The 288,358-nt window shown below is 42.1% G+C and overlaps 1 protein-coding gene and 1 long non-coding RNA gene across 5 annotated transcripts; both read left to right on the top strand.

Moving 5' to 3' along the window:
* The first annotated feature begins 56,192 nt into the window (after positions 1 to 56,192).
* Positions 56,193 to 58,070, top strand: LOC141994646 (uncharacterized). The gene is made up of 2 exons (XM_074964877.1): positions 56,193 to 56,969; positions 57,550 to 58,070. The coding sequence occupies exons 1-2, from the start codon at positions 56,387 to 56,389 to the stop codon at positions 58,068 to 58,070; spliced, it is 1,104 nt and encodes a 367-aa protein (XP_074820978.1). The 5' UTR covers positions 56,193 to 56,386.
* Positions 58,071 to 125,164: 67,094 nt separating this feature from the next.
* Positions 125,165 to 241,314, top strand: LOC141994900 (uncharacterized). Of its 4 annotated transcripts, none has more exons than XR_012641218.1 (6): positions 125,165 to 125,272; positions 174,006 to 174,150; positions 228,859 to 228,915; positions 237,107 to 237,207; positions 238,543 to 238,734; positions 241,246 to 241,314. It is a non-coding gene; the product is annotated as an uncharacterized LOC141994900 (long non-coding RNA). The 4 variants fall into 4 exon arrangements; XR_012641216.1 differs by lacking the exons at positions 125,165 to 125,272; positions 174,006 to 174,150 and adding exons at positions 125,335 to 125,368; positions 133,580 to 133,663; XR_012641217.1 differs by lacking the exon at positions 125,165 to 125,272 and adding an exon at positions 125,383 to 125,486.
* The last annotated feature ends 47,044 nt before the right edge of the window (positions 241,315 to 288,358 follow it).

The raw sequence follows: 288,358 nt of genomic DNA, 5'->3' as shown, positions 1-288,358 counted from the left end.
AGCTTAAAAATGGCAATGTAGCTGGGGGGGTAGCATGGGTGGCAGCTCAGGCTAGCGGCCTGAGCACACACCAGCCCAAACTCCTTGGGCACGTATTTGGGCAGCTAGCCCACGCCACCTTGGCTACATTGTTATTTTTAGCATGCTAGCTCGAGCTGAGCTAGTGCATGTCTGTCTGCCTGTGCTGGGAAGCACACTTCTAGCTGCAGTGCAGACATAGCCTTACTGAGAATGTTAGCCCCAGTACTACCTTATGTACGTGTTCCACTAACAGATCAAATGGGCTCCTGCTAGCACCTGATAAATCTGTGCCTTTCAGAAAGCAATCCGTTCCATTCAGTACATAAACTTTTCAGTCTGGAAACAAATACAATATTACCTGTCTCAGTTATGGGTTACCCCAGCAGAAGTTTCTGCCATGACTTAAAATGAGAGCTGTGAATGCAGAGGAGGAGGGCTGTTAAGAGAAGTAATTAACATAATTGAAAATAGAACTTGTTCCTGTGAGGTGGGAGTACTGATTAAGCACATGAACTCTATTTACATTTTGTTGTGAAATAGATTTTAATAACACCACAGGCAAATTGTGATGGAAGAGAACAAATCACCAGAGTGGAGAAATTTTTTTTTTAATGTTTTATTTAGAGCAGTTTAACGAAGGTGCAGAGTGGGTTCTATAAGAAGTATCAGATCTGAAGTAAAATCAGAAAGTTATTGAAGAAGAGCTCCAAACTCCCTTAAAAATGTGTCCATGTGGTGCTGGCTATTTGAAGAATGACCCTTTTTACATTTCAAGTAAGTTTAAATTCCAACATGTGTACTTTATATTTAACTTGCTTTTTCTAACTGACAAGTGAAATCCTTACTTTAAATTTAAGAAAAATATTCTCAATTTAAGAAAATCTTCCTTCTGAACCCTGGGTCCTCAGAGGGCATTTGAAGATCACTCGGGTAGTTTGCTCTGAGCTTAATATATACGGCAGATACTAGTGTTTATATATGAAATACCATAGTCATGACTTATTAATCAGCCTTCTGTTACAAAGATTAATATTAAACTTTTGGCAGTGTAAACGCTACCATTTCCTGAAGTGTGTAGTGTGCTTTGGGTAACCCATTCCTGAAAATACAGTTATACTCTCAAAAGCAACTGAGTAAAAAAGATGGCATCTTGGTATCCCACATTTTGTTTCTCAGTGATTTACATATCAAATTTGCTCTTTCTGGTTAAATGTTTCTTAACTCTTAATGCTGTGAAGTTGCCCTTGGATCTGAAAACCTAGCAGTGATCTTCCTGATCTGCAACAACAGTATTATTCCACCACTAAAAGTTAGCAGTTTGGATCAATGGTGTGTGAACAGGAAGAGTCCAGTTTGCTTTCTCAGAGGTATGTTGATGCTGCATTTCTAGCTCATCGTAACACACTTATGTCACTACAGGAAGCAGATAACTGAGTACTTGCAGAGAGCACATCTGTGGAGTAATAATATGCCATTTTTAATAGTTGCTTCCTTGACCATAAATACACTTTAATTCTGTTCAATCTCTAGGGAATGTTCTCCTCTTTTTTTTATTTATAACTCTTTGACTTACACAGACAAGATAAGTTTGCTGCTGCTCACACAAGGCATGACAGGTTGGCATTAACCTGTCCATAATTCGTATTTGATTCCAAGTAGAATTAATGGTAAGGATGAATTATAAACACCCTGTATCTCTCAAAGCTTTTTAGCAATAAAACAAAATCCTTCACTTGTCTTCAGCAATATAGTATAATAAAGTCAGACCCCTTTTGGTAATCCATTGTCCAAGTATTCGCACTAGATACCGGATTATTCGAAGAATCAGACCCTTTGTGGAAGGAACAGACTATGACAGGCTGCTTTGTTGTTATGCCATACCTGCACTTTTTTTTTTTTTTTTTTTTTTAAGCCTGGTGTCTTTCTGCTCATCCAAGGTTCTTGCAGTTTACACATGCACAATTCTTGCACAGTTTACATATGCAAACATATACAAATTTATACATGGGAAGTTTCTCCCATGTAGGCACTGTTCTGAGCTATCACTTCATAAACACTCAGACCTCATCCTTTGCAGCTGTTTTAAGAACAGGCTTATCATGGGTAACATTCCTATGAGCTTTTCCTATCTTTTTGCCATCACGCTTTAACCCTCACTTAGCATAGTCATCTTGAGTAGTGAGAAGGGAATTCAGTCTCCACGCTGATTCAGCCCTTGGTCTGGGTATTTGCAGGAACAGAGCAGAACAGAGGTGGCAGAGTTTCTTTTAATGAGCCAAGAACCACACAACTTGAATCCAGATCTGGCTCTCAAATTGATTTTCCAAAGAATGGTGCTCTTTGATTGGTGGTTTAGGTTCAAGCCCATCTTTGCTTTTAATAAAGGGCTTCATAAGCTCTGAAATGATTCTTGTGTCCCCATTTTGCGTCCTGTTGAAGGTACCTAAAGAAAGCTGAACTGACACTGCGATGGGAAGCTGGAACAGGACATAGTATGAAGTAGCATACGGTGATGATGGGCATATGAAGGGTTGCCATCAAATTGTGATCAATTTTATTTTCTGTTGAGCTCCGCTAGATGGCAGTGTAGATAAAAGCAGTATGCATAAGGTACCCTTCATATCAAATCTGTTCCTGTTTCGAAATCTATTGGATCAGTGTTGGTAATTGTTTAAGAATTAGTAATTAAAGAGCTGCCTTCAGTCTTAGCTCTAGCACACTAACCTTAAGATTCCTGATGTGAATTTTATTGACTACTGTAAGGTTGTTGAACTATAATCCTTTAAGCTTTCCTAAAGTGAGTTGCTTCCAAACTCATTTAAAATTGCCCTCAGAGATTTGGTTTGACTTCTTACTTTTAAATTAGTTCACTGGCTAAATCTGGTTTTGATTGTTTTCAGTGTCATATCTGCCATCATCCTTTCAGGAGCAACAGACCGAAATGGAAAGAGAATGCAAACTATGTCCTGCTGAGAAACTTGGATCTGTTTTGCAGGTAGAGTTGAGCTATGCTTCCCTGCACATGAAATCAAAGGAAACTTGTTAAAATGTAATTCTCCACTCTTACCATAAGCATCACAATCTGTGGATACAGTATGTTGCATACTTCTGGTTGCCTAGGGGATTGTACCCCGTCCTGGTGGATAGCGACCTGGTCTTGTCAATTTCTGGCTGGTGCAATATACCTGGGTATAAAGCAGTCAGCCCTTGGAGACAATCCAGCTAGTACAAAATGTGGCAGTTCATCTCCTCAGGAGATTCAGCAACCCTGTCCTCCACTCTCTATGTTGGCTGTCCATACATCATTGAGTCAAATTCAAGGTTTTGCCCATTATTTTCAAGACGCTCAATGGTCTGGGCCCAGCATAGCGAAAATATGCTTGGAAGTTCTGTGATGAGAACTCTACCCACTGGACACAATGGAGCCATCCACAGCAAGTATAATGCTCGTCTGTGAAGGAGACAGAGCTTTCTCGGTGGGTGGGTGGGGAAGATGTTCAAGAACAAGGAACAGACTCCCACTAGGGAATAAGAATGACCAGAAATGGATTCAGAAACCACCAACCACCAATATTTCTCTAATATAAACACAGTGTTCATATGATTTATCGTAAAAAATCAACCAAATAACAATATGCTACCCTGGCCTGTACGCATACTTACCCCGGGGAGAGGATCGGAGAGAGAAGGAATCACACACGAGAGATGTTAGTCACATCACTTAATGGAAGGCATTCAGGTACTGTGGTGATGAGGGTGGTGTGAGAACATGAATAGACTAGAACTTCCCTAACGATACAACGTAAGCCTGTTAGACGTGACGTGCGTACCTTTTCCTATGTATCACCAAGGGCAGGTGGAGATTTCCTTAGAAGCAGTGAACCAAATCAGGACTATTGTAAACCCATGGAAGTTGGTGGTTATACTAGGAATTAGTCTGGTCCATTGAACATCACGTTAGCACATTCAAAGAAAATTTGTCCTCTCTGAAATTCTCTACTGATTTGTGACATTAAAAATATTACGGAAATATGACTGTAAATATGTTATTGCTGACTACCTTGTAAACTAAATTCTGTATGCTACCAATGCAGTAGCAATCTGGATCTGTGCTTGAGCTAGTAGCTCACTGACATAAGCATGATTAGGCTGCTGACAGGGTGATTTCCATGGTGGGTGAGTGGCATTCTTGCCTCTGGGACTTGCTTGCTCATGTTGATCCATTAGAACCCAAGTTTGTTGATCTTCAAGGCACACTGTGAGAGCCCTCTGGTTTCTTTGGCTTTTGTTGACTGAGGGGTGGCTTATTTTGTTGGGTGAATTCTGCTTGAGGTTAGTTGAGATGGGTAAATCCTCTTGTCTGGGAATGGTGTCCTTAGTTTTGCATATATGAACTATTATATTGCTGATTAGATGTGCTTCAGCTTATGGAATAAATATGGAAATAGAAATGGCAGCATTCCCTCTAATCTGATGCATGGAGGAAACTTTTAAAAACTAGCATTTACTGCAATTTTAAACCGTTCTTGTGACAGCTGCAAGAATTCCATGCTGTAAAGGGAATACCTCCAACACTATAAATAATGTCAAAAGTGATCAGTGGTGATTAATGACTCCCACTGTATCATCAGATATTACTGTCAGTGGGGGCCTTAGGTTTATTAATCTAAGAGGCTGTAAAGGCCCCTGCCTTACACACTTAACCATGCCAGAGCACTGACCCTGATACTGTATCCACAGCAACATCTAATTTTGGTGCAAGTGATCACTGTGTGTTTGTACAGCACAACAAGGCTCTGACCTGATAGAGACTTCCAGATCCTATTTCATCAAAGATGATGAAGATGATAAAAGCGGGCTGTGGCAGAGACTGAATGATTAAATCAAGGCTGGATCTTTTTCCCCCCCTAAAATAAATCCTCCTTGATCTAGAGTACATATCTGGAGAAGTTCTATGGCCTGTGTTATGCAGGAGGTCAGTCTAGGTGATCGCAATGGTGCCTTCTGGTCTTGAATCTATTCTTTCTCTAGAAAATTGCACTTGCAGTGTTGTGATGTATGGAACTGCTGAGGACCGCAAAGAACTGACAGGTTCAGGTGGGTCACTGCCAGTTAGCGTTGGTGAGGGTGGAGGCAGGTAGATGGCAGTTGCGTGGTGTGGGGATGGGAATTTGATAAGGCATTGTGTCACTTTCCATCAGTCTCTGCAAAACCATCACCATGCCACTGATTGCTGTACATATCACAGACAGCCAATGCAATTATGTTTGGAAGTTTAACATTGTTAAAACTTGCCCTACATTTTTATTTTCTGAAGTGTTTAATTTTTTTGAAAATGTGCAAACAAGTCTTCAGTCTTTGACTGTAGAAGTGTAAAATTAATATTAAAGGAAAGAGCTAGAGGATGGCGAGCATTTGATAACAGGCGTAATACTGGTACTGATGCAAATTCCCAGTGTTCGCTCATGCCAAACCAGCAACAGTGACATGGAGCAGTAGATCACACAAATACAGCATAATCTTTCAGAATGTTCACAATTATACACCAGTCCATGCACAAAATCTGTTCACCTGCCCTCTAACAAAAGTGCAAGCATAGTGGGTGGGAAAAATACTGTTATGCTGGAGGGTGTTGGTAGCTGCCAGAAAGTGTCTCTTTGATATATAGGTAGGGCCCTACCAAATTTACAGTCATGAAAAACGTGTCATGGACAGTGAAATCCGGTCTTTTGTGTGCTTTCACCCTATACTACCTGGGTTTCATGGGGGAGACCAGTGCTTCTCAAATTGGGGGTCCTGACCCAAAAGGGAGTTGCGGGGTGGTGGTGTTGCAAGGCTATTTTAGGGGGGTTGTGGTATTGCCACCCTCAATTCCCCACTGCCTTCAGAGCTGAGCAGCCGGAGAGAGGCGGCTGTTGCCTGGGCACCCAGCTCTGAAGGCAGCACCCCACCAGCAGCAGTACAGAAGTAAGAGTGGCAGTACCATACCATGCCATCCTTACATCTGCATTGCTGCCTTCAAAGCTGGGCAGCCAGAGAGTGGCAGCTGCTGACCGAGGGCCCAGCTCTGCAGGCAACAGCGCAGACATAAGGGTGGCAATACCGTACCATGCCACCCTTATGTCTCTGCTGCTGCTGGCGGTTGCTCTGCCTTCAGAGCTGGGATCCTCACCAGCAGCAGTGCAGAAGTAAGGGTAGCAGTACCGCAACCCCCCCACAAGTACCTTGTGACCCACCCACCACTCCTTTTTGGGTCAGGACCCCTACAATTACAACACTATGAAATTTCAGATTTAAATAGCTGAAATAATGAAATTTATGATTTTTTAAATCCTATAACTGTGAAATTGACCAAATGGATTGTGAATTTGGTAAAGCCCTATATATGGACAATCACAGACCTTGCTGAGGCTCATGGGCATGCTAGCCATCCTTCGTTCTGCCTAAAGGAAGAAGCAATTAAGTTCCTTTATGGAATAAGATAGTTGAAACCATAGAAGCCACTACCCAAAGCACAGACCACGTAGAAGGCCAGAGGAAGAGGTAACTCAGGGAGAATGAGGAGGATTTCCTTGGAACTGATGGAAAATGCAGGGACTGGGGCATTGATTGGATTGCAGCTGGATTTGCAGAGATTAAATGGCACTTGTTCTCATGTGTTTCCGCCTGCAGTATTACGTTCTTAAGTGTTTATATGTTATGCGGCTGTTTTTCTTTTAATCATCATCAACCACATCAATTTTATCTATTAGTGTTTGAGCTGTATTCCAGGAGGGACTCCAGCATGTCGTTTTGAGCACTGAGAGTACTTCTTCTTTATTGTCCCATGTTAGGGAATATAGGTTTTTTTTTTCCAGAACGCTATCAGATCAAATTAATTATGGGCTTTCTGTTCTCCCTTTCAGTAAAATGTATTATCACCTGGTATCAGCATCTCCATCAGAACAAGAGTGGAGGGAGAGGTTTTCAGAGCCAAAGCAAATCATTTTTGGCTCCTGCCTGTCTCTCTCTCTTCTTCTTCTTTTTTTTTTTTTAATTGCAGTATTTTAATGCCCTAGTAGTAATTACGTTAATTACACTCCGGGGGAAAAACAAATGTGTCTACTGCTCATGTGCAAAAACTTCTTGAAATGCAATCTCACTGGGGTCCTATTAATGGAAAAATATCTTCAACAAAAAATAGAGTCCCCAGGGATCTGATGACCTTTTTGGTTAACTTATTTATAGTGAAAGCAGAGGAAATTCATGCTTATTATTTCTGCACCAGGAAGCTTTCCCTCCAATCCAGCTCCTTCTATAAATCAATCACTCAGTATGTTAAATAGCAAAGCCTATATATAAACTTTTAAGCAAAGGGAGTAGTATAAATAAATCCTGTAGCACTTTGCGGTATTTGGATTTTTTATTCAGTGAAGGTAGCCTTCTTTTTTTAGTTTTAATGTTGAGCTGTAGCCAGAACAGAGACATCTTAAAAATGTCAGCACCTTAGCTCATCAAACAGTACCTGTTCCTTGTTGGCTCATCCATCAGTCCATCTGCATTCCCGTGAAGGAGAGTTAAGGGGTTTAGGGACACACCCTTACTTGCCTACACAGGCTCTGTACTTGCCAGACCCTGTGTGAAGGAGGGAGGGAGATCAGCTGCTACTTCACCTGCCATGCAGGTGGATGGGGAATGGCTGGGCAGAAATGGAGCGTGGGTGGAGCCTTGGTCCCCCTTTTTTCCCCCTTCCAACTTCTCCCTCCAATATGTCCCCCAGTACAGCCGAGCTAGTGTGGCAGGAGGCAGGGGCTGGAACAGTTTATCCTCCTATGGATCAAGGGGAAGCAGGAACTGAACACACACAGCCCCTTACTTGGGGAAAATAATAAGTTGCTAGCCTGGTCCTTTACTGACTTTGGTCTGTGCAAACAGTTTGGCTAGAAACCTGATCTACCCATATTTGAATTCTCAATATGTAGAGCTGGGCAAATGCAGTTTGTCCACCATAACTTACCCCATTGCCAAGCAGATTCCTCCAAGGATTTTCCTCCATCGCTCCCCTCCCCTGCAGTTCTACCTTACTTGCCTTCCAGGCTGGTGCCCTGAGCCCCTTCACTGCCTTGTGGGTGCTATGCAGAATCTCTCTGTTTTGGTCATTCAGGAGTGGCCTGACTGTATTTCTGTGTTAAAAGCAATGGGAGCAGGAAAAACATTACCATGTTGATCCAGAGGCAGAGCACATGGCATAGCACTCAGATTTAGTATGAACATGATTAAAACCATGGAAGAAAACAGGAAGGAGACCAAAGTATGGGGACTTTATTCTGCACCACATTTTACATAATGACTTACACCTGTGCCCCACATCCCCCTTCCTCCCCTGTGTTCTGATGGGTTTCTGCTGCATCAGCCCCACAAAAGGGATATAGATGGGGACGAAGGGTGTGACTGCTAAGCTTCTGTGCTCCAGCAGTCTCTGACTGTGGGGTGATGAGCAGCCAGGTTTAACTTAGGACAGCCCTGAGGCTGCTCTAAATTGAGCCATTCGACCTGATCAGGATTAGGGCAAGTGAGTATAAAGGTGGCACAGCACTGATGTGGCCCAGGATCTGTCCCAGTTAGCACTTCAAACTGGCAGTGTATTTACATCCACTTTGCATAGATGTGACCTACCTAAGGTGCAGGGCATTGGAGAATCAGGCCCTAGGTGTTTGAAGATACTCCTGAATCATCTGTACCTACATTTTACTGTAAGGGCCATATGCTGCCCTTCATGTCTGGTGGCACTTTCATTAACATCAATGGGAATTTCACTTACTGAGAAGCCATGTTCTTTCTGATCACGTCCAATCAGACTGTCGTTATGGATCGCAAGTCCTGGAGTGCGGTTTACTTAGATGTGATGAATCTACACCATTAATTCAGGAAAAACTTGGAACTTCTACATACTTCACTATAGACTAGTTTCAGTATTTATTTTGTCCCTTATACCTATAAGGTGTTTTGGTTCTCCAGTCAAAAACCCCATAATACAATACTCAGATCTTCAATGGCAAATACTTATGGTCTGTGTGGAATGTAATGCCCATTAGTGTCAATGGAAGTTCTGTATATTGGTGAAGAAAGACCATACACCTTAGGGAGGGGAACTCCCACTTCCTTTCTGTTCATTTCCTTTCTCTGGCATAATTATACACAAAGCCAGCAAACTTTGCTCAGCTGAGGCAACCTGCTAGGAACCAAAGGACCACAGCTAATTTGTAGCAAATTGAGAATGTAGATAGAATATGCTCTTTAGTCTCAGCTCAGTATGGATCAGTGGATGCTGGGAGTCCATATGTAGCACCTCCATGTCAAAGATGAAGACAGCTGCGAGCCTGTCCATAGCAGAGCAGGCTCAGCAGCATCTGCTTTGCTATAAACGCACATGCATCCTACATCTCCAAAGCCTGGCTGACAAAAGAACATAGCAAAGTAAAATCACCTGCCATCTGCTCTATGTTCTCCAAATTCGTTTGAACTTCCGTTTAACTACATATGTTGTGCACACAGTCCTTTAGCAACGCTGTCTATTCAGTGGCAGCCTTTTCTCCAATTCTTAATTCTAATTGGACACAAACTATGTCCCTATTTTCTGATCCACTAAGCAAGAATTGTTGACATGGCCTTCTGAGACTTACTATTCGCTAAGCATATTTCAGACAAAAGATTCTGGTTAAATATGAACATTTGACAGATGTTCCTAGAGTCTCACGTGATAATCAGTGCACTGATCTATTACAAAGAGCTCAAACAGACAATCACTGCTTTTAATTACCATACATGGATCTATTTGTTTTTTTCTCCACTTTTCCACCTCTGTTGCTCATTGGGCCCACGAAGCTTCAGTTTTATCTTAAGTAGCTCTTTATTTTTTCTAGACAAAGGGGAATTGGCCGCTGGTCCCATTGCCTTTGGAGCTATTAGCCAAGTAAATTCTAAGCCTGTAAGGCATTCCAAATAATCAGGATGTTCGTGAGCATTAGTAACCTGTTGAGGTACTTAATGATGAGAAAGTGTTGTAAAGCTCTGAAAATTCTGACTGTTTGTTTGAACACCAGTGGTTTGGTTGTTTTAACAGACTCAAGCTGTTAAACAATCAGTTTCTATTTGGGGGGGGGACAACCACCCTCCTCCCTAGTCATAAGAGGCTACTCCCTGCTGTCCTCTGATCTGTTCCACATCTCTAACTTGGAAAGGAGAAAAGAGACTCTGAAATGCCAGCATCGCTGATCTCTGAACTGGAGAGCCATAAGTAGGAACAGGTCTGAACTAGAACTCTGGATGATAACCCTTCACCCCTGAACTTGAGGATAGTTTGGGGTAGAATTTGATCTCCCCAGCTTGAGGCCCATCTCTAATCATAATGCTCTTACTTTTCCACTGCTCCCTATGAGGGGTCAATCCTGCAGTCCTTGAGTGTGTACAGGTCTCACTGATGTACGTGGGAGTTCTGTGTGCAGAAGGACTGCAGGGTTGCACTCCTAGAGACAGAAAACCAGGCAGGACAGTGTAAAGTGGTGTGAATTGAAAGAATCAGGTATCAAGTCTTTCTCACTTCACCCACCATCCCTACTGCTCACTTTTTGCAAGGGCCTTGTTCACTGCTGCTGTTCACTTTGTATAATTTTTTACAAAAGTGCATATTGAGTGTAAAACTATCAAATCAGATAAGAATGGCCATACTGGACCAGACCATTGGTCCACCTTGCCCAGTATCCTGTCTTCTGATATTGGCCAATGACAGATGCTTCAGAGAGAATGAACAGAATAGGGCAATTTTATTGAGTGATCCATCCGCTGTTGTCCACTCCCCAGCTTCTGGCAGTCAGAGGTTTATGGATTCTCAGAGCATTGGGTTGCATCCCTGACCATCTTAGCTAGTAGCCATTGATGGACCTACCCTCCATGAACTTATCTAATTCTTTTTTGAACCCAGTAATAGTTCTGTCCTCCAATATCCCCTGGCAATGAGTTCCATAGATTGACTGTGCGTTGTGTGAAGTACTTCCTTATGTTTGTTTTTAACCTTCTGCCTATTAACTTCATTTAGTGACCACTGGTTCTTGTGTTTATGTGAAGGGGTAAATGACATTTCTGAATTTACTTTCTCCACACTATTTCTGATTTTACAGATCTCTGTCATAACCCCCCTTAGTCATCTCTCTTCTACGGTGAACAGTCCCAGTCTTTTTAATGGAATCATTAGGTTTCATACCCCTAATCATTTTCATTGTGCTTCTCTGTACCTTTTCCAGTTCTGGGGTGACCAGAACTGCATGAAGTATTCAAGGTGTGGGCATACCATGGATTTATGTAGTGGCATTATATTTTCTGTCTTATTATTTATCCATTTCCTAATAGTTCCTGACATTGTGTTAGCTTTTTTGACTGCCACCTCACATTGAGTGGATGTTTTCAGAGTAACAGCTAATTTAGACCCCATAATTCTACATGTATAATTGGGATTATGTTTTCCAATGTGCATTACTTTGCATTTATCAACATTGAATTTCATCTGCCCTTTTATTGCCTAGTCACCCAGTTTTGTGAGATCCCTTTGTAACTCTTCGCAGTCTGCTTTGGCTTTAACTATCTTGTGTAATCTTGTATTGTGTGCAACCTTTGCCACTTCACTGTTTATCCCTTTTTTCCAGATCATTTGTGAATATGTTGAACAGCTTTGGTCCTAATACAGATCCTCTGTGGACCAATTACTTACCTCTCTCCTGGTTTCTTATCTTTTAACCAGTTACTGATCCATGATGGGATCTTCCTTTTTATCCAATGACTGTTTACTTTGCTTAAGAGCCTTTGTTGAGGGACCTTGTCAAAGGCTTTGTGAACATCCAAGTACACTATATCCACCAAATCACCCTTGTCTCCATGTTTGCTGATCCCCTGAAATAATTCTAATATATTGGTGAGGCATGATTTCCCTTTACAGAATTTGCGTTGACTCTTCCCCAATGTAGTGTGTTCATCTGTGTCTGATAACTTTGTTCTTTACTATACTTTCAACCAGTTTATTTGGTACTGAAGTTAGTCTTAGTGACCTGTAGTTGCTTGGATCACCTCTGAGGCTTTTTTAAAAATTGGTCTTACATTAGCTACTCTCCAGTTATCTGGTACAGCGGCTGATTTTAAATAATAGGTTACATACCACAGTTAGTAGTTCTGCAATTTCATATTTGAGTTCCTGCCTGGTCCTGGTGACTTATTACTGTTGAATTTATCAATTTGTTCCAAAACCTCCTCTAATGACACCTCAATCGGGAACAGTTCTTCAGATTTGTCACCTGAAAAAAATGTGTCTGGTGTGGGAATCTCCCTCACGTCTTCTGCAGTGAAGATGGATGCAAACAATTAATTTAGCTTCTCCACGATGACCCTGTTTTCCTTGAGCACTCCTTTAGCACCTCAATTATCAGTGGCCCTACTGATTGTTTGGCAGGTTTCCTGCTTCTGATGTACTTAAACAGCATCTTGCACTCACTTTGCATTGGTGTAACTGCAACGTTCAAGGCAACAGTGAATCAGGCACAGAGAGTCCAATGTTGGTCCAAACATCATCAAAAGAAGTTCTGTCAAGGATTTTAATGGGAGCAAGACTAGGCCTGAAATGACAGGGGGAGAGAAGTACATTATAGCTGAGTGTCATTACTAACACCTTTAACATTATGAAAACAACTTTGCCCTTGGTAAGAGAGGTGTAATCTCAATAGAAAATTCCTGGATACGTCAACTGGGTTCTCAAAAGCTCTCAGTCTTGGCTTGACTTCCATGGGAATAGAGTTAGGCCAGCACCGAGAGCTTTAGAAAATCCCTCTTAGTTGGAGGTTGGTTTGTGCTGGCACAGCCGAAGGTTCAACCAAGCTCTGCCAGCCATAGTTTTCTTCTGTAGGAGCATTAATAGATTGAAATGCTCACAGATTCTTATTAACTCCCCCATAAAAGGGGTTGTTTTACAAAAATAGATACAAATGCTATAGATATCAATGAACATGCAAAAATAAATTAGTGACACAGTGTGTTTGCCAACAGTTGGCTGGAACTCAAAGCACAATGTATAAATAGCAGTATGAGGAGAAGAGTTTTTTTCTCTGGAATTTATATTAATTAATAGCATTTATGTTCTTTTTTTCTGCTACAAAAAACTTGGCAATGGTTAGGCAGTTGGTGTGCTGAGATCACTGCCTATTGTGCAGACCGACATTGTCTTGTAGTTTCCTTGTGCTCCCGTCTGTCTGCAGCTGTCTCTTGTTTTATTCTTAGAATTTAAACTGTTTGGGGCTCTTTGGCTTTTGTACGGCCCCTAGCACAGGAGCCCCAGTCATAGAGCACAACCTCACTGGGCATTACCACAATACAAATAATAATAACTAGGTAGTTGCTGTGATGTTGCACTCCATATGATTTTATGAAAGTATGCTAATGAGTGTGAATATAATGTAACTGAAATATGCTTCATGCAAAAGGTCTCTTGTAAGGTATCATTACAAAGCTTATAATCTACTGAGTGTGGTCGTCCTATTTGTATAAAGGTATTATTCTTGAATCTGAAACTAGAAATATGAAATATAACTCTGCGGTCCTATTGTAATTATGCAAAGTGTAGACCATTAATGGTGGTTTGGAATCTTGATGGCTTCCGTCAACTAGGAAAATTGGTTGTAAATGGGTCTGTTTACTTGCAAGCCTTCCTGTGGGTCAGGCCAGGAAGAATGAAGTCTTGGGGTCTCTCAGGACATGTGACCATGTCACCTGGTACTGGAATCCATCTTAAACCTGGTGCTTTTCCATTTGGAAGGAGGGATGTGGAACCAGAGAGACAAAAGATTCCCGCCTTGTGCCAAAGCTATATAAGAGGATGAAACAGAACAAAGGAGGTTCCAGTCATGAGAAATTCCCTAGTTACCACCTGAGCTGGAGCTAACAAGAACTGTACCAGGGGAAAGGTTTGGGCGCAGACTAGAAAGGAGTCCAGTCTGTGAAAGAAGCTTATTGGAACATCTCTGAGGGTGAGATTTTATCTGTAATCAGTTTCTTAATGTTATAGGCTTAGACTTGCGTGTTTTTGTTTTATTTTGCTTGGTTCTGTCTGTTATTACTTGGAACCACTTAAATCTTATTTTTTATACTTAATAAAATCACTTTTGCTTATTAACTAACCCAGAGTAAGTAATTAACATCTGGGGGAGCAAATAACTATGCACATCTCTCTATCAGTGTTATAGAGGGCAGATAATTTATGAGTTTACCCTGTATAAGCTTTATACAGAGTAAAACGGATTCATTTGGGGTTTAGGCTCCCAGAAAGATTGAATACTGGCTGCTGGGAAAGTCCCTGTTAACCTTGAAGCCCCTGGGCTAAGTGAATCTTTGTTTTTGTGAACTGGAGGGGGACGTGGCCCAACCTCTTGGTCTGTGCTGTAGCCGGCTGGAGTGTTTAGCTCAGCAAGACGGGAGTAGAGGGAAGCCTTCTCTGGCGGGGGGCTTGTTCTTAGTGGTATCCCAGCAATCTAGTGACAGTCTTGAAGGAGTTTCTGTGACCCAACCCGTCACAGTTGCTACCTCTAGTGATTTTTAAAAAGGAGGTATTGTGAGACAGGCAACCTCTTAGTGTTGTGCTGTGGATTTCTCTCTCCCTCCCCTTTGCCTAATTTCCTGTGTTGATGTCATATCTTATCTAGCCCAGACTGCAAGCTTCTTAGGGCTGGGACCATGGCTTTATTCTTTCTGTAAAGTGCCACTCCTCTTTAGCATCTATAATAATAATATTATTATTATTCCATTCTATGCATCCGATGAAGTGGGATGTAGTCCATGAAAGCTTATGCTCAAATAAATTTGTTAGTCTCTAAGGTGCCACAAGTCTTCCTGTTAATAATTAATATAATCTCCCAGATTGTGCCCTCCAGGACCATGGAGGGGGCTCCCTGAATGCAGATTTCTCCCCTTTTGTTTTTAAGGGATGGGGGTTGAGCTACCTCCATGGCACTGTGTACCCCACGGCTCTTTGTGTTTTGCCTTCTGGTTTCTGCACCCGCTTCCCATTTTCAAGCTTTCATCTCTAACCACAAGGGCTAGAAGGTTACTTAGTTTAAAACTGAAAGCTGAGGAGGCCTCTTTGTGGATAGTCCCGGCCTTTCATGGATCCCTGTCCTGCTTGTTTGTTGCTTTCCTCTCCTCAGCTCTCAAAACAGAGTTGCCAACGTTGGCATTAGTTAGCATCTTTCTTAAAGACCTAGCTGCCAGATTCAGATGACATGAGAATTTCAGATTTCAGTTTTAAAACAAGTAACCTTCTAGCCCTTGTGGTTACAGATGAAAGCTTGAAAATGGGAAGTGACTGCAGGAACCAGAAGGGAAAACATAAAGATTTATGTTTTTTAAATCTCATGATTTTTGCACCACTATCATGGTCTCTGGGGAGCCTGATTCATGTTTTCTGAGTGCTTGGAGTTAGCAATACTGAACTACTATGATTTGCCCTTTATGGGGATGGGAATAGATAGCATGTGCCTGTATCCCAGTTCTCAGACATTTGCATTGCTGGTGAAGTTGGCATGGGCCTTTTATCCAGATGACGCTCTGCACCCTTCCTGTTCTTTTGTAGTCACTAGCAAAACTCCCATTTGTTTTAAAGGGGTAGGATCAGGCCCACTGAGTGTTAAGCTTCTGGTACTGGTTGTCTTTATGACATATTATGGACATTGCCTTCAGATATTTCCATGGCCTTTATTTTTCAATACACAAGGTCAACAAGAACATGTTTCCAAAAAGGAAGATATTTGTGAAGTACAGTGATCCCTTTTGTGGGCATTCACACTATTCCTAACTTCATTTCCTCCTTCCAAGTGCTTCTCCCCCCAACCTCCCCCGGATATTACAGAACTATCCTTTTAAAATAGCAATCAAATACCATGCAATCAATACCAAAATAGCAATCAAATACCATGCATTAACCTTGACAAGGCTGAGTTATCAACTGAAATTGTGAGACTGCCTGATAAATCTAAACCAGTCATAAAAAAATTAGTCACTGAAGACTTTAATCCCATTTCAATGTTTCTGGGCGTATGCCATAGCAAAACGAGGAGCAAAGTGTCAGACTGCCTAGGGACTGCAGGAAACCAGACACATTCTAGTATTGTCAACTGAAGTGACTGTTAGAGAGCTTATTCCTTCACTCTCCCACTTCCCTGGTCCTTCTCGCATGAACAGAGAGCAACAATACCCGAAGTCCGAAGGTGCAAACAATTCGATGTTTATTGGGGGAACTTCCAGGAAGCGTAAATACAAGTTCCTTTTCCTTATTTTTGAATCCCAACTTACTTCCTGTTTGCCCCTAATTTATATAGTAATATTGTTAGTTATACCTTAACCAATCATTCTACTGAAATTTAACTAACCAATCCTAACATATTGTAACATGATTAGCTAACCAATTATATCCCACCACCTTAATTAGTTCACACCCAGCAAAATTAATTATACAGCAGACGGAAACAATCACAGAACCAGACAGAGACCATGTCAATAAACAATAGCAAAGTGGGAACTATGACAAAACAATACAGAAGTGAGGATTTCACATCCCAGCTATTGATAAGTGAGTTCTTGCCAGACAGGATGCTATCAAACTAAGTTTCCTTTTACATCTTCTAGGCACTTCCCTTTCTCTGGAGGCGACAGGCATTATCGGGACAGGATTGTATTCCTAACAGCCCAATAGCACCTTCTTTCAATGTGACTAGTTTGGAATGTGAGGATGTGACCGGTCGCTTCCCAGCTTATGGCTGCCTCTGTCGCTTACACAAAGGCCTTAGCCTAAGAACAGGGCCTCAGACTGTCACAGTAAGAGAAGGACCTTATGCTGGCAGACAGTGATTTTGATTCTTTCTTTTATACCTCTAACTAGCCAAGTGATAAGAATACACCTAAATTCTTAAAGTACAGGTCTTTGCAGACAGGCCTGAATATCTATATCCTAACAGTGACCTTTAGGTAAAGAGTTTGGGAATTAATATTTCATATATTTTTTGCTTGGGAAAGTGGGATTTGAACCAGCTTATTAAAATGAGCTTAAATACCCATTTCTTTTTTAAAAAGCCTCAAAGTGCACTTGTCTTGTACCATTTTTTTTTCTGATGTGTGTAAACCAAGAGACTTTTTCCTAAGAAGTATTTTACCTAGACTTCTAAACAGAATTCACTATTCTAATGGCATGTAGTGATGTCTTTGTAGCCCAGTGGAATATGGAGTTTACACTCTTATGTGAGCATTTCAAAGGCAACTACTGTGATTAGCCACACAATTGCTATTGAAACTGAGTTGTGTGGCAAATGCTGCTAGGCACTCTTGAACATCTCAACCTTTATTCAGTACGAACAAAACTGCACTACATAGCAGACATATGATACATAGGCAAACCAGAACCCGATCCTGTAATCTGATCACTCCTGTGCCTAGGGTGTAGTCTCACCAATTTCAGAAGAACTCTGTGCAGGTGGGGTGGTTGATTCAACTTCATAAGTTTTCAGAATTGAATTTGCATGTGCCTAGTCACGATGAAGAGATTTATAGCCCTCTCTAAGTAGGGTGACCAGACGTCCCAATAAAATCGCGACTGTCCCGATTTTTAGTTCTTTGTCCCGTGTCCCGACCGATGCATGGTCGGGATGCCATTTGTCCCGATATTGCGGCTTTGGCCACTCCAGTGGTTTTTTTTTTTTTTTTTTTGCTTATCCCATGTGTCCCGATATTTTGTCCGTTTCATCTTGTCACCCTTCCTCTAAGCTAGATGGCTGTCTTGTCAGATTCTGCTTAAATGAGGCATGGAGTGAAGTTTCAAGGGAGCTCTGAAAAGGGTAACTTTTCCCCCCACAGACAGGAGAGAGTGTCTGTCATTCTCATTTTTTGTCCAAGTGTGAATGAATGGCTCAGCCGGTTAAAGCAGGATTTCCTTTCTCTATGCAACAATAAGAGATGGTCTAGTTAAAATAGGGAGAGTGCGGAAAGAAGTGGTTCCCCCACAATAGGCCACCCTGTCATGAGAGAGCTCCATCTGTGTATGTGAAATTAGATAAAATGCCAGCAGATGATGCTCAATAACATGTAGTATAGTTCCTGGGTTTTGTAGGCCCTATAAAACCTGGGCACTGCAAATGGCTTCCTCTGGTTGCTCTTTACATCGTCTCTTAACAGGGTTTTAGAAGTGGGATTTGCCTTAGCAAATATATCTTGTCGAATCCTTAAAGCCACTATTCCTTCAGCATTTGAATGTCTGAGAGAGATGCCTTGTGAACGTATGACATTTTAAGCTGTGCAAACCACTCTTTTCCCTTTGTGTTTGGTAGTGCTCTTAACGCAGCTGGAGGCTTCCACTTCTGGGGAAAAAGCCTGAGGTCCTTGATCAGTTTTGTATTTCATCCTTATTCAAACAAATTCCCATTAGGAGCGTTGCCGTTGGCTTCAGGATGCAGGGCCAAGTATGGCAAAAGTAGCTCTCCTCACACTATGCACTTAAGGGCAATCCAGCCACCTCTTATGTTGTACAGAGGGCCTTGCTGAAGTGTGTAAGGGTTAGTGGTGTATTTGATGTGAATGTCCACACAGCTGCATACAGAGCGCTCTCGTTAGTACTCTGGCCAATGCTGGAGTTCAGTTTTGCCCCCAGTACATATTACTACTCCCCATTGATCCATCACGTACCTGCTCTGCTTTGGCAGCTATGAACGAGCAGTGTCAGAGACAAAAAGTTGAGGAACATCACTGGATATTGTCTGTTCTCTTAATTCTCTACACTTATTTTTTCCTGTGATTATATATTTTACTATAATTTGTCTTCATTTTCTTGACGTTACCTCAATTAAATATACAAAACCAGAATATTTCCCTACAGAATTTTTCTTAAAACAAACCACCTCTACCTCCAAGATACTTAAAATCTGTAGAATATTCCCCAAGAGACTTTTAATTCTTGTAAGACAGATCACACTTTGGTTCTGAACACACATATATTGTCTTTCTAAAGCCTGATGCTTCAGCAGAAGAATTTTCTGTAAAGCTTCAATCTATCTGAGGTTTTTTTATCCCACTCAAGTGTTCCAAGAGAAACTTGCTAGTAATCAATCTTGGATACAAGGGCAGGATTTGGAATCTGGCTAGCCAAGGAAGTGAGAAATGGCCAGATCTTGCAATATTTTTAGATGCTGACATTGTGATAGGTGAGAAGTTAACCTGAAGTAAAGTGTGCGTGTGCATATACTCCCACACCCCGAGGACATTGAAAGCTATTAGAAGCAAGAGAGAATGATGTCCAGTTCCAACAGAAATGGAATCACCAATCAAAACCTTAGAATCTAATCACAAGTGTCCATAGTTGTGATACATTCTAGATCAGTACGAGAGCAAGTTTTTCAAAATATTTGAATGGCATGATTGATGCTCTTCTTACAAGGACTAGTGCTACACTAAAAGATGTTACAGTTCCTGGGGGAAATTAAGATTTATCAGTGACTGTTGGAGCTCAAAAATGTTGGCTGCATTTGTCCGTGAGCTCTCTTCTAGGGCTGCAGTAATTTACTAATTCTCACACACTGGGATACAGTAGTATCCATCCTAGCTGCCCTCATGAACTCCATTTTTATTTATGCATAATATACCAAAGCCTTGTGGTGAGGCAGCACTGCAGATCTTTGCAAACAATCTATTTTTAAATGTTTACTAGTTATTTCCTTTCTGTAGCACCTGGTAAAGTTGTGTGCACTCTTAGGACTTAGCCATCAGTCTTTAATAACTGAAAGCCGTGCAAAAGAAGCTATATTTGAATGATTTGGCCCATCTTTAAATACCAATAAACTGCAGAAAGTACATGAGGCTGATGGTACTGTATCTAGATGCTATAAGGGTCTTGGAGTAAGACTGGTCAAATTCTGAGTGGATTCTTTGTGTGGCCATATTTGATTAGGATGGTCAGTTTCTAAAGCTGATTATTATCCTAAATCAATAGAGGTCTGATCTAATGCTAACTAAAGACAATGGAAAGACAACCACTTACTTCAGTGGGTTTTACGTTAGGCCTTTGGCCTTTTGTGTTAAGCTCTTCTGGCTTCCTCAGTACTATGAACCATTTTTTTCCTTCATTCCAAAGATGTTCTGGAGTCTGAGTCTCTATTGGTCTGATCCCTGGGTCTCAGGTGCCCTCAATCCAAGCATATGACACATGGTTGGTTGTGAAGAAGTACTCCGAGCAGTATATAGAGTGGCATACATACATAGCATGTGGACTGTTCGAAATAGTTGCTAACTAATAAGGGGTCCCAGACTTACTTTGAATATTCCATAGTTATGAGAGAGCGTTGTCCATGTCCAGTGCCACAGATGTAGTAGTAGGCAGAGTGTTTGTTTGAGCCATTATTTTCACTCCTCAACCATAAATTGGTATAATATTCTCCACCCTCTCCCATTACCGAAGGGCATGTTCGGGGGTAGTGGAGTCAACAGGTGAGGACAGGGTACAAGTAATGTCTTGCTGTTTCATGTTGTTCAGTTTGTTTAAATTTGATCTCCTATTCTGTTCCTTCATCATAGCTATAATCTTTGATGTGAAACGTGTTCCATGCTGGCTGAAAATCTAAACAAGCTATTATCTCTGTATACTTTCAGTAACACCAGTGAGCTAAGCATCATCTCCATGAATGTATCAGGTGCTACTTGTTCTTGATCAAACTGTACTTTCCTAGGTGTTCCCCATCATAGCTCTTAAGTTAGATTGATCTCACAACAGATGTTAAATGTACTGCACTGTAGTTTTCTGGCTTGTCTCTTGACCCTTTTCTAAATAATGGAGTTGTTTTTGTCATTTTCCTCCATTAGTTAAAGAGGGATCAAAAAGCAAACTAGAAAACTATAAAGCAGTAAGTTTAACGTCTGTCACAGCACCACCGGGAAGAGATTGTTTCGAGAAGGGTACACTGTAGGGCAACTCAGTCTGGTGAATAGTCACATTATTGTCTTCCCATGTATCTTTTTCTTCAGTTTCTCTTCTGATGTGATTCTCTAGTCTCCTTACAAATTTAAAGACCTGCTAAATTCAATCACTTCCTTACGCACAAATATAATTCTTAAATAGACGCTTCCTTGTACTGGATAGTCAACCATAGGCTATTGCTGTTATTTATATATGGCATGGAGAAAGCTTTAATGATTGGGATGCAGCCCAATGTGTATGTGGGAGAAATAGGACCAAAAATTAGGATGTTGGCATTAAATTACCAGGTCCTGGTTTGAAATTCTAATGCAGTAAGAATTTGTCCAGAGGAGTTCTGTGAGTTATTGTACAGTGTGCCCTCCAGTGTCAGGTCATGCAAATATTTATTGCAAGCGTTAAATGCAGCAGTCTGCACATTTGTAAATCTGTCGGGCGTCACTTCATCTGGGAACCTTTCTGGGTTTGGACTGCAGTTCATTTTGTTGCATTTGCCCTCTCCAGGGGGAAGACAAACCAAAGATGAGGAACTGGGAGCTAGATATCTAGGTTTACTAGAGCCTGAGATGGATTATACCTCAAAGTTATCATTTGGCAACATAAGTACGTCCATGTAACTGTCACTGCCTGGAGAACAAATTACATTCATGCTTTATGGCCCTAACCCTGCCACCCTAACTCAGGGCTTGTCTACATGGACAGCTGGTACACTCTAACACACCATAGAGACCCTGCTGATACTCACTAACAGTTCTCTAGTGCACAGTGGCTTAGTACTTTTGAAATGAAACTCTGTTGACACACACTAGAGAACTTTCAGTGCATGCCAACAATTAGTGCACATCATGTTGGTGCACACTAATGTAGCATGTAGACAGGTCCTTGCATTAGGCCTACTGGGGCTACTTGTGGAGCAAGGTGCTACTCAGCATGAGTAATGGTAGCAAGAAATGGGCCCTGCAGAAGATGGTCACATTTTTCTGAAAACTTAGTGATTGATTCAGAATGAAACATAGTGGCTTCTTTTACGAACCACTAGAATATTGCTTGCTAAATGTCAATAGGAATTTAGGAGTAAATCCCAAGAGATGGAAAAAGGAGTCACAAAATATATGGAAAAAGCATTTCTTCTTATAAATTTGGATCCAATTTCTCACATGGGCACCTTTTGAAAATCAGGACGTCTGTGAGGGTACCCAGTTGTGGATTTAGGTGCCTAATTTTATAGTATCTAACTTCGAAAAGCTCTCTGCCTCAGTTTTTCCAGCAGTAAAGTGGGGAGTAACATCACCAGTGGTGCTCTGAGAAGTAAACTGAAGGGGGAGTTGTGAAGTGCCTGACTGCCCTTTGTTCTTTTGAAAACTCCTCCCCTTCAATGTTTGAGAAGTACTCTGTAAACAGTAGCTGTTAGCATTAAATACCGAGGGCTATGGAATTTCTTTGTCATTGTAAGCTGCACAACTGTTCTAAAATATTTAGAAGAAACTAATTCCTTTAAAAGAATAAACGTGTGGTGTTTCTTCTATTGATGATGTCGTCTCTTGCTGCTGCTGGCTATGAAGGGGACTATATATTTTCAGAGCTGTGGCACTTTGATGTATGTTCACTAACGCCAGGCCAGCTGGCAAGACAGATATGGACCCAGCAGCTTTTAGGAAGTATTTTGTTTTTAGAGTAGTATAATCAGCTAGGAGAATCCATTTAGCTCCATCTGCTTGAGTAAAGAATACTGGGCTAGATTCTGTTCTTAGTTTTATTGATGTAACTGAAATCAGAATCCGTCTTGCTCCTGTGTATTTGCATGGTTACATAGTTTAACTTGTGAGTAAGGGTGATTGCGTCTTTGTTTCATATTAGATATTGTTCACCCAAATGACAACCCTGTAGTAGCAGGGATTAGAAAGATACTGGCCACCTGGCCACTTTTCATGGTGGTTAGTTTTGTATGATGTTGTTGTGCAAATGTTTATGAAAGTGGGTTATTAATAGTGTTGGCTTTGGTTAGAGCCAGGCATAATGCAGACAGAGTGTGACCAGGATTCATTATATAACTCTGCATTTCAATCCTGAGCTGAAAGACCTCTGCTGTTTCAACCCTTAATTTATCAAATTGTGGGGCAATTTTATGATGTAGACCTTAGTTCTTGGAGTTTTAAGGGCCATGGGGGTTCTGTGAGATTACTGCACTGTAAGGCCTGAAATTTACTAGGCTAGTAGGGTTCAATAGACTTGTCAATAGGGAGTCAGTTGTAGCTGGAGCTGAAATTGGTGCATGAACCTAAGAATGATGTGGGGAGGGATGAAGTGTATAAGGATTCTCACTATGCTAACTGGATTCATTTTTACTTTGTTTCCTTGTTGTCATTTTAATCCCACTACAGTCACTGGAGCTGGTCAAAATTTTTTTCCTGTGAAACAGTTTTCCATTGGAAACTGCTTATTTGAATAAATCAAAACATTTTGTGTCAATGTATCAATTTTTTTGGACAAATGATTGTAGTGCTTTGTTTCAATAAGGTGGAAGCACTTCCTTTTGACTGTTAAATACCATAATAAAGTCAAAATGATAGAGAAAAGGACATTGTCAAAAGGAAGCACTTTAACATTTCTGAAACAATTTTTTGGGGGAAATTTTGTTTTGTGGGAAACTTAAAAATTTTGGCTTTACATTCTGACCTTGAGATGAGTCAAATGTCAGACTTTCCCATGGAACAAGTTTTGACATGCTCTAATATTCGCTACAGCTAAACCAAAAGGCATCATTGTTTGTTTGATGAGATTTTTTTGGGGAGATATAATAGTGGCTGCTATAATCTAGAATTAGAACCAGAGATGGTTTTCATTTAATATTTTCTTTATGGAGAGTGGAAACAGACATTTCAGAATACATTTTCTCATTTAATGCACACAATATAGAGCTTTCAGTGTATAATCCTACATCAGTACCTTGATAACAGATCCCCAGAAGCTTTTTACAGGAGAGACTGAATGTGGTGTTCCACTTTGCCTTTCTAGATAAGATTTTCCTTTACAACCCCTATCCATTTGGAAGACACAGGACAGAAGATAAGGGGTCCAGTAATAAACAAGGTGCCAAAGATGAAGGGCTTGGGGGAGCGGTCTTGAAATTTCAACAAATGTATGTTTTGATTTCTGGCTGTGATCACGCTGCCGATTGAAGAGATAGCAGAGTGACAATGGGATGTTTACACAAAACCACATCATGAGTCATAGCAGAGGCTTATATTTTATTTAGAGCTAGGGGAATTGTTCAATTAGCTTTCCAAAAGCTGGATCATAAATAGGTGTTTGTGTTTTCTGTACAGGAACAGATTAAAGATACCAAATTCTGATTTAATTCCCAAGCCGTTTTTCCAGCTGTTCTTAGTACTGATGCGGTAAATGTTGAATAGCAGAAGTCTGTTCAGAGATGTATAACACTGCTAAGCACCAGTGAAAGTGGTAGAATCTGTGGATACTAAAGGGAGGGAATTGTGATTTTAAGGAAATTAGAACACTAATTTGTCCCGCCTTCGCTTTTGAAGGCAGTGGCAAAATTCCCAATGGCAATTTCTCAATGGGAGAAATATTCTGTAATAGCAGGACCCCTCCCCCCCAAACGTTAGTGAGATGTTGCTATGGAGAATTGCAATGCATAGATCAGCAATGGATTAGAGAGAAAATGGTGGTAATCGGGGTGCTGGAACAATTTTATGGTGGGGGTGCTGAGAGCCATTGAAACAAACTGTTAACCCAGCGTACAGTGGAAATCACTTTAAGCCAGGAGGTGCTGTAGCACCCCCACACCCCTAGTTCCAGCACCTATGGTGGCAATGTGTCAGTTATTGATTGTATGTGTTTCATCAAGCTTTTCCACTATCTGTTGATTCCCACAAGTTCTTAAAAAACAACTGGTAACTAGGATTACAAGCCATTTACAATGTGATGGTGGCAGAAACTGGAGAGCACAATTCTCCTGGCTCTTGAAGGAATCACATAAATGTTGACATATTCCACTGGGGTGACTTCACTTCCAGGTGACACTGTTATTGTGGAGCATTGGGGACTGAATGTAACTCTCTGGTTTTAATCTCTGTGTGTATCGTTTTACTTTTTGCGGTAGTTCTCATTTTCAATACTGACAGCAGACTATTTTTCACAAGTTACAAACCTTCAAAGGGCTGGTGTTGGATTTGACACTCCCCCAAATAGAATGGCTGCTTTGCAGCAAATACCACCTTACCCCAGATTCCCCTATAGAGAATAGTCCTCAACAATTTGAAGACCACAGTGGTTTCTGCTTCAGTGTTACGTCCAAAATCTGAATTCTACTCCTGGACATATAATAGCTTCTCTTTTCAGCTATGCAATAATACACTCCTGCATGTCTGAAACAAGCATTGAGCCCAAAATACCATGGATGATGTCTAATTCCCTTCTTATGTAGATCACTATAGCATCCCAGGTTACTGGAAGATTCTTAAACTGATAGACTAATACACTGGGTCATATTCAGAGGTGACTCTAGATTGAGAAGGATGGAAAGTGTAAGTTCACAAATGTGTACATTTATACCACCCTAGACTCCAAATTTGCTTGGGGCTTTTTGACATTGAGGCTTTCTGGCACCAGTATAGCTACACCGATGTAGCAACAGTGGTGAAGATCCATAGAGTGGACATGCTACACTGGTGTGAAACCTTGCACCCGTGCAACTTACCCCTGTTTAGAATTCTCAACTTTAGGTAGCCAGTTTTAAAAAAACCTTTGTTCTTATCATTCTACTCTGTGACCAACGAGCTGTGAGCAATAAGTGGGAGGCAGTTGGGTGCATTGGCAGAGGAGAAAGCTCTGTGAATGCTAGCATTCTCTGTTCCAAAGAGAAAAATCCACAAGAGTGCATAAATAGCCTTGCCCTCTGGGTTGTAATGAGGCGATAAACAGGGGCTCTTTAGACTTGAGCAAACAGGCTGAAAACTCAGTGAGTCAGCTGAGGAAGGCTCAAGAACTACCAATGACCAAAAGAAACCAGAAATACATAGCCTGTAATATGAAGGAACTCAGCAATACACACAATTGTGGTAAAGAGTCTATCAGTGTTGTAATGTCATTTATTATCACAATATATACACCTGCAGCTGTAAAAGTATTGTAGGTCGGGGTGTAATTAGCCATTATAAATTAGTATTTACTAGCCACAGATAGTCTGTCCTACTTTCTTGTAAATTGCTCTGGCATGCCTCCAATGTAGAAAGCTTGCAAAGGCTGATGAGCAGAATAAATCATTCCTAAGGCCTTTTCAAGGTTTTACTCAAACCAAAATATTGTGTATCTAATTCATAGCCACTGATGCATACATTACAGTGTCAAACTTTGGTGAGTATATATCATTGGACTAATCTTTCAATATAACAATTTTTTTTTTAAATATGTGAAGCATTTGCATCTGTATGACTGTCTCCTCCTGGCTCTGTGGAGACTGATGGACATATAAATATTAATGTTTGGAAAAGATCTATAGATTAGATAGAGCATACTTCTGTAATTCATAGGGAAGATGACTCATGAAAACTTGATTGTTTTACATAATCCCGTCAAAACGCTTCCTAAGGTAAACTAGAAATGCATTTACAACTATTTTACCTTAGAGACTAACCAATTTATTTGAGCATAAGCTTTCGTGAAGTGAGCTGTAGCTCATGAAAGCTTATGCTCAAATAAATTGGTTAGTCTCTAAGGTGCCACAAGTACTCCTTTTCTGTTTGCGAATACAGACTAACACAGCTGTTAACTCTGAAACCTATTTTACTTTGTCAGTCTCTCCCTGCTTATGCTATCCCTGCCTTTTATCTAGTACTTGAGCCCATGCAAAGCTAGAGATGACAGTCAAAAAATCATATGGGGTGGGTATCGCTGGTGATGATACATCATTCATATTGATGTAACTGAATGAATTTTATAAAAAACACAATAAATCCAACATTCCAATTAAACACAAAACCAACTCAAGCCCTTTAAGAAGTGGCTCATTAGATGTACTGAGGGTGTACTTTTAGAATGATAGATATAATATTCCCAGCTCTAAGCCTTTAGGAATCATGCCTCTCATGGAAGAGATTGACAGTGTGTGTCTGCTACTGTAGGGCAATTACCTCCCTCAAGACTGGAGTCCAGATTGTTGAGACAAGAAATCAACAAGAGGCTGATCATATTCTCAAGATATTCTTAGCTGGTACTTTGCAGCTCTGCTCACAGGGAGAGAATATGCCTCAGAGATTGAGAGCTCTTTAACTGCTTTATATAGGGGTTGGTTTTCAGCTATGAAATGCCATTTTAATGGTTTATTCTTGCATTATTAAACTACTTTGTTGTGTAAGAAACCAAATTAATGGGTCCCTGTAAAAGCGTGTCTTAAACTGCAGTAACTGGGGTGCTCTATAAATTATATACATACCGTTAGTGATAGAGCTGCTTCTTCCCATTCAAGTCTGAGAAGAAACATGGCAGAGACCACTGTAGCAAATAGGAAACTCATCTATGGCAATGTATAAAATATATAATTAAAATAAAAACATTTGTCACCTGAATAGATGGTGACTACCCTTGTGATGTGATATAAGAATGTACGAAAATATGACTCATGGTGACTGTTGATTGTGGTTAGCAGACAGGGTCTGATCTTGGAAGGGATAAGAAAGCCATGCTTCTATGAGATGTGGCGGTATTTGAAACTCGTGGGAATTAATGGCATGAGATTCATGTTCTGAGTTATCCAGTGGCCTTGTGTTCAGATTTTAGTTCTGAATGAAGTAACTTTAGCTGTCTACTGGTGAAACCATTGTAGATCAATCGCAGAGATGTTTGGTTTAGTAGAAGGCATTGAATATACTGAATTTTCAGTGGTAAAATGTGCAGTCTGTGTTTCTATATAAACAGAGACAAGGTGGGTGAAGTAATCTCTTACTGGACCTGTTCCTGTTAGTGAAAGAGAGAAACTTTCGAGCTTACACAGAGCTCTTCTTCAGGAACTCTGTGTAAGCTCAAAAGCAAAAAAATGGGTGTTTATCACTTATAACTTATCACTGATAAACACCCATTTTTTCATGGTCTGTGTGTATAAAACATCCTCACTGCATTTTCCACTTTATGCATCCGATGAAGTGAGCTGTAGCTCATGAAAGCTTATGCTCAAATAAATTGGTTAGTCTCTAAGGTGCCACAAGTACTCCTTTTCTTTTTGCGAATACAGACTAACACGGCTGCTACTCTGAAACCAGTCCTGTGGGGGGTGCTTGCCAGGGCTCGGGGCTGAAGTCCCACTCCTGCTGAAACCCTGAGCCCTGGCAGGCATGCCCTGTGGGGTGAAAGCCCCAAGATCCCCTCCACCGCCCAGCTGGTCAGAAGCTAGAGGCATGTGATGTCACATGGCCCACCCCCAGATTTTTGCCAGCGTTTGCTGACCCCATTCAGTCAAATGATGCCACTGTGCCCCCTCCCTGCATGACAGTTACTGGAGCCAGAAAGCTGGGAACTGAGGCCACAGAGAGAGGCGGCAGCAAACAGCTGGGAGCTCTAGGTCAGTAGTTCTCAAACTTCTATACTGGTGACCCCTTTCACACAGCAAGCCTCTGAGTGCAACCCCCCCACCCTTATAAATTAAAAACACTTGTTTATATATTTAACACCATTATAAATGCTGGAGGCAAAGTGGGGTTTGGGGTGGAGGCTGACAGCTCACGACCCCCCCATGTAATAACCTTGCGACCACCTGAGGTGTCCTGACCCCCAGTTGGAGAACCCCTGCTCTAGGTAGAGCTCCTGCTTTTGCTACTGGGTCTCCCCGCAGAGCTAAAGTAGCAGCCCTTCCCTGCAGCTCCCACCTGTTTGCTGCTGGCTCTCCACCTGGACCGAACACCTGGGAACTGCAGGGAAGGGCCGCTGAGGATAAGCGGGGGAAGGGAATTTTGTATAAAAGTGAAACTATCCAATATGGTCTAAAATACCCATAAGCTGCAAACAGTACTAACTGACAGCAGATATACAGCCTCCATCATCGGTGTCAACTTCTTCTGGCGCCGGTGGGTGCTTGACCCCGCCCTGCCCCCGGCCCCGCCCTGACTCTACCCCTGCCCCGCCACTACCACTCCCATTCCAACCTCTTCCCCAAAGTCCCCGCCACAACTCCGCCCCCTCCCTGCCTCTTTTCGACTTCTTCCCCAAATCCCCACCCTGGCCCCGCCTCTTCCCCGCGTCCTCCCCTGAATGTGCCATGTTCCCGCTCCTCTCCACTCCCTACCACAGCTTGCTACAGCTGTTTGGCTGTGGCAAGCGCTGGGAGGGAGGAAGGAGCGGAGACGCGGCTCTCGGGGAGGAAGCGGAGGAGGAGGTGAGGCGCGGGGGGCGGGGAGCTTGGCTGCCAGTGGGCGCAGAGCACCTACTAATTTTTCCCTGTGGGTGCTCCAGCCCCGGAGCACCCATGTAGTCAGCACCTATGTCCTCCATTAAAGTGGCTGATATTGCCTTCGCCATCTCCTCCAGCTGCTTCCTCCAGCCCACCATCATCACCTCAGTCTCATCTGGGTTGAGATTCAGCCAGCTCACAGAGTTTGTGGTGGTCACTTTTGTTACTCCTTTAGCCTTTAAGTAAATGGATGCTCCTCTGCAGGCATCTTCTCTAAGTGCAGCTCCCTACCAGCTTTTCTCTCTTCTCAAAATTATTACTGGCACTTGCCCCACATAACTTGCCTTAGTTACAGAGTTGCAGTGACACTTGGGCATCACTGGTGTTGCCGATCTATGCCGATCTAGAGCTCTCCCATTGACATAATAAAACCACCACAAGGAGCAGCAGTAGCTGTGTCAGCAGGACGTTTTTTCACACCCCTGAGCAACATAAGTTTTGCTGACATAAGCGGTAGTGTAGACAGGGCCTTATAGTGTCAAGCACTGGTCTGTGTTCAGTTTTTGGTGCATTTAAAGGTATGTGTACGCTGCATGTTCTTTTTTGGCAGTGTGCAGAATACATACTGCCTGCTCACCTGGCAAGGGTATAAATAGCAGTATAGACAGTGAGGTACTGTTTAGGGAAGTAAAGACAAGCCCAAACCCATAAGTTATGTACCCTCCACCACTCTCTCTGTGCCTGAGCAGTGCCTCCCTGTCTACCATGCAATTTTTAGCAGCGTAATGTCCCAGTCCCTTCCTGTTGCCAAAGTCTTTCCTCACTACAAGGAAAGGCTCCAGGATGGGGAAAGGCTCAGGGGGAGGCAGCAGGGCAAGGCTCCAGCAGCTCTCCACTACTGGAGCCTTTCCCCACCATAGGGAAAGATGCCACAGCAGGGTAGGGCTCTAAAAGAGTTGAAATCCTGGCCCTGCTGAAGTCACTAGCTGTTTTACCCTTGACTTTTGGGTGAAATTTTCCTAACGTCTGGGTCTTTAACTCTGCAGCTTTAACGATGAGCCTTTTAATGCTGTATTAGAAAAATTTAATGTATAAAAATGCTATTTTCAGGTACTTTGCACTTTTTAAAATCTCACCCTTTATTTCCAAAGTGCTGGGCTGTGTCTGCTCTCAGTCAGTGGGAGAAGAGCGAGGCCAAGGCTGAGTGCTTTTGGAAGTGCCGCCCACAGCCAATTCCTCTAATAAACCTGACCTCCCTAACTGATCCAGTTCTTAAATTGCAGTGAAACTGCGGCAAACTGCCTCCTCTAGTGGACATGGCCTGCCAAAGTCATGAGACTTGGCTCTCAAACGCACTGCTCTTTTCCTGGTAGGCTCACTCTTCACTGTCAGTTTGAATGCATCCAATAACACAGACTTAGAAAAAAATATTGCCCCCTTTCCCCCACATACTGACAAGCATACCAGTGAACAGCAGGGCGATTCTAGCTCTTGGAAGTGCCGGAGGCAACAGAGTATTTAAAGCAAATGAATGTTTGGAAATGTGACGGAATCCATGGTCAATGGGACCATTTGTGTCAGAGTGACTTTGGGGCCATATGAAACCCATCAGCGAGAGGAAACCTAAAGAGAGAAGGCTGCATAAGGGCATGAGGTAAGCACCAGAATGTTGACAACTGTTCTCCTTAGGGTCCCAATACAGTCCGTAGGCAGACAGAAGCTCCCACTAGAGTCAAAATGAAATGTATAACAAGTGAGAGTCTTGCCAGAGTTTTGGGGCCTCTAAAATGTATGTTTTTAACTTCCATTGCTATTGACTTTAATTTAGCTTGCACAATATTTTAGATTGGTGAACTGAGACCAATAGTGAGTTTTGTTGCATCTATGGCTATTTCAACTTGGAAAAAATACCCTTTTCTTTTTCTTTACCGTAATAATTCAAGAAAATTTCCTCAACACTTTTTGGGCTAGCTAAGGATGAAAGGTTTCTCAGATTTGTGTTGCACATGCCACTAGCATGGTTTTGAGGTAGTATCTCGGCCTCCAAGAACAGTCCTGGTGTTTGAATGTTGGATGGCAAAACTGCCAAGTACCTTGTGTTGCAAAGCCATTCCTTCATATCTGAGACTCTAAACTCGCTGGGCTTGTTGGATGCCAGTTTTACACTGGTGCAATTGAAATCAATGGAGTTACAGTGATGTCAAACTTGAGCAACACAATAGTGAGTCGGGTTCTCTATTTGTAACCCACAGCCTCTCCATCTTGTACTTTGATAATCAGTGAAAGCAGGTAAAAAGCCAGGATCTTAAAGTGCAAGACATAGGTGAACGTGAAGGAAAAGGTATGAGCAGAAAAAAACCTTCATCATATGGATGAGATTAGCTGGTAATTAAAAAGTCAACCAATTTGAGTTAAAGGATGGATTAATTAGATAAAAAACCAGGAAATCTAATTTGCTCAGCAATTTATTTTTCATCTGAGTCAAGAAGATGTTTATCATGGTTTCTATGAAGCTTGTAGGAACCAAGTCAGATTTAATTAGACTTTTGTGTAATGACCTACATCTCTTCAGTTTTATGCTTGTTATAATTTATTTTATTTATATATAGATGTACATTTAAGATCTGGAGAGAATATCTGGACTATTTGATTGCTGCTTTAGCAGGTCAGATGTACTAATGTTGTAAATGTAGGGGACGTACTGTTTCCCCCCCATTACCCTTCATATATCAGACTTCCTTCTGTGCCTACACTATTAGATCATTTGTAACTGGAAGTTTAACTCTTCACAGAAAGCAGAAACTCACCAACCTATGTCATCCCCCATTAGGAAAGCACTTCATCATCTGCTTGAAGCTAAGTGTTGGCTTAAGTGTTTTCTTGAATTGAGGCCTAAATCAGCAAAAAGATACATATGCATATATATATATATATATATATATATATAATTTGAAAGTGGGTCCTAATTAATCTTTAGAACAAACTGCAATTAAATTGTATCTAGAATCAGTCAGAATTACATCCGTAACTAAGCTTGGTTCACCAATGGAAAGCAAAAGACGCTGGGCATGAAGCAGTGTGAAAAATTAGCAGACCTTTACGTACCATTATTTTGAAGACCTTGGTTTTGCTTTTCAGAATATGTCAGAAGCTTCCATTATTATAACTTAATATTGTTTTTGTCTATTGCTTACAAATGCCCTTACAAGAAGGGTCAAAGAATATCACCCACAATTACATCAGGGCTGGTAGTACCACGGCAGTTCTTCATGCTGTTATGCAGGAGACCTAAGCTGAGCGTCAGTGCAAAGGTCTTGCTGCCCCATTAGTGGAAATTGGGTGCATCTTAACAGTGGTTGACTTGATGGAGAAAAAGAAAAGACCAGGGGGCTAAATAAAACTTTATAACTAGAACCAGTTGAAAATTGGAATTTCTGGTATTTTGAAATTTTTGTTTTCATGCTGATTTTGGGATTAAAAAGTCAATTTCCAAATTGCAATTTTTCAGAACTTTGTTCTGCAAAAGATTATGCCCCAAAAGGTTTAGTTGGCTTGGTTCAATATTAATCTGTTTCTCCCTGAACTGCCATGAATTGTATTTTGGGTGCCTCATACCTCTATTATCCCCTAGGGGCCACGCTCCCTGGCTGGACTACATCTCCCACGATGTGCTACAGTGTTTCAACCAACGTTGAAGATATGCCATGGGAGTGTAGTCCAGCATGGGAGCCTTGTCCGTAGAGGCAAATAGGAGCATGAAGCAACGTGGAAACAACATGCACACAGATTTTAATGTCAAATTGATATGGCATTAATAAACTCAGACTGATAAACAGAAATGTTCTGGTTTGGATTGACCTGACATGAATGAAAATATTTTGTTTCGATTTTTCCCAATGGAAAAGTGAAAAATTTTAGGCAAAACTGAAGCTTTCCCACAGAAAATTTCAGTTTTCAGAAACTTCATTTTCCACAAATTCCCATCCAGCTCTATTCCTAACCAGGTAAGTATTGGTAGCCAGATCAAGGTCTGCAGCATGCCCTCCGTGCTCCTATATCACTTTGTTATGTGATTCTTAGATAGCATAGAGATGGACACACTAGATATGCCTAGGTACAGTAGCTACATCCTAAAAGTTAGATCCTCTAGCTGACTAATAGCATGTTCCATATCTTCTGGAAGAAATGTGGAACAATGACAATCAGAGAGATGGGAAAATGGAAGGGCAATGACATGAATGTCTTTAGGTCCTGGACATCCAAATTGATATGACAAATAAAGAAATTCTTTAGCTCTCCAAAGAATGTTTCCATGTTTTTTACTTCTCCCTTAAGACCAAGCAAACCAAGGGCTATATCCTGATGTTTTGGTTCAGGCAATACTCTGTCTTCATTGGAAATTTTGTCTGGGCAAGGACTTCAGGATTGTCTAAATGATTTATTTTTATGTCTTGTGTTTTCAGTTAAACGAGATGCCAGCTTGGCATTACTTGCATCTGCAGGCAGTTGCTTGTTGGCCAGATTGCATGTTGACCAGATTGCATGTCCAAGCTGCCTTTACGAGACATGGCATGTCTCGTATTTCAATCCTGGGCAGTAAATGCAAAGATGGATAAATGGCATGCCAAGTGTACAATCTATCATGCTGAGAGCTGAGGCTGGAATTCCACACTTGGCACTGCACAACAGACAGGGAGGAGATGCAGGCAGGAGAGGCTAGCACAGTAGAGATAATGCCCAGCACAATGGAGCCCTTATCAGAGCCTGCAGGTTCTACCGCAGTATAAATAATATAGACAGTGGACAGCCTCTGGTCAATGGTACAGTGAGTCTAGATGCATTGGGTTCTTCTACCCTTTCGCTGTTAGAAGTGAACCTTCTAGGATAAGGCTGGGGCACACTGATGTTATTTTCAAACAGCATTTCAGCCCAGTGCTGTAAAGGAAGGTGGTTCTGCAAATGGACAGCAGGCGTAAGCAATCCTCCTGCCAGAGGCACTTGTCCCAAAGGCGCCTGCTTTTAGGCCGCTTTAAATGTATAATTCATGAATAACCTTCTGACCGTTGCATTTGTCTTCAGCATGGAATCTAATTGCACGTTCAGGTTTTATTATAATGAATTATTTCACATCCCCATTAAGCTGATTACTGAAGTGATTGAGACACGACTGGCCTGAATGACAAAGTAGTAATCAACAAGAGTAAACCATGTTTGACAGGCAGATCATTTCTGCAAAATTAGTATCATTGATGAAAACGTTTGGACTGAATAAAGCAGCTTTTTTGTCCTGTAAGTGACACAAGCAGACTGCTTACTTAAATATGCATCTTGGACCATTGACATAATGGTAATGGAATTTATAATGGTTTCAAACCAATCTCTTTAAAGGGGATAAACCTGGCTGTATAAATCGGGTGTTAACTTACATTTATGCTGCTGTTTGTTTGCCATTGCAAATTATTATTTCAGTGATAGCACTCCTTCCGCCTGACAATTCATGACAAGCTCCCGCTGTCCCATAATCCTGCTGTGTGAGACGTGGGCAAATGCAGCTATGTTGGAACATCTGGTTTCAGCCCAATATTCTATCTCCAGGATATAACCTCACTTGAATTCAGCTGTGATGTGCTGAATTAATGACATTGGGGGTCATTGTTTCTCTGATTACGAGGTGTATTTTATCTAGAGAAGTACAACATGAGTATTAGCAGTGCTGCCATTGTGTCTCAGCCCTGTCCTGGAGGAGCCATCTGCGGGAGAGGAGGGAAAGTGCGGTTGTTGGGTAGCCTCCAGGCTTGTTCACTACTTGGCTTGTTTGGGGAGACTTGAGCAACAGGAGCCTTCTAGGGATATTTTGAAGACAATCCAAGATAACAATCTTTAGGCTGATTTTTGAAAGCTTTTAATGTATGAAGTAAAATTATGACCTACTCAGTAGTTTGTGTATTGTGTTCCACTCCGATGTTTGAAAAGGGATAATTTCCAAAAGTGGAGGAAAGTTATGAATGAAATTGATTGGGAAGAAATATTTAGGGAGAAAAATGTAATGGAAAATTGGGAATCTTTTTGAGAAGAGTGTATTGGATGGTCAAAAAGCTATGATTCCACAATCAAGAGAGAGAACAACTTTGGCTAGAAGCCCATCTTGGGTCAGTGGTGAAATGAAGGCAGCAATGAGAAACAAAAAAGTACTACGTAACAATTTGGGGTGGCGGCAGGGGAGCAGAGGGGAAATAGAAGCAATCAATATAAATTAGATGTTATAACATATAGAAATTAATAAGAGAAGCTGCAGATGTCTAAGAAAATCCATGCCTGGCAGGGCTAAAGCCAATAACAAATAGTCTGAATGATTTAGTAATAATAATAAAAGTAAATGTGTGTGTGGAGAGGGGGGACCAAATTAAAAGGAAAATCTGTGTTCTATAGAGTTTGAGAGAACAATGGGATACAGACCATGAGAACAGGGTTTGCGACTTTGAAGTCAGGCTGACTCTAGGATTTGAGATCCATAAGAGATTTTCAGACTCTGATGCCAAATATTTTTATTTCCTTGGGATATGTAGTTGGTTAGATGTGTATGAACTGAGTGAGTAAATAGACAGCATAACTGTTAACAAAATACCCCTTTGACTTTCTTCCCTTTTAAAATTTGCTATCCCTTGGAAACTTTAACAGAAATATGACTACTTTTCTAGGTAAGAATGGAATTGAAAAATACGTATGAGGATGTACTGTATTATTAATTAAAAAACAAACAAGGGCCAGGTCCTACCCCTGGGTAGCCATGGAAGAGCCAAAATGTAGTGTCTTCTGGAGAAGTCAGGGAGCCGAGTGGGGACTTTCTATACCCTCCTCTGGTTCCCAACATGCTGTAGAGCCAGTCTCAGCCATGGTTCTTTGAACAGCAAGTGTGTGAGTGGGACACAGGTGTAACAGATGACTCATGAACAGCTTGGATTCACAAACACAAAATCCTAGGTAAGCGGAGACTTGGAGCGGTTTCTTTTCCCATGGACATGGAATTCCCATGGCCTGGGCATGCACCAGCTACTACAGATTGGGCTTGAGGATTCTAGCTTTGTGCCTTTTGAACAGGCTCTTTACTTTCCATGGACTTGATCCTTATAAATCATTCAGTCTCACTCTTCTGACTCTCACGCTATTTAAAAATTAAATGGACTAGTGCTGGCCTTTTTGCTAGGAGATGCATATTTACTCTTCATTAATAATGGCATCTTGATAGTGAAAGATGATGGTCCTCTGAACTCTAAGGTCAGTGTTCTTGCGCTACAGGGTTGAGAGAAGCAATTCAGCATTTACCAAGAGATCTTTTAAAAGATATATATTTTTCTTTTCTAGACGACCAATAGAGAAGTTTCAAATAGTTATAAGGTATGCAACAGTGATGTTTGTTTGGTCAGTTTTAGTCTATCTACTGACAAATGTACTGCGCAAAGATATAGAGTAACAATTGAGTAAACCATTCGTCTACAACCCATTTGTCTGTCATTTGGTTTCAAAGCTACACATACAGTGCTCCTGTAGGATCTATCATCCATGTATAACTCCCACCCTTAACAAACATTACAGTAATTTGTGTGATATGCACCATCATACTTGTGATCTGATGGCCTTTGTGTGTTCAATTTCTTAATGTAATCTGCACCACATACAGTGGAATAGTCTTATTCCACACACCAGTCACAGGTCACCCTAAGTATGGTGTCTTGTATACAGGTTATAGACCACTCTGCAACAGTGAACCATATTTGGTCAAAATTGGAAACTTTAGGAATGTAGCTTCCTAACTTTCATTTAGTTTGGATTGTCATGGTCTTAATCACTTCATTTCAGTAACTTAAAAATCATTTGCTTCAAAATGACGCCATTTGGATGAGTATGAAAAGGTAACAAGCACATAGACCAATAACTGATGCTCCCATTGATGGCTGTCTAGTAAATTTTTATTTATTTTATTTGTAAATTAGTAATAACTTGGCTGAGGTCACACAAGAAGTCTGTGTTAGAACGAGGAATTGAACCAAGATGTCTTGAAGCACAGTCCAATGCCTTAACCACAAGAACAAGGCCATTCTTTCTCTGACTCTTTATTACATCATTTACAGCTTTTAGTAGGACAGTAATGGTAGTCATCGAGAGTGAAATCCTGATCTCAATGAGATTAATGAGAATTTTGCCATTGACTTAAATGAAGCTGGGTTTTCACCCCTAGAGTTGACTTTTTTTTCAAATAATTGACAGCGACTTTTTTGTAGGAAGTGGTTGTTGTGTTTTTTCCTCTTCAATTCTAGACAGTCTCTCTGCCCATCTTCCCTTTCTGCAAGGATCCTCCTTGAATATTTTTGTGTTGATATAGACCACAACCACAGACATCGACTTTCCAATGTGCCAGCGGGTGCTCGACCCCTGACTGCCTCCGCCCCGCCCCCACCCCGAAGCATGCCACATCCTCGCTCCTCCTGCCTACCCCCAGAGCCTCCCGCATGCCACAAAAGAGATGATTGCGGCAGGCAGGAGGCGCGGGGAGGGCAGGGAAGGCACTGATTGGCAGGGCCATCGGCGGGCAGGAAGCACTGGGAGGAGGAGGTTCTAATGGGGGGGCTGCCGGTGGGTGCTCGGCACTCACCATTTTTTTTACCCTCATGGGTGCTCCAGCCCCTGAGCACCCACGGAGTCGGCGCCTATGGCCACATCTGTGTTTAATGTTTTTAGCTCACTTCACAGAATTTACTTCCACATTTAAATTGCAATGTGTAACAGTATGGGGTAAGAAGTCTCTTGCTTAGAGCCTGGAAGACTTTGCTTAATAGCAGCAACCTTTATATGTAGAGAGATTCCACCTTAAAGAGAAATTCTCAGTTTTGCTGCCTAGGTTTCCATCTCTCCCTTTTTCCATTGTACTGAGGGCCATATTTAAATCCTGTCCTTGCAGCCTGGACAATGTTTCAGCATTAGTAGTCAGTGTGAGTGGGCATAATCCCTGGTGGTCTGCATTAAACAGATGTGGAAGTGGCCTTAACAGCTTGCTCTTTTTTACATGCTCTTAGTTAAGTTTTTTAATAGCGGAGGCCTCTAGGGACATCTCTTACTACCAGGACTGGTATACTATGAAGCACCATAAATATTGAAACTAAACTGTTTGTCAAAAACAAATGAACAAAATCCATTTTATCATGCATTTATCCTTGCTTTATTGTGCTTTTCACTGACAATTTGCAACACTTCACACTAGGGAAAGGATATTCCCGGGGCCAGATTAAGGGCTACGGCCTCAGCTTCAGACTACCTCAGGATCTCAGCTTTTTATGTTCCGAGCTCCCATTTTTGCAAAGGAAAGTTTGTCTCTCTGGGTTCGCACTCCTACTTCTAAATGGAAAAGTACCAGATTTAAGATGGATTCCAGTATCATGTGACATGGTCACATGTCCTGTGAGACCTCATTCTTCATTACCCACCGGTTGGCTCACACGTACACAGGAAGGCTTGCAGGTAAATAAACCCATTCACAACCAATTGTCCTAGTCAATGGGAGCCATCAAGATTCTAAACCACCATTAATGGCCCACACTTTGCATAATTACACTAGGACCTCAGAGTTATACTTCATATTTCTAGCTTCAGATACAAGAATGATACATACATACAAATAGGAGGAATATATTCAGTAGGTTATAACCTTTGTTATGATACTTTAGAAGAGACCTTTTGCATAAAGCATATTCCAGTTATATCATATTCACACTCATAAGCATATTTCCATAAAACATAGGGAGTGCAACGTCACAATATATTTAAACCCTAACTCCATCTTAATAAAGTAATTTTTATTCAAGTCTGTATTTATCCGTCTGTAGGGGGTTTGCACTAGTCCGAATTAGAGTCATCCAATCCCTACATATCTAGATGAGTAGAAGTTAGCACTTGCATTTGAATTTTACATAATAAAAATAAATGTTTGGTAATCTGTGTATTTATACTATTGGGCTTTTCTTATAATGATGCTACAATACCTCTTTCCCACTTGAGGAGTGTGGTGTTTAGTAATAAACCAAAAACATATTTTTTAATTATAAACGATAGACTTGATTTATCAGTCCACTGTGCTAGCTTATGCTGATTTAATTCCATTCGCTGGATGTAAAACTGATATAACAGAGGGGAGAATCATGCTGTTAGTGAAACAACCACCTTCCTTTGATATTCTGTGGATTGAAGGAATAAGTTTCTTTGAGTGATGATCCCACCTTGCAGTTCTATGTAGTCCTATGCTAATGATTAGAACAGTTTTGTTCATCATCTAGCCAATTTCCGTTTGAGAGTTGATTTTGGATTCACATGCTTGTAATGGAAATTGGATGTTTTTTGTCATATTAAAATATAGATGATATGCAAAATGACACACTGACTGCATTTGATTTGCAAACTGCTTCTTTAAAATGGATGATCTTGAATATTAATGAAGCAGGCTTTCAAACAAATTGCCTTTCTTCCCCCGCCCTCTTTTTTTCGGTTGATGCAGAGGGTTTGATAGTATGGAAATTATGAAAATAAACACGTCCATTTCATCCAGTGCTCTATTAATTATTCATTAACAATTTTAATGGAAGCAGCTCAGCTGTTATACATTTTTGTGTGTGTCATTCACCGTGTATTCTAGACAATGTCATCTGCTTTGATATCTCTAGGTGGTGGTTATACAATTCTGATCATAACTGATTCAAAGGGCTGGTCCCCTTTAACTGGACCCTTTTCAACTAATCAGATATGAACCACACTCATTATCTCTCCTGTTCTAGTTATATATTTCTTTTTGAGTGATATATCCCATGCTGGTTATTTTTTATTAAAGCACCCTATAACAGGAGAGCTTATAGCAAAGAAAAGTTATGTGCAAATTACTAGCACAAAGTGGTACCACATTATGTAAAACAGACTAGAATTGTTTATATTATTCTGGGCTAATTTCTATTTGCAGGCCTGGTCTACATTAGGTCAACATAGCTGTGGCACTCAGGAATGTGGAAAAATTCACCCCCCCAAGCCCTGTAACTGTGCCATCCTAATGCCCCTAGGCATAGATGCAGCTAGATCAGTGGAAGAATACTTCCATCACTCTAGCTAATGTTTGCTCGGGGAATTACAGTTCCTACAAAGACAGAAGCTCCTTCCATCACTGTAGGTGCATCTGTGCTATGGGACCACAGTGACATAGCTACGGTGCTGTAGTCAGGGCTGGCTGCGGCTTTTTTGCTGCCCCAAGTGGTGAAAAAAAAGAAAAAAGGGAAAAAAAACCCCCCGATTGAGCTGCAGCCAAAGTGCCGCTGAAGTGGAAGGGAGGAAATGAAGGACTCGCCGCCGAATTTCTGCCGAAGAGCCGGACGTGCCGCCCCAATAACTGCCAGAGTGCTGCCCCTTTCTATTGGCCGCCCCAGGCACCTGCTTCCTTCACTGGTGCCTGGAGCTGGCCCTGGCTATAGTGCCTGTAGTGTCGGCATGGCCTCAGATACCGAAGCTCTAAATCAGTGATTCTTAACCTTTACTGCAGCCTGCACCCCTTTGGGTCTCAAAATATGTTCTGGCTCCCCTACAATTAGCTTAAAAACTTGAAAATAAATTCTTTGTGTATTATATTTTTTGTATATTACAGTAATCGTTAAAAATGTATAATGTTAATAAATACATAGGTTTGATTAAACAAAGTAGCTGTACTTACGTGCATGTGCTTAATTTGTGTTTTTGGTGATTTACCTTCTAAAAAAATTTGGCATGTCTCGCACCTCCTGAAAGGCCATCTCGCACTCCTAGGGGAGATGCACCCCAGGTTAAGAACCACTGCTCTAAATCCTAATGAAGTCAATAGAAGCTGTGTCCATGTATCGCAGGATAGAGTCTGGTTCAATCTGTATAATGTGGCCAAAGATTTGAGCCAGAGATGGTTTAAAAAACAACAAACAAACCAAAAAACCAACTTTACAGTGTAGTGTGAAACAACCATGCCATAGCCAACCTGCTATGAAGTGAGGGGCTGGTGGTACCAACCAATAGCGTGCATTCTACTCTAGCAGATGAGCAGACACAGAAAAACTCTTGAAAGGATTGTGCTTCTAAACCCACAAGGCTCAAATGGGTTAAAAATTAGACAAAATGTTCCTAAGCAGAATCTAACTCCTTCACTGCTAGTAACCCATGTCATTTGAGGAGTAACTCCACCAAAGTCACTAGTCTTACTAGGGAGAGACCAGAATTGGGCCCCAAGTAGCTATAAGACACACACACACGGGATTCCCATGCTTTTCACATGCTTCTGCCATCATTATCTTGATCTTTGTGTCTCACGCAAATAATAGCTTTGTTCAAAAAAGTTCTACGTATTGTGTGGTTATATGCTTTTGAAAATCAGTAGTGTCTGACTGTGTAACTGATGTTGAAAAATTATTAGCAAACAAATGTCTAATCAGTTACACGGTAGAGAGCAGCTATGGCGTGCTAATCAGCTGTAGTGAGGCTATTTCAGCACTAATCCTGCCGCTTCAAAGAGAACAGATGCCCAATGAGAAGGTTGATATAAAATCAGAAACATCCCTTTCTATGTAATTTATTCAGTTGAGTGTGCTCTTTATCCAATTTGCCATATGCTGTGAGATATAAATCTTGGGTATATGTTCTTTTCTCTTTTATAACCTGATCATTACACAACAATACTGAAAAGTTCATTAAAGGAATGCTAAGGATCTGATAGACAATCTTTAAGAATAAAGACAGTGACGATGGGCTTCTGCCTCATCCTTTGACTATAACACAGGCCATTGAACTTGGGTTTGGCACTCTATTAGAGATGTAGCTTCAATGGGCTGCACTGGGGCAATAATTCACCACATAAACTGCACTAGCTGGGCCTGCTAGAAGGAGTCTGAATTTCTCCATCCTTGTGAAAAACTTAGGAAGCATGGCATGGGGATACGGAGAGAGGATGAAATGTTGACTTTTTCTCCATATTTTTCCTTAAGCCTGACTTCTTCATTCTAGGGCTCAGCCTGGATACAAAGCTATGCACTGGGTAGTTTTGCCAGGTGCAAGGAGGGGAAAAGATCCCATCATCCAAGCTCTGGAGTAGCCTGGTGGCCCCTAATATGCATTCTTGTCAGAGGGGGAATGACCTGGGTAGCAATGGATTTCCCTGCTCCAGCCCGTACATACTTGCCCAAGGTGAGCTATTGCGGAGCTGAACTTGGCACTGTCCATGAAATATGTGGCTAATGACATGGACTAACCACTGATCTCTTCAGTAGCAGAGAGACCCTCAGTGGTCTCTCTTAAAAGTATATGAAACATTTCCAGTTCACATTAACAGTCCCCAGTAGATGCTCAAAATTGTTGCAAAAATAGCCAATTTTCTATATAAATTTTATATCCTGATGGGGTCTGCCTATCATGATTTTTTTCCATACAGAAAACAGCATGTCATAAATGTCAGGGAGCTAGAAGCCAATAAAATGTTTGTTTTCTAAGAAAAACAGAACATGCACTTAAAGGTAGACAATCAAAGGACATGTTCAGAATACCTAATTTAGCAAACATTAAGGAATAAAACTTGAAATTTTAAAGAACAAAGCCTGAAGTTAAATTAAATATCCAATTAAGCTATCTGGCTGCAAAATATCTTTGACAGACAATTAGTTCTGGGCAAGTCAAACATTTCAGCTATGCATTCATAAAGGGCAATTAAAGAAACTAATTTATATTTGATCTAAGGAATTGGAGAATTAATTGGAAAGTTTTTAGGATTAATATGGTAGGTTAAGCTGTGATGCCTTATCATAGAATCATAGAATAACAGAGTTGGAAGGGACCTCTGGAGGCCATCTAGTCCAACCCCCTGCCCAGAGCAGGACCAATCCCAACTAAATCATCCCAGCCAGGGCTTTGTCAAGCCTGACCTTAAAAACTTCTAAGGAAGGGGATTCCACCACCTCCCTAGGTAACGCATTCCAGTGTTTCACCACCCTTCTAGTGAAAAAGTTTTTCCTAATATCCAACCTAAACCTCCCCCACTGCAACTTGAGACCATTACTCCTTGTCTTGCCATCTGCTATCACTGAGAATAGTCTAGATCCATCCTCTTTGGATCCACCTTTCAGGTAGTTAAAAGCAGCTATCAAATCCCCCCTCATTCTTCTCTTCCGTAGACTAAACAATCCCAGTTCCCTCAGCCTCTCCTCATAAGTCATGTGTTCCAGACCCCTAATCATTTTTGTTGCCCTTCGCTGGACTCTCTCCAATTTATCCACATCCTTCTTGTAGCGTGGGGCCCAAAACTGGACACAATACTCCCAGATGAGGCCTCACCAGTGTCGAATAGAGGGGAATGATCACGTCCCTCGATCTGCTGGCAGTGCCCCTACTTATACACCCCAAAATGCCATTGGCCTTCTTGGCAACAAGGGCACACTGTGGACTCATATCCAGCTTCTCGTCCACTGTCACCCCTAGGTCCTTCTCTGCAGAACTGCTGCCTAGGCATTCGGTCCCTAGTCTGTAGCGGTGCATTGGATTCTTCCGTCCCAAGTGCAGGACTCTGCACTTGTCCTTGTTGAACCTCATCAGATTTCTTTTGGCCCAATCCTCCAATTTGTCTAGGTCCCTCTGTATCCTATCCCTACCCTCCAGCGTATCTATCACTCCTCCCAGTTTAGTGTCATCCGCAAACTTGCTGAGGATGCAATCCACACCATCCTCCAGATCGTTAATGAAGATATTGAACAAAACCGGCCCCAGGACCGACCCTTGGGGCACTCCGCTAGATACCGGCTGCCAACTAGACATGGAGCCATTGATCACTACCTGTTGAGCCCGACAATCTAGCCAACTTTCTACCCACCTTGTAGTGCATCTATCCAGCCCATACTTCTTTAACTTGCTGACAAGAATACTGTGGGAGACCGTGTCAAAAGCTTTGCTAAAGTCAAGGAATAACACGTCCACTGCTTTCCCTTCATCCACAGAACCAGTTATCTCATCATAGAAGGCAATTAGATTAGTCAGGCATGACTTTCCCTTGGTGAATCCATGCTGACTGTTCCTGATCCCTTTCCTCTCGTCTAAGTGCTTCAGAATTGATTCCTTGAGGACATGCTCCATGATTTTTCCGGGGACTGAGGTGAGGCTGACTGGCCTGTAGTTCCCAGGATCCTCCTTCTTCCCTTTTTTAAAGATGGGCACTACATTAGCCTTTTTCCAGTCTTCCGGGACTTCCCCCGATCACCACAAGTTTTCAAAGATAATGGCCAATGGCTCTGCAATCACATCCGCCAATTCCTTTAGCACTCTCTGATGCAACGCATCTGGCCCCATGGACTTGTGCACATCCTTCTATGCAGTCACCTCAATGTACTAGTAAGAGGTCAAGGTATTTCCTTGATAACTAGATGACCTTTCCTCCCTTTAGGAAGTCTCTAGTGAAATAACATTATTGATTCTTGATTAATGCTGAAGACACTGACTGCCAATTTCTCACACTGTGAAGCCTTTAATAGCAATGCATGAAAGAAAAGTACAAAAGAAGAGAAATCTATCATGGGTCATTATTTTTAGATTCCCTTACTAAAATGGAGCATAATCTTCCTCCTAAGCTGAAATCTCCTCTTTGCTGCCACTCTCCGGAAAACTGGTCTCTTGCTAGATTTGGAGCCCTCCTTTCCCCCGGTGCCATAGGTCTGCAGATCTAGGCTTCATGATCCCTCCAGAAAGCCCTGCATAGGTTCCAAGGGGTCATGACCACCTTCCATTTCCACATGGCTAGGTAAGAGGGAGTCTCCTAAAACTCTTCTGTTGTGTAAGCAGTGTCAGGATGAGCTCCACCCTGACATCTGGTGGTGAGGTGTGGCAAGTTGTGGAAAAAAAAAAAAAAAACTTCAGGGGCTGATCTCATTTGCATAGGCACACCCACGCCGCCTAGACTGAGGCCATAGCTGCCCAAATGGTCACTTCGGCTGCTGTGGGATCCCCAGTGTTTCTGTTATTGGGGCAGGAAGAATAAATTGTTATTACCCTGATTATGGGAACTGTGCTTGGAACTGTACTTGGCCTTTTGCTATGATGGAGGGACTCACCATCAACTAAGTAGCACTCGCTAGGCAAGGGTCATGGGTTCCAAAACTGTGTGAATTGAGAGACTTGAGACAGGTATTAGTACCTGGTGGTGTGGGCCCCTTTGTGAGGGCCTGAAGCACCAATTGCACCTCTGTCTCTCTCCACTGTGGAATGTCAGAGCTAATTTTGGGTCTATTAAGAGTCTTGCTACAGGTACTATGCTGCATTCACTTTGGCCTTAAGGTGCACCAGCACTAAGGCCCCCACTACTATGAGCTGAAATCACTAAGAGCTGAAATCACTGAGCACTGTGTCAAGTAGTGGGGAGCCGGAAGATCTAGAGTGCAGCGGTGTGTTTGTGAGACGGCGAGCTGAGCAGAACTGTTTGTGAGACGGCGAGCTGTGCGGAGTGGAGCCCGTCGTGGTGGAGCGGAGCTGTCTGTGAGACAGTGGTGTGTTCGTGAGATGGCGAGCTGTGCAGAGCGGAGCCATTCATGAGACAGCCAGCTGAGCAGAGCTGTTCTTGAGACAGCGAGCAGTGCAGAGCAGAGCCGGTCGTGGTGGAGTGGAGCCGTTCGTGAGACAGCGGTGTGTTCGTGAGACGGCGAGCTGAGCAGAGCTGTTTGTGAGACGGTGAGCGGTGCAGAGCGGAGCCGGTCGTGGTGGAGCAGAGCCGTTCGTGAGACAGCGTAGCAGAGCAGAGCCCTGTGGGGCAGTCAGCTTCAGGACACGTAAGGTGCCCCTTGCCCCTTTTCCCCACACACAGGCACATTTTAGCCAGACTGGGGAGTAACACTATGCAGATGAACTTTTGAACTCTGGGGCTGGACTTTTTGGACTTTGGGTGATTTGTGGATTGCTGGACTCAAGAGACGTTTGGGTGCTGGGACTCAAGAACCCGAGGGAAAGGGGCATGCCCCAATTTGCTTGGGGTGGTTTTTTTGCTCATGGGTTGTGTTATGAATCCTGTTGGTGGTGTTTCCCCAACATAATGCCACATTGTTTCTCTCTGTTATTAAAAGGCTTTTTGCTACACTCAGACTATGTGCTTGCGAGAGGGGAAGTATTGCCTCTTGGAGGTGCCCAGCAGGGGTGGTATATATTTGTCCCAGGTCACAGGGTGGGGGCTCGAGCCGGTTTGCATTGTGTTATTGGAATGGATCCCCTAGATATTGAACCCGGCCCTTGTTGCTGCCAACTCTGATGGGCAGAAGGGTTACATTTTTGGGGGCTCGTCCATTCTGACCTGGCTGGCACACTAGGGGTTTTCCCTGGAAACCGTGGGGAGCTACCCTGATCTCCAAGCAGGTGTCTGTGATCAGCCTTGTGTGCTGGGACAAGGGGAATGAGATCCCAAGCTGTGTGTCTGGTAAAGGAGAAAGTGTGTCCGGCTCTTCTTGGTCTGTGGAGCAGACAGAAGGGGCCTTGCAGCCTGTGATGGTTGAGCGTTGTGCAGTTGTCTCAGAGCTGGTTCTGGATTCAGCTAAAGCCCAGGAAGGGAATGGTCCTAAGTTTGTGTCTGCTCAGGAGAATGGCCCTGTAACTAGGTCGCATCCAGTTAGTGTCTATGTAAAATCCCAGAGACCAGACAATTCTGGTGCTTGTATTTTGCCTGTTGCTCGTGTGTGGTTGGGAAAGGGTGTCGCAACTCTGTCTAATCAGGGTGAGATCCTAGCCAGGGCACAAGGAGAGCGTGAAGGTGATGTGATTGTGTTACCTATGGAGGGTGTGGAAACCTGTAGCAAGAAGGAAAAGATTCCTGAACTTGTGTGTGGCAAAGGGAAGGAGAAGGCTTCTGACCATTTATCTAGGAAGTCTGTCAGTTTGCCTGAAAGGGGATTGTGTAGGAATCCACCGGACGAGCCCCCAAAAATGTAACCCTTCTGCCCATCAGAGTTGGCAGCAACAAGGGCCGGGTTCAATATCTAGGGGATCCATTCCAATAACACAATGCAAACCGGCTCGAGCCCCCACCCTGTGACCTGGGACAAATATATACCACCCCCGCTGGGCACCTCCAAGAGGCAATACTTCCCCTCTCGCAAGCACATAGTCTGAGTGTAGCAAAAAGCCTTTTAATAACAGAGAGAAACAATGTGGCATTATGTTGGGGAAACACCACCAACAGGATTCATAACACAACCCATGAGCAAAAAAACCACCCCAAGCAAATTGGGGCATGCCCCTTTCCCTCGGGTTCTTGAGTCCCAGCACCCAAACGTCTCTTGAGTCCAGCAATCCACAAATCACCCAAAGTCCAAAAAGTCCAGCCCCAGAGTTCAAAAGTTCATCTGCATAGTGTTACTCCCCAGTCTGGCTAAAATGTGCCTGTGTGTGGGGAAAAGGGGCAAGGGGCACCTTACGTGTCCTGAAGCTGACTGCCCCACAGGGCTCTGCTCTGCTACGCTGTCTCACGAACGGCTCTGCTCCACCACGACCGGCTCCGCTCTGCACCGCTCACCGTCTCACAAACAGCTCTGCTCAGCTCGCCGTCTCACGAACACACCGCTGTCTCACGAACGGCTCCACTCCACCACGACCGGCTCTGCTCTGCACCGCTCGCTGTCTCAAGAACAGCTCTGCTCAGCTGGCTGTCTCATGAATGGCTCCGCTCTGCACAGCTCGCCATCTCACGAACACACCACTGTCTCACAGACAGCTCCGCTCCACCACGACGGGCTCCACTCCGCACAGCTCGCCGTCTCACAAACAGTTCTGCTCAGCTCGCCGTCTCACAAACACACCGCTGCACTCTAGATCTTCCGGCTCCCCACTACTTGACACAGTGCTCAGTGATTTCAGCTCTTAGTGATTTCAGCTCATAGTAGTGGGGGCCTTAGTGCTGATGCACCTTAAGGCCAAAGTGAATGCAGCATAGTACCTGTAGCAAGACTCTTAATAGACCCAAAATTAGCTCTGACATTCCACAGTGGAGAGAGACAGAGGTGCAATTGGTGCTTCAGGCCCTCACAAAGGGGCTCACACCACCAGGTACTAATACCTGTCTCAAGTCTCTCAATTCACACAGTTTTGGAACCCATGACCCTTGCCTAGCGAGTGCTACTTAGTTGATGGTGAGTCCCTCCATCATAGCAAAAGGCCAAGTACAGTTCCAAGCACAGTTCCCATAATCAGGGTAATAACAATTTATTCTTCCTGCCCCAATAACAGAGACACTGGGGATCCCACAGCAGCCGAAGTGACCATTTGGGCAGCTATGGCCTCAGTCTAGGCGGCGTGGGTGTGCCTATGCAAATGAGATCAGCCCCTGAAGTTTTTTTTTTTTTTCCACAACTTGCCACACCTCACCACCAGATGTCAGGGTGGAGCTCATCCTGACACTGCTTACAGTTGTAACATGGTGAAGGTTGAGAGTCAATCAGATCTCCATTTTAGTTTTTTATGACCAATTTCTGATCCTAGCCATACGGTGGTGAATAGGAGAATTGACGGTTAGCATTGGTTCTTTGACACATGAAAGGATTTAATTTAACTTTAGCTATATTTTATTTGTGTATTTTGGGTACATTTTTCAGTCACCAATGCTATTTTAGGCTTCTGAGTCACTTAGTTGCTTTTGAGAGTTTTACTCTTCATATATGGTATGAAGGATAAAATTAGTACTTGCTCTTGCACGCCTATGCACCCAAACTTCCATGGAGTCTGAAAGTTTTGGATGTATAAGGAATGTAAGACTTAATCCTTTATTTGCACTTTTTTCTCATATATGGCTTAGAAGATGTTCCTTTTTTCAGTGCATAAATATCAGGGTATTTTGTCTAATTCCCTTGCTCCATACACTTCTCTCTATTGTGCCTAGCTAAGTGTCTCTACCACAGTTCATCACCATGGTGGCTGAAGGAGAATCCCTGCAAAGTCTAAGAAGCACTTTTTCTGTAGGTAAAAATATATATCGTCATCAAAATTCATTGATTATTTATTTAGCGAGTGCATAGTCATCTAGTCAAGCGATGGCATCTTCAGTGGCCTGATGCAGTTCTTCTAGGCCACCGCTGAACCGAGTCGGCCGGCATTCATCGACAGTGTGCATCATCATCTGTGTTGTGCCACAGCTGCACAAAAGGCTGTCCCGAAGGCCCCAGCGATACTGGTTGGCTGCACAGAGACCTTTCCCGGTTCGGAACCTGTTCAACAGGGACCATTGGCGATGGGGCAGGTCAAAACCAGGCAGACAAATTGTGGGGAAGGTGACCAGGGACTGGTTGGGGATTATAACATATATCCATTCGTCTCTCCAGAGTGTTTCTGCCCTAACATCCTGGTGAGGCGGATGAGACCATAGTGGGCGATGTGACGGCAAATGTGCAGCTGGTGGTTTAAAAAGATCAGAGTCCATCATTCATTCACCATCTTTGAAAGCAACCCCCCTACTATTCCCAAAATATTTGACTGATCATTAATCTTAAAAATGGTTTAACCAATTCAATCCACGTTAGATGGGAAACCCTATATGAGTGCCAAGTTTTAGCTCAATACAAATTAGAATGGCTGAGTTATATAAAGTTCTTGAAAAGTAGGGTTTATTATGGAAATGGCAACTGACCATTAGCTGGAGTAGTGCTATCAGGCACAATAAATTGTTTTGACTTTATGAAATGGTGACACAAGAAAGCACATTTGGTTTTAGAGAATAATTAGCCAATTATTCTACTTACTGAATTTTGTTTTATTACTCTTGAAATAAATTTTATTATAACCATGAGCACATTAAGCCATAACAGAGTCTGTCCCATGGGCAAACACTTGCTGTTTTAATATATTCTTTGTATGTGTAAGACAAGCCATATATTATGTGACATGTGCAAGGCCCATAAAATCAACCAGTGTTGGAAAATGCTACTATATCACTAACATTTTGCAGGGAAAACCGGATACCCGGAATTAGTCCATGATTGCTTGACCTGAGTGATGTCCTATTACTTATCTGCATGGAGGTGTGTGTGTGTGTTTTATTTTTTAAGACCTGATATTCTCAAGGAAAGAACTTGTTTTGACTTTATGAAATAGAAAACAAATTGTTTTAGTGTTTCAGAGTAGCAGCCGTGTTAGTCTGTATTCGCAAAAAGAAAAGGAGTACTTGTGGCACCTTAGAGACTAACCAATTTATTTGAGCATAAGCTTTCGTGAGCTACAGCTCACTTCATCAGATGCATTCAGTGGAAAATACAGTGGGGAGATTTATATACACAGAGAACATGAAACAATGGGTGTTACCATACACACTGTAACGAGAGTGATCACTTTAGATGAGCTATTACCAGCAGGAGAGCGGGGGGGGAAAAACCTTTTGTAGTGATAATCAAGGTGGGCCATTTCCAGCAGTTGACAAGAACGTCTGAGGAACAGCGGGGGGTGGGTGGGGGGAATAAACATGGGGAAATAGTTTTACTTTGTGTAATGACCCATCTACTCCCAGTCTCTATTCAAGCCTAAGTTAATTGTATCCAGTTTGCAAATTAATTCCAATTCAGCAGTCTCTTGTTGGAGTCTGTTTTTGAAGTTTTTTTGTTGAAGAATTGCCACTTTTAGGTCTGTAATCAAGTGACCAGAGAGATTGAAGTGTTCTCCGACTGGTTTTTGAATGTTATAATTCTTGATGTCTGATTTGTGTCCATTTATTCTTTTACGTAGAGACTGTCCAGTTTGACCAATGTACATGGCAGAGGGGCATTGCTGGCACATGCTGGCATATATCACATTGGTATATGTGCAGGTGAACGAGTCTCTGATGGTGTGGCTGATGTGATTAGGCCCTATGATGGTGTCCTCTGAATAGATATGTGGACACAGTTGGCAACGGGCTTTGTTGCAAGGATAGGTTCCTGGGTTAGTGGTTCTGTTGTGTGGTGTGTGGTTGCCGGTGAGTATTTGCTTCAGGTTGGGGGGCTGTCTGTAAGCAAGGACTGGCCTGTCTCCCAAGATCTGTGAGAGTGATGGGTCGTCCTTCAGGATAGGTTGTAGTTTTAGTGTTGGATCCCACTTTGCAGCTTGTCTTCCTCAAACTCTGCTCTCAGAGAGACTTGCACCTGTGTTGTTAAAAGTTGGACTGCAAACTTCCAGGTTTGTCCTAGTAATATGCACGTCAGCTGTCCGTGCATGTGCACCCTCACGCAAATTTCCTGGTGGGGGTGGGGAGCAGGAATTGCATTTTTAAAGATCCAGTTTAATCATAAAAGTAGCTTGGACAATGAGGTCAGTACAGTTTACCAAGCAGGCGCTGAAAGCATGAAGTAGAAAGTAGAGCTAACAATTCAGAATTATTTATAACAAGCCTGACTGAACAAATGATGGGGAAATATTACTCCAGACAAGCATACAAGAAAAGGCAGTTATTTGGAGTAAGAATGTGCCAAGATGCTGCTGTCTGTATTTGGCTTGAAGTTAATGAATTCTGGCAAACATTGTGACCATCTAGTGTTACCTTCTGGATAACACAGGCCATAGGAATTCCCTGAATTCATTCCTGCTTCAAGTCCTGCTTCAAGTCCAACATTTGACCTCACTCTGTCATTCTTGCACATTTACAACTCCCACTGAAATCAACACTTCCAGAATGTTCTTTTGAAGCATAGCCTATAATAAGACTGGCAAATATCACAGTGCTGCATGAAATAACATTTAAAATATACATCTACTACACTTTAATAGTCTAAATAAAAGCGTTTTCAAATGATCGTTAGTTTACTCCTTTGCCCCATTAGGTAATGAGTAAAAATGTGCTTAGCTTCACTGAGTGCAATGGCGTTATTTTGGATTGACACTTGGAAGGAACCAAGAGTAGAATTTTGGCTCAGTATAATTTTTGGGACCTAATCTGAAAAATAGAAACCTTAGGAGGAGAAACAAATGGGAAAGGGCACCACTATTAAGCTAAATTCTGCTTTCGTTTACATCAGTGCATTGCCATTGAGCAACATTGTTGCACAGAGGGGTGGCTGGTACAAGAAATGAGACAAACTCTGCTAAGTTTGCAAGTGGCTTTTGGGGGACAACGAAGAGGTGAAAATACAAACAGTTACAACTTATCAAAGGTACTTGGCAATGTCTCTTCAATGAAGTACAGTTTAAATAGAGAGCTGGTTCAGCCTCCTGGCCGCTGTTGCTCACTTTGGGGATTAGCTGCATAATTGCAACAACTCTCATTATGGAAAGGTTTTGGCTGACAATAATTCCTAAGGGCTAGCCCTCTCCTCAGCCGCAATCCATGAACTTTTCTTCTTGAGCATGGTGACCTACATCTCTTTGTTTCTCATCCAGAGCTTATATACCTCATGTCTTCTCCCTTAGGCTTCCTGCCTCCCTATTCCCTAAACTATAGGGGCTAAATGTGGCCACTCTTTCATCATAAACTTCCCTCCCATATGCCACATATTCTAAATCGGGTTTGTTGATCTCAAATGGTCAGTTTCAATCTCTGCAATGACCTTCCTATATCATGATGACTGGAATGGCATGTAATACCCCGAAGCAGATCTCTCAGTACAGTTGCCTTTTATAATACCAATTTGTGTCCATTCATATCTATTAGATAAGAAAATGAAGCAGGTGAGAAGAAAAGAGACATCAGTGATGCTTGTAGCCTCTTGAGTAGAAAGCAATATACTTCAAGCCAGCCAGCACTCCTCTACTTGATCTCCATAGTCATCAATGAAGAAACTACACACAGACAGTTCCTGTACAGCAGCATATACAAAAATGACGTATGCCCATTTTGTATTTATTATTATTTAGTCCCACTTCTGGTGATTGTGAATTCATGGTACATTATGTCTGCTGTTTTGAAAACAGATAAAATGCTACCAATATTAAGTCAGAGTTTATATATATATTTAATGGGCATTTTTGGTAATATGCTGTAAAATCTTTGAAACCTGCAAATACAATTAAAAGGAGCAAAGAGGGTAGGTTCCAATGTATTTTACCTAAAGGAGAGGAGTTTATTTTATTGCTGCCATATTCTGTATATATTGGTCTTGGCTAGAGATGATTTGCTTAACGCATTATTTTTTCTTTAAGGAAGCAGGGGACAAACAAGCCATTATTTGGCCCACCTTATAAAAATTAGTACATTATTCATGAGGAAGTATTGACTTGTGTACTACACTTTATGTGTTCTGCCTTAAATTTTGAAAGCCATCATTTATCTTCTTCAGACTTTGACATTTTCTAAATCTTGCTGAATACTGCAGCTCACAGGTTGCCTGCTCTCATTAGAATTTAGCTGTGTATTTGACCTTGCCAGCATTCCTGGCTGTTTTTATCAGACAGAGTGTGCTTGAAAGTGGTAATCTGTAATAGTTGTCCTCTGATGATTAATAGAAAAATAATGAAGGTTCTGGGGAATACATCCAGAGTTTTTCAATTAGAGAGCCACTCACATTTTAATTAGCACAAAGTTAGTCAATTAGGTAGTATTATGCTTTTTACAGATGTTAGAGTCCCCCCTCCCACTCTGAGAATGTTGATTCAAAGTAATATTGCCTTTTATTTGGTATTCATTAGACTAGAGATTATTGTCTATGGTGTATTTGCTTTCTAGTCTCACAGTTTTGGTAAGAATGAGCTAGATTAATGCCCAGCTAGGAACTCTTGCAGATTCATCTCCAACAAGCTTGTTGTTGGGGGAGGGTGTCATCTGCTTCCCTGGCACCATCTTCTTAGTACCCTCCGAAATACCTTTTGAGATGGAAAGCAGGAAGTAAGTGAAGGGCCAGGGTTGGGGAATGAACACCACCCCCTAGGAAGTCCCTCAGAAAAGCTGGTGAAAAGAGAGTATGGCTTCAAACTGCATCAGCTCTTCCATAGCCCCTATCCTCCTTGCTAAGAGCTGACCCCCTTTAAGTGAGATTTCTGGCTCATTGCAGGCTGAGACACCCTTGTAGGGTGGTTCCAATAGGTCAGTGTTTACAGGGGTTGTTTCTTGTAGTGTGGAGACAAAGGGCTTTTGTGTGGAAGCCCCGCATCTCCGTTGGATCCTCCTTCATCTGCATGCCAAGGGGGAAACAATTGCCCGTGGCACAGGGGTCCAACCAGCATAGTTTAGGGGATTTTTATAAGAGGAATTTTCCTTGTCTGGTGTCGTCCTCCTCCTCCCCCCAGGTTATTTCTACCGGAGGCAGCAGTGGGGTCTACTCTGAAGTTCTTAATTGTAGAAAACACTCACTTTTCTTCAAAAGTCAGAATGCAATAGGAGATGCTGCTTGGGTAGTATTAAGATTCTGTATATATCTCATATAGAAAACGAACATTTCCATTGCATTTGTTACCGGTTGCATATTGTCCAGAGGGGATTAATTTGCTTTGTGGTTTGGAGTTGGTATTGTGGGATATTGTGTGTGTGTGTGTGTGTGTGTGTGTGTGTGTGTTTGCTAATATAGAAGGTGTCTGTAAAATCCGAAATTAGCTAGTTGCTTGTATGCAGCTTTAATGTTATGCATTAAATATATTATGTGCACAGCAATAACTAAAATATGTATTTAACCAGGTGTAAACTGTATTAAAAATCTGACCAATGATGCAGCCTATTTACAGTATGTTAAATACTTGTTCTCTGTCACATACGTGGGGCCTGAGCTTTCATTTCTTATGTGCTAATGGGTATTTGGGGTTTGCAAGGAGGACCAAGTCCAGAATAGTGATAATTTAACTGCGTTTTTCAGCTTTTTAGTGTAGCTATGACCTCTGATTGAATACTAATATTTAGAACTTATCTAGCTATTTACTGTACGTAGTTATATGGCTCCCATTAATGTAATGGTTGAGCACCTCACAGTCTTTTAATGTATTTATAGTCGCAACCCTATTGTGACTTTCGAATCCAGTGCCTTAACCATCATTCCCCCATATAACTCCACATTTGGCCCATTTTAATAAAACTTGTGCTCCTCTGTAAAACCTTAACAGTGACTTCACCAGTCAAAATAACTTCCAGGTGCATGCAGTGTGTGACAGTCAGATGTGCTGCTCTGTTCATATACTTGATACAAAAGCACATGAGGTCACTGTCAAGATCAAGTTTGATGAAGCTGGTGCCTGTATTGCTTTTGAGTGTTTGTTGAAGATGAACCCAAGGCCTTGTGAAGCATTGGGTGTGTTACCAGTAGTGTTGTAGGCAGTAGGAAGGTGAAAAGGAATGCAAGTCTTTCCCCTTAACATCTCATTTCCCTGGTTTTAAGGCTTTGGGTAGGTGGGGTAGGTCCTCCCACAACTGTAACCATCTCTAACTGGTGTCAGAGTAGCAGCCGTGTTGGTCATCTCTAACTGTAGTTTTTGTATGCTAATAACTATAGAAATGTGTGGCATTGTAGTTCTTTCCCAAGTTTCATAGCTGGAGGTGGCAGGCTTCTGGATTTGTCAGATAATTCAGTCAGGTATTAATTTCCTCAGTGATACAGGATTTATTGTCCCAAGGGGATAAAGAGAGAACTCCTTGCTTGCATGGTGAGTTACCTCTGCTTAGCCCTGGTCTACACTAGGACTTTAGGTCGAATTTAGCAGCATTAAATCGATGTAAACCTGCACCCATCCACACGATGAAGCCCTTTATTTCGACTTAAAGGGCTCTTAAAATCGATTTCCTTACTCCACCCCTGACAAGTGGATTAGCGCTTAAATCGGCCTTGCCGGGTCGAATTTGGGGTACTGTGGACACAATTCGACGGTATTGGCCTCCGGGAGCTATCCCAGAGTGCTCCATTTTGACCGCTCTGGACAGCACTCTCAACTCAGATGCACTGGCCAGGTAGACAGGAAAAGAACCGCGAACTTTTGAATCTCATTTCCTGTTTGGCCAGCGTGGCAAGCTGCAGGTGACCATGCAGAGCTCATCAGCAGAGGTGACCATGATGGAGTCTCAGAATCGCAAAAGAGCTCCAGCATGGACCGAACGGGAGGTACGGGATCTGATCGCTGTATGGGGAGAGGAATCCGTGCTATCAGAACTCCGTTCCAGTTTTCGAAATGCCAAAACCTTTGTCAAGATCTCCCAGGGCATGAAAGACAGAGGCCATAACAGGGACCCGAAGCAGTGCCGCGTGAAACTGAAGGAGCTGAGGCAAGCCTACCAGAAAACCAGAGAGGCGAACGGCCGCTCCGGGTCAGAGCCCCAAACATGCCGCTTCTATGATGAGCTGCATGCCATTTTAGGGGGTTCAGCCACCACTACCCCAGCCGTGTTGTTTGACTCCTTCAATGGAGATGGAGGCAATACGGAAGCAGGTTTTGGGGACGAAGAAGATGATGATGATGACGAGGTTGTAGATAGCTCACAGCAAGCAAGCGGAGAAACCGGTTTTCCCGACAGCCAGGAACTGTTTCTCACCCTGGACCTGGAGCCAGTACCCCCTGAACCCACCCAAGGCTGCCTCCTGGACCCAGCAGGCAGAGAAGGGACCTCCGGTGAGTGTACCTTTTTAAAATACTATACATGGTTTAAAAGCAAGCATGTGAAAGGATTACTTTGCCCTGGCATTCGTGGCTCTCCTGGATATACTCCCAAAGCCTTTGCAAAAGGTTTCTGGGGAGGGCAGACTTATTGCGTCCTTCATGGTAGGACACTTTACCACTCCAGGCCAGTAACACGTACTCGGGAATCATTGTACAACAAAGCATTGCAGTGTATGTTTGCTGGCGTTCAAGCAACATCCGTTCGTGTGTTATCCTCAGGAGAGTGAGATATAATCCATGGTCACCTGGTTGAAATAGGGTGCTTTTCTTCAGGGGACACTCAGAGGAGCCCATTCCTGCTGGGCTGTTTGCCTGCGGCTGAACAGAAATGTTCCCCGCTGTTAGCCACAGGGAGGGGGGAGGGTTGAGGGGGTAGCCACGCGGTGGGGGGAGGCAAAATGCGACCTTGTAACGAAAGCACATGTGCTATGTATGTAATGTTAACAGCAAGGTTTACCCTGAAAGAGTGTAGCCAGTGTTTTATAAAATGTGTCTTTTTAAATACCGCTGTCCCTTTTCTTTTCTCCACCAGCTGCATGTGTTTCAATGATCACAGGATCTTCTCCTTCCCAGAGGCTAGTGAAGATTAGAAAGAAAAAAAAACACACTCGAGATGAAATGTTCTCCGAGCTCATGCTGTCCTCCCACACTGACAGAGCACAGACGAATGCGTGGAGGCAAATAATGTCAGACTGCAGGAAAGCACAAAATGACCAGGAGGAGAGGTGGCGGGCTGAAGAGAGTAAGTGGCGGGCTGAAGAGAGGGCTGAAGCTCGAATGTGGCGACAGCGTGATGAGAGGAGGCAGGATTCAATGCTGAGGCTGCTGGAGGACCAAACCAGTATGCTCCAGTGTATGGTTGAGCTGCAGCAAAGGCAGCTGGAGCACAGACTGCCACTACAGCCCCTGTGTAACCAACCGCCCTCCTCCCCAAGTTCCATAGCCTCCACACCCAGACGCCCAAGAACGCGGTGGGGTGGCCACCGGCCAACCAGCCACTCCACCACAGAGGATTGCCCAAAAAAAAGAAGGCTGTCATTCAATAAATTTTAAAGTTGTAAACTTTTAAAGTGCTGTGTGGCATTTTCCTTCCCTCCTCCACCATCCCTCCTGGGCTACCTTGGTAGTCATCCCCCTATTTGTGTGATGAATGAATAAAGAATGCATGAATGTGAAGCAACAATGACTTTATTGCCTCTGCAAGAGGTGATCAAAGGGAGGAGGGGAGAGTGGTTAGCTTACAAGGAAGTAGAGTGAACCAAGGGGCGGGGGGTTTCATCAAGGAGAAACAAACAGAACTTTCACACCGTAGCCTGGCCAGTCATGAAACTGGTTTTCAAAGCCTCTCTGATGCGTACCGCACCCTCCTGTGCTCTTCTAACTGCCCTGGTGTCTGGCTGCGCGTAACCAGCAGCCAGGCGATTTGCCTCAACCTCCCACCCCACCATAAACGTCTCCCCCTTACTCTCACAGATATTGTGGAGCACACAGCAAGCAGTAATAACAGTGGGAATATTGGTTTCGCTGAGGTCTAAGCGAGTCAGTAAACTGCGCCAGCGCGCCTTTAAACGTCCAAATGCACATTCTACCACCATTCTGCACTTGCTCAGCCTGTAGTTGAACAGCTCCTGACTGCTGTCCAGGCTGCCTGTGTACGGCTTCATGAGCCATGGCATTAAGGGGTAGGCTGGGTCCCCAAGGATACATATAGGCATTTCAACATCCCCAACAGTTATTTTCTGGTCTGGGAATAAAGTCCCTTCTTGAAGCTTTTGAAACAGACCAGAGTTCCTGAAGATGCGAGCGTCATGTACCTTTCCCGGCCATCCCACGTTGATGTTGGTGAAACGTCCCTTGTGATCCACCAGAGCTTGCAGCACTATTGAAAAGTACCCCTTGCGGTTTATGTACTCGGCGGCTTGGTGCTCCGGTGCCAAGATAGGGATATGGGTTCCGTCTATGGCCCCACCACAGTTAGGGAATCCCATTGCAGCAAAGCCATCCACTATGATCTGCACATTTCCCAAGGTCACTACCCTTGATATCAGCAGATCTTTGATTGCGTGGGCTACTTGCATCACAGCAGCCCCCACAGTAGATTTGCCCACTCCAAATTGATTCCCAACTGACCGGTAGCTGTCTGGTGTTGCAAGCTTCCACAGGGCTATCGCCACTCGCTTCTCAACTGTGAGGGCTGCTCTCATCTTGGTATTCATGCGCTTCAGGGCAGGGGAAAGCAAGTCACAAAGTTCCATGAAAGTGCCCTTATGCATGCGAAAGTTTCGCAGCCACTGGGAATCGTCCCAGACCCGCAACACTATGCGGTCCCACCAGTCTGTACTTGTTTCCCGAGCCCAGAATCGGCGTTCCACAGCATGAACCTGCCCCATTAGCACCATTATGCATGCATTGGCAGGGCCCATGCTTTCAGAGAAATCTGTGTCCATGTCCTGATCACTCACGTGACCGCGCTGACGTCGCCTCCTCGCCCGGTAGCGCTTTGCCAGGTTCTGGTGCTGCATATACTGCTGGATAATGCGTGTGGTGTTTAATGTGCTCCTAATTGCCAAAGTGAGCTGAGCGGACTCCATGCTTGCCTTGGTATGGCGTCCGCACAGAAAAAAGGTGCGGAATGATTGTCTGCCGTTGCTCTGACGGAGGGAGGGGCGACTGACGACACGGCTTACAGGGTTGGCTTCAGGAGGCTAAAATCCACAAAGGGGGTGGCTTTACATCAAGGAGTAGTTCAGGCAGGACTTCACGGAGGGTTCCAATAAGAAATGGTGCACCTAAGTTATTGTTCTTATTGGAACAAGAAGGTTAGCCTGGCCTCTGATTGATACATGGCTAGATCTACCTTGCAGCACCTTCTCTGTGAGTGACTGCAGTGTGACCTAGAGGAATGAGTCCCCTAGACAGGGGAGGAGGCAAATGAGTACAAAACAAATCTGGTCTATTTCTTGTTTTGATCCACTCCATCTATCTTTTACATCTTTGGCTGGCAGCAGACGGTGCAGAAGGACTGCAAGCCATCCACATCTCATGGCTGCTCGGCAGAAGATGGTACAGTACGACTGCTAGCCATCGTCATCTCTTGCCTGCCCGGCAGAAGATGGTACAATACGACTGCTAGCCATCGTCATCTCTTGCCTGCCCGGCAGAAGATGGTACAATACGACTGCTAGCAATCCGTATTGCCTGCCTGCTCACCATTAGACGGTTCAATACGACTGACTGCAGGACTAAAGAGAATGACCTGGTCAAGTCACCAAAAATTTAGTCCCTGCGCCCATGTCTGCCCAGGCGCTCCCAGCCGACGTGGCCAGGAGCACCTCGGACATGACGAGGACGGCTACCAGTCATACTGCACCGTCTGCTGCCAGAAGGCAATGGGTTGCTGCTACTGTGTAGCAATGCCGTACCGCGTCTGCCAGCACCCAGGAGACATACGGTGACGGTTACCTGAGCGGGCTCCATGCTTGCAGTGGTATGGCGTCCGCACAGGTAACTCAGGAAAAAAGGCGCGAAACGATTGTCTGCCCTTGCCTTCACAGAGGGAGGGAGGGAACGGGGGCCGGACAATATGTACCCAGAACCACCCGCGACAATGTTTTAGCCCAATCAGAGTGCTCCATTGTGACTGCTCTGGACAGCACTCTCAACTCAGATGCACGATTGTTTGCCGTTGCTCTGACGCAGGGAGGGGCGACTGAGGACACGGCTTACAGGGTTGACTTCACGGAGGTTTCCAATAAGAAATGGTGCACCTAAGTTATTGTTTTTATTGTAACAAGGAGGTTAGCCTGGCCTCTGATTGATACATGGCTAGATCTACCTCGCTGCACCTTCTCTGTGAGTGACTGCAGTGTGACCTAGAGGAATGATTCCCCTAGACAGGGGAGGAGGCAAATGAATACAAAACAAATCTGGTCTATTTCTTGTTTTGATCCACTCCATCTATCTTTTACATCTTTGGCTGGCAGCAGACGGTGCAGAAGGACATATTGCCTGCCTGCTCACCATAAGACGGTTCAATAGGACTGACTGCCGGACTAAAGAGAATGACCTGGTCAAGTCACTAAAAATTTAGTCCCTGCGCCCATGTCTGCCCAGGCGCTCCTGATCGACCTCACACAGGCGACCAGGAGTACCTCGGACATGACGAGGACGGCTACCAGTTGTATTGTACCGTCTGCTGCCACAAGGCAATGGGTTGCTGCTACTGTGTAGCAATGCTGTGCCGCGTCTGCCAGCACCCAGGAGACATACGGTGACAGTTACCTGAGCGGGCTCCATGCTTGCGGTGGTATGGCGTCCGCACAGGTAACTCAGGAAAAAAGGCGCGAAACAATTGTCTGCCCTTGCTTTCACGGAGGGAGGGAGGGAAGGGGGGGACTGACGATATGTACCCAGAACCACCCGCGACAATGTTTCAGCCCCATCAGGCATTGAGATCTCAACCCAGAATTCCAATGGGCAGCGGAGACTGCGGGAACTGTGGGATAGCTACCCACAGTGCAACGCTCCGGAAGTCGACTCTAGCCTCGGTACTGTGGAAGCACTCCGCTGAGTTAATGCACTTAATGCACTTCTGTGGGGACACACACACTCGAATATATAAAACCGATTTCTAAAAAACCGACTTCTATAAATTCGACCTTATTCCGTAGTGTAGACATACCCTTAGATTCAGTCTGTGGGGTTATATGACAGGAAATCGAAGGTACAGCTGTTGGGGGATGAGAGGGTGGAGAGTTTGGGGGGAGAGGAATGTTTAATTAAAACATCTTTCATTATGGCCTCTTCTAATCTCTTCCCTTTGGAAAAATGTAACAGTAAAATTCGATGTCCTAGGTGATGTTTTCGAATGCATATGTTCATGCACATCTGAAGCATCCACTAAATTAGTTCCCTATAGCATGTTGTTCTTTCAGACTTATTTGAGCTTGAAATAGACACATTTGTCTGTTATATATTTGGAAACAAAAAGCTGCTTTAGAACCATGTTGTTGTTAAAGAGGAAAAAGTGTGTCAGAATGATCTATTATGGGCAGTTAAGTAAATTCAGCTCCAATTTGTATTCCACACTCTTATCACTAGTACTGTTCCCAGAGCCTTATCAGGACCATTTTTAAAATATGCAAGGTATTGTCAGTTACCATGGAAAAGAGGCGAAAGGATACTGAATAATTCAAAGGGAAGGCCTACTGGTGGGTCTGACTGCAGTCTCTGTCATTTTTCATTGCAACGTGTGACTGACTGGCTGGTTACCTTCTGTCCTAGCCTTAGACGTTGACCTTCCTGTAATGACAGAGAGGTTCCTTTCTAGTTTGACAGGAACCTTTTCAAAGTGATCGCTTCTATGCCATGCAATATTAATGGAGCAACAATGAATAATAATCGCTCTCCAAGACAGTCTGCTTGTTTAAATTAGACCACTGGATCACTGAGGAGTGACTACCATATTTTGTCACTTGTGATGTAGAGTCTGGCACTGTGTGTGGTACCGATGACCAGGCATAGCCTGAAGTTTCAAGAACAAAGGGAGATAGCTTTGGGTAGTTGCTCTGAGTGTTGGGGAGGGTGTTACATTGTGGATTGAAAAACAATAGATGCTTCATAAATTGATGACCTGTGCATTTAGGGTGTGTGTGTGTGTGTGTGTGTGTGTGTGTGGAACATGGGGGATAGGACCTGAGTATAAAATGCATCCGATGAAGTGAGCTGTAGCTCACGAAAGCTCATGCTCAAATAAACTGGTTAGTCTCTAAGGTGCCACAAGTACTCCTTTTCTTTTTTCTTTTTACGAATACAGACTAACACGGCTGTTACTCTGAAACATAGATTTCAGTGAGCCAAGGATGTTTGTTCTTTGGCATCGGCAGCCTGGCTGAGTACCATATTGAGTGGATCAGCTGTACAAAGTGGAGTAAACCTGTGGAATGTATTAGAGATGAGCAACACTGTTCTGGGGGCTTGCTGCTGCTGAGTGGTCCTTGGTTCCTCCTGTGCCGCTGAAACATCAAGCAGTCCAGTTCCTCCACTGATTAGCTGCTTGCAAGTTGTGGTACTTCTTCACAGCAATGCCAATGCATTCAATATCCTCTGTAACTGCTACTTCTTGTTTGGCCTTCCTCGCTTTCTCTTTCCTTTCTCAGATACTAAATTTCAACGCTTGCTTAGCATGTCTCTCATCTTCCAGACCTTGTACATGTCCCATCCACCTGAGTCTTCTTTCTTTGATATTTTCTTATATGTCCTGCTCTGTCAACTCCCTTATTCTTGTGTTTGTTGTTTTGTCTTTCCATGAAGCGTGTAGTATCTTCCTCAGCCATCTGTGATGGGCAGCCTCCAATGTTTTTTGGTTACCACTGTCTTTGGTGAAGTATGTGCCCCATACAGTAGCATTATCAGTACAAGCACATGGTATAATCAGACCTTTAGTTTGGGGGGCGGGAGAGGGGAGAGGAACCTCTCTTTGACCAGATGTTCATCCTTTCAAAAGTGGTGGTTGCTTTTCCTGATCTTGTATGAATATCTGCATTGCAGCCCAAGTTCCAGCCCAAGCTCTGAGACTTGCTTTGGGCATACTCAATGACAAACCCTGTCCCAAAGAGCTTACAATTTATGTACGCTAGCAAACACAAAAAGCTTGTGCCTTATCATTTGTAATTGTTTCACCTACTTAAAAAAACAAGGGTCAGATTCATCCCTGGTGTAGGTCCATTTAAACCAATGAAGTAACATCAGGGATTAATTTGGCACAAGGTTTTAAATCTGATTAGTTCTATATTAATTTCCTCTGTACTTTCCTCATGACTGCTTCAGGAATAGTAAAACATGGGAGCTAGGGTTATGGTTCCTTTAGTCAGTCTCTTAGTAAAATAAAATCAGATCGCTGTCATGATTTCTGGACTAAACTCATTTATACCCTTAAACTCATTGGGCCAAACTCCTCCTTGCTTCACCTCTACTAAAGGCAACAGGAGTGATGAGCAGTGGGCAACTCAGAAAATCAAGCCCACATTGCCTCAAGACATACACCCAAGAAGTGAGCTACCAAAAATCACTGATCACTTCAAAATAAATGTAAGCCTCAATGATGTGCTCAGGGTCAGACAAAACAGATCCTCAGGAGTCTGAATCCAGCACCCTGCTCTAGCCCCAGGTAACTGTCGCACTTCACTTTCATAGGCTGAAGTTAATTATTCAGCATTGTAGATTTGTAACTTCTAAGCCCCTCTGCCTTTTAAACACCCCACTTGACCTCCAGCGGATAGTAAGCTTATTCTGGTATATTTCATTGATAAGATTAAGTGAGGAATTTTGTGTTTGTTTTGATGTAACTTACTCAAATAAAGGGAAAAAATCTCTTGGCATTTTTGTGTGGGAGAAACTTTTGGCTGTTCTATTCTTTTTCCATTGGTCTAGGAGACTTTCTCAGTCTAAGATAATTAATGCTTGCTCACATTTTCCCAAAGATCTGCTTTAAAAAAAAGTTAAGCCTGTTTTTTACTCATCCGGGGAAAGCAAAACAGGAAATATGTTCAGAAAGTGCGTTGAGTTGAAATTCTTGGGACTTGACAGCTCTTCTGTCTTAAATGAGAGGCCTTCTTTGAATTATGTTCTTAGGGACTTAGAAGGAAGAGGGATGTGGTGCCACTTTTCCCCCTTTGGTGGGTAATCCACCTAGATTTCCTCTTCTCCAGCCACCTGTGCTCGATTCTGTGCAGCCCTCTGAGTGCTCACCAGTGAGTTGGGGGAGGGGGAAGTAAAAGGAATAATCTGGTCCAGATTATTACATGTTCTTACCTGCAATTACCTGACTAGACAGTATGTTCCCATATGTATTTGGTACACTGGGCATTTCCTATCAAGCTGGTCAGGCCTAAAAATATGAGCCAGCCTAACTGTTTTTGACTTCTTTGCAGGACATGCACTCTGTCCCATTGTATCCCGAATGCTGTTTTTGCATGACGGCGTAGTAGTTTGGTGTCGCCTTTATCATTTGTGCTAAATCTGGATCTTGAAAATCTAGACAAGTGTTTTTGAAACACAAATGCTGAGTATAGAATGGATTGTAAAAGTATGAATTTCTGCATGGAGTCATAGGACCAGATCCTCTTCCCTTACACCAGTACAACCCCACCCCAGTCAATGTGGTTTCACCCGTGTAACTGAGAGGAGAATTTGGCCCATGCTTAGTAGGACTAGGACTAGCATATAATTCTCACTAATCTTACCTATGACTAGAGCTGACTCTTTGTTTGTTTGCCAGCTGCGAAGTACTTGGCAAAAGCAGTGGCTTTTAGGAATGTGGATGATCTTAGTAAGCATCACAGCTGACAAACCCTCTTGTCTGATGTCGTCTTTCTGCCAATGGCATATACCTTTCATTGCGCATAAGGGACCAAAGTCATGCCTGGCATTACGCCAAGTCACACATAGCATCCCCAAAGATGAATACAGCCTCAAGGATCAAATTCTGCTCTTAGTTGGTCTCAGTGGAGTCATGTGGGTGTGTCTGAGAGCAGAATTTATCCCAAACGGTGATTTAGGCAAAACCGAGCATTGAATTTGGCACTGAGGCTTAAAGCTCAGTGACATTCTAGATGAGATTGTGGAGAAAACAGGGTTTTTACCAATAAAGGGAGTCCCAGTGAGCTTAAAGTATGTGGTGGGTTTAGAACAATCCTGAGTTTCATTCTGTTACGTTATCTCCCCTCTCTTTTCTCTCATGTTCTTATAACTGCTTCCAAGTATGTGTTGTCTTGGATTTTCCAAATCTTGGCTTCTTTTTGGCCAGCTAGGATCTTCATGTTGACTCAGGTTGGTGTGGGGTTTGGGAAGGTTGACACACACACAATGAATAAAGATAATTGGCCAGAACCTCAGCTAGTGTAAATTTGCATGAACCATGAAAACCAAGACCCATGGAAATCAATGGGCTATGCCAATTTACACCAGCTGAGGACTTGGTCCAGTCTTTGAAAAGGAACAGAGTAAGTGGTACCACTGTTCATGAGGAAGTGTGGTCAACAACAACTAAATTTGTGTTTGTTTAATGAAAAAAAATAAGTGATTTTAATTATGTTTGGAGATACTAACCTGGCAGTAAAAGGATTGAGGAGAAATCTACTCCCAGCAGTTGAGCAGAGCCGACAAGGTCATGAAGAAATGAGATAAAAAATGGCCACTGTTTGTGATTCTTTCAGCTCACTCATGAATAAAACAGTTAGCAAATATAGAGATATGAGCAGGTGAACACAATTCATGGGATCTTTAGGTATACAACAAGCAGTCTTTCTACTATAAATTTTATAGCACCTTTTGCCATTCTATGTATTTAACTTGCAGATGAATGACTTTTGGTTTGTATCAAACACATTGTTTGTGGATAATATTTATGCAAATCACAAACTATTCTGAGTTTATTTTATACTTAGCTATTTGAAAGAATGTTTTTGTGCAAGTTTGATTTTCTACCTTTGACTTGACACTGTTCTTCTGGGGTAATAGGATATTGGATGCATTTTGATAAACAATGCTGAAATGACAGATTTAGGCTTTAAATAAAATTGTGTTCCATAAACTGTGAAACAAAGACTCATAACTCATCCTCAGCTACATACATTTCAGTGAAAATTATCTTTCATGCTTTGATCTACACTGTATCATTTTACTGAGTAGCCTCATGTGCAGTATCAATCAAATCCACTGAAGATGCAGGAGAATCTCATTTTAAAATCAGAAAATACAAATCATAGATTCATCTGCCTAGTAGGAAGGAAAATATTCCACAAGCTCCAGTTTCAATCTTCCCTGATTACCACTGAATTATTTCTGTAAAACTCCGGAGAATAATCTTTTGCATTTCCAGACTTCCATTATTTTTGATATTGACCAATATCTGACGGGCCTAGGTTGGGATTTTCAATGGAGCTGAGGGGATTTAGGCACCCTAATACCTCTGAAAATCAGTGTAACTCCTCATATATTCTATGCTTTTTGAAAATCCCAACCTTGGAGCCCCAGATTTAAAGGGCAAGGGAGGTCCTTGCTTACCTAGGTCTGAACAATAGAATTCATTTATTTTCAACTGCCATTAGGTTGATTATTTGAAATGATTCTTTCTAGAGGGATTGTCACATTATGGAAGATGGAGGGGAGAAGGTGCAGGCACTGATATCAGGAGAGGCCCGCACAGAGCAGAAGTATATCCAGGCCTTCAGCAGTAAACCTCTGTGAGGGCTACTGAAAGGTTGGGGGAGGGGAGTGATGGAACATTCCTTGCTAGGTCAAAAAATCATCCTCCATTTTAACAGGCAGGGTCTGGACTGTGGGGAGCCTGTCTTGCCTAACAATAGCAATGTTGCCCACTCTCGTGATTGTATCACAAATCTCATGATAGTTGGTGTTTATATTAAAGCTCCAGCTCCTGGAGTCATGTTATTTTATGATTATCTCCGCTTTCACTCAGGAATTAATTTTCTAGCCCTCATAGTTTCAAGGAAAAGTTAGAAATTGTGACCCTCATGTGTCCTACCGACTCAGAAACCAGATAACAAATAAAGAGCCCAACATTATATTTTTTTAATCTCACGATTTTGGAGGCCTGAGTCATGATTTTTGAATGCTTGAGGTTGGCAACACTGCTAAACTATTCCACATGGGGTGCAGTAGTGGCCACAGCAGCTGTTCTTCCCACTTACGTGGGGATTTTTGATAGTTGTGGACTTACTTGCCAAGCTTATTATTTATTATTCATATTACTGTAGCATGTAGAGACCCCGATCAAGGTTAGGGACTCCATTGTACTAAGCACTGTTCACTCCTATGGCAAAAAGACAATTCTTGGCCCAAAGTGTTTACAATCGAAATATAAGATGAGTGAATGCAACAGACAGATGGGGAGGAGGAGTGTGTGTTCAAGGTAGCAGTGAGATGATTGATTGTTGTCATAAGCCACAGTCACAGCTCTCCAACTGCCTAGCCATTGTCAAATGCACTCTAGGCATAATGGCAGAGGTGAATTTTCCCATTCTGCTCCAATCTCCCCCTCGTTGCTGCTGCAGAGAAGACGTTGCTCCATGGTGTGCAGGGTATGCAGAATCCTCATGGACTGCTTCTGCACCACCAGCCTCTCCATGAACAGCAGAACTGTGCTGGAACCCTTGAGATCTGAGGTAGAGAAGGTGCAGAGCAGGATTCAGCCCTTTGAAAGGAATTTACCCTGAAGAAGTTGTATTTTTGGGTGGGGGTAAGAGTGGCGGGTGAAGGGGGGGACAACCACAATATTTCTCTTCGAATAGGTTTTCCCCTGCACTTAAACCAATATTACACCTGTCTTTGGTCAGTGGAGCATAACACTGACTTAAATGGCTTTACTCCTGCTTACACCACCGCAAGTCAGAGAAAAAGGCCCAAAGTTGTTAGCACTGAGGATACTAGCACTTCACTCAAAGCCCCCCAGCTGTTACTCTTGGCTTTGCTGGGTGGCCTTTTGTAGAGCTAGAAGGCTTGTAGGCTCCAGGGAGAATAGATGGACTGACAGACACCCTTCAAAATAAAACGGAGTTGTGGTAGGAGAGTATGATGCTACTACTATTCCCATCTCTGATTCAGACTTCTTGTCATTATAGCTGAAACTCTGGAAGTAGCTACTCTTTTTCTTTTTTTTTTTATCTGTTTTTAGCTGATTTTCATTTTCTGGTTTTGTTGCCTTTTCTCCCTGGTTTTTGGCCCTTTTGAGGAGTAGAAACCTTTCCATTCCCATGAAGTTGTTCTGTTGTTTTATTTATTACATACTGGCAGCATTGTTTTCTCGGACTTAGACGGTAAGATCTTTGAGCCATGGGCCGTTTTCTGTGCTAGGCGAGACGAGTGCTATAAAATATTAATAATGACACCGTTAGATAATACCATTACTTTAACACTCACCTAGTGATCTGCAATCCAATTAAATTTGTTTTTGAGTAAAAATTCCAGTTATCAGGAGTCAGAAACTTAAATACGATCACTCTTCTGGTTTGTGTTTGTCTAGAACGTTGTTTAGGTGTCAGGTACCATGATAATGGACTTGGTATAAAAAAAAAACCCATTATTAGGGTTATCAGAGTCAACATGGTCTGATGGATAAGTCACTGCACTGGGATTTAGGAGACCTGCGTTCTATTCCTAGACCTGTTGTCTAGGTGACCTGTTGTCACCTGGGGCTAGTCTCTTCCCTACTCTATGCTTTTGTTTCCATTCTTGTCTATTTAGACTGTAAAGGGTTTGGGGCAGGGACTCTCTCTTGCTATCTGTTCATGCAGTGCTTTGCACAAGGGGCCTTTGATCTCAGGGCGAGCTCTGAGGCATCATTGTTATAGAAATATTTTTATAATAATCAGAATTGTCAGTCAGCAAGGAGTGCAGACACCAACTTAGTTTCTGTTTTAACATCAGAAAATGGGGCGAGACTATAAACAAAGTATACTTGAATCTGTAGAACTGTGGAATTTTCTATGTTTACATAAATTCATATGTGCACACATAAATTCTCTCCCTTTCAGGTATGGTTGTGAGTGCAGGTACCATGAAATGTGCTAATGGTTTGAATTTTTTCTGCCATCTGTGTTTCATATTAGAAATTTGGGATTTCAGCATTAACATGGAAATCCAGTTTTAAAGATGCTGGAAGGGGAACATCTGTGAAAATCACAAGAACAACTTTAACATCTGTCCCTGTAGTAGAAAATTGCTGATGTTTTCTTTTTATATCAGATAAATCTTTGAGTGCTACACTGTTTACATATTTAAATGCAGGTTTGAAATGGAAGAAGTGGCTAATTAATTTCATTCTAGCTCTTAGCATTTTCATTGTTTTTTAATTTTAATTGAACATTTTATATGCTGGATTAGTGAATTTTACCATAGCTCAAACTCTGACCTTTTAATAGGTGTATGATTAAGGGACAGGAAAATGGAGAAACATCATATTAAAAGGGATTGTATGAGATGACAGCAGTGATACTGACAACCAAGGACCTAATTTTACACCAATGTACGTTTATAGGTTGCATTGTTGTTGCTTTTGACTGTAAGTGCGATCAGAATCAGGCCCACAGTACTCATCTTGATTCAGCTGAAAATAACAAACCTCAGAATGTCATGATTATGGGGCTGATGTCCTCGGGAAGGGGGCAGTTTGGGAAGATGCTTTTCCAGAAGCTTTTAGAGTCATTGGTCCATGCTGTATGTCTGATTCTGTTTTCTCCAGCCTAATTATAAAACTCCCAAGTGATAGGGCTTTTACCATTTTCCTTTGAAAACCCTAACCCTAATGAATCTCACTGTCTAGATGTCTTCCTGCTATTGAGGCCAAATTCCCCTTTTCTTAGTTTCACCCCATTATTCCTAGTTATTCCCCTACCTAACTTGTTCTTTCCTAAAGTGCCTTTCACCTTGGTACCGTGTAGTCCTTGAAATAATTCCTCTCATGACATAGTGTTCACATCCTCCAGATACGTGGAGCCATGTTCCCCTCCAATTTAGCTACTGTTTGGCCAAATTACCGTATAGTTCTAGCTTTTTCAGTCTTTGCATTTAAAGTAATTCCTCTAGCCCTTTAATCACTGCTGTGTTTCTCTCCATTCACTCCATCAGTCAACCTACTTGCATGCAGTGGTGGTATAGCCATGTTGGTCCCAGATATTAGAGAGACAAGGCGGGTGAGGTAATATCTTTTATTGGATCAACTTCTGTTTGGTGTTCAGAAGTTGGTCCAATAAAAGATATTAGTAACTTGACAGTATAGATCAGGGGTGGGTCAACTATGGCCCGCGGGAACAGGGAACACAGCCAATGGGAACTTTGGGGGAGGTACCTTCAGGCAAGGGCAGCACGCGGAGCCCTCTGTCCCCCCCTCCCCCCCAGCTGCGCACCGCTGCCGCCCCGGAGCCGCTCCAGACTGGAGCCCGCACTCCGAACCCCTCCTGCACCCCGCATCCAACCCCCTGCCCTGAGCCCCCTGACTGCACCCCAACCCCCTGCCGCACCCCGCACTCGCTCCTGCCCCCTCATACACTGTGTACCCCTCCTCTGCCCCAACCCCTTGCCCTGAGCCCCTTTCTGCACACAGCACCCCCTCCCACACCCCACACTCTCTCCCGCACCCCAACCCCCTGCCCCAGCCCTACACTCATGGCCATGCATACAATTTCCCCACCCCAATGTGGCCCTCGGGCCAAAAAGTTTGCCCACCCCTGGCATAGATGCTGACTTTTATTTTATTTTTCCCTAGGGGGGCTCCACCCCCGCTCCACCCTGAGGCCCCACCCTCACTCTGCCTCTTCCCGCCCCTGCTTCAAGCCCTCCCCACAAGTTCCCCACTTGCTGCTCTCCTCCCTCCCCACAAGTGCCTCCCCAAGCTGGCAAACAGCTGATTGGTGGTGCCGCCAAACAGCTGTGGCTGGTGGGTGCTGAGCCCCCACTCTTGTTTTTCTGTTGGTGCTTGAGCCCCAGAGCACCCGTGGAATGCCTATCCTCGACAGTGAAATGGTTCTGAAGAGAAAACTACTCCCAATACTCCAACAAAGCCAAGAACAAGGTATTGAAGAAACGACAAGCTTTCGAGCTTGCACAGAGCTCTTCTTCAGGTCCAGTAAAAGAGATTCCGTCACCCACCTTGTCTCTTTCCCATACTTGCAATAATGTGGTACCTAGAAATGAACATAGTAGGCCCATTGCCTGGCCATGGTACAGGTGGTTGTGGTGAGAGGGTCCTGGGTCCTCCTGTCCCCACCGCGCAACCCCTAGTGCATTAACGCAAAGCCCAAACAGTCTGGGCCTGTATCAATTACTTCCTCTTTTTTGCCATGACAAACAGCCATGACCTGATAGCACTGGGACTTGCATAGGTGCAGGGGTGCAGCTTAGAGAGGCAGCTCGGGCAATATAGCCATGTGGATAATAATTTTCATTGGGCCTTCAGAAGACTGGAGTTCTATTCCAGACTCTGCCACTGACTTACTATGACTACAGGAACTTTGCATACCTCTGTGTGCTTCTTGCTTGTCTATTTAGATTGCAAAGTCTTTGAGGAAGGGATTGCCTTCTACTCTGTGTATGTACAGTGAACATAACATAAGGACCATACTGGGTCAGCGCAAAGGTCCATCTAGCCCAGTATCCTGTCTTCCAACAGTGGCCAATGCCAGGTGCCCTAGAGGGAATGACCAGCTAATCATTGACATGCATCCGATGAAGTGGGTATTCACCCATGAAAGCTTATGCTCCAATACGTCTGTTAGTCTATAAGGTGCCACAGGACTCTGCCGCTTTTAGGCAATCAGGTGATCCATTCCCTGTCACTCGTTGCCAGGTTCTGGCAAACAGAGGCTAGGGACACCATCCCTGCCCATCTTGGCTAAGAGCCATTGATGGACCTATCTTCCATGAATTTATCTAGTTCTTTTTTGAACCCCGTTATAGTTTTGGCCCTCACAACATCCTCACAACATTTCATTTGGTGACCCCTAGTTTTTATGTTATGAGAAGGAGTAAATAGCACTTCCTTATTTACTTTCTCTACACCAGTCATGATTTTATAGACCTCAATCATATTCCCCCTTAGTCATTTTTTTTCCAAGCTGAAAAGTCCCAGTCTTATTAATCTCTCCTCATACAGAAGCTGTTTCATATCCCTAATAATTTTTGTTACCCTTTTCTGAACTTTTTCCAATTCCAATATATCTTTTTTGAGATGGGACGACCACGTCTGCACACAGTATTCTGTGCCTAGAATAGTGGGGCCTCTGTCTCAGTTTAGGCCACTGAATGATACTCCAGTATAAATAAGAGAGATGTTTGCAAAGAACAAGCAAAGAGAGATGGAGAGAGTGAGTTTATGAGTCTGCCTGTTCTTCTTTATCTAGCCTGAGAATTGATGTGTGTATATATGGGAATTGTGTACATTGCTTGGTTGAACAATTTTGGCTCATGTTTTAGTCTCTTTCTCACCTTCCTCTAACTCATTGATAGGCCATGGTAATTCTGTCTCTTATAAGGGATCTGGAGTAGGACTATATACAGAATGGGTTAATGTCTTCCTCTGACAGGGAAGATGGGAAACAAGAGCTACTGTGCCAGTGATCTGATTTTTTTTGTCTGAGCCTGAATCTGAGCCATTTTGTATCAACTGCTCTTTAAAATCTACCCATTTTCATTAACTGCTAATCCTCCTGCACATGGGAGTCATTTACTTTTTTGAAGTAACTCATTATTTAGGTAAGTTCGATAAGAGAGAGGCTAGAAACCACAAAAATGGAACTCTTAAGTGGCTAAACCAATATGGAACAATGAACCCGACCCTCTGGAGTTTTGCCACTGTCTTCATTTGGAGCTAGGGGAGGGTCAGTGTTCGTAAGAACAAATTGCATTCAGGATGGCCATTTGTTTAGTTAGTTTCAACCCAAGGGGAATGGAACAGGCCAAAATGCAGCATATGTCACTGAAAATTGAGCTGTGTATTGAAACATTGCCTGCCCCATAACTACCATGGCTATGTAAGATAATGGCATAAAGTAAATAACTATTTGTCCTAATGGGGCAGATGCTACCTGCAGCCAGAAGGCTGAACTTAGGTATAGCAAATAGCTAATAAGGGAAACAGACATGGGCAGAATCACATAATGACCCAAACCAACATCATTTCTGCTTGAGCAGACAATTCTGATTTAAAGGTAAATCTGCCTGTGGAATACTTTTCACCAGCTGTCAATCAAAAGAGACAAAAGACTCCAGAGAACCTACTTCAGTACATTGGATATCACCTTTTCATTAGTCTGTTCTGTATTTCTTGTGCTCTCAGAATCCCTTCAGGATATCTGCTGTGAGAGTGTGAGAGAACTTTTAAATCTCACTAAAAGAAGGGAAACCGAGGAGACAGAACAACAGCCCAGCCTGAAAACAACATTTGGCAGCATTTGCTTCTAATTTTAGGCCCTGGGAAGAAGATAATTGCCTCAATGATTACGTATTAATGTGTAGAGCGACATGCTTTCGCAGTGCCAATCTGGAGATCCGTCTAGCATGTGTCTTGCTGGCATTTATTAACTGTAGTTAATTTATACCAGCAATAGCTTGCTGAGTTGTGACATAATATATCACTTAAATGAGGATCGGGCAACACCTCATAACATGTAGGCAACAGATTTCACAAAAAATAGTTGCACATTAAAGGATTTATTTTTATAAGGCTGCTTGGTGAGCATTGAAGAATTACCCATCCACTCCTGTGGATGTTGCCCATGGGGTTCCATAAGGAACTCTATTCTGCCTCAAGGTGATGTTGTTTGCAATCATGTCCTTCAATATCATGTTGTATGCTGATGATGCATGTTTATTTTTGGTCTCTGCAGGCACTATGGGGGTGGCTGACAAATTAACCAGATGCTTGTCCAATATCCACTGCTAGAAATCTACACCTTTTTAAATTAAAAATCTGACAAGTTTTAGTTATTTGCCCCCACGCAATTGCAGAAATCTTACCCCCTTTTCGCACTTCCCTCTCAGAGCTGATTACAAACACCCTCCCTCCCCCAGCTTTTTTTAGTGATAATTTATCTTAGGTTACAAAATCACCTCTTCCTCAACTTAAGATCCACGTTCAGAGCAAAGTATGGAATTGCTTGTATGTGTCTCTGCCATTTAATCTTTGCTACTGCTCAGAGGTTGCACCAAGTTTTTAAAACCATGAAAGAGAAATGAACAATCAGTAGTAGTTGTTTCTTGTAGCCCGCATAGCATAGTAGGCATTGAACAGACTCAAAAGAATGACTAGTCCCTGTTCCATAACACTATATAAGTTTAGGGAAAAGAGGTAAACCAGACCACTAAGGTGGCCCGGTGGTGACTAGACAATTTGTGTTAAAATGTGAATAATGTAATGTGGTTTTCATAGATTTTTTTTTTTTTAATTTTTAAGGCTTGAAGAGACCGTTATGATCCTCCAGTTTGACACAGGTCTTAAATATCACCCAGTAATTCCTGTATCTTGTAGTTTAACAAGAATGCATCTCTTTGAAAGTCAATGAATCTTCATCATGAAGAATTTAGCACATCACTTACGAGTGTGTCCATTGGTTAGTTACCCTTGCAGTTAAAATTTGCATTTTATTTGTAGTTTGAATTTTGCTGACTTAAATTTCCAACTTTAGTTGTTTTTTTTGTTTGTTTTGGTTTTTTTTAAAAAAGAAAAGTATAAAGACCTTTCCCAATTACCCTACAACCTTGACACAGTCAGCTGACTGGCCTCTTGTAGACTTCATGGCAGAAGTGGGTCTACAGGAGGGATTTGCATGAGGAGAGGATAGTGACTTTGCAGAATTACTAAGAAAACATAGCCTCTGGGAAAGGAGGTATGGATTTGAATACTTCCCTTTGATTTGATTCTTCCATGGAAGAAATCAAATCCAGTGGTTGAAATAAACATTAATTAAGGGCTTAAAAACAGAAATTAGTTTTCAGCATAGAAATAAAGGTGGTACCATTATACAAAGGCATATAAGTATCTACTAACCACAACAAGAAGTATGTATGAGGGAGAACATTATCTGATGCTGTAGTCTTGCTACAGAGGCAAACCTTGCATCAGATCCAGTGGGAACTTGGACTGGATGAGAGCTTCACTTAAGGCTGATCACTGGTCAGGATCGAATACTTCTCCAGTCCACCTGTTTCTTCAAGCTGGCCATGACTATTCTGTCTATGATCACTCTGCTTTCCAGTTTCTTCTTCAAATCAATCACATCCTGTTCTGAACTCCACTGCTAAACCAGCATGATCTCTTATAGTAACAGCAGAAACTCTTCTGTGTTTAAAAAGTCACTAGCTACCAGCAGAGTACAGTGTGGCAATGATAGTCTTCTGTTGACAGAAATGAGATCATATGGCCTTATCTTCCCTTTCAAGACTACGGTACCAAGTTCAGCGAGCTTCCTCTTTTCTCCATGTACAGTCTTGCAGATGAAAGACTTTTACCTCCCTCACATGTAGAAACTCTTGCTCTTTTGTGTGAGATCTCATGGTATCACATCTACTGAAGTCTCCATTTAAAAAGACAATGTTTGCCAGTGGAGGCCAATTCAATTACTAGACTTATTTCCTCTTGTACATATGGGTGAGGAAATGTGGCCTCAAGTCCACTGTGGCAAATGCTGCCTTTTTTAATGGCGACCGCTTACTTTAAAACCAGACACCCAAACAGGCACTTATTCTACCTATGGTTTTCTGCAGAACAGTAACTTCTTCCAATAAGATTTCTCTTCAATTCTTTTTTTAATCTTTGGTACACAGTTATCCACAATAAATGAATTGAAGGCCATAGCATTGATGCCTTCTCAGCTATCATTACTGAGGCTAAAATCTACTGTGTAGTGCACATACAAATGATCTGAGGCAGGAAAAATGGCTATTGTTCCTTACCAGTCTTCACAGCTACTGATTTAGCAACCTGTGAATGGCCTTTCTGAATGCCTTCCTCTGGTCTTCTGTGGATCTCCCTCAGCTTATGAGGGGAGAGGAATGCTTTAGGGTACAAAAGCTTCAAAATTGTATGGATTAGTTTTAAAGCTGTTTTATTCACTGGAAAATCCCCACAGTTCTTGGTAATTTTCTAACATTAATATAATTGTGTTTCATTCTTACCTAAAACACATTTTCTAGTCCTTGCTTTTAGCTGTCAATATAATTTTATTCTATTTATTTTCATTACCGGGTGTTCAGGGATGCATGTGTTAAGGGAGCTTTATGAATGTAAATGATTAATTAATTCAGATGAGAGATGCTGTTGTGCACTTTAAACCCTAGTGCTTTCGACAGACAGACACTTAGCAGTTCTAAATAACCAAACCAGCCAAGTTACAAACTATCCACATTTATAATTGCAGGGAGCACACAATGCAATGTTCTCAGGTTAGAAATCAATATATTAACCTTGAGGTAACCTTCATGCTGAGACAACACATATTATAGTGAAGACATTTGTGTCATTCTAATTAAGGTTGTGCCAGCACTTCCATTTTTAAATCTTTCCCCCCCTTCCATAAGAATAGCATTTCCTGTACAGTATCCTTTTTGCCCATTTCATCTCGGGACATTTGAAGGACTGGATTTCAGACAGGATTCTGATACCATAAGGATAATGGTGTGGTCTTAAATTTAGGGCCAGATTCAATTCCCTCAGAGGGAAGTTTTTGTTTTGTAGAAATTTTAAACAAACAAACAAAATCAGTGTGATTGGGTTTTAAACTTACCGAATTACTTTATGGGTGAAAGTCAGGCCTTAGCCCCGAACTAAGGGCCAGAATATCTGCCATTTGTGACCTGTTTTATGAACTTAAGTGGAACATAGACCCTTTACATGCAGGGGTGCTAGAAATTTTTTTATAGTGGGGGTGCTGAGAGCCACTGAACCAAACTGTAAATCTTGTATAAATTCGAAACCAGTTCAAGCCAGGGAGTGCGATAGCATCCCTAGTTCTAGCACCTATGCCTACCTGAGTGCATATCACCTACAATAAGTAAGTTTACTAGTTAAATTTTTTTGCTTCTGTAAATAGAAAAACAGTAATCTTTTATTGAAGGACATTCAGCTGGGCTTTAGTCCATAAAGCAGCATAGGGCCTTTTACTCTCTCTTTCCAATGAAACAATTATGTTCTTAATTAATATCTTTAATGGAATTTGTTGCCAGGGAATGTTGTGAAGGACAAAACTATAACTGGATTTAAAAAGAATTAAATAAGTTCATGGAGAATAGGTCCATCGATGGCTAAAAGCCAAGGTAGTCAGGGATGCCACCCCATGCTCTGGGTGTCTTCAGCCTCTAACTGCCAGAAGCGGGGATTGAGCGACAGGGGATGGATCACTCAGTAATTGGCTGTTCTGTTCATTCCCTCTGAAGCACCTGGCGTAGAGGATACTGGGCTAGATGGACCACTGTCTGGCCCAATATGGCCATTCTTATGTTCTAAATGGGTTTACACCAGATTTGCATTCAGGCCAATATATTTCTTGATTATTTGCCTACTTTAAAGTTATCAACTGCATTGTGCCTTTTTAGTTACTTTTTTAAAAATAAAACAGCCAATATTAATTTTAAAGAACTACCTGCAAGGAATCCTCTCTCTCAGCCAATGTAATGTTTTATTCTGAGTACAGATTGGTTTTCATTGTGTTTTGTTAAGAAAGCTTGTTAGTGCAAAAAACACTGCCTTGGTCCAATCCCAGTTTTGCTCCTTTTTTGCTACAAAATTCACTTCCTATCTACATTTCTGGCATAAAGGGAAGTGCCAAACTAATCAGTCAACGGTCCAGAGCCGTTCTAATTCCTCCCAATGCATTGTACCATAACAGGTTGTGATCAATCACGTTAGAAACTCTGCTTAGGGAAATAAAAATTGTACCTGCCAGCTGCTTTATGTATAAAACCATGCCAAGCGAATTACTGATTACTGATCAAGAGGTCTGCATAGAATAGTCTGGGAGGAAACTTATGTGCCATTAATAAGGTAGATTCGTAGAGTTTAGGTACCAGAATCCTGTCTGAAATCCAGTCTTTCCCATGCCCTGAGATGAAATGGCAAAAAGAATACTGTATGGGAAATATGTAGCATCCTGTTTCACTGTTGTTGTAACCAGAATTATTTGGTCCAGCTTTGTGGGCATATTCCTGCAATGTACAGCAAGAGAAGTGAAGGAAGAGGGAGAAGCAATACTTAAAGAAGTTCTAATAATCTTAGTTAATTCCATGTTCCTAGTTTTAGTACCTGAATTTATTATTGCAGTAACTTAAATACTGCTCTGAGATCCTTCTTTTGAAGAAGAAGCCTGCTAAACCCAGGGTTGTGAGTTCAATCCTAGAGGGGGCCATTTAAGGATCTGGGGCAAAAATTGGGGATTGGTCCTGCTTTGAGCAGGGGGTTGGACTAGATGACCTCCTGAGGTCCCTTCCAACCCTGATATTCTATGATTCTATGATATGAGCCACCACCTGTGATTAGCCAGAAACATCTAACAGTTTAACAGCAGCTCCATCCTCAAATCAGTTCCAACATTTACTGGATATAAATATTGTCTATCCAGCATGCGATCAGACATTCTTCCTCCAAATTTTCAGTATCAGGAATTGTTATGAAATTAGTATCACTAAATATGTTTTGATCTGGCCTCTAAATAATATGGGCCTCTAAATAATACTTGCAAAATTTGCACGTGTGCCTTCTTGAATGCCCAAATTGGGTAGTTAGATGATCAGTTAGTTGGTTTGTGCATGCAAATACACCATATTTTGCAAACACAAAACGGGTGTCGTGTAATCTGATTTTTAGGAATAATTTCAGTGGGGATGTTTGAAAATCTGGCCCTCAAAACATTATATGGCAGCTTCTTATTTCAGTTCAGGCAACAGTATCTATTGGAACACAGTTAGTTTTTCTACGATTAGATCTGTCCAGAGCAGAAGCTATAATGTAGACAAAAATCTGCTCGGAAGTAGACTGAGAGCAACAAACTTGATCTTGTTGGAAAGGGGGGCTTTTCCCTCCTGGAAAAATTGTGAGTTTTCAGTGAAAAAAATAATAATTGAAATATTTTGATTTTTAGAATGCTGTCGTGGTGCCTCATGGAAGTTATAATTCAGGTGTCACCTGGTCCTTCTCTCCTGGCTAGGCTAGGCTCGGCTCGGCTCCCTGGTTCGATTACATCTCCCACAATGCACCATGATCTCCCTTCTTGATAAGAGGAGGCCATGGTCCATGACAGTTGTGTGTCCATGATACATTATCAGAGATAAAGTCTGACGGGCAGTCCAGCCCATAGAAGAGAATGGGAGCATGAGACATCCAAAATAAAACTCTGAGATCCTGTGGCAGCATTGAAAGATCTGCTTTTGGTCAAAATATTTTGGTTTTGGGGCATTCTGTTTTTTGACAAAAAGTTTCTGTTGAAAGCAGATACTTAACCTAATTTTCTGTTAAAAAAACTCAAAAACCAGCAACAGTTTTGATCGATTTTTTTTACCAGCCCTACAATAAGATAATTTTCCTTTATAGTTCATATAAGAAGATCCAATTTCGATTATGCTTTGAAGAGCAAATGCATTATTAAATATTGTGCAATGCTAGCTCCCATTTTAAATCCTGCAGAATTTCAATTCTGTAGTACATTTTTAACAGAACTATGAATGTGGGACTTGCATATTGCATGCTTTGTGGATTGATTCTAGGGGCAAATACTGAACACTACAAGCAGGTGATGTGATACCATTTTCCTTTATTTCCACATATTCCTCTCTTTCAGCCTTGGCTTAGTTTACTACACCGAATGTAGAAATGTACAAAGTCAGACTCTAAAGGAAACTGGACAAAACTATCATGGTGCTCTTATCACTGTGAGGAAAAAAACCGCACCTATCTCCTAGCATAAGCAAAATAGCTTTTGCAAACAAAGCAATGCTTTCCACTTCCTGGTATCATACTAAGTTAGAGCAGAGGCAAAGCTGAAGGTCAAAACCTGATGTCGCTAACAGTGATACTTTTTCACTCAGTCTGAATGTTACCCAAAGGAACTGCCAGTTTCCATTGTCCCACAAACACTCTGGCAGGGGAGACAGATTTCACACTTTCAAAGCATATGAGAGAGGCAAATGCGCATCACATTTGTCGGAGATACTGTAGGTGATTATTACCTGTGCTTGTAATTTCACAGTTCCACATACAGAGCTTTAAAGGACTCCTTAGAATAAAACAAATTTTCATATTGTGCTGTTGGAAGAGTGCCCAGTAGGGCTGGGCAAATATCTGTGTTGCAAGTTCATGTGGTATTCATATTTGGAGGACTTATGTGGATGATAGTCAAGATACTTGGATATGGGAGAAAGTCTATTGGAATTAATAAGGATAGATGTGAAGTACAGGGAGCGGAAGAGTCAAGACAGTGGTGTGAGAATGCCCCTTCATCCTTTTATATGGGAGGCTATAATTTAAAGGCCTGCTCTTGCTCTGACTGAAGTCAATGGAAATTTTGCCATTGACTTCAATGGCAGCAGTCTTAGGACCTCAGTGCTGATGACCATGGTGTATGGGTGCACAAAATGGGCTAGAGCCTCTCCTGATGCAAATCCTAGTCACGCCATTGAGGTCAACAGAGTGACACCAATTTACATCAGGTCAGGGTCAGGCCCATTCACATATCTACTCTACCGGCTAACTCAGCACCACTGCAATTGATGTAGACACTGCTGTAAATTGACTTAAGTTATGTTGACTTATGTAACTGAACTAGCATAACTTAGATGGGCTTACAGCATTAGTGAAGACCAGTCCTATATTACACTTTTAAAAGATCATGGTGTGGAGCTCTAAATGTGTGTCTAAAATATTCCAAGCAAGGCAATGACTTAAACTTTCTCGTTTAAATAGGAATATTTATGTACTACTTCTGCTGCGCATACTGTATTTCTTTTTGTATGGGTCTTTGTTCCATCTGGCTAAATCTGCCTCTTCCATCCATCTGTTTAAAACTGAAACGTATTGCATGGTTTCATGAAAAAATGACGAGGAAGTCATTCTTTCTGCAGTTGGCAGTCTCGCTAATTTTCTGCCTTGCACTGGAAGAAGAAAATAGTTTGCAACTGTGCTGGCATAGTGGCCCCACACCAGTCAGTGCATGCTCAATTGTTGGTTACTTTGTTGGGTATTAATGGTTACCTAGTCAAGGTTATAACTGTGGCAGTTCTAGCTGTTAACAACTTCTGGATTTCATTGGAAACTTATGATCTAATGGTTGATGTACGAAGGCCACAATACCTCCAATAAACCATTAACTAAATCATTTTTACTTTATGGTTATTACATCTTCCAGGTGCCTTTTGGAGGTCATTTTGGCCATTTTTAAGCATTTTTAGTAGCTATTCCCGGTACTGTGTAGGTTTAATTTATATTTTGTGACCATTATGAATCCTGCTTCATCACCAGAGGTAGAATTTCAAGAAGACATCTCCACACAGAGAAAATTTATGCCATATAGTCAGTGTCTCAGGTATTTCTCATCCTCTTTCCCTTGTGTTGTGTCAAAAAGCATCCTAAGCTACTAGTACAATTTTCCAGTTAGCACTATATGATACATAGCCTAGCCTTTCAAAAGGAGAGCCACAGCAGAGCAAGCTATTGGGATCAGAGGAAAGAAACCACTGATTTAATCTGGTATGGCATTTATGTTCCTAGAGAACTTGCCTCAATGGCGGTGTGAGAAATGAGGCAAGTCTAAGTGTCTTAAGCACCCTAGTTCCTCTTTGTGACAGGAAAATAAATAACTTTAATTTTGGCTCTGTAATGATGATTGTCACATAGGCCATAAAATGCTCTCTATAGATTTGTCCAATATTTAGCTGAAAGGCCAACACATAAATTAGGTTATGTGACTCTTCTGACTTCAGCCAAATCATACCGGGGATGAATTTGGCTCATTGCTTATTTAGCACTTTTTACGTACTGTCTACAGATGTGGACTGTTTATGGTAAGACCAGTTATCGTAAGATGCAGACCTAACTTTCATTCTGTGATACATCATTCATCATTAGCCCAGAGATAATCCACACTCAAGAGATCTGCCTATGAAGCGAGAATATCCCTCTGAAAAGATGTGACTTTTTAGATTGGGCAAAGCTCGTTTACAGTTCCCATGAGATGAGCTCATTTCCTATGTTGAAGATCATAAACCATTTTATCTCACTGTGGTTTTCATTAAGCTTTCTGTGCCCCATCAGGTTTTTCTTTTAAATTTCTCCAGACATCTCTATAATTCAGGAATTTATCTTACAGAACTTTTGTTTAGTTTTGAGAGGATGAAGCAACTTGTGAAAACTCATGGACCTGCTTCCTAACCTCAGAGTTACATGAGGGAATAACAGCATTATTGGTGATCAAGTCAAGACCAGTGACGTATACTTGCTGCTTTAAAAGGGCCAATTTGACAAAGCTGAAAACAATTTTGAGACAAATCAGCTGGGAGGAAGAAGTAAAATGGTGTGAGCTCCCTCTCTCTCTCTCTCTCTCTCTCTCTTTTAGGGACCAGAGTGCTTTGTGTGTCTGCTCTGTGTTAGGGTTCTGAATTGTAAGAAACAAAGTAGTGTTACGTTGCAACCTTCCAGCAGGAGTATTTGTATTTTTTTTTAAATCTAACTACTGTGTGCATGTTCTGATCATAACACTAATGGTGCAGTTTTTCATGACAATTTCCCAGTTGAGATCCTAGAAAGAGAGGTGGATTGACTAGGTGGACCTGATTGGGATTCCAGTAAAACTCCTATCGCAACCCTTTTGTGGAATACTGCGGGTCTTAAAAATAAATCCCAGGATTTGGATTTTAAGAATAATATGTCTGTTTGATTTAGTTTTCCTCCAAGAAACTGGTCGGTCGGTCGATCGGTCTGTCTTTCTTTCTTTCAAGAAGGGAGCGCTGAGCATGCAAAGAGAAGAACTACAAGTGGTCTGGTCTGTCCCTTCTAATCTCTACCATTGAATGTTATAACTAGTAAATTAACACCTGGCAAATGGTAACCTTATTTTCAGGCCTTTAATACTGTGGTCCCAGATTAATCTATTCTATTCCTGAATGTTTATTTCCTTTGTGCTCCCCTTTTTATAATAAGTCTTTGTGGGCAGAGCTTGATTCGCTCATTGACTTGCTTACAGAAAAGTTTTCATCAGCAATATTGGTTCTTTTGGAAGATTTTAATGCTCAGCTGGGTTCTGGGGATAAGGACACTTTTAAAATTGTTCCTCTCATTCAGTAAATGGGATGTTACCTTCATTTCCTCCTAAAAAGTCTACGGCCATGGCAAGAGATCTCCTGGGCTGTAAATTTTCTAAATTTTAAATTGTGTTTGTCTAGAGGTTGTGAATGGTAGAGGAGCCACTGATCTTGGGGGAGGGTCATTTCACATACTCATCTTCTAGAGGGGGCAGCATGAGTTAGTATGTAGAAGTTCCACTTTTTAAGCTGGGCTTGCTTCTCTAGGTTTATAGTGACTTTTGAATCAGTCAGCGAACAGTAACCTCTCTAGGTGAAATTCAGCCCTTCTGCTGCCACCTCCTGGAGGGATTCTGGAAGACTGTTGTACCCCTGGTTTTGGAGCTGTAAATACGAGGTGAATTGAGGGGAATCCATTAGTTGAGATGAAAATCGGAGACACTTCCATCCAGTGATTTGTAGGGTCTGAAGAACCAACTTCTGGACCTTTAATGATCCAGCACAAGGCCAAATTTATTGAAATTGAAAAAAAAAATTACTGGATTATCTGACTACTGAAAAAGGATATTTTTACCTTTTAAAAGAATAATTTAAAAGAAACATCTTCAGTTTATGGCAAGGGCCATTAGACATTAGTTTCTTAATCAGAGGAACTATTATCTTAAGCAATTTTTTGTTTTCCTTTCTAAAGAAAAAGTTGGATCATCAAGCAGTTCTTTGGAAGGAATTTGAACTCACTGCCGTAGAGAAAACATCTCTATTTTGGATGTTGGGGGTGATTGGCTCTGATAATATTAATATAAATATCGAAGCACTATCCCCAAACATGCTCATGAGAGATATCTGCATTTTATAATGACACTTCATCTATCCCCCCCTCAGTATTGTCTGTCTCGTTAGACTTCGCATGTGGTGCCTTTCCAGAATGGCCGCCAGGCTGCACCAGGAAAGCTAGTATTCTGATAAACTAACACCACCATAATAAAGCTCCTGAGGAGGATTTTATCTCAGCGGATGTTTATAAGGACAATATTGAATGCTGGGCTCTTTGGTTACCGGAACTGACTAATATAAATAGTACAGGGATTTTTCCCACTAGTTGGTCCATTGGTATTATAGTTCTTTTTTATGTAAAGAAGGTGACAGAAATGATCCTGGAAATTGTTGACCAGTTAGCCCCCTAGATGTGGTTTTTAAAATCCATACCAGATATCTTCTGGGGAGATTTAGAGGACTGAGTGGAGAGTTGTAATTTTATTTGCCAAGGAACAAGACTGTTTCAGGAATGGCTGCTCCACTCTTCTTAATTGTTTTGTCCTTTGTCATTTGATTTATAAATATTGGTCTTAAGGGGGAAAAAATTTTATGCAGCCTTTGTTGATTTGAAATTGGCATTCGATTTCCTTGTTGGAGGGGGAGAAACTTGCGAGGACGGGCATAGATTCTAGGTTATTCTATCTTTTGAGAGACCTCCCTAGCCAGACTGTGGCTAGGGTTAAAATAGGGTGTAGGGGTGAAATAACCGACCCTATTTTCCATCACAAATGTCTGTCAGGGCTATTAGCCCTTTTAGTTTTTTAGCTTTTATAATAGTAAGGTTGTGGCTGTTTTAGAAGAGGTGAAGTATTCCCTCTCCCCACCCCACCCCCCATCCCAAATTGGAACAGTGTTGGTCCTTCTTTATGCAGATGACATAGTTCTGTTGTCCCAGACTTCTTTGGGTTGACGTGTATGTTAAAGGATTTTGGCTCTTTTTGCCAACACGGGTGTTCAGCTACGCATTGTCAGAAAACTAAATAAATTTACTTTGGCCTCAAACCAAAGCTGCATCAGTGAAAGAATCCATGTCTACTATATTGAGCAGGTTAGGTTTTTTCACCTATTTGGGTATTTGTTTTACATATAATGGCCAGTGGGATAAACATATAGAGGAGGTAAAGGCGGGGGGAGCTTTAAGATCTATGTAAATAGTGCTCTGTTTCACTCATGTCCTGGGGGGGTGTGTGTCTATTTAATTGCATCAGCTTTCAGAGTTTTCAGGGCTAAAGTCTGTGCTCAGATGTTATGATGTGGACCTCTGAGGCTGGAAAGACTTTCGAAATTGTGCAAAACAAAATTTGAAGGAGGATCCTCAGACTGCAAAACTACAGCCCAGCTGCTTAAAGCAAACAGGGCTTTTTCAACTAAAGCCCATTGCCTTTATATCAATTATTGGCTGTGTATTCAGCATATGAATTTACAGCTCCTTCTGAGATTATGTCTGGAGGAAAAGTTTAACAAAGCACAAATCTTAACGTTTTCCTGACTTTTGAAAGTCCGTTGTTCTCTTCATTTAGGCTTCTTAGAACTTGACCTGGCTAGGATGGTAGGCAAAAATATAAATTCCTTCATTAAGCTTCCAGCCAAAGATTCTTGAAAATAACTAGATAGGCAGTTGGCCATGCAACAGATAAATCGTCTTGGTTTCTTCATCAAAAGATTATCTGTAGTTTGGAGAAATATCTGGATTTTTTTTTAAACAATAATATGTGAAGAAGGGTTTTCGCGGCTCTCTGTTTTCAAGCTATGCAGTTGGCCTATCTGGAAGGGGAGTATGCGGCGTAGATAGATATAATTGTTTTGTCCATGCAGGCCTGGCCTGCTTGAAGATTTAGCAAGTTATTTACGTTCTTTCAACTTGTTGTGTCACCTGAAAAACAAATGGTTAACCCCATTCTTAGGTTAGATGCCTTTTACTGCACCGGCTTGCGCACTAGGATATTTGCTATGCAGTGACAATCTTTCAATTATATGGGCCGTTGCCCTTTTTGCCTGGTTGGCTGTAAAAACAAGGAAAATGTATGTGAAAGAGAGGTTCCTTATGACCTCAATGAAATAATGTATTTATAGCCTTCTTGGTATATTTTTCATATTGTTTTATGGGTTGTGATTGTAAAAGTTAAATTTATCTTGGGAGAAGATTTAATTTTGTTTCTATTTTTTGTCTTGTAAAAATCTGTATTTATTTTACCAAGCTGTGCTGACTTGAAAATTTGTATTTTATTGTGAGCTATGGCCTACAGCGAAAATGCTCTTTCATAAACTTGTACTCAAAACAGAGTTTCAAATTATTGTCTAAAACTCCCTTCTCTTAACTGCTCATATTTCACTTCTTTGGTACTTGTGGATATCTTCATCCTACTAATTCTCTAGTTATTCATATAGTTTCTCAGCAAGGCTGGGTAAACAATGCTTGAATTTCTCAGGTATAAAAACAAACAGAAGAGGCCTTTTTATAAAATGTAAATTTTTATTGGCTCCTTTAATCTTAAATAAGCAATGGGGTGGGGGACGGGGGACGAGGGGAATCATAAAGCAATGTCTCCCTTTTGCAAGTCACATTTTATTCTATTCTTGCTCGTGTTTTAATTTTTTTTTAATCTAGCAGGACCAATGTCAGAAGCATTTTCAGTCCTCTCTCTGACCTGATCCATTGTTTATATCATCATCAGTAAGAGGTTCCAAAATGTTCTTCCACTGCTATACATTAATCCAGCATCAGGCTGGAGATGTTATAATTACAGCTGTGGCAGGATTTCCATTATAGACTCTTACTTTCAACAGAAGGAGTAGTCGCTGCCTGGCAGGGAGGGAAATAAATGATGCTGGCTGTGCTGGGCAGCCATTGATTCCCCACTCTGCTACATAGCGTGCGTTCCCATTTGCTCTCAAGAGACTTGCCACTGGGGGTGGTGCAGATGGATTCATTATTGATGAAGTTAGGCAATAGGGAGTTAAAAAGAAAACAGAAAGGTGGCACACATGTAACCTGATCTGTAGCCAAGTGAAGTCAATGGGAAGATTCTTGTTGACTTCAGTGAGCTTTGGATTGGCTCAGATTGTAGTTAGGGAACCACTAAACTGTAAGACAACCCAGTTCATGGTGCAACCCACCCTAAATGTATAAGCCCCTGTTTTTGGTCCTTACTCTGTATTTCCTATGAAAAGGGCTCCAACATGTAATTAATACAGTGACTCGCTCTAGGGCTGTGCACAGCGGCAGAAGCCTCTGAGGTTGTCTTTGTATGGTATATTCTCCTCTCCACAGCTAGCCTGCACTGCTGGGCTGCTGCACAGGGGAGAAAGGGCAGTCCTTGCACTCAGCTCAGCAAGATGCATGATGTGACTAGCCCCTGCTTGGTGGCAAGGGAGAAGTCGGGCGCGGGGGAGGGAGGGTGTTCCTTGAGTGCTGCATGGCTTCCCCTGCATGCACAATGAAGGTGCATGCTTGCTTCTGTTGGGTGGCCACTAATCACTGACATGGGTTGTTCCGTTAATGGATATTGTGGTGTTCAGAACAGCAGGCACTTCACAGCACTATGCCCGGGGAAGTTCAGCCCTTTAAAGGCACAGTCCCCAGAACCACAGATATGGCTCCTTGTTTCTGCTCATGCATGTGAGGAAACACTGTAGTCCTCATAACTCTCCACAGTGTCTAGTCTAGAAGGAATTGAACACAGGCCTTCTAGATAAACTATTGGCCGTTGGTCTATATCCTCTTGTTTCACATCTACTTCCATTACTGCAAATCTGTCTGACCCTCCACTGGCCGTACAAAACAAGGTGGGTCCAGTGAGCTTTGGACATCAAAGATTCCTGAAGCAGACACGGGAGATGGAAAACCATGAGCTAGAATGTGAACTTGATTGTTTTGCGAAGCAAATGGAAATTAAAGAGGAACAAAACTCCAAATAGAAAACAACATCCAGCCCACATAAGGAAGGAATTCTTATTCAACATGTAGGCACAGTCCTTCTTTGGGTAAGATGCTGCTTCTACTTTCTGGCAAGTGACTGCCCTGCAAACTAGTACATAAGTTGACAAAGGATTTTTAATGAATCCTTCCCTGTACAGATGGCTTGTGAAAATAAATGCCAATAGTACTGAATCTTGAAGACTGATGGCTGATATTTATGGGCTTATAATTTACATTTTTGGGTGGTAATTGGATTTTTCTTAATTAAGGAAAGTGGGTGGACAGTTTTGTCACTTAACAAAGTCCTTACCAATTAACAGGGAGATGTATTGTGCATAGTATAGACATTTGAACTAGGAGTAAGTGCACAGAATAATTGTTTATTTACCTGAGAGGTTGTTCCTGGACGATGTAGTGCATGAAAGTTACACTCTGGGGCAATGTCTTGGTTCAACTGGCGTTAAGCCACCAAATACCTCACCGCAGCCTAGTTGCTTTTATTACATTAGCCCCTGTGCAGAGGGCCAGCCTAAAATCTATGCACCATTTTAGTCCAATTTAAACCCTATTTTGAGAGTTTAGATGTTATTAAATAAACTGTGCATAATCTTTGTACTGGCTGTTCTGCACAGGGGCGAGTTTCACCTTATTAGACGAGTCTTCTATCCTTAAAATTATTGTAAAATACAATAAAGGACTCACAGAAGCAATGCTGTAACACCTTAAATTAACAATTTTTTGTGGGTTTTTTTTTTAAACAGTTTCTTAATTTTCAAGGTTCTGGAGTTCAGAATTCTGGAGTAGGGAAAAGTTTTCACTACCTTTTTATTTTTTTTTTTTTTTTATTTTTGGGGGGAACAGTTAATTTTTAAATCAAAGAATGAGATTCTCCTAGAGCAGAAAGTGAGGCAGATTGCCACAGGCTGTCTTCTGAGGGCCTGTTCTCAAGCCTTGGTTCGGACATGCTGCTGGTGGGGTTGCAGCATGTAACCTTGCAGAGATTTTGCGCCGTGCTCTAGGCTATAGGGAGCCATGGACTGGCTGCTGTAACATAGACAGTTCCCCAATGAGAGGAGACTGGGGTATGCTAGCATGGGAGGGAAAGAAGGGCACACAGAGCCCAAAACCTTGCAGGTGCTGAACCCTTGTTTCAGGAAAAGGTGAATTCTCAGAACTGTGATAGGTTTCCTATTTCAAGTCCAGACAATTCGCAATGAAGAAAAATGGCCATGTTACAGCACTTTCCAGATCTTGTGTGTCCAATATTCCCTTCTCTCAAATGCAATTTTTAATTTACTTTTTTCGTATAACCTAAAGGATGGATTTTTTTAAAAAGAGCACAAATTAAGATGTCTATTTTTAAACCCAATGATACAAACCACCCATTACTATTAAATAACTGAAAATTAAGCACCTTTCATCCTGAAGGATTGGAAAGCACTTTACAGATAATAGGTAGTGATGACTTGCCCAGCACTGAAATTCACCCACCTCTCTGCTGGCATGTAGAAACCACTCTACAGAAGTAATGCTGTGTAACAGTTATTTTTATCTAGGAAGGAAGGAAGGAAAAATAGCTTTGCCTCTGAAATTACAGGAGAAACTTCAGGTGTGAGGAATGTGCTAATGTCAAGTGGATGTCCGGGTTGTTTGTTTTTATTTATATTACCCAACATCTGCTGGGTGCTGTACAGGTCCAAAGAGGAGCACAAATCCTCGCCCTAAAGAGCTTGTGATCTAAAAATAAACAAGAACCAGAACTTTAACCACAGAATGTGGGTGAGGGAGAGGGATGCAAGATTCAGGCCTGGTGTCCGGATGATGACAGGCACACAGCTTGTTAGCTTGCTTTTGTGTTTTAAGGCTATATGTCCTTTTTACAGGAAGCCCTGCAGCTGTGGATTTTTCAGTGATTTCAATGAAACTAAGAGAGCTTGGTAAATAGATTTCCCAGTGGGGGGGACAGCAGCATGGATGCTGTGGAGACACCCAGGTGATCATGAGTTCTCATTCAGAATAGAAAAAGGGGAACATGAACCAGCTGAAGCCAAACAGTAGGCATCAGGCAGGCAGTTGGTTAGCATACCTCCCCTGCTCTGGCAAAATGGCATGGGATCTTTCACAATCCTTGTTCTCCATCTCCTCTGTAGGATGGAACCTCTGTCAGTGCAATGCTCCATAGTCGAATGCTGGGTCAATAGTTCAAGACTAACTCAGAGAATAGCACCAGCTACTGAAATACCCACACTGCTTCCTGCAGCACCAGCGACTAGGGCTCTCCCAGCCAAAGAGATCAGACAAGGTCACAGGCAGAGGTGATAAGGCTACATTTTAATCCCATAAGAAGCTGTATGATCTTCTGCAAATCTTGCAAGAATCAGCTGGATAGTAAAAATAATTTCCCTTAAGACAAGCTTAGCACACCTGCTGCTGCTTTGTCACAGCTGAGACTGCTCTCTGCATAGAATCATAGAATCATAGAATATCAGGGTTGGAAGGGACTCCAGAAGGTCATCTAGTCCAACCCCCTGCTCGAAGCAGGACCAATTCCCAGTTAAATCATCCCAGCCAGGGCTTTGTCAAGCCTGACCTTAAAAACCTCTAAGGAAGGAGATTCTACCACCTCCCTAGGTAACGCATTCCAGTGTTTCACCACCCTCTTAGTGAAAAAGTTTTTCCTAATATCCAATCTAAACCTCCCCCATTGCAACTTGAGACCATTACTCCTCGTTCTGTCATCTGCTACCATTGAGAACAGTCTAGAGCCATCCTCTTTGGAACCCCCTTTCAGGTAGTTGAAAGCAGCTATCAAATCCCCCCTCATTCTTCTCTTCTGCAGACTAAACAATCCCAGCTCCCTCAGCCTCTCCTCATAAGTCATGTGCTCTAGACCCCTAATCATTTTTGTTGCCCTTCGCTGGACTCTCTCCAATTTATCCACATCCTTCTTGTAGTGTGGGGCCCAAAACTGGACACAGTACTCCAGATGAGGCCTCACCAGTGTCGAATAGAGGGGAACGATCACGTCCCTCGATCTGCTCGCTATGCCCCTACTTATACATCCCAAAATGCCATTGGCCTTCTTGGCAACAAGGGCACACTGTTGACTCATATCCAGCTTCTCGTCCACTGTCACCCCTAGGTCCTTTTCCGCAGAACTGCTGCCTAGCCATTCGGTCCCTAGTCTGTAGCGGTGCATTGGATTCTTCCATCCTAAGTGCAGGACCCTGCACTTATCCTTATTGAACCTCATCAGATTTCTTTTGGCCCAATCCTCCAATTTGTCTAGGTCCTTCTGTATCCTATCCCTCCCCTCCAGCGTATCTACCACTCCTCCCAGTTTAGTATCATCCGCAAATTTGCTGAGAGTGCAATCCACACCATCCTCCAGATCATTTATGAAGATATTGAACAAACCGGCCCCAGGACCGACCCCTGGGGCACTCCACTTGACACCGGCTGCCAACTAGACATGGAGCCATTGATCACTACCCGTTGAGCCCGACAATCTAGCCAGCTTTCTACCCACCTTATAGTGCATTCATCCAGCCCATACTTCCTTAACTTGCTGACAAGAATACTGTGGGAGACCGTGTCAAAAGCTTTGCTAAAGTCAAGAAACAATACATCCACTGCTTTCCCTTCATCCACAGAACCAGTAATCTCATCATAAAAGGCGATTAGATTAGTCAGGCATGACCTTCCCTTGGTGAATCCATGCTGACTGTTCCTGATCACTTTCCTCTCATGCAAGTGCTTCAGGATTGATTCTTTGAGGACCTGCTCCATGATTTTTCCAGGGACTGAGGTGAGGCTGACCGGCCTGTAGTTCCCAGGATCCTCCTTCTTCCCTTTTTTAAAGATTGGCACTACATTAGCCTTTTTCCAGTCATCCGGGACTTCCCCCGTTCGCCACGAGTTTTCAAAGATAATGGCCAAGGGCTCTGCAATCACAGCTGCCAATTCCTTCAGCACTCTCGGATGCAACTCGTCCGGCCCCATGGACTTGTGCACGTCCAGCTTTTCTAAATAGTCCCTAACCACCTCTATCTCCACAGAGGGCTGGCCATCTCTTCCCCATTCTGTGATGCCCAGCGCAGCAGTCTGGGAGCTGACCTGGTTAGTGAAAACAGAGGCAAAAAAAGCATTGAGTACCTTAGCTTTTTCCACATCCTCTGTCACTAGGTTGCCTCCCTCATTCAGTAAGGGGCCCACACTTTCCTTGGCTTTCTTCTTGTTGCCAACATACCTGAAGAAACCCTTCTTGTTACTCTTGACATCTCTTGCTAGCTGCAGCTCCAGGTGCGATTTGGCCCTCCTGATATCTTTCCTACATGCCCGAGGAATATTTTTATACTCTTCCCTGGTCATATGTCCAACCTTCCACTTCTTGTAAGCTTCTTTTTTATGTTTAAGATCCGCTAGGATTTCACCATTAAGCCAAGCTGGTCGCCTGCCATATTTACTATTCTTTCGACTCATCGGGATGGTTTGTCCCTGTAACCTCAACAGGGATTCCTTGAAATACAGCCAGCTCTCCTGGACTCCCTTCCCCTTCATGTTAGTCCCCCAGGGGATCCTGGCCATCTGTTCCCTGAGGGAGTCGAAGTCTGCTTTCCTGAAGTCCAGGGTCCGTATCCTGCTGCTTACCTTTCTTCCCTGCGTCAGGATCCTGAACTCAACCAACTCATGGTCACTGCCTCCCAGATTCCCATCCACTTTTGCTTCCCCCACTAATTCTACCCGGTTTGTGAGCAGCAGGTCAAGAAAAGCGCCCCCCCTAGTTGGCTCCCCTAGCACTTGCGCCAGGAAATTGTCCCCTACGCTTTCCAAAAACTTCCTGGATTGTCTATGCACCGCTGTATTGCTCTCCCAGCAGATATCAGGAAAATTAAAGTCACCCATGAGAATCAGGGCATGCGATCTAGTAGCTTCCGTGAGTTGCCGGAAGAAAGCCTCATCCACCTCATCCCCTCATATTGTACAAGGGGCAGTCTTTGCATCCGGTCACTTGCAAGGACTGGATCAAAGCTGAGATTCAGTGCTGTGCGGCGTGGACCCCCAGAGAGTTTGGCCAAATAGATGGGGGACTCCACTAATTGGATAATTCTGCTACAGGGTCTTGCCAGTGGCTGTCAACAGAGAGACTTCTTCCAATGCAGGTGAATATGAAAGCTTTGCCATCCAGACTCTGTCACTTGAAAAACCTGCTCCTGCCTTATAGTATGCAGGAGTGCGCTAAAAGAAGGAAGACATTACTTCATTAGGGGTCAGATCCGTAACCCACTAGGCTCTGGGGGGAAAAGATATTCTTACCCCAAACCTCTGAAGTAGTTGGGGAGCTGCTTCAGTTGAGCAGCCAGACAGTCTGTGCAGCCTGTCCAGTTTTTCACCTTCCATCACCCACATGCTGTTCATTGATCTCCATAGAGCCAGATACTGTGCAAGGGCTTGAGTCCCAGACTGGTTCTGGAGGGGGCCCTCAATGTGATTTACAGCTGTAGGGCGAGTTGCCATAAACCTTGCTGCTGCAGTAAGTAATCCCTTAATCACTAGAATAGTTCCAATGATGTCAGTGGGACTGCTTGTGGGATTAAGGGCTGTTGGTGGGCTACGTTGTACAACCCGCACTCTCACAAGTAACCCCCTGACTTCTGGAGGACTATTTTGTGTGAGTTAGCGTTAACCAGAAGGGACAGGGTTTGACTATCCAGCCCTTTGTGAGTTAAGGCTAAGGATTTAGTTCTAAAGTCATACCAACCTTTTGGCTCTTTTTTCAGCTCCTCATGCTTTTGGGAGTGGTTTGACCTAGTTCACTAAGATAAAGTGAAAACCTCTGCAATCTGCAGACCACATTTTGCTCTCCATACACTCAGACTGCCACTGATTAGTGTGATACAGATGAAATCATGGGCTCACCAGTTGCCTCTGAGTGAGTGAGATTTTGTAGAATCTTAGCAACGTGACTTAGTCTGTGGGGTTACAAGACTATGGACAAGAAAGATGCTGAAATACAGAGTGGGGACAGGGTCATTCTACATGTAAAGAAAATGGTGGGGAATGTGTGGGATCTGCTCAAGTATCTGGGCTAAAATACAGGCCGGAAATGGTTAAGAGGAAGATCTTAGACACATTATCCATGAGAAGATCAGTGTAAAAATCAGGGACTATTTATGCACTTGTGGAGACTTATTAAAAGCATAGAACACTAATCACAGAGGATTTCAATTACCTAGAGTTTGACTGGAATAGAAATCGTTTAATGCCTGAGAAAGGATGCATGTCTCTGCCAGTGGTAGCGTAAGATTATTTTTCTTTTACAATTTATATAAGCAACCAAAAAAACCCTCAGAGGATATTTTGGACTTAGTCCCAGGAAATGAATTAGGTTCCATATGATAAATAAGATAGTAGCTGGTGAGCTTATAAAGTTGAGTGATCATAATACTATTGGATTTGAAATATTCATGAAGCTACAATATGTACAAAGAGAAGCAGCACAAAAATGTTAGAAATTGAAAAGGCAGCATTCAAGGGAGTGTGTAATGAATTGAAAAAAATTGATAGGGATGCAGCTACTGTCCCCAAAAATGTGGTATGGAAGAACGAAGGAAATATTTTAGGAACAGATAAGAAAGATTCAGTCTGCATTCTTTCCAATAGAATGTAAATGTCAAACATGTAGTCAATCATCTTAAACAAACCTTTAGCAAAGAAATAGTAGACAGCAATAAGGATTAAAAAGAAGAATCAGCCTGGGTAAATTATATAAAAAAAGGTATTTTTCTCTCCATGACCATTCATGGAGGAACCGAAGTGAGACTTGAAATTGCATAGTGAAGCTCCGCTAACTGCATGGCAGTTAGCCACTGAACATGAAACTCTTTCTCCCTCCTAAATAGAACAATGGGAGCGAGGCAGATTATAAATGAGAGGAATTGAGGAACAAGAAAAGATTGTTCATCCCCACTATACATGTCTGCCTTTTGTTTTTCTTCTTCCCATTTTATCTGCATCCTCTCCCCCTCCTCCCTCAGTTCTCAGTCCAGAATCAAATCTTGTTGTTTCTTAAACAAATGTACACTCCTTGCTTCAATGATCTCCAACAATAATTTCCTGCCTTTTACATGAAATAATTCTGCCCCATTTCCCTGTTAACTCCAAGTTTCTCATTCAGTTTATGCTACCTACTTGTTGCCCTTCCCAGCGCTCTCCTACTTTATTGGTCACTTCTTAAAAGCTAGATTGTGACTCTCACTATGTGCCAAGGAATAAGAGGAGGTATGAACCCGCAACTCCATTACACCTTGACATGAACCTTGGGTCTGAGTGCATAGGAGGAATAAGCAAGTCTACTTACCGCTCATTTCCTCCCTGGAGCAGGAAGGTGGGGGATAGGTGAAATCCTGGCTCCACCTCCCTGCTTGCTGGTCAGAGTAACTGAGCCAGCACAGGGAGTAGCAATTTACTGCAGGTTTATACCAGCAGTAAATTACTGAATCCTAGAAGCAGTGAGGAAGCAGCGAGAGAACTATGACTCTTAGGTTACTGGAAGGCCCAATGCCTCCCAGCTTATGCATTCACCTTGTACAGCAGCTGTGCCTAAAGGCACAGTCTAGCCCATCCTCTCTGAAGCTCTTTGGCTGTAGGTGCAGTTTACGGTGGACGTCACTATGGTCTGTAAGTGCTACACTGGTCTCCTTTTTCTGTGTTGCACCCCAGGGTGAGGTCTACAAGCCCTGCACCAAACCAGAACAGGTAAAGTAGCTGCTGTGGGCTCAAAAAGAACTCCACCCCCACCAGATCTGCAAGGCATCCTTGAGCTGGGGGAAGGGTCAGGAAGGGAGAAGCCCAGTGCAGTCTGGAGCAGCCCTGGGAGGAGGAAAATCGCTAAAGCCCAAGCTCCATTGGAGAAGCCTACTCACACAACTACAGACTGTCCAAGGCCTCTGAGAAGGAGGTGGGCTAGACTCCAAATGATTACCCCTCGGTATTTTCTGGTAGGTTTTTTTCCCTTTCTCCTCTATGGAACCCAGAAAGGGTAAGGTCCAGTGGAACCCAGCTGGAGGGATGACTTTCAATCCTCAGTCCACAGCGCTGCTGGCTGCGAGGGTGAGTGAGTCCCCATCACTCCCCAAAGCAGTGCTGTGGAGGGACTAAGCCAATGACTCACACTTAAAGTGCTAGGAGTCTTGCTGCCTCTCTCTGGTCAGCCAAGCAAAACAGGAAGCACTGAGCACATTGACCATTCAGTTATTCCTTTAGGCTGTAAATCCCTAGTGCATGCAAGGAAAGAAAAAGAATCCAAAATGCATTTACAGCTCATCAGGGAAAGGAAAAATGCACTCCCAGCCATTCCTTCTTTAGGAGCTTAATGGTCAAGGAATCTTAGTGGAAAAAACAAGACAGTGACTGCACAAGTCTCTTACAAATTCCAGAGCAGCCTGTCAGCACAGATGTGGACTCTTCCTTCCCAAATATCAGTCTGTGCCTTCAAAACGATTACTGCAGAGTGGGGTTCTCATCCCACCTGTTATTTTGTATTTATTTGTTTAGCCCCACGCTGCCACCTCTGAGGCAATCATACCCTTTTTGTGCTATGATGCCCAGTATTGCCCATTGCAGATCTGATCCAAGCCCATGGGAGACGGTACACCGACTTCAGTGGATTTGGATCAGGCCCTGTACATGAGGCACCAAATTGAAGTCAATGGAGTTACACCCAGGATGAATTTGGTTGAAGGTCTACATATGCTAACAGAATCACCTCCGTCAATACCGCCTACCACAGGAACTTGTTTATGTGCTCTTGGTTTCAATTACTCTCCAACAGTAACTGCCAAATCCTTTCCTCTTCAGTGTGCTGAATGCTGCCTTGTTCTATTTAGCAAATATCCACTAGCTTGAATCCTAGCTCTGATTACTAATTATTGTATGTTTGTCTGCAATGAACTGCATGTTGCACTAGTTCATTGCAGACAAACTACTGAAGGTCCAATTATATAAATGATCCAGATTTTTTTCTTTGAACCTCATTTTTTCCCGTATGATTCAGTCTAGACAGGGAAGAATAATTATGTACTTTTTATGCAAAACTGACAATTTCTGGTTCTTTTACAGTTGTTTTAAAGATTAACTACAATATAATCTGTTGTGCTCTTAGCTTATTCAAGTGGTGTTCTAAGATGTGCTCACAATTTAATGTCTAATTAGGAAGACAGAGATTTGGAACAATAAATTAACTCAAGACCTTATTCTTACAATATAACTGTTTTTAAACAAATAATGCTGTGGCGGGCAATACTAAAAGTTTGTAATTGCAAACTGATCTTTTATACTCTGGTAAGGAAATCTTATATTTTCTACATGACTGCAATGAACTGAAATATATGGGACATTTGCACATAACAGATGGAACTGACTAATATGCACCATCATTGTATTAGAGACTATGTTTAAGTACATACCAGCCAATAAGCAGGGAGAGTGACTAGTCTGAGTCATAAATCTCCTTGAAATAAATCAGTTATGTTAAATTTAAGGATACACTGTCTGGAACTTAGAGGCCGGATTCTGCTCTTGGTTTAACCAGCGCAAATCCAGAGTAACTTCCTTGTCTTCAGTGGAGGTATATCTGCATTCACTCCAGTGTAAACAGAGCCAAATTTGCCCTTTTCTTTTCTTGGGCTGCCCTTGGAATTAAAACCTTCAGACGTCCAATCGACACTTTCAGATCAAATGCATTAAAGACAAAGGGCGAATTTCTCTTCTCTGTTCTGCATTATGGAGCTCTCTTGCATGTTCTGCACCTGTTCTGCACCCACAACACACAATAGGTATCTTCAGCACAGATGAGAATGTTTCCCCTGCTTTTTATTTTAATGTTTCTTTCTTTTGTATATGGGTGACCCTGCCCCCACTCCCCAACCCCCAATATTTATCTTGATGTGACTCTGCCAGTGACAGTACGGAAGATTGGGAGCCTGGAGACGGATGTCCTCTTTGACAGAACTGTCACAGCAGCATGCACGATGACTGTTGCCCACAATGACCCGCCAATATGCCTCAGCCAGACAGGGCGAGAACCCACCTGAGAGGGTTGGAGTCTCTGGGCCTCATTGTATGTTCTGCAGCTTGTTTGGATGTAAACTGCTGCCATTCTGAGTAGATCATGTTTTACACCCACTTTACACTGGTGCAAATATCCACCCAACATAACAGAGCCCTCTGTATTGGCTCCGTCTTTGGAGTGTCTGCTGTGATGGCAAAAAAATTGCCTTTTTTAAAATTTGTGTGTACTCCTGAAGTAACTCATTTCACATAGGTCTCTACACAGTCTCCAGATGGTAACAACTTTCACATACTGGGGACCTCATCCAAAGCTCGCTGAAGTCAATGGGAGTCTTCCCATTGATTTCAGTGGCCTTTGGATGTGGTCCCAAATGAAAATGGGCTGGATTAGAAGTGGTGACTGCAGGGAGAAGAGCTCTATTCCATCTCTAGTTGCCCAAAACATCTAGTCCCTGATTTTACTGTGTTTTAAATCAGAGATGAGCCCCAAACTCCAGATCGGAACATCTTGACCTTTGGACGATTTTGATTCAAGACCTAAGTTTTGTGACTTGAGCCCTTCTCAATTTTAAAAATTCCCCACAAATTTGTTCATGTATATTCAAATCATATATATAACACAGAGGGCTTGCAGGGGATGGAATGGTACTGAATTTGGAGACATTCCTTGTAGTAAATTGCTGCACTTTTCAGCTGACACGCTATGGGATGTGATGTCCTTTAGAGTTTAGATCGCGAGTGGGTTGAAATGTTTGTATGCAGCAAGTTCTCCCTACCAAGGGGAAGAAGAAAAATCACAAGGATTGCAAATATGTGTACTCTTATCTGTAGAATGTTGATTTTCTTTTAGGCCTGGTATGACATAATTCCTATTGTAGAGTCTTGAAAAGAGAGAAGCATTAACACTTCATTTTCTCCACAGTTCAAGTTTTAAGATAGTGTGGAAGAGTTGAATGTATTTTAAAGCCAAACAAGCACACACAGGCACAAAGCCTGGCTCTTAGGGTTTTAGGGGTGGTTTTTTTAGGTCCTTCCTGCTTCTTGACTTGACTTTCCTGGTTGTGGATCAAAATTTTCCTACAAAGAGCTCAACCGTGGATATCGTACTCTACTGGTTTTATTATCCTTTAAAAGCATCCATCTGTGAAATGTAGTTTGGAAGTTGATAGGTTGGAATTTAGAGGTTCTGAGATTAGTCTCCCTCACCCCCCAACAATACTAAAATGCTGCTATAGTGTAGGATTTTTTCTTCTCATTTAAAACAAACCCCAAGAGGTGGGGATTACTGAATATGTCAAAGACTAATATTTTATAGCCCAGTCTCATAGACTTTAAGGTCAGAAGGGACCATCATGATCATCTAATCTGACCTCCTGCATGTTGCAAGCCACAGAATCTCACCCATGCACTCCTGTAATAGACCCATAACCTCTGGCTGAGTTACTGAAGTCCTCAAATCTATCCTTTTATAGATTTAAAGACTTCAGTTTACAAAGAATCCCACATTTTCACTAGTTTAAACCTGCAAGTGACCCATATCCCATGCTGCAAAGGAAGGTGGAAAAAAAAATCTGAACTGGGGGAAAATTCCTTCCTTACCCCAAATATGGCAATCAGTTAGACTCTGAGCATGTGGGCAAGACCCACCAGCCAGACACCTGGGAAAGAATGCTCTGTAGTAACTCAGAGCCCCCCACCCTCATCTAGTGTCCCATCACCTGTCCATAGAAAAACTGTTAGTTTAGGCCCAAAATTTTACTAACCAGATAGATTAAAATGTTCTCAGAAATATTAAAGATTGAATCAATCTTCTACAATGATTTTAAATATTCCATTGTTTCCAGGGTGCTGCAGTAAAGAGATGCTAGAGGCAAGCACCAGCAAGGAGGTGCCAGACTCTGCGTGGATTTCCCAAGAGCCCCCAGGATCTGCTATATTTACGGACAGGCCCTATTGCATATTCTGTGGGCACCAAACCCCCAACCTTCTCTTAGTCTCATACGGCGTGATCAGGTAAGAATACCACAAGGGGAGTCTCAGGGAAATTTCCTCTCTGCAATCTTCCTTGCATTTTTCCCTGTGGGAGGAGATCATCTGGGCCTGCCTCTCTTGCTTTTTGACTTTGTCTATCAATATGAAATCTCCTGAAATTATCCAGAAATCTGGGATTAATCCAGCTGATGGTTTCTTACCCCAGCCTATTGTTAAGTGCTGAGGAGTGCTGATGCTGCCGCAGTGCTGTTACCGTTCTTGGAGTGCTGATGTCAGCTGCAGCTGGACAGAGTGCACCCTGTTAATTCAGCAGACCTCAATGTTGTTCATAAGAAAGACCATAGGCTCGCTTCAGTAGCAAAGGCACTCGGCCAGGTTTCTTGTCCACAAAGCATAGTACTAGTGCCCCATAGGAGCTAGGGTACACTAACACATGTACGCCCGTGAGAAGGCAACAGTCAGTGCCCTGGGATGCTGCCCCCGTGGCTGGCCAAAGGTGCCCCTCCTATGACTTTTCCTTTGATACAAACAAGTTACGTATTACGTAAGTTACATATAACTGATGTGGTTAGTGACCAACCCTGCACCTTGTACCTGCTAGTTTGAACAAAATATCCTCATTCATTATCCTTCATTCCATCCTTATCATACTAGTGGTCGGTGTGTTCCTGTATCATCTCTTAAGAATGTGTTTACATAGTTACCTGAGAACTCTGGGTGTTCTTGTACCATCCTTTGCAATCAGGAATGTGCTTACTTGGTTAGCCAATACGTAGTGTGTTGTTATTTTGCCAAGGCCAGGCCTACTCTGGTTCACAGCCTTTGGTTCACACCATTAGTTATGCCTGGGGCTCCAGCACATATCACAGTTTAAATGGTTTATGCATGGTAGGTTGCAGGGATTTCCTCTCAAGCAGCCACATCGTCTTTTGTTGTGTGTGGCAAGCCACAAGGGTTAAATGTGCAAGCTACATAGAAACTATTTAAAAACATCATAAGAGAGGCTCAAACTAAATGCCTCCCACCCAAAAATAGTAAGAAGCCCCCCATCCTCCCAAAGCCACCATGGCTAAACATCAGAGTAAAAGAGGTAGTTAGGGTAAAAAGGCATCCTTTAAAAATTGGAAGTCAAATCCTACTGATGAAAATAGAAAGGAGCACAAACTCTGGCAAGTCAAGTGTAAAAGTATAATTAGGCAGGCCAAGAAAGAACTTTAAGAGCAACTATCAAAAGATACAAAAACTAACAGCAAAATATTTTTAAGCACATCAGAAGCAAGACACCTGCCAAAAAATCAGTGGGGCCACTGAACAGTCTAGGTGCTAAAAGAGCACTCAGGGAAGACAAGGCTGTTGTGGAGAAGCTAAATTAATTTTTTGCATTCGTCTTCACTCACTCACACCACTCCTGCTAATACATCCCAGAATGATGTTTGGTTTTTTTTGCAACAGGGTTATACTGTTGACTTTCATTTAGCTTGTGATTCACTATGACCCCCAGATCACTTTCTGTAGTAGTCCTTCCTAGGCAGTCATGTCCCATTTTTTCTGTGTGCAACTGATTATTCTTTCCTAAGTGCATTTGGCCTTATTGAATTTCATCCTATTTACTTCAGACCAATTCTCCAGTTTGTCCAGATCATTTTGAATTTTAATCCTATCCTCCAAAGCACTTGCAACCCCTCCCAGCTTGGTATTGTCCGCAAACTTTGTAAGTGTACTCTCTATGCCATTATCTAAATCACTGATGAAAATATTGAACAGAACCGGACCCAGAACTAATCCCCACAGGAACCTACTTGATATGCCCTTCCAGCTTGACAGTGGACCACTGATAGCTACTCTTTGGGAATAGTTTTCCAACCCGTTATGCGCCCACCTTATTGTAGCTCTAACTGAGTTGTATGAAACTTACTGTTTGATTTCTTCAGAGATCAGAATCCACAGGGCAGACTCTTGACATGTTGTTGAGAACATCATGGGGGTGGAGGGGAAATGACCCTATTTCTGGAATGCAGGAGGCAGAGCATTTTCACTGTCCCCGTTCTACAATAAATTGTTCTCTCTCAGTAGTTATCCATGCTCACTGAGCACCTCCTAAGTGTTTACAAACAGAATAAATAATAGCAGAGTAGGAAAATCGAGCCACTATCTATTCATGGAATACCATCCCTTTTCTGACACAGCAAGTCCCCATGCTCACTTAATTTCAAGACTCGCGCTTCCATTATCACCCCAGGAAGTGAGTCAGCAATGATGATGATATCTTAATTCCCTTCTCTTTGCTTTACCATGTTTGTCTTGCTTAGATTGTAATCTCTCGGGAACAGGAACTGTTTGTTTTGTACACTGTTGGTACTTAAGCTAAGAAATTGTAAGTGGGACTAGTGAAGCTGAGCAATAATCATGAACGATGGAAAAATATGTACAAGCTTATTTATAGATACTGTTCCAGAGAAGAAGGCATACTGTAAGTATAACCCCATTTTTTTCTATTAGCGTACACACAAACACAAGCACCAAATGAAGCTCCTTTAATTGAAATTGTTCTGAAATTAGATATCGCTAACTTAATATTCTTCAGACTGAGGCTCTCGTTTCAGCTCATTTATACTTCTAGCAATGATATCTACGAATTTAGTGTCTACAGGGGTGTTGGGAGGCTAGGAAGATTGGATTGTCTTCTCTGGGACCATATGATGTTAATTTCTTCGCTGCCTGGATTATGGAAGCACAAAAAGCAATAACTCATTTATATGAAGACAGAATTCCTATGGCTGTTGTCATGGAAACCAGTGGAAGCACTTCCTTTTTCATGAATAAATTGAATAGCCATGCTAAAAAAGATTGAACATACAACTCATTTATTCATTCAATTTTATTGAAATGACGCTGATAAGGAAAGCCACTTATTAAGAACCCAATTCCACAAATCTTCATGCATGCCAGGAGTCCCACTGACCCAAAGTTGACTACAATGTCCATCTCCTCTCGCTAAGTGTTTTAAAGCTGGGTGAGGGAGAGTTGTGAGGGTAGTTAATTGTTGGAGTGGGGAGGATGTGTCAGCTGTTAAGGTGCCTGCTTGGGGAGTCACCTGGCATGGAATTGCTGCAGTTTAGTTAGAATGGAAGGGGGTTTTTATATTTGTGTTTTATGTTATGCCAAAGGTGCCTAGGGCCTGACCCAGAAGCAATGACGTCAATGGGCCTTTGACTTTGGTGGCAATGACAATTGGTGGCAATTGATCAATGACATCAATGGGCCATTGACTTTGGTGGCCTTTGGATCAGATCCCTGTTTTGGGTCCAGCTCCTAGAGTGGCCAGAGAGCTGTTCTGTCTAAATTGAAATGGTAATTCCAGAACCATGTATTCAATGGTATTCACCATGTATTCAATGGTGAAAATGGCAAATGGTTCCACAGGTAACACTGAGGGCACAATGTGGAGACTGTGGGGTTGTGCAGGTGTAACTAAGGGTTTAAATTGGCCTGTAGACCTGATACTACAGCTAGGGGGGCTTTCTGGGTTGGCAGTTAGAAACAAACTTTTTCCCCCCTTGTAAACTGAGCATATTTATTTTGAAAATTATTGCGACACAATAAACCATGAGCCCCACAATCCCACTATCCTGAGTCACACTGCAGAGCAGCACATACTTTTAAACAGAGACTATTCCATTTCAGTGGAAACAAAAATGCCATTTGCATTTGGAATGTATACTTCAGTTCCAAGAGTCCAGCTAATTCCAAATCATCTGAGTATTTAAGCTGCTACTCAAAAGGGGTTGATTCTGCTGAAAACTACATTTCTTGTAAAAAGAACAGGAGTACTTGTGGCACCTTGGAGACTAACAAATTTATTAGAACATAAGCTTTCGTGGGCTGTAGCCCACTTCATTGGATGCATAGAATGGAACATATAGTAAGAAGATACATACAGATAAGTTGGAAGTTGCCATTCAAACTGTGAGAGGCTAATTAGTTAAGATGAGCTATTATCAGCAGGAGAAAAAAACTTTTGTAGTGATAATCAAGATGACCCATTTAGATGCTCTAATAAATTTGTTAGTCTCTAAGGTGCCACAAGTACTCCTGTTCTTTTTGCAGATACAGACTAATACGGCTGCTACTCTGGAACCATACATTTCTTGTAGTTTTTTATTTTATTTATTTATTTATTTATGCAAGAGGGCAGGAAGTGGAAGGAGGAGAGTATGGAGGATTGTGATTGGCTGTGATATATTTTTCCTAGTTTTGGAAACTTCTTGGTTTCCAAAGAAGTTATTGGATCATTATTACTGTTCAGCATTTAGGGGCTGATCCAAAGCACATTGAAGTTACCAGAAAGATCCCTCTTTGGCTTTAGTGAGTTTTGGATGAGGCTGTAACATATATTAGATATACCATAAATATACATGGCACTTCAGAAAATATGGATTAATCAGTCCCTGCCCCAAATTGCTCAAATAGAAATTACTGTAAAGAAATGTATAAGTGAGCATCTTAAAGTAAACCATGGTACACTTCTCTTTATTGAATCTAGCATATGTGTGACAAGCTTTCTAACATGAAAATGCTCTAAAGCACAAATACAAAATAAAATAAACTTTAGGGGTAGACTTTAGATGGCTATACTGAAAATATTACATGTAGCAAGAGCGAATAAATTGTGTTATCAGCAAGTATATAATGTTCCTCCTTCCAGATTATCAGAATTGTACCTGTCTGAAGAACATTTAATCTGGATTTGCCTTGCTTTAACGTCCCTTTACTATTCTTTTCACATAATTGAGTGTGAGAAGAGCAGGAATTACACTTGTAAACTGTCATGTAGATAGATTTTTGGCTTCTACAGGAATTTCACATTTGAGCAGCGTGACAGCAAGTATGTTTTGTCAGTATTACAACATATAGTCAGTGTTGTAAATTCCATCCAATAGCTGGCAGCCTTATCAAAGGCCATTATCTGAGCAGCTGTAGTAAGTTTGTTGGTGCTGTGTGTGTTTTGTTGTTGCTAATCTCAGTCATATCTTGTCTGTTATATCTTTTACTGGAGAATAACACACACTTTGGTTCAGGTGCAATGGGAAGCTTAAAGAAATGGTGAACTTTCAAATAGCCTTCATGTTGTCTTTGGTGCATCAGATTATATCATTTTCTGTGTTATGCTGTGATATGACATACACAAACACAATCCAATGTGAAGTGATAGATTATTCCAGAGTATATTTTTAAAATTTAAAACTTTTTTCACTGAGTTAAGAAAAAGAATATTGAAAAAAAAAATTTTTAATAGTTTCTTTTTAAAGTTTGGAGCCTAAATTCCTTGCCAGATATTCCCCTAAAATATCTGCAACATGGATTAGAAAACCTGCAACCAAGAATGTTCAACCTTTAAAATGTATTGGCATCTGATCCTGCAAATACAAGCATGTGAGTAATCCCCGTTGGGCATAGAGAGGCCGTTTCTGTTGCTGTAGAGTACCATTGTACCAGGAGAAGTTCCCTGGTATTGTGCTGTAGGTTTTTTCTTTTTTCTATTTTGTGTTGTGCGTTTTGTCATATTAAAAAAATTAACACAGTTTGAACACCCACACACCCCTCACTACCACTACAAAAAACAGCTCTCTGATTCACTGGCTCCTTCCTCATCATTCAAGTCATGTGCTCTCGGGGCCTGCTCCTGCTCTCACTGAGGTGAATGGAAAGACTCCCACTGACTCTAGGGAAGTTGCATCAAGCCCTCACAACATGTGTTCTAATGAAAGGAAGTTGTGTTTAGTTCACGTGATAAAGCTAACAATGCAGTTGGCTGTCTTCCTTCAGTCCTTCCTGCCTTCATATGTGGCAGAGGTACAGCACCTAGATATTAGATTATAATGAAACAATCTCCATTGCTTCAGAAATTTGAACAGCTGCACATGAAAGGATAAAAATGTTTTGCCAAGTTAATCTCATATGATTGACTGCCTACGCCTAATCTGTTCAGAACCTGCTATGAATATTCGAATACCTTTTTGGAAATTACTGACTAGGATGACAGCAACTGAGAAGAAGCTGTCAGAGCTTTATGATGGCTGCTTGCGAAACATGCACCTGCCTGCATGCCTGGAGCAGTTGCAATCAGACTTTCAAAATGATGAAAATTCATTGTTTGTTGCAGAAATAAAAAGTACCGTCTGGGTTCCTGATAACTTGAGGAAGAGTCGGTGAATCCATATATGGCATCTGCAGCCTGTTAAGCAAATTTATGGTTTACATTTGGGGAGTTAATACTATTAAGAAAGGTGAGCCAGAAGCCCTGCTGGGTAAACCTTCAAGAGACCTGTGAACAGATGGCAGTCATAGCTCATCAATAAATAGGAATGCCAGCTAGTCTTGTTTTGTTAGCCTGGAAGATGCATACTACATCCTCAGGGTAAACCAAGTACTGCATGATATTCTATTGCATACAACTCCATTAGCCTAACTGTTTTAATGCGGCTTCCAAAACCTTGAGCTTAGATACCAAAGGGACAGATCCCTTAGACGTACAATGGAGAGATGCGTCTAAATAGTAATGGCCTCTGTGGAAAAATCCAGCAGAATTTGATGCGGACTAATTCTCATTCTATGTAATTTTTGAACCAACCTACAGAATTCGGTAACAAAATCAGAATTCCCAATTCAATTCTGTAGGCTGCTTTAAAATACTATAAAAGGGATCTGATTCACTTATTAAATTCAGTACGTTTTTAGAGTATAGAAACCTATTTCATTTCTATTGAACCCTATTGATTTCATCTGTATTAAATTACATAGGACTATTCCATAAGAGGCAGATAGGTTTGTGTTGTGTTGCTCTTCACACAACATTAAGAAAATAAGGAAATCACATGGACACAGTTGGGTTCCAAAGAACCATGTTTATTAACAACATACAAACATACAAGGCATAGCTACATATAGTCACTGCTGCTTTGTTAGTTTCTGATGGCTTCTGCAACAGAAGACAGAGGCTTACTACAGGACTCTCCAACTATTTAAAGGGATACTGCCCAATTCCTATGTGCTACAATTTGTTTGTTGAAAATATTAATTGAAATATTTTTCTATTTGTCTCCTGTGGAATAACCCTTCCATGAATTCTCCTGAAGTGGTGCATCTCTGTATCTCCCCCTACTCAGGGCTATAACTAATAAATGACACAATCCCTTATCTAACATGTTTTACTGCGTACTGCATTTTAGAAAATAAATCCAAAGTTTTATAAAAGCTTCTCAAAAGTTTGCCAAGACAAACTTGAGTCTCTCTAGGAATTTAGAGAGGTTATGTGTACAAATGTGGTTGTTACCCTTGCTCTTCTAATGGCAAAGTTGTCATGTATAATAATAAATGTGAATTGCATGTATTTATAATCGTGTATATGTGATCATACTCCTGACATTTTTTCACTTCAATACACAATAATACATTGACTGTAAACACAGTGCAGAGTCTGAAAAGCAGCATGATATTACACTCCCAGCTCTTTTTTAGGTATTACCATTAACATCATGTGATGTGACATAGGGCACAGATACCTGAATGCTAATTGTGACAGGGCGTGCTCCATTCCCATCTTCCGATGTCCCAGAAACCTCTCAGACTCTCTCCAGTAAGTCGCACATTTATTTATATTCCTGTCACCAACACCAATACTTTTGTGCAGCAAAGTATTTACAGTGCTTCTTGCCCTTTCGCCCTTTCCCATAGGACTGAGGGGGAACAGTGATCTCCCTTTCTTGATATTTCAGAGCATTCTGGGCTCAGCTAGTCCAAGTCTCTCCCTCTCACTTCCTTCCTGTCTCTACTTTTATACCCCTCAGCTGACTGCTAATTGGTTATTGGTCCTCCCGGCCTGATCAGTTAATTAGCTGCAGGACCAATCCGCCTTCTCTGGGAGAACTGATTGGTGTCTAAATGGTCAGCATACTGAGTCACTCATTAGCTCCCAGCACTCTGCCACGCACCTCCCTTCCTCCCTTGTCAAATGCTGAGGTTCCTTTCCTCTGGCACCTGCCTTTCTTTAGAGGTGGCACCAGGTACCTTTTTACTGTGCTTGCCCCACTGTGGTTATCCTGCCTCCACCTACAGAAGTCACACTTTGTGGGTGAGGGATGTGCCTGTAATTCTGTTTCAGATCACTGGTCTTCACACCGGGGGCAATTCAGGGGTCTAGTCTCCTCACCCTTGCCCTCATTCTTTTGGGGCAGGGCATGCACCATCTCTTCAGCTTTTTTGCCCTTGGCTCTCATTCTCCTAGTTCTACCAACATAGCTCAGGGTTCCTCCTCTCAAGGCCCTGGTAGTGAACATTCTGTGGACAGCCCATCCTTCTCCAATACTTTTGGGCTTCCCTCTTCCTCTCATGCCTGCTTGGCCAGTTCTTCCTTTTCTCCACATTCTCCTCAGGAATGTTCATTTCCCTCTTTCACCCCCTGCCATGCATCCTGTTGTCTAGAGTTCTATGGCTCCCCTACTTCAAGCCCTTTCTCTGACTTCAGTGACAGCTCACTTCCCTTCTGCTCTGGATCCCAGATGCCTACTTTCTTATTAAAGGGGAAGGGACTCCACTGGATGGGGCAACCTATCCACAACGCCATCTTCTTTTTCAGCTAAACACTCTCTGGGCCTCCAGGGTTATCTCAGCCACTGGGCAGAGTTTTCTCTCACCACGGATACACTCCAGACTCCGCCTTCCCTTGGCAGGATCCAGTGTGGCTTCACCACACCGCTCCTAGACAGTGAACACCCTGATGCAGTGTCCACTTGGCCACTCTCCCATCTCCACCCCACCTTCGCTGAGATGGTTGGCATTTTTCTCTGTCAATTCCCCAAGCTCCTAATTCAGCCAGCCCACAGTCCATACAAGGGCAGTCTGTTCTTGCATGTCCGTGTCTTCCGTGTTGGTAAAAGAGGTAGTTTCCCATCTCCCTGAAGGAGTTACTCTGCTTTCCTCCCTTTTCTTCTCTCCAGGCTTCACCCCTGCGAATTCGCCAACCCTCTGTCCCAGCTCAGATCTGTTAAATGGATGCTCGTCCATGAGTTTGATCACCACCTCCAGAGTTGTGGGTTGATACCGTCTAACCCAGACACAGGTGTTATCCGGGAGCCCTTGTAGAAGTTGCTCTGGAAATATGGAGTGAATAATTTCATCCATGCTCTGTGTATCCAGCTTTAAACAAAAAAGGATATTTTGCAAAAATATTTTCAAAAAGATATTAAACTTGTGAACAGTGATGAAATTCAAATAAATATTTGCTAAATTTTCTAAGCCCAGTTTTGCAGCAAAATTTTTGTGAAGTCCCCAGCGGATACCACTCTAACTATTGTAAGAAAGCTGTGAAAATTAAGACAAAAAAAGGAAGGAATATTTTATCCTCTCTGGCAGTTTCCTATCTGATACTATGAGTTGCATGCATTTAGAATTACTTCCATAAATTCTCAGTACTGTCACAGAACTTAGTATTATTAATAGCATGGAATGGTTACTGGGAAGAGTAAATTCATTAGCTACATACCACAAATGCATAAGGAAAGTGAACATAAAAGTATCACTGATATTCCATAGCTCTTGAGATGAAAATTGTTCCTTTATCCTAATGTTTGTACTATTCACACTGCACTACAGTCTGATCCAAAGTCCACTGAAATGAACAGGAGTCTTTCAATGGGCTTCAGACGGGGCCCAGTCTTTGAGGAAAATCTGTTCCCAATCCAGATGTGAACTCCATGACCAGGTGTAGGGTGACCAGACATCCCGATATTATTGGGACCGTCCTGATATTATGGGCTTTGTCTTATATATGCAACTGTGCCCCACCCTCTGCCTAAAAAAAAGTCCTGATTTTTCACACTTGTTATCTGGTCACCTTAACCAGGTATTAGCGCTAATCTAAACCGAAAGAAATTTTAGTTGTGGCTACACTGAGCCCAACACTGCAGTCTTCACTCAGTCAAAACTCCCATTAGTAGGTGCCTCACCTGAGTGAGGGTTGCAGGATAACACCCAAGGGCCCCAGTTTTGCAATGACCTACACACATGCTTAACTGGACACACCGTGAGTGGTGTCACTATAGTTAATAGGACTGCCTTCCATGCATAAATTGTGTGCTAAAGTCTTTGCAGAATAATGTTTAATATGGTGCCGTGTTCTCGGAAGCACCTCATTTGTTTTTTTAATATATCAGACCCAGGGCTGGCTCTAGCACCAGCAAAACAAGCAGGTGCTTGGGGCGACACATTTCTAGGGGTGGCGAATGGCTGTTTCGCGCGGCAAGCCTGGGAGAGAGGGAGGAGAAGCTGAGCGGCGACGTGCTTGGAGGAGGTGGCGGTGGTGGAGCGGAGGTGAGCTGGGGCGGGGAGCAGCTCCTCTACCCCCCCCCGTTACTGCCTGCGCTCCCTCCCCTTGCTCACCTCCGCTCCACCTCTGCCCTGAACGCGCTGCCTCTCCCTCGCCTGAGAGGGAGGGAGGGGGGAGAAGCGGAGTGGCGGCGTGTTCAGGGGAGCAGGCCGAGCGGAAGTGAGCTAGGGCGGGAGGTTGCCGGGGAGCCGCAGGAAGCAATGGGGGTGGAGAATGCAGCACACCCGGGGAAGGAGGGGGGCCGGGGATTTGGGGAAGGGATTGGAAAGGGGCGGGGAGGGCATGGAGGGAAAAAAAAGTGGGGGTGGCCAAAATTTTTTTTGCTTGGGGTGGCAAAAATGCTAGAGCCAGCCCTGATCAGCTCATAAGCGGCAATGAAGGACCTGTAAAAGATGGGAAGAGTGGTTTGTTTTAGTTAAGGTGCTGGTCTGGGCACTTGTGAGACCAAGTTCAATTCCTGATTCTGCCACAGAAATCCGTGTGACCTTGGACAAGTCACTTAGTCACTCTGTACTGCAGCTCCCCCTCTGTAAAACAGGGATGATAATTCCTTTTCTCCACCCTTTGTCTAATTTCTCTATTTAGATTGTAAGCTCTTTGGGGCAGGACCTGCCTCTCACGATCTGTTTGTACGGTGCCTAGCACAATGGGGCCTCAGTCGCAGCTGGAGCTTCTAGGCTCTAAGGTCATACAAATAATAACAATAAGCTCTTGTTTAAGGAGAATGATTACAATTCTTTATTGGGTTAAATCAACATAATTCAGATCAGAGTTCACTCTGGCCTGCGATGGAATGAGCAAAACAGCAACACAAGTTTTCAGTTTGTCTGTATTTGTCTCCCTCAAACTATATCTGCTAAACTTTAAACTCTTGTTTTCTAAGAAGAAACTAATAATAGAAAACAAAATTGACTTGGTATTATTATTCCCATTCCTCAATATTTATAGTGATTAATTCGTTCTCTCTATTTATATGCATCTTGAGGTTCAGGAGAAACAGAAAATACTTTATTAATATTGATTTCTTACATCGGCCAAATCCTCAGTTCACCTTTTGTGCTCATGCACAGCACAGAAACCGGAATACAGGAAATAGACCTCTCCTACAACAGAGGGTCCTTTGCACGTTCCCAACTCTATTTTATGTGTATAGGATTTTATAGGTTGGTTTACGTATTAGTGCTTTATGCTGTCAGTTTAAGAATGCACCTTTAAACCTGAAAGTCGTTGTTAGTCACGTTGTGGCTAATAGTTTGGCACAGCATTTCTGCCTTGCTTTTGCAACATTGCAGGCACTGGTCCCAATCTTCAGGCAGTGTAAATCAGCACAGCTCAATTTAAATCAATGGAGCCACATTAGTTTACACCATCTGAGGATCTGCCCATGGTTGTCAATGGTGGCTGAATGGGTCCAAGGAAAAGAGAACCCATTTAAATTTTGGAGAGGTTAGACATTTATATGGTGTCTATGAATATGTTTTGTTTAAAATTTGACTTCAAAAATTGGTACCTGCTATATAATTGATGGTGGCTGCTGCAATATTTATAAATCAGTTTATTTTCCTGCAAGCAAGCCTGTAGTTTTTCTCATCAGTAATTCATAAATAAAACTTTTAACTGTGGTTAGCAATTAAAATTTGGTCCAGTGGTTATGGGCTTGGGACTGGGAGTTGACTCTCTCCTGTGGGACTCTGAGCAAGTCACTTAACTTGTCTGCACCTGGAGACTACTATATTTGCTGGTTACCTACCTGTGTATGCGGAGTGAGGGGAAAGGAGAGGAATATTCTCTGAAGACTGATGATGTGGCATTTTAAGTTAGGCTGCAGCATTGATAGAAACAGTTCGCTAAAGACCAAAAAAGAGAGAGTGTTAAAATAAAACTATAAAAATGAAAACAATAAATCCTCTGAGGCAATAGAGAGCTTTACTCATTTTTCAGGTAGTTCTAGTCATGCCTGGTAAGTCATTCTTCCTTTCATAAATCTCTTTTTGTGGCACTAGAGGTTATTTATCACAGACTTCTTTAGTGTTACAAAACAGAATGGCAATCATTTAGAAACCGTTCTATGAGTAGCAATGGCTACTGCGTACAGTAGCTTCTGGTTTTACTTGTTCCACACATATATAGCCAGATCCTCAGTTGGTGTAAGTTAACATAGCTGAATTGAAGTCAGTGGGACTGTGCTGATTTATGCCAGTTGAAGATTTGGTCCATAATCTGCAATGATAGGGTGTGGATTCCAAATTCTAATCTGTAATTGTAATTCTAATAATCTCTCTTTCTTTGTAAAGCTGTGAAATTTGTGACAGATTTATCACACTTAAGTGTCATAGGCCGGGGCTATACCACACATTTCACCCTTCTTGGCCCATCTCTCCCATGTACTTTAACTTTGTTATAGCATACCAGAATTAGAGAAAGATGGGGGAATGGACTCAGAATGAGATACAATGCCTTTACTTTGAGGTCAACAATTTGAATCTAATTCAGATTACCAGCCGCTGGCACTTTGGTAAACTAGTTGCCAGTTGACAAGAGCGTATAATATGAAAACCAACACCACTTTCAAAGTTCATGTTCCTCCAAAGCGCCCAGCAAAATAACTCGAGATGGTATTTACATCCTACTGTTGTTGCAGATTTTCAGACTTAAACTTTAACAAGTTCAAGCCTGAATGCTGTGGCATGCCAATGAGGCTGGGCCTCATTCATTTTTAATCAACCTTTATTCACTATAGCTTTTGAAATAAACCGTTATTAATGGCTAGTCATATGACAGTCTAATGAATGGGACACCCACATTAGAGACTAATGTGCAGTCTTAGTCCAGACCTTTGACCTTACTCAGTCCATGACTATCTTCTCAGGCTGTAGTGATGTCCCTCTAGGTCCTTGGTCAGGCTGGTATGGAGAAGCTTGCATTGCTGCTGCCAATACAGTCCCTTTAATGTAGTTATATTGTAGAAATTATTTCATTCTCCGGGCCTGTCAGCCTAGCAGTCATTTAGTGGGGGCCTGCAATAAGATTGTTCTGTATTACATTTTGTTAAATAAGGTTCCTGCCTGAAAGAATCCAATGAGTTTCCTCTTTATTTAAGCATTTTCTCTGCCTTTCCTGTAATCTGTCAACAGGAGGCTGATTACAGAACTGTGCATCTTCCTTGATTCTGTCCGGGGATGTGAGCCTGGGGCTTCTATGGATGTCAGTGCACAATACAACTGAAGGCATAATTGATCCCCAAAGTGGGAATATAATTGTAATTAAATGCAAATTGTCCCACCCACTCATCACAGCCGCAGAGGTGCGGACCACAAGGGAAAAGAAAATCCTGGAATGCTTTTGCCCACCCTTTTCCCTCTCCTCATGGGCACTCAGCCTCCTGGTAGGTTTGGCATGGGGGGTGGCATGCCAAGGAAGTCTTCCTTGCTGGATTGAAGGGTGCACCAGAAGGCCATTAGAACATAACACAAGAATGGCCATATGGGATGAGACCAATGGTCCATCTAGTCCTGTATCCTGTCTACTGATGGTGTCCAGTGCCAGATGCTTCAGTGGGAGTGAACTTTGGCTCCCGTGCCCCTGAGGGATGGCTGTCTGCCCTTCCTTGGGCACCATTCTTTGTCTAGTAGCAATCTCTCTTCCCAACCCCATTGTCTCTTTGTGATTAGAATAGCCTGGTTTGTGGGACTTGTTCTGGGCAATCCTGCTATATACCTTTCTGGGGCTGAGACGGGATGTTTCCCTTTTTGCCAGATTAGCCTAAAGTAGGTGGACTTTTCTACTTTCCTTTCAGCAGCCCAGGGACCCAGTAAACAGGTTAGGTTGGAAAGGATTCACCTTCTCACAGCTTGGCAAATGTCCATTGCAGTCACTCAGTAGGGGTCTGGACAAACCAGAACTGGAAGCAAGATTAGGGGAGAACATCGCCTAAAGCAGGTGTAGAGAGATTGGGGCTCCTAATGTCAAGTACGATAAGGGGCCAACTCTAAATTATTTGCTCTAAATACCTTCAACCCTTTTATGAAGGGTGGGTTGGTGGGGTCCCAGCAATAGTATTGGGACCCGGTTACATATTACTCCTACAGATTACTGAAGGAAGATTGACCTACACTGGTGCCTGGTCCTGTCTTCCTGTGGTATCTGGGACAGTTAACTTGGCTGTCTAGTTCTGTGTACTACCACATATTTGTCCTATGTACAGAGTTCGGATTGAAGGTCATAGGAATTTTACTTAAATAGTGATGGAAGAATAAGCTCTGAAATCCTGGATAGGTTGTCTATTAACTTTTTAATAATGCCCTACATTTTCAAAAGGGACTAGTATTTTTGGGTGACTGAAAATCAGGCCCCTTTAGGGTTTACAGTTTTGGCTCTCAGAATCACCTGTCTTTTTTTGAAAATTTAGTTCAGTTTGTTTTAATCAAATAATCTGTGATAAAGGTCATGGGGCCACTTTGGATCTTAGTACTAAATTATCCACAGAAATTAGATTTCTTTACTATCTTGAGCATTAGGCTCAGCCTTCCTCATTCAAGGAAACCCTGAGATATGATCAGATGCTTAAAGATTGAGTTCACTCATAGTTTTCTGTTTTTCATGGTTATGTTTTCTATTCTTGTATATCCTGTGTGTGGTTAATTGATGTTCTAGCATCCACTTTACACAGTCTCTATGTATTTATTTCTTTGTTAATAAGAAAAGTGCCTCTAAAACGGCTTACATGAGCTAAATTGGGATGCCCTGCCTAAAGACTTCAAATAAATAAACAGACTTTAATATGGGCAAGTAGTGCTGAACTATAATTACCTGGGGCAGTGTGCCATAGAAATGTAACAAAATTCCAAAAAAGCTAATTTGGTTATTTTAATGCACGTCTGCATCCCATTCATTAGACTGACATATGACTAGTCATTAGTAACAGTTCGTTTAAAAAACTAGGGTGGATAAAGGTTGATTAAAAGTTAATGAGGCCCAGCCTCATTGGCATGCCACAGCATTCAGGCTTGAACTTGTTGATGTTTAAGTCTGAGAATCTGAAAGAACAGTAGAATGTAAATACCATCTTGAGTTATTTTGCTGGGCACTTTGGAGGAGCATGAACTTTGAATGCTTTACCCTCCCACAGATCTCAGAGACAAATTAATAGATAACTAAGATATTTACTGAATAAATTGCAACACTACACTAACCATTATGGTGTGTGCTTGTAGCATAAATACTTTGCTGTTAATCAGGCCAACACAGGGCTTCAGTATATGAAATGCCAAGTGCCTTCAACTCTCTGTGAATTCAGTGGGAATTGGAAGGCACTTGGAACTTCAGAGAGTCAAGCTCTGAGCTACCTGCTAACTCATTGGCATCACTGTTTAGGTTTTCTGACTCTACTGTGGCCACAAGTATCCATAACATGTATGTAGTTCTCATTTAATAGAGGGAACTTGGAAGGGTGGGTATAACTAGGATCCATTTAGATCAAAAATTTTTCAAACAATACATGGTCCAATTTGATTCACTAGAACTAGAAAAAGAGTTTTACAGTCCCTGGTGTCACTTTAAGAATTCACACAGGTGGAGACCTGTTAATCCCAGCCTGCTTGTTTGGTTTACGGTGAAGAAGTGTGTGTGTCGGTGGGGGATTTGGGGGAAGAGAGATGGGATTTGAGGAGACAAGTGGACTGTGGAAATTTTTGCAAGTATAGTAAAGAAGAAAATTCAGTCCCATAAAACCAATATGGAAAGTTGCAAAAAAGGAAGAGATGATTTAGATAGAAGGAGACTGGACTTCCACCCAAGCCCAAAATGTTCGCCCTAAATCTTAAATGTAAATCCAGAGTTATAGAAATATTCCAGCAACATCATTACCACTTAACTACAGTGCCTCTCTTAATTTATTAGGGTGAAGTAGCCATGGCAGCTCATGAGGTCTGAATTGCTGTTGGGATTATGGAATCAGAGTCCAATCTGTCTTGAAATGAATAATGGCTGAATTTCAAAAGGTTCAGTTTGGAGAGAACTTGGTGAAATTCTGTGGTTTGTTTTTGTGCAGAAGGTCAAACTAGATGATTGTGAGGCCCCTATTGCCTTAAAATCTATAAACCAAGAACTCCAAGACTAGATATACCATGAGTGTTTTCTGTATGATGTTTCAATACCTCCACTGTTGTGGGGCAGGCTATACAAACAGCATTAGGAAAATGCAATGGCTTTTCATTTGGGTAAGGTGAACTCTGTTGAATACATATCATCAGTACTCCATACTCTGCTCTGGCCTACAGTTCACTTTTGGGTGCAGCTAAAGATGTTGGTAATGCTCTATAAAGCCATAAATGGTCTGGGACCCAGTTATCTGACAAATCGCCCCTATCCCTGTGTCTCATCACAGTGGTTGTGGTCTGGTGGATGGCTGCTGTTTCAGGTAAAGGGTTGAACTCTAAGTCAGGGGGAAGACTGTCATCTTCAGGGGGCACATGTTTCTGGAGCCTGTTCCCTTGGCAGTTTTGCCAGAGGCAGTCTGGGCTTCTGGCTATACTGTGAGACCTGTGTGTTTGGTCAGAGTCTGAAAAGCAGAAATACCAAGCAAGTGATTAACAAATATTAGCTAGTTATAAATGTCTGAAACAGTAGTCTGCACTTCTATATTGGTGGGGTTTTTAACAATCCCTATTAATGTATCTTCAGTACTCATCATTATATCTTCAATATGTTTAACTTCACTTTAAATGTTCTATGAAACAGCTGAATGTAACCCAAAAGATAGCCGGAGAAATCTGTAGTGGCCATATGGTGTTATAAAATTACAAAAATGAGAGAGGGGGATGAGCCAATTCCAGTTGCCAAACTTGCTACTTGCCTCTAATAAACACTGAACTATCTGGCATCTGCCATCCCTCAGGTAATACCATCAAGAGTGCAAGTAAATGTTCCCATTTAATTGCATTGTTTATGTCTCGGAGGGTCCAGGGAAATCATGCAATGTTTATCTAGCTTCTCCATTAATAGTGAATTGGCCATATCTCCGAGATCTTCAGTCTTCTTTCCAATTTGTACTTTAATTAGGATGAAGTCTCACTTATCTCACAGGATACACATTCTGTATGCCTTCAGAAAAGGGTGCCCTGATATTTGTTGTAAATATGATCTTGATATTAGGTTTTCCACTTTCATCTCTCTCAAGCTAAATAGAGTGAAGGCTGGTCAGTGTTCTACATGGGGGAAAACCCAGGTGAAGTACCTCTCCATGCATCTGAAGAAGTGGTTTTCTACCTATGAAAGCTTATGCCCAAATAAATCTGTTAGTCTTTAAGGTGCCACGGACTCCTTGTTGGTTTTGTGGATACAGACTAACACGGCTACCACCTGATACTTGATATCTCTAAGGAAAAATTTCCTGGTTAAAATCTAGAATTCTATGGGAAGAGGATGCATTTACTCTCACAAATCCATAAGCCACATAGGACTTGTTGGTTGTAAGTGTGGATACAACACAAACCCTACTGTTTTGAACTAAAAGGGAATCAGGATTAGTGTTAGTACTGAATGAGGGTTTATTTGACCAATCACTACCTCTAATGAAAAAGTCCAATTAAATTTAATAATGCTCTAGCCAACAGAGTTCCACAGAGATTTAATAAAGTTCTATACACGTTTAAAAGGATTTTGTAGAAATTGCACACACAACCTATAGAATTAAATTGAGAATGATACCCTTTCATCAAGATTTACTAACCAACCTACAGACGTTATAATAGCAAATATTATCCCTGCTACACAATAAAGATTATTATTTTCTGTTAAAGTCCATAGGACTTTTCCATAAGGAGGTGCAGTCTCATCTGAGCAGATCTGACTGTGCCAAAAATCAACTAGGTTCGACACTTTCTATTGTTTGCTGACAAGCCTACAACCACTTGGATTAGGGCCTGTCGGCGTTCAATTCCAGATCGTTGGGTGGCACAGGATAAGCAGGATTTGGCAGCCTTAGTGAAAATTTGGATGTGGTTTATGGATAACAATAATGATAAATATTTACATGCCCTCATGAGATTTCATGCTGAATTGTATCACTATAAACTGGAGCATCCATATGAAATGCTGGCTTGCTACCAAGTATTCTCATGCTACGGTATGATTATTGGTTACTGGGTGATAATGATACCATTAATGTATTCTCACCACTGCACTGGATAATGATTTTGAAAGAAGCATTTTAGCATCAGAAGGATTTGAAAGACAAATCAAGGAAAAGGAGATAACTGTAGACAGACATGATGGCTACTGAAATTATCAGGAGGCCAGAATCACTGAGGAATCTAGTTGAGACACTGATTAAGACTATGCTGTTAGGATAATGGCTACATTCTGTTTACAATAAGAGCTCATCCTTTAGATACTATATGTATTTTAATTTAAAATCTTGATTTTTAATTCTCTTCCTCCATTGCTTCTGCTTCTACAGAGAGACCCACTGGTTTTGCTGAGTGAACAAGCTGAAATGCCAGGCTCCATGTCAGGGAAATGTACAGCCTTAGACCTGCTCTTTAGCTCTAACACTTTGTAGGAGATAATTACGGTTAATTATGCATATCCCTTTTGGTATATGTCTCTGCAAATAAAGGCTAATCTGTCAACAAGGCATTCCCTACCAATGATCTTGAATGGAAATGAATTTTAATAGCATTAGGAAACATCTGGGACACGCTCTGGATCAACTTGGGAACTGACTCAAGAGCACAAGGAATGTGCATAACGTTCCTCCTAGCATAAAGGAGGATTCGCTGTGTCAGTGCGAAATCCTTTGATTCTCACATGAAGACTGGGACTCAGATCAGTTAAACTGAATGATTGCAGGGGCTAGTCAGGGAATGTGCACTGAAAGAGCAACTATTAAAAAAAAGTGGGAAACCTGTCAGTTTTGACAGATACTGTTGTACAGTCACGTCACCTAAAAATGGTAATACTTTGTAGTGAAGAGTATGTTTGACTGGCAAGAACTCAATGGAACTCAAGATAATTTTCCCTTCTGGTTAGGACAGTCACATGTTTAGGTAGCATGGACTGTATAGCACCTGAGACAAGACTTAGAAGGAAATATTCTGAGAAGATCTCAAAGCAGATTCTCAGCTGGTATAAATTGTTAGAGCTCCACTGAAGTCCTCTCATGTATTTGACATTTCCTGCGTATGTGTGTAAAATGTATGATAAGGAGTTTACGAAATATTAGGGTTGGATTTAATATTTTGGAATCCAGTATGCGGAACATCACCCTAAGAGAAGGCTACATACTACGTGACAAATATTTAGACTTAAATTCTGGAAAATGCAATGAAATTATATAGGTGGGGAGAAGGGGTGGAGTGGAAGGAAAAAAGTTCCCTTTTCTACCTTCTGTGTTGTGAGGTGTGTAGCTTTTGACAGCTTTCCACTGACCTATGAGATGGCTTCCCACATGAGATAGTCACAAGAGCATGAACATTGCTCAAGTCAGCTGCTTCAGATCTACATATTTATTTGTTATAATTTAATTATCAAGAAGATAATCCTCATTTGCAGTTTGTTCACATAAGAAATTTAGAGCTGGCTGATCACTAAGTACAGTCTTCATTACTTGTATAAACTAGGTGGACTGAAGCTCTAGTCAAGGGCAGTGGTTTTCAACCTTTTTCATTTGCGGACCCCTAAAAAATTTTGAATGGAGGTGCGGACCCTTTTGGAAATCTTAGACGTAGTCTGTGAACCCCCAGGGTCTGCAGACCACAGACTGAAAACCACTGTTCTATGTAACAGCCACCTTTTGCGGACCTTTTAGACATAGACTGCAGATTCCCAGGGATCTGCGGACTCCCAGGTTGAAAACCACTGGTCTAGGATAAGGAGTTTCTATGCCTGTCTGGTGAATATGGGGAAGAATGGTTACTTCATCAATATAAGCTATTTACCCAAGCTGTTTCATCAATATAAACTATTTACCCAAACTCCAGATGGACAGAAGTTCCAGAGGAGAAGGCGCTTCAGACTCCTCCATCTATTAGTGAACGGGGGAAGCATAGCTACAGAGAGCTTCATTTGCACAAGTTATCTACCTAGAATTCCTCCAGTGATTCTTTTTAGGAGCCACCGTAACTGTACACAAACTCCGAACTGGTTGGGTAAGAGAACTGAACTGATGGTACATCTACACTGAGATGGGAGCATGCTTCCCATCTTGGGTAGACAGATGTGCTAATCTGCTTAACCTAGCGTGCTAAAAATAGCAGAGTAACCAGGGGTAGTACAGATGGTGGTTCGGGCCACCTGCCCCAAAACATACCTAGGGGTTTGGGAGGGTTTGCACTCAGGCGGCTAGGCTGCAATGTTTAGCAACTAGCTTGAGCAGAGCTGGGAAGCATGCTCCCAGCTGCAGTTCAGTTGTGGCCTGAGAGAAAAGAGCTCCTTGTGGTGGGGACACTGCTCAAAGGTCCTGTATGCTGTTGGTTCTCCTACCCTGAGGATCCTGCTATGTTGAGAGCAGAGCACATCATGGTGAGAGATGACTCAGGCTGAGGACTTTGCTGTAAGAGTCACTGCAGAGGTGGCTCTTTGATTAGAGACAATGCACAGGCAGCTCTTCAGCTAGGTGCAATACCAAAAGGGCTCTTCGCTGAAGCCACAGAGGATTTAGCAGAGCTAAGTGAACTCCAGTGTGGCCCCTTCTACCCAGCCACTAAATAAAGCTGGAATCCCTATAGCTGGGTCAGGACAGGACAGGACCAGGCAGCACTTCCCACGGGACTGGAGACAGGCCAGCCTAAGTGCACTTTGTGTCTCTAGATCTACACTACCCATTGACACCAAACCAAGAGTTGGAATTTAGTGGAGGGGGAAGTGACCTGGTAAAGAGACTTTACCTATTGGATGATCTCACTGGTGGGGGCGGGGACCGAGTTAATGGACTACTGCCAGAGTTACCATGGAGGTGTGTGTTTTATTGATCATTCCTTTAGGTATATTGTTGATGATGTGTTCCTTTCCTCCCAATACAGTATTCTTTTTTGAACTTTTGAATGGGGAAGTATTGCCTATTAAATGTCCCCAGGGATGGTATTTAGTTATCCTAGAAATTCTGGGTGGGAGGTTGGGCTGGTGATGGCTGGTTTGAAGAAGGACCTACAGCTTTTTGATCGCAATGGCATCTTGCAGAAGAGTTACACTTAGAAAAATAACATATGTATTTGTCATTTTGTGCCACACCAAATTAGATTTTACTCTTGCCCCTTGATCATCTCCTTTTATGCTAGCTTTTCAAATAAGCAACAGTAGACTTAATATTTAAACTAGAGAGGAAGGATAATATAGAGTGCATATTGTTTGGTATTTTTGTCTTCTTGTGATTCAGTCATAAATAATTCATTGTGCAGCATCAATGAACTAGGAAAGGATTCATTTTCTTTGAGCCTGAACATAGCCAAATGTTACACTCCAAAATTAATTAAAAGCAGTTTAGATCAAACATCCTGTAGTGTATCTCGCTTAAACTGAACGTGTAAAGCTGCCAACATTTCAGGCTTTGAAACTCAAAGGATTTTACAGACATTACTTTTATAGATGCTCTGGATCCTGAAGAAGATAAGAGTGGCTTAGTATGGGCTTACCTTATTTGTGATGTGATAAACTACCAATTGTACAGGGAACTTATATTTATGTATCTACAAAGATGGGGGTCTAATTAACCTGAGGGTATTAGGACTCCTGCCCTGCTAAATTAAAAGGCATATGTTAATACAGAGTTGTTGTCATTTCTCAAGGCTTGAGGCTATAAACATACCCAGTTGTAAGTATCAGGTTTCAGAGTAGCAGCTGTGTTAGTCTGTATTCACAAAAAGAACAGGAGTACTTGTGGCACCTTAGAGACTAACAAATTTATTTGAGCATAAGCTTTCGTGAGCTACAGCTCACTTCATCAGATGCATCCACTAGCAGGGGCCGTTTGACGAGCAGATAATCTTACGTACTGTGCTATATTATATTGGTTGGTTTATTTAAAAATGGAAGGAATCTAAATGTCTACAAGTTGGCCCCTGTGCCTGAGTGAAACTGGTGGCTAGATTGGGTGTTTACAGTCCACTCTATGTAAGAGTCAGTGGATAACTGCACTGCCCCAGGACCGACACAGGGAAGGAATAGTCTCTCATGGGTATCTATGGGTTCTAGCTATTTCAGCGAATGAATGGCTTGCATGCATACAGACCTCATTGTTGTTCTAACTTCTTCATATACATACATGGAGCAATAGTTGTAGCACTGTTGGCTCCAAAATCTCAATGATAGAATCCTGACTCCATTGATGACCATGGCAAAACTTTCCCATTGACTGTATTGGGGCCGGTATTTCACCACAGGTCTCTCACTGACACTGAAGGAGATCTTCCTTTTATGCTGGTAGAAGGAGTTTGTCGTTTGCAGGCCACTACTAGTACCTTATGCTTCCTTAGTTAGTCCTAAAGAGATGGCATTATTTATTGTGATCTCATATTAAAGCTAAAGCTCTTCTCCCCAAATGCCAGGTTTTGAAAATGAGAGTCTCAAAGACTTACCAATAATTAGTCACTTCATTTTTAAAAAAATCATGTTTACTTGAATCCAGCAAAACTACACCAGATTAACTATCTTCTTTTAAGTCAGCCAGCTCAGCTTCAATTTAAAGTCACTTGAACAGATTGTTCCTAATGTATTTCTTCCTTGTACAGCATTTTCTTTTTGTGGATTCTTGCCTGTCTGAATATAAGACAGATTCCAAGTGCCAATAATCCAGCTGCCATTGAAGCCAATGCAAAGACTCCCATTGATTTCAGTGGGAGTTGGATCAAGTCCTATAGATGTGGTATAGGTTATGAAATACTGAAATGTTAATTTAGTTGGTAATGTTACTTTACACGATAAGACAGTGGGTGAAATCCTGGCCTCACTGAAGTAAATGGAGAAACTCTCACTGACTTGACTAGGTCCAGGATTTCACCCAGTTATCCTTCTAAAGTAGTTTTACTGCAGGTGACTTACCTACATTTAAAAAAACCCAAATGGGCTTTGCCTTCTTTACTATCATCACCCATTTTAGCCATCCTTTCCCCTTTCTGCTGTTGATCAATGTTCCAGGTTGCAGCTGCTTGCAGGTCATGACCATCTGATATTTATTTGGTAGCCTCTGTAAAACAAGTTGAAAAGGCATCATCTCACTGCATTATTGTAGCTAATACTGTTTTTTGCCAGAGGTTTCCCTTTTATTTAGACCAAGGCATTAGGAATGTTCTAAGATGAGGCAATTATGGCTTCTTGTTTGCTGGATGAACCATGCAGTACGGTTCTGCTCAAGCGTCGCTTTTCATCAAATGCTACTTTTCTGTCCTAGTTACAGTACAGTCCCAGTTCCCTCCCACCACTCCCCCACCACCTTAGAAAATGTTTGAACATTATATGTAGGGGTGTAGTATGAGAGTGACAGGAGGGGTGTTCTAAAGGGGAAAGAGCTGAAAACTTTTTGAAACACTTGCCTTTTCTGTTGTTCATAATCAGTACAAAATAAACAGCTTAAAAATAAAGGCAAAAATACTTATAGCTGTTTGTTTGCTGCTGTTTGGTGATTGCAAAACAGGCTATTTGAAGAGTTTAATAAAAGTTGTTGTAACCCTCCTGGTAAACTCCATGTAGGCTTTTTGATCACCAAGGGTATATGACATATTTTTTAATATCTGCCCTACATTTTGTAAATAATAGTTAGACCTAGTCGTGTACTGAAGTTGTTGTGTTTGTTTGTTTTAATTAGGAAGCTGAGTCAAGCTGGATCCCGTGGCAGATGTTGCCATGTGTAATATAATAAATAAAAGTCTTTATGAGACCTAGCAAGCAGCAGAGCGTTCAGTTAGCAGATGGCAAAATATTAAACTGGCAGTGCAATAATTTAGCTGACTGACTCAGCTGGACCTTGCCCAGGTTTAACACAAGCACGACTCAACTTCCTATATGAAATGTCAATCAGCCCTGGGTTCTTGTGATGGACCTTAACCTTTTTTTTAAATACCGTATGTGATTTTTAAAAAAAGGGCTTTCCAATTAACTAGATGTGGTTACCATATCACTCAATCTAGGCTTAGTGTGATATCTGCTGTGTGAGACTACACAAAATCTTTTAAAATAGAGGAATGTCTAAGAAACAGAAGATGTGCTTCTCCAACTCCTGTACCAGCATTTAGTTTGGATTTACTCAGGAAACCTGTTATTACTGACCCCTCTTGAGCAAAGCAGGTGCTAAAGTTCTTTAGCCTTTCTAATGAATAGTTGTTGTTATGCCTTGTGGTGTTGCACTGTTTAGGCATTGACTTTCCAGTGGAACTTCTAGGGGTAAGTGTATGTGATGGAAAATAATATGATAAAGCATCAGGACCAGTTCTAAATGAACCAAGGTGAACCCCTAAAAGAAGTGGGAAAGTGAAATACTTCCTGTGACCTCCTTCACAAGGTATGTAAGCATGAAATATTTAATCCCCTACTTGCCAATGTAATTTGCAACTGGACATGATAAACTAGGGAAACCTTTGTGGAAAAAATCATCAGTGCAAGTAAGTTCATGCCTTCATATTGTAGGTTATGGGAGGTCATACACAGTTAATAAGGACAAAAATATTTGGGATTTTTCCCTGTGCCATTTTGTTCGTTATCCTCGTTGTTTTTGCTATGTTCTTTGAACAAGTGACTCATAGTACTTATCGTGAACATGCTAAAGGTTCAGAAAATATTTTAAGTTGGGTTGAAAAAATAAATGAATAGTTAAAATAACCATGTCTGTAAAAATACACACAATTGAGTTAAAATGCAGCTTGTAAAAGGGCAAGTTGATAAACACGACAATGCTATTTTAGTAAATGCACTGAACTGGCAAAGACTGTTTAAAACCTCCAGTCCTCTGAGTAAAAAAACAGATCCAAATTTTAAAGCATAGGCCTTCTCTAGACAAAACGTGTGACCTGAATTTCCTCCTGTTCTTTGAGATTTTTGAGGAAAAGTTGGGACACAAAGAATAGATTAAGGTTGAATGCTTTATATCCTCAGTGATTTTATCTTCTGTGGTGAAGCTCTTATCAAATATATAGCATCAAACCACTATAGGGTAAAGGAACAAGATAACCAACTCGTCTTCTTTAGAAAAGACTTTCCCTACACATTAAGGAACTTGGGTTTATATCATTGTAGGTACATGTAGATTTTAATAATCAAAGGGCCTAATTTTGCTTTCAGTTGCTTCTTTGCGACCTCATGCACACAACAGAGGCCCCAGTTTGTGGGTCCGGCTGAGCTATGACTCAAACTAGAAACAAAAGTGACTTTACATCACTTGTTATCCCTGAAGTCTGAGGCCAACCAGGGACAGATCTGGCCTACACTGTATGTTAGAGCAGCCCTTTGGCCACTCTAATTAACACCTGGCTGCCAGTAGCCCAAAAGGGCCAGTACAGCTGCTGGGAGAAGGCTGTCTAGCCATATCCCCCTTTTCCTAGCCACACTCCCTTTGCTGGGACTGCAGTGAGGATGATGTAGAACCACTCTAGTGGCTTTACATCACTTGGGGATGCTTCTTACATTGGGAAATTCCCAGATTGTTGACTAAACTGGTTTTCCACCTGTTTTGCATCCTTCATAGCATTGTAAAGCAGGCAGAACATAGCTAAGGAATTGGGGCCCATAGTTTCCAGTTTGCATTTTGAGATTCATTAGAACAAAAAGTGCTATGTTAAAGTCAGGTTGTATTATAAGTATTGCAAAGATCAGTAGCTATCTTGTGTCAACAGAAAGCAATGGGCTTTCGTTAGCCTTTGAGTTTTGTTGGCGGCAGGGCAGGGAAGATGAGTGCAAATCCCAAGTGTAGTTTTGTAAAATGATGATGTTTGGACAAATGACTCCCTCATTGTATCTTTAATGTAGTCCTCTCCTGGGTGGTTGCTAGAGAAGGACGGATAATAAGGGTTGCAAGTGCTTATAAAAATAGATTGATGTGTGTGGTGTGGTGTCCTATGAAGAAGACAATGCCTTGGCAAAAGTCCTGTGTTTGCAGAAAAGGCAATGACCACACCCTAATAAATATTCTTTTTATGACATAAACTGAACATTTTGGTAGCTAATATAAGAAGTGGATAGTAAAAACCCTCAACCAATCCAAAAACATCTGGCATGAGAGTTCTGTTTGGAATGATACAATTGAATGGAAACACTCTGAATGTCAGAGTACTTCAGAATCACTTTTTATTGCATTGGCACTACAAATAGAGGAAGCAAGCAATTGGGAATGAGCCTCCAAAGCCCTGCCCACACTCTTCTGTATTTTGTTTAGTCAGTCATACACTGCTAAGAAAACATCATGTTTAAAACTGGAATGCATGTCAATGCATGTCAGGTTTTCTAAAAAGAAAAGTATATAAATCATATGGTATAAGCGCCTGGAGAAGACATTGCTGGAATGTGCTGTGTTGGTGGATGTTCCTTTGTGGCCCATTTCCATCTGGCAGAGTTTAGAGCAGCCTAAGACTGCTCTAAACTGCCTGGTTCAATGCAAAACTGCTTTCAGAACCAGAGAACTGTATAACTCTCTTCCTGACAGCCCCTATGTCATTCTCCCCTGAGGCTGTCCCCAGCCTAGAGGCTGAATACAGCATAGAATATGGATTGATCTGTTTTTTCCAGTGAAACATATATCAATGCTTATTAGCTGGTGTGAGGTTTAAAACTGTGTGGTGCTGCATGCTTTCTTATGTTCAATTTGCCCTAAAGCCAGCCCTCATACGAGGGATCAGATTTTCAAAATCATTCAGAACTGGCATAAGTCTGTTCCCATTGAGTGGTAAAATTCCCACTGACTTCAGTGGGAACATAACTGAGTCTGTGCTGAGTGCTTTTGAAAATTAGACCAAAAATTCCCACTCTTGAATAGTTAGTACTGAAGCTTCCTGCTGAGGTTGGGAATACCTTTCCAGGCCATCCTTCAAATACTGTTTCCAGTCTGCTATGGCTTGTACCATACTTCTTAAATTCTGATTGGTACAGTGGACACAAAGATAGTTAACATTGATTCTTTGTCCCCTGAAGGACTGTGGAAATTATATTTTTTGTAACAATGCACAAAAAATGATGTGTCAGGAGAGTAATTTAAACCATTTAAAGATGGCTTAAAGAGAAACTTCTTTGTGAGAAAATTGGGTAAAATGCTGGTGACAGACAAGCAGAGTCCCTGGATACGTGCATCAATTTCTGCCACTGGCAGATCTTGTGTGCATAATAAAACTAAACTGCTGAGGCCAGCATGAGATTGAAACCACACTTATTGTCACACACCTTTATGGGATGGTAATATCTACTAGCAAAGGTGACACAGCTATCTGCCAGACACAAAAATGAGCTCTCCCACACTGCAAGACGAGCAAAGAGGGGGAATCAATAAATCATAAAGTTAGTTGAGACTTTATTTATCTTTCATGGCGTTCCTTCATTCCAACCCAGAATCCCTCAGGACACTAATTCATTTATTGCATTTGATCGTTATGAAAACACATCAAGGCTAGCAGGCTGTGTGAATTTAGGTAAGCAGAGACAATGTATATCATTCATTAAACAGGCTTTTGGATGGGTCAATTCAAAACTTGGTTACAATTTGCTGTAATCTATTGGGTTATAACTCTGCTTCTGAATTGTATATTGCTCATCAAAAGAAAGGTTTTAAGTAATATGCCTTTACACGGAGTAAAGAATTCTGTTGATGTCAAAGCAACAATAATTTTATTTTGGAAACTTACAGTAACAGGTAGTAAAAATAAGATATGAGGCTATTTTCTCTGACATAATATCACTTTTAGTCATTAATGTCTACATATAGGTTCTGTATAGTTAACTGAAGAATTTAATTTAGGCCCCAGAAAGCAAGGAGGTATTAGTAATATTTTCATTGTTTGCCTTTACACCCTTTTAAAGATCCCTAAGTATTTTATGGTTTACATATAGGGCTCACTTCACCTGCCACTGAAATGAAGCCATCTTGGTTTCAAGGGGCACAACAGTACAAGCATAACTATTTAGGACCGGAAGTGAAGATGAATGTATCTATTTGAAACTGCAGAGGAAATGTGGCCTGAATTATCTCAGTGTGAAGCAGAGATACTGGGCCCCTCTTCAGATAACAAATAACCCTCTGTGATTAGCTTAACTCCCAATATTGGATTATTTACCGTCTATTTCATGCTTTTAGAAAAGAAAGGCAAAAGTAATTACCTAATCCCAAGATTTACATTTTTAGCCGCAAGTGGCTTTAAGCTAAAGGCTGCCTTCAAACCCTAGAATGAACACATCATGCAAAATTAATGCTGAATATACTGCTGAGGAAATTACTGAACTGTGTTCTTCCTCCAGTGAGGTGTGTTTTGTTTTGTTTTTGACAGTTGCAATGAAAATGTCATTCAGATACTGGAAACAGGTGTCACAAGAATATGAACCAGAGAGAGCAGGAGAGAATGGACTTTCACCTCCTTCCTTCAGAAAATGTGACTTGTGGTGCATAATACTGCAGTCTATTAAAAAAATCAGAATGAGGGATTCGTTTCTTTAAAATAATCAACATGGGAAATTGGAACTTTCATTGCAGAACTTGGGATTTGATTGTTCCGATGAAGTAATTGGGAACAGGATTAGCCCTTTAAGAAGTGAGAAAACTTAGAACAAATATTCCTTTCCTAAAAGAGTAACAAATACATACAAAAGTAGTTTTAGGGACCACTGATTTTTGAAGCAGCATTCCCCCTTGAGGAAAACGGAGAGTGCTACTCAAAACTGATGGTGCAAAAGCAAACTCATTTTAAAGTAGTGGGACAGACTTCCCTGACATGGCCATCATCCAGAGAAACTGCTAAGACTTAAATGAACCCTACAGGCCATCCTTTAAGACATCAGTGAATAATGATGTAAAAGGGAATCTATGACAGAACACCAGATGAATATGTTGGTAATCCCAGTAGAGTCAAGAGGATACTAGATTGTTGTGTACTATCATCTTCATTTTGTGACACCACTGACCACTTGTCAGAAGCAGTGGATTACCTGTTCTTTCTCCTCTTCTTCAATCCTTATTTCCCTTCTTCTCCGTTGCTACTTTTGCTCTGACTCTCTCCTCTGTTTAGGTTTAATGAGGCCCCAATTCAGCAAAGCACTTGCATACACCCTTGCATCTATCCTTCTCCAGCAAAGCGTAAAAGTAAGCACATGTGTGACAGCCTCAATCTTGCCTGACACTCCAGGGACTGATCTGGGGACCTTTAGAGCTAAAAGTCTTGAGGTGCTACAGCAGGAGCCGAAGAGCCAAGTCTTAAGGGCTGGGGGGTTGTGGCAACTCATATCCTCAGTGGACCAGTACAGAGCGGGTCTTGTAGCACACTGGTGAGTACATGTTACATGTTTTACTACTTACAAGTGCAATCACTCAGGCTCAAATTCAGCAAATAAATACAGTTGTCATTAGCAAATTCTTTATTTTTAAAACTTTGCCAGGATGGTAACGTATAGAACTCATCAATATTTCTCTATTTAAATCAGTAGGAGATGTGTGGCTACAGCTCTGTTTGGCTCTTAAAATGTTTTCTCCTCTTAGCGAACGTGACTTTTTTTCCAGAACTTGGTGAAGATGTGTATAGAATGTAGTATAAGGGTAGGTTTCTTTAGTATACAGTGTTCTGCATTCAAGCTGCATCCAAATGAAAATATTTGCCCAGGTGAGTGGGTTTTTTTTTAAATAATGCTAAAACTAATCAGGAACACACTATGCGACAAGCATTAGATGTGCTTATATGGGGCCAGATCCTGCACCTCCTGACTTCAGCGGAAACAGAATAACGTCCATAGGTAGTTTAAATTTGCAGTAGTTTGCGGAGCATTTATCAAAAACAGTCAACTTCAACAATGCAGGATTTCCAGCAGTAGATTTCCACACGCTTTTAGGCCAGTGCCACAGAGTGGATTATACCAAGGCATAGCATATCGCAGGCCTGTCCATTGCAGCAAGGAGAGACGCACAGGCCAGTTGAAATTGCAACAGTTTGGCTTTTGTCATCATTTTCAGTGTTAGCCAACTGTCCAGCTTACGTACCTTCCCTGGAAGGCCATTATTTGTGGACACAGGGTTGCTGGTGCCATGGACTGGACATTAATATGCTGTGTGGCCCTGAATTTTCATGCAAAGTGCTGAGCAGCCACAGCTCCAGCTGAAGTCCATAGGAGCCCAGCAGCTCTAAAAATTGGGACCACACAGGATAGAGGAGGAAGAGTTTTTCTCTACATGGACTCCTGTCTGCATCTAGGAAGAAGTGACAGAAGTGCTGAGTGCAGTGTGACAGCTCTCTTAGATGTGAGCAAGGTTCCATCCAGATGTCCTGAGGAGAGGGAGCGGAGAAAGACAGAAGAAGCTGGGAGAGAGAAGTAGGCAAAGCATAACGCAGCTGGAAAGAATAGGTCCTGTATGTCTAGTACTTTATATGCAGAGTCTACATCGCACTCTAATACTTCTGCAAAAGTCTCTCTTCTAGACCCTTGTTAGAGGATTTGATAATCTTTATAGTGAGATGAAGGGTGATCCAGATAGTCATATGCAGGGTGGATGCAGACTATAGGTTGTTGATAAAGTGACCTCTGCTTTAGCATAAAGGATTCTACAGCTGCAGCATTTTAAACCATCATTTGGGCAGTGACTAGGACAATTTTCTTCAGGGGCATTTTTTCACCCTCCTTATCACTACTTAGTATTTAGTTCTCCATAAGAACCTCAGCATCAACAGTAAGCAATGTATCAATTCTGTGACACCACTGACTTCCATCCGTCCCAGGAGCTGCAAACTGTTCACAGATTGCTACTGGCGCTTTGCCACATAATTAGGTGAGGTGAGTTTCTGGAATGACAAACCATTTCATTTTATCACTATGCCGGTCATGTACTGTATGGCATGAGGCACAGAATCATTGATGTGGTCAGCACATTCCCAGGTTTATGTTAAGATTGATTTACACACGCTCGCAAATGGCTGTGAAGTAGCCTATTTTTGACTCAGCGAAGGCACAAAGGCTGGCTCCTACTAACGTAGGACAAAAATGTAAATGTGTTTTTGCTTTTAAAATGTCTTGATATTTTCTTTTGGGCCTGAAGAGGAAGATATTTAAGCCTGGATTCTCCCTTGAATTCAACTAAGGGTGTTTGCAGAAGGAACACTCACTTCTCCAGGCAAGCGTATAAGGTCAGGTACAGGTCAGCTTGGACTTTGTTCCAGGTTACTGCTATGCCACGCTATACTTTCACAACTCCCTTCCTGCATTCACTAGGATATTCTCCTAATGGGAAATAAGCTAATTCTCCCCTTTGGGGGCTAAGAGCATCACCAGAGGTTGGTCTCCATTTAAAAAGGTACATATTAGAGTGTAACTTGCCTTAGCTCTGCTTCGGCTCATTATGAGAAGGCACGTTTTAAAGTGCTCCTCGGTGGTATTGCTCTGGCTAGCAGCCTGGTGAATGGGGTCCTGCTACTGCTGCTTTATATCCACCTGCAGGAATGTGCACATACAGCGTGCTCGGTGCTTAAGGGCACTTTAGAAAGTATCCTTTAATGCTCTGCTGTGGTTCCCGAGCTATTCAGTGAAGTGCTGCTTTGAAACCCCTACTGGAAAATGCATGATACTGTTTGGAGCACAGAACTGTTGAATTACAGGGATAATCTGGAAGAGCTATTCTCACATTATCAGGGGGGAGTAGCACCTTTATTTTACTCTGCATGTTTTGAAGTGGAAAGGGGCCTATTGTATTAATACAAGCCCAAAGAGTCAAGTATTAACAGGACCCTGAAACTGTCCAACATTAAACAGTTTTAAACACGGTTCAGGGTTTGGTATACAGAGACCTCAGCCTGTGTAGTGCCATGGCAAACACTCCATTAAAACCCTTATTAACCTTTTATTAGAGCAGGGGTTCCCAAACTTGGTTCGCGGCTTGTTCAGAGTAAGCCCCTGGAGGGCTGAGAGACGCCGTTCCCGGCCAATGGGAAGTGGTGCCGCTTCCTGCAGCTCCCATTGGCCGGGAACAGCGAACCGTGGCCACTGGGAGCTACGAGCGGCTGTACCGGCGGATGCTCAGGTAAACAAAGCATCCGCCGGTACAGCGGTAATGCTCAGGTAAACAAAGCATCTCACGGCCCACCAGGGGCTTACCCTGAACAAGCCACGAACCAAGTTTGGGAACCCCTGTATTTAGAGATACAGAAAAATAAAGTAAAATAGAGCATTTGAAATGTAAAGTGTTAAATAAGACTTTCATTTTAACAACAGTCCTTGTACCCGTTCGCTTTAGCTGGAAAGGTCCCTTCTCCCCTTCTGGCAATCTCTTAAATGGTATTCAGGATGGTACCAACTGTCCTGTGGGGGCGGGGGAGAAATAGAAGAAGTTAGTTGAGACAGGCTGGAGCTGTTGCTGCTGCTGCTGCTGTTAAAGTCCAGTCCCATTTCCTAGAAGACACAATTGAGCATTCTCTCTCTCTCTCTCAGGTGCTTGACTGGCTGATTCTTGCTCGCGTGCTCAAGGTCTAACTGATCACCATTTGTGGGTCCTGGAAGGAATTTTCCCCCCAAGTAAGACTGGCAATGTCCCTGGAGGTGTTTTGGCTTCCTCTGTAGTGTGAGGGTATGGATCACTTGTCAGGATTATCTGGGTATATCTCATTTAACCATCTCCCTTCCATTGCAGAGGGCCTTGGGCACTGGTACACCATGGTCCCTCCTCATTGGCCTAATTTCGGTGGTTGGGTTTTGTGTGCGGGCACTGGTTAGCATTGAGACAGGTGGGAGGGATGATCTGGTGGCCCCTTCTGGCCTTAAAGTCTGACTCAAAACAAGACAAACACACACCAAAGGGAAAGGAAAGAACAACAAAAATAGAGCTTCTGTCTCTGGTGTTGATTTTCGTTTGTAACCTTGCTGCTGTGAAAAAACACGCACAGCAGACTCTGAGACCTGGCAAACTTATGCCAGCATCAGGCTGTTTAGAGCATTACTTTTTAACTGCTTCTTTCTGGCCACAGGCTCACAATAATGTTGCAAAATATATAGTTTTGGTTGGCTTTGCAAGACTCTTATTAGACAGAAGGCAAAAGGAGAAGGACAAGAAAGCAAAGACAAAAGGTGGAGCAGGTAAAGGAGTCACTGCGGAGCGAGATGGAGGGGGAGGGAGAGACAGTCTCACATCCCAGGTGGTGGTTGGGATTTAGATGGAGCCGGTGTTGGTGGCGATGGGTACCTCTCTCTGGCCCGGCCCAGTCCAGTCCAGGACATCTTTCAGGATCAGGAAGAAGAAGCCACAATGGTGTCATGCTAGATCCTGGTATCCCAGAAGATGGTGGCTGATGGTGGGGCTTGCTCCTTCCCCTTTTTTCTTTCAGTCTGTCTGCATTGTGGTTGCTTCCTCCTTATTTCCCCTACAAAAGTATTTTCTTTTAAGGACCCCACAAGGGAGTGATGGGAGGAACAGCCTATCCCCTCGTTATTTTGTCCACCAGTTAGGCCTAATTTTTGACATACCAATTTTGGTTCATTAATTTCCAGTCCCATACCTATCCTGCAGCCTATGTCCACTCATCCAATGTGTTTCCATCTGGAGATGGTCCTGGCAAGTGTGAATGTCCAAACTCCGCACGTACCTTTTATGCCTGGGGCATGGGCCATGCTGCCAATTCTGTGGAACTGACCTTGAAGAAACTCATTTTCAAAGTGGAACCCTGCTGTGTCATTGACATCAGAGCCATTTGCCATTGACATCACTGAGAGAAGGACTGGGCCTTAAATTGATCTGTCTTTTTCCTTTGAAGTTACCCTTTCTATGATACGAGCTTTTAATAAACTGCGGCAGGTCCTGGACGTTAACTTAGCCTGACCAATGGAAAGTCCCTATGACAAAACAAGCAGGCATAGGAGCTAGCACCCTGAACCCCATGATTTGGTCATCTGGCTATTGAGGGGAAGGACATTGTCAGGAGAGAGGTCCCTGTTACTCCAGCAGAGCCTAAGCCCTGATCTTTTTTTTTCAGTCCTGATGGTTCATCTAAATGCTGGGACTGGGGAAGGGAATCTTTAATGTGCTTTGTATTGTGTTTTTGTGAAATCTTGGATGTGCATTTAGAATGGATTGGGGAACACATCATAAAAATCGAGTACTTTGTCCAGTGCAGAGGGGATCATAGACATCCATGCATGAGTAATACCATGTGTGTGTGTGTGTGTGTGTGTGTGTGTAAGAGAGGACAAAGCAATCACTCTAATTCTGGCCTATCAGTCCTCATCCTCAAAGGAAACCTGCAAAACACTTTCAAAAGATGAGCCTGGGAGCTTAAATTCATAACTCTGCTAGCCACTAAAAATCATGGACTGAACAGAAACTCTAGATTTATGGCTTATTACAACAATCTGTAACCCAGAACTTTGTTCTATGACTGCAGAGGTGTTAACGGGCCACTCGACCTTTAATGGTCCCTTAGAATATGTGCTAACTACTTATGCTGAACAATCTGTTCTACCTTGTATTTAGCTGTGACTTTGGAGTACTTTTCCTAGACCTAAAGAAGAGCTCTGTGTGGCTGGAAAGCTTGCCTCTCTCACCAACAGTTGGTCCAATAAGAGACATTACCTCACCCACTTTGTTTCTCCAGCAAACAACATTGTCATTTCAGGTTCCTGACTAGTTGGGATGGGGGTGTTACATATTTGGAGTGATAGGATGATGGGATGTAGGGTCATATAATAGGATGATGGGATGTAGGGTCATATAAACCAGCATATGCTCATCTTATGAGCTTTTAGAGCAAACAAGATGCATCTGTAATCATCTGTGTGCCTGTCTGCCTCTCTTTGTGCAGTGCCAAGTACGTCATCAATATTTAACAACAATAAATAACAATAACTTAGCTGCGTAGGAAGCTTCAGGACAGACAGAAAAATAAACAGGAATATTATTTTTTTAAAATTCATTAGAGTTAATAAAACCCTCCCTACCCCAACACCCCTTCCTCTGCCTTTTGTGGTCATAGGGTTTTCCCCAAACCCCACGGAGGTCATGGGAATCTTAACATTTGATTTCATTGGGCTTTGGATCAGGTCCACACTGCACTTCTGGGTTTTGAAGGCTTTACTGGCTGCAACTCTGAGATGAATATTGTGTATCTGTGTAATGCACAGCAAATAACACAGCACATCCATATTTTCTGTGCATTGGGCAGGGATTTTTCACTTCCTACATCATTCTTAGCTGCTGCAGCGATTTCACAAAGTCAATCCATATCCATTAATGCACAGGGAAAGTGGCGGAGAAATGTACATTTGTGGTATGGATATTTTTCTGAGAATTCTTTCTAAGCATTAACATATTAGGTACAGGCGTCATCCTACTGTGATATCACAAACTGCACTTAATCCTACAGAGCCAAACCTCCATTATGTTAATTTAGGATAAACAGTTCTTTGTCGGCTTTTTGTCATGATCTGCCTAGCAGCTGATTTATGGAGTTCCCCTCTCCCCCATCAAACTGCATTGATGAGATCTGTGCATCATGCTGCATTGATTTAAGGTAACATAATTTCATTATTAAAATTATTCATTTAATTGTATCCGAACCTTTATAGGTTCAGACAAGGACCTTCCCTGTTCTTTCCAACTTTCAGCATAGTCACATTCACTCCCATGCTCTCCAATAACGTCTTGGCCTCTCTTTGCTCCCTGTGACAGTCCAGTATTCTTGCAGCTTCCCCTGCCTAGAGATTCCAACATGGCCCCAGCTCCTCGCAGCCCACAACTCCATAACCCAGGTGATAAATTGTGTCTTTTCACCTTAAGCAAGGATCCTGCAAGCTTTTACACATTGGTGGATCCCTGCACCTGAGTGGAGAGGAACTGAATGAAGTTAATGGGTCTCCATGTGGAGGCAGTATTCCAAGCATGCAGATGAGTTAGTAGGATCAAGGCCTAAACATCTTGCATTTTTATATCATTGCAAAAGGTTCCCGCCCACCACCACCCCCAGACACCAGATTGCTTCTTGCTTTCACAAATCCGTTGTCAGTAAACAATGTCCTGGTACAAATGGTGAACTTGAATATCAAAAAAATCTCACATTTTAAAATCATGAAAATGTATTGTTTTGTTTTTACCACAAAAATAAACAACACCACTTGAGAATTTTTTTCTTGTATATGAGTGTACATTCATTTCCTACCTTGAGAGCTGGAGACTGTTTTCCTCAGGAGAAAGATGTTGGGATATGGATCCTTCTCATTTAAAGGGGAAATAGTAACCGCTTCCCAGCGTTCAATCTGCAGTGATGGCAGGATATTCTTTGCTGCCAACAAACTGTATTCACACTGTGCTAATTAAAATACCACAGTGTATTTGTGATTATGTGAACATTTGCTTTCATCCAGGAGGAGGATCCAGAGATCCCAAACAGTGGGGATGAAATCCTGGCACCAAACTTCTGACTCAGATCCTTGGCTTGATCTGAGTCCACACTGCAAAGTGACAGGGCTTGGACCCATGTCACAGCAGTACACGGGCTCTGACGTTCCCCTAGCAGGTCCTAGAACCTGGGTCCTGTGTGCTTGCTGATCTGAGTCAGACTGGTTTGTGTGTGGACGGAAGGGGGGCTTGGGCTCAAATCTGAGTCAGAGCTCAGGTTTAGGCCGTAGTGTAGACATAGCCTATGTCAGCATAACTTATGTCACTTGGGTGTGAATAAACTACCCCGTGAGTGAGATAAGTGCTCGTATGCACAGCGCTGTGTTGGCAGGAGAGCTGCTGTACATATAGACATGGCCTTAGCGTCCAGTTTAGATATGCCCCCAGTCCCACTGCGATTCAGGTCCAAGCCCTGTTATTTTGCAGTGTGGATGCAGCTCAAGCCACAGACCCAAGTCAGAAGGTCTGCATAGTGCTGTATGGACGCATTCGCTTGGCTGTGAGACCCAGGACCAGACATTGTAAACCCAGGTCCACAATACAGTGTGGACGTTCAAGCACGGACTTGGAAACAGAGTCCACAAACCTGGGTCCCAGAAACTTGGGCTTAGTGTGCAGTGTTGACATACCCAACGTGGGCTACAGAAGGGTGTGTGTGTGTGTGTTTCCTTACTCCCTCCCTCATGTCTGCGTAAGAGCTAGCCACAATTTTCCCCCAGTGAGCTTGTCCGACTGTTTCTGTTTCAGTGTGTTTGTTCCTCCCAATGCAAGGTGGGTGGGGGTGGCTTACATGCCTACTGTGGGTGATAAGCGATGCTAGGGCCCTTATGCAGGGTTTCTGAACTAAGATGGCTTTCACCTGTTTTGGGTGATGTGAGATTAACATGCAGAAATGGACCAGCCTTTTTTTGAATAAAATGAATGAAAAATAATGATGAAGAATGACAGAGATGGGATAATTGGGGATGGGGGGGGGAAGAGGTGGTGGTGAGGAAAGTTCAGCGAAGACAAAAACCAAATTGAAAATGGAGAAGTGAGGCCTCCAGTCTCCTAAATGCGAGCAGTGTTTAGTTCCGTAAGCCACAAGAATGTATTTGTCACCTGCTCATTTGATAGGTATTTAGGAGCTTTACAGTTACCCCTGTGCAGAGGGCAAGGACAATGGCTATGTACCATGTGAGTTCTTATGTGCTACTGTGACAAAGTTCCTGCTCTACCTTGGTGGGTCTTGCGCTTATTGGTGGATTTGCTCGCTTTGGAGCGTTACGGCAGCCCTCAGCTTGGCCGTTTTTCTGAACCCACAGTCCAGGTCGACTCCTTCTGTCTGTGTCTGACCAGGAGTTGGGAGGATTTGGGGGGAACCTGGGCCCGCCCTCTACTCCGGGTTCCAGCCCAGGGCCCTGTGGAATGCAGCTGTCTAGAGTGCCTCCTGGAACAACTGTGCGACAGCTACAACTCCCTGGGCTACGTGCCTCCTCCCAACACCTTCTTTATCCTCACCATAGGACCTTCCTCCTGGTGTCTGATAATGCTTGTACACCTCAGTCCTCCAACAGTCCATGTTCTCACTCTCAGCTCCTAGCGCCTCTTGCTCCCAGCTCCTCACACACACACCACAAACTGAAGTGAGCTCCTTTTTAAAACCCAGGTGCCCTGATTAGCCTGCCTTAATTGATTCTAGCAGCTTCTTGATTGGCTGCAGGTGTTCTAATCAGCCTGTCTTAATTGTCTCCAGAAGGTTCCTGATTGTTCTGGAACCTTCCCTGTTACCTTACCCAGGGAAAAGGGACCTTCTTAGCCTGGGGCTAATATATCTGTCTTCTATTACTCTCCTATAACCATCTGGCCCGACCCTGTCACAGTACATAGACCTTGCACTTCCCTATGGGTTTTTGTAATCAATAGGATGGTGGTTTCCTCTGTGTGGGGGAGAGGGATAGGAAGCAAAGACCAAAGAAAATATAAGCAGGAGGAAATGTTTTTTAAAAATAGGCCAGATTCATTCCTGATGTAACTCTGTTGATTCTAGTAGAGTTACAGCCATGATGAATCAACCCAATGGCTTTGAACCCAATATGAACTGCAGTGCATTCATGAGAAAAGTGACTGAGTGGGTGCTCCTGCAGTGATCTCTGCATCTAGATGGCACTCTTACAACACTCATTTGCTACCACATCAAGCTCGGTAATGGCTGGCGCAGTGTTCAGCAGAAAAGAAAATGCTAACGGCAAGTACTTACTACTTGGTAAACAACCTAATCTTTTATCAAACAATTTATTTTATGTAAAGGAAGGATTTTAGTTGGCAAAACTAATCTGCCTTGTCTAAACCCTCATTTTTATCTTTTGAAGTCCAAGCAAGTACCCAATTTGTAGTGTTTAGTAGATAGGATTTGGAATGATCAACCTAGCAATCTTGGATTTTGAGTTTCTGGTCACGTTTCCGTGAAATAAATCAGTATGAGAAGCTGACATTTTTGACAGGGTATTTGCTTTTCTTTTTTTTGAATGCCCAAAATATTTATGCTTGGAAAAGTATATATGTTACATTTATCAGAAGACTGTAGCATGATTGTAATATTTTCTTAGTTTTTCCTCCGAGTAAATGACTGAAAACCCCCACAGTTGAACAACCTTTTATATATTTTTCTGGCTTCAGTATTGACTGTTAAACTGTTCCACACGGCCGCTAGGTATCTGGTTCTATCAGGGGGTAGAAATCAATGACATGAGGGAAGGGATTTAATAAGAGATGCCAATATCACTTTGAGATATGCTGCCAGGCTTTTATTTGTAATTATTGCCGAGATTGATACCCTGTGGAACTCTGGTTTTTATGGAGCGTTGGGGGCCTGGTTTTCAGAGATGCTGACCACTAGCAGCTTCCATTGACTTAATTTTGAGCAGGGATGCCTAGCATTCTGAAAGTCAGGCCTGAAGTATCATCTTCCCCCCCTCTATTTAGACATTTTTGCAGCGAGACTTTTGGTTGTAGAACAAACTCTCAAGATAATATGGAACAAAAGAGTTGGGATTAGAGATAGGTGAGTTAGAAGCGTTAGAGGCTAAAGGGGTAGAGACCCCCCCACAGTTATCCCTCTACACAATGGCATTTTCTTTAAAAATATCAACTGTACAAGGTAAACCTGAACGCAGAAAACTTTACCTTTATACAAGCAGAAGGCTTATGGCCACTGACCCAAGGTTTCATTGACCTTAACAGTATTAGAGGATAATCTTTAAAGAGGGATTGATCCTGAATATGTTCTCCATTGTACAGGTGAGACATTCAGGTGACCATATACCAGAGCGTGTGAACCCCTTTCTTATGCTGGTGAGCTATGACTCTCAGAAGTAGTCAACAGGACTACCCATGTGAGTAAGGGGTTCTGGTTCCTAAGGGAACATAACTGCTTCCAACAGAAAGTTAGCAACCTTGCTTCAAATACAGTAATACATGGTGTGTTTTATTATCATTTATTTGTTTGATAGTAGCGCTTATAGCACCCAGCTGAGATGGCGGGCCCCATTATGCTAGGGACTGTACATATATCTAAAAAGAGACAGTCCCTGCCTTGAAAAAACTACTTCCCCCATTTTACTGGTGGGAATGCAGGAAGAAATGAAGTGAGTTGACCAAATTCACACAGGGAAGCCAGTGGTGGAGCAGGGAATCGAACCCTGAGCTCTTGAGGTAGTCTGTGGTTTCAACCACAAGAACATCCTCCTTCTTCTTGTGTAATCAATTTGCATCAATATCACGTTAGGCACAAACCATTGGGTACGGCTATAATCTTGTTTTCCTTTTTCCTTAATCAGACATAGAAAACATACCTGGGGGAACAGTCCTATTTTTCATTTCTCTCATAGATTTTCTATATCCACCTACTGTAGCTTGGGATATTGATTAAGCAGAGTACAGATGGATGATTTTGTAGGAGACCTTTCAAGACTCTGATGCTAGTACAGATGGTGGTATTTAGTGACCATCTATCTTTGGGAATTCAATTACTTACTTTTTTATTTGCAGTCTTGTTGCAGCTGTATTGGTCCCAGGATATTGGCAAGACAAGGTGGGTGAGATAATCTCTCTTACTGGACCAACTTCTGTTGGTGAAAGAGTCAAGCTTAGGGCTTGTCTACACTTGAAATGCAGCAGCTGCAGCTGCGCCAATGTAGCGCTTCAATGTAGACGCTACCAAAAGCAGAAGCTGGACCAATAAAAGATATTCCCTCACCCACCTTGTCTCTCTAATATTCTGGGACTGACACAGCTACAGCTACACTCGATACAACACGCAAAATGTCTGTCAGAATTAAGACTGATGCTCTTCCTCCATATGTTGACAGAAAAATGCCTGTGGCTGTATTTCAAAGCCACACACAGGCATGCGGCTAAAAACACCTGTTAACATACTAGTGAACAGTCCTAGCTCATGGATAGCCGGGGCTTGATTCTTCCCTCACACTGATTTCACTCTGTAATTCCACTGACTGCAGTGAAATTACTTCTGATTTACTCATGCATAAGTGAGAGGAGAGCCAGGCTGTCTTTTTTGCAGAATATGCTGCATTTAACTCATCCATCCTGCTGTGTAGATCCTTTGGGGAAAATGTGCTGAATATGCTTAAAAGAAAGCCCTAGGCACAGATTTGGTTTAAGGCAGATATATAGTCAGATTCAGTTTGTCATCTCTTTATATCCAGACAATCATAGTAACAAATTACAGTCAGAATGTATGGTTGATGATCATTCTGATTATTATTATTAAAAATATTTATATTACAATAACATTCAAAAGCTGGAATCATGATCTGGGGCCCCTTGTGCTGGGTACTGTACAAAAAATATAAATACAGATTCCCTTGCCCCAAAGAGCTGAACTAAAAGAATTATTCCATTAATTGGTATTCACCTTGTGGGACACTACTGTGGCCTATTTCTGTTTCATCTCTCAGCATTACTAAAGGGTCCACCTGCGCAAAAGAGTCTAGTAACCTGAGCCTGAAGTCCAGTCAAACTTGAATTCTTTGCTTGACAACTTACTACCTGAACACTGTGGAACAAATTCTGTCCTTCAACGTATGTATGGCTCCCGTAGTTAATGGAGCTGGGCACACACATTTCATATTGCAGCATTTGACCCAGTTATCCCAGGGAGGTGCAATGTATCTGTGTGCTTGTATGGGTACTGTACTTTTCAAACTCCTGTTACGCCTGCTAAGGGAACTGTTTGCCAACTTTTTCTGAGCATGTCCAGCGAGAGCTAGGACCAAGGGAGGAACCTGTAAGTTAGCAGCTTAGAGTACGTTCACCTGTTTCCTTGCGTGTTGGAAGATCCTATCCTGAGTTCTTTGCCAGTACTTCTTATTGTAGGCCCAGGTTGTGACTTAGCCTGTTAAACTGACCTGTCTTTGGTACAATGGCTTCGCCTTGTTCATTGTTCCTCTTGGTTTGAGAGCCTCGAAAAGGAAAAGTCACACAGGCACCTGTGTACAAAATGGTAGCCGTGTTAGTCTGTATCAGCAAAAAAAAAAAACAAAAAAAAAAACGAGGAGTCCTTGTGGCACCTTAGAGACTAACACATTTATTTGGGCATAAGTTTTTGTGGGCTAAAACCCACTTCATTAGATGTGTGGAGTGAAAAAAACAGTAGCAGTATATATATTACAGCACATGAAAAGATGGGAGTTGCCTTTACCAAGTGGGGGTTCAGTGCGAACGAGCCAATTCAATCAAGGTGGAAGTGGTCTATTCTCAACAGTTGACAAGACTGGGTGAGTGTCAACAGAAGGAAAATTACTTTTTGTAGTGCCCCAGCCACTCCCAGTCAGTGGAATTATCTAAATTGTGATTTGTTCCCATGGATTCTTAAATTGCTTTTTTTGAAATGGGGGTGGTGAGAGAGAGAGAGAGAATATCACTTGTACTTCTTTGCGGGCAATAGAGTAGTTGGGTTACCTACTAGCAGGGTATATTGTCCTTCTGGTTTTTGAATTAAAACATTTAAAACATATTCCTGCTTAGTGCATTGCAGTTCTCAGGGCTAGAATGAGATCTACCCTGTGAGTGGGGGAAAGGCATGCAAGATGCTTTTGCTCACCCTTGTGACAGATCGCAGCTGCAGTTCCTGTGATCAGGGAATGCTAAATCCTTGCTTCCTCTGAGGAGCACATCACTCAGATAGGGGTGACAGGAGGCTAGGTCATGTGCAGCCTCCTTCCCCCTCAACTGTTCATTGCCTTCAGAGAGGGGCTGATGTACCGAATATGGGTGGTGCCAGCTGGGCAGCCTGAGGCACAATCTCTCTGTTCTCCCTTCCAGGCAGTGTGCCTGCTGCACACTCCAGCCCTAAGTGAATTCTAGAAGATGTTAAACTATCTGGAAGGAAAAGTTACAGTCGAAAATGTTGCCTGCCCCATTTGCAAATATCTGGTACACATGCTGCAAATATTCATTAAAACAACAACAACAAGATAAGTATGTTGCTTCCTTTGTTGCCGCCCTTCCCAGTGTGCCTCAAAAGCATATTTCCTGATGATGAGCATCATGTCAGTATTAGCAATCCATGTAAGGAAACAAAGTTACTGGTAAATGACATGAAAAATGGCTTTTCAAGGCTGTCATCTTCTCCTCTGCCACTGGATTCACTGTTAAAAGATCAAGAGCAACAGTGGTAAGCACAACAGTAATTGTAAGTGTGACAGACTGTCCTGGGCAAAGGAAAAAATCAGTGCCTGTGGATCACAGTATCAATGTTATCAAGCATTTTTTTATCAATTTATATTTTCACAGCTGTGGAAAATTATGGAGGTAGTGATCTGACTGAGTATTCGGTGTAGAAGAATGCTTCTTCTCATGGGCATTTGCTTTCAGTAAGAGCAAGCCAAAGATCCAGCTATGCAGGATAACCAACAAATACAAAAATAAGACCCCATTATTCTATGTGTGTGCTGTGCTAATGCAGTGCACAGCACGCGGCTGTTACTTACACTGGCTTGGAATGTTGTGATGGCAGATGGGGATGTTGTGGACTTTCCACAGCATAAGGAAATGTTGATGTAGACACTGGTGTCAATATACTGTAATGTGTGTAGCCAATTCTCCTATACACACTAATTTGCACATTATTAAAATGCTCATCAATTACTTCCTGGTATCCAACATTTTGAAAACCAATTTAGAGTGGCATTGTATTTTCATCTCATACAGTAACACATGGAAGAATGACAGGTTTCAGAGCGGTAACTGTGTTAGTCTGTATCAGCAAAAACAACGAGGAGTCCTTGTGGCACCTTAGAGACTAACAGATTTATTTGGGCATAAGCTTTCGTGGGCTAAAACGCATGAAAAAGCCCATGAAAGCTTATGCCCAAATACATTTGTTAGTCTCTAAGGTGCCACAAGGACTCCACATAGAAGAATGTTCTTATAGACACACGACTACAGATGGTCTCCTCCTCCCCATTCCCAGCTCAGTTAACTCACAGCACAGTTTCCTGTGCTCTGCTTTGCTTTTAATTCTCTTATTTCTACAACATGAGGGTAGAATGCGCCCGAGTTAGTGCTTAGTAACACCAGCACTTAGTAACAATTGTCGGCAGGCGGGATCAGACCTGGGACCTGTGGAGTGTAGTGCATGAGCCTCTGCTGCATGAGCTAAAAGCCAACTGGCCGTTAACTAAAGGTGTAAAGCAGACTCATTGCTCTCTCTTGCTGGGACAGAACACCACACCCAGAAGGTGTGTGGATTACACAACCACAGACGATCATTATGGGTGCTGCTAACTGGGTACTCAACTGTTGGAGTGTTGTTATACCTATTTGGCTATGGATATTTCAGCAGCATTTATGGGTACTTATCTGAGTTGAGTTTTTCAGTACATACCCATTTCTCTTAAGTCCTTCATGTGTGCTGTGGGAAAATGTGTGCCTTACCTTGCTTTGCTTGTCAATAGGAAATCTCTGCGCTGCAGACAATTACCCATTCCTGTTAATTGGGGAAGTACTGTGGTGCTGCTGTGATCCATTCAGCACAACAGAAATGTGGAGATGTCAGCCTGTGGGCTGCTCTAACCTATGCTACCAGGTAATCGTCCAACAGCTGGGAATAGAGCACAGTGGACTCGGGCTCCCCGCTCCCCACCCAATGCCAGGTTCCAGGAAGAGCACTGTGCATGAATCCGTTACACTGACTCTGTGCCCACTAGGTGCAAGTGGAATGGAGCAGTGGTCTTCTCCCAGATCTTGCCTTTCTGATGTCTACAACGAGAGACTGACAAAGGGCCGGACCCATCCTTTGAAGAGACTCTTATTAACTTAAGTGGGAATTTTTACTGAATAAGGACTGAAGAATCAGCTGATTGTTATTAATAGGCTGTCGATGTGCAACTCTCCCACAACTGTCACAGCAGTGTGTCTGAACCTGGGCTTGAAAGGGACTATTTCTGGGGTTAGCTAATATGTCAGGCAACAGTTAAGGTGTTTGGCATCCATAGCTGTTGCAGTGGGAACAGAGGATTTGGCCAGGAAATTACAACAAACTGATTTTAATCACTGCTTTAGAATATAGACTCACTTGTAATGTTTGTGTCTTCACATATTACTGCTCTGGGATCGTAACCATTTTCTATCGTTAAAAAAAATAAATTTTTCTAATGGGGCAAATTAAAACCTTGGACCTGAATGCCACAGGACTTGGAGAGCCTTGGATTGCTGGAGATGAATTCAGCAGCTCTGTCCCATCACTGTTTTTTACAAAAACAGGTTGGGGCACCTAGGGTGAAATCCATCGTCGTGCAAAGGGCCAACTCAAGGCCTGTGTGGGACTTAAAGGAGGCTTAGGCCTTATTACTGGCCTCTGCACCAAGGGAAGTTCACCCCTAATGCATATGTCTGACAAAGAACTATGGGAAAATTCAGAGGTTGGAATAAGAATCGATTCAGTGTAGGTCAATAGGGTTGTATGGGCTCAAAGAATGGCTTTAAGGAGTCAAAGTTGAATATAGCAAGCCATATTAAGTAGACATTCCAGGAGTATTAATGCAAGCCATATCATTTTTCTCAGTCTGACATTGTTAACAAGTTCTGCCATAACTCAGTTTGCACCTTGGAAGGAGTTAAAGCAATTGAACGGTAAACTTCTTATAATTAGTAGTTAATAGCCAGAGCCAGTGCTCTTACAGTGAAAATTGTTTCTGTATTGATCCAAGCCTGCATTGTCAGCACTCTGTAGAAGCTGAACTTTAAGTGCTTAATTCAGCCGTATTCAACCAATAATTTTGTTTTTATCCTCACACAAAAGTGCCCATGTTTGTTCTATTTTTCTGCAAGTAATAAAATCAATTAAACTATTTTTTCCCAAACCTGGTTTGCCCTCTGTAATCAATACATTTGAAATGTCAATGTGCTCTGAGAAAATGGCTTCAGTGCATTGTGACAAGATTTTGGGTTCATTAAGACAAATGGAAAACTGGTAGTGAGTTACGTTGTTGCTACTGATGAGGCATCCCTGGTGATAGCTTCCATTGGTGGGAATTCTGTAATTGTTCTTAGGTGCAGCCCAGCCTTCATGGAGTTCACTTTCCATTTTGTTTCTGCTTGTTTCAGTTTTGTGTACAACCTGGTGCTGGAATATTAGATGTTGGTAAATGTTCAGAAAAGGGCAGAGAGCCAGCACTAGGCTTATGCACTGCTTAATGCCTCCAGCACAAAGAGCGTGAATAAAGTCAAAGTAATTTTAAAAATGTGAATGAGTGTTTGAAGATATTTTGTTGAGTGTTTTCCCCAGCTGTGCTCCGGGCTTACAGTTAGTCATGCCCAAAGGTCCGTAGCTTTACTGGACAAGCAACATACATCATGGATACTTCTCCAAAGCGTTATCAGAGCTGCCTGAGACTGAAAAAATGGGAAGTTTGAGTGACCTAATCTTCCTAGAGTCCTCATGTGCCCTGAGAGGGTGAACTGAAGGGCTTGGCTAGATGGTGGGATAATGTGCACGACGGGAGTGATTTCTAAAGCTGACTTACATGTTGCATATTCATTGATCCATGTAAATCCCGTTGGCCTGCACTAAGAGTTCAGTCATGCATTTTAACATAATACTGAAACAGTACTGCATTGACGTGCACTAGGGAAATTTTAGTGTGCATCAGCAGAGTCTACACAGACCAATTAATGCACAACATACTAGTGCACTTCAGATATCACTCCCCTGTAGTGCCCATCACCCCACCGTATAGATATGCCCTCAGATTTTCTTCTTGGCTCCTGGCCTCAGGTTTTTCTGCAGAGCGGGTCTATCTGTGGAAGGGAGGGAGGGTAACACTTCATTCCTGAGCAGTGAGTCTGAGATGGAGGAGTATTGATTCATTAGTGCCAATCAACCACTCTGTGTAGAATAATTGTGAGTTTCTTCCCCAGTTTCCCCACTGAGTTCGCTCCCTCCATAATAAATCCTGGCTGTCTGTTTGCTGAAGAAAAAGATTGTCCCCTCACTGAAGAGCTTACAGTATGAATCTGAGAAACAGGAGACTATGGCAACAAAGAAGGTAGTGTGGGAAGGGAGGGACAGGTTAAAAACAAATATAGACCATGTGAAATGTGTGTAGCTGCTGCATGGATGCCATTGCTCACTGTTCTAGGTGCGCTTTGCACCAGCTATCCTGGTCTGAAGTGCCCACAAAGGCTTCAGTCCCCCTCCAACCCCCTCAGTGAATTCTGCCAACGTAAATGGCCCCCAACAGATGCAGAACCTTCCATCCATGGAACCCACAGGAGCCTCCAGTGCAGGGGGGAATTCAAAGCTGACTGGGGATTTGTCAGTGTGCGATGGAGGAAGCATGGCTGGGGCAGTGCTGTGCTCTAGGAATTGCCCACAGCTGCAAGGCCCCTGGGCTATAACAGCAACGGGATGTATTTAGAGCAGCTGTTAGGCTGCTCCAAGGGCCTATCTAGTCTCTGCCAGCCCCAGGACAAGGGAGTTACAAAGCAAAACAGGGTTTAAGTGGGACTAAAACTGAGCAAATATTTGTACGCAGGTCCTGTACATGGTGTGAATTTTAACCTCTGTTCCCATTCTCATTGCTCTGTTGGACATTAGGCTGGGCTGGAGATCTTTTGGAGAGAAAGTCCACAGAACGATTAAGACACAGGTTGTTTTTTCTACTTCTAATTTGCTCCAACCCCTCAGACAGAGACAAATACCTACAAGATCTCTATCAAGCATTCTTACAACTATAATACCCACCTGCTGAAGTGAAGAAACAAATTGACAGAGCCAGAAGAGTACCCAGAAGTCACCTACTACAGGACAGACCCAACAAAGATAATAACAGAACGCCACTAGCCATCACCTTCAGCCCCCAACTAAAACCTCTCCAACGCATCATCAAGGATCTACAACCTTGGACGACCCACCACTCTCACAAATCTTGGGAGACAGGCCAGTCCTTGCCTACAAACAGCCCCCCAACCTGAAGCAAATACTCACCAGCAACCACACACCACACAACAGAACCACTAACCCAGGAACCTATCCTTGCAACAAAGCCGGTTGCCAACTGTGTCCACATATCTATTCAGGGGACACAATCATAGGGCTTAATCACATCAGCCACACTATCAGAGGCTCGTTCACCTGCACATCTACCAATGTGATATATGCCATCATGTGCCAGCAATGCCCCTCTGCCATGTGCATTGGTCAAACTGGACAGTCTCTACGTAAAAGAATAAAATGGACACAAATCAGATGTCAAGAATTATAATATTCATAAACCAGTCGGAGAACACTTCAATCTCTCTGGTCACTCGATTTCAGACCTAAAGGTTGCAATATTAGAACAAAAAGACTTCAAAAACAGACTCCAACGAGAGACTGCTGAATTGGAATTAATTTACAAACTGGATACAATTAACTTAGGCTTGAATAAAGACTGGGAGTGGATGTGTCATTACACATGTTTATTTCCCCCACCCTCCACTGCTCCTCGGATGTTCCTGTTAACTGCTGGAAATGGCCCACCTTGATTATCACTACAAAAGGTTTTTTCCCCCCCGCTCTCCTACTGGTAATAGCTCATCTTAAGTGATCACTCTCCTTACAGTGTGTGTGGTAACACCCATTTTTTCATGTTCTGTGTGTATATAAATCTCCTCACTGTATTTTCCACTGAATGCATCCGATGAAGTGAGCTATAGCTCACGAAAGCTTATGCTCAAATAAATTGGTGAGTCTCTAAGGTGCCACTAGTACTCCTTTTCTTTCCACAATTAAACAGGCTCTTATCCTGATCCTCTTAGTCCAAGTCAGCTGGCACGGGTCAGCCACGGGTCTTTAATTGCAGTGTAGACATACCCTAAATGTGCAGAAGTTTCCTCTCACTCTGACCATTTGGGTGTCTGTGCTGTGATTTTAATGCGCAAGAAAAGTGGCATGCCTATTTGTAGACTATAAAGGATGACTAATCAAAGTAAGGTGTGAGTGGTGTGTGTTTGCTGTCAACATACCAAGTGTTGAGCTGCCTTTGGAAGAAAAAAGGTCTTCTAAGGCCAGGAGACTCATTGTGCTCTGCTGAAGCCTCTTTTGTTGCAAATGTTCAAATCTCCTCTTTCACCACCTGCTAGTTAGAGCAGGATGTTCACCTCTTGTATTGTAAGTAGAACCATATTGTATACGACTGTTCCATTTTGTGTCTATTTTGGGATTTTCATGTGCCTTTTTTCTCTCTTCAGTATCTCATCTCAAATGTACTCTTTTATTGAAGGAAAATGACTTTATTAGAGGGAGATGCTTGCAATGTAGTCAAGCATCTTCCAAAAGAGTAACACTAGACCCTGTAAAATAAATGGAAACAACTTCTTTGGGAGTTTTCTCCTTGTTAACTGGATGTCTGCCGTTCTGCTTGTTGTAAAGCAAAGGATTTATAGCCCAATACGAGGGGGTGAGTGCCACCCCACTTTTGTTAATGACAGCGCAAAATCCTGTGCACTATGTACCCCATACATTACTGAAAGGTTTAAGCTAACAGAAGCCCGAAGAATGTATAGAATGCCAGTGAAGAGATGTGTTTTCTGAACTGATCTTCACAAGCAATACTTCTGTGAATTGCTTGAGTTTAAAACGTCCTGGTTCCAGGTGTTTCTGAAAATGTAATGTTTGCATCTGCCAGAGGTCCTGCACTGCTAGGGAAAATTTTTCATTGCTCTGAGGATGGCTAGGTGGATTTAATCCTCAGTTTGTGTTAAAAATGGGAGTTATTCCTTGTGCATCATGCTGAAAATCTGACCTCTAGATAGCATTAATTGAGCAAGGGGTATAATCCTTTCAGTACCATCAATATATCATAGTGGGCTAATGCTGTTTTGAACAGACTGCGCACATTAACTTGGATGAAAAGTTACTGTTGCTGTATATTTGCAGCATTTACTTGTGGAAAGACTGAGGTGACACATGGCGTATACACAATGCCTTTCCTGAATTTCTTCTATCTTGCAGTTACGGAGCTAAATTCTGCTGGCAGACCCAGATTCAATAGTCTAATTGAGTACAATTAGACTTCAGCATGTGCTTAAGTCCTTTGCTAAATTGGGGCCTTAGTTCCACTCCACTGATTCCAACAGAGCTACTATAGCTTTACAAAGGAATATGTGATGATAGGAGTTGGGTTAGAGCTTTAGGAACTCTGCTGTTGATTTGATATGGAAGGTGCCTAATAACTGTGGTGAGGGGCAGCAGTATAAAACCCTAAAATAAGGAATTCTATTTAAAAAAAAAAGACTGTATGTGGTTTTCATTTAGCTAGACAACTACAGAAAAACTTGGCAGAGAATACGCAGTACTCAGGAGAAAGTTATCATGGAGATTATAAAAGCATCAACAGAGCCACGTGATGGCTGTTCAGTATTACACTCAGTCCTGAAAACGTTCTCGTTCTATCTTGTCAGCCAAGAAAATTGAGTTCTCATCTGCTCAGAGCTTTAACATGCAATAAAAGGGAAGGTTCTGGTTCTGGTTATCCCTAGAAGCCTAGTCCAATCCAAGAGTTATTTGAGTTAATGATGTATGACCAGAAGAGCAAAATATAGATTTAGCCAACATGAAGGCCGTGTTCCTGACATACAGCATAAAGGCAGCATGCAGGGTTACCAGCCCTGCCACCTAAAGGGCATTATTCAGTGTAGTAGTGCGAGCTCCTCAAGAAAGCAGAGAATATGAGGAAAGCCAGTGTCCCTCAGCTTTGCTGAGACCTGTGGATGTTACCTAGCCATGTTCTCCAGGCTAAGGCATCACTAGAGCTGGCTGGATAATGGAAAACCCTTTTGGCAAACATTTTTACAATTCTCCTCCTTTTTTTTGTCAAGTTTTTTTTTTTTTGGTGGAAAACTCCCATCCAGCTCTCGATAGCAGTAACAGTTATGGCTGTCCTTGGAGATTTCTGCCTATGTGCTCAGTCTTGCCAGCACCGAGCATAGTGCTTATTCAGTGAATTGTCTCAATGGCTTCAAAGAAAGGGGCTATACAATAGGGCTGAGGTGTGCAGTATTGACCCAGTCCTACGTCCGCTAAATGAGAATCTTTCCATTGCCAATAAACATTAGATCTGACCCCGTGTATGCAAGCCTGCACTGGAGAGTGTGGAACTGCACTATTCTTAGGGGAACTCTGGGAGAATTCTTCCTGGAGTTCACCAGCCAAAGGAGAAATATACCTGCTGGTGCAACTGCATTTAGCTTGCTTTGCAATCCAATGCTGAGGAGACCAGGCCCACTTTGGGTGAGGTGAATAGGAGGAGCCATGTCTGCACTTAGGCAAGAACTGCATTGTGACTGGCCCCAGAGCACATTTCTCTCTTTCATGTCCCCACACATCTCCGTGAGCTGGCCCATAGTAAACAGAACTCTCACTGTATGTCTACATTACAGTTGAACACCCCCGGCTGACCCGTGTCAACTGACTTGGTCTTGTGGGTTCCCGAAGCCCAGGCTCCAGCCAGAGCCTGAACATCTACACCAAAATTTTACAACTCTGCTGCCCAAGCCCCGTGAGCCTGAGTCAGTTGACATGGGCCAGCTGCGGGTGTTTAATTGCAATATAGGATATCCTCAGTAGGAGGTGTTTGCATGCAATAGGGGTCTCAGCATTTCCACCTGAACCTAAAGTACCTTCATTCATCAGAAGCTTCCACATTGTGGTTTAGTCAGTTTTATTTTGGGAAACATTCTTTATCTTGTGCTTTGATTATTTTGCAAAACTTGCTCATTCCAGAAGTCCCCTTTACACAGCTTCTAACCAGCTAGAATTGAAGGGCAAAGGGCTAGTAACAAAGAAGTAATTGCAGCAACTTTGTTCTTGAGCACTGAACATCATTTGAAAGGCTGATTTGGTAAACTTTCACTGTATTTGCATACCAAAAAGACTTAACATTGCCTCCCCCATTTCCCTGCTTAATACTAAATAGATTTCTCCCCATCAGAATCAGACTTCTCCCTCATCAAAGCATCCCGAGAAAAGCTCTATCATTAATTGTGTGACGTATGACCAGTTAAACAGCTCTAATTCTTCCTAAGGGTTCATTTTTCACTGTAGCTCTGTAATGGTGGTAATACCGGCTACCTCAATGATGCCATATTAATAAGAGTATCTTCATGGCCTACCAGGTAGTCCAGAGGATTTCACAGAGTTCTACTCTCAGCCTTGCCACTGACTTGCTATGTGACTTTGAGTAAATCCCCTGTCTTTTGTGTGCCAGTCACTAGTCTCTCCATCCCTAAAGTCAGGGTAATACTGAGACGACTTTGTAATGCACTTTGAGATCTTTGGTTTGTAATGTGCTATATCGACATAAGTGCACGTTTAGCATAGCGAGGGCTTGGATGTATGTGCCACAGATTAACAGATTTGAGCTCTTAACTTCAAATCTTCCAAATTGAATTGTATCCAGTTTTCCAAAAAAAATTCGTATTTCAGCCCAAAGGTGGGTTGGGTTTTTTTAGAATTATAAGTGGTCGGAAACTATTGGCTTAAATGAAAGTGCTGCCTCCAGATTTAATTATTACAATTTCTCATATGAAAATATAATGCAGATAGAATGGGATTTTCCAACATGATGAGCCTTAGACTATGACAGACTGACAGTATCCTGTCATATCCTGAACAAAAGTTTATCTTAATTCCATAACCTAATTCAATAAAGTTTAAACCTTATTGAATTAGGGTTAACACTGTTGGGGTACACTGTAGTAAAAATTGCAGTTGTGTATGTGTTATTGTGGACGTGTATGTACCTTCTCTAGTAAGGAGGGGAGATGCTGATGAACTTCCTCAGTTATCTTTCAGGCTCCCTGGAGAGAGATGCATATCCTAGTTAAGATGGATTCTCCAGAGACCAGCAGACAAAATACTTTTGGATAAAAAGTCTGAGTTTAGGCTGACTCAGAGCCACCTTTGTGATCCAGCAAATGGACAGGACCCTCATCCCTGGAGAGCCCAAGTCCTTAGGGGAGGATTGGAAGGACTTGGCCTACTGATGCCTCATAAGACTTTACTTGTTCTGAGCTGAAGTTCTGAAGCTGTGACCATCGAGAAATCCCTAGGGTGGGGTGATGCCTGGCAAGTTTATTAGTATGCATGTAGGTTCTTTTATTGTTTGTAATGTCTTCTCTGTAATCTTTTTATTTAACTTTAAGAATGAAGTAGGCTTGCTTAGAAAGAACGGTGTGGTAACTGAGTACACTGTCATCGGTCTCTGAAGAGAAAGCAAGCAGGTGTGTTCAAACAGATTGTGTGTGCTGAGAATTACACAGAGAAGGCAGGGAACTGTGCAGCCTGGCAATCGGCTGGTCAGAATGGGGAGAGATGTGGGCCTCCTCCTAATGGAGGCAACAGCTGGGAAGCTGGATGCCTGACAGTGGGTGGGTGCTTTTGGTGAACCACTGAGGGGAGATAGAGGTGCAGTTGCCTGAACTGTGACAGCCTAACTCCACTCCTACTGAAGTGCATGGGAGTTTTACCAATGACTCTAACGGGAGTAGAAGTTAGGCCAACACTAAAGGCTTTTGAAAATGCCACCCAGAGTATAAAGCACCCATCTATTCATTAAATCTATTTGGAAGTTGAAGCTGGCAGCCACTTGTTTAGCAAGGTATCTCATCACATGTGCATTACACTAGTGCCTTCTAATTTGCACTGGCTACTTATGGGTCACCAGGAGTAATTTATGGAATTGGTTTTGACTTGCAAAGCCTAGGATCTGAGTATTGGAGACACCACCTCTCTCCTTGTGCAGTAGCACTGCAGTTGTGATCAGCAGAGGTGCTCGAGCTGCTGCTCTCTTGGTTTGAGAGATGGAGCTGCCGGCAATGCCTTCTCTGGGGATGGTGGGGGCCTTGCACTTTAAGACTTGCTCCCGCACCCCTTGGTCCAAAATAGCACCAATTTGTTGCCTTTGAGGGGGTGCTGTAAAGCCTCAACTCTTACTGAGGCTTTTGGAGAGCAAGAGATGGATTGTTTGGGGGCTGGAGGTGGGGGTGGGAGGATGGTATTGGATGGCAACAGTCTCACTTATTTCCACATTCTCCAATTCTCCATCTCAGTGAATTCAAAGGAAGCCAAAAGTGTGTCCATGTTTTCTGTGGTGTACTTTACCTGCTCAATGCTAGGCTATCCACACCTCAGAGGGGTTGCACTGGTTGAGCCAGGGCTAAGGAATCTCCCTGGGGCACCTGCACATACCCCCAGTGAACCACAGAAAGAGAGGAAGGGTTAGGGCACTAGCATAGGCCCTGGGAGACTCAGGTTCGATTCCATGCTCTGCCACAGACTTCCTCTGTGACTTGGGGCAAGTCACTTAAGCTCTCAGTGCCTTAGTTCCCCATCTGTAAAAATGGGAATTGTAGCACTTCTGTACTTCACAGAGGCTTTGTGAGGATAAATGCATTAAAGACTGTGAAATGCTTTAAGCCCTGCTGATGAAAAGCACTATATAAGAGTAGTTTGTATTATTGCTATTGTCTCTGCACAGGCATAGAAGGCTGTGGTGAGGGCAGCCAAGGGATCTGACTTCACATAGATCTAGGGCCCAGACTCCCTCTGCAACTGACACAGGGGGTGGAGCTAGAGTAGCAGATGTGGGCAGAGGGAAAACTGCAGCCTGGCATTGGATGAGGACTAGATTTCCCTCTGCAGCCCTTCATACTTCACCTGCCCGATGCCCAAATATTTTTTCATGAGGCTGGGGTACTTGTCACTCTATCAGAATAGAAAATCTGCTTTGAAATGTTGGAGTTAGTTGGAGTCTCCTGATGGGCCAGTTTCAGCATTTCATATTTGTGGACAACAGGAAAAGCTTGAGGCATGATCACAAAGTGAATGAAAGCTGCATGTGTATATCAGAGGGTAAATGTGGACTCAAAATATTGGTTTCTATGAAAGTGCAGGGCCAACTTCAGTTCATGCTCACATCAGTGCAAGCCCATTGACCAATTTATATTTTGCCTCGCATTCAGCTCAGCCAATACAAGTGATGCTGATATTTCAATTAGAGCTGGTTAAAAAAAGCTTTTGACAGAGCAGTTTTCTACTGGAAAATACTGCTTTGTTTGAAATTGAAAGGGAGTCATGGGAATATGTGGATTTCAATGCAATTTTCAACAGACTAAAATTCAAAATGAAACAAAATCGAAGGGGAGTTGTTTTTTTCACCTATTTTATTTTGACATTCTCATATCAATTATTTTTGACTTTCTTGTTTCACTTAGATTATAATTTAAAATTATATTATTTATATATATATATTATATTATGTTTAAACATTATCAAAATAAAATATTTTGACATTGTTGAAACAAAATATTTTAATAAGGTCCATTTGATGTTTCCAGATGGAAATCTTTCAGGATTTCTGTTCTGCAAAATATTTTGAGATTAATTTTTGTCCTGATTTGGGATGAAGACCAATTTCAAAATGTCAGAATTTTCTGTGGGATGGAAATTCTTTTTCTGACCAGGTCTCATTTCAATACTCACTATAATTGGCTAACAGTTACACACCCTATTATAGTTTGTTACCCTATCCATGTGCTCCCACTGCAGTCTGCTTGTTTATCTCCTCTATTTCTTGTGTCTCATGATTTAAATTGTAAGTTTTTGGGGGCAGGGAGTGTCATTTTTAATATGTTCTGTGCAGGACCGTGCATAATGGGAATCCCAGTCTGGTTGGCCACTGTTAAATATCAACATCTGCTGCTTAAGAACAAAGCATTTTCAAGAACAAAGTATATAGGCAAAACATAAATAATCTGCTAAAATAAAAATTGTATCATGTCTGACTCACTCCAAAGACTTCAACCAGCAGTAATCTAGCTGAATTGGTTCTCATGCACGACAATTAGTTATAACAATAATTGCAGAAAAACAGGATTGCTTGGGATCATTGATGTGGATTTCAATCATATTTATGTTAATACTTTATATTACAGTAGTTTAAACAACAGTTCAAATGAAGTGTTGACAAGGAAAAAACTTATGTTAAGAGAAACGAGCACAAATTAACAATATCAATCCCTGAATGAACAAAGATATCTACATTATTGATTTGGAATATCTCACAGCCTTCATAGCTGTTCCTTGCTTCAGTTTTGTTTTGTTTTTCTCCTAGTTAGATGACTGTGTTGATTAACTTCAGATCACATCTTTCTTTGTTGTTCTCGGAGTATGAGCTCATTGGCAAGGTAGAATATTTTCTACTTGTGGATGGTTGATGGGGACTGGGCAGGAAAGATACAAACCGCTTTGTACTTTGCCCAAAGAAACTTCCTTGTGGGTCTGAAAATAAAAATAAAAATAACTGAAGATGAATTATGCCTTTTAAAAATCTCATGACTACTGTGACCTAACATGTAAACTCATGATTTTTGACAGCTTGGGGTTGGCAGTACTGAATTTACTCCCATGCAGAGGGCCGGCACAAGGCCTATGAACTATGTAAGTTCCATTTTAATTAATATGTTATCTCTCAATATAGGGCTTAAGTGATGCATAGGTGTTGTGCTTGCCCTATGCACAGGTTTGAATTTCATCCCTAGGTGTGGCTTGGATCATTCATTTTGATCCATTGCATTCCCCAGAGCTATCACCACACCATTCCCATGTAGGCCTTATAAACTACTGTTGAAAGAGAGAGAGAAAGAAATGTCATAATTATCTCTGGGCCAGATTCTGCTCTGCACTTTATATAATTCCGTTATCCTTAAGTCAGTGCAAAATTTGGCCTGTCATGCCTAGGCTACATGAAGGTGTAACATAAATGAAACCCTTGAGCAATGCTTATCATGGATATTGAGTGTTAAGAGAAACTCCTGAGGCTAATTTCAGGCCAAATCCTGAGCCTTTTCCTAGGGTTGCCAACTTTGGTTGGATGAATTCCTGGAAATTTTATCACATGGCATAATTTTTGATTAAAGATTAATATTTAATTCCTGGAGACTCCAGGACAATCTGAGAGGGTTGGCAACCCTACATTTTCCGCTTGACTAAATGTGCCCATGCTTATGATCTAGGGAGAGAATCTTCCCCTCTCCCCTCAATTTGGTTTCTTTGTGCAGAGCTGTTGCCCAGTCACTCCATTGCTAGTATTACAGCCCATGGCAGCTAGGGCTGCTGCATGCTTTCTATGCAAGGAGTTTATGCTTTTGGGCCATTCACCCAATTTCTCCCTGGACCACCTCATCCCCACATCTGCTTTTTGGCTGCCGCTGACGGAGGCAGTATGCAGAAAAGCTCCTCTGACCCACCGAATGGCTTCTCTGAGATCTGCATTTCCCCTTTACAGCAGAAGTGGGGGAATTCTGCTGCAATTGGGGCTTTTCACGGTCGTGATGGAGGACGGGGGCAAAAGGGTGGCATTTGGCCCTAAGTACATAAAACAGAAGTGACCAATAATCTTACTGGCAGTAGTTCTAGAGTAATTAACCGGTTGGTTAATGTTTGTGCAGCACTTTGAACATATAAAATCTCTGTACAAGAGCTAAGAATTATTCTTAATAATCTGTCACTGTTTGTATGAAGAAGAGGACCCATCCACCAGGCCATGTGATTACAGTTTAGCTGGGTATATACTATAATGCCTATCAATCTGGGGCATTTGGGACAGTGAACTCCAATCACCTGCCCCAGAGTATCTTCTAATGCATGTTCCCACAATATGGGAAAAACAGAAAGGCAAATGCTTCCTATAGCCTCTGCATTGATTGTGTGTGTGTATGTATGGATATGTGTGAATAGAATAGGGGTGGGGAGAAATCAGCATTCAGTCCCTCCACAGCAAGGAAGGAAAACCCAATCCAAACCACTTCCACAGTAACACACAGTGGCACACAGTAATGGCACCCTGTATGGGAATTATTAGGAGCTCACCTGAGATTTTTCCCCATAATATTTTGCCGCAGCTTCAATTCACAATTACTGTGTCACTGTTGCAGAAAACACCAATTCTGAAGAAGCCTGTTCAAGCACATCCACAAGTGAACAAGAAAAATCTTGTTTAAGAATGGCCACAGTCACAAAGGCACACCTGAAGCAAATACTCACCAGCAACCACACACCACACAACAAAAACACTAACCCAGGAACCTGTCCTTGCAACAAAGCCCGTTGCCAACTCTGTCCATATATCTATTCAGGGGACACCATCATAGGACTCAATCACATCAGCTACACTATCAGAGGCTCGTTCACCTGCACATCTACCAATGTGATATATGCCATTATGTGCCAGCAATGCCCCTCTGCCATGTACACTGGCCAAACCGGACAGTCTCTACGTAAAAGAATAAATGGACACAAATCAGACATCAAGAATTATAACATTCAAAAAGCAGTCAGAGAACACTTCAATCTCCCTGGTCACTCGATTACAGACCTAAAAGTCACAATATTACAGCAAAAAAAACTTCAAAAACAGACTCCAATGAGAGACAGCTGAATTGGAATTAATTTGCAAACTGGACACCATTAAATTAGGCTTGAATAAAGACTGGGAGTGGATGGGTCATTACACAAAGTAAAACTATTTCCGCATGCTTATTTTTTCCCCCTACTGTTACTCATACCTTCTTGTCAACTGTTGGAAATGGGCCATCCTGATTATCACTACAAAAGGTTTTTTTTCTCCTGCTGATAATAGTTCACCTTAACTGATCACTCTCGTTATAGTGGGTATGGCAACACCTATTTTTTCATGTTGTGTGTGTGTGTGTGTGTGTGTGTGTGTGTGTGTATCTATCTATCTTCCTATTGTATTTTCCACTGCATGCATCCAATGAAGTGGGTTTTAGCCCACGAAAGCTTATGCTCACATAAATTTGTTAGTCTCTAAGGTGCCACAAGTACTCCTCGTTCTTTTTAGTCACAAAGGAAAATCCTTCCAAAGTAATGAGGTGAGAGCACTGGAACAGAGTAGTCAGCTCAATTCAGGCCGTTCCAAGCTAACACAGAAGAAGACTATTCAAGCACTTCCAAGGCAATAAATGTATAAGAAACCTCAAGAGACGTAAATGTGGATGCTGTTCAGACAGCCCCAGACAAATGTAGAAGAATCCTATTCATGCACCGGTCTATTTGCCAGTCTTTCAGATGGTATTAAAGACAGTTATAACTGTCCTTTTGGGGGACAAGAAAAGAAGATAGTTGAAATCACTTTGACTTTTATTTGCAATCTTACCGCTGGAAGAACAAAGGCATTGCATACGGTCTTAGCAGCCACTCCAAAACCTGACAAACTTGTACCATCCTGGGGCTGTTTAGGACATTGCTTTTAGCTGCCTTTCTGATCACACAATTACAGTATTGTTGCAAAATATCCAGTCTTGGCTGCAAAGTCAGACTCTTATTGGACAGAAGGAAAAAGAGGGATAGGAAAGAGAAGAAATATGGCAGGGAAAGAAAAGGACACGTGCAGGAGGTGGATGACAAAGTCTAACATCCCAGATGATGTGCGATTTAGCAGCTTTCTCTCTCTTTGGCAAGCCTGGTCAGGACATCGCTCCAGATTAGAGTTGTGGGTTATTGTGACAGTTTATGAATGTTCACTCACTTTTCACAAGTGAGCTTACTGTTAGGGTAAATTTGTAGGCTCCTGATGCCTGGGGGAAAGGACTATTGAGTGTAGGGTGGTGCTGACAACCTTGCAGGACGTCACTAGATTTTTTTGTTTGATTCCTTAGAATCCAAGGAAAGGGTGGGGATTATAAGCAACCAGGCTGCAGAGCTGAGTTGTGGGAAGAGACAAACCATTGCAGGCTCGGGGGTGGTGGTGGTGAGGGAGCTGACACGGGTGCCAGAGTTAGAGGCTGCTGCACCATGCCCAGACATGAGGGGGCACACTGGCTGGTGAGTGTCCCCTTCACAGACGATTCCAGGTAAACTCTGGTTTGTTTGTAGGCATCACATCCTCTCAGGGAGAACTCCCAAGTCACTGGATTTTCTAGAACATAGCCTGATAGTATTAATTTCTTTTAAGGGCCACCCACCCCAATAATTCAAAACTATTTCCCTGCTATTATCTTTGATGTAGCGAGTGAACAGATGTATTGATTCCCAAACAGCACTACTCTGTTAGTTTCTTGAATTTAGAACCATCTAATATTTATGAAAGATCAATTGTCAAGCTGCGTGTCATCCAGGGGCATATTTTCATTGGCATGAAGATGGATGGATGGTTGGGTAATGGACTTGGTTTGCAATTTGTGTTAATAATAGCAGTTGGATCCCTAATTCCTTGTGAATTATGGTGAAAAATGTCCACTCTGTGGGAATATATTTACTTTCTTTATAATGCTCAGCACTTATAACCAAGTACAGACTTGGAAGAGCTGAGCTGCCAATTAGGGCTAAATAAGAGACACATTCTTCAAAAGCACCCAATGTGCCGAGCTCGCTTGAAAATTTGACCATGTGTTTTGGTGCCTAAATGGGAGGTGAGCTCTTTAAAATCCAGCCCATAGTACTCACCTTTCGAGTAGAATAGATATACTCATTCTTGTCAGTATCTCAAATGTTCAACCATGGTTTAGCCAACTACAAATCTTACCTTGGGTGCAAACTTACTATTGCTGTATTTTCATAGCATTTATAGTTATAGAAGAGATTTCAGGCCATCAGAGGTGAAAGTAAGCTGGTACGCCCCGGTATGGTGTACCGGCAAGAGCCGGTGCGCCGTACCGGGACCGGCTTTCCCAGACAGAAATTTAAAGCCCTGGGGTAGCAGCAGCAGGGCTCCGGCAGGTATTTAAAGGGCCCCGGAGCTCCAGCCGTTGCTACCACCCCGGCCCTTTAAATCCCCACTGGAGCCCTGCTGCCGAAGCCCTGGGGTAGCAGCAGCGGGGCTCTGGAGTGGATTTAAAGGGCCGGGGTGGTAGCGGCGGCTGAAGCCCCGGGGCCCTTTAAATCCCCGACGGAGCCTGGCCGCAGCTACCCCAGGGCTCGGGCAGCAGGGCTCAGGCTGTGATTTATAGGGCTCGGGGATCCGGCAGCCGCTACCAAAGCGGAGCCCCAGGCCCTTTAAAGCTCTGCCAGAGCCCAGAGCCCCAGGGTAGCGGTGGCAGTCGGGAGTGCCCTGGGCTCCTCAGTGATTTAAAGGGCCCGGGGCTCTGCTGCGGTAGCGGCAGATGGAGCCCTGGGCCCTTTAAATCGCCCCTGAACCCCGGGGCTCCCAGCTGCCATGGCAGCTGGTAGCTCGGGGGTGATTTAAAGGGCCTGGGGCTCCCAGCTGCCACTACTGCAGCTGGAGCCCTGGGCCCTTTAAATCAAGATTTAAGGCCCTGCCTCCTCTGGTTGAGGCCATGCCTATTCCAGTTGAGGCCATGCCCCCTGCTCAGGACTCCGGTGTACCAGTAAGTCGTTTAACTTACTTTCACCCTTGGAGGCCATACAGTAAAGACATTTAGTACCTTTCATGAATTTTTTTTCTCTGAGATGCATTCTACTCATACACTTATATGACTAAAACCATTCAAGTGTTAATGTGCAGGTCTGGCAAATTCTTCTGGGGGAGAGGCTCCCAATGTAACAACAAATTAATCACGAGGGGAGTGTGCCATTTATTTATTTGTTTTATTGACTCTTATTCCTTCAACCCCCATTCCCAGTGAGATTCATCCTTCTGGGGTATTACGTCAACACTCAGACAGGCTCATTCTCCTGCTTGGAATGTTACCATCTGTTCAGCAGGCTCCCTCTTTCCATGACAGTGTGTTTGCATGATGACACTTTAATGAATAATGTACAACAACCTTTTCTCGCTCTGCACTTACCTTTGCTAAAAATGTTTCAAAGGAGTTGGATGAATTTTAGAATCCCATCCGGCGGCCTTTGTACATCGTTGTGTCGGGCATTGTTTTATATGAGGAAATGCATATCTCTGCCCCAATAATGTATTCAGTCTGTCAAAGTGTGCATCAGACAGTTCTTTCACGTCCCTGGTGAACCCGACAGAAAATGTTTGTGTGGCCACTGATGGGTGTGGTCTATGCTCAGAATTGTAGCTATCCTTTTTACAGGGAAAATGAAATGACAAATGTCCAAATTAACTTTGACTGCCTCATTCAAACAGGAAAAGAATGTAAGATGTGTATCCTTGCATGGATACAAGAAAATTCAGGACCACTGCCTAAGGTGGCATGGGAGGAGGGAGAGCCTTTGTGACATCCCCTCTTTCCTGTGCAGCTGTGCAAGGTTTAGGGACCATCTGATGGTCTGGGTCTAATTCACTTAAACTTGTCCAGAAAATGAATGGTTACATTGTCAGGTGGTTGCATCATGTTCCAGATGTCCTACACAGGAAGGGAAACTTTCACCAAGCTAGGCTTTAATGCTCTAGGGGAAAACAAAGTGTGTAATTGTGTGGCACCTCCTAACCCCCATGTTTGTGCAAGGACTGCTGGGCAAGCCCACTTGGTGAGTCCAGCGGGAGGCTTGCATGCATAAAGACAACAGGACCAAACTCTGATTTTGACTTGTCTACTTGTAAACAACAAGGCAATTCACTTATAGTACTTATTGCACAAGCCAACTGAATATATAAACTGTGCTCATCTTTTATGCCTAATCTGCTGTATTCTCTTAAATTGATGTTAATATCTCTAACTGATTGTTGCTGGCTCTTCCCATGGAAAACAACCATTTATCAGTAAAATAAGACAGATCGTGAATACATGTAGGAAAGAGCAGTCACAGCTGGTCGACCCAACCTGTGGGGTAATCAGATAGCACACCTGTGCTGACTGATTCTTAATTGAGCAAAAGTTCTTCGAGAGAAATTAATCTTATGATAATTAGTTTATTTTACTGATAACAAAAACAGCTCCATGCAACCTAGAGCGTACACACAGTTAAAGGAATCTTCTCTGCAGATGAAGTTAGCATTGGCAGAGCAATTCTTCATAACTAGATCGCAGCATTAGGAATGCGATTAGGAATTTCCATTTGTTTTCTCTGTTTTGTTTCTCAATCGATAATGTAATGAATGAGAGAGAAATGTGTTGCAGTTACATTACTTGAAAAATAGCAAAGTAAAAGTATAATTTCTTATTGATTAGTCTAACACAGCAGGCAAGGGCCGTACACAAGAGAACTGACTGAGCCTCAAATGCTAAAATGCAGAAAGCAGAAGGGAAAATGTGTGTAGTTATGAAAAGGTAATCAATGTATTGAATCTCTCTCAAAATGTTTGGACTCTGTTTAAAAAGGCACTTTAAGTTCTTCCTGAGTTGATTGACTAAACTTTTTTTTGGCCACACTTTCATGCTACCATTAAGAATAGGTGAAGGGAGCTGACCACAGCATTGTGCAGCAGTAATGAAATGTCTAGGTGGAATGGAATGGATGTGGGTGCATGACCAGCCAGCATTCTGATTTTCCTGCCTGTATCCGGATGGAGTCTCTGGTCCCATAAAAGCTTTATCGCTGAAAGGAACTCAAACTAAGTATCATGTAAGCTCCAGCCTGGCTGCCAAAGGGTTCTGTTGTGTCTTTGCTCTCTGTACAACATTAATAACATGTGGAAACTACACAGACACAGTTGGGTTCCAAATAATCCTGTTACTAATGATATACAAACATATACAAACATACATTCCACATATACAAACATACATTCCACTTCTGCTCTGTTACGATCTGGTGGCTTCTGCAGTAGAAGTCAGGGAGGCCCACTGGAGGGCTCCCAAACTATTTAAAGGAATACTACCAAATTCCTATACACTACAGAACCTAGTTTTCTCTATGGTGGGTTACTCCTCTCTCCCTTTATATTGTACAGTGAGCCAATAGGAACTAACCTGCAGGATTCAGTAGTGTTCTTATGCCTGCCAAGAGATTACCATGCCTCTTCTATATTTGGTTGGGACCTATCATTTTAATATTGCACCGCCAGCTCTTTTAACAGCTGCCATCTGCCTACATATTAATCTATGCACAGCTCAGTATGCAGATATTATAGGGCCTTATCCCTACTGACTTTCCACATGAAGTAGCTGATGGGGGATTCCCTAGCAGGAGCTATGTTGTCAAGATATTGGAGCTGAAGAACCAGGAGCAAGTGCAGAAGCATATGGCCTCCACAGATCCTTTAAGCTCTGTGCTGATCTTGGGGGTTCTCTCATTTAGGTATTCAACCAGCTCCTATTTCTGTCTGTTTGAGGGGGAGGAGAGATGAGAGTGCAAAAGGGTCTCCCAAGGGATGAATTCAGAGGAAACGCCACAGTTCAAAATCCTAGTTTCCTGGCTCCTCTATGTGGGGTAGTTTGTGTTTGGGGTAACATGGACTTAATGTCATTAGATCCCTTTTCCAAATATTGTTAAAGATTGATGTAACTGGTAATATATGAAAGACTGGGAACTACTCATGCTACTTCATAGTCTCAGAGTTTAAGGTCAGACATAATGATTAGATCATCTAGTCTGGTCTCCTGTGTATTGCAGGACTACATTCCGTCCAAAGTTAAACTAAAGCATACAGACCTCAGGAGATCCAATTGTGCGCCACAGGCGGAGAACAGGAGAGACTGAGGTGCCCCCAAACCCTATCTCTCTAAAGTGGGAAGAGGACTGGACTGACTCAGGACACTTGAGTTCTATTCCCGGCTCTTGCACAAGCCAGCTGTGCAACTTCAAGCAAATCACTTCACCACTCCATGCCTCAGTTTCTCTATCTGTAAAAAGGGGATAAAGCGTTTTACAAGGATGCTTTGAGATCTGTGACAAAAACGCTTATGAGAGCTCAGGAATTATTATTACATTATAAATGCATTATATTTTTTGTAACATTATCAAGATACCATGCTGTAGTTTGATGTACAGTAAATTATGATGGCTTCAAAACTGGCTGTACAGGAGCCAGAATTGGGAGGTCAAGAGATTGTCATTTGGTCCTGCTTGGCCTGAGTGAGGGGTGATTGGCAGCAACAAGGAAAAGGGAACTTTATATTACATAAACCTCTATACAAATCTCTTCTTCTGTGACTCACCACAGTGATCTATCCGAGCCTGATTGGAATCTGTAGATGAGTCTCTCCCATCTGAATGCTTTAATTAGCAGGCAGAACTATCATGATAGCTTACAAAGCTGAATCATGTCATCATTTTGTCACTGGAGTAAAAGTGAGTATATTCAGCAGAAACCCTCATGAAATAGATCAGAAACAAATTCCCAAGGAATGGGAGAGCAGATGAAAAGAGGAGATAATTCCCCATGCTCTGAAGTAACGTGAGCAAAAATCCAGCAGATGAGTGGAACAGATGGAAGGCCGTGCCAGTTCAAAATTGATATTCACGTCAGTGATCAGAAATAAGAGGCTACTTGGAAAAAGATGGAAGGCATGCATGCGACAAAAGCAATGTTGGATCATATGTCACCCACCAAATAGCTTTTGCACTTAAATGTCACTAAAATCTGTAGTTGGGAAGATTCACACCTTTGGGATGAGATTTCATTTGCATTATTCTGTGAATCAATTTTACATGATACGAGCCTTGCTGATGCTTGTGCTACATAACAGAGACTCACAGGTGCTGTTAGTGACTGTGTGCTAGCTTCAGCCTTGAACACATACATTACGGGGGAAATAACTAAGGCTCCGGCGGTCCCCTCCTGCTCCACCAATGGAGCAGAGTGCAGTGAAGAGGGGAGGTTATGAAAGAGAAGGCATGGCCAGGGATCTGGGACTACACTAATTACCCACTTGGGTTGGGATCTGCAAAAGAACTTAAGTGTGTAAAGCCCTGACTTAGGCTTCTAAGTTCCTGTTTTAGGCATCTAAGTCCCAGTTTTGCCTCCACTGTGATCCACAAAACTCTCGCCGATCACTGCGGGCATCTAAACTCTCTAGTTTTTTCAGGGTAAAAATTCCCTAGGCACCCTCTGTATGCCAACCAGATTGGAACCCATTCAAAATCCTGGTGGAAGTGCCCACCTTATAACTTTTAGCCCAGTGGTTAGAGTACTTGCCTGGGGAACACAGGTTCAGTTCCCCCTCCCATCCCCCAGAGGGGGAGAAAACATTTGAACGGGGGTCTCCCACCTCTCAGGAGAGGCTCCAACCACTGAGCTTTGGTATATTCTGATGTGCGGCTCCCTCAGTCTCTCCTGTGGAAGCTGTTGCACTGAATAAATAATGAAAGAGTGACTGGAGTAGGGGGACTGGACCCCAGTGCACCCACCTCTGAGGTGGGTGCCCTAACTACTGGACTACAGAGTCATTGATGGCATTTTAGTAGGGATTGACAGTACATTGGTATTTTGGATGTGAATTATAGTTTGCAGTGTTTTAGAGAGAGAAGCATCTGACATTAAGAGCCTTGACTTGCCTCCAATAATGCAATCTTACTCCACACTATCCCTGTGTTACTGCAAAATGATTCGGCTTGGAAGGATTAGATGATCAGTAAATGCTGGTAAATATCGATTTCATCGTACACACATACACAGCTTGAAAAGGATATTTCCATCGACAATAATAGAAATGTACAGATAGGCAAAGTAAAGAAAATGCAGCTTGAGAACTTAGTCAAGTTTGGTGTAAGGATATTTACTATGCATATTTTGAGATGTGATGTTGGAAATCTGTTTTAATGGTTATGAAGCTTTCACTTTTAAAATCTCAATGCCTATCATTTGGTAATTATTGTCTGAACCCCACACCTAATTTCCAACAGCTGTGAAAATTTAAACAGATAAAAATAGAAAAAAGCTTAAAATGCATAATCTTGTGCAACTGACAATTTTAATGAATAAAAATAGAAAAAAACACTTAAAAATAAACATCAGTATTATCTGTCAAAATTACAAAAAATAAATTGGATTCTGCCAAGCCCAGAGTGATCACGAACATAAAAGAGCAGACTCCTGTTGTCAGGCCTTTTTCTAATTTATTTACCATACTACTTTGTGTTAGCAGCTGTGAGCACCACACAGTCTGAAATGTCATGATTTTTCCAATGTTGTAAATGCAGAGAACATTAAGTCCAAATCATTGCTACTTTCAGGCATCAAGCTTTGCAGTTTAAGGCAAGAACACTAACTGAGCCAGGAATAATTCTGAGGGGGAAAAAGTCTTCCTTTGTGAGAAGGAATAAAATGAAATAACTGAAGATAGATTAAATCTGTGTACTGTGGGCCTGATCTTGCACCAGTTGGTATCTATAACAAATCTCCAGGCAAGCACTGATGACTCACTAGTGAATGAGAGAGATGGTAGATAGCATAGATGCCGACTTCTGCTCCCACTGGTGGGTGCTCGACCCCCATTCTGCCCCCGGCCCCGCCTCAACTCCACCCCTTCCATGAGGCCCTGCCCCACCCCCATTCCAACCCCTTTCCCAAAGTCCCCGCCCCAACTCTGCTCCCTCCCTGTCCATATTCCGACTCCTTCCCCAAAGCCCTGACCTGGCCCTGTCTCTTCCCCTGAGCGCGTCACGTTCCCGCTCCTCCCGCGCCCCCAGAGCAGCCAAACAGCTGTTTGGGGAAGGGGAGCTTGGCTGCGGGTGGGTGCAGATTTTTCCCTGTGGGTGCTCCAGCCCCGGAGCACCCATGGAGTCGGCACCTATGGTGGATAGGGTGGGGATTGACTGTGAAGGGCCTTGAAAGTGAAGACAAGCAGTTTGTCTGATGCTTTAGAGGTGGGGGAGCCACTGGAGGGATGCAAAGAGGGATGATGTGGTCAAAGCTATTGGCTAGGAAAATGGTCTTTGCAGCAGCATTTGGAATGGATATGAGCGGGATAAAATTGCATTTGTGAAGGTCAAAGCAGAGAGAAGGATGTTTCAGTAATTGAGGTACGAGATTATGAGAAACTGGGCAGAGTTTTAGCCATGGGTGGTGCATGCATCCCCCCTGCTCTGCCCCTTCTCCCTGAGGCCCCGTCCCCACTCTGCCCATTCTGCCCCCACACCCCGCTGGCTGGCCCACTAGTGCAGCTCCGAACTCTGGCTAGCCCGTCGGTGCCCAGAGCAGTCCGGAGGAGCTGCAGGCAGTCAGCCAGGGCCAAGCCCTGAGCCCAGGCCGCTGAGAGGAGCTCTGAGTCCTGCCGTGGCCCAGCCCCAGGGCTGTGGCAGAGAGCATTAACGGGGGTTTTGGGAGACTTAGCATCCCCCGGCCTCCATTATCTGCCACCCATGGTTTTAGCTGTGTGGCTGGATAGGTAAGACCCTGCATTAAAGATCTTATTCAGAAAGAATCTTTGAGCCTAGATGTGAGGACCTAGACACAGGTCTCAGTTGAAGATGATGCCCAGGTGATGTACCTAAGTGACAGGCAGGATGGTGATATTGTCCAGAGTGATTGAGAAAGGAGGTTGCAGGGAGGACCCATAAACTTTATCTCAGACACCCTCTGATGCCTGGTAGCTCCTGTGCTCAGTATTTGCATACCCCTCCACTCAGGTTACCAGTCTGAATAGCTGAGTGGGTTGGGTGGCTGCCGATACTGCATTTGCAAGGTCGATCTCCACCCATTGGAGGAGGAAAAAAAGAGAAGTGACCCTGAATTTGTGGCTAGTTGTTTTACCAGCTTTGAAAGACAGACCTACTTGCCCCCTATCTAATAGAGTTGTAGGAATTGCTGAGAGCAGTGTGATATAGGGGTAATTATGTTAGTAGTGTGGGCTGTATCTTAAATACTTGACAATAAAGAAGGCTGTAACTCCAAACTCCCTTCCAAAATGCATTTTACTCTTCACAGCTGTTACTTCAGGTGGCAGTAACATCATTTGACAGGATGTCACAAATGATGAATTACGGTGCCACCATTCAATAGCAGCGTAGTCTAATATATTCCGACAATGCAACTTGGGCACTTCCAGCTCTGCTTCATGATGACGAAGAATGCAACCTCTTCGCACATCCAGAGCTTGTCTGAAGGTGCAACACTTTCTTTAGCCTATTATAATTTGCTATTAAAAATTCAATCTAATCTAAATATTATTTGAAGTATTTCATGTTGTTATTCTCACCGGTACTAAATGTAATTCCAAGTATTAAAAGAATAAATTCTGGCACCTTCATTCTAATCAAGTTTCTGTTTGTTTTGTCTTTGTTAGTGGACTTGGATCAAAGCTATGGCTGCGATTTGCTAAGGGAGCTGGGTGCCCATGGAAGTTCAATAGGAGAAATGGATGCTTGCTCTTTGAAATTCCAGCCTAAAATGCTAATGCACCGCTCTTTGAGACTTACTTTCTTTTCTACCTCTTGGAGGTTCTAAAGGGAAGCTGCCAGCTTTGGTCACCCTAAGTTAGATTGAGCTGTAAGACTTAGCGCTGGGTAAGGGGTAGCTCAGAGCCGTGCTGTTCCAGGAACAACTGCGGGAAGGAATTGTGACTCAGTCCAAATCCCTCCTCCGCTCCCACTTTGCTCCTGGGGCAAAATAAATTACTGGGTGCAGCTTCTTCCCCTTACGTTGTCTCAGCTTCGTAGGTCAGCTATGGCTATGCCCATGCTTCACCTACATCTAACCCTTCTCCATTTCCTTCCTGCCTACTTACAATCTGCACCCCCAGAATTGTGATGTGGGGAGCCCTCTCATAGCACTGCAGATGGGTGGAGAGTCCTTTTGGGTTCAGTTTTCAGAGCCCCTGATAACTGCAAATTTGTCCTTAACATTAAATGAAACTGAAAACAGCACAAAGGGGGAAAGAAATCTTCCCAATGTTGGGATATTATACACTGCTCTTTGCTGCAGTTCAGACTTAATTCATCAAACAGCTTTATTAATCTAAGAGAATCATTCAGAGAGATGTTTGATCACCTTTATTGAGTCATAATGGCATCTTAACTGTTTCTGAAATCACCAGAAAATCTATTCCTGTCATGGAGGCAGTAACCAAGCTGTAAATTTGAAATGAAATAGAAAGGCAGATAATTGGATCAATGGTTTGTTAATGCTGATATTGAACAGTTACTTCACTATCGCTCTATGATAAAATATAAATGGATAGTGCTAGCATCACATCCAAAGCTGACATCACATGGCCACGACTCAGAGCACTGACATTATGTTAGGACTCTTAGGACTCATTCAGCCATGCCAGGAAGGGAAGATTTTGGCTCAACGAATGGATGAGTGGCTAATCAGAATTTTGTCCTGACTATGTGGAAGCCATTGTTGTTTCCTGAGTGTAGTGAAAGCCATTCTTGTTTCCCTATGCACAGCTTTGGCTTTCAGGAGATGAAGGAGTAATCATTGCCAGTTCTTTCCTTTCAATGTACACTGTAGGATTTAGGACATGCCACTGGCGAGAGCCTGTCTTGTTTTTCTTAACTCTGCCCCAATGCTTTCCTTTCGCTTTGGATCCTTCACTCAGCATCAGCCCAGCTCTCCCTTTCATTAGAGCCACAACTCATTTTAGAAGGAAGGCAAATTGTGGCTGTTTTGTATATCGGATATTTTAATATTAAAACTGATAATTACATTCTTTAGGAAGTGATACATGGCATTTTCTACTTTCCAAAAGACTAGATGGCTTGGAGAATTGGTACTAGGCTTTGAATCCTTTCACCTGAGAGCTGCTAATCTGAATTAAGCCCTGATGTGCATTGACCAAAAGTTACTGTTGTCTGGCTGTTCAGTGGCTGATGTGAAGCAAATCTGGAGTCTCGGCCTAGTTCTTACGTCAACAACATAATTAACCTTGCAGTGTGGTGAGTAGAATTGCATAAGGAGCTTCAGATATCAGGAGGGACATACAATGTTGTAAGACCAGTGGCTCAGGAACACAAGCTTGGGTGTTGCTCCCAGGTGTGGCATAGAGACAAAGAGCAGAGTCCTCTTACAGCCCTGCCTATTTGCTGGAATACTTATTGTTAATGAAAGAAAGCAATGGAACTCATCGCTTAAAAGTATCACTGAGTCCAGGAGTCTATTTGGATTCAGGAAATATTAGATATTTATATGGGACAATGAAAACACCCACAGTTCCATTAGAGAGGATCTAAACGCCTCCTGCCCCAAGTCAGGAAGTGGCTGATGGTGTTGTTGCTGTCCCTGTTTGCCTGATCCAAACATTTATAAATGTGTGCTGCCTGAAATTCCCCAAAACAAAGTTCTTTTCCTGTTTAAACAAATCTCTGCTTCAAACCTAGAATTTGCTTTCGGCAAACGGTCATATGAGCACACCTTTGCTCCCTCAAATGTACTCCAAAAGCAAATAGAAAGGGGAGTGAATACAGCTGTGGCAAAACTCATTTTATAAGTGGCTGAAATATATTTGAATATCTTTTCTATTGTTCACTCATTTCTATTATGTATCAATCACCGTATATATCTGCACTTTACCAGCAAGAAAGGCAGTTTCCCTTCTGAGGAACATACAATTTAAATTAGACACAACACAAGTACAATGCAAAGTAAAATGAACACAAAGGGTCTTTCTGTCAGCTTCCACTCTGGCCCCCTCTAGTGCCAACCTATGTGTTTGAATAGAAATGTTGGTTTCAGAAAATGCAGCCTGCTTACCATGGGTATGATCCTGTAATTAGGGTGTTTATTGTGATGGCCTAATGTGCTATTGCTATATGTCATAAGGGAATATAATACACGGAAGAGTAACCAACAATATCGGAATACACCAAATGTTAGTTTTCAGTATATCATGCCAGGTATGGAATCTCTATGTCTAATCTATCACCTGTTGGCATTCATGCCATGCTCATCCCCTTGGTATGGGAACCCTTTAATTGCTGGTATTTTAAGAATGGATTATCAGTAATAATTTTCTACACAAGTAATTCCAAAGAGGTTTCATTGCTACTTAAACTGCTTGTCCTCAGCCGTGTTCATTCTTTGAGGTGGTAGCTGCCATCTTTTAACATTAAAGACATCCCAAATCTAGCTTAACTCTGTGCCTACCCAATTTCATAAGGATCATTAGGCAGATAATACTTTTCTGATGATAAAACTGAAAAACATGCACATTACAGGGCTTCTATTTCTCACCTAAAATATCTTTTCACCGCAGGAGGACATTTTAGAATCCTATTAGGCAATCATTCATTCTGCCTTTCTTCATTCTTTGTAATAATCAGCAAGCCAGCAACTGAACACCTGTAAAGTTAAAAGCATTGCTTTTTATGTCACATCAGTAGCTTGCTAATGACGGGAATTCATAAGTCAGGCAAACACTTAATTTGTCAGACGTCTTTATTGACTCCTTAACCCCTTAACCCTCTCCTCCATCAGTCTGTCTCTCTTATTCACAAGCGGCTGTTAGGGCATTTTAGTCTACTGCTGCCTGGATAAGCAGCTACCAGCCAGCCATTGCCGATGATTCCCATTAGGGTAGAAGAAGTGCTAAGACTGATGAAGAACTAGGAACTAGGCTAAACAAGAGAGGATTGACTGTTAAGGGTGGGACTTTAAGAGGAGCCTAAAGGATTTAGGAGTCTAACTCCCATTGAATTTCAATAGATTTGAGCACCCAACTTCCTTTGACAATCCCAGCCGTGCCCCTTCTAATGCTGTAAACAGCACAGGTCATCTAAGTGAGTTTCAGATTCCCTAGTACTAGTAAATAATAAACCCCTTGCCTTTAAGATAGTTCTATAGGAAAAATACTTTTTCTTTAAAAAAACAAACAACCGCCCCCCTCCACAACCTCCCTCCCAAACAAACAACAAACCAGTTTCACTCCAAACAGAAGGGATTGAGCACCTTCTTCCCTTACAGCTGGCTCCTCTGAGGGGCATTTCCTCTGACATAATATTATTAAAATCCTTAGGTTAAGAATGTCAAAGCTGTGCTGGGGATGTAGCCACACAAGTCCTGTGCATGTCAGTTGAAGTTTTGTGGTTACAATAACTGTGGTTGCCTTTGCAAATCTCAAACTGTCGTTTGTACTGTACTTGTCTGAATTAATCTAATTCCCCTCCTGGCCTCCCAAAAAACCAATTTACAATGAACTGTAAGGTTTTTTTCTTTGGCCCTTTAGTTCCTGATGCATCACAACAGTGGCGGAGGGAAGGTAGATGTGGGGAAAAGCAGGTATCGAGGAGAAAGCTGGATAGAGGTTTGCAGCACAGAATCTTGCAAATGTTTTGCAGCTACAAACAAATGGATCATTTTGAAAGTGAGAGGTGAGTGTGAGGTGTTTATTATTTTTTTTTTAAAAACCTTTCTATTTTTCATCTTTCAGCAATTAAACAGAATGGATGTAGCAATGGGTTTTTGGTTTTGCTTTGTTTGAGTGAAAAATTGTACAACTGTGGTGATTTCCAAAAGTCCAAATAGCCAATAGCCAATCAGCTTGCAGATTTGAACAACTGCTATTCCCATCATATTCTAATTAGTCACAATGGAGAGAGATGATCCTGGCACTGTGGATTTAAATCTGAATTCTCTGCCTTTTTGTGTTTTTAAGCCAAAGCTTTAACTTCCTTTGTCTTGCTGTTGGAATGCGATTTTTGTCCATGTTTTCTGTCCTGTACAAAAAAGACATAGGTTTCAAGGAGACATTGGGAGAGACTGATTTTCTGTGGTAGCATTTACTTCCTAAATCAGGAAAGCAAGGTTAATGCAAAGCAAGTATTAATGGAGAGTTGTAAGTGCTGTTACTCTAATCACCAGGAACCTTAAAATGCCCTTACTTAGATAGGGGCAATTCATTTTTTTGGAATAATAAGCAATTTTAAAATGAAAGCAGCAAATTGGAGCCCGGTATGAACCACAAATGCTAAATTCCAGTAAAATGACCCAATTAATTCTTTTACTCTTGTTATCAACATTTCTTGGAGCCTATCCTATTTAAAAAAAATGAGATGGGTCGTTTTCACAGTTACAGGGCGAACTGCACTTTAGACTCCTTTCAAATGCACCTCTTTGTGGACAGGTTTTGCTACCTTCACCCTTCTCCGATTGGAACCACACTGTCCTGCCACTCTTAGGCCAGGTCTACACTACCGCTGCCAGTCGATCTAAGCTATGCAATTTGAGTTACATTGGTAGCGTAACTCAAGTCGACCTAGCTTAGATATACTTACTGCGGGGTCCACACTATGCTATGTCGATGGAAGACGTTCTCCCACCAACATTGCTTCTGCCTCTTGTTGAGGTGGTGTACTGAAATCGATGGGAGAGCGCTCTTCACTAGACCCGCTAAATCGATGCCGCATGAATGTTTAGCGTGTTCTGGCACGTAAATTCCTTGCAATGTCAGCTACAGAAGTGCCATGCAAACATCTGTTCTCTCTTTCAGGTGACATTGTAAATAAGAAGTGGGCAGCATTATCTTCCGTAAATGTAAACAAAATTTGTTTGTCTTAGCAATTGGCTGAACAAGAAGTAGGACTGAGTGGACTTGTAGGCGCTAAAGTTTTACATTGTTTTGTTTTTGAGTGCAGTTATGTAACAAAAAATCTACATTTGTAAGTTACTCTTTCATGATAAAGAGATTGCACTACAATGCTTGTATGAGGTGAATTGAAAAATACTTTCTTTTGTTTATATTATTTTTTATTACAAATACTTGCACTGTAAAAATGATAAATTGATCACTATACACTTTGTATTCTGTGTTGTAATTGAAATCAATATATTTGAAAATGTAGAAAAACATCCAAAAATATTTAATAAATTTCAATTGGTATTCTATTGTTTAACGGTGCGATTAAAACTGTGATTAATCACGATTAATTTTTTTGAGTTAATTGCATGAGTTAACTGCGATTAATTGACAGCCCTACCAATAAGCACTTCCCCTTACCTAAACTTTAATTTTTCCTCACAAGCTTTTGTAAGTTCCATTCACTCCAGTTACCCCATCTGTGGGCTAGGAAAGATGCCTGCATGGTGCAGTTTCTGTGTCTCTTTCTCACTGTGTCTCCATTAATGTCTCCCCACTGGGCAGCTGATGATCATCCACTCAACCCCTTCTCTCCACCCTCTTCATCCCAAGGTCAATGCTGTAAGATTTTAGTATCCCCTTTGTTCTTAGTTTTGGACTGGGAAGAGTAAACCTTGCCAGCCTAGCTAGGGGTATCTCCCAATTAATAGCTTCCCCATTGTTTCCCCAGCAACTCTTAGACCTTGTCTTTTTGGCAATTTAGAATGCACAGAATCTACAGTGCTCCAGCCTGCCGTGCACTGAGTGGCCGTGTGGACCCAGCTGCTGAGCACTAAGGTCTGTTGTCCACTTTCATCTACCGCTGTTTAACCCAAAGGAACTTCTGAACTTTTAGTGTGCGGTAGCAGGGTCCACGTGACCACTTAGTGTGTGGCATGCAGGAGTGCTGTAGGTTTATACCCCAGCTTGCCATGCACCAAATCACTGCATAGACGTGCCCACAGTATTCCCTGTGATGGTACCTTCTCTTTGCCATTGTTTTGTTTCTTTTGGTTTTCCCTCTCAGTCTCCTTTGCTTTAACTCTGTACAGCCAGGCGGAATAATACCAACCAGGCACACTGAGGTGCATATGATATTTAAAACAAATATTGACTTTTAAGACCCTCTGCAGTCAATCCCCACCCTACCTGTCATCTCGCATTCAATATCGAGCCGTTGATACTCACCTCTGATTGGCCAATGATGCCATCCTCCACTGCCCGCTTCTTACATTTTTGTGCTTTCTCCCATGCTGCCCCATGTACTTGGGAAGAGCTCTGCATAAACATCTGTAATCTACCGTGACACCTTGTGGTCTCTGGATGCTAGCAGTTTATCAGGCTGACCAATATTTTCCCTTTTACTCCCTTATCTGTCTAATCCATCTGTTGTCTCTTGTCTTATACTTAAATTGTAAGACACTAGAGACATGGACTGTCTTTTTGTTCTGTGTTTCTATGCTGCCTAGTACAATGGGGTCCTGATCCATGGCTAAGGCACTTAGATGCTACCACAATATAAATAATGGCTAAAAATACATATAACTCCCTCAGTCTCCACAGTCATGATGACAACAACCACCTGGGAACTAATGCAGCACTAAACTGGACGCTTTGAAGGGCACCATTGCTCAGAAGTTCTGAGGTATTGCTGTTTAAGGCAGTTCTGTTGCTGCTTACCCATAACATGGATGCATAGAACACTAACTGTATTTGTCAGGCTATGACAGCCCTAGGTTGTTGAAAGGCATGTTTTGGGATATATTGAAAAAGTGTACGGAAGATGACAAATAATTGGAGTTTGCTACACCTCTACCATAATGGAGATGGACATAATGAGAGACAGTATGTCAAGAGTGTCTGGATGGTGAGTAGAGGAATCTGACCTGATGTTTGTTTGTGTATGTATGTATTGTGTACGGTAGCACCTGAAGAACCCCAGTCACAGATCAGGACATTGTTGCACTAAGCTTTATACAAACAAAGAACAAAAAATGGTCTATGCATCAAAGAGCTTACAGCTTACATATTGCATTCTTAGCTATAACTGTCCATATAAAATGAACCATGGTCCTACAAGGCTCGTAAACCACAGAATGAGAAGCTGTGGCCACCTGAAGCTGAAGTAAAAAGACTACCCCATGAATATTATTACCCCACACGGTAGCTTTTTCCTTAGCTTTTTGTTCAGGAGGTTCAAATATGGCTCTGATGGAGTCTGTTACTACTGCAATATCATCATCATCATCCTGTTCCCATTACGCCTCTGGTGTTTAGGGCAGCGGCAAAGTTCCTCCACACCTGTTTTTCTGGCAAGTCTTTCAATGGTTCCCCAGCTGTGCCCCAGGTTTTTCAGCTCACCTTCCACATCTCTTCGCCATGTTGTTTTCGGCTTTGTTTTCACTTGCCTTCAGGTGTCCATCTTATTGCCACTCTGGTGATGGAATCAGTTTCCATCGGAAGCACATGACCAATCCATCTCCAACATCTCCTGGAAATTATGGTGTTCATATCTTCTTGGCTGCCCTGTGTGACTAGACCTTGGTTTGAGATTGTTTTGGGTCAAAAGATAGAGGATTTTTCTGAGGAAGCTTGTATGGAATGAAGACAGTTTGGACATGTCATACTTCCTCATTCCCCAGCATTCCACACTGTAAAGTCCTATTGACTCTATCAGAACAGCTCTGATAAATCTTGAGTTTGGTTTTGGTGTTGTATTTTGATGATTTCCAGACTGAATTTAAGCTTCTGAAGGTGTGGCTTCATAGATTCTGTTCCGGATGTCCTGGCTTGTTCCATCATCCTGGATGGTGATGCTGCCGGAGTATATGAATGTTTCTACATTGGTGAGAACATGATCCTCTATCCGTACTGGTGATGGTCCAGGTCTACAAGGGATGAGAAGAGTGTCCATTTAATGCCTCTTGGCATGTCTTCTGTTGTACACCATATTACCCAGTCAATGGCAGTGTTGAAGAGGATTGCAGACCCCTGATGTACTCCTGTTTTGACTTCAAAACTGAGCTCACTGTGATCAATACTGCATGTAAAGTTGGAATAGGAGTTTTTGATGATGTTGATTATATGGAGAAGGATTCCATATGCCCACAGAATGTGTTGTAGGCTGATCCTGTGAAAGCTATCAAAAGCTTTCTCAAAGTCTGAGTTTAATGTAGAGTTGCCATTGCCATTCTAAGCATTGTTCTTTACGTTTCGTAGCATGAAGATCTGGTCTGTGCATCCACGCCCTTTCCGAAAACTGGCTTGCTCTTTTCTGAGAATGCTATAAACTGCCTCTGATATACGCTGGACTATGATCTTACACAATACAAAGGGGGAAATTGCCCAGGAGCCTGGGCGATTTAAAAGGGCCCAGTGGCCCCCAGCTGCTGCTGCTAAGGTAGCGCTGGCAGCGGCCAGGAGCCCCAGGCCCTTTTAAATCACCCAGGTGGGCTGCAGGGCTCCTAGGTGCACATGACTGCTCTGGGCCCTGTGCTTTGGGGGGCCCTGCAGGCCAGCACGATTGGCCAGCGTGTCGAGTCCCGGAAGTGATAAATTCTGCCCAGGGCCCCGCTCCCCCTAGGGATGGCCCTGGCCCTGAGACCCGGAATTTCTGTCGGCGGGCCTGAGTGTCGCCATCTGCCATTGATCATCTTATGGTCAATCTGACTTATATACACGAGAACACCATGTCAGCTTGTGAATTTCACAATGTTGAAATAGGGTTCCGCCGATGACTAGGTCATTCATATTGCAGAAATCAACAAGCCTCTCTCCATTTTCATTCATCGTGCCACACCCAGGTCTTCCCATTGCTCTGTCAATTGTGTTGTCCGTACTGACTTTGGCATTCAGGTTTCCCATGAAATAGTTAGGTCGTGGCGTGCTACTCTCTCTAACTCCACCTGTAGTGTAAGGTAAAATTTGTCCTTTGCTTCTTCATCACTGTCATTTGTCAGAGCATAGCACTGAATCAGGGTGAGATTATTGTGTTTCCCTTTTAGTTTGGCTCTTATAAATCTGCTGCTGAAGGACTTCCAGTCAAGTCAGGAATGCTCCACTCCCTTCTTCAAAAGGATGGCAACGTCTTCTCATAGCCATAACCTCATGGTGTTGTCCCTCCTCCCATCCAGAATTGAGCAAAGTTTCTCCCGAGGCTGTTATTAATCTTCCTGATCCTGTTCATCTGCTCCCACTGACACCCAGGATGTGTAAGCTGTAGCGTCTCGTCTCCGCTGTGACCTCAGCTAGCTTCCCTGTTTTGTACATTATCCATACATTCCAAAAACCAAGTTTGGTTTTTGTCTGGGTGTTGAGCACTTCAGTCTTCATGCCAGTGGCTTCCTTTCAGCTTTCACCACTGGCAGTCAATACGGGTCATTGACTCCTGAAGGCCATCACACACAGTAATGGTCGATTTCTCTGCTGCTGTTTCCATAACATATTTTGTTTTTTATGGGACAGGGTTGTTAGTCCTGTGCCTAACCCCCAACCTGGAGGACCAGGGTGTCTGTTTTGTCTGGCCCCTCCCCCCACATACCAATCTGGCGTGGTTGAACCTGCCAGGAGCAAAAAGCCCTTGAGAGACAGACTCTGGGGATCGTTAGAGCATGCAAGCTGTCCCGCCACAACAAGGCATGGACTGTCTTCAACACCTGTGTAATGATGGGTCTTCATTTGTCAGCATAGGGTGATCACTTCTGCACTTTCTCTCATCCATATAGTTTAGTGATACAATTTGCAGTACTTCAGCAGCTAATGTGGACAGACGTTACTTCTAGAAAATATCCTCTTTTAAGGTAGAGGGACATGCAAACTGGTATTAGACAAGCATACCACACAGTTATCCAGCAATCTTAATGGAAACATTGGTGTGAGTTAGTGCCCACTATACCCGGCCCTCTGGGGAACTGAGGGGCATGAGTAACACATTCCTCTTTACACCAAAGTTCTTTTGAAGCTGAACGTAAGTGTGATACCTTAGCCCCAGCATTGGTGGGTTGATTTGTTTGCAGAAGGGTACCTTTTCCAGTCCACACTTGTGCTCTGAAAACTCCTGCTGCTGAAACCTCTCTGTTTTCAATCGATAAAATGCAACTGCAGTGAGTAAAAATGCTGTGACACCTATTGCTATCAGCAATCTCATTTTGGACACAGGGTTTTGCATTCCTGCATCATATTTGATGACATGACATCTTCCACTGCTATTTGCAGCAACCTTTCTGCTCTATTACTGGCTAGGGCAGGGGTTCTCAAAGTGGGCGTCGGGGGTCGTGAGGTTATTACATGGGGGGTCGCGAGCTGTCAGCCTTCACCCCAAACCCCACTTTGGCTCCAGCATTTATAATGGTGTTAAATATATTTAAACGTGTTTTTAATTTATAAGGGATGGCGGGAGCTTCGCACTATATGAAAGGGGTCACCAGTACAAAAGTTTGAGAACCACTGGGCTAGGGGCTGGTTTGTACACAGGTCCATGCTGGGGGTAGTGCACATCTGCCGAGCCCAGCAGGAGCTCTAGGCTGAGTTGTGCCTCAGGAAAGTCGCTTAGGATAATACAGTCTGCTTCCCTCTTTGGTCAACACCACTGGGTTGGGCAGAACAGATGCTGGGACATGGGGTAGCTTTTGGAGTAGCTTGCAACTCTGGGATGCTAAAAGGGAACAGTACTTGTGCTCTTCTGGGTGCTCCATGCACCTCCCCACTGGGCCACTACACAGAGAAAGGGCCCTTTATTTCATATTTCAGCACAGTGGGTAGACGGTATCCCAAGAGGTGTTTGCATTTACATGTGCAGAGAGTGAACAACTTGTACTGGACATAAGTCATTTTTATGTTAGAACGTTGGCACGTAATTGCTTTAAAATCCTATTTTATTGCAAGCTCATGGTTTAATCTGGCTTTAAATGTGATCCACATCAGAAATGGGAGAGGTACCTGTCTGTCTTCCCCTCTCCTCAGTGGTTTTGTCTCAATGTTTCATCCATCTCCAACTCTTCTGCCGCTCCATTCCTTTATTTTTAGTTCTTTCTTTTTAATTAGCAGAGAGAATCAGGGCATGGAATATTATATGTCACTCTCTCCCCTTTCCTGCACCCTGCTTTGTAGCATGAGCGCTGATCATGATAATTCACAAATATTGTGAGCTTCCTGTAGTTTAAATTAGAAAATCTTCTGCTCACCATTCTGTCCTATTTTGTACATTAAAAAGCATTCAGGGTATTGTGTCCTACACTTGATATCAGCTTATTGAATGGTACATTAGGTTTTTAGCTGGCACTCACATCTGGCATGCAAATATGGACAGATTGGCTAAGAAAAGGCAGCCATCTAAATCGGTGTTTGCAGTGCTGCTGCAGCAAACCATGGTTTTATGAGAGAAGAAATATCATCAATCCTGGAGGAAACTGTACTGAAGGAGAGTGGGCCCTAGACATCCCAGCTAGAGGAGATATAGCTGAATGGCAAGCATTAATTACAAATGTCAGCTGTAAGTTGCACAGTACAAGCTCATATAAAATTAAGTCTTTGATTTAGCGCACAGCTTTTATTCTCCATATGCCAAAAAATAAGGTTTCCTTAAGTCTTGCATTTATAAATTGTTCTACCTTTTTTTTTTAGAAACGTCTGGTAGATCTAAAGATTTTTTTTTAACTTTGTTCCTAGAAAAGGAGAGAACACTGACAGGGAAAAATTTCTATGCCACAAACCATTTAGAGTTTCATCAAGTAATCTGAAAATAATCAGATGATGATAAACTTTGGAAACTAAATTAAAAAGGGTGTGCTGCAAAAAAATGTAGCCTTATTAACGTTAGGAGAAATTACCAATGTATATTCATGTGCACAAGCCGCATACTTAGGGTGAAATATTTCTGCCTTACAATAGTGAAACCACTCTGAAGTCAGGTGCAACTCAGTGGAGAATGTGGCCCTTAATGTATAACTGGTCTGTAATATGAAATTAACATTGGAGCTAGTTAAAACTTTTTCTGTATTTAAAATTATGATGGGGGGGGGGCTGTGGGAATTCTGAATTTCAATGAAAAAAAGCAAGAGGGAAATTTGAAAAAAACCCATTAAACTATTCCCCCTTTGGACCACTGGTAATCAACACATGCTGAAAAACGTAGGGCCAAATTCTGCTCTCAGTTGCACCTATGTAAATCCGAAGTATCTCCATTTATTTCAATAGGTAACAGAATTTGGCCTTAGCAGTCTCTTTTAATGCACTTCTCCCATGCATACCCATAGGAGAAAAGAGAACTGAAAAGGGGTAGTTTTCTGGGCCAGGAGAGCAATAAGAACAATAAAGGCAAATAATTTGGTAAAATAATAATGAAGAGAACAGCCCAGGGTTGACCAGAACATGAGCTCTGCAGAAAGAGCTGTGGATCAGTCATTATATGAGGAGAGGTGAATAACAAGGGTCACAAAAGCATGCGAGAAGAAAGCCCTTCTTCATGTATGACAGTAGCAGTTTCAGGAATGCTGACATATACCAGCTGCTGCTGCCATCCAATGAATTAGACCAAAGAAAAGAGATGACTGGACAATTGACTGATCAAGTAAGAGGAAAGGAAAATAGCCAAGGTCTTAGCAGTATGTGGGGATCATTAAAGAAACATTTAACAGGGAGCCTAAGATGATCAAAGTGCCTCTTTTTGTCTTAGCAAGACAGTATTTTATTGTAAGCCTCAGTTAATGTTGGTCGAGTGATTTCAACATGAAAAGCACTAAATGAGCTTGAAGTATTAGCATTAATCGTACTTGATATAAATCCTAAGGATGAAACTAGTAATAATTAATGGCTAATAATTGATTGAATGAATAATCAAAGCAACAGTAATAAGCCTAAGCATTTAAAATTCTATCAGCCCCCTCCTCCCCAAATCAGGAGATTACCTTATAAATCATGAAACTTTAAAAAAAACTTGGGGGGGGGGGTCACACTTTCAAGCTTTTCCCACACCCCAAGAGTTAGAAATTTACTTTTTAAAAACAATGAAAGTAGTGATTCCCCGGTAATGATCCAAGTCCAGCACCTGGGGTCTTAAAAACACTAAATATTGCAAGACTCATGGTAAAATTGTGAGTGTTGGCAACATTTTAAAAATTATTGGTAAGGAAGGTAAAAAAGTCAGAAAGCAAAGTAATTTAGCACAAAATGGTCCTGTACTGGATTATTTCTTAGCTTACAAAGTTTTCAAGGAAAGAACTATGTCTGCTGCTGTGTTTGTACAGTAGTCGCACGGTGGGGCCCTGATCCTGAGCAGTGCCTCTGAGTGTTATTGTAATATTTAAGTTTCATGGCAAGTGACTATGTACAAATAGCATCGTGAGGGTTTTTCCTCTAGCTGCCAGCCCTACAAACTCATCCTAGGACCTGAATGTCAAGCTATGTTCTTTCTAATTGTTTTGGGATTGCATGGATGTGTATGAGATAAGAATTAGGCTCTCAGGTGGACATTATTAACTGTTCTATTGATATTTGCAGCAGGACAGACTCCAGACCTCTCCCATACTATTGTTGTACAGCTTCACCGGAGTAAAAAGGAGTATAAACCTTATTGTTGTCACAAAGGTCAGCAGATGTGACTCTGAAGACACTCTCGGCCTGACTCGGACCTCACTTACACCATTTTACACCAGCATAACGGGAGTTGTACAGAGTTACTCATGATTTTCATTGGTGTAAGTGAGATCAGAAACAGCTCAGCAGATCAGTTGTTTACGAAGCTGCCGTTTCTACAAAGTTACTTTTCTCACGATAACGGTGCTTTGGCCTTGAAACATGTGAATAGTTGCACTGACATCTGTTTAAACAAGTGCAAAGTGCTTTGCTAGATTGGGGTCTTTAAGCAGTGGCCTTGGCTTGGTGTGCATTCTTATGGAGTGGTGCCTTTCAAGATAGTAAATGAGTATTTGAAAGTGGAGATGGGAATTTGATCATTCTATTCTCTCTGGACTCTTGTACTGAACGTTTCACCACAGTATCTAACAACATATAGTCATTGTCCCTTCTCTTGTTTACAACTGTGTGTCCCCCTTAAGCTGAACATGGATTATGAATTTATTATGAAGAGCTAACACCTTTGTTGAGCACCCACCTCCTTAGCTGATGCCAAGACACATGCATCTTCTGCTAGTGGTGAATGTAAATGCTTGCAGAGCTGATATAAACCTAGGCATCTATAGAGCTCTACACCATAGAGAGTTGGGTGATGATTTTCATGGTCATTTTTAAGTTTTCTCTTGGAGACCCCCTGATGTCCATGTATCTCTGGGAGGACAGGAGGGGAAACGATGCCAGAAGAAGATAATTAGGAACATTTTAATCCACTATAAAACGTTCTGGGTCCGCTTCAGTAATCTTAAGCGATTAGCTTGGAACTAAGTATCCTTGTCTCCATAGCAGCAATTGCCACAGTCAAGTGCTGACTTGAGGCCCGTTTTGTGGAATAAAGCAGGTAAATTACAAATTCCCCGTAGAAGAGCAGTTTGGCCTGAATCAAACCTTTATGTGGAAGTTTAGGTCAGACAAGCAGCTTGTCTGGTCTGTGTACTGTATATGATGATGAAAGCACATTCCCAGAGGATGTGGAGATGTTTCATACTTCTGGCCTCACTTTGATACGTGGCAGGAGTAGACTCCAGACTGATTGCCTTCATTGTGTTTGGGGAGGACAGTCGGTGGCATCATCGCAGTGGAAATAATGGAGAAGGAGGATGTGATTAGAGCTGTGCAACCCCCAGAAGTCATCTTCAGAAACAGTCTTACTGCCAGAGTTGGCCTTTGGGACCCAAAGCCTCCAGCCATGGATCTCCTTTCTATACATGTCAAGGCTAATCTCAGCTTTCATTAAAGACAAGTGAGTTTCTAGCTCTTAATGTTGAGGGAACAGCCTTGGAAATGTGACCCAGATACTAGGATGGAGAGTTTAGCAAGGTGATTTCTCCAGAAAGTGATTTGTTAGTCATGACTCCTCTGTGTCTGTCATGTGGCTGTGATACTAGAGACATGGGGGACCCCAGACCAATCCAGGGCTATGACAAGAGGACAGGGAACATGAGGGGATTTCATTGTCACCTGCTGCAAAACTTCTGACTTAGCTGCAGGCTGGAAAAGAGCTGCTCTGCTGAACAGGGGCAACACAACTAAGGAGCAACACATTAGATATGTTAGATGCATCTGATGAAGTGAGCTGTAGCTCACGAAAGCTTCATACCGCCACGGGAAATAACAAAAAACTTATTCGGTGGAGTTTAGCTCTCCAAAATTTTGATTTCGACATCCAACACATCTCAGGAGCTTCTAACAAAGCAGCTGATGCACTCTCCCCTGAAAGTTTCCCAGAATCAACTGGTTAAAATCGTCCTTGAGATGTGGAAAATATTGTTAGTCTTTATATACTTGGTGCATGTGTCTTATTCACTCTGTTTTTTCGTAGAGCTCCAGGAAGAAATCCCAGCCAGTGTTTCACCCTGTCTGTGATTTGGGGGGCGTGTCATAAATATAAAGGGAAGGGTGAACACCTTTAAAATCCCTCCTGGCCAAAGGAAAAGCCCTTTCACCTGTAAAGGGTTAAGAAGCTAGGGTAACCTTGCTGGCACCTGACCAAAATGACCAATGAGGAGACAAGATACTTTCAAAGCTGGAGGGGCGGGAGGGAGAAACAAAGGGTTCTCTCTGTCTGTGTGATGCTTTTGCCAGGAACAGAAAAGGAATGGAGTCTTAGAACTTAGTAAGTAATCTAGCTAGATATGCGTTAGATTATGATTTCTTTAAATGGCTGAGAAAATAAGCTGTGCTGAATGGAATGGATATTCCTGTCTTTGTGTCTTTTTGTAACTTAAGGTTTTGCCTAGAGGGATTCTCTATGTTTTGAATCTAATTACCCTGTAAGGTATTTACCATACTGATTTTACAGAGGTGATTCTTTTTACTTTTCTTCTATTAAAATTCTTCTTGTAAGAAACTGAATGCTTTTTTCATTGTTCTTAAGATCCAAGGGTTTGGGTCTGTGTTCACCTATGCAAATTGGTGAGGATTTTTATCAAACCTTCCCCAGGAAGGGGGGTGCAAGGTTTTGATGAGGATTTTGGGGGGAAAGATGTTTCCAAATGACTCTTTCCCAATAATAAACCCGGTTAGACGTTTGGTGGTGGCAGCGAAAGTCCAAGGGCAAAAGATAAAATAGTTTGTACCTTGGGGAAGTTTTAACCTAAGCTAGTAAAAGTAAGCTTAGGAGGTTTTCATGCAGGTTCCCACATCTGTACCGTAGAGTTCAGAGTGGGGAAGGAACCTTGACAGTAGCTTTCACAGATGCCATTTTGCAAAAGCCAAGGCATTGTCTAATGTCTGCTCCCACAAAGCCAGGAAGAGTTTAGATGTCTGACTGCTGTGTTAGGGTCAAATCCCACAGTTCTTACTCAAACAGAAACTCTTGTGAATGAAAGGGGTGAGAGGAAGACCATCTTACTTGAGTAAAGGCTGCAGAATTTGGCCTCGGGAGAGGGAAGGAGAGAGCCTGAAGTAAAAAAGGAGGGACAATGACTAAACTTTGCCTCTTGCTAGCTTGTTTGACACTTAATAAATTCTTCCAATGGTGTGATATTTGTGGGGCATGTCTTCCTTCAGAGCAATCTGCCCACCTGTTGTGTATGTGGAGAGATTTATTGGTGAGTTTAAGAATTTTTTGCCACATACAGCTGCATGCAGAGCAGGAACATCTGCTGCTGTATTTTTTTTTAATTAGCTGGAGGCTTCTATTTTTAAACAGTCAGATCATTCTCAGTTATTCTGTGCTTGTCCATAACCTGTGCAAACAGAAAATTGTAGTAACTAGATTCATAGATTCCAAAACCAGGAGGACCCTTATGATCATCTAGTCTGAGCTCCTGCATCACACCAGGCTGTGGAACATCCCCAAAATAATTCCTAGAGCAGATCTTTTAGAAAAACATCCAGTCTTGATTTAAAAATTGTCAGTGATGGAGCATCCACCATGACCCTTGGTAAATTGTCCCAATGGTTAAGTATATGCCTTATTTCGAGTCTGCCATTGTGCTACCCAGTCACCTTGGATTTCTTAGGTATTTAAGTTCCTCACAATGTGCTCTTGACTAGACTAATTTTGTGTCCTCAACAAATTTTGCCACCTCCCTTTTCCGCCTGTTTCCAGATCATTGATAAATATCTCAATGGCATCTTGTTAGTAGCATTTTGCCATCGTGAAAATTGTCCATTTACTCCCACTCTGGTCTCTTGGCCAATTTCAGATCCATGTGAGTTTTGTTGCCCCTCTGCTGAGCCAGTAGCAAATTTGGGTGCCTTGTAAGTTAGTTTCCTGTTTGGTGGAGAAATTAATGACATGGAGTCAGGTATTTGGTTGGTGAAATTGGTTTATTAACAAAATGTACAGAGGCTCCATTTCTTTGACAGTGGTGGTTACAAGCTGCACGCAAGCAGAAAGCTCAGGAAAGGCCTGATTACCCGCTCCTAATAAACAGGTGTCTTGAGCCCCCGCCCACTTTCTCTCTCTCTCTCTCTCTCTCTCTCTGGTCTCTTGTCAATTCCAGTCAAACCCAACTGCCTAGACATCTCTGTCTCTCTTTTCCTCCTTCAGCCCTTTACTTTACTTTATACCTAAGAATCCCCTAGTCCAAGGCTCTCCTTGGACTGGACTGTCCAGAAAGGTGGCCTGGCCATTAGCCCTCCTTTTGTGCAGCTGCTCTACAACACAAAGGGAGCTCAGAAAGGCATCTTTGACTTCACAGAGTGCTATATACTGGGTGCTTATACATCAGTGACCCCGAACATGCAAGTCATCAGCACCTTTTCCCGTAACAGTATATTACCTCTCAGCTGTGTCCACTGTTTCCTAAATAATCTTGTGGGGAACATTGTCACAGTCTCTTTTGAAAGTCCAAAGACCGCATGGCTGGAATATTACAAAGTAGTCTGAGAGTTAGGCACTTGAATCCCATTGGAAACAAGCACCTAATTCCCTTGGGTTCATTTGAATATCCCATCTATTTCTACCAAGACTTCACTATGTTGTTGACATGAACTGATTTTGGCTGTTAATACTAAGGAAACAAAGGCTGATTCTGCCCAAGGAGATGAGAATGTCTCTAATATCTGGAAAATAAATGCCAAAATAGGAAGTTTATTGATCGATCAATGTCAAGGTTACAAAAGGGATATTGGGAAGGAGTTTCTGCAGTAAGAGGTGCCGTAGATGGAAAGTGAAGGCTTACGCTGGCACATGGAGGCTCCTATGGTAAGTGATCCTAGGTATGCTGACCCAGTGCTCATTTAACTTTTTGAAGTATCAAATCTTCTCAATCAGGGAATGAGTCATGAGTGACTTTAAAGGACCCATGAGAATGGTAAGGGTATAATTTAAGGCATGACACATCCCATTAATATTCTCATAATTGTTGAACTGACTGCACATTTTTTAATTAGACACAGCTAGTTGTAGTTGTGTGCCACTTCCTAAGAGTCTGTTGCACTTTAAGTGATCCAAATGTTGTTTCTCAGGACCCAGGGAGTGTTATAGATTTTACTCATCGGATTCTCTGATTTATGGTGGCTGATTCATGTGACATGTTCCTGACTGCAGTATTAAATGGAATAAAGATGAGTCATGGAAGAAAAGTGGGGTTTCTGATTGGGCAGTGTTGCCAACAACCCTTAGGAGCTGCAATCTTCAGTCTACCTTGTGGGAATATTTTAGGATGATCTGGGGCAGTATTTAAGCAAAATTTTACCTAGAGATAAAATATACTTTTGTGCATTATGTTGGAATCGTAATAAGAAAACAGCTTTTCTTTTCTAATTTCAGTCATTCTCTTTGGACTGCAATAAAAACCACTTTGTTGGCTACTCTCCATGTTCTTTAAGGGCCAAAATATGATTATTTCACTTGCATGAGAAGTCCCCTTGAGCTATTCTTATAAATGAAGCGATAGCAATTTGGGCCTTCCATGGTAGAGAATTAATTCCTTTGCTCTGATCACATCAGACTGAAATACTGCTTCTGTGAAATGAAAAGGATTTAAGGAGCAATTTCAAAAGCACCCAAGGCCTTGTCTTCACTGGGAAAAAAGTGTGTTTTAACATATACATGCTAAAATCCTAGTGAAGATAGCCAGTTGTCATTTGAACATGTGTTAACTGCTACATCACTTCCCTCTACTTGCTAACACATTAAAACTACAATTTTAGCCCATGTTAAATATATAACTTTTTTTCCCTAGTGTAGACATGGTGTAAGTGACTCCGGAGCACAAATCCCATTATTTATCACTAAATCCTAAAACACTGTGCTTTTGAAAGTCTCACCCTTATACAATAAGCACCTTTCAACATATAGAGCAACTTCTATTATCCAAAGCTCATTTATTTAAAACAGTCATTTCCCCATATTGAAAATTTCCTAGTTTACCCAAACTTAGTCACTGTCTCTGGTAACATATGGATAACCAATATTATACTGCAGACTTGTTTTTGGCATGTTTCTTGCCCATTTCTTTCTTAGATGCTCCAGATACTAAGGGGAAAACAGAGGACATATCATTAAACTATGTAGTTTCTTTTGTCTTCTGTTCACTTTTTGTCTGGCACATATGCACAGTGCTTTGTCATATTTTCATCCATCCTTTGTGGTATTAAAGTACATAGTGCAATGGTATCTAGGTACAGTGCATGGATGATTTAAAAACCAAAAAGACAGCACCACCGCTCCAGTGGGCTGTCTTCTGCCATTTGAGTTAGCTATTAACATGCTACGTTTTCAGGTACCTTAATCCTAGACAGAGGGAAGAAGTGGGGTTTTCAGTGTGATATGAAGATAGCAATGGAAAGCTGTTACATAGACTTTGCCAGCTATTGAGGGATCTCTTCATCTGGCTTCCTTGAGTTAATACTTGGGTTTGTTAATGGAATATTGGTAGATGTTTGTAACTGCTTTGGTGGGTGCCAGAAGAGGCCCTTGAGAGGTCCTCTCTCACACAGAGTTTTGTAGGCCAGTGCCAAACCTTGAATTAGAACTGGGAGTAAACAGAGAGGCAGAATATGTAGTAGAGAACCAGTGGAATATATTCTTTTCACTTCATCCTACTCAGGAGGTGGGTGGCCGCACAGCTTCCCCATAAGTGTGTTTGTCCATGCTTAAGTAGCGCGCATTACACATGCATGGAATCCTGTAGCCAGATTGTCATTTGAGTGGAATAGAAGGAGCCTTCTCACTGGCTGGAGATAGAAGTAGTGCTTTTGATGACTGAGTGCCAGCTGAGTGTCAAAGAAGTGAGATACTGCAGCAACTACTCAGGTTAAATACTTATGGTTACTGAAAGGGTATGTTCTGTTAGAGCAAGTGCATAGCCCCACTCCGGCACATCTCTACCTAAAATTACCCCAGGGCCAGGCCTTTGATTTTAACTAAGATGAGGAGTAGATCATGTAATCAATTATGTAAACAGCTTTCAGAGATGCACTGTCTGACTTAGAATTTTTTGAAGTGAAATCTTCAAAGCACCAAGAGATAATGCAAATTGCAATACATGTTGATTTTGAGACTAACTAAATGAAACCAAAAGTTCAGATCCTATCTAATCCATAAAACTGAACAAAGCAGGGAACCCTTCCCCCGCCCCCTGACAAATGCTATATCTTAAGGAGAAAAGGAGTACTTGTGGCACCTTAGAGACTAACAAATTTATTTGAGCATAAAAGCTTATGCTCAAATAAATTTGTTAGTCTCTAAGGTGCCACAAGTACTCCTTTTCTTTTTGTGGATACAGACTAACATGGCTGCTACTCTGAAACATATCTTAAGGAGGTAATTCTCCAGGCCATATGTGATATGACTATAAGCAAAAATAATCCTCTGCAGGGTGACATGCTGGGGCAGGTTTGGCCCATGCAGCCCTTCTGATAATACAGTTAAAAAAAAAATTCTGTGGATGAAGAATAATCAGCAGCACACACTGCCTTTATCTTGGAAGTACATAAATGTAGCTGCAAAGGATTTCACCCAACATTATAAGACTTAGGGCAGTATGGATCAGAGCAAAACTTTCTTTCATATGGACACAATGAACAATGGAATTTAAATGGTTGAACAGGTATTCACAATGTGGATCAAGCGTTTCTTGTAAAGAATCGACATCCACACACTTTTGGTCCTTTATTGATGTGTTTTCTCTTTAAATGAAACTACAAAAGACTTAGGAAATCTCTCTTTCAAGTATCAGATGTATGTTTTTGATAGGAATGACGGTAGAGGTTACACTGTCATTTGCATAAAAAAACCACATTGTTAACTCCATCATTCTTGAGCATATATTTCCCGTTGTCGTGCTGATTAAACTTCAGCCTTGACTGCTTGGAGGAAACCAATGAAATCAGAAACACTATATGTTAGATTTATAACAGAAGGGATTAAATGCTTTCAGAGTATTTGTTCAACACATCTGTTGAGACATATTTTATTATTATTTTTGTATTATACCCATATTTAAACCTCTTGAAATGAAGAACAGCTAAGAATGGATTTGCCTTTTCAAAAGGGAAAGAACCTTGAGAAAATTGGCCTTGTAAGGTTAGATAATATGTCCTAGTCATGGATCTAAGTTCAATGGAATCAACAGGTACAGTAAGTGATGAAGAAGAAAATAAAAGAAAACAATTTTGTTTGAGTGATTGGAGGCTATACAAGAAAAGAAAACAGGAAAGATTAGTTTTCTAAGGCTTGAAGCGGCAAAAAGAAAGTTAGAATTTCTGGGTTATTGGCCTGGAGAGATCTAAGGACCTTGAAATGTAAAGACACTGTCTGCCTTTGTAATGGGGTATTTATAATTAATGTGAAAACAGTTTTCATCCCCTTCACCTGCCATCATTACATGAGACAGATAAAAATAAATAGTGCATTAGTTAAACTGTTCATTGACAGTGAATATAAACATATCTTGAAGCTGTTTAAATTTGAATCTAAACTTAAATCATCTTAAGTGGCAGAAAAAATCGTCATATGATTAAATTATAAGTCTAAAAACCCATATGAATAAAATGTCTTGACGTGAATAAGAATGGTGATCTTTATTTGATATTAAAGATAATGAATAAAAAGCCATGTTTCTCTCTGATTGAACACAGTTTAATCACAATTATCTTTATTATTAAATATTTATTAAATACAGGTAGCACCTGGAGATCTCAACTGAGAGCAGAGCCTTGTGTTAGGTGCTGTTCAAACACATAGTAGGAAATGGTCTCTGCTCAGAAGTGTTTATAATCTAAATATAACCAACTAGATCATCCTTCCTCTGTTTTTCTCCAGTGGTTCTCCAGGTGTTCTATATTGAATTGTATGTTTATTTTTAAATGCTAACATGCATTTATTTTGTTAATTCAGAAGTGTAATATACAGTATTATGCAGAATCCTTGTTCCAGTGCCGCTCTTCTTTAAGTAAGATGGAGAAATGTACTACAGTGTAATGTTATAAGATGCCCAGATAGGCCATGCTGTTGGATAGCTTGGAGGATTTTTTATTAACCAGTTACTAAATAGCTGAAAATATTAGTATGCCATCACACTGTGCATGAACCAACCCACACATTAGTCATACATGTCTCCAGCAATGCACTATACATGGGCTTATGCCTTAAACCAGCTCAGAAACCGAGGCTAGTGCAGAAGGCAGTGGCTCCTTTTTGAAGTGGAATGTCTTGCTGAGAATACACTACACCAGCACTCTGTGATCTGCTCTGGCTGTCAGATGGAGCAGAAGTCATGTTTAGGAGGAAAACCAACTCCTCTTCTGCAGATACAAAAAGCCCTATTGCAGTGGAATTAATATATTAGCATGAGATAGGAGGGGAAAAGGTATCGGAGCACAGGCCGTTGGTAGTCCCTGAGCAGCAGAGATTTGGCACTGAGGGTGCAGGTTGGATTTCTACTTTGTCCTCTTTCGCCTCACTTAAAAACTACTCGCTTACAAAATCAGACATAAAAATACAAAAGTGCCACAGCACATTATTACTGAAACATTGCTTACTTTCTCATTGTTACCATATCATTATAAAATAAATTGAATGGAATATAAATATGGTATTTACAGTATATAGTACTGTTTATAGTATATAATTTATAGTATAGGGAGCAGTATAAACAAGTCATTGTATGAAATTTTAGTTTGCGCTGATTTCGCTAGTGCTTTTTATGTAGCCTTTTGTAAAACTAGGCAAATATCTAGATGAGTTGATGTACCCCATGGAAGACCCCTGTATACCCGAAGGGGTACATGTACCCCTGGTTGAGAACCACTGCTCTAGCACATAACTAACACAGTGAGGTTGGGATTTGGGTCATAATGAATGAGGCTATAACTTCAATGAGTTTCAGTTCTGAACAAATTGCAGAGAAAAGCAGCATATTCCATACAGTGGGATTCTTAACTAGCCCAAACTAAAGAATTTACAGGAGGCTGTGTTTCAGATCACACAGAATCATTTAGATGAAACCCACATAATATTAGAGAAATCATGTCCTGTTTTTAAACAAGGTGAGGGGGCGGAAGGGGGAGGCAAGATAAATCAACATCTGCTGCCTTCAGGTTATTGCATAATTACAGGCCTCTGGGCTTTGGAATAGAGAAATGGGCCTCAATGCAATTAGAAGGAAGTTGCTGTTGGGATCTGAAAACCTGGCAGTTGTGAGTCCAATTACCTGAATATTTCAAAGGTCACATTTTCCAGTGCATTCCTAAAATATATACCAAATCTTATTGAGAGCAGAGGACACATCCTGAAATCATATGCATCCCCTTTCTATGAATTCTGAATGAAGCAAGTGCTGACCTGGTACAAGCAGGTTGAACTCCATTGACTTCTGTTGTGTTGCAGCTTCTTACATTACATCTAGCTTTGGCCCATAATTTGGAAACAAGTACCTAATTTAGACTTGTTCTGAGATACTGTTGTTTCCTTGGTGATCTGTCTTACCGGTGTTTTGTTTTGTTTTGTTTTGTTTTCATTTCACATACAATAAAAGTCAACAGACATTTCAGTGCTGTTGGCATTAAGGGATTGTAATGTCATTTAATGAATTTAGCTAACAAGTTTGATTTGATTGTCAAGACTGAAGTGTGCAAAAGCTGTGTTTTCCTTTCAGAAAAACAAAGCCCCTATTTTTATCTTGTATAATGGAACTGTGGACCATTTCTTTATCCATATAAATGTCTAATCCTTTCTGAATTCTGCTAAATTCTTGGACTAACTGATACATCATTCAGTAAGCTCAACACATTACAGTATTTCCTTTTTCCAGTTTTAAATGTGTTGCTATTCATTTCAGTGGATGTTGTCTTGTTCTTAAAAGAACAGATAAAGAGGAGCACCCTTTCTACCTTCCCCATGTCGTTTATTATTTTGTGTACATTTATCATGACCCCTTTTATTCATCTCTTCTTAAACTAAATAGTCCCAATTTTCTCATTCTCTCTTCATATAGAATAATTTTTGTCCTCTGAACCTCTTCTATGTCTGTGATCTATTTTTGAGACGGGATGATGAGAACGCCACACAATATTCCAGGAATGATAGGCACCCCATAGATTCATATGATGTCACTGTAGCATTTTCAGCATTATTGTCTACCCTGCTCCTTGTGCATTGCATCATCTTGATTGCTGTTTTGACCATTGCTGCACATCGTGCAGTTTTCATAGAGCTGTACACAATGACACCTAGGCCTTTCTGTTGGGTAGTCAGTTAATTTGGAACCTAGAAACATGTATGTGTAATTATTATTCCTTCTAATGTGCATTACCAGGCACTTACCAACAATGAATTTCATTGCTGTCACTATTACCATTCACCTACCTTTGCACACTGAAGTTCCTCAGTCTTTTCTCTAGTTTTGACTGTCCTAAGTAATTTAATGCCCTCTGCAAATGCTAACATCTCAGCATTCACCCCCTTCAATATATTCATTGATGATCTGTTAAACACCATGAGATCTACCGTGGAATCTTGGTGCTCCCCGCTGTTAACCTTTTGCCTTGCTGAAAACTGACCATTTATTCCAATCCTTATTTTTTGTCTCTTAGTTAGTTTCTAATCCTTGATGGAACTTGACCTCTCATACCATGATGACTTGGTTTCCTTAATAGACCTTGTGAGGGATTTTGTGAAAAGCTTTTTAACAGCCTAAAATTTACTTGCTCAAAGAATGATAGTTGGAGAAGTTCAGTTTTTCTTTTCAGAAGCTATGCTGGTTAGGGCATTGCATTTTTTTGGATAGGGTAAAAGTAACCAAAAGGTGATGTTTCACCTTCTTCTGCATTTGCTGGAGGATTCTCTGCGCCTTGAAGTCTTTAAACCACGATTTGAAGACTTCAACAGCTCAGACATAAGTTAGGGGTTTGTTACAGGAGTTGGTGGGTGAGATTCCATGGCCTGCGTTGTGCAGGAGGTCAGACCAGACTATCATAATGGTCCCTTCTGACCTTAAAGTCTATGATTCTATGATAGGTAACAAACATAAAGTAGGTTTCAGAGTAACAGCTTTGATTTTCATGCAGGTTGTAAGGAGAGTGGTCACTTTGGATAGGCTATTACCAGCAGGAGAGTGAGTTTGTGTGTGTGGTTTTTGGAGGGGGGTGAGGGGGTGAGAGAACCTGGATATCTGCAGGAAATGGCCCACCTTGATTATCATACACATTGTGAAGACAGTGGTCACTTTTGATGGGCTATTACCAGCAAGAGAGTGAGTTTGTCTGTGGGGGGGCGGAGGGTGAGAAAACCTGGATTTGTGCTGGAAATGGCCCAACTTGATGATCACTTTAGATAAGCTATTACCAGCAGGAGAGTGGGGTGGGAGGAGGTATTGTTTCATGGTGTCTGTGTATATAATGTCTTCTGCAATTTCCACAGTATGCATCCGATGAAGTGAGCTGTAGCTCACGAAAGCTCATGCTCAAATAAATTGGTTAGTCTCTAAGGTGCCACAAGTCCTCCTTTTCTTTTTGCAAACATAAAGTAGTGAGAGCTGATAGGCATAGAGTAGAGTGGTCACATGAATGAAAGGACTTCAAAAGCCTGTGAGAATTTATCTGCTAGCAAATTTCATCCTAAGAACAGGAAATAGCATTTGAGTTTTCATCCGCACTCATAGGCAATGTAAGAAATTTACTTAAAATGAATTCAGTGCCATAATATGGCCTGGGATTTAAAAAAGGTTATCTCCTTTGGGGAATGGTAGGAGAACTCAGGTCTATTCACACACTTATGCAAATGGTGATAGCAAGCTTAAGAAATGGAAGTGAAAGCAAAAGAGTCTGCCAAGGAAAGAAGAATGACAATAAAAGTGAAGGGGAAGCTAAAGACTTTGAGCCAAATAAAGGTCAGGGAGTGAGGCTGTAGCTAGAGACAGAGAACCCACAGCAGACATCTTAAAGGCGGCTGCAATAGCAGCCATTTTAGACAGTCCTTAACGGGACCATAGCAATTGTTCAGACAGCTTCAGTGGAGCGGCTAATTTCGACAGGAGCTAACTTTTGTCAAAACATCAAAAAAAGCCTTGGGTTAGCTTTAAAGGCAGAAGGGAAGGGAAGTTGTGTCTGAGCCTTCAGTTCAGAAAATTCTGAGACTTATTTGCTGTCAACATCTCTGCTAAAGAGAGCCTTTGTCCCCTTATCTTGGACAAAGCATATGAACTTCTAAGCAGTGGTTCTGTGTTTTCTGGTTTTCGGTGCAGTATGATCTTAATTTTTAAAAGTTAAGAAACAGTAATGCTAACCCACAGCATTCAGAAATTGAGTCAGGCCCCCCAAAATTGTGAGATTATCTTAAAAATAATGAGATTTAAAATACTACTAATAAATATTGGGTTCAACTTCTTTGCCTTCTAGTTTTTGAATCTTTAGGTTGCACTTGGGTACATTCTCAACCTTTTCCCACACCCATGGGGGCTAGAAACGCACCCTTAAAATTAGGAAAGCTGAAATTCTCATGATTCCAGATCTGGGGCTTCAAATAAAACACCAATTGTTATGAGACTCATGATAAAACTGAGAGTTGACAATGCTGAAATATTTTTTTATGGACATCAACATCAGTGCTCTCCATCAGAATCTAGTAATAATTGTAGAGAATGCCCAGTACAGAAAGGAGTAGGTGTCCCAAATCAGGTTATCCTCATCAAATGCTGTTATATCTTTTCATACACAAAGAAGAATCAGTCCTGAACTATTTATTTAAGATTAAGGAACAACAAGAGAGAACAAAAGTTCATGAGCATTGTGACAGAGTTGGGCCAGATGGCTACAGGAGGGTAACAGAAGGCAGATATATTAGCCCCAGGTTAAGTAGGTCCCTTTTCCCTGGGTAAGGTAACAGGGAAGATTCCAGAACAATCAGGAACCTTCTGGAGACAATTAAGACAGACAGGCTGATTAGAACACCTGCAGCCAATCAAGAAGCTGCTAGAATCAATTAAGGAAGGCTAATCAGGGCACCTGGGTTTAAAAAGGAGCTCACTTCAGTTTGTGGTGCGCGTGTAAGGAGCTCGGAGCAAGAGGTGCTAGGAGCTGAGAGTGAGAACACAGACTGTTGGAGGACTGAGGAGTACAAGCTATTATCGGACACCAGAAGGAAGGTCCTATGGTGAGGATAAAGAAGGTGTTGGGAGGAGGCCATGGGGAAGTAGCCCAGGGAGTTGTAGCTGTCGCACAGCTGTTCCAGGAGGCACTCTGGACAGCTCCATTCCACAGGGCCCTGGGCTGGAACCCAGAGTAGAGGGCGGGCCCGGGTTCCCCCCAAATCTCCCAACTCCTGGTCAGACACAGGAGGAGTTGACCTGGACTGTGGGTTCACGAAAACGGCCAAACTAAGGGCTGCCGTGAAGCTCCAAGGCGAGCAAATCTGCCAATAAGCGCAAGACCCCACCAAGGTAGAGGAGGAACTTTGTCACAGCACATATATGTCTGTCCTTTATAACAAGCTGCAATAATTCTGAAAACGAAAATGGCTTCTGTGTCTGCACCAAAGCAAATTCTTGGAAATGTAAAGAGGAAGTATGCAGAAAACAAAGGCATCGCAGTTGAATAGCAGCCATACAATCATCATTGTCAGCTCTACAAGCAGCTCATCATTTTACACACTGAACTGTAATACATTTCAGGTTTAACCTTATGTGGCACAATTAGAAACCAGATTTAAAACTCTCTTCCCAAATTTCAAGGCTCCTTGGATTCATGAATTTGGAAGGGGCAGTTTGCAAATGTTTTATGGGGATCCCAATTGAGATGTTGCTAAATCTTCAAAGTTTGGATTTGTTTGGATTAACAATTTGGTTTGGGCCTATTTCTAGTTAAGTGGATTCCAGAAAGTCTAAAACCGCAAATGATGAAAAAAAACAATGGAAAATTCAGCAAGGATTAAATAGTTGAGATCAATGTATTCATAAATGATCTGGAAAAAGGGGTTAACAGTGAGGTGGCAAAATTTGCAGATGATACAAAATTACTCAAGATAGTTAAGTCAAAAGAAACTCTAAAGAGTTACATAGCGATCTCACAAAACTGGGTTACTGTGCAACAAAATGGCGGTTGAAATTCAATGTTGATAAATGCAAAAAAGTAATGCACACTGGAAAACATAATCCCAACTATACATACAAAATGATGGGTTCTAAATTAGCTGTTATCACTCAAGAAAGAGATATATTGGAGTCGTTGTGGATCGTTCTCTGAAAACATCCGCTCAGTGTGCAGCAACAGTCAAAAAACCTAACACAATGTTAGGAACCATTAGGAAAGGGATAGATAATAAAACAAAAAATATCATAATGCCACTATTTAAATCCATGGTACAGCCACACTTTGAATACTGGAGGATAGGTCCATCAATGGCAACTGGCCAAGATGGTCAGGGATGCAACCCCATGCTCTGAGTGTTCCTAGCTTCTGATTGCCAAAAGCTGGGAGTGGACAACAGGGGATGGATTACTTGATTGCCTGTTGTGTTAATTTCCTCTGAAGCACCTGGCATTGGACACTGTTAGAAGACAGGATACTTGGCAAGATGGACCATTGGTCTGATCCAGTATGGCCATTCTTATGTTCTTAGCATTTAGTTCAGAGGAGTTGTGTCAGAGAAGCTGGGTGAGATGGTATAAGTTAGACTTCCTTTTACTCAGTTATGCTCCTCTAGGGCTTCTTACTATTGTGCAAGGGGGTCTAAGTTGACATAGACCATTGAGCTGGAAGCCAGTTAATGCCACAGAGTCTCAAATGAAGGTGTAAATTAGAAATGGGCAGGGGCTACTTTAATGTTCTTCTTATTCCATTGCTTTTTCTTGCTACCCCTCACTTCTGGCTTCTCAGGGTCTGAATTACACCAATCCCATATCACACAGATAACCTGAGCTATACGGTTGCCTTAAAGAATCCATCAGAGGCAAGGGGTAAGGACGATACCCCTTACCTCTCTCTTCTGACACCTATCTGTACTGCTGTCCCATTGACCTCTGCACTTCCCAGCTTGTGTAGTAGCAATACATCCAGGAGCTCCCCCTTCTGAGGCTGCCCCGTAACTCACCCTCTTTCCCTAGGTGGTGAGGGGGAGCAGTGCATGTGAATACAGACTCAGGCATATTAATTTGCAGTGGGTTCATGAGATTAACCTGGAGGAACCCTAACCCCTCCTCCTCTCTGCCCCAAGTTGAAATTGCACAGGAGCCCTGCAGAGGGCCTTCCATGTGTTCTGAGGAAAGGACACAGCATGCCACTGAGGTAGGATTCCCCATCTATCCATTTCAGGCACAGGTTCTCCTTTATACACAGACATGGAGGGGAACATGAGGCCCTGTGTTTGATCATTTTAGTCCCCATCCTGCTCCCATGACATTATAGGCAAGATTCCCATTGACTCTAATGGGGCAGGATCAGATCTTGATAGCTTTACTTGCTTTTATTTTGAGCATATTTGTTTTAATTGAAAAAATGAATTGCTTGAGAGACCTTTCATGTGGCTTCAGTAGTACCTGCTTTCTGCCTGGTGTATTTCTTCCATGTAAGATATATCAGTCACACATTTCATTGACCTCATTGTTCATCATTACATCATTATATCTGTAAAAAGAAGTGCCTCAAGCAACAACAATGATGGAGGCCCATGTTGGAGCAACCTTTAATTTAAAAAAGTGAGCTCCGAATCTGACAAAATGCAAAGGTCACAGAGCACGAGAAATATATAAAACACATGAGACAGGATCCATAGGCACCACCTAGTTTCCAGCAAGCAATGGGGCAGGACTTTGGGGGACTGAAGAAGCTTAGTCAGGTTCTTGGAGGTGTACAGGAAACTCTGAAGAGATGTTTTTTGAGAAGGAAGAGTGCTCCATCCAATTTTTGTAGGGCTAGTAGTAGCTAGACCTGCCTAGTACTCAGAACTCTTGTTTGGGGACTCGGAGAAGAAAACCAGATCTCTATCCTATTCCACCAACTGGCATCACAGGGGAACTTCTCCTCTTGCTGCTGCTGGGTAGGTAGGAGACAGGTGGCCAGGCCAGTTCTTCTCCCTCTGGGTCATGCAGGGATTTTCTGACTCCCAGCATTCTCCTCTCTTTGTTCTGGGTCTCACTGCAGAACATGAGTGGGAGCCACAGATCTCAGCAGTGTTCTCTGGAGGGTGGGAAACTAAGAACAGGAGCCTGGCCCAGCCTGCTACTACTACTAAATGTTACAGCAAACAGGAGCTCTGCCTATGGGTAACTAGGGGTTGGGGAGGCAGGCAGAGGGGTGAAGGATATAACATGGCTGCAAGTGTACATGTTTTATGTAAGGCCTTCTCCACACCGGTAACTTGTGTGCAGAGTATGTTGTGTGGACAGTTGGGTGAGGAGGCTTTTAAGTGGTTCTGCAGGAGAGCTTGACAGGGAAGTGGCTGCCATATCAACCATTTCTGGCACTGTTTTGCCTCTACCCAAGGGATGTGTGGAACTGCCCAGGTTTAATTTGGGTAGCTATCAAACCAGTGTAGCCACTAGAGGAGCTTTCCAAGGATTTTTCACATAATTGGTGAAGTTTGCCCTTCTAATACTGCTGCATACAGAGCCAGGTAGAGGCTGGGGAATTGGGCAGATGCAGCCTCTCCTCTCCTCCCCAGTGTTAGGGACTTAAGCATTTCAGGGTTTACCTCTGCTTTCTTTTTTTAAATCAGCTAATACAGTGTTTCAACAGACCAGTGACCAACCACCTCAGCACTAAGCATACATGCTATATCAGTGTTTTCCTTAGAAATGGTCTCTCTCTCCTTCTCTTAGCTCCGATTTTTTTTTCAGTTTCCCCCCTCTCTGCTCCATCTTCAACTTCTTGTTTTCTTTAACTTTCCCTCTGTCTGCTGTTTTTGCAGGCTAAGTGAAACTTGAAACCAAAAGCCTTTCACTTGAGTGGGACTTATGACCCCATAAAGCCAAAATTAGGCAAAGAGAATTCACCTGTCCCTAATCAAAACCAAATTGAACTACAAAACCCTTTTGGGGTTTGTCAGGCATTAGTTTGGTGGTCTCCCATTATTATTAGTTTTCAAATTTAAATTAAAAAGTTTTGCCAGCCATAAAACAAGAATAAACTAAGGTCTGATCACTCTTTTAAATGAATCACTCTTTTAAATCACAGAGTAGATGTAACTGGATGTCATAAAGCACTAACTTTCCAAGCATCATGATTTTGCAGAGAAATGAGCCAACTTGATTAGAATTAGAAACGATTACTGTTCTTACCTAAGGAAATAAGGGTGAACAAAGGGGTGATTAAGTAGTCTGAGGCCAGTTCCTAGAAGTCAGATAAATCCTTGTCATATAAAACCACAGCTACCACCATTGTAGGAAGCTTGAATAAGGACAGAATAACATGGATGTGGAGACTGAACTTCTATTACACCTTTAGAGATCATCCACCCAGAAAGTATTGTGTATTGTCAGCATTGCCTTTACTCACCTAAACAGAGGACTTGAGTCTCCAAAAATATCAATTCAGCATTACATTCATTTAAAATACCCCCAGCAAGCTGAAGAATGGTTAGATATATTAGGAGGATAATCATGGTGACCTATATTCAATATATAGGTTTGGATTTATAAGAGAACAAGTATTTTCCACCCAAATCACTCCAAAATTCTTACCACTCAATATTTGGTACCACTACCTGGAAATAGTAGGTGTAATAGGCCTGGAGACAACTGAGTATTCTCCCATGGAGAGTGATACTAAGTCAGATGGAGGTGAAACAGAAACACGGGAAATGGGGCCACAACATCTGATAGAAGATCATTGCATAAACTTGGAGTAAAAACATTGCAGAGCTCTTGTATGGGTTTCTGATATTTGCTGTAGGTTCTAGCAGCTCTTCCATCACATTAATAGCAGGAGTTTTTCTGAACATTCTCCAGTAGAAAAGGAACCCTTATCGCAATAGTTCTATGAAGCTGTTTGGACAAGATGAATGTACCACATTAAAAATAGTGAAGTAGGTGGAACATATGGGAGCTGTAAGTGGAACACAAGGGACCTGGAGGCATGAGTTAAAATCTAGGTTAGGTTTCACACAAGTGAAGCAAGATCTGCAGTCTGAGTTTACTGTCTATTCATGAACACCTCAAAGATTACCACACATCTTGATGCAACCATCTGCCTCTGCTCAGAGATTTAAAACTCAATTAAGAGGCATGGTGTAAGGAGTGAGGTGCACTGGTGGTATTGTGTATGGGAAGCTTGCCCAGAGCACCTGCTAGATGTACTGTATGGCATGTAGTGGATACTGGATATACAGAGAAGTTGAAATTCAGAGCTCCACATAAGTTTATTAAAGATTAATTTCAAAGGCTGAAGTTCTCCAGAGATGAGCAATGAATAATAATAAGCCAAAGTGAGAAAATATATGAGGAATTATTGTTTCTGAGACTTAGAGCGTTCTCCTCTTGGATAGATAGGGACAATGCTGGATGTTGAGGAAAATGGCACTGGAAAAGGATTTGTGTGTCTTCTGAGAACTGACCAAGGCAGGGGTCAAGAGGAAAAGTTAGCAGCATTGAGAAAGGGCTCAAGACAAAGTGGTGGCTATTAAAGCAGTTGGCTCTATTATAAATGAGACTTCATAAAAAGCTATAAAACCAATTACCCATTCCTAAACAGACAGCACAAGCATCACATCAATTATTTCCTCAGAGTCTAGTCTTTGCTACTGTGACATAAAAGTGAATAACAAGCTGTGGGAACCAGACTCCCATCTCTGGTATGCTCGGCACGTACTGTAACTCCACAGCAGTCAATAGGCTCGCTCTGCATTTATACTTGTGTTCATAAGAGCAGAATCTGGCCCTAGAAACAGAAGGCCCTCTTAGTCCTATGTGATGTTTCCAGTGTTCCCAATTGTAAAGTCAATGGGCCAGAATGTGATCTGTACTCCAGAGCCCCAAATCTCAGTTGCTCTATTTTTGTGCTTGTAGGAATGGAGGGGATGGTGCAGAGGTAGCCGAAGCCATCTTTGCACTCCCGGATTTCTCATGGGAACCAGGGGCCAGACTGGTCCCAGTTGGAAGTCAGAGCAACCTCATTAGTACCCTGAGTCTTGCTCCAGCTGTTCACAGCTCTGTAAGTTCCATGGGAAGCCAGTAGCCAGAGCACAATGTGTTCCAGTCATGCCTGTGACATGTTGCCCCCCCGCCCACTCTCTAGACTTGCTTCCTCCTGCTGGGGGCTGTAGAGAGAAGAGGGAGGAGATGGCACAGATCAATTCCACTGACTTTATAATAAGCAAGGAACACCCTACTATGCACATCAGGGTTATTCCTGGGGAACCAATTGTGCCTGTTATAGGGCTTATTTTCACCACTGGAGCAGTGTAAAAGGGCCACAGAAAAACAGGATTGGGCCCTGGCTGGACAAAGCTGCAGCCCCTAGGGTTCTACGGGTGTAACAGGGGAAAGAATGAAATCATGGTGAATTGTGTTTAAGTACAGCCAAACCTGGCCTATGTCAATGGCTGAAGAGTAGATTCCAGAATGGAGGTAATTTGGTGAAAATAGAAATGAAGGGTTTTTTAAACAGGGCTTTCAACACTTAGTGAAGTGAAGAAAACAAAGAAGCATAATACAAAGCTGTGAAAAGCAGAATTCAGAGAGGGTAGAAACCACTAACAAGTGCTGTATATAGCCTTTTACACATTGCTAATACTACAGCTTTTGATGAAATGCAAGGGCTCTTTGCACTTCAGTGCCCTTCTCGAGGAACTGCTCTGCTTATTCTGACATGGGAACCATGTCCTTCACCAAGGGACTGTAACTCCATCCATTTGATTCTCTTGTTAGACATCACTGCATATTTATGCAATAAAAGTGTCATATCTGGCCATCACAGTTTATTAGATGTGATGGATCTCACCTTCAGACCACTGGAGATATTAGGCCAGACTTTGTTCCCAATGTACTCCAGCAAAACCTCATTAGAGCTTCAGTGAAGTTCACGGGGAGTTAAACTTGTGACCCTGAGAGCAGAATCCATCCCACTATATTTACAAATTGAAGAATTTTTCATTTGTCTTGTTGTCATGAAGAGAAACATAGCAGACAGAAGCTGAAATCCTGCCTGTGCTACCACTGCAGTTAGTGCCCAAAATTCCTGTTCAGCTGTTTTGAAAAGAGTTTTTATTTGTGGGATTCAACTTGTTTGCAATTGAGATTTTTTAAAGGCCTTGTGGTGTTGAACTTCAAAACATGAAGCCTAGGATAGCCATCAAAGACATGTCAGATAACATAGCTCAGTCCTTACCAAAGTAGCTTTGTTTCCTACCTCCGGTATATCGTCTGATGCTTTGTCCAGTCTAGCTGTAAATATCTGTTACAATGTTACACTTTCTTAAAGTCCTTTCTTGACTACTCATTTCCACATCCACAAATAATTTAATACCCCTTTCCTCCACACATAAGGCTCCTTCCCTACATCCTCAAGAAAGCCCCCATATATAGATGCACACATTGTAAGTGTCTGTAGCATCCGTGTCTAGGTCTTAATCCTGCAAAGACCTTGAGCACAGTGCACATCAAGTTTTTTGTGTTCTAGTGCGGGAGCGTGTGTGTGGGCTTAAGTAAGTGTAGTCCTCTGCACTGAGCAAGCCTTTGTGTTCCAGCTCCCTTGATTACAGAATAAAAAGGACGTAGAGTGTATGTGCAGGTTACCTTTGTCTTAGGAGGCATGAATTTAAGCACAATGCTGCTGGTATGAATGTTATGCCCTCCTCTGTTTGGTTTTATTTCTTGTTGTTGGATAGGTCTAACTTGATGGCTTTGTAGCAGTGATCTCATTAAAGTTGGATTAGATTCCCAGGCACTCTCAGTATAGCTTTTCACCCTGCCCTTGTGTACACAGTACCTCATACCTCTACTATGCACCACTGCTCCTTTGATGCACATGTAAAATACATAGATAGTGATGTGAGACTTCTAAATCATATGGGCAGAAAGGAGCGAACACACTGGAATCAGGAATGTTCCTGAGGGCAGGGACTAGGTTTGCCAAGCTCCCAGCAAAATGGTGCCACGATCTTGATTGGGGTTTGGGACAGTACCACAAAATACATAATATTATCTAAAATGTTATCCAAGGGCAGGACTTGTGGCATGTTGTTTTGGGAATTGAAATTTCTATTTTTCTGAAAGGGGGAAAATGGGATAGGAATACACTGTAGTGCTTTGAATGTGGGGAAATGGACATTTCTCCATATTTGTATATTTCTCTATATAGTTGATCAGAAATCAAATGTATTTCAGGGTACTGTACTAACTACTCATAACTTGTCAAGGACAATTTTGAAACCTGCTTGCAAAGGTGACTCACAGCTGCTTTTCTATGCAGTTTGTTCTATAATAGATACAATATTGCTGCTACAGATCACTATCTCTGTATTATTTATTTATGGAAGAGTACAGCCTCTAACTAAACGCAAAGCACGATTACTGATGTCATTCACCCCAAAAAATCATACAGCATTAATATTTTTAATATTAAAAATTCTTCTCATAAATTATATCTGGGGGGCTGAGGGCTAGTACACATGGAGAGTTATTCTTGATTAACTCCAGGTGGGGACACTTCTGTTCTGAAATAAAAGCATCCACACATGGAATAAATCAGGAATAGATAATCTGCTTTAAATTCACATTGTACTTTATTCCAGATTAATGTTCATGTGTAGACAACCCCTGCAATGAGAGAATAGATGAAGTTAGTGACTTTTTTTTCATGCTTTCTAGGTCTTATTATAGCTTCTGGTAACTAGTGGCCTTTTGTGTGGGATAAATGAACTTACATGTATGAATAGGCACAGAACAGCAGCATCCCAATGACTGGAAATAATGCCATTGCAACCTGTTAGGTTTCCCAGATGCCTCTTCAGAAGTTCAATTGTTCTCACACAGATATGTGGTTACAGAGCCATGAGTGATGCTAGTAAGGGTTAGTCTACACTACAAAGGCTTTGCCTGCATAGATATATGGGCAAAGCCCCCTACTGGAGATGCCAGCAAAAGGAGTTCTTTTGCTGGTACTGCATAGTTAAACCACTTCCCTGAACAACATAAGGAGAAAGAGGTGGTTAGGGACTATTTAGAAAAGCTGGACGTGCACAAGTCCATGGGACCGGACGAGTTGCATCCAAGAGTGCTAAAGGAATTGGCGGATGTGATTGCAGAGCCATTGGCCATTATCTTTGAAAACTCATGGCGAACGGGGGAAGTCCCAGATGACTGGAAAAAGGCTAACGTAGTGCCAATCTTTAAAAAGGGGAAGAAGGAGGATCCTGGGAACTACAGGCCTGTCAGCCTCACCTCAGTCCCCGGAAAAATCATGGAGCAGGTCCTCAAGGAATCAATCCTGGAGCACTTACACGAGAGGAAAGTGATCAGGAACAGTCAGCATGGATTCACCAAGGGAAGGTCATGCCTGACTAATCTAATCGCCTTCTATGATGAGATTACTGATTCTGTGGATGAAGGGAAAGCAGTGGATGTATTGTTTCTTGACTTTAGCAAAGCTTTTGACACGGTCTCCCACAGTATTCTTGTCAGCAAGTTAAAGAAGTATGGGCTGGATGAATGTACTATAAGGTGGGTAGAAAGTTGGCTAGATTGTCAGGCTCAACGGGTAGTGATCAATGGCTCCATGTCTAGTTGGCAGCCGGTGTCAAGTGGAGTGCCCCAGGGGTCGGTCCTGGGGCCGGTTTTGTTCAATATCTTCATAAATGATCTGGAGGATGGTGTGGATTGCACTCTCAGCAAATTTGCGGATGATACTAAACTGGGAGGAGTGATAGATACGCTGGAGGGCAGAGATAGGATACAGAGGGACCTAGACAAATTGGAGGATTGGGCCAAAAGAAACCTGATGAGGTTCAATAAGGATAAGTGCAGGGTCCTGCACTTAGGACGGAAGAACCCAATGCACAGCTACAGACTAGGGACCGAATGGCTAGGCAGCAGTTCTGCGGAAAAGGACCTAGGGGTTACAGTGGACGAGAAGCTGGATATGAGTCAGCAGTGTGCCCTTGTTGCCAAGAAGGCCAATGGCATTTTGGGATGTATAAGTAGGGGCATAGCGAGCAGATCGAGGGACGTGATCGTTCCCCTCTATTCGACATTGGTGAGGCCTCATCTGGAGTACTGTGTCCAGTTTTAGGCCCCACACTACAAGAAGGATGTGGATAAATTGGAGAGAGTCCAGCGAAGGGCAACAAAAATGATTAGGGGTCTGGAACACATGACTTATGAGGAAAGGCTGAGGGAACTGGGATTGTTTAGTCTGCAGAAGAGAAGAATGGGGGGGGGATTTGATAGCTGCTTTCAACTACCTGAGAGGTGGTTCCAGAGAGGATGGTTCTAGACTATTCTCAGTGGTAGAAGAGGACAGGACAAGGAGTAATGGTCTCAAGTTGCAGTGGGGGAGGTTTAGGTTGGATATTAGGAAAAACTTTTTCACTAGGAGGGTGGTGAAACACTGGAATGCGTTACCTAGGGAGGTGGTAGAATCTCCTTCCTTGGAAGCTTTTAAGGTCAGGCTTGACAAAGCCTTGGCTGGGATGATTTGATTGGGGATTGGTCCTGCTTTGAGCAGGGGGTTGGACTAGATGACCTCCAGAGGTCCCTTCCAACCCTGATATTCTATGATTCTGTGATAAGCTATAGTGGCAAAAGGACTCTTTGCCAATATCAGTTCTGTCTCCATGGGGAGATGTGCTAGCATAGTTATGCTAGCTAAGGGTGTGCTTTTTCACACTCTGAACAGATGGAGCTTTGTCATGTAGACTTAGCCTAAGACTCCAACTCTCAGCTATCCCACTTTGTCTGTATTCTGGGAGTTATCAGCAGTGTAACGTGAGCACTTCTGAATATGGAAGGGCTCAGGGCAGGAGTTTTGTAAACAAAGACTGAGACAAAATATTTCAGCCAAAATAAAAATTGATGAAACTGAGACAACTTGCTAACAAACAGTTTACATTACAGTTAATGATGGTTGCCAATTTATGTATTTGAATATTTTAGAAATATTCAGTACAGCTGGTGAATATATTTTATACTTTTGATGGAAAAGCATTTGCCTTTTTTTGAAAAACCTATTTGCTGCTATCGACCAGCTCTTTATAAATATCTAACGAATATACATTTTTCTAAGAGGTGGGTCAAAGAGAGGTGAACCTCTTTTCTAAGAGGTGAACTTTGTCAAAGATGGATGACTTGCCAGTTTATACTTAGCATTCATATTGTTTACACTGTGCCATTTTGCATTAGCTTTTACATTGCAAGAACTAGCAGTCTTTCTCCATTAAAGTATGGATACATTTCTTCATTTCCCAACATAAATGACAGGAAATCTCATCCATCCCTGAAAACTGAAAGTGACCTAAAATATGTTCTGTCTGTGTTTTAGATGGACAAGTCATTGTAAGCCTGTGATGGGTTGGACCCCCGTTCTGGGTGCCAGCTGATGTACTGGAAATCACTGAGCCCCTCCTGCTCAACCAGCCAGGATTCCCTCTCCCTGATTTGCTGAATTAGGCTCTCTGGCCTCTTGCAGTACACACACACAGGTAGGGACACACCCCGCTGCAGTCACAGACTGAAATCAGCTCTGTGTGAGAGACCTCCCCCAGCACTCACGTGCACACCCCTTTTGGGAGATAAACCCAAAATAATACTGTCTTGCACTGTATAGAAAAATCTGCGCAGCCCAGGCTCATAAAAATCTGCTCTCTTCCTCAATGTGAAGAGAGATGTGCACAACTTCTTGTCCCCCAGTTAGAAATTACATAAACTGGGTTTTATTATAAACAAGGCAGTTTATTAACTACAAAAGGTGAATTTTAAGTGGTTAAAGGGAGAGCAAACTGAACAAAGCAGATTACTTTATTAAATAAACAAAAGCCGCAGACTGAGCTTAACACACTAGATAGGTAGGATACAAATTAACAAATTGTCACCCTGAGTGATAAACAGGGTGGCAGATTCTTAAGGCACAAGTTGCCTTGGCTTTCCAGGTTTTCTTACACACGCTTAAGATCTTACCCTGGGACCATCACTTCTCACAGTTCAGTCTTTATTCCTTGGGTGTTTTCAGGTGTGTTGTTGTAGGGAGAGTGAGGACCCTTCATGTTGTCGTTATCCCTCTTTTATATATCTTCCCCCCCCCCCCACTTGCTGGAAAGCTTTTTTGCTGTGACCTGGGTCAAACAGTTCCCATTGTGTAGAGCTATTCTGAGAGGTTTCTATTGCACACGGTTCCTGGGGTAATCTGTATGCTTGTGTGCATTTCTTCAATAAGCCACTAACATTGTTTGGCCTCATCCAATGTAGCACATTTGAAATACAGAGACATGGTCAATATTCCCAGCTTAAGATACAAAAATGCTACATGAATAGAAATTGGATAAACACATTCAGTAAATCATAACTTTTCCAATGATACCTTACAAGACCCATCTTGCATAAAGTATGTCTTAGTCATACCATATTTCCATAAGAATATGGGGTGTAACATCACAAAGCCCATACACTGACTTTTCCCGTAAAAGTAAAATTGCTTCCAAATTGAATTTTTATTAAAGGCTAATTACTTACCGTGTATAGACGAGGAATGTACATCAGTCCATCCAATTTTCAATGTCTTTATTCTTTCTGTTTGCGTACTCCCTCCTTATCTTCTCAAAACTATTTGAAACACATGAATTCTGGAGAATAGTTGTCTAAACCACCATGCACCTAGAGTTCACAACAATATTCACCTCTGCCGTTAAGCTATAGATTTCACTTTCTTTAATGCTGACCTAGTAGTGCAAGCGTATGGATCGTCTCTAAGTAACAAACTCATCCTCAGTGGATAATGGTCCAATCTGTAGCTCTTACTAAGATTAGTCCCATCTAGACTTCAGCATGACTACTCATGTCATTATCTTAATGAGAGCTGGGGCACTTAATACCTTTCAGAAGTAGTTTAGGATCCTGTAGGAGCAGGGTCTCAGGATGTGAGCCTGAGAAGTGCTAAGCACCCATACTACCTATTAGCCAGTGCAAGTAACGATTGCTCATTTAGAGCTGAGCAACTCTTCAACACTAGCAGTGAGACTTGATGTCATGGTACTCAGTCCTGCTCTCGCTGTATTCAGTGGCAGAAATACCACTGACTTCAGTGCAAGCACAACCTGGGGCATGACAGCAGTTACAGTTCCTGATCCTACAAGATTCTGAGTGTAAAATGGGAGCTCAGCACCCCACAGATTTAAACTCTTGGCAAAAGCAACCGCAGTAAAAATTCAGTGCACATGCTTTGCATGCAGAAGATTCTGACTGTTAATGGAGTTTGACTCTGTTTCATGCAAGGTTGCTGGATTGGGAGTTAGGAAATGTGGCTTCTGTTACCACCTTGCCACTGAGCTGTAGTGTGACTTTGGGCAAGTTGCATCACCTTACTGCGCAGCAGTCTCCTATCCATAAATGATGGATTTAATGACATCTGCAAAGTGCTTGGCGATCTGTGGATGGAAAGAGCTATAATAGCTAAGTGGGAATAGTAGCATGGATTTTAAGTGGTATTATGTACATACATATTTCCAATCAGATACGAACGTCAGTTTCCTTCTGAAAAACTCTTAAATCTCTCTCCCAATCTCCCTAAAACAATAATAGCTGATGACTTTGCTGCACACCCACTTCTTTTTCTACTTTACATTCCTGGCTGATCTAGTTTCTCTTTTTTGCACACACACAAGGTTTGAGAGACAGTTTGATGCAGCATTTATTTCTTTGCTGAGTGGAGATTATCCACAGTTGATATATGATGTAGAAATGAATTTACACTGCTTTTGCAGCAAGGAGAGGAGTATAATTCCCCCTCACACACACACACACACACCAATTGCTTTGTATCCTTAAAACCAAACCAAACCAAAAAATACCAACTCTCATTTTGTTAGGTGGAAAAAGGGAAGAGTTGCTCACTGCTCTAGTATTTAACATTTATTCTCAGATTTTAAATTTCACTTGCACTTCAGAACTACTCTGATTTACAATAGCTGAGGATCTGGCCCATGGTACTTCTCAGTTTTAATACAGGTGAAGGATACTATAAAATATGTAAAGGATTAGTGCAACAGAACAAGGTGGAGAAGCTATGAATAATAGAAAAGGGCAAAAAAAAAGTTAACCTGTTCCTCATGTTTAAAATATCCAGATTAGGAAATCTCTTAACTTTACCAGAATATTAAACGGGAGAGCATTTAAAAAATGTCATGGACAGATACTTACTGCCTGAAGAATAATCCCCCCCCTTGCCTTCTTTCATTAGCACGTCATTGCTTGCCCCCTAGCATTTAAAGCAGAGGTGTCCAAAGTGGCCTATAACAGTTAGGTCCAAGGTGTGCTTGGCAATGGTAATCAGAAAGCTGACTGGTGACGTGGTACTGGCTTTCCTCATTTCCTCCTGCTGAATTTCAGTAGAAGACCGCTCCAAATACAAGTGATACTTTCCTAATGGTAAATTTCCATGTAGCTGATTGCTGTATTTGCTGTACAAGTGGGGAGGTGGCTTGCAGGACCGGCTCTAGGCACCAGCAAAGCAAGCACGTGGTTGGGGTGGCACAATTCCAGGGGCGGCATTCTGGCCATCCTTCCTTTTTTTTTTTTTTTGCTTGGGCCGTTGAGCTCTCAGAGCTTGGGGTGGCAAAAAACCTAGGGCCAGCGCTGGTGGCTTGCAAGACAATGTCCATGCTAAGGTGTGGTTCACACTATAAAAATGTTTGAGAACCCCTGCTCTAGGGGCTTTCAGTTCTCCAACTTATTTGCAACTACCGTATCATCAGATATGAGTAAGTAAGAATGACATTCCGTTTATTAATCTATCTGTTGTGTGATTAAACCCCTCTTCTCTTATATGCATTATCCATTTTCTTCCTTTTAGTCCTCATTTGAAAGCTGGACAGTTTTTTTGGGTTGAGGTGAGGAGAGGCTACTCAGATCAGTTAGGATTCAAGGATTGTACCAGTATTTAGGGGTACATCTGGGTATTTCTGTACAGCACTGGGCCATTAGTATTAACCTTTGCTTGATCAGAAGTTCCACAACATTGTCTCAGAAATATTGGGCTCAGTAACTTGGTAACTTAATAAAATAATTTCTTGGGTTGTCATCTGGGGTCTGATTTGCCAAACCTTAACTGACAGGAGTGATCCTTATTTACATATTTAAACTCATGGAAGTCTATAGTTATTGGGTAACAATACGTGTTTTCAGGCATGTGAGTGAAAAGTGCTATAATAAGTTCATTTATTTATTTAAGTATCACAGGCTTTTGAATATACAAAAATCCCCCTATAGCTCATAGATTTAAATCTTTTAAAATATCTCTCTTATTGCTGAGATGTCGTTATGGAACCAATGATACATTCTTTGTTCACCCAAGCCTCAATTCTATGGGAGATTTGGAGATAATGAAAGGATAAGACCCGATTCTGAAATAAGTTATTTTGGTGTAAACCAACAGAAACACCTCTGAAGTCATTAGGACTTCACCAGTATAAATGAAGAGACTCAAGCCCAAGAGAACCGGTACAAAAACCTGGGTATTGCAGCTACAACACATGATGTGCTAAAACATTTTTGGTGATCATGCTTGGATAAAAATTTCAGGCCTTACTGGGAGGACAAGTTACAAATGTATAGGCCCTGACGTTAAACCTGGCTTCTAACAATAGTGTACTATTCATGCCCATAATTGTGTTCAAGAAATACCCAACTACCTTACTTTGGGTGGTAAAGAAGCGTTTAAACCCTGGTTCAGCTGCCAGGGCACCACATTTAAAAACTGAGGGGTAGATTTTCAAAGGCACAAAGAAAAGTTAGGTTTCCAGCTCCCATTGAAACTCAATGAGAATTGGCCTCCTACTGTGCCTTGGAAAATCTTCTCCTTTGGCCAGGGGCGGGCAAACTTTTTGGCCTAAGGGCCACATCGGGTTTCTGAAATTGTACAGAAAGACGGTTAGGCTGTGCCTTCCCAAACAGCCAGGCGTGGCCCGTCCCCGTCCCCTATCCAACCCCCGCTTCTTCTCGCCCCCTGACGGCCCCCCCAGGACCCCTGCCCTATCCACCATCCACCCTCTCCCCGTCCTCTGACCACCCCTGGACCCCATGCCCCTGACTGTCCCCTGCTGGCCCATTCAACCCCCCCTCTCATTCCTGACTGCCCCCCTGGGACCGCTGCCCCATCCAACCACCCCTTCTCCCTGTCCCCTGAACGCCCCCGGAATCCCTGACCCTGACTGCCCCCTGCCGCCCCATCTAACCCCTGCTCTCCTTCCCGACTGCTCCCCCTGGGACCCCTGCCCCCATTCAACCCCCCTGTTCCCCACCCTCTGACCGCCCCGACCTCTATCCACACACCTGCCCTCGAACACCACCCCAAACTCCCCTGCCCTCTATCCAACCCCCCCGCTCCCTGCCCCCTTACAGCGCTGCCTGGAGCACTGGTGGCTGGCAGTGCTACAGCCGTGCCACCCAGCGCACCAGGACAGGCAGCCGGGACACCCGGCTGGAGCCAGCCACGCCACCATGCAGCATGGTGCCTGGCAGGAGTTCACAGCCCCGCCGCTCAGAGCACTGCGCTGGCGGCACAGTGAGCTGAGGCTGCGGGGGAGGGGGCTAGCCTCCCAGGCCAGGAGCTCAGGGGCTGGGCAGAAGGGTCCTGCGGGCCAGATTTTTTAAGGTCAGGCTTGACAAAGCCCTGGCTGGGATGATTTAACTGGGAATTGGTCCTGCTTCGAGCAGGGGGTTGGACTAGATGACCTTCTGGGGTCCCTTCCAACCCTGATATTCTATGATTCTATGATTCTATGTGGCCCGCGGGCCGTAGTTTACTCACCTCTGCCTTAGGCCGTAGTACGCATTAAGGTGATGCAGTTAAGCATGTCCATGTAAATCAACCTTAAAGACTAGTGAAGCAAAACTGAGTTTTGATTTTATGTTTGTTGTAGTCCACAAAAGGGGAATAGTGCAATAATTAGCTTAAATTGATTCAGAGAGATTTCTATATCTACCTGAACGTCTCAAGATAAGCAGTGAGGTGCAACAGGATGGCATGTGGGAATATTGCATACTAGAATGATTAAAGGATTAGAAAACACGCCTTATAGCAATAGAGTCAAGGAGCTCAATCTATTTAGGGACTATAAATCTCCACATAGAGAATAAACATTGGATGATGGGCTCGTTAATCTAGCAGAGAAAGGTATAACATGATCGAAGATAGCTAGAAATAAGGGGCATGTTTTTAACAGTGAGGGTAATTGACAATTGGAACAATTTACCAAGGGACAGGGTGGATTCTCCATCACTGATCATTGTTAAATCTAGATTGGATGTTTTTCTAAAAGATCTGCTCTAGGAATTATGTGGGGAAAATTCTATGGGCTGTGTCATTCAGGAGGGCAGACCTGATGATCATAGTAGTCGCTTCTGGCCTTGGAATCTATGAATCCCTGTCAGAAAAGAATGGTGGGGAGGAACAAACATACATGGCCAGGAATGAGGCCCTTTTCCTTTCTAATCTCGGTAGCAATGGTGATTCTCACTGTATTTCAGCAGAAGAGTGAACATAGCCCAACTGATGGGAAAAGAGGGTGAAACTGAAAAATGCCTCCCATCCTCCCAATACACCCTTCATATATCCATCCAGGACTTGACCAGAATCAAGCCTATAATTAGAAATTGGTTCCCATTACTTTATAAAGGCAGATAATTATAAAGCTTTACAGTTTACCTACACCAGGGCTCAATCCTACTTGTCTACACTCAAGAAAAAAAAAATTAGAGGGCCAGATCATTGGCTGGTATAAATTGTTATCTAACTTCAATGGAGTATCACTGATTTACACCAGCTGAGGAGCTTGCCCAAAATATATGCTGCACAATTCAATAAAAGTGACATTTTCCTTGGCTCCTCCTCCTCCTCCCATCTGTGTAACATGTCCATCTCTTTGGGGATTTTTCACTGCTGTGTCAATGTCTTTTGCATTAGGGGCACAAATAGTGCTTTCTTTTGAAAAGTATGATGGTCTCACAGTAAGTGGATCAGTTTTGTTCCCTCTGTTTGCAGTTACGCACGAGGTAGCTCTCGAAAAACTCTCAACGCCCACTGCAAGAATGTGAAATTTTAAAGTGGATATATTTGGAAAAAACAAAAACGGAACTAATTTATCATCAATTGGCCAATTAACTTCCATGGGAACAGAACTCAGCCTAATTTCCCTTGACATAAAAAAGAGCAGGCTCAGAAATGTTATTAAATCTAATAGTTCTCATTCACAGCATGGTAGGCATTCCTTTCGTTTGATCAGCTACACCATGGACCTAATCCTGATACTATTACCAAAGAAGGGCATAACCTGTCACTGAATCAATTCAGTGGGATTATTGATAAAGGTAATTACTCACATAAATATGGGAAGGAAGATCGAGCCTTTCTGTAGGTAAATCGTAAAGCTTTATAATTAACTTCCTTATATTCCACATTCTTTTTCAGAATATTTGGATTTTATTAGGTAAATGCAATTCTGCAGTTATTTCCAAGCAAATATTAGACCTTACTCATTAATATAAAATTTCACACTATTAAATGTATTACAAAAGATGAAGTCATGCTCACATCTGGGCAGATGTTTATCAGTTGAACAAAAGTAGAAGGGAAAGACAGTTCCTGTTTCCATCAAGAAGGGAGTGTATTGCCCTTTCACTTTAATTTATAATGAAGTTATAGAAATCACAATCATAGTTGAAAATGGGCATTTTGCAAAAATTGCTGACATGGCAATTGCAAAGAATTAAAAGATAACTGTATCAAATTGCCTTTCTGGACCTAAAATGGGCCAAATAGGTTAAGAAGCTGCATCCTTTAACAAGTTAATTCAAGAAAAAAACCTGAAAACATGTAGCTTTAAAGGTGACTAGCAAAGAAAAAAAACATTTTTTTGCCTTCTCTTCCATGCCTTGTTTATACATCACAATGCAGCAAGTTTAATACCTTTTTTTGGCCTTTTTAAAAAAATCTTTGAGACAGCAGGGGTCTTTTCTGTCTTTGTCCAGCTGGGTGCAGGGTGTGTCAGATAGACCAGATAATCCAACATTTTATGCAGTCTCCCTCATACAACCAATGAAATGGTTGCATGCAAATTAGCTATAGAATAAGGGTGGTGATTGGTTGAATTACCTCTGATATCAGAATGGTCTAATACTTTTGGTGTGGTATAGCTTACTGTAGCTGTACACCACAGAGATGTAATTTGTAAAGTCAAAATGACAGATCTTGAAAATTGGATGGTAACAGGCTGTGAATTCCCATGACAATTCATCCGAGTGATATTCTGAACAGAAGTTCTCAGCCACTCTTGTAGCTGCCTCCATCATTTCACACTGACTCTACAGACAGTTTAGGCCTCAGAGTAACACAGAGTCACATTACTGGAATCTTATCATATAGATTATTTATATTGCAGTAGAATAAGAGTCCGAACAAAGACCAGTCTAGGCACTTTATGGTTAAATAACGAAGAATATAGTCCTTCTCCCAGAGAGCTCACCATTTACGTGTTAGATAGGATGGTGGACAAAGCAAACAAGTGGATGGGAGGCTGAGGTTTCAATAAAACAAACAGTTTAGCAGAAAAGCAGAAACTGCCGCTTGTAATTGTATTACAAAACACAGTATCCTCATTCTAGCTACCAGATCTCTGCTGCATGACTCTGCACCTTTCATCCAGTGAGATTTCAGCCCACCCTCTGTTGCTGACATTACACCCCAATGTTTTGTTGTCTGAAAGGATCTGAACAGATATACTGAGGAAAGTAGAATCTTGATGTCACCTCCCAAACAGGCACTTGGATTGTTTGCTTATAGCATGCACAACCTCCAAATCACCCATTTCCTGCCCATGGCAGAGCAGTGCCAAACTTTCATTATAAAGTCTGAAACCACATGAGTCTCGCCTACTTTTGTGTTTTTTTTCAAACACCACTGAAATTGGTTAAAAATTTTGCTACCATTCACAAAACTCTTGAGCAAGCAGGGAACCCTTTTTCAAGCAAAAACTTGGGTCCGTTTATGGTTTTGCAAAACATGGGAAATGTCCGACACAAACTTGTGAGAATACATCCCTTGAACTTTGGAAAAGTTTGGATCCAGATCTGAATGTAAATTCTGATGCTCCAGCACCTCTCGAACCATATGAAGTCTGTGATTTTACACTGGTATGAATGAGTTTTGCTTGGAGTTTTTGGGTTTGTTCCGATCAAAAATTCAAAGTGAGACTTGTGGGGATGTGAAGCCAATCAAATAAGAACTAAAGAAAAGTACCATACAAACCTCTTCTAGATACACCCTCTAGGCTACGCCTTCAGGGGGGATGGCAATGGGGGTGTTTTTACATAAAGAGAGCGATCTTAGTGTAAATTCTAGTGGTTAGAATCCACAAGTAGTTTCTCTGTGTAGCTAGTTGAGGTGAACCCTGGGTGTTGGGTAATGGGTTGACCATGACTAGCTACACTGACATAAAAACTGCTTGTATCTTGTCTCCACTAGGATATTACATTGAATTAACTATTTCAATGCAAAAAGGATGTCTCTTTTTGCAGTGAAGATTTTGAAGTGAATAGCTTCTGTTTTGTACAGATCTCTCTCTCTCTCTATCCAGACAGTGTATGAACTTCATCAGATAACTCTTTTCCACTGATCTTCCAGAATTTCTCAAGCTTTTTTTTTTTTTTGCGGCCCACAAAATTTTGAAAATTAAAGATAACTTTTAAAGATTATAGTGCCGTACCAGTGCAGAGGAACAACCAAATTTCTAACTGAATTAGCAGTTTGAATGAGATGTTGGATAATGTGCTTGAATACCATGCAAGTAGTTAGTACAGAAGTCCTTTATGCAGGTAGATTGCTTTCGTGTCATTGGTTCTTGCCTTCTCCCACCCACGTTTATATTGTAATGGTAAAGGTTTCTAGAACACCTGGGAAATTAGTAATAATCTTTCCATTGGCTCCAGTTGACTTCAGTGGATTTTGGATTCAGCCCTCATTGGCCTGAAAGTCTCATTTGTTCCCAATATGAAGTCCTGCTCTGAAGGCAAAAAATATATAAGAAAGATCCTTCCGTTAAAAAAAACAGTAGAACACATGAACCTTAGAAGTGTGTGTGTGTGTCTCTCTCAGATAATGGGGATGAAATGTACTACTAAGAAGTTCCACTCAAAAGTCCCAGAAGCTATCCTATGAAAGAGCAGCTATCACCATTTTTTCCTCAATTAACTAGTATGTTTATTCCTGGGATCTCTGGAGAAAAAGCTCCCTGTCTTATAAAGATTATAAATATGTGTAAGGCAATAGACAGGGCCTGCAAATCAGTAATTCCCACTGACAAAATCTTTCTGTTGCAGTTGAGACTGCGATATTATATAATGTCAATTTATAGTGACAATTAAGAATATGTTACTGAAGCCTGTTTTCACTGTAAAGTCCCCTTGGATTGTATGCCTTTTAAATCTTTCAGCATCTGTATCCCAAAAGACATTGCTCTCAGGGAAAGGATTTAGTGATTATAAATGTAGCAAAGGATGAAAACTGCTGGAAGACTCCAGAGCAGCAAATAATGAGTTTTTAACCAGGATCCTGTGTAATTCAAAGGATTTACACTGCCCACAGAACTGAGGTCATGAAATCTTTTCTTTTTAAGTTTATAGCCACTATTACTTACTGTTTAAGTCCAGATATGATGGTCTATCCCTCTCAATTGCTTTCTTTAGGAAAGCAAAGCTCTGTTCCCTTCTCTAGGAGTCGCTTCCTCCAAGTGTGTAATCAGAGAACAGGCTGGCCAGCTGAGGCAATGGGGCAAGAATTAACGTAAGGGCAGTGCTTGAAGTGAATAACTTTCAGGGGAGAAGGGGATAAAGTCCTGGTGGTGGTGTGCGGGGCGGGGGGTGTGTGTGTGTGTCAATGTATCATCACCATAGGATTTTAAGAGGAAAAAACTATGCCATTTGGTACAGTCCAAAGGCAAAAAATGTGCTCAGCAGAAGTGTCTTTGAGGCAGGAATACAAGGCATGCCTGGAAGGAATGTTTTAGTGCTGTACTATCCAGAGAGAGGAGCAAACGCCACCACAGGCAAGGACAATCCCTTTCCATTCAATCTCTGGTTAAGAGATAACCTTGGACTCTTAAGGACAGTCTGTGATATACAGCCTGACTGCCAGAGACGTGAGCCTGGGTTTATTGATGGGAAATTGACCCAGGACTGGTTACTTCACTGGAAAAGGTTCCAGATATCCGAGTCTGTAGTATCTCTAGTATCATTGTCAAATATTTCTGACAAGGGATGCATGCGTATGTAATGCCTACATTATGGTTGTCCCGGTATGAGTGGGAGGTAAAGGTGCGGGGAGCACTGCATGCACACATGCAGGGCAGCTGCAGTTTGGCTGGCTGCTGGGAAGCACAATGTGTGGGATCAGCTAGGGATGCTGGCAGTGCTGGTGGTCCCATAGGGTGCATGTCTGAGTGGCCGTGAGCCTGTCTGTCGACAAGCCAGCAGTTCTGCCTAGGGTGTGCTAGCTGTCCCTGGTGTAGCAAGTCTTGCATCCAGTGCCCCAGAGATGTGAGACCTTTAGAACGAAATCATTTCAGGAACCATTCTAATGGCAGGGCACTTCCTCCCTCTCCCCAGCATGGATCAGCTTCATGAGAGGCAAAACAGAATCTACAGAGCCCAGTTCCACCCTCTGATAACTCTGGGAACTCTTTGTCCTTCTCTGCCTCACGGCGGGGTCTCTGTGGGACTTAACTCATTAATAGTTGTTTGGCAGGGGGGATACATTTTTTTCGTAAACAGAACACAATGAAAAATACAGTATGACATAGCCGTAACATGTTAAGGTGGGGTCATGGGGGTAGCAGTCGTGAAACAGGAGAAGACATACATGAATAGGGAAGGACAGGACCGTGAGAAGAGGAAAAAGAGGAGAGGGTATTAAGTCATTGGCCCTTACTCAATGATTTCAACCTCCTCTATGATAGTTTGCATGGATTGATGGTCCCAAGGTCACTGCGTCAGATGAAAACAAGACATTTTGACTGTCTCTTTGAAAGAGATCTGGCTATAGTGCTATATATAGCAAATAAGAAGTCCCATTGATTTCATTTTGCAAACAATGATCACAAGCTATTCTGACTTCCTACTATTACTCAATATTTATTGTAAGGTATTGTTCAAAGTAACTTGTTGAAGGTGATGCAGACACAGGGTACAATCCTGCTCACATTACTCATATACACACACAGTCCCATTGACTTCAAGGTAAGCAGAATGCTATTTGTACTTGTAAACTCAGGCTCTCTGGTCTCAAGACAGAGAATAACTATGAAAAATAAGATTACAGGTGGTCTGAGTGAGATGAGTGAGTGGTTTCATCCAGTTCTTAATAGTCAGATACAGTCAGCCTTGAAAACCAGTTGTCACCAACTGGCATTCTTGTTTGTGATCTCAGCAGAGAGGACTAGAACCGAATGTGCATGGAGACATTTTCTCTTTTACCAACCATCCCTGTAGATCAGTGTTGGGGTCCCTTAGCAGGGCAATCTGTCACCTTTCACGAGCACAGCATTAATGGTGAATAAACCTGTGTGTTCAATTGACAGAGTGTAGTTAAATGATTGTTGCTACTGCATGTGAGGCTGTAATGGGAGTAATTAATCACGTTTCTTCCTTGGAAAAGTTCTAATCTGATCAAGTGTTTATAAAGCATCCCTTTTCAGGCTGCTCAGCTGAGAAAATATAGCCTCAATTTACCTAGATAGATAACCTACTAAAAAGAAAATCGTAGAGAGAAGTGCATACTTTGTGGCATACAAAACAATAGCAATAATAGTGTTTTACTAGATAGAATGTCTGAAATAATAAATACAAGGCATTAAAAGGTGTCTTTGTTTGGAAACAATATTAAGAAACACCAGTATCATTAGTCCTTACCTGTTTCCCTTTCATGATTACTGCCAGATACACCACACCTTTGGAGATGGTGCCTTTTCACTCTCGTCACTGCTTTGCTGCTTGCCAGTTGGGAATGGGTGCTATCTGAGGAGAAATCCTTATGAGCACCCTTTAGTTATATTGATAGGGTGGTGATTTAATAATCACAAATGACTCAGAGAACTTGGCTTAGGGAAATAAATAGCCTAATAAAAGAAGAGTAAATAAACAAGATATTAGCATATCCTTTTTGGAAAATGGGGTCAGCTTCTGAAGTCAAAGTGTGTCAGCCTTTTGCTTGTAGTCATTACTCGGAGGTAGCAGCTTTAGAAGTCTGGTGTTTATCCTGACCGATTTATCTTGCTGAAGACATTAACCTCTGACATGCAAGAGTACAACAACCATGTATTAAGCACAGGGACAATGAGGGGAAAAACACATTGAATCCTGTGATGCCTTTCATATACTAGAAGACTAAAAATGGCCATGTGCTTATGATACAATTATAAAGGGCCGATGCATTAGAGAAGAACTTATGAATGTAAAAGACTCATGTTTTGATGAAGAAACGTGAATTATATTAGAGCAGCTTACAGGGTATTATGCTCTTCCTGGAAGAGCAATGCTTGCTCCTCCCTCCCCATATCATTAGTTCCTCCTATTGTGATGTTGTGTGATTAAAATATAACCATGCAAATCATTATTGCTACCACTGCTATATAATGGCAGCAAATCTTATACAAGATATAACTCATGGCCAGAAAGGGTTAAACAGCTTGCAGGCTGAATGACCCAAAGCCCACCTTTAAAGTCATGTTAAAAAGGTATGCGAATGGTAATGAGGGTCATTGTATGGCTAGGTAGGCTAGAACTTTGAAAGGCAAACCTGTATTGTTAGAAGTGATACTAATTGTGGGTATCTTTGATGCTAGCATGTAAACAGACCATTTCTGTCTGTCACTATAACTATTAATTCAGAGATCAAAAGGGAATATTAACATTTAGATGAATCTTGGGTAAAATAATGTCATTGTCTATATGTCTCTTTGAAGTTTGTAATAGACTGCCTAATGGATAAATTGCCCTATGTTAATTTGTGTAACTAATTACTGGTGGTGGTTAGAAAGCAAAAGGTTACATCAAAAGCCTATTGTTTAACTAGGACTGTGTGATCAAGTGGATGCTAGAACACTGTATAAAAAGACCCTTGGGTCCTGATCCTGTTCATCTCAGATTTGTTTAGGCTTCATCGGGGAAGTTTGAGTCACAAGACTCCGGTCCCAGTTTCATAGATACTAAGGTCAGAAGGGACCATTATGATCATCTAGTCCGACCTCCTGCACAACGCAGGCCACAGAATCTCACCCACCCACTCCTGCGAAAAACCTCTCACCTATGTCTGAGCTATTGAAGTCCTCAAACTGTGGTTTAAAGACTTCAAGGAGCAGAGAATCCTCCAGTAAGTGACCCGTGCCCCATGCTACAGAGGAAGGCGAAAAACCTCCAGGGCCTCTTCCAATCTGCCCTGGAGGAAAATTCCTTCCCGATCCCAAATATGGCAATCAGCTAAACCCTCAGCATATGGGCAAGATTCACCAGTCAGATACTACAGAAAATTCTTTCCTGGGTAACTCAGATCCCACCCCATCTAACAACCCATCACAGGCCATTGGGCCTATTTACCATGAATAGTTAAAGATCAATTACCAAAATCACGTTATCCCATCATACCATCTCCTCCATAAACTTATCGAGTTTAATCTTAAAGCCAGGTAGATCTTTTGCCCCCACTGCTTCCCTTGGAAGGCTATTCCAAAACTTCACTCCTCTCATGGTTAGAAACCTTCGTCTAATTTCAAGTCTAAACTTCTCAATGACCAGTTTATATCCATTTGTTCTTGTGTCCACATTGGTACTGAGCTTAAATAATTCCTCTCCCTCTCCGGTATTTATCCCTCTGATATATTTATAGAGAGCAATCATATCTCCCCTCAACCTTCTTTTAGTTAGGCTAAACAAGCCAAGCTCCTGGAGTCTCCTTTCATAAGACAAGTTTTCCATTCCTCGGATCATCTTAGTAGCCCTTCTCTGTACCTGTTCCAGTTTGAATTACTCCTTCTTAAACATGGGAGACCAGAACTGCACACAGTATTCCAGGTGAGGTCTCACCAGTGCCTTGTATAACGGTACTAAAACCTCCTTATCTCTACTGGAAATACCTCTCCTGATGCATCCCAAGACCGCATTAGCTTTTTTCACGGCCACATCACATTGGTGGCTCATAGTCATCCTATGATCAACCAATACTCCAAGGTCCTTCTCCTCCTCCATTACTTCTAATTGATGCATCCCCAGCTTATAACTAAAATTCTTGTTATTAATCCCTAAATGTACGACCTTACACTTCTCACTATTAAATTTCATCCTATTACTATTACTCCAGTTTACAAGGTCATCCAGATCGTCCTGTATGATATCCCGGTCCTTCTCTAAATTGGCAATACCTCCCAGCTTTGTATCATCCGCAAACCTTATTAGCACACTCCCACTTTTTGTGCCAAGGTCAGTAATAAAAAGATTAAATAAGATTGGTCCCAAAACCGATCCTTGAGGAACTCCACTGGTAACCTCCCTCCAGCCTGACAGTTCACCTTTCAGTAGGACCCGTTGTAGTCTCCCCTTTAACCAATTCCTTATCCACCTTTCAGTTTTCATATTGATCCCCATCTTTTCCAATTTAACTAATAATTCCCCATGTAGCACGGTATCAAACGCCTTACTGAAATCTAGGTAAATTAGATCCACTGCGTTTCCTTTGTCTAAAAAATCTGTTACTTTCTCAAAGAAGGAGATCAGGTTGGTTTGGCGCGATCTATCTTTTGTAAAACCATGTTTTATTTTGTCCCATTTACCATTGACTTCAATGTCCTTAACTACTTTCTCCTTCAAAATTTTTTCCAAGGCCTTGCATACTACAGATGTCAAACTAACAGGCCTGTAGTTACCCGGATCACTTTTTTTCCCTTTCTTAAAAATAGGAACTATGTTAGCAATTCTCCAATCATACGGTACAACCCGTGAGTTTACAGATTCATTAAAAATTCTTGCTAATGGGCTTGCAATTTTGGGTGCTAATTCCTTTAATATTCTTGGATGAAGATTATCTGGGCCCCCAATTTAGTCCCTTTAAGCTGTTTGAGTTTCGCTTCTACCTCAGATATGATAATATCTACCTCCATATCCTCATTCCCATTTGTCATGCTACCATTATCCCTAAGATCCTGTTTAGCCTTATTAAAGACTGAGGCAAAGTATTTGTTTAGATATTGGGCCATGCCTAGATTATCCTTGACCTCCACTCCATCCTCAGTGTTTAGCTGTCCCACTTCTTCTTTCTTTGTTTGCTGGTACGGCCTGAATATGATATTTGGACTATAAGCTAGGAACTATTTCTGAAAGAACCCTTTGCAACTACAAAGCTCACCATCTCTGCTATGAATCTGAATCTTAAGAATTGAACTCATGTCTGTACATATATTGATCTTTTAACCATTCTCTTTCTCTTTTGTTTTTTAATACATTTTAGCTTAGTTAATAAGAATTGGCTGTAGCATGTATTTGGGTAAGATCTGGAATATTCAATAACCTGGGAGGTAATGTGTCCGATCCTTTGGAATTCGTAGAACCATTTCTTTTATATGATGAAATAAGATTTTCAGAAATCATCATATTTGATACAGGTACCTGGATGGAGGCCTGAGGCTGGATCACTTTAAGGGAATTGTGTTGTTTGCGCTTCAGAGTAACTAGAAAGGTAATAAAGAAGCTGTTTTATGCTGGCTTGGTAAATCTAAGTATCGGAATATCTACCAGTTTTACGGGGATTGTCTGCCCCATTCTTTGCAGTTCACCCTAATTGAGTGACCACAGCTGGCCCCCACTGGGATCCCAGTAGCACTGTGGTACAATTATAAAGGGCCTATGCATTAGAAAAGAGCTTATGAATGTAAAAGACTCATGCTTTGATGAAGAAAAGTGAATTATATTAGAGCAGCTTACAGGGTATTGTGCTCTTCCTGGAAGAGCAATGCTTGCTCCTCCCTCCCCATATCAGTAGTTTCCCCCTGTTGTTTATACTTCTGATAATATTGGGGAAATTATTCTCATGGTCTTCCCACCCACTTTCCCCAACTTGGGGGCCTTGATTAGGCACAGCCATCCAATAGTGCTGGAGAAGCTGAACTTTTGATGCTTTCCCATGCTGCTGGGAAAATCAATGAGCATCTGTGATGGGGTGTACTTACCCTGCAGCAGCCCAGAAAGGGTTAACTCTGCTTTACAGGCTGAGGAAGCCCCACCCCTCAGACTCTTCCGGGCATGCTCAACCTGGAGGCAGACTATAAAAGAAAGCAGCCCAGCTCAGTCTAGGCAGGTTGCTGAAGGGAGAGGACACAGACTGCAGGCTCTCCCCAGGGAGAGTCTGCAGGCCCTGACCCCAGGAGCAGGGCATGTAGAGGCCCAGACAGACGCCAGAATGCCTGATGAGCCCCAGGAAGAGACCATACTGGAGGGAGCTAGGCCATTGCAGACCTGGGGGAAACGTGGAGCTTCACTGAGGGAGAAAGGGGAGGAAGCAGCCCAGGAGACTTAGAATCTTCTCTGGTGAGTGAAAGGGGGAACTGGTCAGTGTGTTTCGGGAGGATCACCGCTGACTCGGTGGTGAGCACCCCCACCACTGGGACTGCCCTGAGCAAAAGGGCCGCGTACAGACTCTCTGGCCACTAGGCCGCGCAGCCACATTTGTAGTCAGGGTCACTGACATAGGACCTGACAATCTGCTGTTCAGTTCTTTTTCCCTTCTTCCCCCCATATGTGACCTGGTCCCTGTGATAGGGTGTACCTACCCCACGACAGCATCCAAATCTGGTGTGGAGATACAGGGACTCCAGGTACATAGCTCTACCCATGTGCTGAGCCCCAGTGTCGGGTGTGGGTGGGGGGTAGATCTACCCCAGGGTGCAAGCTGCTGGGGAGAGTGAAATCCATTCTTTGTATGGAACAATCAGGGATCTGTATGGGCACAGATTACGTCTTTATTTGCATCTGGTTGATTTTTCTCACACAATCAACACCTCTAAACCAAACTGCAAGTGTCAAAGGGACTGCAAGTAACATTCAGGTTCCTGACCTTATGAACACAGTATGGTCCTGTCGTGAACCTTGTACCCTCTGCACAGGGGGTGTAAACTGCTAGCACTTTGCACTTGTCTTACAAAGGTATAAATGATGACACAATGTGCGGGGCGGGGGAGAACTGGGCTCCATTAATCAATACCAATGTGAACAAGATCTGACTACAGGGAAAAGAGTGAACCTGACTGTAACTGTCACTGGAGAAATGTAAGTAAGAAAGCCCAAGCCTTGCCAGTGTAGGGATTGTTGTTGAATGCCATCTGAAAGCCAGATCATCAGCTGCTGAAAATTGACCCAACACCACTGCCTGCACCTGCCTGCAGTGGTGTGATGCTGATTACATCAGCTGAGGATCTGGCCCGATGTGAAACAATATTTTAAAACATCCTTGTTTGTTGAAAGTAATTGCTTAGAAATTGCCTTTAAAAAACTGAGCCTTTATAATTTAAACTCTGCGTCCTACATTCCAGCTTTAACAATTAAGACAAACTTTACTTTCCTAATATGCTTATAAAAATATTGGGCCTATGACAGCGTTGTGTACTAACAGGAGAAATGTGATTACAGGGTCTCTTAAACAAATAAATCTGCTCTTATGAAGTTTATACACATTTCACAGTGATTTCTTTTTAAAGGTTAGTTTAGATTTTGCTTGTCAATTTAAAAAGCCCATGATAGTAAGTTTCTGAAATGTTCCCTTTGGAACACATTGTGTATTCATTCTGCAAAAAACTTGTCTCTGCTGTTAGGCTGTTTTTCTGAATGAACATGTCCAACATGGAATCTCTTCAATATCGGGAACATGATCCAAAGACCATCAAAGTCAGTCAGAGTCTTTCCAGTGACTCCAATGGCCTGTGGCTCAGGCCCTTTGTCCCAGAAATATCCAGTGAGCACAGCTGGTAAACTCTGGATACTAGTGGATCTTCAGAAAGAACTGTAGGCGAGACTGATAATTATTGTTAAAAGGATCAGTTATTCTTTCCCATGATCGCTCTAATTAGTCTCCATTCTCTCCATAATTCACTTTCTTAGCCCAGTTTTTTCTCTCAGAAAGTCTAAGGCTGGTCTTCTTCCAAACAGCACTATTCCTAGTATTGCTTCCTATTTCCCTTTCCAAAATACTGTGTTTCCCCAGAGCCCTGTTTGGTTTATGTGACATGTATAATGGAGAAACAGTCAAAGGATGAAACATCCTTCCCCCCCCAACCCTGCTAACATCCAGAGAAAAATGTGTGTGTTAAATGAAAGTGAGTCAGTGACATCTGTCTCTTAATTAAAGTGGACGGTTGGAGTCTGTTATACCCACAAGAATTTATTATAAGAGAAGCAGCCTGAAGGAGTAACATCAACACACTCATTAGGAACCATAAAAAGGTGTTAATTAGGAAATGTGTGATCCTACCATCAGACCAATTTGGGGAAAAAGGTGAATAATATGGAGATGAGCTGCCAGTAATATAATATATCATAATTATAGTGCACATTGCACTGGCATTAATGGCAGTGGGGTAGCAGGATGGGATGCTGGTTAATTCACATTAATGTCAAGTCAGGCAGTTAAAATTTTAAAAAGTAAATGAGGAAGTCTATTTGACTCTGAGCAGGCAATTAACATTCACTTTCTTTCCAAACTCCTCCATTAACAGCCTTGAAAAAACCACTTGTGTCTGACAGGAGAAGAGACATCTGAACTGCCCAATAACGTAAGTAGCAAACTAACTAGCAGGACTTCAGCTAGTATTATTGGCATAGCTGTGACATAACTGCATATTATACTCTGTAGCAGGTTCATTATGCTAAGCAAGCAAATACAGTCGCTGACCTGCAGTGTTTATAAACTGAAGTCACAAACAGACAAGTAGCAGTTCGGTGTGTGCACGTCCGCAGAGTCAGGAGTGGTTTCAAAAGAGACTTGAAGAAGGGGATGGTACTTGTAGGATCACATCTCTTCTACACCATGAGATTAGACAGATAGAGTTTAGAGATAGAAGAGATCTAAGCAGGAGTTTTCACTAACTAAATTAAAGGTATAGAATTTCCCTTGTCTTCGCCAACCAAAACAACAAGAATAGGATTTGGTTCAATGAAGAGTTTATTAATGTTAGGGATGTGCAAAGATAAAAAGCCAGAGATGACAAACTCTGCTGTAGGTGGCTTAAAATTTTTTAATCAGAGTCTATGGCTTCTTAAAATGATTACTTTTTAAGGGGAGGCAAACAAACCCAGACCATGTACCCCATACCTGTGAGCATTCCTTCCAATTTGAGGCCCTCTGTAGATAGCTAGTTTTGGCCCCATACTAATGCTGCCCTTTGTTCCCACATTCAGTTGCTTGTTTGTGGAATTGTTGCTGAAAAAACAAGTGAGGATGTGCTTTAGTCCATCCATATGTGTAACACGCTTTAAAGTGTGGGTCATATCTCCCCTCTAGCACCTCATCCACAGAAGATAAGAGCCTATTATTGGAGCCCACTTAATGGAGTTGCTCTTTTTGTTCATGCAGTAGTGTTCTGTGCTTTAGTGCTTAAGATCCAAGATTCAAACCCTGCTGACTACCCACTTGGAGGGTCATTACACATGCTCACGTTCAGAATGATTATGTAGTCAAGGGAGTTGCCTGGATAGTCGCAGGCCAAGACAGCGTCAGCATCCAAGTTGAAGATATAAGCCGCTTGCAGTAAATCTTGCAGGACACATTTTCTTTCTGGGCTGCAGGGTGGGGGAGCCCTTCCTTCTCCACCTCACAGCCAGCTGAGCCCATGTGCTTCAGTAAGTTATGCTGGGCTCAGTAGAGAGGATGACACTGAGATATTTCCATATCTGTGGGGCTGGGTGGCTTTGTGCAGCTCAGGTTTCCCAAACAGGCCTCTGGTGGCATCTTTGACTGATATAATTTCCTGGGGTCTAATGAAATTTCCAAAGTTTGCTGGGATAGAAAATTGTTTCATGAGAGCCTTTAAAGCAGCATTAAAAGGTCCTGCAGGAGGGCTGGCATTCTGCTAGAGACGCTGATGATAAATGATGCCGACACACAACAGCAAGGAGACTGTCCTGTAGACACACATCTGCACACAGGGCTTACAGTATTTAGATACACCAGTATCTATGCAGTCTTGTGTTTGAGCTTTCCAGTTTATTTTGCTTCTCTCTAAATTAAAAAGGTACTGGTAGGAAAAAGAAGGCCTAAATTTTCTCCCAGTTATGTCTGTTTTACATCGGTGTAAATCCATTGTCTTCAACTGAGTTATTCCTGATTTACACCAGTGGCAATGTGCGAAAAATTGGGCCTTGAGTGATTAGAGAAAGAGATGAGGGGCTTGATTCCGATTCACCTCTCATGTACTCCAGTGTAGATCAGAAGTTGCTCCATTAAGCTCAATGTGAAACTGGTATAAGGGAGAGGAGAATCGGAACTTCCTGGGATCTATGCTCAGAGCTGACTCTAACTTGCAGTGGTTCGGATCTGCCACTCCTTCTCACGTTGAGTAGTACCTCATTCTGCAAGGGCTCCTATTGATTTCTATAGGAGTATTTGAGGATTAAGATTCTACTCAAGGTGAATTAGGGCAGCAGAAAGTTGACTTAAGTGAACTTGGACAAGTCCACGTAATTGCTTGAACCTCAGGCTACTCAGCTATAAAATTAGGTTACTGCCTACCTCAGTGGTGTGCCATGAGTTGAAATTAATGTTTGTTAAGGTAGATGGGCCATATAGTATAAATGCAAAATAATACCACAGCTCCCAGAATCAGATGGTTTTGAAAGAAGATGCTTTAGAGAATTCTGTGACATGCCCCAAAAGTCCAACTCTATAGAAGATTTATTATCATTCTTGGCTGGATACCAAGGTTATTACCTTTGCATCTCTGGTAACTAAGGATGGGTTTGAATCAAACCTCTGGAGCTTTAGGGTCGTTCAAAATCTAACTCAGGTTGAATCTTAGTTTTCCAAATAGCCCATCTTTCTAACTGCCCTCCTCCCACCCCAAAATGGATTCAAACCCCCTCAAAATTTGGGTTCTATTAATGCTTACTCACATAGTTCGATCATGCTTTTCCAAGCACCTATTGCGTAACCTTGGGCAAATGTCAGTGCATCTTTCTCCTCCTACCCTTTGTGTTGTCTATGTCAGTGCTACTCAGAGTAGTGGTCCGTGAGCCATCAGCTGCCGGTCTGTGCACACACTGGAAAAAAAAATTGCCAGTCCCCCACATCAGATAGACCAGTGCTTCTCAAGCTATGTAATTGTAAGCTTTTTGGGGCAGAGACTCTCTTACCATGTACCTGTATGGTGACTACCACAACTGAATCCTGAGCCTGCTTGGAGCCTCTAGACACTACTGGAATACCAATAGTAAATAATACTGGGCCTGATTCTGCTCTCATACACACTCAGTAAATTAGGAGTTACTCTATTGAAGTCAAAAGAAAAGGAGTACTAGTGGCACCTTAGAGACTAACCAATTTATTTTATGCATCCGATGAAGTGAGCTGTAGCTCACGAAAGCTCATGCTCAAATAAATTGGTTAGTCTCTAAGGTGCCACAAGTACTCCTTTTCTTTTTGCGAATACAGACTAACATGGCTGCTACTCTGAAATCTGTTGAAGTCATTGATGTCACAAAAGTGTTAATAAGGAAAAAAGCAGATGTCTGTTAGAACTGGTCAAAAGTGGTAGAGAAAATAATTTGCAAAAATTATATGTAAATGTGTCATTAGCTAAACCAACTCTAATGAAATCACAGGCACAAAGGACTTGATTCAGATCCTGTGTCCTCCACTGTTACCCCAATATTGCTTGTTCAGCTTTGGTAGAATTTGTGCTGATTTACATCTGTGTGATCAAAATCAGAATGTCACTGAATTTTTCTCTGTGTTTTTCCATACAATATCTTTCCACACTACAGCTAGCTGGTTTTAGCTAAACATATATTTATACATCTAACCCATACTTAGCAGCTACAAATCCATACTGCTGAGAGAATAGAGAGCTGGGTTAGCTGCCAGTGAGCTAGTCTCTTCTGCATTGTTTTATGAATCAATACCGTTCCCCTCATGTCTCCACCCAGTGTGCTCTGACTATGACATCTGTGTCAAATGTCAGGACAGGATTTTCCAGGGTTGCTGCTGGTGAGAAGAGGTAGAAAGATCTGTTACAAATGTACAGGGAAGTGGGTAGTTCAGACTCAAAATGTTTGTATTTCATCAAGAACCAGCCCAAACAAAAATAGGGTTTTACTAACATATCAGTAAATGTTTCCATTATTTACATTTACATTTCATTGACAACTGTTCTTTGTTTAAATCCAAGCGTTCCCTCCCTCAAACGTCACAGCATTGGGCTAGTGCAGGTGAACTTGAAAGTGAAACTGCCTGGAAACGAAAGTGAAATTGACAATTGTATGTTAATTCTCCAGGTTTAAGGTATATAGAGCAAACAAATCAGCACTGATAGAGAAAAGGAAATGGTTTGAAGTCATTCAGTTTTAATGCCATCCTCCCCATCGCTCAGGCCCATAACTGAGAGGATCATCTTTGACTTGTTTCTATCTTGTCCCCAGGACATCCAGAAAATGCCCGCTTCTTCCAATTCAACACTTTTAAGAACTAGCCTCTTCATCCAGGCCCTAGTTATTGCCTGTTTTGATTGTTCTTTGGTCTCTCAGTCACCTATGTTGCCCCCCTTCAGGCCACACAACATGATGCTGTCAGAGTAGTCATCCTTAGCAGTCACTCTGGCCATGACACCTCCCACACACACTTTTTGCTTCTCTCCACTGGCTTCTCTTCTACTACTGCAAGCCAAGCTTCTTGTTGTGAGCCTCAAGGTCTTTCACAACCCTGTCCCTTCTTATTCATCTGCTGTTGTCCCTTTCATACCCCTGCTCCCATCTCCTCCACTCCGCCAACTATGCAGGCCCCCTTTCCGCACAGTTCTCCCATGGTCCTCTTTGCTTCATCAGGCATACTACCCCTTATGCATGAAATGTCCTCCCTCGTCTGGTCTGAAAGGTACCCTTTTCTCTTTCAAATCCACCCACAATGCCCATCTCTACTGCAACACCTGCAATGCTTTGCCCACTAATAATGGCTAAGGAGCTGGGTGGTTGGGTATAGTACATTTTGTGCTTATAAAAGAATAACTTTGTATTTATCCCACAGCCTTGGTCTGTTGCCTGTCTTCTGAGGCTGAGTTTTCTCCAACATTGGCTGTATCTTCCTGGGTATATAAACAGTAGCTATCATGTTGTGGACAGTGGAAATAAATCTTAATAACTTCTATGTGTAATTCCACACATTTTCCCCATCAGTAACGTATGTAGGTTGGAAAGGCATCCTGCTGTACCATTAATTCTGCCATTTAAGTGCTACTAACTGTATCCAAAGAAGCTCTGTTCTCCAAATGAAAAAACTATGGCCATTACTCAGTCTCTCAATTCCTGTCCCTCAGCAAAAATTAAGCTGCTCTTTTATAATTGAACAAGTGTTTTTTCACTTGCTAAACATGCTACTTTGTATTAAGATTTAGTCCTGCTTTGTCTGCTTCCGAAAGGGAAAATAACGCTAGCGTAATGTAATGGAGCAGAGTTATCTTCCTCCAGAGATAATTACTTTGAAGATAATTACATCTGAAAAAGGGGCCATTGAAACCTTGCAACTTATTTTTCATAGGGATGTGTGTGTGTGTGTCTTCCCAGCACAGCTTTGTTCCACTTTTGCGTGTACCACACAGACAACGAGAACATAGAGTTTGACAGACTGGATCAGACCCATTTTCCATCTAGTTCAGTATCCTGTCTCCAACACTCACCAGCACCAGACACTTCAGGAAAAGGGGCAAGAAACCCTCCAGTAGGCAGCTGTGCAGTAATCTGCCCCCAGAGAAAGTTTCCTCCTATCCCCCAATACTTAGAGGTTGACATATGCCAATACACAACTTTTGAGTTAAACTATGTCTTGTTGGATCAAATATTAGTTTTCACCTTTATGAACTAGATTCCTGAGATCTGCTGCACTGGTGTAATTCTTTGTAACTCTATTGATTTTCAACAGAGTAACTGCAGTGTTATATTTACAGGTTTCAGAGTAACAGCCGTGTTAGTCTGTATTCGCAAAAAGAAAAGGAGTACTTGTGGCACCTTAGAGACTAACCAATTTATTTGAGCATGAGCTTTCGTGAGCTTGAGCTGTAGCTCACGAAAGCTCATGCTCAAATAAATTGGTTCGTCTCTAAGGTGCCACAAGTACTCCTTTTCTTTTTGCAATGTTATACTAGCACACGTGAAATCCGAATCTGGACCAAATTCTTCCAAAGAGAACATGAACATATATTCTGTGATAGCTTTTTTTTTTTTTTTTTTAAACCTCACTGCTCTTCTCCTTTGCAAAAGCAAATTCTGAGGTGGTTTTTCTTTCATGCTCTTCAGTTCCACAGCTTATATACTGTTAGCCTCACTGCCAAATGAAGTACCTCAGTCAAGCAAGTGCTATTCTTAATCAGACCAAGCATCCCAGGGAATTCAGCTATTTCCTTTTGGACAATGAGAAGCCATTAGCAGGTTCACAACATTTTGCCCTTATTTAATTACGCCCCAAGGAGAAGATTGAGCTTACAGGCTTGCTGAATTCTAAGGTGACCCAGTAAAGACTCCAGGCATGAAGGCTTCTTTTTAATATTTCATGCCAAGTCCTAGCAGCAGCCTGCAGTAGAAGAGGTTTCAGTTTCACTCAGTGCACATGTACAGTGACTTCTGTTCATTGCCACAGAAATAGCCATTTCAGAGGCTAGCGTACAAAATCATGAAATGTGTATTAGCTCTTTGAGGTCCAGCGACTCTTCCTAAAGCAGGAACGCAGTCAGATTTGGATATGATGGTGGGAGGTTTGCCTTTATTCCCCAAAACAGAGTCTGCGGCAGAGTTTGTGCACAAGGCAGTTAACGAAGCCCAGACTAGTAATGAAGGAAAATCCACTGCACTGTGAAGAAATATACTTTGGCTTGGGGTTTCCTCTGTGTTGGTGGGTGGGGAGGTTTCCACAGTACTGTTAGTACAGCCTCTGGTATGGTTTAGGTAATGCTGCCAAACACGCAATGTGGCATTTATTGCTCCAGTATGACATGGTACATGCTGACAGAACTCTGTAGGTGGTAGTAACTCCAGGCCCTAGGAAAAAAATTGTCTCCTTTTCTATTGCAGCCTTGGCTGGGGGTTACCACTGGTTCCTCCCCTTCTTTGTTTTGAACAGGAAACCATCCACTACTCCCCTAGCGTCCCTCACATATACCCATCCAGCTCCAAGTGTGGACACATTGCCTATTCTCATCTCACCTCATCCCCATAGCTGGCCCAACTGGAAGGGCACAGGGGTTTGTGATAGACAAGGAGGCAGGAGAGGTGATCAGGTTGATTTAGGACAAAGCAGAACACTGAAGCCTCGAACATGAACATTTCTCAGTGCAAATATGATTCTAACGATTGTTTCTATCCCTTCAGGTTTGCTCTCACTCAGAGCTGTTTCAGCATTTGTCCATGTTAAATCTGTGGCTTCCTTTATGCATTTTAACAGAGCTGTCATAGTCCCAGGGTAGTGAGTGGGGGAAGCAGGGCTGAGGCAGGGAGAATTTTATTTGAGGGGGGGCTTTGCTGAATGGCTGGATAGTAACCTGAATAGTTAAAAAACCGGACCATGTCATGCCATTGATTCAGTCCATTGATTTAATCTAGGAGTTCTCCAGTGGTGCAAGTACGGCAGTATGGTCCGGTATGCCATACCAGTAAGCTATTTATAGCCGGTACACCATACCGGAAAGACACAGGAGGAGCAGAATGCCGGCAGCTCCTCCGGTGTGGCTGTACCGCCCCCAGCCCTTCCATGCAGCTGCATCTAGCGTCTCCTGTCTGGGGTCTGTAGGCAGCCCCAAGGAGGACAGGGCTGGGAGTGGGGCTGGGGGCAGTACAGCTGTGCTGGAGGAGCTGCCAGCATGGGGCTGCCTGACATTCTGCTCCTTTTGCCGCTGCGGTTCCGGAGAGCCCTGCGGTGGAGAAGTCTCTAGAACAGCAGGAGGAGGACAGAGTCCCGTCCCCCCCCACCCACCCACCCAGCTAATGTGGGATGGATAATGGGGAGGGGAGGAGGAGAGTGGGGGGGCTGGGGAGAGGGCGGGTCATGTGAGGGGTCAAGTGCCCCCACCCCTTAACTGGTGCAGCGTATCGGTAGGAAATGAATTCTACTTGCACCACTGGAGTTCTGCTTGTGAATCAGTGGCATGATACGGCCCCAAGGTATCTGATGGTTTTCAAAGCTGGAAGCCATTTCCTGCAGTGAAGAGTTGTGGCAGAGTAATTGGAATTCATCCATAGCTTATTAGCAATTTTATTTTTTTACTTACCTGTCACCATCACAGGGGGAAAAAAAATCTAGTGATGGCTTCCAGCTGCAAAACTGAGCTCCAGAACACCTCACACCTTAGTGGTCTCCAGATTTGAGTGTTTTAGATGAATTTCTATTCCAAAGTGTGTGTGCTAGTGAACTGTGAACTAGTGTCCAGAAGTGAGTGGACTCCCTCTGTGTACTTGGACCCTTGGAATATTTCTGTAGCAAGCATATTGGCAACCATCCCATGATGCAGTTTCTAATCCTCCCTCCTTTCCCCTGCCCCAATTAAAACACTAATTACTTGCAAAAAGAAACACACACTCTTGTTAGTATGGTTGGAGGTGGGAGCATCATAGTTTGTTGTTTTTTTTTAAATGAAAGCTGAAAGGACAGATGGGAATTTCTTGTAAGTGCTGTGTGTGCATGCACGCGCACAACCTGTGGGGAAGAGGATGTGGAGTTGTAAGAGTTTGTGCCTTTGTAATGTCCTATGCCCCAATCCTACTGTTCCATAGAAGCCAGTGGGAGTTTAACCTGAATCAGCTGTGCAGGATCAAGCCTATGGACCGAAATGCATATGCACTTGAGAAGAGAGCAGGCCACAGTCTGCTTTCAGGTATGCACATGCAGCTTCCCACTGACTTCACTAGAATCTCACATAGATATGAGAGGGATGAATTTGATTCTGGTGCTACTTGAATGGCTTCAATGGAATTATGCAATGGCTGAGTTCCCAGCTGCTTATTTTTGTCTCATAGAGTTATGATTCTATATGCTTTCTTCAGTTATGTATGCACTGACTTTGCTGTAAGCTAAGCCAATTGCTTCTTGTCCTACCCCCAGTGAACATGGAGAACAATTGATCACTGTTCTATTTATAACAACCTTTTACTTATTTGAATACTGTTATCAGGTCCCCGCTTAGCCTTCTCTTTGCTAGATTAATCATGCCCAATTCTTTAAATCTTTCTCCATAGGTCATGTTTTCTGAACTTTTTATCATTTTTGTTGCACTCCTCCTTGCTCTCTCCTGTTTGTCCACATCTTTCTTTAAGTGTGACACACAAAACTGGACATAATACCTCAGCTGAGGCTTCACCAGTGCTGAGTAGAGCAGGATGATCATCTCCCATGTCTTACATAGGACATTCCTCTTAATATGCTCCAGAATGACATTTGCTTTTTTCACAACAGTATCACGCTATTGACTCATTTTCAAATTGTGATCCACTATTGCCCCCAGATCCTTTTCTGCAGTCCTGCTGCCTAACCGTTATCCCCCATTTTATATTGGTGCATTTGACTTTTCGTTCCTAAGGGCTTGTCTTCACTACCAGGGAGATTGACGCTGCTACAATCAATGCAGCGAGTGTCGATTTAGTGGGTCTAGTGAAGACAAGCCCTTAGGAACGAAGACTCACTAAATCGATGGCAGAGCACTCTCCGGTCGACTCCGGTATTACCCTTCTCGGAGAGCTGTAAGGTAAGTCAACCGGAGAGTGTCTCCTGTCGATGCAGCATGGTGTAGACACCGGGGTAAGTCAACCTAAGTTACGTAGACTCCAGCTACATTCTTCATGTAGCTAGAGTAGCGTAACTTAGGTTGACTTACCCCAGTAGTGAAGACAAGCACTAAGTGTAGTACTTTGAATTTTTTTTTATTGAATTTCATTTTGTTGATTTCAGACACATTCTCCAATTTATCTAGATTTTTTTTAAAATTCTAATCGGGTCCTTCAAAATGCTTGCAAACCTTCCCACCTGCAAATTTTATGAGCATACTCTGCACCTCAGCATTCAAGTCCTTTTCCCTGTTTCACTTTTAAAACTAGTACCATGAAATAGCAGGTAGTGAGATTTCTTGGGGGTGCTCCTAGATCTCATTTCCGGGCACCCTGTGTTTTGCAGATTGACACGAGCAGCACTATATATTTTTTTTTTGTTTTATCAGAAGTGACAGTCATCGTCAAGGGGTTCAACCATCCACACAGTTCCAGGCACCTCGCTATTTGTGTTCATTGGAATAAGCTCATAAAGCATTCAGTAAAAAGTGATAACACTGTCTTCAGAATGCCTGGTGTTCCTCCAGTTATGCAATGCAGCAAAGAAGAACAAACATAAAGAAGAAGGAGCAACTAGAACGGTAATCGCCATTTAAAAAAATTACACATTTATAATTTAGGAAGCTTGTTGTTGTTGTCAACAGCAGCTTAGGCAACTAAGAATTTTCAAGCATAATTAACATTCACCTGATAAGCTTTGTACTTTGTTTTTCTCTCCTTCCCCTCCTCTCACCCTTTATTTTCTCAGCCTGTTTTCCAAATACCATCTTGTCATAAAATTAACTGTAGCAGCTTGTAAATTAGCACTCACAGATAGGCAATTTTTAATAGTTTTAATTTTTAATAGAACCAGTTTGTTCTGGTCCCATTAATGATCCTTTGACATGAAGTATCTATTAAATCTCTAGGAGTGGGACTTTGGTAAAGGGGAGTAAACCTTTTAATCTTTAAGGGAAAACAAATGAGGAATGACATTAAAATGCAACTGTAAAGGTTGAAATAAGGAGGAGTGACACTAGCAGTGCCCGAGTGCTCCTTTTCCTTCTAATGACAGAATCAATCAGATGCCACCATCTCTTGAAAAGCTTTTTTCTTTTTTTGGCTAGGGGGCGTGGGAGCTAATCCAAAGGTCGTTGAGGTTGAGGTGCTGCTACTGAGTTCAGTGGCCTTTGGATCAAGCCCTACCTAGGTTCAAAGAAAAAGTCCTCTCGAAGTTATTTGAAACCGAAGAGGTAATGGCACTTTAGCAACATAGATCCATTCTTTGTCCCTATGTATATTTAGCTCAGTAGCTTTGACCGTCAAGATTACATAACAATGAAGTAAAGGGGAAAATAGGTAAACCTGGTAGAAGGCCTCCTCAAGAGCAACATAATGGTTTGCAGCAGCTGTAAAGGCTGATGTAGACACCATAGGAAAGGAATGCTAATATATAAATTATCAGTGGAACTGGTAGTGCTGCCTATTAAGGTTGCTCAGCACTTTCCATATAAGACCTGTTGCTTATAACTTTAACCATCTGGCCTGTTCGTTGGTTTAAATTTCAGCCAAAACAATTCAGCCCTTTCTGAAAATGAAGTGAAAGGAAAATACAGTTTTGCAATCTTAAAAAATTCTGGGGGCCTTTACTTTGAAACATCTAGCACTCCCATGCTTTGGGGCAGAGAGGTGCCTCTTGCTGTTCCCGTGAAAAATCTGCCCAAATTATAAAACTTGGAAAACTCTCAGTTTGCACATGCTCACTAGAGACTTAGATTTCAGCAATTAAAAGCTCCGAAGATTCCATGTGCACTGAGTATGCTTCATCTCCTCACAGCTCATACATTTGACTGGACTGCATGTACACCATTCCCACGGAATGTGTACCGAGAGGAAAATCAGGTGACTGGCAGCCAGTGTACTTGGGGAAGAATGTGGGAATGAGGACAGACAAACCTCACAAAGAGCATAGGTGTGGGGGTGATACCTGGCTCGCTGGACTAAGAGATTGGGACAAGGAGTTAGGGGATGTGGAGGCAATGAGAGTAGATGAGAAGGCTGGGGAGGGAGACTAGGACTCAGTGGGGATGGGGAACATGGGTGGAGGGGAGAAAGAGAGATCAGAGGGGGTGGACAGGGGGAATGGGACTAGTGGGGAGCAGTAGGACTTGGAACAGCTGGAAAGGAGACGGGACAAGGAGTGGGGGGTTGAGAACAGCTGGACAAAAATATTGGGATTGGGGGAAACTTGGACCGGGCAGTCCAGAAAGGTAAGACTAGGAGTTGCAGGAAAGAATGCTGGGACTGGAATCAGAAGCCTGAGGACTGGAGAGTAATTGAGTAGGTGAGGAGAGTGGGTCTGGGAGACAGGACGGAGAGGGAGGAGAGAGAGAACTGAGACAGGGACTCATTGCACAGGCAACCTTAATTCTGGCATTTCCCAACTTCTGAGAGCTTGACTTTGTCCCCTTCATGCTCCTTTAATGTAGTTCTTTTGTGAGTATATAGGGGAAGATTTTCACAGGCACAAATGGGAGTTAGGAACCCCAAATCCCATTAATTTCCAGTGAGAGCTAAGCACCTAACTGCCCTTTGAAAATCTTTTCACAAATGGGGCCCGTCATCTTTTCACAAATGGAAGCTAGTGCCTGATCCAAAGCCCGCTAAAGTCAAGAGAGTTTTCCATTTACTTCAATGGGTTTTAGATCAGGCCCCTACTGAGCTTCAGATAAAGTGATGGACAGAATAGTTCTAGTGCTCCATAGCAAAATTATTAAAATGAAGCTGTCAGTCAATATTCTTACAGCCAGACTCCTGTATTTCATGAGCTGGGGGAGATATCACCCAGACTGTCTGAAAGCACAGTCAGCTGAATCAGCTTGTTCTACTACATAGTTATGGTAAGTCTGTCTATCAATATTGTGTGCATTTTTAATACCTTCATATTGAAGTTTCTCATCTCTCTGCATTAATGCTGCTAATAGTTTTGCCCTTTACTGCAATCAAACAGTCTAACCATAATGTCCTTTTCCTCCCACTCCCTGCTCTGAGGGTTAATGAGTCCTTCAGCTCTGAAAAGCAAACCTGGGCTGCTTGTTGTTTACTTTTTAAAGGAAAAGATGGAAATCTGAAAAAGAAAAGGAATGTGAAGCAGGAGGGAGAGCTTGGAGGGAGCCATTCTGGTAATTCCCCACAATAATAAACCTTCCAGAATCCTTTTTAAACATTGAAGACTGTGTCCATCTAATGAGCAGCATCTAACCAATAGGAGCTTATTATTTTACTGTCATGAAAAAGCAATTAATGATTATATCCTTTTTTTCTGCCTTCCTTAGATCCATGCATGCTTGGCTTCTACTCTCAACTTCCCCCCCTTGCTTTCTTTCCCACCTGCATTATACTGTCATTGTCTGTCTGTCCATTTCGGCAACAGTGTCACGACTAAGTTCAGCTTCATAGCTCTGCACATCCTGTCACAACAATCTACTAAGAAAACACAATCCCATTGTGAGAAGGTCTGAGCCTATATGAGATTCACTGGTGTTGGTGCAGTGAGGTATAAATAACACCTCCCTGAACTAGGGAAAAAGGGGAGTTCTTACCTCAAGTTAGCTAACATGTGGTAACTAGTACAAGGGAAAATCCTTGTGAAGACAAGGCAGTTTGTAGTATTAACACGTGTTAACAGGTCAAGGTACATCCTAAAATCCCCCATAGTCTGTATTTCAACCTGCTAAGATGTCTGAAAGCTACAAACTGCCTAGAGAACACTAACTCTAGGTTAAAAAGTCTAGCATGCACAAATGAGGGTCCCTGCACCATCTGGAGGATTATTAATTCCAAAGGAGGGCAAGCAGTACTCTCATCGTCCCTTGTGGCATTAGCTGGATTGACCTTTGCTTTGGATATGCTGAATCAGTCCCCATCTGCCCACATGACTCCTACCCATGAGCCTCACCTAAGCTTGGGCTGAGCTGGCCACATTGCTGTAAGAGTGATTGTGGCACCTGCCAGCCTTTCTAACAGTAGCGACCTCCATCAGGGTTTACATTGGCATGACTCAAGTTTCGGTCAATGTAAGTTATACCAAAAGGATTTTTGAAAGGGGTGCTCAAGTATGGGGAGGGGGAGTGGGAGGGGATGTATGTTTCAATAGAAGCTACTCTTGTTCAGAAGCTGCCTTAGCAATGCTGTTTGGGTTCCTTACTGTACCACAGCTCCTTAAAGAGCAGTCTGTAACTGAACTGTTGGCTGCTTTCATTAGATCTTTCCCTCAGCAGAACTAACTTTTTTTACTTGCAGTTAAATCAAAAGCTCTGTGGGCTTCCTGTTTACTTTGGCTTACCTGTCTGTCTTGACTAGGTTTCCATTGAAGCACTGTTTGGTCCACTCTTTAACTTTGCCAAATGTAAGGCAAGTCAATTTTGTGATGGGGTGTCCACCCCACATAGCTTTGTACGTGGGTTAAGTGGCCAGGGAGGCCAATTAACTCTGCAGGCTGCACCTAGAGGAGGAGCTGGGGAGCAGGGAACTAATGGGAAGCAGACTCAGCTGTGCTGGAACAGGCGGGGCCTGTATAAAGCCAGGTAGCTGGCAGGAGATGGGGCTGCTGCTGAGAAAGGACATTTACTCCCTGGGAAGAGGGAGGAAAGTTTAGAGCTAATCCTCAGAGAGACCAGAAGGAGGTGCCAGACCAGCGGTGAGTGGTGCTTCCCATGACAAACTGAAATGTCACAAAACAAAACTGGAGATTAGTCAGTGTAGATATGTGGGACGTGAGAGTTTTGAAAATTCACTTTTCCAAAAATGTCCTACTTTTATTGTTGCCTCATTTAAAAACAAATGGGTTGGTCTTGACATTTCAAATCTCTTTTGTTTGCTGATCTCACCAAGGTGTAGTTTTTTGTCTATTTCTGGGAAGTGTGGTGGTTTAGTTTTGGAGCTATTTGATGACATTTTATCCAAACATGAGATGCCTTGGAGTTCGTGAGGGCCATAAATCCTCTTGTGATAAGCCTACAGACTAATAGATTTAAGAATTCAATAGCCTAAGAAACATTGTCCCAGTCAACTCAAAGTCCGTATCTGACTGCATAGACTTAGATGCCCACAGCTGAAGGCTTCAAGGGCAACTTTATGTAGCTTGCATAGCCTAGCTGACTCAGCTGAATTCCTCAAAGATACAGAAACTCATAAATACATCTCATGGTACTGGATCCCTCTTGACCTTTGCTTCCACAAGGCCTGAGTCAATGCACATTGAAGTCGCTGGTAAGGATCCCACTAATTTCAATGGACTTTGGACCATCCCATAGCAAATATAACCTCACATAATTGATTTATGGTATATATAGTTGGGTGTGAGCTATGTTTTATATGGGATTTCAGCTGAAACCTGACTGGTTTATGCTGAATACATTTTATCAACTAATTACTTAGACATCTTAATTCTACAGAGAACTATGCAGGCCTCAGCCTTCCACATCCATACAGAGGCCCATTGGCTTCAGTAGGGTTCCATGCAGACACAGAGGCCTGCCAGACTGGTTCTCTTTGCAGGACTGGGACAATAATTTGCACGACAGATTAAAATCAGTATCCTTTATACAACGTACAAAAGTGACAGCAAAACAAACTGGCTGCTCACTAAATAGGTGAATTTACAAGCAAACCACTAATATTATCTCAAGCAGATATAACTAAGGCAGAGCTACCATAGGATTTTCATGAAATTTATAACATACCACACCTACATCAATGGCAATTACTAGTTTTTCATATGAATACAACCTTCAAAGGGAAATTTAATGAACATTTACCACTTGTTCACGAGTATTGTCCTTTTCCCTTCAAAACCTGATTTATAGTGAATGTTTTATTTGGGAGCTGTCAGAGTAGATTAGAGGTTGCACTGAATGAAAATTAGTAACAAGACTCCCCTCTTTTACAGAACTGGTGTAATAACAGCAACCATTATGTCAGGCTAGAAATGCATTCCAATTAATTAATATATATTCTTTTTACCAATTGTCAAACTAAGTATATGGTGACTTCTGCTAGTAATAGATGGCAATTGAAATGCATGGCCAGATATTTAGAGTACAGCTTTAAAAATGTGTTCAGCTTTTTCATCCACGCTAACACTAATACTGTACCAAGATAGAGAGGGAGGATAGAAAAAGGGAATGGACTAGTGGGAGGAATCAAAGTCCAGTGGTTAGGGTGTTCTTCTGGGATGTGAGACCTGGCCTCAATTCCCTGCTCAACCAGGGACTTCCTGTGTGACCTAGGTCACTTAATTTAAAAATTTTAAAAACGCTTAAGTGACTTAGCAGCCCAAGTCCCATTTTCAAAAGGGACAAACACTTATGGCTTGCCTGTACTGAAAAGTTAGGTCGACCCAGCTGTGCTGCTCATGGGTATGAAAAGTCCACACCCCTGAGCAATGTATTTAAGCCGACCTAACCCCCAGTGTAGACTGCACTAGGTCAGTTGAAGAGTTCTTCTGTTGACCTAGCTACTACCTCACAGAGAGGTGGATTAAGTATGGTGATGGGGGAACCCCTCTGTCACTATAGTGAGTGTTTGTACTGAAGCACTGCAGCAGTGCCACTGTGGCATTTTTAAGCATAGATCTAGCTTAGGAACCCAGTGCTTACTGACTTTCAACGAGAATTAGGCTCCTGAGTGCCTCGGTTATTTCTGAAAATGGGAGCTAGGCTAAAGCTGAACAAAACTCAGAATTTCTGTCCCATGGGAAATTTTGACACTTTGACATTTGTTTTCATCCCAGATTGAGGTGAAAAGTTGAAATTTCAAATTTTTTCCTGGGATTGAAATAAAAAAATTGATTTGAAAATTTCAAAACTAGATTCCTGAAATCAAAAAGGAGTCATTGCAGTGTATTGAACTGACATGAAACACTTAGTTTTGAGAGAGTTCAATTTTACACAGCATTATCCCAAAATGATGCGTTGCCTCCTAGGAGTTGTAGTTTAGGAGCCTGCTCCCATTATTCCCTATGGCCCAGGCTCTCTGGCCAGACTACATCACCCATGATGCATCCAGAGTCACATGACTCCCATGATGCACCACACATCTTGCTCGGAGAGAAATCTGTATTATGAGAAAATTCCTGAGCAGCTATTATTTAGGAGCATTTAAAAGTTTTAATTTGGGTCAACTTTTCGAAGGTATTTAAGCACCTAAAGATGTACGTAGGCACCTAATTCCCATTTGATTTCAATGGGAGTTAGGCACCTAGGCATTTTCAAAATCCCTGTAGGTGCCTACCTGCATCTTTAGTCATTAAATGTGTCCCTCCTATGTTAAATGGAAACGATAGTACTTTCCTGCATCACAATGGTGTTTTGAATATAAATACATTAAAGCTTGTGGGGTACTCGGGTGCTATGTTATTGGAAGCCATGTAAGTACCTAAGATAGATTTTTTTCTGAGATGGTATCTTCTAAGAGTAATATCATTCCTTTATATATTATCAAGTGTCATTTGCAAACATCTTCTTTCAGATACTATGTTAACTTGTTCTGAAATAGCTGGCAATACACCTGACAGTCACATTACTACCAAATAAATACACTTCTTAACTACGGGTTTGTAAAAACGACAAACCAATATTTATACCTCTCAAAATACAGAAGCATATTTTGGTAAACAACTCTCCAGATTTGATGGAGACACAAAAATGGTCTTATTGGGGGCGTGGGGAGAATGGAAGTATTTGCTAAGCTGAGGATGAAATTCACTTCCTATCACTAGTTATTGATTTTCTTTTTTTAACAGAAATATTCTGTGGGATGAAAAAGCATCACTGATAACACAGCCTTGACATAAAAGATACTTTAGTTAAAATAGTTTGGTTAAAAAAAAAAAGTCTTTGAACATCTCAGGGTTCCAGCTTTTCTTTGACAACAATGGTGCTAGAAGTAAGAAAATATCCTCAGATGGTAGGAACAAGGTTTAAGCAATCAAATAGAGAGAGAGTTTGTTCAAGTAAAGTTTGAATCAGCTTAGCTGTATATGGATTTCAAACTTTCTCAGTCTTGATGCCAATAAGAGAGTCAACCTTTCGGGCCTGACCATTGTTGATGGAAAGACTCAGATTGATTTAAATGGGCTTTGGATAGGGGCTTCTGTGGGCATTTCCTTTTCTGTCTCTCATGGTGCAAGCATTCCATAAGATAGGGTTAAGCTATATCCATGCTCTCAAAAAAGTCAATAATGCAATAGGAAGTAACTAGGTGTTCGTATGAAACACTTCTCGCTTCCTGTTAGTTTTTCTTAACTCAGAGACTACAACTCCCAGCATGCAATACTGGATCTAGCAACATGACATTTTCCCCTCATTTTAAGAACAAATCCAATCTCACAACAATAATAATGCAATACTTTGCTACTATATTAAACACCAATTAAGTAATTAGAAAATAAATAACATTTCTTCTTTGTTATTGTTTTTGTAACTACAATTAGAATTCTAGTTATAATTGAAAACTAATCCCTTTTCCTTTAATAATTATGTAAGTCTCTAGTCCATATAGGTGTGTAAGAGGACTGTTGCCCCCTTACTAACATTCAGTGTGTGTGTGTTTTGGTTGGCTAGCTCCCAATACTAAAAGGGGAAGGGTCGATGGGAAATCAGGACCCTGAGACTGATAGTCCCCAGGAACAATGGGGAGAGGCCAATGCTCCGGGTCAGCCTGAATGACAGGGTGGGCAGGCTAATCAGAGAGTCAGGAGGCCAGGGAGGTCCTGTCCTCCGTGGGAGCTGGAATTGCCTGGGTCAGACAGAGTGGGGCCAAGCTAAGGAGAAAGCAGGGGCCTGAGCTGAGCTGGGGAGCAGAGCTGTGCCAGATCTAGAGGGAGCAGAACCTGTCCTGGGAGCAGAGCTGCAGCCCCAAAGCCAGAGGCACAGCCCAGAGAGAGCAGACTTGCTCTGGGAGCAGAGATGCAGCAACCAGAGCCGGAGGGGCCAGAAAAGCAGCCCACGAAGCAGGTCAGGGCTGGGAGCAGAGTCACAGAAGCAGCCTGCAGAGCAGACCTGTCCTGGGAGCAGAGCTGCAGCAACCAGAGGCAGAGGGGCCAAAGAAGCAGCCCAGGGAGCTGGAGGCAGAGCAGCAGCAGCAGTGCTGAGACAGAGTGGTGGAGCTGAGGCTGGAGCAGTCCGGAGCTGGGTGCGGTGAGCAGCTGGGGAGAGCGAGGGGCAGCGGGCCCAGCACAGGGAGACGCCTCAGCCAAGAGGCTCTGCAGGCCAGACTTGGATTGTAACCCTGACAGGGCGGGGGCGACACTAGGAAGAAGGGTCCCACCACTGAGAGCCTGAGCACGTGTGGCCACCACCAGAGCAAGTGTCCAACCCACAGCATCCCTGCAGCACAGCCAGGGCCTGAGAAGAAGGCCTGGGACTTACAAGGAACAGACTGGTTTGAGAGTAGCAGCCATGTTAGTCTGTATTCGCAAATAGAAAAGGAGTACTTGTGGCACCTTAGAGACCAACAAATTTATTTGAGCATAAGCTTTCGTGAGCTACAGCTCACTTCATCGGATGCATCTGATGAAGTGAGTTGTAGCTCACGAAAGCTTATGCTCAAATAAATTGGTTAGTCTCTAAGGTGCCACTAGTACTCCTTTTCTTTTTAAGGAACAGACTGTGAACTGCCCTGACATGTCAGAGACACTGTTTGTGATGTTCCCTGCCACAGAGCGGGTTGGTGTGTTTCCTTAACCTTTCCCATTTTTCCTTATTCTTTTTAAAATTAATTGTTGATTAAATAACTTGCATTTGCTTTAAATTGTATGTAATGGTCAGTGGATCAGAGAAGTGCCCGGTGCAGAGAGAGTACCCGGAGTGGGGACACCCTAGCCTCTGTCCTAGGTGACCACAGCAGGGTTGGGGGTCGAGCCCCCCAGGAATCCTGGGCCCAGCCTTGTTGGGGTTATGAGGACTCTGCCAGACAGGAGAGTGGAAGGGGAGTCCTCAAGGGCAAGGAGGCCACTGGGTAAAGGAAGTGGGAGTGAGGACTCAGATCCTTTAGCTAGCCCACTTCACCAGGGTAGTGCAGAAGCCAGGAAAGTTCCCCACAATAGCAGGACTATTCCCCTGCTTACAGGTGGCTATCTGGCTTTGACAGCATGTCTGTCAGGCCTAATGTCCTATTGTTTAATCTATAGTGTTAGTGGCAAAGTAAAATAATCAGGACCAGTTAGAAGATCTGAAACATCTCTGCTTCACTCTTGGTAAGCAGGTACAAGATGAATAGCATTCCATACCTGAACATCTGACAGCGTGTAAGTGTATGGTCCTTTTTTGGCAACAATTTTCAGTGGTGATTTGAACTTATGTTCTCCTTTTCATAATATTCCAGGTTATCATACTCTTACAAATGAACCACATTCAAATTTTGGTTCCTTAGCCCCACAACATTTATCTGTATGGGTCTTATGTTTTTGCTGTTTATGTTGAACTATTTGTCTTGCATCTGGCTGTACAGATTTATCCGATGTAGGTCTTTGTAATCCAGCAGCGTTTAATTTAGTGTACATCTCTCTGCCATGCAATAATTCAGCAGGTGAGCTTTATGTTGTGGCATGGGGTGTAGCCCTGTAGATTTGTGAGAAATCTGTAGGGAAGGTAGTTGCTTATTTTTCTTTCCAGCGTAGCTGTCTGGATACTGTCTTTCAAACTTATATTGAATCATTCATATTTCTCCATTACCCTCAGGTTAATACATGGGTGAGCTTCTATATTTAACGTTCCTCTCTGAAAGAAAAATTTCAAATTCCAGTGAGATAAATTACAGCCCATGTCCAATACCAATTTTTTTGGGTGCCCTTTCCTACTGAAGACTGTCAACAAGAACTTGATCACTATAGCAAATGTGCTCTGGGACATAAATGCCCCTTCTGGAGATTTACTGAATTAGTTGCACAGGGTGATAGCGTAGCAACAGTCACTCAGCGCATTGTCAAATGTACCTATAACATCAATGACAAGCTTTTTCCCATGCTGCATCTGAAAGAGGAACAGTCTGTTATGGTGGCATGGGTCACCACCATCTTGTCATGTAACTGGCAAGCAATGCATGTTTTTTATAACTGCTTCAACTTGAGCATCTATTCCCAGCCACCAAAACAGGTCCTGTAGATGCTGTTTCATTCTGATTCCAGGCTGGTTCTTTAGAATCACTGACATCATTCTTTGGAAAGTGTTGGGGGCTGATGCTAGTCCATATGGTACACATTTCAAGCAGAATAATCCATCATGCATAATAGATGCTGTGAGATCTCTGCTGTCCTCCTGTAGCATAAGTTGGTGACATGCACTCTATAGATCAAGAGTAGGAAACATCTTTGTGCAGTGGAGTTCCACAAACATTTCTTCCATATGTGGAAGTGGATGACTGTCAATCACAACCGCTATATCAAGCTCCTTTTTGTCTACACAGAGACGAATGCCAGTCTTCTTCTTTTGTCACCACTGTGCAATCTCTTCAATAATATCATTCTGTACCAGCTATTTTTAAATCTTGTGATACCGCCTCCCTGACTGAGAATGTTAGACGGCACAAATTCTGTCATATGGGTGTCACATTAGGTCGAAGTCTAATTTTGTGAACAAATCCAAATATGCAGCCAAAGGCTCCTTTTTCCCATCCTCATTAAGCAGGGAGACTGGAGTTTGTGGGTAGTGGTGCCAAGTGGAGTAGAAGAAATGCCCTCATTGACTAACTGCATATGTAGTGCGGCAAACAAATCTCTGCTTAGGATGGAGTACCCCTGTGCACACTATAGAATTCTACATCAGAAGTCACAGTTACAGGCAAGCAACTAAGCACAAGAATGCGGGTCATCAAGTAGTGCACTAGGCATAAGCTTGGTTCAGTAAGTGTCACGCATCCAAAGTATTGCAAGTAAATCAATTCAGGTAGTATAGAAACTGCAGAGCCATTGTCTGACATTCATTCCACTGCCTGGGGAGTCCCTCCTTCGGTAGCAGAAACATGAACAGCACACATTATTGTATCCACAAGGCATGTGGAGCCCCTTCCGTCCATGCTCAAAACAAGGCAAGTCGACCCTACCGCACTACATCGGCGCAGCCGCATCGGACACATCCTCCCGTCAGCATAATTGCTCCACCTCAATGAGAGGCGGAAGCCAAGTCACCAGGAGAGTGTCTCCTGCCCACATAGCACGGTGTGCACAATGCTTTAAGTCGATGTAACTTACGTTGCTCGGGGCGGTGGCTTTTTTACGCCCCTGAGCGCCATAAGTTACATTGACTTAAGCGGTAGCATAGACAAACCCACAGTAATGTCAGGCACAGTAATTGCATACACTTGTTGATTAGGCTTGTTGCTTCGGGGTACCTTAGCAAAATGTCTGGTCTTTTTGCAGTGATTGCACCGAAATGCCTTTGCAGGACACGTTGTGTAGATCCACAGCAGTAGCATACTTTTCCTCCTGTGTTTTGAAGTCACTGCGCCTCTAACTTCTCCTTTGCATTGCCCTTGTAATGTTTCAACTGCTTTGTTGTAGTAAACATCTGTAGGGATTGCATGGCTTGGATTACACCTGCACTTGTTGTTTTTGCCTCCACTGTAACTGACTCAATGTGATTAGCAATGGTTATGGTGTTCTGTAATGTCAGGTCCAATTCAAGTAGTCCGTGTTCTGTGATATGGGACACAATTATTTTCTTCACAAGCTGATCTTGAATCATTTCATCTGCCGTGTTGCCAAAATTACATGTGACAATCAATTCCTTTAAAGCAGCAATATGCTGATACCCCTAGCTTCTGTTCATGCTGGTGAAATGCATAGTGTTCAGCTACCATATTTACTTTAGACGCACACACAAACCTCTGAAACGCAGTGGGTGCATTATCATATTTATCATTTATCTGCTCCAAGGCAGTGAATAAGAGGAGCATGTTTTCTTGGTTTGGAAATAAGGACATAGTTCTCAAACGCTCTAATCCAACATTAAAAGCAGTTGGAGGCACAGCTGGGCTTTGAAGAAAGGGTGCAGGTTCATTCAGGGGCAGGAGTGCCCTCCTCATCACTAGTTTGTGCAATAGCAGAGGCTGAGACCAAAAGAGGAAAATCTAACGAAGGTTTTTTTGTTTAAGGTTGTTTGTTTGTTTTAATTTAAAACAACAATCCATGCAGCTCCACAAACAGCTGTAGTACAGGGGCCTTTGACTCAGCTGTGACATCCATCTACTTATACTTTTTTTTTCCCCTGCTTCATTTTAGTTTTTCCAAACTCAGACTACAACTCCCCAATGCAATAATGGATCTAGCAATGTCACAGTATACCCAAGCCCTTAGGAGCAGAAATTTGGGTTTTGAAAAATTTCTGCAGTTATGACTGTAGAAGCAGGGGGATGTTATTCCAAGACCCTGGCAGCACAGAGAGTGAAGAACACTTCCTTAGTAAGAGGTATAAAGCAGCAGGGCTCAAGAATAAAGAAGGGTATTGAAGCCAAGAACTGACCAATTTGGAAATGTTGGCGTATCTGCAGGCACGGGAAGAGGGGTGATAGTTTCCTGTGTGCTTACTGCTCAGTGAGTACCAGTGGACTGGATGTGATCCAAACTGCCCTGTAACATTATGGTTGATGCCATCTAGAGGGTTACCTACAGAAGTTAAAATAATCACATGTCCCTAGTATCACATGTAATCCAACATACTGGACCAAATGCATCATGGTGTAGGCCCAATGAAGCCAGTAGAATTATAGCAAGGATGGATTTTATCCACTGAGTAGCAGAGGGTGATGGTGCATGCGTACATTCAAGCAGTAAATTAAAGAAGTGCAGAGGGAAAGGGAAGAGAGTAGATGGTCTCTGGAGAGAGAGAGAGAGAAAATGCCTTTAAAAGAGAAAGTCAGATTGCCTTTGAGGGATCCAATCCTGGTAGGTCAGTTAGCTGAATGGACTGTACCCGCAGGGCATGTTTCCGTGCTTTCAGCCAGATCACCCCTTTTCACGAGGGAGCCCACAGCAGGGAGCTAAAGAGAAGGAAACAAACATTGCAAAAATTTCCCCCTGAACATTCTGTTAGGAGGGCTGGGTTTACTTCACCTCAGCAAAGGCCAAACAGCTGGCTCCTGAAATGGAGCATTTGGACACACACACATATAGATATGCTTACTTTTGTTCTTTTATCAGCCAGTCATGTAGAAGTTGTAAAAAAAACCCTGGATGCTCCTACCACAAACTATGACACACTGAATAATTATACCAACTATCTTAGAATAGTACAAAATTAAAGCGCAAAGGAGAGTACTATCCCCAAAGCGTCACATACTCAATAAAGATTTTAACAACCCCCAAAGTTGACAAGTAATGTCATGTTGGCATCTTATTAAAACTAGTTTTTCCTGTCTACCGGAAAATCTACATTGCATTACTAAGACGGCAATGAAAATATTCACTGCTTACCTTCTAAAGGTTCTGTCTCAATTTCTCCTCGAGAAATTTACCGATTTAATAAGCAATGATGATGGTGTCCCAAACACCAGCATATGGTAACTGTTTCCACCTTGGCAAAATAAATGTCTGAGCGTTTTTATCCGACAGCATGGGCATTGCAGTAATATAGCTTTATTGATACATGGACATTTGCATAGTATTATCCATCATTATTTACAGTACTGGTTATTAATTTGCTCCTGTAATTGATCTGAGGTAAATAGCAACTGTGGCCCTGTCAGATAATTTATGCTATGCAACCCTTTTACATGCAAGATGAGGTTTGATTAGATTATCTAGAGATTTACATGGAATGTAATATACATATCCTTCCCTTTTTGGATAAGGTTACTGAGGTAGGTACCTTTTGGTAAGGTTACTCTTGTGGCAAAAACAACTTGAGTGTCTACTGGGGGGCCCTGGTTTCCTTGAATTGTTTGTTTATGTGGTTGAATTGTTCATTTGCATTTGCCTTTTCTGCCCCTGCAGTATGAAATGTTTCAGAATATAAATGTACAAAATAAGCACCACCACAGCAGAGGTGCTGAGTATTCCTTCTGGCAGATTCTATCATGGATGCAGATGGTTATAGCCTCCAGTAGCACAAATGTCCAAGCAGTCTCCCAGAGGAGTGTGTGTTATAGTAAGCCAGTCCAAGAGTTCACAAAGGCATGAGTTGCTGTGGCAAGAGCTACATCATCTAATGAGGTGCAGATGGAAAAGGAGTTTCTAGCTACCAAGACAAACTGGAAATCCAGGAGCAATTGAGGAGCTGGAAGCATCTCCTAGATTATGGAGTCATATTCATCAGCAAGACAGGCAAATATCTCATCCCACCTAAGGTTTCTCCTTTCGTACCGGTATCACTGTCTTCTTGTTTGGAATTTTCGGCAAATTCACACTCATCCAAGCTGGGAATTCTGCATCTGTTCATTCTAGGCAGCTTAAAGTCCCCTTCGTGCTGCTGGAGCAGCTCAAAAGCAAGTGAACTTAGACTGAGAAATTGGCCTTTAAGTTTCTTTTTTCCCTATCTTTTCAAAATTACTAGGATAGCATCCAGGTTACTCTGAATTTTCCTGTTACACAGAGCCACTTAAAGTGATAATCTTTTGCATCTGTGGCTGGATTTAGGGATGTCACATTACCAAATTCTTCATTTTACAACCTGGCTTTTTGGTGCAGTTTACTTCCGTGTATCTGTAGCTGATTTGTCATGACAATAAGGCAACCTCAGTGGGTATATTTACTATGTAATAATTGGACTTTAGAGCAATTGCAAAAAAATGGCTACTTGCATTTTATGTCATGCTGTATCCTGTAGGTAACCCAATAAACGTTAAGTGTAAAATTAACGTTGGGAGAATAGTCCAGGACAACCTCTTCTCTACAGATCGCAGCTGGGGAGATGAGAAAAATCTAATAACGAAATATGGTATTTTATGTGGAAGGCAGAGGAGCTGATCCAAGTTAAGCATTGAGGAGAAAAAAAACCAGACCACTAAGAATAATATTGGCCAGGGCTGGAGGGGCTGGGAATGGTTTAGGAAAGACCTACCACATGAGAACAGCAAGAAACGCTTCTAGCAATGAACAATATATATCAAGTGAGAGAGAGACTATAAGCTTCCCCTCTCCCATAACTCACCAGCGGGCAGAACTTATCTGTTTGAAAACTGTAACTTTTAAGAGTGAAGTTGACCTCTGCACAAGGCCTAGGTGTAACTTAAATCCTAGTTTAAATCTTAAAACCTCAATATACGGCTTAACTGGAATTCAGGGGTCCATAGAACTTGTGGTGGGATGCTGGACCCGGGCCTTTTCACTCTCCATGAATAGATTGTCTATTTGACAATAGTACAGCTGCAACTTGATGGTGAAAGTACAGGGTCAGCTTTTGGTTGTATTGATGTTGTTGTCATTCTTTGGGCGATAGTAGTGTTTAAAAGGCCCCATCCAAGATATGAGTCCTCTTGTGTTAGGCATTGTATGAACATAAAGTAACAGACAGTTTACAATCTAAAATGACAAGGCTGACATAGGGTGGGAGAAAGGAATGATTACTGCTGGGGAACTGAGACCCAGAGATTAAATGACTTGCCCAAGGTCAAATAGGAGTCTCTGACAAGTATCTCTTTCTTCTGTGTTTGCACGGTACCTAGCATAATGGGATCCTGATCCATGACTGCGGCTCCAAAGTTTTCCAGCAGCACAAGTAGTTAAATAAATAAATGAAGTTGGGAATTGAACCCAGGCCCTTGGGCCAGTCCTTTACCTCTTCCTCTCCAATGGCAAGCCTTTTCCCTGAGTTCAGTGTGTGACTAATATTTGGCTCGCTGGATATACTCATGTGATTTTTATTTTCTTTACTGTTTTGTTCCAAAGAATTACACTGAACTATGGAAAAAAAAATCACATCTTTGTGTGTTAAAAAGCCTGTCAAATTATTAACACTCCCAGCAACTCCAGAACTGACAGTCTTTATTATTAAATTCATGATCTTTATTATATAAATTATCCAAACCTTTACTTCACTGCATTGACACAACATCAGTAGTAAATGATCAAGCCTTTTGCATTTGAAGTGAAAGCCAGGAGACAGCAGTATGTGTTCCAAAAGGAAAGACATGGCTCTGGGTGTAGTGTTTTCTCCTGGGGCTCCAGAAGCTGAGATCTAGCTTTTCATGTTTATTACCATGCAAGCAATATGGGAGTGGTGAGAAAATATTCTCATCGTAATGTTCAGTCACTAATGGTCAGTAACCGTCACCTCGTTTAGCTGTTGTTGGTTGCACATTGCTTTCTTCCTCTTATGGATTCTGATAGATTTTCATGCTAAGTAGGTTAATCCTTTCTCCCAGCTAAAAATCATAAAGTTAGGTGCAAGAATCCCCAAAGCAAGAAAAATTACTGAGAAAAAATTACAGAAGTATAAATCAAGAAAGCAATATTGAACTTTAGAAGACAGCATACAATAATATGACACTTTATTCCACTGCTGCCTGCGGTTTATATATGCTACTGTCACTTTTATGCTGTTCTCCACCACTAGTAATTTTCTCTCAATCTAATTTTTATTTCCCAAGGGTTTACCAAGGTTAAGAGTGCTAGGAAACCAGTGACTATTCACTTGCCAAAGGACAATAAATTAAATTAACCATTGTTGGTAGCCAGCTCTGATCAGAACTATTTATATGTAAATAGCTGCAGAACCCTGATGGCATGCTGTATGATTATTAGCAGCTCATTGCTTTTTCTAGAGGCCTTTAATTTTATGAACAGCATCTGCAATGTGTTTTCTCTTTTAAAGAAAACATGTTCGATTTCTGCTATTGCAGTACCTTGTTGTTATTAGCCGTCCTCTGCATTGCTACCATAACTGTCCAAGGCCAAACTAGATGGGTTCCCACCTCTTTATTTTAAATTGTCCTCCCCTCCACAATTATCATAACCACAAGTAGGGCCAGGCAATTAACAAGCCACCTCTTACAGCACTCCTGTGTGTCACTCCCTTTACTACAGCCAGCGGGGTCAATTTCACATACACAGCATGAACCACTTGCTTTCCTATTGTATCTGATGGAGCTACCATGGTCGCATCAATGCACTAGGGATTATGGGGCATTTGCTAAGAGTGCTGTGTCCTGCCAGTGGGAGTAGTTCCCCTGACCTTTTGCTTTATGGAAGGGAAGGTGAAACCTGCTTCCCGTAAAGTAGTTAGAGGTCTGGCAGTTAATGGCCTCTACTTGGTGATTTTGAAAGACTTGGCTGCAGGGAGCAGCCAGGAAAGGACACCAAGGATCTGAAGAGGGAGCCATCTAGCCCATGAAAGAGCAGACAATTGGCACAATACCCTTTCGTGAATACAATGTTGGGAGGGTTGCAGGAGCTGGGAGAAAGAGGTAACTATGGCAGTAGCTTGAGAATGGATGTCGGTTGATGCTTCAGCCATGTTCCTCCTGCACGTGAGACAAACCCCTGTGCTGGGAGGGGCGGGGGTGGTAGCTGCATAGCCTGTTTAGGGTAGCTTTCTCACCCCTGGTGCGGAGTACTGTGAACTCAGAGCATGAGTGCCCTGCTCACGTGTGTACGGAGCAGTGAAGCCATGGTAGCTCAGGTACTAGCAGCAGAGGCCTAGGTTTCAGGTGTACTTGGTACTTTGTGCTTGTCATGGCTAAACCTCTGCAGCTGCTACCTGTGCTACCACAGCTGCGCTGGTATTTACATTCATGCTAGCTGGATGAGAGCCCACGATGAGAGCCTAGCTGGATGAGAGCCCATGTGTATGTGAGCCAGGGAAGCACAGCCCTAGCTCATAGAGAAGATGTAGCCTTTGTACTACTCTGGCAGAGCACAGGGATCATACCAGTGGTTAAAGGAAAATTGAAGCAGACAGGGAGATCTCACGGCACCAGCCATGGATGGGAGCTGTGGGGCGTACTGCTTACTCAAGCCAAGGAGAAGAAATCTACCTCTGATTTTAACAGCAGAGGATGAGCTGTGCTCTCCCCATCATCTCTTAACCCCTTACTTTAACCCACACCCATAGCATACTGCAGGGTCTGGCCCACTGACCCCAGTGCTAGTAACATTGAATCCAGCCTTCTAAGTGCCTAAATCCCTTTTGAAAATGAGATTAGGCTCCTAAATCAGTTAGGTGTTACAATGCTGAGTGCAGCAATGCCTAAATATCTTGAAAAATCTGGGCCTATACCTGCCAGCGATAGGACTGGGTCAGTATCTTTTACACACTAACCAGACACACACACACCAGGAGAAAAATAGCTTTAAAAATAATATCAGGGGTTCTTTGTTGAAACATTGTCGAATCGCATTTTTATATAACAGCTTTACACGTGTGCTGAAACTAAACTTGTATTTATCCTGTTTGCTTTGAATTACTGTATAGTTGATCCAAGCAGGGAATTGTAAATTTTCCGCATTGCTGCTCTTTACCAGGAGTAAGAGAACTGCTATTTACGGTGTGTGTTGTTCACTGCAAAGTAATTTTCAGGGATTATTATTATTATTTTGACATGAACTGAAACAAGAATGCAAGACTGGGCATCAGAGAGATGCCGCATTGAATGTTTCTAGATGTATTGATGTGTGCACTGTCACGATGCTGTAATAAAAGTTAAGGGAAAAGTTAAGACTTGGCTTGATTTAGTGCACTTTGTAAAAGCAGCTCCATTCAGGCTTGTATGGGTTCTAGTTTAAACAATTACTAGAAGAAGGATTGTAATGTGCAATTCTGTAATTACTATCCTGGGTAGATACAGACACTAAATAATGATGAGCTCTTTTTGTTAATTAAGACCGCAGGCCAATTTTTCCAAATGATATTAAATAAACAGCTAATTTAGATGCCCAGATGGATGCCCAGCATCAGGTATCCAAGTTCTGGGGCACCCAGTCGCTTCAAACTGCATGTACAAATAGCATTTGTATAAGTAAATTGAGCAGTTATATGCCTAAATACTTGTGACCATTTACATATGCAAAGCAGGATTATGGGTGTCAACCCCCTCCACCCTAGAAGTATGCAAAGGCCATATTCTGGCTCCCCTATGGGGAGAAAGAAACCACAGGGAGCCCTGTTACTTGCTGTGCAGGTGCAGTGCAGGTATCAAGGGGACAAATTTTCAAAGGTATTTAGGTACCTAAAGATGCAGATAGGCACCTAACTGGACTTTTGAAAGCAACTAGGCCTCTAACACCCATTACGTTTGGCATTTTTGGAAAAAAAAAACATTAAGTATCTATCTGCATCTTTAGGCCCCTAAATACCTTTAAAAATCTGGCCCAAGAATTTTAGCCCTGAATGAAGGACCAGCAATGCTGAAGGGACTTTGGCTAAGATCCTGCTTCCGGTACACCCCATCTGAGATTTTTATATCCCTTCTAAAAAATGTCATCAGCTTTAACTCTGATAAAGCACTCCTCATTCATAGAACCCTTCTACATCCCTCTATCCTGAAACAATTCCTGTGTTATGTATTTCCAAAGGGTCTCTTGTTTCTTGATAAAAAATGGTACTTGGGAATATAAGATGCATAGAGGAGCATTGAGAAGAGAGGAAGGGAACCACTAGGGTTAGTCATCTTTTCAAGTACTTTAAAATGGTAATGAATGGATGTAGGGGACAACTGAACAGGATAAATCATAGCACAGAACTATATAGAATATCAAAATCTACATTAGTGTTTGGGAAAAAAATAAGCCCCACATAAAATCTAGTTCTTTTGAATATATAATAAATTGGATGCAACCTCCTATCGGTAAATTGGACATGCTGTTATATGGTACTTGAAAGATAATTTTCCTTGGATTTTCAATGAAAATCTGGGGTTTGACCTCAATGTCACAGTCATTAATACTCTCCATTTTCATTAATTACTGAGAAATTTGTATACATGTTTCTGGAGACTTTTTAGAATATGATTAATTTTTCAAGAATAAACTCACCATGTAGAGCTCATCAGTTTCCAAAAATTAACAGATTTACAGTGACTATAAGGTTTCTCCAGATGGCTACCAAATCTACTACATATTTAATTTTAGAATTATCCTGTTTGTCTTTTGGCCAAATTTCAAGATTTCTAAAATTTCAAGATTATAACTAACCCAAATACATCAAGATAATACAGCTATTCAGCAGACCTTTCTGATCACACTGTAGCATACATTTTAAAACTATATATTCTCTCTCTAGGTCCAGGATGCAAATGTATATTTGCTAAATTGTTTTGATAAGGAGATTTGAAAACTGTTATATTCTATTTGATTCGGACTAGTTATCTACCTTACTGTTTAATTCCCTTGCTGCTTTACCTATTTGACGTCAAGGTCATAAAACTATCTGATTATTGTACCATAAAAAAAAACATGCAGAATAATAGAAAAATTGCTATTTACAACACCAGCAGATTAGAATTGAGTCCATTTCAGGAAATTCCCAAAATAAATCACAGCCATCCCATTTTAAATAGAAACTACAACAATAAAATAATCATTATTTTATCATTTAAAAAGGGCTATAAAATGTCTCTTTGATGAAAACTTGCATTTTTTGTTCATTTGAATGAGAAGAGAGAGTTTGCAGGCAGCCCCCATGGGTGAATTCATGCAGAAATTGTTTAAACAGTGCATCAGTATAATTTAATTATGGCTAAGCATACCCCCAAATAAATAAACTAGACAGAGAAATAGTAGTACAAGAATCTGTGCGTTCTGCTCAATGAATCTGTTTTGTTTAACACTATTAATCTAAATCACATGGAGGTTTGTCCAAATTAACAGAAATACTGTACTCGGTGCAGGCCCAATGTGAATATGAGCCCTGATCTGTGAGGTGCTGATCTCCCTGGATCCTCATTGACTTCAATGGCAGTTGAGAACTCTCTGCAGTCTACAGGACTGGACCCATCCTGCCCCACTGCCATAGATAGATTCATTCATCCATTTATTCAGTCATTCCAGGAATGTCACTCTGAAGCCTGAGTCAGCATGAAGTGATGGAAGCAGCTGCAAGCTCTTTTTGTTCAGAATAGCACCAGGTTGCATCATCACTGGGTTTCATGATCTGTGACAGTCCAGTTTTTAAGTCCTCAGCCATTTTAACTTTACAAATTATAGCCATGGGGTATATGGCTACCCTAAGGCGCATGTCTATGCCATGCCAAGAGTCCTAGACCATTGTGATGTCAGAGGTAACTCAACCAGTCACCATCCTGACTCCAGCTAATTTGCAGGCAGCAATTCCATTGTACGAGGATAACTGCACAGATAAGTGGACTACTTGGCCCAACTGCCACCTGCACAAATGGATACATGTCTCCCAGCACAACTCTCCCTTAGACACAAATCAAGAGAACCACCCACACACCACAACCAGCACACTCAATAACCCCTAACACATGTAGTCTGTCACCACACAACACATCCCTCATTTGCCACCCACATAAATCCACATCCAACTCTCCAGCACAACACAACCCACATGCAAATCATCGCAACCAGCTACACAATAACCCCAAACATCACTCTGGAGCCTACAGTGTCTCTTGAGTCAGTGTGAAGTGATGGAAACAGCTACAAGCATGGCTGAGGGCTCTTTTGGTTTAGACTTATCACCAGGTTCAGTCATCACTGGGATTCAGTCTGTTGCTGTCCAGTTTTTAAATTCTCAGCCATTTTCAGCTTTTTTACAAAAGTGACTACAAATTACACTGTGCAACAGCATGGGTTTTTCACTACTAATATATAATATAGGGCTATCAAACGATTAAAAAATTGCACAAGATTAAAAAAACCAGTGATTAATCACACATTTAATTGCACTGTTAAGCAATAATAGAATACCAATTTAAATTTATTTATAGATATTTTTATAACTATAACACCGATAGACCCCGGTCGTCGGCGGGCGGGATCGAACCTGGGATCTCTGGAGCTAAATGCATAAGCCTCTACCGCATAAACTAAAAGCCAACTGGAGGTCTCAGTGCCCCTAGATGGGACAGAATACCACACCTAGAAGGTGTGTGGGTTACGTAGCTACATATAACCATCTTTTTATGCAGAGAACCATCCAGAAGTTTTTTAAAAATAAACTTCCCATTCAAAAGATTTGAGCTTTTTCAGCTTTGCGCCATTAACTTTTTCTGATATTTAATCACTCCAGATCATGAGACCACAGTAGAACTGAGCCAATGTTTGCCAAGTGATGAAGTACAGTAAGTGAAGAGGGTCAAACAGGTGTGCGATTAATGCTTGGATCTGTAAGAATGCCTGAGCTCTTGTTCAGGTGTTTGGGCTTTTCTCATGTAGTAACCTGCCTGGGGTAGCAGATCCTGAATTGGCCTTGGAAATGCTTGGTTACATTTGAGCCCAAGGCTTAAGCAGACTGGTTAGATATTGAGCAGTTGAAATACTATGGATTTAGGTTGGTGACTAGAGCTGGGTGAAATTTTTAATGCAAGTGGTATTTTTATTTTGCCAAAAAATGTAGATTCAGGTCATCTGAAAAGGTCTTAGTTTAAAAAAAAGTTGGAAATGTCAAAAATGGTTTGCTTTAGCATTTCCGAAATGAAATGTTTTGACTGTTTTGTTTCAGAAGGACATTGTTTTGGCATTTCCTAACGTTTTATTAAATTTAAAACATTTCCCCCCCGCTCCCCTCCCCTCCAAAAAAACCAAAAAACAAAACCAAAAAAAAATGTTAATTTGACCTCAAACCTTTTTTCTCTTGTTTTCTTTATTGAGTTGGGGCTCAATGTAAAACATTTATTTCCACTATGTTTCGGACTGGCCACTGAACTAAAGTGTTGGTTATTCATCTAGTTCTAATGGTAACAGCTTGAGCACAGCCATTGCCTTCCACTTTCACTGTTGCCAGGACATGCTGCCATTTGTTGTTTTAAGTTACAGCAATTTGGCGAATAATCTACTGATTCTGCCCATGCGCCGTCATTCACAATAAGCTAAGAAATGTGTGTTTTGCCTTCTCCTGAGGTCCCTTCCAACCCAGATATTCTATGATTCTGTATTAATTATTATTATTGATTGTATTATGGCAGCACCTAGGTGCTCTGCACTCACATGGTGCCCTGAAGAGCCCACAGTCTGAATCCACATGACTGACAAAGGGTGGAAGGAAGGAAATACTGTTATCCACACTATACATGTGGGAACTGAGGTTCAGAGAGATTAAATCATAGAATCATAGAATGATTTGCTCAAGGTCACACAGGGAGTCTGTGGCAGCACAGAGAATTGAACCCAGGCCTTCTGAGTCCCTGTCCAGTGCCTTAATCCTAAAATCATCCTTCTTCTCATTCTAACCCGTGGGGAGCCAAGTGGAGGATTAAATGTGCTTCAAAGAATGGGTTCAAGTATTATGTCCAAATACGGTTCTTTAGCTATTTTTAAAATGTAACTCTGTGCTATACTAATTATCAATCTACTGTAACGTGATTTGTATGAAGCAAGTTCTCCTCAGGCCATTATAGCTTTCGGCTTACAGGCACATCAAAAATACTTGCAATATCATAACACTATTAGCATTGCCAATCTAAACACATCTTTCAGTGGTATCACAGCTGGCTACTTACAGTAGATGACGTTTCCATTAAAACACGGACCAGCCTGCACACTAATACTTGAAACAGGCTGTGTATACACAGTGTGCATTGATTTCACATAAAGCTTCTCTCAGTTCAGCATATCCCAAGGTTCAAATTGAAACACAATGAATATTTTGATAAAGCAGTTGCTGTCTTATTCTCTTATAAATCCTTAATTCTGACTGTCTAATCTAGCCACATGATTGTGAATAAAATAAACACTGCTCCATAGGCTGCAATAGTTTTTCAGGTAAAATTAGTGTCTCAGTTAATACAGTGATGATATAGTCATTAGCAGTTTGAAAAACAAATTGGATTATCTGTCTCTTTAAGAGTATTTCTAATTCATTCATCACCATAGTATCAATATGCAAACAGGTCTGAATGTCATACCAGAAAACGCCCTTGGGAAAATAATGTCCCTGAAAAGAATTTTCCTTGGACTCCTCCTTTCAAGAGACAGTTTATATTCCCAAAATCCATTTAATATTTAAATACAAATAATAGTACTTGCTCTTATACAGTACGTCTTGAAGCACTTCCCAATCTGCTAACGTATTTATCCTCAAGGACGTCCAACATGTGGATGATATCATGCTTTTAGGTGGATGGGTGTGTATGGGGAGGTATTGTGAGATAATGCTTGAAATGCAAAAGCAATATTTAGATTAATTTTTAAAGTGTCTGGAAGCTGAAGCCCCTGTCTTTGTGATCGTTAGCCTTCCAGGCAGCCAGCAACCAGCCTTCAAAACCCCCTCCGTGGGAAGGCTGCCTCTCCCCTTGCATTATCACTTACCATTAATAACCCCTAAAACTTCTCTCTCGTGATCTTTTGTTATATCTTATTTGACTCTTTGAGGCACGGAACAGTTCTAACTCCAGTTCTATGTACAGTGCTATATAAATGCTTAATAATTAATAAAAATTACCCATTGTTTCTCTGTTTACCTATGTTCACCTCTTAAGGGTGTTTGAATCATTAATTTCCAGGAATTTGCTAAGAAGACAAAGCTACAGATTCAAGGTACCTCTAGATCAATGGTTCCCAAACTTTAACAACCCGTGAACCCCTTTCACTAAAATGTCAAGTCTCGTGAGCCCCCTTCTAAATATGAATATTTCCAGGGATTTTCTCCCTTACCTCAGCATAAATTATAAAAGCAGTGATCTTGGAAATATAAAATTTGTTTTATGTCATGCTTATTACACACTATTAATTATCATTACAGTATTTTTATTACATTATGAAAACGGCAACACTCTTCCAAGATCTCACTTTTGTAGCTTGTATCACTTTTAATTAAACCTGTTATAAGACAAGGCTCCTATCAGAGGCATCAGTAGAAAAAAGGAGTCTGGGGGGGCACTGCTGGAAAAGTGGGGGGGCCTGCTGGGGCTGCTGGAAAAAAAGGTGAGGAACCAGTGCGGGGGGGAGGTGCCAACATGGGGGAGGCACGTGACCCTCATCGCCCCCCCCCATACTGGAGCCTCTGGCACCTATGTTTCATCAAGGAGTATCAGATGTGAAACAGCATGAAGGTATTTAAGAAGCCAAATCAAAGAATTCCTCCTACACAAGCATTCAGGTCTTGAGCAGTCCAGGCAAACAACGCACATTACAACAAAGCTTAAACTTGTTCTTCATAATAATTTTAAAACAACACTAGTGGCCTATTTAATTTTAAAAACAGAAAAAAATATCCACCTCCCTTTCTATTTTGTATAAGGAGTCTTGAAGTTTAAATCTCCTCAGTGTGATAGATATGCTTGCTTTGATCTGCTTAGCTCTTGGAAGTCCACAAGGCTCTGTCCGCCATTAGGGAATTTTTTCCCGAGAACTCCCTGTAACATTTCGTGAACCTCCAGGTGTTCACGAACCCCAGTTTGGGAACTACTGCTTTAGATGCTAGTAAGCAGTGAAATTAATAGTTGAAATATGCTCTTAAACGTGCTTTTCGGAGGACAGCGGTGTTCATAAGATTATACTACCTAGGGCTCGTTAAATATAAATCAAGATATTCTATCCCAGGTGTAGGTGATTGCCATATTGATTCTTTTTTACATCTCTTGGTGTTATATCAACACCCATTCAAGATGCTCAGGTTATTCCAGTCTTTTTTTTTTTTTTAATGCAAAAATACTTCAAGCATCATGGAGTAGATTACTAAAAAGAGAAGGATCATTAGCTGCTGCTTCAACAAGGCTGCAGGAAGAGTTGTAAACAATATAATTTGCCAATATGAAGGATGTTTGTCTTTAATTCTAGAATTCCACAGAGTGTCTCAAAATTAACAGTTCTGCTGGGCAGATTTGCTTCTTTCTGAATTATATGCTTCGATGAGTTTTTGTAATGCTCCAATGGACAAAGGATTAAACATATTTGCAATCAAACAAAATTGTGAATGCTCTTGACATGTTGGCTTAATGAAAAATTAGAGTTTGAAACACAGTTAAAATATCCAACACTGCTTGTGGCTTGGGTATTCGGTGCTACACAGCAGAACATGGATGTTAGGAGTGGGCAAATCTTCACTATATCAAGCTTGATTTATTCTGTCCAGTCTCCTAGTAGCTGGTTGCTGTATGGCATGGCCGTGCTGGAGGAGAGGCTGCTTCCATTCGTGTCCATAGGTAATGATGGCGAGAAGAGTGGTTTAAGGGCCTGATCCAAAATCTATAAATGTCAATAGACTTCCGCTGACTTCCATGAGCTTTGGCTCATGATTTAAGGGTTTGAGCCTCTGCAGTGCTGAGCACGCTACCCCGAGACCAGCAAAGCGCTTATGCTCATGTTTAGTTTTCAACCTGAGTAGTCCTATTGACTGCTCTTTTCCTCTTATTTTTTTCTCCCTCTCCCGAATGTCCCCTCATTTTTCCATTGTTCACATTTGTTCACTTTCCCCCTAATCTTTGCCACTTCAACTTAGCATCTCTTTGTTAGTTACACATGATGATCAGGAAACTGCCAGATACACTTAATGCTGAAGGTGGCAGAGAGTTGGTTATAGATACAACATTAGATGAAAAGCATAAAGGTGGGGCTAGACTCAGTCTGAAACAGTCCGAAACTGAGAAGTCACTTTATTCAAAGTATTGTAAAACTCATAAAAACTCCCTTGAACTGCTTCTGTTTCCTCTCCTTTCATTTCATCTCTCATCCCATCAATGCATCTTGACAGTCAGTGTGATGAGCTTTCCTGACAGAAACACAAAGAGCTGAAAAGTGGGCTTGCTGGCAGAGAGAAGTCCAAGATTGTGCTGTGCAATCTTTGCAAACCAGGCCCCATGTGTCTCAATCTGGGCACTCAAAATTAGTAGCACTTGAAACTTGGAGGTGGGGAAGTATTTTAAAAGTGTGAAAGGGATTTAGAAGCACAAGTCCCATTTAAAAGTTAGTGGAATGTGTGCTCCTAAATCCCTTAGGCACTTAAAAATCTCTCCTTTGGGCCTTAAGTTCTCTGTGCTTTAGTTTTCCTGTATGTAAAATAAGGATATCTGTCACCAGTTTGGGACTGTCCAGTCCCTAGGGGAATGTATTTTCTGAGGACCAGGCAGTGTGCTCTGGGTTTGGCATGGGGGGGTCTTTTTTTGTTTCTTTTTCCTCCCTCTGACATTTGGGCCCTGGAGGATGAGCAGAGAAGGACTAGTTTCTATGCAGACTTAATTTCACTTAATTTGAAGAGGGATGATTGATTCCAGGCTGTGTCCTGGCCTCTTTCTACTCTACCAGTGGTGTAAAGGAGGCAGCTGGATCTCTTCATTTTGGGAATAGCCCAGGCATAAGGCAGGATCCCTGGAGATATATGGGGTGGCAGACTAGCCCTAGGACAGGCTTCCTCACAGTGGCTGATGCAGGACTGTGCTGGGGGTTTGCCCCAAAGAGAGAAGGAGTGAAATTGGAGCATTCTCTGTGCCAGCTATTGCCGGCTGGACCCTTGAGGACCATTGTAATCAGAATGTAAATATGAGCAGTCTCTAGGGCTGCTCTAGTTTACACTGAGAGTTGATCTAGCTCCTGCCATCCCCTGAACTGAGGAGGTGTAAGGATGGCATAAAGTCCACTCTTTCCTAGACAGTGCCAGACTCAGCTTGACCACAGCCCAGAACTGGGGCCTATGTCTGTGATAAATGTTTTCCTAGGGACATGCAGGTTATTTGGAGGAACTGTAAGAATAGATCAAATATAAACATTCTTAAAACTTGGGACTATAACTTCCCCCCCCCCCTTTTGCTGTTTTGCAAATTGAAGTTATTTCATTGTAATCTCCTCAGTGATTTGTGCTTTTAAATCCTATGCTGATGTAGATCAAGAGTTTTCAGAGATATATGATTTCCTTTCTTAGGAGCCTGAAATCTGTGCACTGCAGGAGCACCGACAGGAAGGTAGCACTAATCTTTCCCCTTCTTTGCAAAGTGCTCTGAGATCTCCAGTTGAAGAGTGTTATCTAAAAGTGTTAGATGTTATCATTTCATTGCCTCCTCAGTGCCAGTTAGAGCAACCAGGTGTTCTCACACTTCTGCACCTGGAGTGGCTCTTCCTAATCTACTTTTATCTGTTTCCATGCTGAATTGCTATAGCTAGGTCACCTTGGAAAACAGGTTAACATTTAAGAATAGCCATATTGAAGTTGTAAATGGCTCTCTTAACTCTTTATGGCAGGTTTCAGAGTAGCAGCCCTGTTAGTTTGTATCCGCAAAAAGAAAAGGAGGACTTGTGGCACCTCTCTAAGGTGCCACAAGTCCTCCTTTCCTTTTAACTCTTTATGTGCCCCTGCCTATTCTCACTCATGCAGCTCTAAGCCCAGGTGAATACAAGTGGACTTGCTGATCTTGTAGCGAGCCTGAGAACAGCAGAAATGGACCGAGCAGAGAACGCAGCCCACTGAATGGAATATTGGCAAAGGTAGGGATGTAGTGAACAGATGGAAAATGCTGCCACTTTTGAACCTGAAAAATGTTTGGAGAAAAGAGCTAAGACTTGGCTGAATAACTTCGATTAAATGTATGTTTAACTCTAGTTATTGGTGAAACTTATTCCCAAATATCTCAGATATTCCTTAATTTGTATTTTTGACAAATACCTTAGAAAAATAAGAGATTTGTGGACCCCTTTCTTCTCAAGTCCCTAGAATGCTGACGTTTGGAGAGGGAGACCCAGATTTAGCTAAAACTTGGAACAAACTTCTACTCTCTCTGTGGCTGTTACTTACTGCTGGATCGAACAAGTTGCTGAATATGTTATTTTGAATGTCTCACCTTGTCTAACAATGAGATCTGAAATTGAGCTGGATTCATGCGTAGCAGAAAACAATGAACAAATCCTATGAAGGGTGAATGCACTCTACTTGAGCTGAAGCTGGGGAAGAAAATCCATTCTAATCAAATTTCCACAGAGATCTATATTTTCTCCCACTCTGATCAAAATGGGGGACTTTCTTAAACATTCAACAGCCTCTAAACAAATCTAACTATCAATCTGTCTCTATGGTAGATATTTTCAGATATTTTTTCCTTTGCTTTTCAGATAGCCGATTTGATTTAACTGTATACTTGGGGTGACTTTATTTTCTTTTATTTTAAAAAGCTTACAGATCTTAATTTGAGAGACTAGGAACATAAGCTTTCCAGCTGTATTGTGTTCCTAAGGCATTACAGGAACATTCTAGCATATGAGATTTGTGCTGTTTCTTCTTCTGCAGCTATTTTTTATGTTGAATAATTGGACCAGATAACTTGTGTGCTAATTAGCCTGAATTCCTCCCCATTGACCCTGTAGCAGTTTCAAAATGACTTTCAGCTCTGACAAGAAGTGTGGCTGGCAGGTGCAAATATCACTTCCATTTAGCTTTGTTGACTCACTAATGCTTGCCGATGTGTAAAGATACAAAACCTGTAATATTGCTAAAAGGGCCTGAACAATATTTCCAATAACCTAGTTACACAGAAATGCATTGCAAGGGTGCAGCTGCTTGGGGATTCTCAGAATGCTCTTGATTGGAAAAACCTGCTAAAATTAGACATGTAAACACCCTGGACTCGATTCATCCCTCTGCGGGTTCTAAGGCCAGTGCAGGGTCAATATTGTGCCTGCAGAAATAAAATAGATAGCAACAGCATTTGGCAATGGACTTAGTCTGTGTCAAACACAAATATTCGCACTTGACGTGCCAAGTTTAATTAAATCCTTTCACTGTGCTAAGTTTCTTTGTAATTTAGCCGTGTAGAATATCACTATGGTGTATGCTGGGAACTGTACTAGTGGGTTGATGGGCTGGGTTAATTTCAAAGTTCTCTGATGAAAGCTCCCAGGATGTTCCCAGCTCTCTGGGAAATTATTCTTTCAAAGGTTTGTGTTAGTTTCCCATTACAAATTACTCAATGGTCAGCCAGGAGAGGCTGTTGAGAGAAGCTGGTGCAGTTTTTCCTTCAGCAGGAGTCATTGGGAAGTAAAGGCCACTTTCTAGGCATTACACTTGCATCTCTCTGTACAATATCCCATAGTCTTCTGCAGGTCAGTGACAGATACTGAAGATGGCATTTATTCCATTTGCAATAGTGCTTGAGAATATGTTGTTGAAAAGGGGTTTTCTGCACTCACGTTGTGCAAGACAGAAGGTTTATAGGGCATCTGGTTCCGAGGCAAGCACTAACATCACCACAGGAACTGGTTTTTAGCTTATTTCAAGCGTTTTAATCACAAGAGTGAACTCAGTGGGGGTTTTGCATGCTGGCTGGACTGCAGGATTGGGCCCCCTATTGGTTTTGCTGACAGCCAACTTCATTTCAATAATAATTCTGTATTGTGCACTGTTCTAGAAATTGCTCCAGCAAGAGCATGAGAACCTGAAGCAGTAAGAATTTAGTATACAGCTTATCTCAGTTTCCCGCTATGAGACACCATCTACTTGAAGATCACATATGCCTGAAAAGGTACGATATTTATGAGCTCCCACCAAAGATTCTTCTCCCTGAACAAAGATAGCAAAGCGCCAGTTTTAAAGTTTGAAACTCAGACCTTAACACTGCACTGTCTTAATCCGTCTAAAGCCACTGCTTTAGACGGATTAAGACAGTGCAGTGTTAAGGTCTGAGTTTCAGTTTATTTACTGACAGCAGTGCCTGTTTTTAGTCTTGTCTGGATGAGGAGCTCTGCACTCAGTTGCACAAGGTCATTCTTTCAAGGACTCAGAAATGACTAGCCTTTTCCTCAACCGGTTGTGCTCAGTGTGTGCTGTTGAATTGGACGTGTTAGCTATGTGACATGAAGAACTAAGTCCCCATGGGGGGCCTTCAGCTCATTCCCTTAGCACCCGTGCTTGTTTTGAGATAGGCCTTGGTTTGCACTATCTTTTCTATTCAGTTCATCTCCGTCACCAAACACCACCTCCGATACAGCTTCTGTCGAGTTGCTTCCTTTCTTCCTCACACTTGTCTAGCAAAGGCCCATTCACTTTCCTTGTATTAAGTCTGCTTTGATCATTTTGAACTCGCCACATGTGGAGCTTGGGTCTGAGTAAACTGGAGCCTCTGCTAATTTAGGGTCCAATCCTGCAAGCCCTTATATAGTCCTCTTGAAGCCAGTGGAATTACACCTGTGAATGTGTGTGGAGTAAATTCTACTGAATTAAAATTCAGATTAGAACATGAATATATTTCACTACATTATTCCACCTGTCAATAAGCATTAATTCTGCTTTTTGCATACTTGTTAGTGTTAGGATATAGATATTCAGGCCTGTCTGTAAAGGCCTGTACTCTAAGAATTTAGGGGTATTCTTATCACTTGGCTAGTTCTAGAAGTATAAAAGAAAGAATCAAAATCACTGTCTGCTGGTGTAAGGGCCTTCTCTTACTGTGACAGTCTGAGGCCCTGTGCTTAGGCTAAGGCCTTTGGCTAAGCAGCAGAGGCAGCCATAAGCTAGGAAGTGAACGGTCACATCCTCACATTCCAAACTAGTCACATTGAAATAAGGTGCTATTGGGCTGTTAGGAATACAATCCTGTCCTGAATACAATCCTGTCCTGATAATGCCTATCACCTCCAGAGAAAGGGAAGTGCCTAGAAAATGTAAAAGGAAACAGCATCCTGTCTGGCAAGAACTCACTTATCAATACTGGGATGTGAAATCCTCACTTCTGTATTGTTTTGTCATTATAGTTCCCACTTTGCTATTGTTTGTCTGTATAATCTCTGTCTGGTTCTGTGATTGTTCCTGTCTGCTGTATAATTAATTTTGCTGGGTGTAAACTAATTAAGGTGGTGGGATATAATTGGTTACATAATCATGTTACAATATGTTAGGATTGGTTAGTTAAATTTCAGGAAAATGATTGGTTAAGTTATAGCTAAGCAGAACTGAGGTTTTACTATATAATCTGTAGTCAATGAGGAAGTGAGGGGGCCTTGGTGGGAGGGCGTGGGTGGGTGTGTGTGAGGGAGAGATGGGAACAGGGTATGGGGGTGGAGAAATTGGAACCATGTTTTGCTAAAGGGGGAAATGGGAACAGGGAATGAGGGTAAGGAAATTGGAACCATGTTTTGCTAAAGGGGGAAATGGGAACAGGGAATGGGAGTAAGGAAACTGGAATCCTGTTTGGTTAAAGGGAGAAATGGGAACAGGTACATAGGTGTAAGGCTCTGTGGTGTCAGAGCTGGGAAGGAGGATACTAAGGAAGGAAACTGGAATCATGCTTGCTGGAAGTTCACCCCAATAAACATCGAATTGTTTGCACCTTTGGACTTCGGGTATTGTTGCTCTCTGTTCATGCGAGAAGAACCAGGGAAGTAAGTGGGTGAAGGAATAAGCCCCCTAACAGTTAGAACATAAGAATGGACATACTGGGTCAGACCAGTGGTTCATCTAGCTCAGTATCCTGTCTTCCGACAGTAGCCAATGCCAGGTGCTTCAGAGGAAATGCACAGAACAGGCAATCATCAAGTGATCCATTGCCTGTTGTCCACTCCCAGCTTCTGGCAAACCGAGGCTAGGGACACTCAGAGCATGGTGCTGCATCCCTGGCCATCTTGGCCAATAGCAATTGATGGACCTATCCTCCAGGAACTTATCTAGTTCGTTGTGTGTGGGTTTTTTGTTTTTTGTTTTAATTCTGTTATAATTTTGGCCTGCACAACGTTCCCCGGCAATGAGTTCTACAGCGGACTGAATGTTGTGTAAAGAGGTACATTCTTTTGTTTTGTTTTAAACCTGCTGCCTATTAATTTTATATGGGTGACCCCTAGTTCTTGTGTTGTGTGAAGGAGTAAATAATATTTCCTTACTCACTTTTTCCACACCAGTCAAGATTTTATAAACCTCTATCATATTCCCTTTAGTCATTTCTTTTCCAAACTGAAGAGTCCCAGTTTTATTAATCGCTTCTCATACGGAAGGTATTCCATACCCCAATCACTTTTGTTGCCCTTCTCTGTATCTTTTCCAATTCTAATACTTTTTTTGAGGTGGGGCGACCAGCATGCAGTATTCCAGTTGTGAGCGTACCATAGATTTATATAAAGGCATTAATTTGAACCTCTATGGTGGTTTTAAAAAAGTTTCCATGCAGCTTGCAGCATTTCACTTTGGGGACTGCACCTTTTAAATTTGTTTAACTAGCTTCCTCATTTTTGTGTAGTTCCCCTCTATGAAGTTAAATACTACTGTGGTAGGCTTCTTTGATGCTTCCCCTCCATGTTAAATGTAAATATATTATGGTCGCTATTACCAAGCAGTTCAGCTATATTCACCTCTTGGATGAGATCCTGTGCTCCACTTAGGACTAAAATCAAGAATTGCCTCTCCTCTTGTGGGTTCCATGACTAGCTGCTCCAAGAAGCAGTCATTTAAGGTTTAAAGAAACTTTATCTCTGCATCCTGTCCTGAGGTGACATGTACCCAGTAAATAGGGGGATAGTTGAAATTCCCCATTATTACTGAGTTTTCTATTTTTATAGCCTCTCTAACTTCCCTGATCATTTCATGGTCATGTCACCATCCTGGTCAGGGGGTCGGTAGTGATCCCTACTGCTATATTCTTATTATTCAAGCATGGAATTTCTATCCATAGAGATTGTATGGTAAGGTGTGGATCATTTAAGATTTTTACTATATTTGAGACTCTGCTTTCTTTCACATAAAGTGCCACTCCCCCACCAGCATGATCTATTCCGTCATTCCTATATATTTTTTTACCCTGGTATTAGCATGGCCCATTAATTTTCATCATTCCACCAAGCTTCTGTGGTGCCTATTATATCAATATCCTCATTTAATAGCAGGCACTCAAGTTCACCCATCTTAGTATTTAGACTTCTAGTATTTGTATGTAAGCACTTATACATTTGTCACTTTTTAGCTGTCTGCCATGATGAAATTGAATGGGACTTTTTCATTTGACTTTTTTCTGTCAGATCCTTCCTGTACTGTGTCTGATCCATATGCTCCTCCACGCTCTGGGTTTATTTAGTTAATCCTATGCTTCCAAACAGTTTTCTTTTGCTCCTAAACAGCATTTATAGAAAGAATAGCATGTTTTTATAACCGATATTGATGTGTTCTTCAAAAATGGGCTATTTATGTATGAATGTCACTATTTTATACCATTATCGTTAGAACATATGTTAGCTGACAAACAGATGTCTGACCTAAGGAATGCTTTGCCCAGCCTTTGAATGTAGGCGCGTGCTAACTCGAGTCCTAAACAGGTATCCATTGATTCAGCATGAAAAATGTGTGTGTATATACCCATACATATATGGTGTGCACAGGCAGAATGTTTTCTGGATGTAGGTTTTGCATCTTTGAGACAGCAGTTTGCCAATTAGAGCTGGGTGAGTGAGATGTGGTGAACAATTCATTCATTTTGCTACGAGAAAGTGGAAGCTGTGGGAAGGAATAAATGGAGAGAGGAGGAAATCCCTAAAAATGAAAGGTTTCAGAGTAGCAGCCATGTTAGTCTGTATCCACAAAAAGAAAAGGAGGACTTGTGGCACCTTAGAGACTAACCAATTTATTTGAGCATAGGCTTTCGTGAGCTACAGCTCACTTCATCGGATGCATTTAGTGGAAAATACAGTGGGAAGATTTATATACACAGAGAACATGAAACATTGGGTGTTACCATACACACTGTAAGGAGAGTGATCAGGTAAGGTGAGCTATTACCAGCAGGAGAGCAGGAGGGAAAAAATCTCTTGTAGTGACAATCAAGGTGGGCCATTTCCAGCAGTTGACAAGAACGTCTGAGGAACAGCAGTGGGAGAGGGGGGGAATAAACATGGGGAAATAGTTTTACTTTGTGTAATGACCCATCCACTCCCAGTCTTTATTCAAGCCTAAGTTAATTGTATCCAGTTTGCAAATTAATTCCAATTCAGCAGTCTCTCTTTGGAGTTTGTTTTTGAAGTTTCTTTGTTGAAGAATTGCCACTTTTAGGTCTGTAACCGAGTGACCAAAGAGATTGAAGTGTTCTCTGACTGGTTTTTGAATGTTATAATTCTTGACGTCTGATTTGTGTCCATTTATTCTTTTACATAGATACTGTCCAGTTTGGCCAATGTACATGGCAGAGGGGCATTGCTGGCACATGCTGGCATATATCACATTGGTAGATGTGCAGGTGAACAAGCCTCTGATAGTGTAGCTGATGTGATTAGGCCCTATGATGGTGTCCCCTGAATAGATATATGTGGACACAGTTGGCAACGGGCTTTGTTACAAGGATAGGTTCCTGGGTTAGTGGTTCTGTTGTGTGGTGTGTGGTTGCTGGTGAGTATTTGCTTCAGGTTGTGGGGCTGTCTGTAAGCAAGCACTGGCCTGTCTCCCAAGATCTGTGAGAGTGATGGGTCGTCCTTCAGGATAGGTTGTAGATCCTTGATGATGCGTTGGAGAGGTTTTAGTTGGGGGCTGAAGGTGATGGCTAGTGGCGTTCTGTTATTTTCTTTGTTAGGCCTGTCCTGTAGTAGGTAACTTCTGGGTACTCTTCTGGCTCTGTCAATCTGTTTCTTCACTTCAGCAGGTGGGTATTATAGTTGTAAGAACGCTTGATAGAGATCTTGTAGGTGTTTGTATCGTAGAGCTTGGCTGTAGACAATGGATCGTGTGGTGTGGTCTGGATGAAAGCTGGAGGCATGTAGGTAGGCATAGCGGTCAGTAGGTTTCCGGTATAGGGTGGTGGTTATGTGACCATCGCTAATTAGCACCGTAGTGTCCAGGAAGTGGATCTCTTGTGTGGACTGGTCCAGGCTTATGCTCAAATAAATTTGTTAGTCTCTAAGGTGCCACAAGTCCTCCTTTTCTTTTTTCTAAAAATGAAACTCTCTCCCCCACCCCAGAATGCATGGCTGGGAGGAGTTGGGGAACAATTGATCTCCATTATAATCTAATGTTCTAAACCCCTAGGACTCTACTAGAAAACTATATATGTTAGTTACAGCCCCAGACACACAACAGCAGACAAAAGAACTGTATGTTCCTAAAGAAACACTTGTTCCATGTCTTCCCTTTTTTCATAAAAATAAATGTCGGCAGAGTTGCCTGCAATTTTGTGTCAGACTTGTAAATATCAAAACGTTAATTAAGATATTTTACATCCATTATAATCATCTGAGTCTAAATTTAACACAAACTCATGTAAAATCCTTAAAATTCCAACAGTGCCACTGTTCCATATAAATGTAATGTCTGATTCAAATGGAAACCTCTTACACAGAACTATTTATACTGAAAATAGAACAAATCCAGATTTTCAAAAGCCCCTGTTGTTCTCAAACAGGCATGAATTCTGTTGTGTGTGTTGGACAATGGATGCTGAGAAGGCTTGTAGACATTTGCTTGCACTGAAATTGGTACTTTGCAGCCACATTCTGCTTTATTTCCTTCTGTGCATATCTGCCAGCAATAATTATGCATCCTCCTTTTTCACTGATTACATGCCTTCTAATGTTTAGCTGCTATTCCAAAGTGGGGTGGGGGAAAGCTTATTCCTGTGTGAAAAGATTTAATTAAACTTCCAGCAAAATAATTAGTGAGGGTATCTCAAAAGACTGTTTAAAAATCAATGTGGTACTGAGGACCAAATAGAGTTAACACTGTCATCAAAGATCAAAGTCATCAAAGAACGTGACTGAAAATTAAACCCGCAGCAACAATCTAATGAAGAAGCATACTGAAGCAGTTGTGATTTTTCTGCCTCTTGGGTCCCATCTGCAAATTGATTTGACATGGAAAATTTCCTGCAGGAAGCTTAAAAATGGTAAATTTCCATTAATTACATAGCAAAGAATGTTCCTTCTATAATTTATAATCCATTAGGAAACTTTTTTTTTGGTGGTTGCCTAAGCTGTCAACTCCTGCAGTTTGAGATACAGGAAAGAATGGACCTCCAGGCTGGGATTTTCAAAGGTGCCTATGGGAGTTAGGTACCCAAATCCTATAGATTTCAATCGGATTTGAATGCCTAACTCTCCAAGACACACTTGAAAATCCCAGTCTGGAGGTCAATTCTCAGGTACCCATTGCATGAGGCAATGGGAGAAGGTATTCACCAATCTCTAGCCTAGCCATTGGTTCAAATGTGTACACCTAAAGAGGATGTCCAGGTTCCTTGTTTAGGAACTCTTTTATTGCCACTAAGAACCTAATCCTAGCCTTGTTTAAGGGATTGATCCTTGGAAAACTAAATCAATGGGAGTTAGATCCAAGGACCCTTATGCAAGAATAAAGGGACACAGACTTGTTGTTCCTGCATAACTGGGCTCTGCATTGCATGGACCATTCCTGGGAACTGTTGAAGATGGACACGGTCATCTGCCATTTGAGCAAGTGAGCTCAGTCTCCTCATCCCTATCCCATTCCCTAGACCATGGAGGTTACTGCATAGGTAACTGCCACAAAGAGAATGAGCTTCCATTTGAGTGACACATGTCAGAGGTCTCATGTTGCCAGTACTAAAGCATCCTTGGAATTTTTAAACATTGTAGATTTAAAAATTCATAAAGATTTGTAATTCAAAAAGTGTTGCAGCAAACACAGGGTGTTCTTTGTTTGATCTTTTCTTCACAGAAAAAGAGAAACTATGATCATAGACCAAAAAATAAATGGTAGCTTAGGTAAAAGTGATTATGACTTGATCACATTTATAATGTGCAAGCAGAATATAGTCCAGACCAGTAAAATGTATAAAAAAGAAAATACTCTGTGCTTTAATAGGGCCAATTTCACAAAGCTGAAAACAACTATGAGCCAGATCAGCTGGGAGGAAGAACTTAATCAGAAAAATGTGAATGATAATTGGGAATAATTTTCATAACACCTTACTAGATGTTCCTCGATTGTGGGTTTGGGGGCAAGCCTGTACTGTTTAAAAAACTGACCTGGCTTTACAGGGGAAGTGAAGGCAGCTGTAAGTGTGTGTGTATATAAATAAAAATATACATGAAAGAAAAAGAAAGTTGATAGTAATTAATATTAATCAGAAATTAGGAATTGTACAAAATTAATGAGGGAAGCCAAGCGACACAAGGAGAAACCTATGGCCAGCAGAATTAAAGACAATAAGAATGAGTGTTTTAAAATATATTAGAACAAAAAGAATCCTGACAATGGTATTGGTTCATTATGAGATGGAAATGGCAGAATTTGCAATTGCAGAAAAGGCAATTCTTCATATTCTTGTTCTATATTCGGTGCGGGGGGACAGATGATGTAGTCCTAGTCCCGGGGTTCTCAAATTTCATTGCACCATGACCCCCACTTCTGACAAAGTTACTATATGACCTCGGGGGGCGGGGCGGAGCCCAAGCCCTGCCACTCTGGGGGGCGGGGGAGAGGCTACAGGCTGAGCCCTGCCACCCCGGGTGGGGGTGAAACTTGGGCTTCAGCTCTGGGTCCCAGCACATATAATGCTGGCCCTGGTGACCTCATTAAAATCTCACAGTTTGAGAACCGCTGATCTAGTCTCATCATATGGTGATAACACTCTTCCCATTCCACTAGTATCACTGGAGAATGTTAAATGGAGGTTACTAAACTTAGCCCCTTTTAAATCAGCAGGCTCATAACTTCTTTTAAAAGAACTGGCTCAGGAGCTTGCTGGACCGTTAATTGACTTTTCAACCAGCCTTGGAGCATTGGGGAAGTTTCAGAATACTGGAAGAAAGCTAATGTGCCAATTTTAAAAAGAGTTAATGGGATGATGTGGGACGTTAAAGGCCTGTGGGCCTGACATCAATACGGGGCAAGATAATGGAGTGTCTGATATGGGACTCGATTACTAAAGAATTAAAGGAGGATAATATAATTAATGCAAATCAACTTAGATTTATGGACAATAGATCCTGTCAAACTAACTTGATATCGTTTTTGATGAGATTACAAGTTTGATAAAGGTAATAGCTTTGATATAATACACTTAGACTTCAGTAAGGCATTTGAATGCGAGTGGAAGTAAACGTCACAAATTAGACAGCGAAAACTGAGCTTTTAACCCAAACTGGACAGTGGATTTTCTTTTTATTATGCCACCTCATTTAAATGCAAAACCATTGTTTAATATGCCAAACTGCTGTATCTGTCTGTAAGGTCATCGCTGTGAGGCGCCACTTTGAATCAGAGCTCACTAATGTCAGTGTGGCCTATCTTCCCAGCAGTGTTGCAAGACATGATAAAATTGAAAATCTGATGTCTTTGTATCACACTTCAGATGTCATTCTCACAACATCAGCGACTGTACAGGAAAAATCCACAGCTGCTTCACTTCAGATTTGCTCGAGGAGTTATTTTGGGGAAGTTCTATGGCCTGTGCTATTCAAGAGGTCCTTTCTGGCCTTGAAATTTGAGAGGGATCCAGTCCAGACTCCTCCTAGTTAGGGAAAAATAATAAACCTCTTTGTGGTGACTGAAGGTGGAGGGGGTGTCTTTTCCACATAATGCACAATTAAGCTGGTTGAACTAGTTGCTCCATGATATACTTTAAAAGCCAAAGGCTTAGCAAGGTTTTAAAAAGAATTGGACTCTTGTATAGCTAACACAGTTATCCGAGCTTTAATACTAAATATTCAACACACATGAGTTTGGGAAAGGGTAAAACCTCCAGCTACAGGGCATAAGCCAATCTCTAACTATGGGAGGGTTAGAAAGAGACTTTCCGTAGGGACAGGTTTTCCCATAACTGCTTATTTCAGGGTTTCTTGAATCTGCCTCCAAAGCACTGGCCACTTGCAGAGACAGAATACTGCCTTTTATGGACTACTTGTCCGATCCACTTAGCAATTATGTTCCTTCTCTGACATGTTTCCTTGATGTTACTGATACTCTTTACGTGTGCCTGTGGGGGTAGGCGGAGCCTCTAATGCTAATTATAGATGCAGGGGAGGGGTTGAGCAGATATGAAATGCTAGAAGGTTATAATTGGTCTGAATTTATATATTGACTGATCCTTAGGATCGGATTTGGCACTGAGCCAGGTAAACTGTTGAGACCCGGGACAAAAGAGGGTGGCTTTCCTAGTATCTGCTGTGTGTTGTGCCTCTTCTAGCTGCCTTGTTCTTGAACTGTAAAGATTTGAATAATTAATCTGGAAAGCTATGCTAACTCTGTGTGGCACTGAAACCCTGCAGATTGGTAAATAATTAATTAAAAAAATATTTTGTCTGTTGCTAGTGTCCTTGTTTGAATTACTCTAATCTTTCTGATTCTGCTGGGTATCTGAGTGGAATATTGTGGGGGCTATGATGATGTAACTACTTAGTTTTATTAATAATAGAAAACATTAACTCCTTTACAGCACCATTAAGAATCTGATGTAAACTGTAAAAAAACAAAGGCAATTCAGAGCTGAAGCTCCCACATACTAGTTAAATAACATCAAAACCAAACTCTAAGCAACATGAGAGAGAACCAGTAAGGTCAAGTAAAGTGCAGGCATGAGTATAGAATGAAAAGACATTGCGGGCTGTAATGGAAGCTTCCACACACAACTCAGCCTGTCAGATAGGCCGAGTACTGACTAAAAGGGTGTTGCCAATTCTGTTCAATTTGAAATGGAGAACAAGCATGAACTTCATCTCGAGAAATGAAAGTTATAGTACATAAGGGTTTTCTTATAGAAATCATGGTCCTAACAAAACCAAAAAATGGGCCAAGTTGTCTGCCGCTAATCGGTGCAGCTTCGTTGACTTCAGTGGCACTTTGCCCATTTACACCAGCTTTGTGACGTCTAAAGCCTTTTCAAAATGGAGTCATGCCAGCTAACACCGAGGAAAATTGTACCGAGGCTCTGTCTTACTCACCAAAATCTGCTCCATTCTGAGCAAAAAAATGTCTAGACCTGATTCTCAGCTGAGTTACGCCAGGAGTCCATTTGATTGATTTTTTAAACCATGAGTATGTGAAACTATTGTGCAGTTTTAACTTTAGTAGTCACTTTTTGCTCCTGCATTAATATTTAGGTGGCAAAAAAGTACGAGTCCTCTGAAATGGAATATGTTCTTAAATCACAGGTAATATCTGAATCCTGCTACTCTAGTCCAGGGCCCTTCTTTAGCAGAGAATATAAGAAGTGTCACATTGGGCAGTGATAGCACCTTGACTCATTTCCACTTAACCTATCTCAGAATATGAACCTTGGTCTCCAAAGGCAAACAGCCAGTGCACTGTATCACTAAGACTTCATAACTGCTTTAATTTGACTCATTTTGCTTTGGCATAAGGGAGCATGGTCTCACTCCCCTCATGGATTCTCGTGGGAGTACTCCCTGGGATCTCCTTGGGACTGCTCACAGGAGCAAAGGTTAAAGGACAGGACCCCAAAATAAGTGTCTGATGTTCTAGAAGCCAGTCTAGGCACTGCAGTATCGAAAAACAGGACAAACCAGATAGCAACGAAAACCTGAATTGTTTCTTTGAGGAAAGGGACCTGATCCTGCAAACACTGACTTGCATGAGTAGTCCTTACCTACACCGTCCATTGGACTGGGTATGGTCTTCTCATGTCAGTAAGGGTTTGCAGGATTGGGTCTTACACCCTTCACTTTTTTGTGTAAGAGCCTTGCATTTTGTGTGACTTTTTAAAACAACAATTCTCCAGGGATGTTTGCGGTGCTGTATTCTCAAACCTTTACCCAAACTAGTCTCAATTGTTACTACATGTAACATGAATCCTTATTTTAAATATACAGGAGATCCCCTGGTGGTAGATTCTTGAACATGGTAACCTGCATATTTAGGATAATATTCTTGGGGCCTGATTCTCCTTTGGGTTATGCTGGTGTAAATCAGCAACAACTCCATTGAAGTTGAGTTACACTGGTGTAAATCTGGTTCGAGAGGAGATTCAGGCCCCTGAAATTTGGCCCATTTCTGAATTAGTATTCAGGAAGAAAATGCTGATCCACTGTAGTTTGACTTCCCAATTATCAAGACATGCACACACAGAGCTCTAATAAATTGTCTTCTCACTTAATTACTAAACATTGTACAGCATTATGGTGCAACTGAAGACTTTCCCACTTACAAATCCACAGTGCTGTATAATTAAAAATACACTTTCTGCAGATACCTCACAGATATTTGGGGAGAGGCAATGCCTTCGGAATGGGATTTCTGACAATGGATTAGACACAGTGGAGATTTAAGATTTACAAAATGATGAAAACTGTATATGCCTAAATTATGGGGTGAAGGGCAAGAGAGGGGATTAAAAATATGGATTTTTATTTTCTATCCTTTAATCTGACATTGCTTTTTTTCATCTACATCTATTCCCAGTGTACCTTCTCTGCTATCTGGGACTTGTGTGTACGACACAGGAAACTCCCCAAATGTCAGGAGGCGCTTTGGATAAATAAATGCACATCTTTATCTTCGTAGGTTCTGAGTAATACTGAGCGACCTAGAAGCTAATATCACACCCCAGTACCATGATAGTAAGTTTGGAGAATGACATGTACTTTATGTAACAAACCATACTGTCCGCCTATGAATGAGCAAACGAGATGGGGACCCAAGCATCTCATGACAAACATCTTCATGAATAACATAACATTATCTGTGACATGGGACTCAATAATGGAAGATGCCGCATGCCTTCAACTTCCTATGAAGTCAGTGGTAAGTGATTGCTCTCAGCTTGAGGAGTAGGCTCTCTTTTCCTATACTTTCAAAACTTTTATTCTGCATGACGTTGAACTCAGGCCCCACTGTGGTATTTTATGATTATTCCTGAATCCAAAAGCGTGGCTCTACAAATACATGTATATCCTTGATGATTATCCTTGGATTTCGGGTGAAGTCAAAAGAGTTATGCCATAGGAAATTTGCCGTAATGGACGATTGTAATACTATTCTTGTAATATTTTGTGTGACCCATCAACTATTCAGACTATCTAGCTAGATTAGACTGTTGATGACATCACAGGCCACTTTCACTTTGCTTTTGGTATTAAGATGGTTCCAACAGAACTCCTTTGCAGTTCACACTTAGCTGTGTCAAAAATGTCTCTTTCAAATCTCAGCAGTAACTCAAGAGAAGGGAGCCAGGCCGCCAACAGGGACTCCTCTAAGGCCTGCTCTACACTTAAAACTGTCAGTTTGGTGGAAGGGGGGGGAGGGTGGTTGTGACACTTCTACATGAGAGCTTGTGTTGGTATGAATGTAATTATACTGATATAAAAGGGCTTTGCGTCGTCTAAGGAGGGCAAAACCATTCCTCTTCAATAGCCAGGGAACCAGCATAAGCTGTGCTAAGCCTGCCTCACTTGCAACAGAGCACCTCTGGTGACCATAAAAATCTCTCTCTAGTACAGTGATGGTACTAGTACTCAAAACACAAGCTCCATTTCCTTCTATAATAAATGTACATTTTAAGGCCTGGCTAGCATATATAGTTAATATATGTAATGCTATCCTTAAGTTTCTCCTACCTATTTGATGGAATGGCTAAAGTAAGATTAACAGGGATTGTTTGTGATGACAATTTTCAGATCAAATCCTGTGAGAATTGGTCTATTATTGTCTTACTTGGGTGCGTCACTGGTGTATAATTTGCTTAGTTTCTTCAGAGAGCTTGGAAGTTGGCTAAAGCCCTATTTGTTTTCCCATTTAAATGCTATTCCCCAAGTGCTTGCATCTCATACAATTGTTTTTAGTCATAACTGTCATCAAGTGGCTTCAGAAAGGCTTGAAGCTAAATCTCTGGATGATTTTTCTTTTCTTTCAAGCTGTTGCTATCCATATTGATTTTAGGATCTGTCAATTCAAATTCCTCATCTGGGTGTACTGCACATAATATCTTACCACAGAGTAAACATAATCATTTGTTACATTTTATGCTGTTAAGATTTTACCCGTCTGGGAGCATAAGCTTTATTAGTCCAGTTTGTTAGGAATGTTTTAAATCATGACACAAAACAGACAATGGAAAATGCAAAAGTACAGATTCAGTGCTCTGGGCATTGGGTAATAGAATAGACACTGGGGAGGCGGACATTTTAGAGGGTGTTATATAGGCAGGGCTAGCTTATTGAAGGTCTAAGTACATTTTCAGGTTATTGTCTCTTACAGAAACATACTTTCTGAGTATGATGTCTACCATTCAAATCCAGTTGATATACTTTTAAAGTGTAGGACTGTGACTATGGAATGTCTGTGGGTTTTTTGGGTTTTTTTTTTGGTTATTTTTTAAGGCAACAGAATGCACAAGAGAATAATGTAAGGCCGTATTTAGCCTGTATCTGGAATTTTTGTGTAATTTACATGAGTGGGTCATGTTATGTGATGTATGTTTAAACAGAGATCAGCAGCTGAAAAAATGCCTGCATATGTTACAGACAAGTTGGAGTTATGGGGGAAAGAGGGTTGAGAAATTCAGAAAGAGACAAAATATGACCAGCTATATGTAGGTTTTTTCCTTTTCCTTTTTCAAAAAGCAAGCGACAGGGCAAAGAAACCTTGGTAGATACGTTAAAAATGATCATTCAGTGAGACCAGCTGCCTTTTAAGTAGAACCCTTATTAGGGTGTATTGATTTTGATGGCTATAAATGAACAGTTTTGCATATCCTTCGTTAAGTGTTCTCTGTAAGATTTTGTATGAAATGTTTCATCTAGGTGCATGTTCTCATAAGCATAATAGGGAAGTGTGATCGAAGTGAAACTACTATAAGGTGGTGTAGTGGGGTGGTCACCCTGCTCCGGCCCTGAAGGGGTTAAAGCAGCCCTGGAGAGGGCTGTGGCTGGGAACAGCTAGGCTGATTGGGGGAAGCAGCCACAGTTGGGGCCACGCCCCAATCAGGCCACAGCTGGCCCCTATAAGAGGGATGTGGGCCAGAACCTGAAGGAGTCTCACTCTAGCCCTGGAGTGGGAAGGGCTAGCTGCCTGGAAGCAAGGTACCTGAGGTGGAACAGTGCTGGGGAAGGGCAGAGGGAGCTGGGGATCTCCAACCTGTAAACCCCAAGGCTGCAGGCCTTGGTGAAGGCCTACAAAAGGTACTGGGGCTGCAGAGGGGCAGCCTGGGGATAGGCAACAGGTCCTAACTCCTTGCCAATGATGAGTAGCCATTACACTGAAGTCTGCTCCAGTGAGCAGGGGCTAGATGATGACTGGCAGTAGCCACTGAGGCAAGGTGGGTTTAGAGAGTTGGGGGTTCCCCCTGGGAGAGGAGACCCAGAATGTGTGGGTACTGCTGGGGCAGAACCCCAGGGTAATGGGCACGAGGTCTGGGAGGACAAGGGGTCAGCGGCAGGCGAGACACCAGCCTGCAGAGGGCGCTCCGGGCTGGAAAGAGCTAATTCCCGAGATGACCAGCAGGAGGCACTGCACTGGTGAGTCTCCCCTCGCTACAGGTGGCTGCACGCTGGCTGAAAAACCATGCTCCAAGAGAAGCTATCAGTGGTTTGCTGTCAAACTGGGAGAATGATATAGTGGGGTGCTGCAGGGGTCTGTCCTGAGTCCAGTACCATTCAATATTTTCATTAATGACTTCTCTGATGGAGTAGAGAGTACCCTCATAGAAGTTGTGGATGACACTATACCTGAAGGAGTTGCAAGCACTTTGGAGGACAGGATTAGAATTCAAAATGACCTGGATAAATTGGAGAATTGGTCTGAAATCAACCAGGTGAAATTCAATAAAGACCAGTGCAAAGTATTACACTTAAGAAGGAAAAATCAAATGCACACATATAGAATTGGGAATAACTGGCTAGGCCAGAGGTGGGTAAACTACGGCCTGCAGGCCACATCCGGCCTGCGGGACAGTCCTGCCTGGCCCCTGAGCTCCTGGCCAGGGAGGCTAGCCCCTGGCCCCCTCCCCTGCTGTTCCTCCTCTAGACTGCCACGTGCTCATGCAGGGCAGCACAGCAGCATGTCTGTCTCCGGCCACGTGGCGCGGCTGCCAGACATGCTGCTCTGAGCAGCATGGTAAGGGGGCTGGAGGGTTGGATAAGGGTCTCAGGGGGCAGTCGGGGTAGTTGGATGGAGTGGAGGTTTGGGGGGGGCAGTTGGGACAGGGAATGGGGGGATTGGATAGGAGCTGGGGTTCCAGGGGGGTGGTTAGGGACCAGGGTCCCAGGAGGGGGCGGTCAGGGGACAAGGAGCGGGGGGGAGGGGGTTTGAATGGGTGGAGGGTTCTGAGGGGGCAGTCAGGGGGCAGGAAGTGGAAGGGGTTGGATAGGGGCAGGGGCCATGCTGTTTGGGGAGGCACAGCCTTCCCTACCTGGCCCTCCATACATTCGCACCCCGATGTGGCCCTCGGGCCAAAAAGTTTGCCCACCCCTGGGCTAGGCAGTAGTACTGCAGAAAAGGATCTGTGAGTTATAGTAAGTCACAAATTTAATATGACTCAGCAGTGTGATGCTGCAATAAAAATAGCAAATGTCATTCTGGGGTGGATTAACAGAAGCGTCCTATGTAAGACATGGGAGGTAATTGTCTGCTGTACTTGGCAGTGCTGAGGCCTCAGTTAGGGTACTGTGTCTAGTTCTGGGTGCCTCACTTTAAGAAAGATGTGGGCAAAAAGGAGAGAATGCAGAGGAGAGCAACAAAAATGATAAAAGGTTTAGCAAACCTGACTTAAGAGAAAAGGTTAAAGAAACTGTAGTCTTGAGAGAAGAAAGACTGGAAGGGGACCTGATAATGGAATTCAGATCCAGTAAGGGTGTTTATAAAGAGGATGGTCATCACTGGTCTCCATGCCCCCGGAGGGCAGGACAAGAAATAATCAGTTTAATCTGTAGCAAGGGAGATTTAGGTTGGATGCTAGGAAAAACTCCCTAACTGTAAGAATAGTCAGGTACTAGAATAAGTTTTCAAGGCTAGCTGTAAAATCTCCATCATTAGAGGCTTTAAAGAATACACTAGAAAGATGTCTGTCAGGTATACTCGATCTTGCTTCAGCCCAGGGGAATGGACTAATGTCTTTTTGAGGTCCCTTCTAACCTCAATTTCTATTATATATCATTGCGCGTGATGTTTCTGGGTAAGTTTTGGGAAAAAATCTTGTAGGACTACAGTAGTACCTCAGAGTTACAAACCCCTCAGGAATGGAGGTTGTTCGTAACTCTGAACAAAACATTATGGTTTTTTCAAAAGTTTACAAGTGAGCATGGTCTTCATAGAGCTTTGAAACTTTACTATGCAGAAGAAAAATGCTGCTTTTCCCTTTATTTTTTTAGTAGTTTATGTTTAACACTGTGCTGTATTTACTTTTTGTGTGTGTCTCTGCTGCTACCTGATTGTGTACTTCCAGTTCCAAATGAGGTGTGTGTGCGTGTGTGTGTGTGGTTGACTGGTCAGTTTGTAACTTGCTAACTCTGAGGTTCTAGTGTAATAGTTAAAATTACTAGTTTATCAAACACAACATACCTATACCAATGGGGCACTGTGTGTCAGGAAAAGCTAAAGATACAGATAGAGCTTGGCTCTAGAAAGTCCTGCCACTTTAGAGTCAGGCTCAGATTTTTCTAAAACTCGACTATTCCCTTTTTTCATCCTCCATCAGCCATTTGTTTAGGTAAAGAGGGAAAAATAATGTATCAACAAAATCTTCAGGAGTAGAAGGTGTTTTCCTGTTTTACTGAGTTAATGTCCAAAGCTATGATCACTATGCACATGGAAAGAGGATATCTTTCAAAGATAGAATAATGTCCCATTTTACTCGTGTATCTGTATTTGCACTAAGAGTCTGATCCATAGTTCATTGGAATTGATGGGGATCTTGCTTTCAAAGGGGTTTAGATCAGGCCCTAAAGTTGGAAGTTATGATTGCTGTGTTCATCAATTTATTTTTATCAGATTAATGGAGAAAAATCAATCTATCCTCATTCAGAGCTATTCTCCCCTGCAATCAGAGAAGAACAAGTCAATTTTGGAACCCAGTGACCCAACATGGATGGGCTAGAGTCAAGTTTCTATTGGGAGGAGACCAAATTGGGGCAGGGAGAGGAAGCCAGAGGTTATGTTAAGTAGCATTATAAGTGCAAGTGGCAATGGGACAGTCAGACTGGGTTGGCAGCTGCACTGGGAGTAGGTTTGGAAGTTGAATGGATGGAATATTGGAGCGACAAGGAGGAACCAAGTATTGGCTTAACTGTTGCTATTTTATATTCCAATGAGGTATGTGAGAGATTGCACGGGGTGTGAAACATGGGGAGGGGAGGTTGAATGAATTAGTGGTGAGAGCAGAGCTGGGTGAAATTTTTCAAATTTTTTGCTGAAAAATGCTATTTTGGTTGATCCAAAACTGTTCATGAATTTGACATAACAAAACAGGAGGCAAATGTCATTCTGGGGATGCCATCTCTTTTATTTCCTTTGTCTTCCCACCCTTCTCCATACCTTTATAATCTTTAGCCCACTGGCTAGGGCACTTATCTGGGATGTGGGAGACCCAGGTTTGAATCAGTGCCATTGAACAGACCAGAAATTGACTTTTTCAATTCACTGAAAATTCTCATAAAAATTTCAGATTTGGTTTAACCCAAAAAGAATTTTTTAAAATTTTTATTATGAGAGAAATGGAATAGAAAATGCAGGTGGCAGGAGAGGACTTTATCTGGACCGAGAGGTTTTTTGGTTCAGGGTCTTGGATAAAATTTCCAGTCATTCCTTAATTTACCTGAACTAGTTGCCCCTTCTCTGGCAATAGGCCTTTAGAAATGCACTGTCTGGAGTGTGCCATCTCTGTTACGTAATGGAATTTATAAGGCAAAAGCCATTCTGGGCACTACTGAAGTTTCTTTGACATCCGTGATAACCAGTCAGAAAGCTACATGTGTGCCCTGAGTTCTGAAGCCATTTCAGAATAAATTAAAAAGCATTCTGTAAAACACAAAAGTCCTTGTGGGACCCTCCCGAGAATGCATCATAATGTGGCATAAGTGATCCAAACCAGAATGCAGCACATCATGCGGAATAATTGAAAAATGTAGCTTTCAGAAAACCTCTGCTGAAGGAATATGAAATTTCAAAAGTTGGCCTCAATTCATTTCCAAGTTCCAGAAAGGTTTAAACACTACCTAGTAATAACAGTAGCATTCACTTATTAATTTCTTTCTTTTTATTACTGATAATAAGTATGGTGGGTCAAAAAAAGCCGTTTGCTTGTAAT

The sequence above is a fragment of the Natator depressus genome, chromosome 10 (genome assembly GCF_965152275.1).
Source record: "Natator depressus isolate rNatDep1 chromosome 10, rNatDep2.hap1, whole genome shotgun sequence".
NCBI lineage: Eukaryota > Metazoa > Chordata > Testudines > Cheloniidae > Natator > Natator depressus.
Note: the sequence above shows the minus strand (reverse complement) of the source record. Positions and strands in the feature narration are given on the sequence as shown.

Coding starts and splice junctions, on each gene's coding strand:
- LOC141994646 (XM_074964877.1), top strand. CDS start 56,387: ATGCAGAGCTCATCAGCAGAGGTGACCATGATGGAGTCTCAGAATCGC. Junction 56,970..57,549: donor AGGCAGAGAAGGGACCTCCG/GTGAGTGTACCT, acceptor TTTCTCCACCAG/CTGCATGTGTTTCAATGATC.